We start from the raw sequence: 288,358 nt of genomic DNA on the forward strand, positions 1-288,358 counted from the left end.
ATTAAGGTGACATAGTAAGTTGGTAGAATCAGGATTTAAAACTTGGTTTATTTGCCCAATGAGCCAAAGCTCTTATCCATTCTACCACAATATTTGCCTAGAAAGATTGCCCCTCCTTCTCAAGAGTAGTCCCTCCCATCTCTCTTATTTTCGCTGAAGTCTTAGTACAAGGCTGAGACTACTCTTTCTCCTTATGTTGCTAGGTCTTCCGGGTCTTCAAGGGGAAGGTTGTAATAGTAAAGTCACTCCCAAATTCAAATGGTGTAAATATTGTACCCTTTGGAGTCAGGAATGAAGTACATGCTCACCATCAACTCAGATTTTTGTCAAGAGGAATGAGACTGATGGAAATAATCAATAGCTTTTTAAAAAAAACACCCTTATTGAGAAATAATTCATATACCATTTAGCACACCCATTAAAATGTATACTTCAATGGTTTCCAGTACATTCACAGAGTTGGATAACCATGATGACAATCTAATTTTATAATATTTTCATCATCCCCAAAAGAAACCCCATGCCTATTGCCCCTGAGCCCCTAGCCTTGACAACCACTAATCTGCTTTCTACCTTTATAAATTTGCCTGTTTGGGACATTTCATATAAATTAAATCATACAATACATGGTCGTTTGTGATTGGCTCCTTTCACTTAGCATATTTTCAAGGTTCATCAATGTTACATGTATCAGTATTTTATCCATTTTTATGGCTAAATAATACCCTACTGTATGCATATATCAGAGTTTGTTTATCCATTCCTCAGTGGATGGACATTTGGGTCATTTCCACTTTTTGGCTATTATGAGTAATGCCACTTTAAACATTCATGTTCATACTTTTGTTTGAACACCTGTTTCCAATTCTCTTGGGTATATACCTAGGAATGGAATTGCTAAGTCATGTGGAAATTCTATGTTTAACATTTGGAGAAACTGCCAAGCTGTTTTTCAATGAGGTTGCATCAATTTACATCCCCATCAGCAATGTATGAGTGTTCCAATTTCTTTATTTCCTCACCAACACTTGTTATTGTTTGGCTTTTTGATATAGCTATTCTAGTGGGTATGAAGTGGTATCTCATTGTGGTCTTGATTTGCATTTCCCTAATTGAATAGTAGTGCTTGAGCATCTTTCCCTGTGCTTGCTAGCCAGTTGCATATTGCTATAAGCTGAAAGTTTGTGTCCTCTCCAAACTCATATGCTGAAGCCCTAATCCCCAATGTGATGGTATATGGAGGTGGGGCCTTTGAGAGGTAAATTGGTTTAGATGAAGTCACAAGAGTAGGCACTCATAATGAAATTATAATGCCCTTATAAGAAGGAGAAGAGACCAGATCCCTTTCTTTTTTTTTTTTTTTTTGAGACAGAGTCTCGCTCAGTCACCCAGGCTGGAGTGCAGTGGCTCGATCTCCACTCACTGCAAGCTCCGCCTCCTGGGTTCATGCCATTCTCCTGCCTCAGCCTCCCGAGTAGCTGGGACTACAGGCACCCGCCACCACGCCCAGCCATTTTTTTTGTATTTTTTTTTTTAGTAGAGATGGGGTTTCACCGTGTTAGCCAGAATGGTCGCGATCTCCTGACCTCGTGATCCACCTGCCTCGGCCTCCCAAAGTGCTGGGATTACAGGCGTGAGCCACCACGCCTGGCCAAGACCAGATCCTTTTCTGTCTTTGCTGAGGACACAGCCACAAGGTAGCCATCTGCAAACCATAAAGTGGGCCCTCACAAGGCATTGAATCTGCTGGCATCTTGATCTCAGATTTCCCAGTCTCCAGGACTGTGAGAAATAAATGTTTGTTATTTAAGCCAATCAGTCTATGGTAGTATGTTATAGCAACCCAAGCATACTAAAACACATATTTTCTTTGAAGAAATGTCTATTACAATCTGTTAGCCCATTTTTAATTGGTTATTTTTATCATTGAGTTGTAAGAGTCCTTTTTATATTTTGAAATATCTGATATGCAAATATTTTCTCCCATTATGTTGCTTGTCTTTTCACTCTTTTGATATGGTATATTTTTAGCACAAAAGTTTTTAATTTTGATTTACTCCAATTTATTTCTATTTCTTGTATCACTTGTGCAAATTGTCTTAACATTAGGAAGACTTACTACAATGTTTTCTTCTAAGAATTTTATAATTTTGACTCCTACATTCTATGATCCATTTTGAGTTGATTCTTGCATGTGATTTAAGGAAAACTTCATTTTTTCCCATGTAGATACCCAGTTATCTCAGCACCATTTGTTAAAAAACTATTCTCTCCTCAATTTCTCTTGGGACCCTTGTTGAAATTAACTAGCCATATACATGAGGATTTATTTCTGGACCCTCAATTTAATTCCATTTATTTATACATCTACCCTTGTGTCTGTACCACACTGTCTTGATTACTGTAGTTTTGCAGTAAGTTTTGAAGTTGGGATGTATGAGCCCTCCAGCTGTTCTTTTTAAAGATTGTTTTGACTGTTCTGGGTCCCTTGTAATTCAATATGAATTTTAGAATCAGCTTGTCAACTTATGCAAGGAAGCCACTGGAATTCTGATAAGCATTGGATTGAACCTGTAGATAGATTTGGGGCACATTTCATCTTAACAATACTAAGTCTTCCAATCCATGAACATGGAGTGTCTTTCCATTTATTTTGATCTTCTCTAATCTCTTTCAACAATGTTTCATAGTTTTCAGTGTAAAAGTTTTGCACTTCTTTTGTTAAATTATTCCTAAGTACTTTTTTTCTTTTTGATGCTACTGTAAATGGAACTGTTTTCTTTCTTTCTTTCTTTTTGAGACAGTCTCACTCTGTTGCCAGGCTGGAGTGCAGTGGTGCAGTCTCAGGTCACTGCAATCTCTGCCTCCCAGGTTCAAGCAATTCTCCTGTCTCAGCCGCCCGAGTAGCTGGGACTACAGGTGCGTGCCACCACGCCTGGCTAATTTTTTGTATTTTTAGTACAGATAGGGTTTCACCGTGTTAGCCAGGATGGTCTCGATCTCCTGACCTCGTGATCCACCTGATTCGGCCTCCGAAAGTGCTGGGATTTCAGGTGTCAGCCACCATGCCTGGCCAGAACTGTTTTCTTAATAACATTTTAGGATTGTTCATTTGATCTTGTGTTTTAACCTTGTATCCTGTAACTTTCCTAAATTCATCCAGGCAGGTGGTTGTGAGCAACACGAGAAGAACAAGAATATACCTGGGATAAAGAAAAAATGAATTGAGTAGATCAGGACTATAATAATTGTTACCATGTACTGAATATGTTTTCAACAAGTCAGTACTTCCCATGCTCTAATATGTTCATGAATCTCCTGGAAATCTAGTTAAAATTCAGACTGCTATCACTGGGTTTGGGGTGGGCCTGGGAATCTGCCTAATAACTTCTTGGATTGTTAGTGGCTTTTTTTAAATTTTATTATTATACTTTAAGTTTTACGGTGCATGTGCACAATGTGCAGGTTTCTTACATATGTATACATGTGCCATGTTGGTGTGCTGCACCCATTAACTCGTCATTTAGCATTAGGTATATCTCCTAATGCTGTCCCTCCCCCCTCCCCCCACCCCACAACAGTCCCCGGAGTGTGATGTTCCCCTTCCTGTGTCCATGTGTTCTCATTGTTCAATTCCCACCTATGAGTGAGAACATGCAGTGTTTGGTTTTTTGTCCTTGCGATAGTTTACTGAGAATGATGGTTTCCAGTTTCATCCATGTCCCTACAAAGGACATGAACTCATCATTTTTTATGGCTGCATAGTATTCCATGATGTATATGTGCCACATTTTCTTAATCCAGTCTATCGTTGTTGGACATTTGGGTTGGTTCCAAGTCTTTGCTATTGTGAATAGTACTGCAATAAACATACGTGTGCATGTGTCTTTATAGCAGCATGATTTATAGTCCTTTGGGTATATACCCAGTAATGGGATGGCTGGGTCAAATGGTATTTCTAGTTCTAGATGCCTGAGGAATCGCCACACTGACTTCCACAATGGTTGAACTAGTTTCCAGTCCCACCAACAGTGTAAAAGTGTTCCTATTTCTCCACATCCTCTCCAGCACCTGTTGTTTCCTGACTTTTTAATGATTGCCATTCTAACTGGTGTGAGATGGTATCTCATTGTGGTTTTGATTTGCATTTCTCTGATGGCCAGTGATGATGAGCATTTTTTCATGTGTTTTTTGGCTACATAAATGTCGTCTTTTGAGAAGTGTCTGTTCATATCCTTTGCCCACTTTTTGATGGGGTTGTTTTTCTCTTGTAAATTTGTTGGAGTTCATTGTAGATTCTGGATATTAGCCCTTTGTCAGATGAGTAGGTTGCGAAAATTTTCTCCCATTTTGTACGTTGCCTGTTCACTCTGAAGGTAGTTTCTTTTGCTGTGCAGAAGCTCTTTAGTTTAATTAGATCCCATTTGTCAATTTTGGCTTTTGTTGCCATTGCTTTTGGTGTTTTAGATATGAAGACCTTGCCCATGCCTATGTCCTGAATGGTATTGCCTAGGTTTTCTTCTAGGGTTTTTATGGTTTTGGGTCTAACATGTAAGTCTTTAATCCATCTTGAATTAATTTTTGTATAAGGTGTGAGGAAGGGATCCAGTTACAGCTTTCTACATATGGCTAGCCAGTTTTCCCAGCACCATTTATTAAATAGGGAATCCTTTCCCCATTGCTTGTTTTCATCAGGTTTGTCAAAGATCACATAGTTGTAGATATGCAGCTTTATTTCTGAGGGCTCTGTTCTGTTCCATTGGTTTATATCTCTGTTTTGGTACCAGTACCATGCTGTTTTGGTTACTGTAGCCTTGTAGTGCAGTTTGAAGCCAGGTAGCCTGATGCCTCCAGCTTTGTTCTTTTGGCTTAGGATTGACTTGGCGATGCGGGCTCTTTTTTGGTTCCATATGAACTTTAAAGTAGTTTTTTCCAATTCTGTGAAGAAAGTCATTGGTAGCTTGATGGGGATGGCATTGAATCTATAAATTACCTTGGGCAGTATGGCCATTTTCACGATATTGATTCTTCCAACCCATGAGCATGGAATGTTCTTCCATTTGTTTGTATCCTCTTTTATTTCATTGAGCAGTGGTTTGTAGTTCTCCTTGAAGAGGTCCTTCACATCCCTTGTAAGTTGGATTCCTGGGTATTTTATTCTCTTTGAAGCAATTGTGAATGGGAGTTCACTCCTGATTTGGCTCTCTGTTTGTCTGTTATTGGTGTATAAGAATGCTTGTGATTTTGTACATTGATTTTGTATCCTGAGACTGCTGAAGTTGCTTATCAGCTTAAGGAGATTTTGGGCTGAGACAATGGGGTTTTCTAGATATATAATCATGTCATCTGCAAACAGGGACAATTTGACTTCCTCTTTTCCTAACTGAATGCCCTTTATTTACTTCTCCTGCCTGATTGCCCTGGCCAGAACTTCCAACACTATGTTAAATAGGAGTGGTGAGAGAGGGCATCCCTGTCTTGTGCCAGTTTTCAAAGGGAATGCTTCCAGTTTTTGCCCATTCAGTATGATATTGGCTGTGGGTTTGTCATAGATAGCTCTTATTATTTTGAGATACATCCAATCAACACCTAATTTATTGAGAGTTTTTAGCATGAAGCGTGTTGAATTTTGTCAAAGGCCTTTTCTGCATCTATTGAGATAATCATGTGGTTTTTGTCTTTGGTTCTGTTTATATGCTGGATTACATTTATTGATTTGCGTATGTTGAACCAGCCTTGCATCCCAGGGATGAAGCCCACTTGATCATGGTGGATAAGCTTTTTGATGTGCTGCTAGATTCGGTTTGCCAGTATTTAATTGAGGATTTTTGCATCAATGTTCATCAAGGATATTGGTCTAAAATTCTCTTTTTTGGTTGTGTCTCTGCCCGGCTTTGGTATCAGGATGATGCTGGCCTCATAAAATGAGTTAGGGAGGATTCCCTCTTTTTCTATTGATTGGAATAGTTTCAGAAGGAATGGTACCAGTTCCTCCTCGTACCTCTGATAGAATTCGGCTGTGAATCCATTTGGTCCTGGACTCTTTTTGGTTGGTAAGCTATTGATTATTGCCACAATTTCAGAGCCTGTTATTGGTCTATTCAGAGATTCAACTTCTTCCTGGTTTAGTCTTGGGAGGGTGTATGTGTCGAGGAATTCATCCATTTCTTCTAGATTTTCTAGTTTATTCGTGTAGAGGTGTTTGTAGTATTCTCTGATGGTAGTTTGTATTTCTGTGGGATCGGTGGTGATATCCCCTTTATCATTTTTTATTGCGTCTATTTGATTCTTCTCTCTTTTCTTCTTTATTAGTCTTGCTAGTGGTCTATCAATTTTGTTGATCTTTTCAAAAAACCAGCTCGTGGATTCATTAAATTTTTGGAGGGATTTTTGTGTCTCTATTTCCTTCAGTTCTGCTCTGATTTTAGTTATTTCTTGCCTTCTGCTAGCTTTTGAATGTGTTTCCTCTTGCCTTTGTAGTTCTTTTAATTGTGATGTTAGGGTGTCAATTTTAGATCTTTGCTGCTTTCTCCTGTGGGCATTTAGTGCTATAAATTTCCCTCTACACACTGCTTTGAATGTGTCCCAGAGATTCTGGTATGTTGTGTCTTTGTTCTCATTGGTTTCAAAGAACATCTTTATGTCTGCCTTCATTTCATTATGTACCCAGTAGTCATTCAGGAGCAAGTTGTTCAGTTTCCATGTAGCTGAGCAGTTTTCAGTGAGTTTCTTAATCCTGAGTTCTAGTTTGATTGCACTGTGGTCTGAGAGACAGTTTGTTATAATTTCTGTTCTTTTACATTTGCCGAGGAATGCTTTACTTCCAACTATGTGGTCAATTTTGGAATAGGTGTGGTGTGGTGCTGAAAAAAATGTATATTCTGTTGATTCGGGGTGGAGAGTTCTGTAGACGTCTATTAGGTCTGCTTGGTCCAGAGCTGAGTTCAATTCCTGGGTATCCTTGTTAACTTTCTGTCTCGTTGATCTGTCTAATGTTGACAGTGGGGTGTTAAAGTCTCCCATTATTATTGTGTGCGAGTCTAAGTCTCTTCATAGGTCACTCAGGACTTGCTTTATGAATATGGGCGCTCCTGTATTGGGTGCATATATATTTAGGATAGTTAGCTCTTCTTGTTGAATTGATCCCTTTACCGTTATGTAATGGCCTTCTTTGTCTCTTTTGATCTTTGTTGGTTTAAAGTCTGTTTTATCAGAGACTAGGATTGCAACCCCTGCCTTTTTTTGTTTTCCATTTGCTTGGTAGATCTTCCTCCATCCTTTTATTTTGAGCCTATGTGTGTCTCTGCACGTGAGATGGGTTTCCTGAATACAGCACACTGATGGGTCTTGACTCTTTATCCAATTTGCCAGTCTGTGTATTTTAATTGGAGCATTTAGCCCATTTACATTTAAGGTTAATATTCTTATGTGTGAATTTGATCCTGTCATTGTGATGTTAGCTGGTTATTTTGCTCGTTAGTTGATGCAGTTTCTTCCTAGCCTTGATGGTCTTTACAATTTGGCATGTTTTTGCAGTGGCTGGTACTGGTTGTTCCTTTCCAAGTTTCGTGCTTCCTTCCGGAGCTCTTTTAGGGCAGGCCTGGTCGTGACAAAATCTTTCAACATTTGCTTGTCTGTAAAGTATTTTATTTCTCCTTCACTTATGAAGCTTAGTTTGGCTGGATATGAAATTCTGGGTTGAAAATTCTTTTCTTTAAGAATGTTGAATATTGGCCCCCACTCTCTTCTGGCTCGTAGAGTTTCTGCCAAGAGATCAGCTGTTAGTCTGATGGGCTTCCCTTTGTGGGTAACCTGACCTTTCTCTCTGGCTGCCCTTAACATTTTTTCCTTAATTTCAACTTTGGTGAATCTGACAATTATGTGTCTTGGAGTTGCTCTTCTCGAGGAGTATCTTTGTGGCGTTCTCTGTACTCCCTGAATTTGAATGTTGGCCTGCCTTGCTAGATTGGGTAAGTTATCTTGGATTATATCCTGCAGAGTGTTTTCCAACTTGGTTCCATTCTCCCCTTCACTTTCAGGTACACCAATCAAACATAAGTTTGGTCTTTTCACATAGTCCCATATTTCTTGGAGGCTTTGTTTGTTCCTCTTCATTCTTTTTTCTCTAAACTTCTATTCTCACTTCATTACATTCATTTCATCTTCCATCACTGATACCCTTTCTTCCAGTTGATCGCATCGGCTACTGAGGCTTCTGCATTCTTCACGTAGTTCTCGAGCCTTGGCTTTCAGCTCCATCAGCTCCTTTAAGCACTTCTCTGTATTGGTTATTCTAGTTATACATTCATCTAAAATTTTTTCAAAGTTTTTAACTTCTTTGCCTTTCGTTTGAATTTCCTCCTGTAGCTCAGAGTAGTTTGATCATCCAAAGCCTTCTTCTCTCAACTTGTCAAAGTCATTCTCCGTCCAGCTTTGTTCCATTGCTGGAGAGGAACTGCGCTCCTTTGGAGGAGGAGAGGCACTCTGCTTTTTAGAATTTCCAGTTTTTCTGCTCTGTTTTTTCCCCATCTTTGGGGTTTTATCTACTTTTGGTCTTTGATGATGGTGATGTACAGATGGGTTTTTGGTGTGGATGTCCTTTCTGTTTGTTAGTTTTCTCTCTAGCAGACAGGACCCTCAGCTGCAGGTCTGTTGGAGTTTGCTAGAGGTCCACTCCAGACCCTGTTTGCCTGGGTATCAGCAGCGGAGGCTGCAGAACAGCAGATTTTCGTGAACCGCGAATGCTGCTGCCTGATCGTTCCTCTGGAAGTTTTGTCTCAGAGGAGTACCCAGCCATGTGAGGTGTCAGTCTGCCCCTACTTGGGGGTGCCTCCCAGTTAGGCTGCTCGGGGTCAGGGGTCAGGGACCCACTTGAGGAGGCAGTCTGCCCGTTCTCAGATCTCCAGCTGCATGCTGGGAGAACCACTACTCTCTTCAAAGCTGTCAGACAGGGACATTTAAGTCTGCACAGGTTACTGCTGTCTTTTTGTTTGTCTGTGCCCTGCTCCCAGAGGTGGAGCCTACAGAGGCAGGCAGGCCTCTTTGAGCTGTGGTGGGCTCCACCCAGTTCGAGCTTCCCGGCTGCTTTGTTTACCTAAGCAAGCCTAGGCAATGGTGGGTGCCCCTCTCCCAGCCTCGCTGCTGCCTTGCAGTTTGATCTCAGACTGCTGTGCTGGCAATCAGCGAGACTCCATGGGCGTAGGACCCTCCAAGCCGGATGTGGGATATAATCTCCTGGTGTGCCATTTTTTAAGCCCGTCGGAAAAGCACAGTATTAGGGTGGGAGTGACCTGATTTTCCAGGTGCCGTCTGTCACCCTTTTCTTTGCTTAGGAGAGGCAACTCCCTGACCCCTTGCACTTCCCAAGTGAGGCAATGCCTCACCCTGCTTCGGCTCGTGCACGGTGCGCTGCACCCACTGTCCTGCGCCCACTGTCTGGCACTCCCTAGTGAGATGAACCCAGTACCTCAGATGGAAATGCAGAAATCACCTGTCTTCTGCGTCGCTCACGCTGGGAACTGTAGACCGGAGCTGTTCCTATTTGGCCATCTTGGCTCCCTCTCGCTGTTAGTGGCTTTTATTTATTATTTTCAAGTTACAATAACTCTGCAAGCAAGATAATACTGTTCCCATTTTACAGATAAGAAAATGACCTCAGAAGTTGAGCTAGTAGCCCAGGTTCACTGAATAAGTGGCAGAACCAGGATTTGAACACAGTTCATTCTAATGCCAAAGCTGGACTCTTTCTACTCTACCACAATGGGTATCTTGAGTAGAAGGAGGATAGTTGGAATGTGAACAGAATATGGATCACGAAAAGAGAAAACTTTTCAATGTCAGAGTTGCTGCCTGGAATACATTTGAGTCTAATCTTTGAGGTTGCCTTGGAGAGCAGATCAGCAAGGCCCTTGCTTTCCAGGGAGCTGAGCGTGAAGGTGTGAGAGTGGACTATCAGCTAGAAGTAAGATGAAAATACTGGACAGAATTCAAGATTGTAAGAAGTCTAGAAAAAATGGCTTACCTTCGATCAGGCTAGACTCCAGAACTAGACTCTGTATACTGCTTAGGTCTATACCTGAGATTATACCTATTGTTGACTTTTTCTGCATTCTAAACATGGGGTTAGACTGGATGTGATGTTGCCACTGAGTAACCAGAGAGGAAGAAATATATCAGTGAGTTAAAGGGCAGGACTGTGATCCTGAGGTCCTTCTGAGTAGAAAAATACCATGCTTCAATACTGTGATAACAACAGAAATAACCAATGGCTTAAACTCTGTACCCTCTACTCAGGATGGTCTTGAAATAGATGTCTAAAAGCTGTTCCCCTAAAAAGGCTATGGCAGATCCTGCTATTTAACTGGGGATGATGAATGGTATAGCATCAATACCATCCCTCAGAGGCCAGGGTAAGGGTTTAGGGATGTGGGTAAGGGTCTGGTCATATGTTTATCTGTGAAGGACTATGGATAAGTGACAAAATTCCTTTCCAGTACTTTTCAGCAGAATCTTTAGACTTCCATCACCTGAGTTAAAACACATGAGATTTTTTTTTGTCCTTAGCACCTTTTATTGAAATATGACCCTTGATGACAATCTGGCAGGCATATCTATGTCAGCCAAGAAGGGAGTGGTGGAGGACACAAATGGAGAAACAACAAGATTTGGAAAAAGAATAGTTTCACGTGGGATAGATGACCCCCAACAGCTGTACAACCAACACTGGTTCTTCATCTATAGAAACTGTCCCCTGCACCCCCAAAAAGATCTACTAATCTTCAAATATAATATGCTGTTGCAGAAATATTATTGGCATAGACGACTCCTCTGGCAAAGACAGTGGGAGTCACCAAGCTCCAAATGGGTGGAAGTGGCCAGAAATGGGCCCAGTTTCCTCCATCTGGGGCTTGCTACTGGCAGAGCAGCACTGTCAGGGAGGGTTGGGTTCAGGATGTGGCTCTGGTGTGCCTGGGCAGCTTTTTGACACATGAGGTTAAATGGAAAACAGAACCTGAACCTAACCTTGAAAGAGGCTTTTTATCTTTTCACCTTTCCTTTTCTTTGCTTCCAATTTCTTCCTTTCTAGGGCTTTATTTTCAGCGTCTCTGTCTTATTCTGTCAGATTCTACTTGGGCATTTACAGCTATATCCTGGTTGAGTCTCCAGCTGTGGGACTCAGGGAGATTCAATTATCCAGAGCCCCGGGAGGTGGCAGGAGGGGTTGGGGGGACATGTGATAGTAACTCACGCACTGACTTCTCTATCTATCAGCCATCATGCTTACCTATTACCCATGGGGGCCTGTATAAGTATTTGAAGGGAGAGAGCAGAAGTCAAGACTGATAACTGTCTTTGGGGATCTCCCTTGGCCTGCCTTCCAAACTGCTACTCACTGGCAGGCCTTGGAGGAGGGCTGAGCCCAGGAACTGAGAACAGGGGAGAGAGACTGCATCTCAAGTAATACTGGCAGCTTTGCAGCACTATCACACACAATGAGACTGCCCTGGCAGGAGTGTGGCATGCCAGTGTCTGTTTAGCAGTTCACCTTTATCTACCAAGCTTCACTGCTAGGTATACTTTTGGGGTTATTTTTTAAGTGCTTTGGCAAATTTCCCTCCATGTGAAAATGAGCGTCCTTGTGTTCTGATTCCAACTCTAGAAACTAATTTGAGATGGGATTAAGAACAAAAATAACAGAGTTAATAGTATTTTTGGTGCCATAAACTTAAGGTACAACCAATCACATGCTGACTAGAAAAACTCAGGCTATGGCCATAGTGTCCAGGTAAGTGACCATTCTTTTCCCTAGGCCCATATTCCCAAAAAGGTGTTCTAGCCCACAAATCTGAGAATGGTGAAACATATCAGCCTCATCCTCCAATACAGGACATCTCAATTTGCTCATTGTTTGTGCTAGAGCCTGCTCAGAAGAAAAGATGACAACTATGGCCTCCATTGAAAGCACTCCCCTACCTTCTCAATCTTGGCTGGCTTGTGTAAGCCTAGCCCCTGCAAGCCACCAGCCTTCCTGAATAAAGTAGAATCTTCCACTGGAGGGGGGAATGGCAGGGTTGCCATTCTAACAGTGTTTCTGGCAGCAGTACTAAGAGCAAACCCAGGGCTCCACAGAAAGGCTTACCCCACCCCCCACCACAGGACACCCTGCTGGCCAAGATTCTCCCATTGTTTTCAAATACAATGAAGAGGAAATGGAAGCTAGTGACAAGTATTTGTAACAGCAGCAAAAGTTCCCTGGCAAATTCTTTGGTTGAATGAGACATCCCTGCTGCTACAGTTGACCTTCAAGGACCCTGAGGAACTCAGCAGTAACTAGAAGAGATGCCAGGCCTTGCTGGGTTGTGTGATACCAAAGACTGGCCCCAGTTAGTGAGGAACAGGGAGCTAAGCTGGATAACAGGGCAGCATTTGGCCATAACCCCCTTCTTGCTATCGTCCACCTGAGGGCTGCTTTTCCAGCATAGAAACTTGCTACTGGTGTCAGGGCCTTGGCAACAGCAGCAGTTTTAGTTGTTTGTATGCCTAAGATCCTGGCTGGGTCATCAATTGCTCTGGGGAGCTGGCTCTGGCTGGAGCTCCCAGCTACCTTGAGTTTTGGTTCCCTTGAGCCAGGCCACAGGCTGAGAAGGCAATGGTTAGATGAGTTCCTTTTGAGCTCACCTCTACTGATCCCATAGCTTGGAGATGGTAGAGAAATGGCTGAACCTTTCTCCGTTTCAGGAGATTTCTTTGGTTTCAAAAAGAAATCAGTAAGAAAAACTTGAACCCTGCTGGGGAATGCTAAACTCAACTCACTTAGACTTTAAGGGAAATACAAGGCCAGGCCACAGTAGGGAGGCTTTGAGTTCAAGGGGAAAACTCCTTCCTAGACATCGGTAGCTACGGTGGGAACAATTCAACGCCTTGGCACTTGCTTACCTAGCCACGGTGGATTCAGGCTGATCTGCAGAAAATGCTTTCCTTCTGGGCTAACTTTTCCCTCTCCAACTTCCCTCTTCTCGCCTTATTAGTTAAAAAAAGAAAAAAATAATCAAAACATAAAAATAAATAAAATCAAAAGGCTATTTAAAATATAACAATAAGAACCCCCTCCCCCAATAATGAAACCTACATCTAGAAGTCAGTTTTAGTAGAGCTATTAATGGCCCATATGGTGAAGCCCTGGGGTAGGCACCTGCGGTAACCCCCAGCAATGTAAAGGAAAGATGAAACAAGAGGTGGTAGGACCAAAGTCTTAGGACAGGAAGAGGGTCACACTAGCCAGGGCTAAGAGTAGGCCTCTTCCCCTGAACTTGCTGCTGGGAAAGGTAAGGGTAGAGCCTATTTAAACCTGGTTCCTTCCTAAGGGGCACCTGGGGGTACTCAACCTTTGCTTGCATTTTTTCAGTGTAATTCCTCCCTCTGTGCTTTCCCCTGCAAAGCTTGGGTGAGGCCCTGAAACTGGTGCCAGGTGAATGCCCTCAAGGCAGCCAGCTCACTGTGAGAAATGGCTGGGCCACAAGCCCTGGGGCAGAGTAGAGCTGCAAGGCAGCTTCCCTCTGAGCCTTTAGAGGCTGTTGATGATATGGGTGGGTGATGAGTACTTGATGTCTTTGGTGTCCTAGTACAAAGCAGAATGAAGGCACTTCCTTGGTTCTCTGTGCAGCAAGTACTTGCCCTTGGCAACTGTGGGAAGGAGAGTGTGGTTCTAAGATCATACCTTGCTGCAGCTCCCTTGGGTAGAAGCTTGTGGCTTCCCCAGGGTCTCCTAGCTGGTTAGGACCACTGCTAGGGAAGGGGTAGTGAGAGACATCCAGGGTAGAGGGCTGGAACAAACTAATTGCTATCTACTTGCTGAGAAACCGCTAACAAAGAAGACTGAAAGCACTTCCCACATGGCTGGGCAGGGATGCTGTGGCAGAGTGCTGGTAGAATTAGAAATTGCTGGGCCCCAGGAGTAGACTCTCCCTGAGACATTTGAGCTGCTCTTCCCCGAGCTTGATCTTCTCCTCCAGCTCTCGCTGTTCAATGATGAGAGCAGATTTCATCTTGACAAAGTGCTGGTAATCTTGGAGCTGGTCCTGAAGCAGGTAGCGGGAGACCATGCCAAACACCAACTTCTCCCGGCGGTCCACGTGCTCCTTCAGCTCCTTGGCATCTGCCAACTGCCCCGTCAGCTGCTGCTTCTTCTCTATCAGCACCAACTGGGGAAGCAGAGGACCAAGTAAGGGCTCTCCCAATTACCAGGCATCTGTCCAACAGTGCTGCCTAGCAGTACTCCACCAGAGATGCTGCCACAAAGCAGCTATACATTCTGCTAATTAGTCAGTCCTAGATTTTCTGCCCTGAAGTCCACCTCCATGCAAAAGCCTTTGTTTCCTGTAGCAGGAGGGTAAACATGACAACAATTCTGGATAGGGGATGTGAAATCACCTCTTTCCATCTGTTTAATGCTGTCTTCAGTGTAGGGACCACCACTGGGCCTGGGGTGGAGGAAGGCTCTGACAAAGCCAGCCTGTGTCCCTTTCATCTGGTGAACAACTGTCACTGTGGAGGTGCTTTCTGTATGATGTGTGTGTCTGTGTGAGTGGGTATGTGTGAGTCTATGTGTCCGTGTATGTATGTATATGTATGTAGATATGTGCCTCTTGTTGTGGATTCAAAGGTATATCCAAAGCCACCTGTATAGGGAACGGTGATGCAATTTTGGTTCAGGAGTATATGCATAGTGACCCAACCTGTGAAACTGACAGCTTTCCAGTCTCAACTACTTGATGAGACCTCCCCCTCCAACTCTAGAGTGAGGCAAAACTGCTGCTGCTACTACTACTACTGGAGCTAGCATTGATTCAGTGTTTACCCTGTCCCAGGCCCTGTTTTATGTAATTAACATAAACTAATTTAATTCTCACAATAATCCCATAAGGCAGGTAGTATGCTCACCTCATTTTACAGATGAAGAGATTGAGGCAGAGTGACGTTATGTGAGTTGTCCACAGTCACACAGCTAATAAATGGTAGGGCAAGAATTTCAGGGCACTTAAAAGCCAGTGTTCACACTCTTATTTTTTAATTTTATTATTATTATTTTTTTGAGACAGGGTCTTGCTCTGTCACCCAGGCTGGAGTGCAGTGGCACAATCTTTGCTCACAGCAGTCTCTGCCTCCCAGGCTCAAGCAAACCTTCCACCTCAGCCTCTGGAGTAGCTGGGATTATAAGCATGCGCCACCATGCCAGGCTGATTTTTGTATTTTTAGTAGAGATGGGGATTCACTAAGTTGCCCAGGTTGGTCTCAAACTCCTGGACTGAAGCAATCTGCCCGCTTTGGCCTCCCAAAGTACTGGGATTACAGACATGAGCCACCATGCCCATCCTCAGTGCTCACATGCTTTTAACCCCATGCTCTACTGTTTCCCATGGTAGCCCAACTTGAAAGAGGGAGCCCTGAGAAGAAACAAATGGCATTTCCCCCTACCCGCACCCCAGAGACCCCAACTCTACCTTCTCCTGGTTGGCCTCTGAATCGATGCTGTTGAGAGCATTCTCCACCCGGGCCAGTCGTCCAGAGAGTGACAGCAACAGGTTGACCACTTTGTCCAGGTCCCCAACAAACAAGTGGTACTTTTCAAATTCATTGGATTTGCAGACGGCTTTTAAGTTGGCCTCCACCTTCTCCCCAAGGGCAGAATTGGCATCGATGTCCTCTAGCAGCCCTCGCTGGGCCTCCCGCAAGACAGAAAGTTTTCTGCTGATGCTTTCGATAAGCTGTATCTGGTGGAATTAAACAGGAGAAGACAAAGGATGAGAATGGGGATCAACAGAAACTGATTTGTGCCTGTAACCTCTGTTTTGGAATCCAAGGAACAGATGGTGGGCTCTATCCTAGTCACTGGAAACAGAGGAAACTTGGACAAGTCATGAGCAACTCCAGTCTTTTGGGCAAGCACCTTCTATCCATCTGGTAGGGATCTCCATGTCATCACCAAACTTTTTGGCATTGGGTAAGTGGTATCCATGCACTAAGCTTCATTTACCAGATGCAACTTAATAAATACTTGCTGGCACTTTTTTTTTTTGAGATGGAGTCTCACTCTGTTGCCCAGGCTGGAGTGCAGTGGCACGATCTCAGCTCACTGCAACCTCTGCCTCCCAGGTTCAAGCGATTCTTGTGTCTCGGCCTCCTAAGTAGCTGAGGTTACAGGTGCATGTCATGGATGCCAGGCTAATTTTGTGTGTGTGTGTGTGTGTGTGTGTGTACTTTTAGTAGAGATGGGGTTTCATGATGTTGGCCAGGCTGACCTCAAGTGATCAGCCCCCCTCAGCCTCCCAAAATGCTGGGATCACAGGTGTGAGCTTCTGCACCCACTCCCTTCCTGGGACTATTTAATAAATAGGAGCTACAGTCCTTTTGAGAGCCTAGGTTGGAAAAGCATTTGCACTAAGGTATTTGCCTATCACTTCATTCATTCTCCTTCAATCCATTTAAGTACCTCTCAAGTTCATGGCACTATGCTAGATCTTTGCTTCCTTAGCTTGGCTTTTGAGGCTTTTTGGATAAGACTGTGAGTTCTGGAGTCATAACGACTGGGTTTGACTTATAGCTTTGCCACTTCGTAGCTGTGGGACCTTGGGTGACTTGACATTATTGAGCTTCACTTTCTTTATCTGTAGAATGGGGATAATTGCTTTACCCACCGCATTGAGTCATAATAAGGAGTCAATGAGATTACGCATGCAAAGTGTTTGGCCCATAGCAAGTGCTGCATAAAAGCTAGGCTGCTATTATTTGTTACTCAGTCTGGCCCCACCTTGCCATTCTAATGTCCCTCCTCAGAGCCTTTCAGAATTAGCTCACTCTCCTCTGTGTTCACAACACTCATTCTTGTGTTCCTGAGTAGCTTATGCAGTTCCATCTGGTCTTTATCTCTTTCTTCATTTTGGTTATTCCTAAACTTCTTCAGGGGACGGCTCTGCCCCTCCCCTCCCCCACAGGAAGCCCTCCTCTGTAAGTCTTCTCTCAGTGATCTTTTTTGTCCGAGCTTTTAAGTATTTTAGGATTAGAACCCTATAGTGTAACTTGAAGTTCCTCACTTTCCATTCCTTGTGTGTGTCTGATCTCTCACCTGCTATTGATTGTAAGTTTCTTAAGGGAAGTGCTGTCTGTCTTCTGATTTGTCTCCCCTATAGGTGAGTACAGTCACAGGGAAGTACAGTGGAGTTTTAGAGTCAGAGACATCTGGATTCCAATTCCACCTCCAAACTCTATGGCCTTAGGATAGATACCTAATCCCACTTCTGTTTCCTCATCTGTAAAGTGGACACCTCCCCAACTCCAGAGATTTTCTGATGGGTACATGAAACCACATAAGTAAAAGACTTAGTATTATGACTGGCACTTGAATGCTCGATGCATGCTTACTAATGTTATTATTATTATTAAATTAGTTCTACAAACTAATAAATACTTGTCTAGCTGCAAGGTTACGACAAGAATGGCCCTGTCCCAGGCTGCCCATAGCCTCTGTAGCCAGTATTGCTTTGTGGTTAAGAGCACAGAGGCTCCAGTGCCAGACTACCAGAGTTTGAACTCCTGCTCTGCTGGAAAAGTAGTGGGATTATATACGACCTTGAGCAAATTACTCAACCTCTCTGCACGTCAATTTCCACATCTAAAAAATAGGATAACAATAGGACCTACCTCATAGAGTTGTTATGAGAATTAAATAAGTTATCACATGTTACATGTTTAGAATAGTATCTTGTACATAGGAGTATGCTTCAATGTATGTTTTAATCTTATTCTAGCCCAAGCACTAGGACCATAGGCTTCTAGTTTTCTGGAATGTATTCCCCTCTAGTAGTTTAATTAGAGATGTCCAAAGTGACCAAGACTAAGAAAGCCTCCTCCAGGTACCAAGACCTGTTGTCATATTTTAGAACTCTTCAAAAGTCAGGAGATCACCATGATCTCAGTCTGAAGTATAATAGGTTTGCATTTGGGGAAAATTCCAAAACCCACCGGGAACTGGGGATCAGTGACATGAATAAGGCAACACAATTAGATGAAGAGGCTGCCAGTTATATTCCCACCATCTGCTCTCCCAAATAAAAGTCAATGCTGGGGACAAAGGATGGCTGGGGGCCATCTGGAAAATGACCCACTTGGAAAATCACCTTCCCACCCCAGTTCCCAAGCTCCAGGGATAGATGGAAGGATAAAAGTGGAGAGAGCCCTTTACTTCTTGGAACTTGTGCTCTACAACCTGAACCTCAGTCCTGGGGAAGTGTGATGGATAGAGTTGTGGAGTCATCACAGATCCAGCCAGAGCTGAGTTGTTTTTTCTGGGACATCGCAAATTGGTGACATTCCTCACCTTTCTTCCTCAGAGACAAAAACTGTCATAGCCCACCCACAATCACTTTAGTTCACTTTCTGTTGTTCTGTGTTCTGCCATTTCTGATCATCTCTCTCTTTTCCTGGTCAGACTTCTAGGTTTGCCCCTGCAGAGGCCAGGCCCTGAGTAAGCTAGGAGTACCCCCGCTCAGGGAACATGGAATCCAAGGAAGCAGACATCTGCATCAATAAAACTTCAACACCACCATGCTTCCAATTCTTCCCCTGACATTTTGCTTCAGATAGGAAATTGGAGGAAGGACTTTTGCAAATGGCCCTGTACCTTCCTACGGGTCATGTCCTGAAAGAAATATGGGCAGAACAATTTACATTGAGTTCAGATGTCCACAAAGAGGTAAATTGAGCCTTTGAGGTTGCCATGACAACCCTATTTGCTTATGAAATACAATAGGTAAGTGCAGGGAGGGGAAAGTGATTCCAAGAATTCGATTAGAAAACCAGACTAGTGGTACTTAGACAAAGAAAGGAAAGCTTTGGAACAGCAACAACATCATCATCTCCACTTAACTACTTTGTACTTTTAAGACATAATTGACTATCCTTGCAAATAAATACTAAAGTTTGCCAGCCTATAATTTGTCCTTATTTTACTTAGTCTCTTCTGTCTCCCACAAAGTTGCACAAAGAATAAAAATCAATGGCACTGCCATTGGTTAGAAGAGCCCACTGGCAGAAACTCTGATGTGCCCTGGGTAGTGAGTTACTTACAAGGCTGGCTTAATTCAGAGAGACAGCATGTACTGTACAGTAGAAATTCAGACAGTCTTGACTTCAAGTGCTGGATCTACCATTTAGTCTGTAACCCCTGGGCAAATTAGTCCCTTCAACTAGTAAAAAAGGGATAGTAATATCTGCCTTGTTGGGCAGTTCTTTTTTTTTTTGAGACGGAGTTTCACTCTTTGTTGCCCAGGCTGGAGTGCAGTGGTGCGATCTCGGCTCACTGCAACCTCTGCCTCCCGGGTTCAAGCGATTCTCCTGTCTCAGTCTCCCGAGCAGCTGGGATTACAGGTGCCCGCCACCACGCCTGGCTAATTTTTGTATTTTTAGTAGAGACGGGGTTTCACCATGTTGGCCAGGCTGTTCTCGAACTCCTGACCTCAGGTGATCCACCCGCCTTGGCCTCCCAAAGTGCTGGGATTACAGGCGTGAGCCACTGTGCCCAGCCCTTGTTGGGTTGTTCTAAGGATCACAGAGACAATAATGATGATTATGATTGTTATTATTATTATTGACTGGATCAAAAATAGACAGGACTTGGATCTGTGAGAAACCCAGAGAGGCTGTATGATTTCCATACTGAAAATATGGGAATGCGAGATGTTCTAGAGAGTGTAGAAGGCTGGTCATCCTCCAGACACATTCAAGCTAAATTCTGAAAATCTCTAGGGCACATCAAAAAACTTTACCTTTTTTTGAGCCAGTTCATGGTCAACTTCCTCCTCTCCTAGGCCAATCTCTGCCATCTCAGGTTGGTCTTTCAGTTTGTTCAGCAGCTCTGCCTTGGCCACAGAAATATTGTAATAAGCTGAGTAAGAGGTAGGGATTCCTGGGGCTCCTGGAGGAGGTGAAAAGTGCTGAAACTCTTGTCTGTGGAAACAAAGAATGACCATCTGAGCACCTCTGTTGAGAGGCTGCTGACATTTCTGTTTCTTAATTTCTCCATCTGAAAAATGGAACCCTGCTTCACCAAGGAGTGAAAAAAATGGAGAAGGCACTGTTCAAATGTAAACAGGCCACATGAAGGCAAACGAGTTAAGTAAAGGCAAGTTTTAAGAACTTAGAAGGCTATTCCTATGCCCCTGACTTCATTGGCTAGGGAGACTTCTTTCGAGATAATTTGGTTTGGTCATTAACACTCAATTAAAATCCAGAAAACCTGGCAGGCCTTCTGATCATCATCCCTTTGGTGCATGACCCCAGTATGTAGATCCCAAAGTAGGGGCTAGGTGGTAGAGAAGTATCTGAGACCTTAGCTATTGGTTCTCCAAGCCTGTTGGCCTCCCTCAGACCTACCCCTGGATCTCAACCCATCCTGGCTCTATCTAGTCTTCTTGCTTACAAAGGCACCCTGTGGCTTTCCTGGACACTCGCATCATTTTTTTCTTTTCCAATGCCATTCCTACTTGAAATGGACCCTCTGCTGCAGATCTCCCATAGCAAAGAGGTCACCCACGACTTCAACAGTGGTCGCCATGTTAGAGGCTGTGGTTAGCACCTTGCCAGGGACTTGTCACCGCCCACCACATCTCTCATGAACTCTTCAGACATTGCCTGCTGTAGGGCAGGACTTCAGCCTGAAAAGGGATAGCATCTCTCCACTTCTGGCATATTCCCAATGGCTCCTGCCTCCTCCATGGTTGTAGAATGAAATGGGGAAAAAAATGGAACCAGTGGCACCCAGGGGCTTGACAAGTATAGCAACAGACCCTGTTGTCTTGGGTTCACCAAAGCCTGTGGGGCTGAGGCATTGCTTCTCAGAGCCCCAGCCCATGAAATAGAACTTCTCCTCAGGAAAAAAAGTAGTTCTGGTTCCATGCTGGCTTGGGTTTGGCCTCTTCTGCCATCAAAGCTTCCGGTCTGGTGTGAGGAAGGAAGTAGAGAGAAATGCTACAATGTCAGGTCTCAGCGATGGAGGGGCAAATAATTTTGCCCGTGGTTTATGCTAGGGGGTGGCCCACCCTCACTATATTCTCATTGCCTGCTAGCCACTCCCATCCTCCACCTGTCTGTGTCACTACCCCTTTGCTAACCTCTAGCTGTTTGAAAGGGAAAATAGGAGAAACTCATTAGTCATTTTTGCAGCTATTTGCAGTTCTTAGATAAAGGTCAAAAATAATGGTTAAAAGGCTCCACAGCTATTTACTGATTCATGCTATGCTGTCTCCTAATTCATCACACAAAAGAAAGTTGGGCACGCCAATATTCTCTATCCTAGGTAAATTCGTTTACATGTAAGTTTCAAGCTTGTAACACTGATAAAAGAGCAATACTAGCTAACATGCACACCATACTTACCATGCCCCAGAAACCACCCTAAGATAGATACACACACACATAGGTATATAAATATATAATTGAATGCTCATGAAAACCATTATACAGATAAGGAACATGAGGCAACAAGAGGTACAGTGACTTCCCCAAGGTCACCAGACATTAAATGACAGACCTGCGATTTGCACCCGGACAACCTGACTCTAGAATCTGTGCTTCAAGCTGCTATGCTATATTGCCAAAGGGACAACTTGAGATCATATAAAAGCCTACATGTAAGGAATTTTCTGGCTGGAGTATATCTATGTCAGCAGATAATGGAGAATATTCTGGAGGGAATATGAAGGTCTGAACTTAGGGAATTCCTATCTACAAGAAAAATATTTAGGGTATGTGTGAAAGTTCTGTGTCAGAAGGTGTTATAAAGGAAAAAAAGGATGTGCTAATTGGAGACTCAGTTCCCCAGCACACACATCCCTGCATCATATTATAGTATATCATATTAGGCACTATGTTCTAGGGATCCTTTCCTTATCACCTCCATTAATAGGGAAGCGATTATAGGTGATCTATGTAGTAAACATCAAAGGAAAAATCAGATTCCTTTCACAGAGCACTGAGAGGAAATGCATAGAGTCCATAAAGCAAACTATACCTATACCTGAATCAGAGTTATTAGACTTAAATAATACTTAATTATTCCACTAATTGGCTTCTGTGTGTATCCCAGCATTTTTTAACAGAACAGTATGTAGGTTATAAAGGTACTAGAGTTTAACTTGGCTGAAATTAGGATATCTTTGTTTGCATTTTAGATTCAAAATATTATGCATCTATATGTCCCTTACAAAATCTTAAAGCTGCTTCCTTCTGGCTAGGACACTGTCCTCTCCTAGGTTCTGGAATAGAATCTTCTTCAAGAGCCCAGAGATCATGGGATGATATAGCAAGCATAATGAGCTACCTGAGATCTTGTGATAAAGTTACTTTATCTCCCTGGGCCTCGCTTTTTTCATCTAAGAAATGAAGAAGATGAATGGTAAATATTTCATAAGTTTATTTTGATGATTAAATCAATCGTTACCCAAAGTGCTTAGAACAATGCAGGGCACATAGTAAGCAATCAAAAAAATTAGCTATTTTGGGAATGATGCTGTTCCTTAAATCTCCATCACTCAAAGGAGCATCTAATTGATTTTGTAGCCACAAGCAGAGCTGTGTGCAAACAAATGTTTTCCCTTACATCCCATAGTCATTAAAAATAAATCTCTGGAGCAAGTTACAAGATCTCTAGCAATAGTGATTTCTTTCTGTCTGGCCAAGGTGCCAAGGCAAAGGGAGCTACATAAAGAAGGAAGAACCAGGGCCTGTAACTGCTGCCTCTGGTACACCTTGCCCTACAGGAGAGAAGAGGACCTGTGACTCCTGGCCTATGGAAAGAACAAGATCTCTCTGGGAGGGGCTGCCTAGGAAGGCAAAATAAGCATGGGCTTTGGAGTCAGATAGCTCTGGCTTTGAATCTTTGCTGTGTAACTTGGAATTAGTTAGTTTCCTCATCTGTCAAATGGGGATAATAATGGCTAATAGGGCTATTGGGAGGATTAAATGAAATAGATACATAATGTCTGGCAGTGTCTGGTATATAAGAAATACTTAATAAATGTTCATCCATTCATTTATTTGTCCTTTCTTCTTAAATATTTGTTAAGTGCCTACTATTGGGAGGTCATTTTCCCTTTTCCCTGCTATGATAGATAACAATCACAGGTATTTTTCACAAAATGTTTTCTAATTACAATGAGAATGCTCCCCAGGAAGAACAGCTTGAGAAGCAGCCACATGGGATCTAATGAAGGATTCTTAACAGTGCCTGGGAGCCAGGCCCTGTAAATGCTGTGCTTATGGCATCTTGGGCTGGAAAACTGATCAACTAGCTCCAGATAGACAAGTCACAGATTTTTCTGTCAATAAAAGACTTGATAACAAGATACTTCTAACTGCAACAAGTCTCAGGCAAATTCCTGCTATAAAGAGAGTTAAAGAAAGCACTTATAAGCCACCTGCCTCCCGAACCTCAGCCCCAGCAGAGAGTGGGCTGAGCTCTCCACAGGAGAGCAGGCGGAGCCGCTGACAACCAGAGCACTGAGCAATAATAGCAGTGATGGTCCCGGGGCTTTTGCTTTGGAGCAAAAGAAATAAAAAAAACCCAACCATGCACTATAGGGCATGCAGATGACAACTGGCTCAGTGGAGTGAACAAACACTGGCAGTCCTGCTGCCAGAACACACTCTTGCTTTGGCCTCCCTGCCCAGGCAGCTCACCCTGTCAACTACCACCTATTACACACCCACGTGAATGCAAAGAGGCAGGTAAACAAGGAGGGGGAGAAAGTGGAAGAGAAAAAGAATGTCCTTAACTATTGTAAGGAATTATCAAGGCATGAAGCACCCAGCCCCAGGAATACCTTTGATGCTGGTGGTTGTGGGGGGACGAGTTTAGAAGCCCAGGCTACTTGTCCTAGAGCAGAGGCAGGCCAGGTTGTGAGCTGGCCTCTAATTCTGGAGGGCAAGCAGAAGAGAAGGCAGGAAAAGTGCCTGAGCCAGGTTTCTGGGAAAGACCTAGTACAGGCAACAAGTGTTCAATGTCTTTGGGATCAGGGGCCAGAAGTTGATGGACACAGTGAAGACACACTAAGGAAAAGTACAATACTTTAATAAAGATATTTAGGGATAAGAACATGATATTTACTGAGCATCTACTATGTGCTAAACATGGAGCTATATCCTTTATGTAGATTATCTTAATATTCATAACAATCATGTGAAGCAAGTATCATTATACCCATTTTCCAGGTAAGAAAACTGAGGCTGGGAGCAGTTTAATTGGCCAGCCTGAGGTCATCCAGTTAGTAAATGGTGGAGGTAAAATTCAAACTTGTGCTGCCTGCCTCTTCAGAGACCTAGTATCTTTCATATGTACTTACTTGGCGGATTCAGTGGCTTCCTGTTCCGATGTCCTCCAAAGCCCACCAATGCCATAGTAGCAAGGGGGCTGAGCCTGCTCAGGTTGAGATCCCAAGTGACCCCTTATTGGAGGCAAGAAATCACTGGAATGGAGTGCAAAGGATTCTTGCTCTGCTGGGACACTTTGTGAACCCTGTCTTGAGCCCTCCAGGTGGCCAAGGCTGAGGGGTTGTGGCTGCTCCAGGACCTCCTCAGGATTGAGAGCACAGGAACCAGAGGTTTCTGAACTGAAATACTGGGGTGGCAGCTCCTCTTCCTCCTCCTCTCCCTCCTCCTCCTCCTCTTCCTCTTCTTCTTCTTCTTCTTCTTCTTCCTCCTCCTCCTCCTCCTGTTGCTTCTGCTGCTGCTGTTGCTGCTTCTGCTGCTGGGCTGCACGAAAGAGCCTGTACTTCTCCCAGTTGGGAGGAGGAGGGCGAGGAGGAGGAAAGGCCTTCTTCCTGGCTCCGAGAAGATCTGACTGGGTCTCATCACCTTTGCTAAAGAGCTCCCTCCTATGTTGCCCCCAGGCCCGGGTGCTTTGGGGCTCCAAGCTGATGTGACTCTCTGAGAAGGCACGGCTGCGCAGTGGGTGGGGCATGGAGGCAAGGGAGCTCCCCTCCTCATAAACTGAAATTTCCTCTGATTTTTTCAAAGCATGTTTGAAGTCTCCAAGGAGGTCAAGAGAAGAAATTGCTCGGTAGCTTGACAAGTCCAGTGCTGGGTTCTCAAGGCAAGGATGGAAAGGGGTTGCCCATGAAAAGCTAGTCTTGGAATGAGCCATTTCCCTGCAAAACATCAGATGAGTACTGAGAAAAACAAGCAAGTTGCAGATAGGCCCATATTTTGGATGACAACATTTATATAAAATTTAAAATGTCCACAAAACAATGTAGTATGTGTAGTAAATGTAATAATAGTAATAATAATATAATAATAATGATAGCTAACACTTACTGAGCATATACTAAATACTAGGCACTGTTTAAGTGGTTTCCATGTCTTCACTTATCTAATCCTCACAATAACCCCAGGAGGTACCTATTACTATTGCACTGACTTTACAGTTGGGGAAACTGAGGCATAGAGCATTTAAGCAACTTGCCTGGGGTCATAAAGCTAGTACGTGGTAGAGCTAGGATTGGAACTTGAACAGTTTAGCTCCAAAGTCTGGATATACACATACTACCCCAGTCTGTTTATAGGAGTCAGATTGCATGTGCTGTTTTCTGGGGCTTACAAGCCTGGTTATCCTGCCTCACCTGTTGTTTTTGTTTGTTTTTCATTATAAAAATTTCAAATATTTAGAAATGTACAGAGATTAATTGCCATAATACCCATGTTCCTACCTATTACCCAGACTTAGTAAGTTTGAATACTTTGCCATTTATGTTTTATTACTTTTTCTTAAGAAATAATACCCTTCACGTACTCTCCACTTCCATTCCCCTATTGCCTCTCTAGATGCAACCTGTATTATGAATTAGATATATATACTTTCTATGTTTGTATACTTGTAACAAAAAACACCACACAGGTCATTCATAGTTATCTGCTATTTTGGATGTAAAATATCTCCTTCTGGCCAGACACGGTGGCTTATGCCTGTAATCCCAGTACTTTGAGAGGCTGAGGTGGGTGGATCACTTGTGTCCAGGAGTTCAAGACTAGCCTGGGCAACATAGCAAGACCCTGTCTCTAAATTCTTTTTTTAATTAGCTGTGCCTTTTAATGGTGTGTGCCTTTAGTCCCGGCTACATGGGAGGCTGAGATGGGAAGACAGCTTGAGACTGGGAGGTCGAGGCTACAGAGAGCCATCAGCCATCATTGTACCACTGTACTCCAGCTGGTGTGACAGAGTAAGACGTTGTCTCAAAAAAAAAAATATATATATATATCCTAATGCAATTCCAGTCAGAATTCTCAATAGGAATTTTTAAACTACATTTAACTACAGAATTTTTAGAAAATTAATGTAATAAAAGCAGGATATAATATTAAAGAGTATTCTGCTACAGAAGAAATGGGGAAGGGGGTAGGTAAGGGATAAAGTATATTATAAAATAATTGTAATTAAAACTGTGTTATTGATCAACAAAACAGAATAGAAAGTTCAGAAACAAAGCAGACTACCTATAAAAACGTCATATACATAATCTTCCCCCAAAAAGGAGATAAATAAATATTATTTAATAAATCTTTTTGAGATAACTGCAAAGCAGAGCTTTTTGGAGCTACATCATGTATTATATACCAAAATAAATTCCAGATCAAGAGTCATGGATATGTGTGTGTGTGTGTGTATAATTTTAATATATTATATATGTTATATGTGTATATATATGTGTATATATTATGCACATATATTACATAAGAAAAACCGATCAGAAAATTAAAAAGACTATCATTGTGAGGTGAAATAAGATTCTCATAAGCAATAGAAGAAAATCTCCAAATAAGTCCAGGTTTATTTGAATATACATAAAAATTCAAACTTCTGTATAATAAAGACTGACTAAAGTTAAAAGACATCTCTTTAGCCTCAGAGTATAAAGAGTTAAGCCCTCTAAACCACAAGATCTGGTTTCCTGCTGTAGCCTGTGAGCAATCAGCATCATGCTAAGTCCTGCCCAGTGACAGGAAATTCCAGGGGTTCAATTAAATCATCATACAGAATATCCATTCAATAATCATGATGAAGATTGGAAATAACTCTTTAAAAAATAATAATACACATAATAATAGCCAAACTCAGACAGAATGGAAGACAAAATGTCCTTAATTCTCCTCTTATCCCGCCCCCATTCTGGTCAGCTCACCACTCATGTGGATCAGAAATTCATATCCAGACATACCCACTATCTTCTCATTTGGGCCTTTGCACACTTATAGATCATTAAGATTATAACAATCCCTTTTGTGCAAACTGTTCCACCTGGCATATTCTCTCTCTCTCTCTCTCTCTCACACACACACACACACACACACAAGGTGATGGACAAGTGGAAAGTAAAAAAATGACAAACGTGTATCAGGCAGAGGCGCCTTTCCTGACTACTTTATCAAAAATAGACAACTTATATTTAATTATCCTTATTCTACTTCATTCTTTGAGTATTCATCTTCATCCCCACCTGATATCATATCACATATCTATTTTTACTTGATTATTTTCTGTTCCAATCTCTAACTAAAATGTAAGCTCCATGAGGGCAGGATCTTGTCTGTCTCATTCATAGGTTTCTAGTGCCTGGCACACAGTAGGTGTTCAATAAGTATGTTTAACAAAGGAATTAAGGTCAAAATTAAAGAAAAAATAAATAATGATACTCATTTCATACATAAGTTGAATCAAAGGCAAAATGCAATAAATAAGACAAAGAAGGGCACTATAATGTTAACAACCAGAACACATGATGATCTACCTCCTCTGATCTTTTATGCACCAAAAAATATAGCATAAAAATTCTTAAAGCAAAATCTATAGCAAATGCAAAGGTAGAAAAAAAGTAGAAACAAAATATGAGACTGTTTCGGCTGATGACAGATCATGACAGTCAAAAACTAAGATAATGAGAAAATCTAAACTTCTTCATATACCGAAACAGAGTATATTTTTTTAATCAAGGGCCCATTGAGTATATTTTTAATTGGCTATATACTGAGCCAGAAAATGGAAGTAGTACAGACCATATTTTCTAATGACAATACGGTAACACTAGTAGTACAGACCATATTTTCTTTTTTTTTTTTTGAGACAGAGTCTCGCTCTTTTGCCCAGGCTGGACTGCAGTGGCGCTATCTTGGCTCACTGCAAGCTCCGCCTCCCAGGTTCACGCCATTCTCCTGCCTCAGCCTCCCGAGTAGCTGGGACTACATGCGCCCGCTACCGCGCCCGGCTAATTTTTTTTGTATTTTTAGTAGAGACGGGGTTTCACCGTGTTAGCCAGAATGGTCTCGATCTCCTGACCTCATGATCCGCCTGCCTCGGCCTCCCCAGACCATATTTTCTAATGACAATACGGTAACACTAGAAATTAATAACAAAATGAAAATAAAAATCTTTAGCATGTAGAAAATAAACAGGAAAAAAATTCTTCCACTTTAGTCAAAGAGAAAATCTAATTTGAAATTGTTGAATACCTAGAAAATGACAACAATGGAAATATCAGAAGCTAGAGGATATGGTTGACTAAAGCAGTAGTTAAAGAAAAACTTGTAGGCTGGGCGTGGCAGCTCACTCCTGTAATCCCAGCACTTTGGGAGGCCGAGGCGGGTGGATCACTTGAGGCCAGGAGTTCCAGCTGAGGCTGTCCAACATAGTAAAACCCTGTCTCCACTAAGAATAGAAAAATTAGCCAGATGTAGTGGTGTGCGCTTGTAACCCCAGCTACTCGGGAGGCTGAGGCAGGGGAATTGCTTGAACCTAGGAGGCGGAGGCTGCAATGAACTGAGATCACGCCAATGCACTCCAGCGCTCCAGCCAGGTTGACAGGGTGAGACTCTGTCTCAAGAAAAAGAAAAAGAAAAACTTGTAGCCTTAAATACTTATATTAGTATGTAAGAATGAATTAAAATAAATGAATTAAGCATTCAACAAAAGAAGAATCATAAAAATAAACCTAAAACAAAGCAGAAAGATAATAAAACTAATGGCAGAAATTAATATACTAGGGAACAAGTGATAAAATAATTAAAGCCAAAACCAATTCCTGAAAAGAAAATAAAAAACAATGAAACAGATTAACCACTTGCTAACCTAATTAAAAAACACCCAAATGCACAAAATTAGAAATTGAGAAATAACCACAGTTACAGAGTAAATGAAAAGGATAAGAGAATACTTTGCTCTACCCCATAAAACAAATTTGAAAACTTAAAGTATTTTTCTATGAAAACAAATATTAACCAAAACTGATTGTAGAAGAATGAGAATATATAAACCCACCAGTTACCATAGGAAAAAAAAGTATAAATTTGACCAAAAATAGCACAATCACATAGTCTTGTGTTAATTCTACCAACCTTCAAGGAAAAAAATCAAACCAATGTTATTTACATTTTCTAGAATCTGGAAATCTAGAGAATAGAGAGAGACGAAAAGATTCCTGCATTACGTTGATACTAAAACCCAGCAAACAGAACAGAAAAAGCAAACTAGAGACCAATCTCATCTGAGAATACAGATGCAAAGATCTTAAATAAAATATTAAGAAACAGAATCTAAGAGGATGTTAAGAAATATTATACACCATGATCAAGTGGGGTTCATCCTAGAAATGTAAGACTGGTTCAGTGATAGAAAATCTACTGATATAATTGACAACATTAATAAATCAAAGGATAAAAGGCACATAACAATTTCCCTAATGCTAAAATGTATTTGATAACAATTCAACATCACTTCCAGATAAAAAAAAAACCTAACAGAAAAAGATATCTATTTCCATAATACCATCATTATCATCAGACTTCTGTTTTAAAGTCAAAAGCCAATATTGTGCTTAATGGCAAAACACTAGAGGTATACCCATTAAAAACAAGAACAAGGCAAAGGTGCCCACTTTCCCCACTAATATTTAATATTGTTCTGAAAGCAATAGTGCAATTTAACAAAATAAAGATGTAAACATTGGAAGAAGGGGATATCTTCTCATTATGTATAGATGATACAATTATTTATCTGGAAAATTCATCAGAAACTTTTTTTTTGAGACAGAGTCCAGCTCCGTCACCTAGGCTGGAGTGCATGATCTCCGCTCACTGCAACCTCTGCCTCCCAGGTTCAAGCGATACTCGTGTCTCAGCCTCCCAAGTAGCTAGGACTATAGGCATGCACCACCATACCCGGCTTATTTTTGTGTTTTTAGTAGAGACAGGGTTTTGCCATGTTGCCCAGGCTGGTCTCAAACTCCTGGCCTTGAGCAATCCACCCACTTCGGCCTCGCAAAGTGCTAAGATTACAGGCAGGTGCCACTGTGCGCAGCCTCATCATAAACAATTTAAAAGTAATACCAACAACAGGAAAATTCAGTAAGGTGTCAGGGTATAAAATTCATATATAGAAATCATCTTTTCTATATAGATGCAACAATTAGTTAGAATATATAGGGCCAGGCGCGGTGGCTCACGCCTGTAATCTCAGCACTTTGGGAGGCCGAGGCGGGCGGATCCTGAGGTCAGGAGATCGAGACCACGGTGAAACCCCGTCTCTACTAAAAATACAAAAAATTAGCCGGGCGCGGTGGCGGGCGCCTGTAGTCCCAGCTACTCCGGAGGCTGAGGCAGGAGAATGTCGCGAACCCAGGAGGCGGAGCTTGCAGTGAGCCGAGACTGCGCCACTGCACTCCAGCCTGGGCGAAAGAGCGAGACTCCGTCTCAAAAAAAAAAAAAAAAAAAAAAAAAGAATATATAATGGAGGGAAAGATCACATTTACTGCAGCAATTATAAAGATAAGATGCCTAGAAATAAACCTAACAAGATATATGCAGGATCTATGTGCAAAAACTTTAAAACTCTATTGAGAAACATAAAACTAGATGCACATAAATGAAAGGACTCACAATTTCCTAGCAATGATGACTCAACATTGTTAAGATGTCAACTCTAAGTGAATCTATAAACTTAATAGAAACTCAATAAAATTGTCAACAGATTGCATTTTGGAACATTATTGTAAATTTCATATGGGAAAATTAAAATCGTAAGAATTATTATGAACAGTATGGAAAAAGTAGAGAGATGAAAGAGGGAAGACCAGCCCTACCAATTATTGAAATAATTTCTAAAGTTAGCAGTAAATAAGGCAGTCTCACAAATACAAAGGTAGATCCATGGAATAAAACAGAGAACACTAGAACACTGAAGTCAACTCAAATGCATAGGGGAAGTTAGTTTGTGATGAAGCATTTCAAATAGTGGGGGAAGGATGAATTATTCAATATATAGTTTTAGAACAACTGGATAGCCATTGAAACAAAAATAAAGCTGAATCATCATATCACTTTTTACAACGAAATAAAGTTTAGATCTATCAAGACTCAATCGTCAAAAAAAATACCATAAAGGTACTAGAAGAAAACATTTAAAAAAATATAAAATAATCTTGGCAAGATAAGTTCTTTTTAAGTAAGACATAAAACATAAAAGTAATACGGGAAAGTTTATAAATTTGACTTCCTAAAACTTAAAAAATTATGTCCAGAAAAAACACCATAAAGTCTAAAGGTGAAGATATACTGGGAAAAATATTTGTAACATATACAACTAAGAGTAAATATCCTTAATATGTGAAGTATGCTTACCAATCAATAAAAGGGACCAACAACTCCATAGGGAGAAAAAGGTATAGTTCACAGAAAAACACAAATGACTTATCAATTTACCAAAAGGTGTTCAACCTCACTTAAGATTTAAAAAATGCAAATCCAAACAATAATGAAACTTTTTAAATAAAAAAAGTTAAAGAATTAATGAGGGTATGAGGAAACAGGTGATCTTATGCACTGTTGGTGGGAGTTGAAATTAGCATAACTCCTAGGGAGGGCAATTTGGAAGGCAAAGAAGGTAAAATGTGCATATCCTTTGACTCAGTAGTTCAGCTTCTAGGGATTTATCCTACAGACACATTCCAATATGAACACAAAGAGATATCCATAAGGATATTCACTGTAGATTTGTATGTAATCACCAAAGACTGGAAACCATCTAAATGTCCTTCAATAGGGACTAAATAAAACAGGGAATATCTATATATGGAACACTATGTAGCTGTTAAAGGTGATGCAATAGATCTATGTGTAACATAGAATAATCACTAAAATAAAAAAGCAGGATGTAGAATAGAAAAGATATGCAATATGTTCCCATTTTTGTAAAAAAGAATGTATATACATGCACACATTATTTTTCTGGAAGGATACACAACAAATTGCCAGTAATGTCTCTCGTGAAGAGTTGTACTGATGGTTTGGGGTGAGATTCTCTTATTGTGTGTGTGTGTGTGTGTGTATACACTAAATGCATTTATTACTTTTTTCAATTAAAAATTAGTAAACAGAAAAAGCATAAATCTGATTTTGTTATACATTTTTCTGCTTGAAGCCTACATTATTCATAAAATACAGACCCTTACTAGGATTTGTTAGGTTCCTTAAAATTCTGCCTTTCCTACACCTCCCACACTTCTTTTTGCCTTTACATGCTCTTTTTGCTCTTTATCTTCTCTTTCCCCCCTTTATCTGACTTACTTTCAGATTTCCACTGAGATATCATTTCCTTGAGGAAGCCTTCCCTGATTCCCCAAAGCATGGGATAGGTGCCCAGACTGTCCTCTAACAGCACCCATTAATTTTCCTAGCACACTACTGCTTAGTTGTCTGCCCCTTCCACATAACCATATTGAGGGTGAAGGCCCATGTCAAGTTCACCACTATATCACCAGTATCCAGCACAGTGCCCGACACACAGTGGGTGCTCAGTACGTTATTTCTTCAGTGTGAAATAAATGCAGGTTTGTGTGACTATGGAAAAGAAGAAAAGTTAGATCTCTTTTACTGTAACCTCGCAGCCCAGGTTGCCAGGCAATGGGAACAATGAGTAGCAGGTAAAGCAGTCAGCAGCTGTCCAATTGCTCCAGAATCTGATTGGGGTTTGTGTGTGGTGGGGGGAGGAGGAGCGGGCTGGGATTTATCTCGAGGCTGTGTTTGCATAGCAAGTCTGTTGTTTTTACCTAAATTGCGTATTTCTTTGGGGTAGCGCAAGCTAATGGAAATTATTTGTTTTGCTCAACCTTATCGAGCTTCCTAATTCTATTACTGGGCTGATTTACCCTACAGTGCTCAAAGAGCACCAGACTTCATGAGCTGCATGGAGCTTTGCTGCTTTGATCAAAGCTGGTGCCTTGTCAGTGCTGTCCTTAGCTACACATCTCAAAAGATGAGGTGCTTGTCTCATGTAGGTGCTTTCATAAAATGCTGCTTCCTACTTCAACTGGGTGCCTGGACAACGCCCTTCAGCCTTGTCCAATCATTTTTTTCAGCTTTTGGTATCCAAAGATAACGATTAACGGGTTATTGATATTTACCTTGAAACCTTTATGGTCAGTTCTCTTTTTCTTCATTCTGGAGGAGTTCTGGGTTTGTAGAAAAATAAGGTCAACTTTCCACTCTACTGGGCTTTTACCATTCTTTTTTCTTTCTCCCTGAAACTGGATTTCAACCACCTACCCTTTTTTTTTGACTGGTCATTTACTTTTTAGTCTAGGGTAGTTGTCTTCACAGAACTTCATTTATATTTATTTTTTTCTATTTCTTGCATTTCAAAGCACAAATATGAGGACATTAGCACATATAAGAAATTAATAAATATATTGCCAACATATGTTGAGGGTACATGCTTAAAAAATTCTTTCTGAGAAGGGTACATGATCCAACTTTCATTGGAAACCACTAGTCTGGGAAAACAGCTCATAATCAAAGTGGCTCCTCATTAGAATTACCCAGGAAGTTGTTTAAAATGAAAATTCATAGGCCCCAACACTAGACATTGGGATTTCATACCTCTGTGGTGGGATCCAGGAATCAGCATTTTAAGCAATTCACCTAAAGGATTCTAACACAGGTGGTTCAGGGACCATATCATGGAAACAAAGGTTCAGAGTAAAAGGGTTGGGAGTGCTATGGTTTGGGGGCAGTTATTTGTTCCAATTAGGTTGGTTTCCAAACTATACATTCTGTCCCCCACCCCTCACTACACACACTTGGTTGCCCATTTCTATCTCCTGTCCCTGCCTCTCTCCCGACCTTCATCTCCAATCTAGATTTTATGAAATGCAGCAATATCCTCAAAGGCAACAATTGGGCCAATGTATTGCAGCTGTGATGAAAACAACCCTGCTCCAGGATAACAATCAAATTTACCACATTTTCTTCTTCCCTAACCAGGGCACAGGACAGGCAACAGAGCAAAGCAGAAAGAACACAGTGTTAGAAAGACTTGGGTCTGAATTCCAATAAAATTTAAAAATCTGGCTCTATAACTCAAAAGCCGTGTGACCTTGAGCAAGGTATTTCACTTACCTCACTTTCAACAAAATACCTATCTTACAAATAAGCAGTCATAAGGATGAGCTACGTAAAAAGGACCTAGAAAGGATGCTAGGAACATGGAAAATTGCCTTCACAATTGTATGCTTCAGCCTTGCTCCTTGTTCCCATCAAGAGAATTGGACTGCACTCCCTGATTAATGTTCAACCCTGCTCAATAGCCAAGAAACCAGGAGACCTCAAGTCCCAGCCCAACCACATAGCTGACTAGCCAGGAGGCCCTAGTTTACTAAGGAGTTTAAGCCTGGACTCATTCACTCACTTTTCTTATCTACTAAAAAGGGAGATATAAAAGGCAAGTTTAGGGTTAAGAGCAGTGTGACAATCAAAAGGACTGGATATTCAAAGGTGTCTTGTTTAAGTACTAACTACGTGTGTTAGCCTTAAAAAAATCCCCCCCCCGCCCCACCCCGGTAATAAACCCCAGAAACAGTTGAAAGAAAAGAACATGCCCTTCTAGGGACATCTGGTGCCCCAAGTCATGGAACTGTGACCCTATCTGGAGGTACTGGGCACAAGGCAACTTGGGAATTGCTATTCTCTGCGTCAGCCCTCATTTTAAAACCACTGCCCTCCCACTCACCTGCCCTGTGTTGGGGTAGCCTGAGACTTGCAGAGTCACTTATATCAACCAGGCAGAAGGAGACCAACTCCAGAAGGGGAAGGGTTACCCTTAATGGGATCATCTGGGCCAACGTGTGTACTAGTCATTCCTTCAACAAATCCTTGCTGAATATTACACTGTGCAAGATGACCAGATCAAAGGGGAGCAAAACCGATATTGCTCCTGTCTTCCTGGCTTTAACAATTGAAGCAAAATGGTGATGGTGAAAGGGAGGCTTCCATTGAAGGGTGTCAGCCTCAAGCCAAGGATATTGGTTGGCCTCTAGAAGTCCTATTTTCAAGGGAATCAGGCCTCCTAAATGTACAGAAATTTGCAACTCTGCTTTGAGACCAAGTAAGGATTCTTTCCTTGGGGTGGAGGGCAAGGAGCTTCATTAAGGAAAAGGAACTACTCTTGTTTTCCTTCTTTCTTTCTTTCTTTCTTTCTTTTTTTTTTTTTGAGACAGTGTCTTGCCCAGTCTAGAGTGCAGTGGCGCAATCTTGGCTGACTGCAACCTCTGCCTCCCAGGTTCAAGTGATTCTCATGCCTCAGCCTCCCCATGTGCCACCATGCCTAGCTAATTTTTGTATTTTTAGTAGAAACTGGTTTTTGCCATGTTGGCCAGGTTGGTCTCGAACTCCTGACCTCAAGTGATCTATCCACCTTGGCCTCCCAAAGTGCTGGGATTACAGGCGTGAGCCACCACACCCAATCGACTACTCTGGTTGCCAAATGTCGGGCCCCGTGTTAGGCACTTTCACGTGTGTATTTCCATTAATCTTCACAACAACCATTATTGTCAGTTTGCAGATGAGACTCCTGAGGCTTAAAAAGGATAAATCATTTTCCCAGCTAGTAAAAAGCACAGTGTCCAGACCTGCCTCGTCTGTCTCTGAGAGATAATCTCAGGGAAGCAAGGACTCCTGGGGTAGAGCAAAAGGTACTTGTGCTACATTCATCCTCGGGCGTCCATGAAGGCTTTAGCTCCTCACTGAGGAAAGGGGAGGAAGCATGAAAGCAAACTATGAGAAAGGGCTTTGTTGACATCAGCAAGGAGACTACATCTCAAAAACAAAAGCAAATTGCCTGCCAAGACCAGGGTTGTTCATCTCTTTTCCTCTTCCATGGGTTGCCTTTTCTTCTGAAGAACAGATTTTCCCTTTTTGTTAAAATATTTTTTTTTTGGCCTAATAGGAATTGAAAATGAAAACCAATATTTGCAGAGACTGAAAAATCTCCTCCTACCTCTTCCTCGGCCCTTTGAAGTTTCTTGTTTGGAAACTTTATTTTTAAGCTCACCACAATAGCTTGGCATTCCAGAATCTCAGTAGCAACAGCACACAGGCCCAACCCCTCTCGCCTTTCCCTTCCCGCAGCAGCCAAGTAAGACTGCTCCAAGAGAAACAGACACTCCCAGGTTATTGCCGAAGGAAATATTTGCAAGATCCAGGAAGTGAGATGCAAGGAGGATACACAGGGAGGGGAGAAGGACCCAGAGAGCTTGTTGCTGCTACCCTTGCTTGCCCCCTGGGTCCACAGAAATTCAAGTAATGAACAATTAGCTTGGCAACAACAAATGCAAGTGGCAGTGCTTCCCCTGAACCTTCTCTAGTCCTCAGGAGGCGGATGCAAAGTGTCCTGTGAAGAAATCAGAGAAGTCCTTGTTTTATTGGGGCTGTCCTGGGTGAAGCTTAGCTCCTTCTTTCCAATGACCCCAATCTATATTTGTTGTCAAGTAATACATACATACGCAGTCACTGTGGTAGAGAGAAAATGTGCTTGTTTGTGAATAATAGCACTGAAATGCAAACTAGTGCTAGTGATAGAAATGAAGGGAAATGGAAAAGCCTTAAGAGAGGGATGGTTCTGAGGCAGATAATAAAATTTTTATTGGTGGGGGTGTGTGCGAGGGGGTACTGTGTTGTAGTGGTGGTGACAAATTTGGAGATTCGTAGAGGTCTGGTGATGTCAAAGTTCTTGTGGATTTAAGTAAGCAAAAGTGCTAGTGGATGCAGAATTCTAGCAAACCCAATTCTAGCTAGCAGTGAGAGTAAGCATGTCTGGTAAGTAACATTGTCTGTCATTGGTACAGGGATTTTTTACAAAGCCCTTGATCTTTAACTTCTCAGGTCTGTATCAAACCAACATGGGCCACCTCTTCTTCAGATTTTCTTTTTAATTATAAATTCCAACAACTTGACATGTACCTAAAGAACACCATGTACATTCATATCCAACTATTTACATTTTGCCAGATTCCTTTCTGAATTTTCTTTGTGTATGGCTACTATCAGATTAGATTCAACATGTGGTTTCATATCTATTATTTTTTTGTTAATATTACAACCACTCATTTCTGGGAAAGACCCAACATTTGTATACCTGTCACTGTTAGTGGCAATTCTATTTTGTTCCAAGATGATGATATATTAGATTGGTAAACTCTTTCCATGATTATAATAAGCACTACTATGAACACCTTTAAATAATTTTTTTCCCTTTTAGGTTATTTCCTTGGGGGTATTCTAGGCCAAATAATATGAACACATATTTCTAGATTGTCCTCTAGGAAGACTAAACCCAGAAACACATACTCTTTTCACATTTTTCTAGATTGCCCTCTAGGAAGACTAAACCAATTTATATTGTTTCCAGAAGCACGTTTCCTCACAGCCTTGCCAAGGTAGCATTTTACAATTGCTATTTATTGACTTTTTTAATTGTTGATAGTTTAATAAGCAGATTATGATGCCTTGAAGTTGCTTCTATTTGTACTTCTTTAATTGCTAGAGAGGTGGTACTTTTCCATGCAATGATTTTACTCCCTTTATTGCCTCATGTGTAAATTGCCTGTTCATTTTCCTTGCCCACTTATGAAGCTAAATCTGAAAGCTGACCTTCTACCCATTTTTTATATGTATTTTTTGGACAGGCAACTGTTGTCAGTGATGCTGATCCCAGACATTTTCCTCATTCTGTTGCTTAGCTTTTTATTACATTTTGTTGTACAAAGGCTTCCCCCACACAAACTTTTATATATTTGAATCCATCGATCTTGTCTCTGATGATATCCTCCATTTAACAGACATAAATTTATCTTCCATCCACAGCTGGAATAAATATGCGATTCTACTGGTCCACTTTCTGTACAGTATGTGATATGAATCTAAGTTAATTATTCTCCATATTGATATCTAAAATTCCCAACATTTTTTAAAGAAATAGTAATTGCTTTCCCCAGTTCAGGGTTGCTTCCAATGTGTTCTATATTCTTAAAATAGCTTGAGTCTGTTTCTAGAAGCTCTTTTTTAATTTCACTGTTTGACTTTTTTTAACCCACTATCATATGGTTTTGATAATTGTTGCTTTATGATAGGCTTTAAAATCTGATAGGGTAAGTCTACCATCATTAACTTTTAAAATAAATGTACTCTTTGGTATTTCTGCCCACTTACTTATTCTTCCAGATAAATTTTAGTATAAATTTGACAAGTTCTATAAAGTATCCCATGGTGACTCTAATTGGAGTACATTATGTCTACACATTAAATTTAGGGAGAACTGTAATCGTTACTATATTTAGTCTTCCTAAATTAAAGTATATACTATGCATTTATTCATATTATTTCTCCCATTAGAGTTTTATAATTTTCCTTGAATAAGTTTTGTGTGCCTGGCATTAAATTAATACCTAAGTATTTAAATTCACTTAGTTATACCTGTGACAAATCCTTCCGAGCCTCTGAAGGCTGCATTCTTCTTAGGTAGTAAAGGCTTCCTGAAAAGTGTACTCTTCCTAATGAAATCAGATTCAACTCTGAATTACCCATATTCTTTCACTCAATCAGTAAATAGGAACTCTGTACTGGGTATTTCACACTCTGCTCATGATGTGGTGTAACAAAGGGAAGGAAGAGAACCCTGGGCTGAGAATGGAAAATCCTAAGTAGAGCTCTAGTTTGGTCACTTACTTGCTGTATAATCCCAGTAGTAATGGGCTCTGAAGTCAGATGCCTGTTTGACCTTGGGCAAGTGACTTTAATCTCTTTGTGAGTCGATTTCCTCATCTGCAAAACTGGGTCAATAAACAAGTAATGCTCTCATGGGGTTATTATAAATAATAAAATACTTCATGTGAAATGCTTACAACAGTGTCTGACACAGAATAAACACTCAATAAATGTTAGCTATTATACCTGTTGTTGCTGCTGTTAATGGTATAATACCTTTTCTGAGTCTTGGCTTCCTCATCAGTAAAATGGGAAAAATAAGGTTTAACCTCAGTGTTGTTGTGAGGATTAACTGTGGTCATGCATATAAAAACACCCTACACATTCTAAAGTTCTGTGCAAAGTGAAAAAAATGGAAAGGGTCACAGCAGGCAATCATAGGTACAGAAAACCAAGAGAGATAATCCAGAAAATAACTTATTTTGGCTTTTAAATATATCACAGTAATGTAGCTTTTTCTCCCAGTAGATTTACTCACCATTTTTATCCCTCCTGCTAATATTAAAATTTTTACATTCTCTTCATGGAAAACCAAATAACAGTGGAGGAAGACAACTAAGAGTATAACTACCTGAAATTATCAATTCATTGCAGGCTTCCAGGCAAAGAGAGTGGCTTAAGAATATACATTTGATTTTTCCACCTACACTCATGATTCCAGTTGTGACAGAAATAACATAGTAAATGTTAAAATTTGTGTGTGTGGTGGTGGGGGAAGGTGTGAGGGGAAACTCTATCAGGATTTCTCCTCACAGATGTCATCTATGCCCTGGACATTTCCTAGTCCTTCTCATGTTTCCTGAGACCTTTAATTGGGACCTGCCTCTTCCATCTTCAGTGTCAATACTTCCTTTTCTATTGAGCTTTCCTTTCTGTTTTAAACTTAATTCAGTTTTCTAGATCCTGACTGAAGTTTCATTTGAACTGGTGGTTCTGAAACTTAGCTTGCGTCAGAATTGCCTGGAGGGCTTGTTAAAACAGAGATTGCTGGGCCACATCCTCACTTTCTGAATCAGTAGGTCTGAGTATGGTCTGAGAATGTGCATTTCTAACAAGTTCTCAGAGTGATACTGAGGTTGCTGGGCCTGGGGCCACATTTTGAGAACTACTAAATTAAACCCAATTGCTCCCTCTATCATGCTATTTCTCTCTTTCCTTTTCCCAGCTAATTTATTATTTTTAAACATCTTCCTTTTTAAACATTTTTTTTTTTCTTTTGAGACAGAGTCTCATTCTGTCGCCCAGGCTGGAGTGCAGTAGCACAATCTTGGCTCACTGCAACATCCGCCTCCCAGATTCAAGCGATTCTCCTGCCTCAGCCTCCTAAGGAGCTGGGATTACAGGCGCCTGCCACCATGCCTGGCTAATTTTTATATTTTTAGTAGAGACAGGATTTCACCATGTTGGCCAAGCTGGTCTCGAACTCCTGACCTCAAGGGATCTGCCAGCTTCGGCCTCCCAAAGTGTTGAGATTACAGGTGTGAGCCACCGCGCCGGGCCCCTTTTTAAACATTTTAAAAAACACACAGTAACAATTAATCATTGTAGTAAAATTAGCCAAAAGAAACTGGAACTCTCTTTTGCTGGTGGGAATGTAAAACTGTGCAGTTGCTTTAGAAAACGGGCAGTTCCTCAAAAAGTTAAACAATAAAATTACCGTTTGGCCCAGCAATTTCACTCTTAAATATGTACCAAAGAGAATTAAAAACATAAATCTACACAGAAACTTGTACATGAATGTTCATAGCAGTAATATTCACAATAGCCAAAAAGTGAAAACAACCCAACAATCCATTAGTGGAAGGACTAGTAAACAAAATACGATGCATCCATACAATGGAATATTATTTGGAAATAAAAAGGAACAAAGTACTGATACATGGATGAACTGCTAAACATTATGCTAAGTGAAAGGAGTCAGGCATAAAAGACCACATATTGTGCGATTTGAGTCACATGGAGTGCACAGAAAAGGAAGATCTATAAAGACAGAAAGTAGATTAGAGGTTGCTTAAGGTTGAGAGTGGGAATGGAGAGCAATGGCTAATGGGCATGCGGGTTCTTTTTAGGGCGATAGAAATGTTCTAAAACTGGATTGTGGTGATGATTGTACATCATTGTAAATTTACTAAAAATCATTGAATTGTACACTTAAAACAGGTACATTTGTGATGTGTAAAGCTGCTTGCATTTCTTCTCTGTGCTTCGCCCTTACAGACCACCATGCCATCTATTTTCTATGCCTACCGCTTTACTGAATTTGCTTTCTTGAAGGTCACTTGTAATTCCAAACTGTTAAGGACATTAACAGTCATCTGCTTATCTTCTACACTGGCAGATTTCTCCTTCTACTACTTCAGCTGCTTGACCCTTCAGTTTCCTTTGTTGATTCTTCTTCCTCATCCTGTCCCCTGGCTGGGTGTTTAACAAGCCTTGAAAGACTCAGCTTGTATCTTCCACTAACTTCAAATACAACATATCCCAATTCAAACTTAGCAGCATCTTCACCAAACCAGCTCCAGCTCCCCTTCTCAACTGCCCCATCTATGCCAATAACGTTCTCCAAGTCACTGGGGCTCAGAGTTGTTTTTTATCTTTTTATCTTTTTTTGTTTGTTGTTTGTTTTGAGACAGGGTCTCGCTCTGTCACCCAGGATGGAATGCAGTCATGTGATCACAGCTCACTGCCACCTCGAACACCTGGGCTCAAGTGATCCTCCCACGTCAGCCTCCTGAGCAGTTAGGACTACATGTGTGTACTATCTCATGCTTGGCTAAGATATATTTCCTTTTTTCTCCTCAAGTTCTAGTCACCAAGTTTTCTCTACTTTGCCCTCAAAAGGTGTCACATATTTGTGAGCAAATAATCTGAAGAGATAATTCACATGAGAAGCAATACAGATATCAATATATTAATTAGACACACAAAATATTCAAACTAGAATGATCAAAGTAAGCAAATTAAAACTGTAATAGGTCCCATTAAACTGTATGGCATTAGAAAAAGAAAATTTTCAATGGTGACATAATTTTGGAAAACTGGTATTCTCATATATTGCTAATGGCATGTAAAACATCTCGTGGGGAAAACAGTTTGGTAAGATCTATGAAGAACCATAAGAATGTTCATATTCTTTGCACTAGTAAACCCAACTCCACATAATTGTTTTTAATGAGATAATTCAAAATAAGAAAAAAAGCTATAGCGACTCAAAATATTTCTGCTGCATTACTTTATAATAGCAAGAAATTGGAAACAACCTATTTACCCAACAATTTGGGAATGATTAAGCAAATTAGAGCACATTAAGCTGGTGAAATATTATACGGCCACTAAAAATTATGACTTGAGGAAGCCTGCATAGCAACATGAAAAGTTGTTTACCAAGTAATGCTTAGAGAGGAAAAAGAAGCAGGGCACACAAAATTACATCTACATGGTTATTATAATCATGCTTAGAAAAATCTCTATACCTATAGATAAAGCTGACAGGGAAATGAAAACAACCAAGGTGTTAAGATGGTGACAATAAGGTTATTTTTTCTTCTGTTTTTAATTTCCTGTAATATTGTTTTCACAATAAACAAACTCCCCTCCCCCAAATATCACACCTATTTATCTATTCCTTCTGCTCCATTTCTATCGCACCTCTACCTCCCCAATCCAGGGCCACATTCTGTCATGGCCAGATCACTTCTCCTAATTGGTCTCTCTTCAACCCACTTAGGCTGCAAACACTGCAACACTGCAAAGTTGCCTAAAGGGCCACATTTATCATATCACTTACCTGATGGTAACCTTTCATTGCTCTCATGTTTGTGATCCTATCTGGGTTTACCTAGGCTGGTCTACCTAGGCTGGTCAAGGCCTGCCTAGGCTGGTCCAGTGCTTCACTACTCACCTTTCTTCTCTGCTGCTGCTGTTCTTCTTCCTCCTCATTACAGATAACATTTCCTGAGAGTTTATGGTGTTAGGTTTTGCTCTAAATGCTTTACAAATATTAATTCATTTAGTCCTCACAATAACAAACATTTGAGATAGATACTCTTATCCCATTTTATAAATAAGGGGGGAAGGGAAAGAGAGAGAGGGAGAGAGGCAGGCAGGTAGGCACTTGCCAAGGCCACATGGCTAATGAGTAGAAGAATCTGGCTTTGAACCCAGGCAGAACCGACTCCAAGGCCAGAACTTAACCAGTGGGGATTATTCCTCCAACACACCCTGCTTAGTCTCCTCTATGGGCCTTTCCTCTTACAGCTACCAACCCTCAGTTGTTTTTATCCTCCCATGAACTTAAATAGTGTACAGTAATAGTTACCATGTGCTGCCCCCTTACCAGGTGCCAGGTGCTTCTTAAGCCCTGTATTTGACAGGGTTTCATCTTCTGTCAACTTGTGTGAGAAAGTAAAAGCTGGGCTTAATTCCTAGCTTATCCCTTTACTAGCTATGAGACCTTGAGTAGATTCCTTAGGCTCTCTGACTGTGATCCTTTATCTGAGTTAGCAATTCTCAAACTGGATCCCAGGACCAGCTGCATCAGCATCACCCAGATGCTGTTTGAGCCTGTTAGAATTGCAGGTTTTGAGCTCCACTCCTCACTTACTGAATCACTCTCATGATGCAGGGTCGGGTCCAACTATTTATCTGTGTTTCAATTGTGCACTCAAGTTCTGAGACCCACCACCCCAGTTATAATCATACCTACCTGACAGAGTTGTTGGGAAGATAAAGCATAAGATAATATGTGTAATTTGGCTTGCAGCACATAGGTTGTTTGGCAAGTGGTAATTTATTATTATTGCCATTTAGCTTTGTGTGGGTTAGTCTTCCCTGCTCAAGCTGTGGGCAGGCACTGTGCTTCCTGCTGTTCTTTTGCTCGTATTTCTCACCTTGCCCAGAAAAAGGCAGGACCTATACTAGGTTTTCAATAAAGTCCTCTTATTTCACTGACTAATCAGTAAAAGAACCATTTCAGAGAAACACTGTAATGTAGTATAGTGTCCCTGAAGCTAGACCGCCTGGGTCTAGTCAACTGATTAGCTGTGGGACTTCAGGCAAATGAATGTATCTCTTTGTGTCTCAATTTCTTCTCTCTGTCAAATGGAGAGACTAATATTACCAACCCCATAAGGTCATAGTGATAAATACATACGTGTAAAATGATTTGAATGGGGTCTAGAATAGAGCGCTGTGTTCAAGAAATGTTAGCTAGCATTATTACTTTTGTGTCATTTCACCCATTAATGGTGGAGGAGGTTCCATTTCTTCATTTGGCAAGCAAATGACAAATACCTCCTGAGCAACTTCTCTGTGTCGGGCACTGTGCTAGGTACAGAGAATAAAGCTATGATCAAGGTATGGTGTCCTCTCTCAAGGGTCTCAGTCTAATAGAGGAAACTTGCGTATTCCAAAATGTCCTAGCAATCAGTTTGGTCTGTACCCAGCTATCTAGAAGTGCGTGGGGCAGGGGGACAGGCTGAATTATATCTATGGCATCAAGTCCTTAGTCTAGATACTAGGCCAGTTTCCTCAAAGGAAACTAAGCAAACCAAAGACCTTAGCAATTTCTATAGAAGCTCCAGAGGCACCAACCCACCCCAACTCCCTGAGCGCTCACTTACCTCCCTGACTGGCTGGTCTTCCTGTTTCCTGTTATTGGATTCCATTTGTCCCCAGGAAATTCCTGTAAAGAAAAGTCCTGATAAGTTAGAAAGCTTTGAGCAGCCAGGTATCTAGATGGCCTCAAAAATGTGAAGAGGTCAGGAGCCGGTGTCTGGCCCAGCCCCCCAGCTTGTTCCTTCTACTCTGCTATGCAGGCTGAGAAATGTGTACCTGGAGGGCTGCCTTTCTGTCGGGAGGCTTGCTAAACTGCTGCAGGCATGCAGAGACTAAGGGAGCACTTAGGGACCTGGACACCGTGGTCTAGAAATGCTGTTTCCCTCTTTCTCCACTCCCTTCCCAAACCACATTAAAAACCAGTTTAGTATGTTTGCTGTTTGCCCTGGCTCTTGCCTGCACGGAGAGATGGAGGTCTTTTTGTTTGTTCTGCTGGGTGAACCTGCTCATTCCTTCTGCCTCTTCCAACAGAGAAAGCATCTTCTTGGAAGCCCTCATCCTTGAGAGGGGCTTTGAGGGCAGAAGCTCCGGCTGCAGCAACCCTCTCCCCAGGTGAGGCAGAGGGACAGCAGGTATGCCCAGCACGCCTCCAACTGCAGTGGCTCCTCCTTCTCTGCCCACATCTGCTGGCAGGGGCTGAGGTGGGCCCATCTCTGGGGAATATGAGTGCAGGTTGCCACAGTCCCTACATTACAGGAGCAGACTCTCTGCCCTGGGCATTTTTTTCCTTAAGGGCCATGTCCAAGCAACTCTTTTTTTTTTTCTAGGCTAAGCCATATGTGCCATTTGTAAAACTGTCCCTGCCTTCCTATTTTAGCTCCAAACTGAATGCAAATTAGCCTTTCAGATTCTCTCTTTGTATCAAATACTCCGTACCTAGAGACTCAGAGTTTAGTTCAATGGGAATGCAGAGTTTTTCCTAAATTTCACTGATCTTCCAAATTCCCTCTTTCTCCAATGCAACTATTATTAGTCCCATTCAAAGTTTTATTACCTTTGCCCCAGTAGGTCTCCCTACTGGAAGTAAGACGCCTGGTGAAGCAGAATAAACATAGATCCTTGGTGCAGTCACACTGGCTAAGACACTTAATAGTGGTGTTATTTGAGGTTATTCATATTACCTCCTTGAACCTCACCTCAGTTTCCTATCTGGGCGACCAGTAGTGATGATAAATAAGATATGCAGAGAGAACTCCTAGCACATTGCTTGGCACATAAGAGGCTCTGGATGTTAGCAGCAATGGAAAAGTTGAGGTTTATTTCTTGGCTTCAGCTTTTAAAGGACCAGAGCAGTCCCTGCCTATATCTGGCATGTCAGAACAGCTCTAATCACTTGTACTTTAGACTCTGCCTCAATGCCCTTGTGAGATGTTCCTGCCTGCAAAGACATCATTACTTGTTCAACCACAGTGGGGGCCAGGATTTCCTGTCCATGCCCTGTCTAGCCCTGTGGACGTGCTCAATAAATAGCAGTGGCCAAACCAAAGTCCTATACCAACTCCCAACCACCTTCCCAGGTCCACAGTATCACTCTACTTTTTTTCCCTAAGCCACATAGGTTCCTGGTACATTGCTTGCACCCTTTGAACCAAAGAGGCAGCTATCCTCACGGCTTGCTGCAAATGGAGATTGTGATGGCAACTTGCTGCCCCAGTGGAAGTGATACTGCTAGAGGGCATCCGGCCACACTAGAGAGGGCCTGGGCTTTGCAATCAGCTTATGGAGAGGCAGTGTAGCACAGTCAGGAGCTTGGCCTCCGGAGCTTGATAGCATGGATTCAAATCGCACACCTGCCTTTCACTTGCGGCCTCAGGCAAGCCATTCAACTTCTCTTTATCTCAGTTTCCCCAACTATATAATAGTATAATCACGATAATAATATTGCTTGAGAACTCAATGACTTGATACATGTAAAGCACCTAGAATAGTACCTGGTGCCCAGTAGACACTGAGATGCTAGTTACTGTCATGTTATTCAAATTCTGGCTCTGCCACTTGCTAGATGTGTGACCTCTCTGAGCCTTGGCTTTCTCAGCTTCCTCAGCTGTAAAATGGGAGATCCTATTATAACTTATCCCATACAATTGGTATGTGAAATAATTTGACAATGAATGCAAAACAAGCTGGTATGAAGGATGTGAGTGCATGCTGATTTCAGTCTTCACAGCACTGAACAGGAGCCAATTAGCTCACCAACCTCATCCAGGGGCATTAGGAGCAGGATGTCAGCCCTTCTTCAGATAGCTACCACCACAAGTACCTTAGTCATCAGAGCTATGGCATCTTAACCCATGCTGCAAGTTTTTCCCATTTCTTGAGGGGGGTGGAGTAGGAGTGGAAGGTTCAGATGACGGGCAGAAATGGGCATGTGGTGTCTCCTAGGCAGCCATCCACGTGTCTGAATGCCTAGTATCTAAGCAGACCTGCTTGGCTGGTCTAACAAGCATTAGGAACCCAAGGTATCCCTCCCTCAGAGTACAAAAAATAGAGGCATGGTATAGGCACAGCCTCACCCGCATGCATTACTGCTGCCAATTGCTGCAACCTGCAAATCGTACCTCCTCCTCTTATAGAGTTGCTGGTCCTGGGCTGACACGACTGCAGCCGTCATCTCCTCACTTCCCCCGCCCCACTCACCCCCAATCTCAGCCCCCTTTGTCTACTGTCTATCTGTGAGTCCTTCTTCCAGCAAAAGTCTCTCAAGCTAAGCCAAAAATATCCCTTTAAGAGATGATAACTCACTTATAAGATGATTACAATCTGGCAGTCACTGCTCTGAGTCTTAAATGTGTTACATCACTTAATCCCCACAACCAACTTATGAAGTAGGTGTTGTTACTACCCCCATGTTTTCAGATGGGAAAGCTTAGGCATTGTAAGTTCGGGGGAAGAAATTCAAAACCAGGCAGTCTGGTTCCAGCTTCGGTGCCCTTAAAACCATTATTTTGTATTTCTTCTCCTCTTTTTTTCAACATTATGAATATATTCAAACATACAAAAATGTTGAAAGAAGTTCACAGTGATCACCCATATACCCAGCACCTAGATTCTACAAATAACATTTTGATATATTTGCCTTATCATATCTCTATTTACTCCTCTATCCATCTACCAATCCATCTTAAATTCTTGGTGCATTTTAAAGTAAGTTGAAAACAACTATATCCCCACAAATTTTAAAATGTAAATTAAATGGACAAATTTCTTGAAAGACACAAACTACTAAAGCTTACTCAAGAAGAAATAGGTGACCTAAATGTCCCCAAATCTATTAAAGAAATTGAATTTGTAGTTAAAAAGCTTTCTACCAAAAAACCTCCAGGCCCAGACGGCTTCCATGATGAATTCAAGCAAACATTTAAGGAAGACATTTTATACAAACTCTTCCTGAAAATAAAAGAGAAGGGAATACATCCCAACTCATTTTTGAAGGCTAGCATTACCTTGATACAAACAAACAAACAAATAAAAAACAGAAAAAGATGTTATAATAAAACTATAGACTAAAATCCCTGATAAACATAAGGGCAAAATCCTTAACAAAATATTAGCAAATCTAGTAACATATAAAAGGATAATACATCATGACCAAGTGGGATTTATCCTGGCAATGCTAGGCTTCTATTTATTTTAAAAATCAATCAATGTCATTCACCATATCAGTAGATTAAAAGAGAAAAACTATATGATCATCTTAACAGATAAAGAAAAAGCATGTGAAAAAAAATACAACATCCACTTCTGATGAAAACTCTCAGTAAACTAAGAATAAAAGAGATTTTCCTCAATGAAAGGGCACCTACAAAAAAATCCTACAGCTAACATCAAACTTTATAGTGAAAGATTAAGAAAAAAGCTACAATGTCCACTCTTACCATTTCCTCCAAACATTGTATTGAAGGTGAGACAGTGCAATAAGGCTCTTCTCTCTCCCAGAAAAGGGCATGTACAGGAGAAAGGAAGATACAAAATTCTATTTGCAGATGGCATGACTGTGTATGTAGAAAATGTTTTATAATCCACCAAAAAGCTATTAGAACTAATAAGTGAGTTTGGCAATGTTGCAGGATACAATGTCAATACACAAAATTCAATTATATTTCTATAGACTAGTAATCAAGAATTTCAACTTGATATTAAGAAAATAATACTCTTTATAATAGCATCTAAAAACATAAAATCTTAGGGATAAATATCCCTGGTGGTTGAGTGGCTAGGATTCGGCGCTTTCATAAAATCTCAGGGACAAATATAACAAAATATGTACAAGATTTGTATGCTGAAAACATAAGTTGAATACAGCAGTATACTTCAAAAACACTTCAGCATACATACTAAATAAAGTTTAATATTTGTTTACAACATTTTTAGGCAAAATTTACTTCCAGTGAAATGCACAAATACTAAGTGCATTGGCTGTCTAGGAGCCTTGCTATACATTTGTTGAGTTCTGACAGGTACATATGTTTAACTCCAACTCTTACCAAGATATAGAACATTGTCACCACCTCACAAGTTCCCTCGTGCCCTTTTCCAGTCAATCTCTGGGCCACCTCCCATTGGCAAGCAGTGTTCCGAATTTTTTTTCCCATAAAATAGCTGTTTTAGAATTTCATATAAAAGGAATTGTAGAGTTCATAGTATTTTGTGTAAGGCTTCTTTCACTCTTGAAGTTCCTTTTTACCAAGGACATATATTGAGCAAATTCAGATACTAAGTCATTTCAAAAGTGCCTGTGTATGCAACAGCTGAACACAGGAATTAGCTTCTGGTTTGAATGCACCGGCCAAAAGATGGCATCAGGGATGCCATGGGGAAGTAATTTGGCAGTGAGTAGGCAAGGACCTAGGGAGTCCTCCCAGAAGTAGCCTGGGGGATGGTGGTGGCTTGTGTTATGGTAATAGGTCATAACCGGGATATAAGAGCAGCCAGTTTAGACCTGGGTCTCCAACAGAGACAGGATGGAGAAAGGGGAAAGGATTTGTCTTTTTAAAAACCCAACAAGTCAGATCTCTGAAAGCAAAGCTTGGGGATATTTGCAAATTTTGCATCTCTAAATACTTCTGAAGTAGAAAATGGGAGGCAATAAGTGATATTTTGTAAAATGCCCTGGGCCTAGAACTCCATAGACACAATCTCATTTGATTCTCACAAGTGATCCATGAGGCAGCCATGATATTCCTCCATTTTAGAGATGAGGTAGTGAGACTCTTCTTAATACTGGCTATTTTATGATGGAAAAATTATTTTTTCCCTTTAGAATTACATACTTCAAATTTGTGTGGTTGAATGACTTGCTTTGGGTCACTCAGATATCAATTTTATAGTCAGGATATAAATCTCAGTTGTGTCCATTTTATGAAGCAAAAGTTACTTTTATCTAACTCTAAAGGTGAGACAACTGCAATTTTGGTGGCTGAGTATCTTGTTCAAGGTTACTAAGCTAACAACTACTGGAGCCAGTGCTGTAGAGTTTCAAGGAATTATAATTGTTATATTTTTAAATGATTTACCTAGCTATCTCCTCTCAAAGACAATAATGAAGGTTACCCACCCAAGAGCCAAGTCCTCACCTGCACTGTCAGCTTCCTGGGTTTCCAAGTGTTGCCAGGTGCCAAGCTGCTGTCCTCGAGGGTACTGTGCTGAGGATTATGATAGCAAACTGAACACCGAATGCATTGGTGGTGGTGGCACCGGCAGTTGTAGCAATTTGGCATCATATTTCTCTTTAGCAAGGCAGGGCAGATTTCCCCAGAACAATAAATGCAAGGATCATGGACTAGAGCTCCTTGAACACTGCAGGAGTAAGAGCAGGTCCTGTGGTAATCAAAATCACCACAGTGTAGTGGCTTACAACACACGGAATTTTCTAGACCTTTGCTTGCAAAACATTCTGAGTAAGTGGGAGTTTCTGACTGAAGGGGTGACATGGAATGATATGATTGGTCTGTGGCATGATATGGTTGGTCTGCAGAATGATATGATTGGTCCATGGGATGGCGCCTCAATTCCCTATAGCTGGAGCTCATTGGCTGGAAGTTTTGGTCTATAGGTTTTGGTCTCTGGGTAAAAGTCTTGTTGCTATGAGTGGTTAAACCTGGCAAATGAGATGTAGACAAGGATTTGCTACTCTCTTCAAAGAACTTTCTTCTGTCTGCAAAAGGCAAGAGGATGGCATCCTCCCCAGCTTGAGCAGTAGAAGCCTTCAATTCCTTGTTGTCACCTGGGTTGGAAGGGCCTTCCATGCCTACTGCCACAAGTGGCTGTGAATTATGCTCTGGAGACCATCTCCAATGACCTCCATGGACTCCACAGTGAGCATGTGCTTTCTCAGGGTCTGAGGAGGATGGGTCAGGTGCTTTCCACCAGGTGTTCAGCCCCAAAGAGGACTGGCCAGGCCTCTGGCCAGGGCTTATTCGTCCCTCTAAGCCTGTCCTAGATTCATGGCTCTCAGGGGCTTGGCTGAGGCACTCGGAAGACCTAGCTCTGAGCATCATGCTTTTGTTGAAGAGCTTGTCTCTGGTGCCGGGAGGTTTTTTACATGAAGATAGAAGACATGTGTTAGAGGCAGTGAGTGGAGGACTTTCTGGGGGCTCCTGGGTCTCTTCCACTGGCTCCTTAGTGTCACACAGCTGTGACAAGGGACCCTTGCTTTTCTGGAGCTGGGCCTTCCTCCTCTGAATTTCGTTACGCAGATTGGTAGCAAAACGCTCACTCTTCCGCCGGTTTTGGATCGAGCGGCCCCGGGTCCCTCCACTTCGCCTACCACCCATCCGGCTGCACTCCTTGGGCTCACTGTCCCCTTCTTCACCTGCCTCTGTGCCACTAGCTACTTTAGTGGTTGAAGAACAGTCCCTGGCTTGTTGAACAAGGGAGCCAGAGGCAGAGGGTTGCTGGTTGGCCAATTCACTACCTGCTCTGCTTGTTCTGTTTGGGTCCAGGAAATCTTTTTCTGAGGGGTGTCCATCAGCCTCTCCATGTGGGGGACTGCTTTGGCTCTGGTGTCCCAAAACTAAAGACCTGTCATCCACTTGTCTGGTCTTTCTTTCTTTGCTGGACTGGTCATGGGTTCCTCCTGTAGGGGGGCATGGACTTTTCTTCCCTTTGTGGCTGCTGTGCAAAGGGGACAGAGTCCACTGGTGCCCATCCTGTCCGGGTGGGAGCTCCATCCCTTTGCTGCCCCTGGTATCAAGGTGCATATGCTGCAGGTGGGATGCCAGCAGCTGTTCAGGGGCACTATGGCGATGCCCTGTGGGTCCTATGAGATATGGAGGTCTGCCAAAAGAAGCCTTCACTAGCTCTGCAGAAGCCTCATTGAGTGGGTTGGAATTCATGCTGGAAGCTTTGTCACAGGCTTTTGGGGATCCAACAGCTTTGGTTGAGGTCTGCATCAGTAGATGCTCAGAGCCCTGTTGGCTGGATTCAGGAGGCTGACTGAACTCACAGTTCTGATGGCCCTCACTTGTCACTTGCTCATGCCCACTGAGGCAACAGAACCTATTAGGGTTCCTTGTGGGTAGCACAGTTTCTAAGCTCAGTTTCTCCTTCTGTGGCAAGGCGACCACAGGCTCAGATGCCCTGCGCTGCTCTCCATTGAGGAGTTGGGCTCTGGAGGCCTGAAGGCTGTCCCGCCTCACTGGAGGTTGTGGTGGGCCCCTGACTGCTTTGGCAGGCCCTGACTGGTATCCCTCCTGTGGACGGGAAGACATCTGAGAGCTGGGGGTCAGGTGGCCCCCACTGGTGCGCCGACTACCTCCTGAGGTCTCAGCCACATTAGGCCGGCCACTGGGGGCCTTAGTTGGCCCTGGGCCTTGCATGATGCAGTCTGTAGAGGCTGGCTCCTCTGGCCTGAGGGAAAGGGCACAGTCAGAAGCATTTGAGCTGGCCGAGAAGGAGCTGTAGGCTGAGTCACGCTGGTTAGGGTACATGTTCTGGTCAATAGGCAACAGATGGCTCTCATAGGTGGCTTGGCCTGGTTGCTCCAGGCTCTCCATGCTGCCAATGGAGCTGCTTTTCTCGGTGCTGCAATGCCGGGAGAGTGGACACCACTGCACACACACGTCACTGTAAGACACAGGGCATACTGGTTAGTTAGCGAAGTCATGGCCAGCCCTACTATAGGAGAGGGCAGGCCAGCCCAGTGGTACCCATGCCACAAATGAGAGGAGGGTAGGCAAAAAAAAAAAAAAAAAAAAAGGGAAGAAAGGAAAACAGGGAAGAAGATGGACACTGGGGTGCCTCAGGGGCTGAGTAAAATGGGACACAAGATGATATATGGAAAAAAGATGGGGAAACACCCCAAAGACTAAAAGTGGGAGAACTCTATGGGGGTTATCCTCTATTTCCCTGACATTAGCAAGTCTGAAATTGCTTCCAGGCTGTCCCTGTCCCTAGGAAGTCAGCATGTGGCTTCCTGCCAAAAGAGACAATCACAGAATATCAGCATTAGAGAGGGGCCCTAAAGGGCTGATTCAATTGTAGCCAGACCATTTCGTAAATAAGTCAGTGATTCTCAAACTTGAGCATGTGCATCAGAATCACATGGAGGGCTTGTTAAAACACGGGTCACTCGTCCTCATCCTAGAGGTTTAGGTCTCGGTGAATCCTGAGAATTTGTACTTCCAACAACTTCCCAGGTGCTGCTGGGACTGCTTGCTCATCTAGCAATCACACTTTTGAGAACCGCTGGTGTAAACCAAGCCCAGCAAAGGGAAGTGATTTTGAGGTGGCGATTTACTCAAGAACACCCAGCTCTAACTACTGGCACAGACAGGGCTGTAATTCAGGTGTTCCTCTATTCTTTTCTTGATAATAGCAATCCTGACTATTTACTGAGGACGTACAATGTGCCGGTCACTTTACAAGGTTTCATTTCAAGCTGAAAAGGACAGATCTTTTTTTTTTTTTTTTCTTTTCCAACCTTTATTTTAGATTCCGGAGGTACACGTACAGGTTTGTTACAAAGGTGTAACACATGATGCTGAGGTGTGGAGTACAGTTGAACTCATCACCTGGGAAGTGAGCAGAGTACCCAATAGGTAGTTTTTCAACCCTTGTCCCACCTCCTTTCTCCCCGCTTTTGTATTCCCCAGTGTCTATTGTTCCCATCTTTATGGGACAGATTATTATCTACACTTTACAATGGAAGAATCTTAAGCTTAGAGAGGTAAAGTAAACTGACAAACTCACTAAGCTGCTAAAGAAGCACAGCTGGAATTTGAATCAGGCCTGAGTCCAGTGTCTTAGCGCTACTGCCATATGGTCTTTTAAATAGGAATAATAGTAATAGCTACATCAGAGGGTTGATGTGTAGATGAAAGCAGATAGTAAATGTAAAGTCCTTACCACAGCCCAGGTACCTAGCAAGGGTTCAATACATGGCAGCTGCTACTATCTTGATTATTAGTTTTTGTCATCAGGATCCTCTCTAATACTAGTATTGATAGTATAGGGGTCTCTGCCCACCCACGCCTCCCCCAACTCCCACAGCAAAGCTAAACCTGGAAGACCAAGGGGAGGGCTAGGATCAGATGCAATCTTCAGTTTTAAGTACCATTTCCCACACACAAAGCCAAACTGAGCCAAGTCATGCCAGTAACTCCCTTTGACTAGAACCCCAGAGGTTGTAGGCTGCTCTCAGAAAGGCCGTAGTCTAGAAAGCCAGAGTTGAACTGTGGCAGCAGCCCATGAGGCCCTCAGGTCAGCTTCTGCTCATTCTTGCTCCCTGCCTTGCCCCTTAGTCAGTCAGCTCACTTGTTCTCTGGGCAAGGAATCCATCAATTTCTTGTTGGCAAGGGAACCTGCTACCCACTCCACCACTATTCCTGCTGAAAAGAACAAAAACAAAAACAAATCCTCACTCAAACAGGAGCCAAGCTCAAGAATGTCAAAGTGTGTTTCTGCATATTCTTCCAGAACAAAACTGCCTCTGCCCTGAGCCCTTGGTTTCCAAATAAAGTCACCGAATTGGGGTAAACTCAACCCTTAGTTTCTCTGAACCTGCAACAGAAATCCCTTCTTGGAGGGAAGCTCTTGTGGAAGGGAAAAGGCAGTGAAGGGCAGCACCTTTGCTGGCTCTCAGCCTGAACAAAACGTTGTCTGCCTCTTGGGCAATTGTTTCAACAATGGTTATTCAGGAAGGTCCCTATTTTGAAGGCTTTGGCTATGTGACAGAGGTAATAAAGACCGGATAAGGGCACCAGTGAGTCGCCATTGATAGAAAAGCAGGCCAGAACTGAGCCCTGGGGTCCTCCTACATTAAGAGACAGGAGAATGAAAGGAATTAGGAAAAGAGATACGGAGAAAGAACAGCTAGTGAAATAGGATGAAAAGCAGGACAGTGTGGTGTCTTGTAAGCCCAATGAGGTATTTCAAGGAAACATTGTCCAGAAGGAAAGGGACTAGCCCAAAATCACAGAGAGTTAGCAAGAGACTAGGACTTGAACTCAGGTACTCTGGACTCCCACTTGCTTTTACATTATAGTACTTGAGGCTCTAACATCCAACAGGGACTAGAGCAGAGGAGGAGGAGTGTCCAAGTTGTCTACCCTCCAGCCTGTCTTGAGGGGAGGGCTCCAGACTCACCTTGTATTGCAGCCGGAATGCCAGGACAAGCTGAAGGCTTCAGAAGGGAAATGCATGGTGGTGGCTGCTTCAGGGCATCCCTCCAGCAGCTTGGCCACATGCCATGAGTGCGGCCTACTGACAGGGGCGTTCCTCCTACAGCAAGAAAGGGACAGGAAGTGGGCTTAAGGAACCAGAGCTGAAATCACTTCCCAGGCAGCTTCCGCCCCACCCCCTCTTTTCCTTCAGTAAAGTAGAACATCTTGCAAGGAACTGGTGTGGGAATCTTAGTGGCCCTCCTGAGCTCCTCGTTCTCAAGTCTCCTTCATTCTGGAGATATGGAATGTCAGCTTCATAGGGCTGCTTTGTTCACAAGAGTATCCTGCGCACATATCACAGTGCCAGACACATAGTAGATGTTCAATAAATATTTGTGGAATAAATGAGTGCTGCTGCCCAATGAACAGTGAGCACATCCTCACTTCTCTTCGAGAAAGAAAATCAATCTGGTCAATCTTCCCATTTTTCTCTGAGAAAGGAATGGGCAAGTGATTGAAAAGTTTGAACAGGTCAACACTGGGCTGTCAATTCTCCAATTTTTAGCCATTCATTGAATAAGCATTTGTTGTATGTTTACTGTGTGTCCTCTACGTGTAACTCTGGGATTACAGAGATGAATCCAATACAGTCTTTGCTCTTGAGAGCTTACAGACTAATAGGAGAGACAGAGCTGGTTCAAACAAAGCATGGGATAGGTATTGACAGAGTGAAAGATAAGATGGGTACAGAGGTGAGACACCTGAGTTGGTAGGCAAAGTGGTGGCAGGAAGCCCCAACTCCTGTGAGGGAAGATAGAACAGAGTGGTGAATGCACCATGTTAGGCTGACAGAGGAGACTGGCTGCTCAGCAGGTCAGGGGTATATAAAGGGAAATAGGCCTGAGGCCACGGCCCTGAATGCAGCCACAACTGTTGCACTGACTGCCACATACAGGACCCATCCCTGTCTCCTGGCATACTTTGCATGAGCAGTTGCCACCCTTGCAAGTGGGGAAGAGTAGTGTGGTGAAGAGTACATGTGGGGCATGGATAATGCCAGGAGATAAAAAGGTGATTGATGGGAGGGAGAATGACAGAAGGAGGGAGAGTAGAGAGAGAATGGAGAGACAGAGATGCTGGAAGTGCCAGGCAAATGATAGAGATAAGAAGGAGAGGTGATAGAAGGAAAATAAATGACAGAAAAAGAGAAAACTCTGAGAAAGATTGTAGAGAAATATATAGTAGAGAGAAATGGATGATAGAGAAAGAGATGAATGGCAGAGTAAAAGAAACATGATAAATAAGTAGATGATACAGAAGTAAATAGATAAATTCTTTTTCATCAATTTATTCATATTTACTGTGCCAGGGTCCAGAATAGGCACTGGTAGTACAGGGTTGAATAGGATAAGGGCCCCTGCCTTCAACAAGCTGGCTATATCATGAGATAAAGCAGCTCTCTACCTCCCAGGAGCATTCATGGTCACACTCAAGCTGGAGGATTCCATCCTAGCTGGAAATGCCCCTCACCCCAGCAGAAGCATAGAAGAGCTCAGTAGTACAAGGCTCTAGAGGAATAAGGCCTAAAAAGATAGTCTTCAGAAGAATGGCCTTGCTGGGGAAAACAAGGATTGAGTGGTAATAGGCCAGACACAGACCAGGAGGTATAAGAGGAAGGGCAGGAGAAGCTGTTTGTCAAAGGCCAGGAAGTAGAGCCACAGGTCAGCAACAGTGGCTAAGATTTAAGCGGAGGAAAGCCAGGTGAAGCCCCTAGCTTTGTAATCACATTGTTCTATTATTGATTTCAGAGTGCCCAGAGTGGGGGCTGAAGGCACAAGGAGACTTTGGGGGCTATGCGTGCTCTGGAGTCCTACACACAAAGCCACACTGCCGGGAAATCTCTCCAGCTGCTGCTACCAGGTAGTTATCCGGTCAACAACTATTTGTCAAGGATCTACCAGTAGTAGTACTATGTACCATGGGTATCTACTATGTCCTGCGCTTTTAGGCACTGAGGATATAGTGGAGAACAGGGTATCCTTCCTATTTCAAGCCTTTTTCCATATTTAGGATTCTGGAGCTCTGGGTTTAAAGTGAGGGCAGTCAGCCTTGGTGTCACTTTCTCCCTAACCATACAATCCCACACTGAGTTCTACTGACTCTTTTTTTTATGATGTTTCTCTGGTCCTGGTTTGCTCTCTCTCTCTCTCTCTCTCTCTCTCTCTCTCTACCCCCACTCCATTTTCACTGTGGCCATTAGACAGAACCACAGCTCTTCTCCCAGAACCCACCACCAGCAGCTCCTGTTCTAGTCCAGGCCTTGAAACTTTATGCCCCAAATACTGCAGAAGTCTGTCAGCCTGTCTCCCTTGTTCTACCTCCAGTCACCGCTTTTAGGTCATATCATGTTAAACGCCAACTGAATTGGGGTACTCTCCTATTCAAGAATCTTCACTGGCTCCCTATTTCTTACTCTGTCCCACATCAAACGTAAACTAGATCAGAGTTTCAAAGTCTTCAATAAGCTATCTTTACCCATCAGCTCAATCTCTCATGTCTCTGCTCCAATCACACCCTGCAACCAGCTCTGTCCCTTCCTGATTCTGTGCCTTTGCTGTTGATATTCCTGTCGATCTAACGCAGGCTCTGGGGTCAGACCACCTTTGCTCTACCACTCATTAGCTCTGTTGCTTTAGACAGGTGACTTCACTTCTCAGAGCCCTAGTTTTCATGGCAGTAAAACGTGGATAATAGTACCAAATGGGATTGTTGAAAGATCAAATGAGACAATGCAACTGCTTTGAATCAGGCCTGGCAAGGCCTCAACCAATCATAGTTATGACTATGACTGTTCCCTCTGCCTGGAATGCCCCCTCTCCTTTTGTTAACCTAAATCCTACCTGTTCTTCAAGGTACTGCTCAAGTACCATCTCCTCCAGGAAGCTTGTTCAGGGTAATCTAGCCCTCACAAACGGGTCCATAATAATATGATATTTGATATTGCCCATCATCATTTCATGTGTGTCAGTCTCATCTCACCAACTATACCAAGCCAGTAGGCAGTGGGTGAAAAATGAGTGAGACAGATGTAGGTTCAAATCCCCTCTGCCACTTTAGATGTGTGTATCTGTAAGTTGCTTAACCCATCTGAACTTTAGTTTTCTTATCTGAGAAAGGAAACAATAATTCCTATCTGGCTAGGTGACTGTAGGGATTAGAGATAGTATTCTCAGAGCATCTGGGACACAGCCTGATGCACAGCAAGTGGTCAGTAAGTAGCAGGTACTATAATAATGGTTATTAGCTCAGACTTGTACCTTTTGATGGCTCAGGAGTACCCACACCTAGGGTACCGTCCACTGTTGAGGTTCTACTATACCACTACCTTGCCACACTGTGAAACATACCTTACAAAGACTCTTACTATTTTTTTTTTTTTTTTGAGACTGAGTCTCATTCTTGTCGCCAAGCCTGGAGTGCAATGGCACGATCTCGGCTGACTGCAATCTCCGCCTCCCTGGTTCAAGCAATTCTCCTGCCTCAGCCTCCTGAGTAGCTAGGATTACAGGCATGTGCCACCATGCCTGGCTAATTTTGTATTTTTAGTAGAGATGGGGTTTCACCAGGTTGGCCAGGTTCATCTCGAACTCCTGACCTCAGGGGATCCACCCGCTTCGGCCTCCCAAAGTGCTGGGATTACAGGCGTGAGCCACCACACCTGGCTGGCCCCTTACTCTTTCTAGGGTCTCTCCAGGAGTAGGAAACAATCCCAAAGTAGACAGAAGAGGGAAGTGGGGGCTTTTAGGACACAGAGAAAACTAAAGGCTGGAAGAAGAAAAATCCAAACAGAGGAAGCTGGAGCCAGAGCTAGAGCCTTCTAACCCTAGTTTGGGACAGGAGAATAAACTATCTATATGGTCTACTATTTGGCCTATTATTAGTTTGGAATAGCCCTAGACTTGAAGTCAGTGCACACTTGCATTCAAATTGTAGTTGTGTGGCTACGGGCAAGTCACTTCTGCGAGTTGCAGATTTTTTATCTGCAAAATGGGGAAGATGACCATCTGTTTTTCATGAGTTATGTTTTGGATTAAATGCAGTCCCATGTGTGAAATCAATCAGCATAGTGCCTGACATACTGTATAAACTTAAAGAAAACACACAGCAAGGACCACTTCTTGAACATTCAAGATGTGCCAGGCACTAAGCATTTCACATGCATTAACTGATTTAATCATCGCTCTCCCTTATGTGAAACAGTTTTATTATGTTATTATTATTAAGAGAGGGCCTCTCTGGCTCTGTTGCCCAGGTTGGAGTGCAATGGCACACTCATAGCTCACTGCAACCTCAAACTCCTGGGCATAAGCTATCCTTCTATCTCAGCCTCCTGAGTAGCTTGGACTACAGGCTACAGGTGCATGCTACAGTGCCCGGCTAATTTTTTTGTATTTTCTGTAGAGATGGGGTTTCACCATGTTGGCCAGGCTGGTCTTGAACTCCTGGCCTCAAGCAATCTTCCTGCCTGAGCCTCCCAAAGTGCTGGGATTACAGGCATGAGCCACTATGTCCAGCTGGTAAAAGTTATTATCCCCACTTTACAAATGGAGAACCAGAGATACATAAAGCTTAAGTGATTTGCCAAGAGCACATAGCTAATAACCAGCAGAATTGGGAATGAAACTTAGATCCTCCAGTTTTTTCCTAGGATACCACACGACCCCTCCTCTCCAAGGAAGAGTCTGTCTGAAAAAGCCTGTATTCCTGAGGTTTCCCATAGCAATTCCCTCAAGAAGCAGTCAGCAAAGGGAGGTCTCATTAGTCCTAGAGCTGAAACCATTCCCTCCATAGGCAGTGGGGAGAGAGAGGAGGAGAAACAAACAGAAAAGTAAGAAAATGCCTACGACCAACCATGCAGCTCTAGGCCAAGATGTGAAGGCAGTGACCCCAGTGCTTGCCTTTCTCCTAAGGCTGGCTCAGGCACTATCAATAAGCACACACCTCATCCCATCCTTCATTGCTCCAAAATGCTTTTCTTAGGAAGCAAAAAGAAAGAGATATTGAAGAAAGCAAGCAAGAGGGGGAAGAGTGGCAGCAGCCATGGCTACTGGCTGTACCTACCATGGAAGTTGCCCAGGGTGGAGAGATGGCTTGGGAGACAGCGGGGTATCCGGCTAGCTCAGACTCTCGTTGACAAACCCTCCAGCCAGCGTCCTCCCTTAGCTGGGACCCATCTGCCCTCCAGTTAAGACCTTCTGGGGCGAGGGACCATCAGCCCAAGATGTTGAGTGTGATCCAAGGGGCTCAGGCACAGTCAGTTTCCAGTTCTAAGAACAGGAAGGAGCAGCACTGAAGGCAAGGTATGACCATCAGCCTGGATGGACCTAGATATGGCCACAGCCTTAGGGAATGAAAGCCAGTGTCAAGAGCTGGATAGGAGTGAAGACGCTGCTCCAGGAACCAACCAGCACCCTGGTGGCAAAGGAAAGGATGAAAGGCACTTCCAGCAGCATAAACAGCCCCCCGCTCCCTACTCCAACCTCCTCTGAGCCCTGGCCCACCCCCTTGGCAGCTCAGAGGCCAATAAGGAAGCTGGGCCCCCAGCCACTGCTAGAACTCAGGAAAGGAGCAAGGAAATGATGTTTGGGAAAGATAAAGCGGGTGTCTAAAAAGAATTTTTAAAAATACACGTAAGTGAGAGAGAAAAATACCCCAGACACATACACTTAAAAGAATTCCTGTGCTTCCTGGACTGAGTTGACCCCACCCAGCCATCTCTGCAGGTCCTCTGGGCCCCAGAAAAGTACAGATAAGCCAGGACCAGCAGCCTCCAGGTCCAGAGGAGTAGCACTCCAGCTGATTTTATGCAGCTGGGGGCAAGTGACTGAGAGATTTTCCAAGGTGAAGGTCCTGGTGAGATACGAAGGCTCACAAACATTTTCAGATGTATTTACAGGGGTCTGCACTTCCTGTGGGGACTTGAGCAGATCCAAAGAAAACCCAATTTTACACCAGAGACTTCAACTCCAGAAAAGGTGCCCATTAGCAATGCTGGAAATGTGGTGTTTGGGGTCAGTGTCCCTGGATCTGCCATGAATTCACTCTGACCTCTGGCAACTTACTCCCACTCTCTGGGCTTCTGTTTCCTCCCTGTAAAATAAAACATTGAATTCAATCGTCACAAGTGACCCTTCCCGCTCTAGCATGCTATGACGTAGTAGTCCTAGGCCCTAGGCTGAAGTTCCAAATGATGCCCTAAGTGATTAGCACAGTAGCCAGAATCCAGAGCAGCCCTATGTGGATTTGTCGTACCCCCTAAGCCTAGGCTCAGGCACCAGGATTTAATTTATCTTGGGGAATTAGAGTCAGGGTTTTCCTTCATTAACACTCCTAATTCCCTATTCCAGTTTCCCTTGGCCTCTGGCCTCAATTCCAGTAATTTCTGGCTCCTGAGAGGGCTTATGCAAACTCCCTTAGGACATGAAGTATGCTAGGGCCTTTCCTCTCTGGGGAAATCATGCCTGGAGGCCCCTTCCCCTTTCTTCCCTCTGTAACTCACAGGAGAGTCTGGGTTGACTTTTATCAACTGTATAGGGGAAAGTTTGGGAGCTTTGAGGAGCATATGGATCTGGCTTACAGTCTCAGCTCTACCATTCACTAGTTGTTTGGCCTTGGGCATGTCACAGAACCTTGGTTTCCTCATCTATAAAACATGCCTGGCATGTGACAGGCACTCAATAAATGCTATCTGTTTTTAATATTACCCGTATGCAAAATAATAATGAGCGAGGTACCATTAGCAATAAGAAAACTGATTTCTTCAATCCAAATGAAGATAAAAGAGAAAGGACTAGATAAGAGAAGGCTCAAACGCCAAACCCAGTACACTCTGGAACAGCACTCTCAAATTGTAGTGGGCATACTAATTACCTGGGGATCTTGTTAAAATGCAGATTTTGATTCAGCGAGGCCCAGGTTCTGACTTTTAATAAGCTCCAGAGTGATACTGATGCTCCTGGTGTGATAACCACATTTTGAGTAGCAATACACCAGGACATAATCTGGTCCAAAAAATGCATCAGGTTAAAATCTCTTTTCATTTCATTCCTGAGGCCTGGGTGTCCAGCCGCCCTTGCTCTTCTGGTCGACAAACGTCTTTCTCCTTTTGCTCAGTGGCCCAGCCCATGCAAACCCTTGCCTGAAGAAGCTTGCCAATCCCCACTTCCTAACAAAATAAAGAGCAACTGGTTTGTTATCAGTGTGACCCTGCCAGTGGCCAGGTGAGGCTGAAGAAATTGTGACTAGAGGTGCAAGCATGTTCATGGGGCTGGCTGAGGTAGGGAGAAAGGGTGCAAAGATGAGAGTTGGGATGTCATCAGATGAGGAGTAGGCAGGTGGGCACAGACAGTGTATACCCAAGAAATCCTTCGTTGAGGGAAGATGGGAGAGAAACTTGAGCGGTTTAGCCAGTTTGGGATTTGGGGAAGAGGTTGGGAGAGGCGGTGGAGGGAAAAGGGCATATGCTCCCATTTAACAGAGCTGAGTTCCAGATAACATGATCAAGTATGACCTCCTGTGCTCAGGGGACGGTAAAGATGACTGCTTCTTTTCCAAGTACTCGGGAGACGTGAACTTGGCATGGGGGCACAGAAGGGTGGGCACATGCAGCAGAAAAGCCAGAAGCTGGCTCCCAGGAGAGGCCTTATAAAGGTTCTTGTGAGAGGTGAGGGGTGGAGGTGGACCAATTCTGAAAGGAGTCAGTCTCCGGCTGCCCTAGTCAGCTGTCACCCCGGTATCTTCCGATAGCACCATCTGTCTTTGAGCCTGGCTCCCAGCAGACCCCTGAAGAGATACTTGGGAGAAGTTGAGCAGAAAGAGAACCATGGCTCTGCTCTAACTTAGGGAAAAAAGGAAAATGTGACCCCTGTTGCTTGTGGTTGTGCTCAACCTGAGGCCTGGACCATAACAGAGTGTGGGTACTTTCCTCTTTTTAAAGTATTTGTATAAATAGAAGCACAAAATAACGTCCTTGATTAGCTCTGTTTATTTTCTGTGGCTCTTCCAGCCTCCCTCCAAACAGCACATTCCACCTGCCCCACACGAAGAAGCCCAAGCTCATTCTGGCAGGCTCAGCAGGAAGGGAAGCCCACAGACAAGCCGGGGGACAGAACAATGCATGGCTTGTTTATCTGACAGAAGAGGGGAAAAGCTGCCTGGTCACCATGGAGGGACACAGAGCTCTGAAGGCCCACCCCCACCCACTGTTGGCTGGGGTCCTTGCAGCCTGGTAATCAGGAAACCCTTCCTTATTATAGACCTAACCAAGGGGGGAAATGTGTGTGTGTGTGTGTGTGTGTGTGTGTGTGTGTGTGTGTGTGTGTAATTTGAAAGAGAACTTTCAGGACAATGGCTTTCTCATCAGTCTGGGAAAGCTATAATCTGGGTCATCTGAGAGATGAATACTCTCTGGAGAAGGGGCTTTTGGTACCCAGCTCTGCCTCCCCGCCTCCCCTCCTCTCTCCACCTCCTCTGAATAGCCAGTTCAAGTTCTTCCATGTAAATCTGCTGGGTCCCCCTCTCCACCCTCCACCTCAGAATCCATCCCTGGCTAAAAAGAAACCCAGGGTAGGGAATAAGAAAAGAAGGGAATGTTCGAGTGGAAATAAAGACTCCCCCCAAATTCTGTGGTGTGTGTCACGGGTGCTCTTTGTCTTTTTGCATAGGGAGTGATAACATCATCTGGCTAGGGCATTACATTTGACCCTCTGCTTCCACTTCTCCATTTTCACACTGAAATCTTTAAGACACAGGGGGACACCTCTTTTTCCAAAGAAGGTTGGCAGGAAGTAACCATACAGATGACTCGGGAAAGCTCTGCACATAGCAGCGGGTAGGAAAATGCTTAGTACTTTAGAAATGTAGTACTCGGGATTCTCTTTCAGAATGGGCTGGAGAGAAATTTCTAGTTTTTCTATATAGTGTGATAAAACATACCAATCATAGACTTGTTTAACTGACAGAAGAGGAAAAAGCTGGCTGATCTTGTCAATGATCCTAAAGGCAAAGAGGTGGATAGTGAATATTTCGAAGCTTCTAGGAGCAAGGGGAGCGAGTCCAGAATCTGAATAATGAAAGAGGTTTTTTCCCTCTCCCTTCTATGTACAAAAGTTAAGGGTGCAACACCAGAGGGCTAAGGGAGACTTCAGAGGAGCACATAGGGAAAATGGCATCAAGTTCACAGTGCACCATCTGACTCAACAGATAGCCTTAAAGTTTTTGCCATGATGCCCAGTTTCCTAAACCAACACCCAAAGCGATAAAGAAGGTGGAGGATGTTTGTCCTCCAGCTCTGGTTTCTATCAGTAACATTTATAGCATCCCTTGGGAAAGAGGCTGTAGGAATAATACCAGTTTTCGTTTCTTCCTCCTTGAAGCCCATTATCTCTTTCAGTTCAAACTCACTGTTCGACCTACCACTTTTCAGAGGTCTGACGGAATCCATAAAGGTTTTCCCCAGAGTCAAGTCTCAAAGTCCTCAGAACTACTTCTGGCCACTCCCCAAGTCATCTCTACTACTAAAGACACGGAGCCCTAGGACAATAGCCAACAACAGTTAGTACCCCAATAGAAACAAGAACACCCAGTCACTCTGCTTTGATACAACTTGACAATCAGGAGGAGCCAACACCCAGCAGAGCTGGAGCACAGTGAGCAAGGTGGACTGCAGTGGGAGATGATATTGGGGAGGTGCATAGGCCAGATCATGGAGTTTCCAAAGGCTGAAACAGTTTGAATTTTATTCTCAGTGAAATGGGAAGCTGTTAGGGGTTGTTAAGCAGGGGACTAACATGATGTAAGTTTTATAAAGGTTTGACTTGGCTGATGGATTTGTAGGGGGTGGGGGTCAACAGTAGAAGCCAGAGAACCATTTAAAGGGGCTACTATAGGTAAGAGATAATGGTGGTTTGTTCTAGGAAAGTAGCAGTTGGGACAAGAACAAGAGATTTGATTAGAGGTATTTTGAAGAGGTAGGGCTGACAGTATTTGTTGATGGACTGAATATGGAGAATGAAGAAAAAAGAATGGGCTATGATACTTGAGTCACCTGGCATCTGTACCTTCTTAGCACAGTATTCATTCCCGAAACTGAGTCATTAGGGGCTCTAAAAAGAAAATTGGCAGTCTTCACTATTGTTTTGTCCAAGCATTTACAGAGCTCCTCTATCTACATTTAAGGTGTTTGGAGAGGTACTAGGCAACATGCCAAAATGAAGAAGAAATAATCCCTGTGCTCAAGGAATTTAGTGTGGTAGAGGGTGGATGAAAAATACCTAGAAAACCATTAAAAAGGATGGAATGTCAGAAGTATCAGAAAGGGAATGCTAACAAAATGAGAGTCCAAAGAAGGAGAGAGCACTGCTGCTTGAATCAAGAATGGCATCCCAGAGCCTCTGAGCTGATTTTGGAAGAGTCAATACAATCACCACTGAAGACGACTGGGAGAGAGGCCATGCCAGATATGCATGAACAGAAGTGTGAAGCACAGGAATACTATGAAGAAAGAAAACACAGTTTTTATAAGGCACAGAGGAAGTTAAATTAGAATGATGCAAGAGCATGGTGGGCCTTAAGAGTCAAGTTAAAGCCTTTACTTCACATAATCCAATAAGCAAGAGAGAGCCCTTGGAAGTTCCAGAGTAGGAGAGCAATATGGTACGAGCAGTATTATAGGAAAGTTATTATGGTAACCATGTGTAGGATAAATTTTGTGGATAGATACTGGAAGCACAGAAAAGTGAGTAAGCTAATGGAATAGACACAATAAAAGGTAAAATCAGAGCAATGGCAGTGGGGATGGAGCAGAAAGGAAGAATGTGACAGAATCAATAGCGTTGGACCACTAATTACATAAGCAGAGAGAACAGATGACTGTGAAGCACCTAGAAGGCTGATATCACTAATCTAAATAGCAAAGTCATAGGCAAGAACCAGCTTCAGGAAACATGAGTTTGATTTCAGATATTAGTTTGTTATGCTAGCAAATTCTGTAGGTAGGTGCGCCCAGCGAGCAGCTTGATGTGTGGACTGCAGTGCTAGAAAGAGGTTGGGGCACGGTATGGACATGCGGTCACTATCCAGAGGAGGCAGCCAAGGCTATTGCCGTGGATGTGACTGCCCATGGTGAATGTATGCAAAGGAGACGGGGGATGATAGATCTCTGCAGAGCTATAGTTCAGTGAAGAGGAAGAAGAGCTGGCAATAGAGACAAAACAATGAAATGCCATTTTCAGTGATATTGGCAATACTTTTTAAAGACAAGTGCTGACAAAGTTGTGGGGAAATAGATATACATTGTTGGGTGGGAATGGAAATGGGTACACACTTGCTTAAGGGAATTTTGGCATATGTTATCAGAAGATTTAAAATGTTCCTACTGTGCTTGCGTTGGCTGACATATACTAAAATTGCAATGATACAGAGATTAGCATGGTTCCTGCACAAGGATAATGCGCAAATTTGTGAAATGCTCTGTATTTTTACTGCAATTAGTGGTAATGGTTTCACAACCTTGTGAATGTACTAAAATCCACTGAATTACACACTTGAAATAGTGAATTTTATGGTATGTGAATTATATTTAAGAAATTTCATATCCTTTGATCCAGTTTTTCCACTCCTAGGATTTTGTCCTAAGAAAGCCTTTAAAGATGTACACATTTATTTATGTACTTGAAGTGTCTTCCACTGCAGGGTTATTCATAATGGTAAAATTTGGAATATCCTAGCTGTCCAACATTCAGGAAGAGTTAGAATATATTGTGCATTTACATGGAGGAATAATAGTTTGTCATTTCAAACCATGTTTTTGAAGACTACTTAATGATCCCGAAAAAGGCTCACAATATAATGGCAAATTTAAAAATTGTATATAAACCTGAACATATTACAAGTCCAATTCAAGAACTATATATGCATATATATACATATTCTTATACAGACATGCACATATTGAAAGGCCGGATGTAAATGTACTAATATTGTACCAGTGGGTATTTATCTTTGTGTGGTGGAATTAAGGGTTATTTTTATTTTTCATACTTTTAAATCATTTCTAGATTTTATACACTACACATGTATTACCTTTTAAATAAAAAGAGGTTTCTTTTTTTGAGATGGAGTCTTGCTCTGTTGCCAGACTGGATGGAGTGCAGTGGTGCGATCTTGGCTCACTGCAACCTCCACCTCCCGGGTTCAAGAGATTCCCCTGCCTCAGCCTCCCGAGTAGCTGGGACTGCAGGCACGCACCACCACGCCTGGCTAATTTTTTTTTTTTTTTTTGTATTTTAGTAGAGATGGGGTTTCACCATGTTGGCCAGGATGGTCTCCATCTCCTGACCTCGTGATCCGCCCACCTTGATCTCCCAAAGTGCTGGGATTATAGGCGTGAGCCAGCGCAACCGGCCATAAAAAGAGGTTTCTAAAGAAAAATGTCACCATTCTACATGGACATATCATTTACCCAGGCAACTGTCTGATATAACTGTCTGACATATTCTTAAATTAGGAATCTGCAATTATACTTGTGATTCCACTTAACTATTTCAAAGATCTAGATTTTTCCCTCAGGGAAATCAGCCTAGAGCCCACCAACCTAGCAAAATGCTTTTTTTCCACATAATTTTGCTGCTTGGCAGTGGATTCTTTTGTCTTACTATTTTTTAAAAATTCCATCTGACAGTTTTTTACCCTTAATATTAGCACTGGGAGCTATTCTTTGCTGTGAGAGTAGACCAGGGCTGGAAGAACCAGGAGCAAGTTTGAGAGGAGGCCAGGCAAAGGAAAAGAGAAGTCAAGTCAAGGTCAGTATCAAGGCCATGCCCAGTGTGTTGGAAAAAAAAAAAAAAAAACACTACTCAGGGCCTTCCTGGCTTTAGTTCTTTTCCAGTTGCCTGATAGACTTGGTGGGACAAAGTTGGCTAGAGAGGGAACAAAAGTACAAGAAAATTTAGTGGTGGTGGTGGAGGTGTGGCAGCAAGTACCATTTGTAAAGCCATCTAACTACTAATATTTTTATGCAACATTTACGGTTCATAAAGAACTTTCATATACACCATTCCATTTCATTCTCATAACCTTACTAACTCCACCTCAGAAAAGAAGAAACTCAGGCTTCGGAAGGTGAAATAAATCACATAAGGCTTGAACACAAGTTTTTTGCTTCCAAATTTCTGTGTCCCCCCAACCCCCAAATAGTGGTTCTCAAAGTTGTTCTATAGACCAGAATCAGCATCACCTGAGAACTTGTAGGAAAGAAAATTCTGGGGACCCATCCTCGACCTTTTGAATCAGAAACTCTGGGGGTGGGGCCCAGCAATATGAATTTTGGTTTTGTTTTTATACTTTACGTTCTGGAATACATGTGCAGAACGTGCAGGTTTGTTACACTGGTATACACATGTCATGGTGGTTTGATGCACCCATCAACCCATCATCTACATTAGGTATTTCTCCTAATGCTATGCCTCCCCTAGCCCCCTACCCCGTGACAGGCCCCAGTGTGTGATATTCCCCTCCCTGTGTCCATGTGTTCTCATTGTTCAACTCTCACTTATGAGTGAGAACATGTGGTGTTTGGTTTTCTGTGCCTGTGTTAGTTTACCTAGAATGATGGTTTCCAGCTTCATCCATGTCCCTGCAAAGGACATGAACTCATCCGTTTTTATGGCTGCATAGTATTCCATGGTGTATATGTGCCACATTTTCTTTATCCAGTCTATCATTGATGGGCATTTGGGTTCATTCCAAGTCTTTGCTATTGTCAACAGTGCTACAATAAACATATGTGTACATGTGTCTTTACAGTAGAATGATTTATAATCCTTTGGGTATATACCCAGTAATGGGGTTGCTAGATCAAATGGTATTTCTGGTTCTAGATCCTTGAGGAATTGCCACACTGTTTTCCACAATGGTTGAACTAATTTACATTCCCACCAACAGTGTAAAAGCATTCCTATTTCTCCAAATCCTCTCCAGCGTCTGTTGTTTCCTTTTTAATGATTGCCATTCTAACTGGCATGAGATGGTATCTCATTGTGGTTTTGATTTGCATTTCTCTAATGGCCAGTGATGATAAGCCTTTTTTCATGTTTGTTGGCCACGTAAATGTCTTCTTTTGAGAAGTGTCTGTTCATACCCTTCACCTACTTTTTGATGGTTTTTTTTTCTTCTAAATTTGTTTAAGCTCCTTGTAGATTCTGGATATTAGCCCTTTGTCAGATGGATAGATTGCAAAAATTTTCTTCCATTCTGTAGGCTGCCTGTTCACTCGGATGATAGTTTCTTTTGCTGTGCAGAAGCTCTTTAGTTTAATTAGATCCTGTTTGTCAATTTTGGCTTTTGTTGCCATTGCTTTTGGTGTTTTAGACATGAAGTCTTTGCCCATGGCTATGTCCTGAATGGTATTGCCTAGGTTTTCTTCTAGGGTTTTTATGGTTTTAGGTCTTAAATTTAAGTCTTTAATCCATCATAATTTTTGTATAAGGTGTAAGGAAGGGGTCCAGTTTCAGTTTTCTGCATATGGCTAGCCAGTTTTCCCAACACCATTTATTAAATAGGGAATCCTTTCCCCATTGCTTGTTTTTGTCGAGTTTGTCAAAGATCAGATTGTTGTAGATGTGTGGCATTATTTCTGAGGCCTCTGTTCTATTCCATTGGTCTATATATCTGTTTTGATACCAGTATCATGCTGTTTTGGCTACTGTAGCCTTGTAGTATAGTTTGAAGTCAGGTAGCGTGATGCCTCCAGCTTTGTTCTTTTTGCTAAGGATTGTCTTGGCTATCCAGGCTCTTTTTTGGTTCCATATGAAATTTAAAGTACGTTTTTCTAATTCTGTGAAGAAAGTCAATGGTAACTTGACAGGGAGAGCATTGAATCTATAAATTACTTTGGGCAGTACGACCATTTTCACGATATTGATTCTTCCTATCCATGAGCATGGAATGTTTTTCCATTTGTTTGTGTCCTCTCTTATTTCCTTGAGCAGTGGTTTGTAGTTCTCCTTGAGGTCCTTCACATCCCTTGTAAGTTGTATTCCTAGGTATTTTATTCTCTTTGTAGCAATTGTGAATGGGAGTTCACTCATGATTTGGCTCTCTGTCTATTATTGGTATATAGGAATGCTTGTGAATTTTGCACATTGATTTTGTATCCTGAGACTTTGCTGAAGTTGCTTATCAGCTTAAGGAGATTTTGGGCTGAGATGATTGGGTTTTCTAAATATACAATCATGTCATTGGCAAACAGGGAAAATTTGACTTCCTCTCTATTTGAATACCCTTTATTTCCTTCTCTTGCCTGACTGCCCTAGCCAGAACTTCCAATACTATGTTGAATAGGAGTGGTGAGAGAGGCCATCCTTGTCTTGTGTGGGTTTTCAAAGGGAATGTTTCCAACTTTTTTCCATTCAGTATGATACTGGCTGTGGGTTTGTCATATATAGCTCTTATTATTTTGAGATGTTTCATTAATACCTAGTTTATTGAGAGTTTTTAGCATGAAGGGGTGTTGAGCTTTATCGAAGGCCTTTTCTGCACCTATTGAGATAATCATGTGGTTTTTGTCATTGGTTCTGTTTATGTGATGGATTACATTTATTGATTTGCGTTTGCTGAGTCAGCCCTGCATCCCAGGGATGAAGCTGACTTGATCATGGTGGATCCTCTAGATGATTCTAATGCACGCTCATAAGTTTGAGAACCATTACTGTAGCATACATTTTAAAACAGATTTTCAAGTGACTTCTTCTAAATACGGGCTGCTGCTATTTTGGCTCTTGTGGAGTGCTGCTTTCCAAGGTAGGCTGGAAGCCTACCTTTATCTATCAGTGCTATGTGTATAATAGAGGGCAGCTGCTTAAAAAGTATTTAGGTTCCAGGGACAGGAATGTTCTTCTTTAGGGTGAGGAAGCTCCCAGGACCAAGAGGGCAATTCTTGAATCACAGCTGCCCTTGTCAGGGGGAGATAAGTGCTGGTGAGCAGTTGCCATATATGTACTTCCCTGGTAAGGCTTCTTTTCATTAAGGCTTTTGTCTGGTTCCACAATGTTCCACATAAGCCCTTAGGAAATTTCTCTTTGTGAGATACTTACATTCACAAACCTCAAGTTCATCAAGCTGTTCATTTCATTTTGTATAGCTTTATTAAGGTTTAGTTGACAAATAAAATTGTACATATTTATAATATACAATATATTTTTCATATATGTAAACATCATGAAATGATTAAATAAAGCTAATTTACATATCCATAACCTCAAATACTTGTCATTTTTTGTGGTGAGAACATTTAAGATCTACTCTCTTAGCAATTTAAGTATACAATACATTATTAACTACAGTCACTATTCTGTGTATTAGATTTCCAGAACGTACTCCTCTTCTTCAACTGAAGCTTTCTTTATAGCCTTTGATCAACAGCTCATTTCCTGCCCCACCCCCCCGATTCCTGGTGACCACCATTCTACCCTCTGCTTCTATGAGTTTGACATTTTATTATCATTATTATTTTTAATATAATTTCAACCTCTATGTTAGATTCAGGGGGTGCATGTGCAGGTTTGTTACATGGGTATATTGTGTGATTCTGAAGTTTGGGGTATGAATGATCCTATCACCTGGGTACTAACCACAGTACCCAATAGTTTTCCAGTCCTTGTCCCCCTCTGTCCTTCCCTCCCCTATCTAGTAGGCCCCAGTGTCCATTGTTGCCATGTTTATGTCCATGAGTACCCACTGGTTCTTACTTATAAGTGGGAGCTAAACATGTGGTATTTGGCTTTCTGTTCCTACATTAATTTGCTTAGGACAATGACCTCCAGCTCTGTCTATGTTGCTGCAAAGGACGTGATTTCATTCTTTTTTATGGCTGCATAGTATTCCATGGTGTATATATACCACATTTTATTTATCCAATTCACCATTGATGGGCACCTAAGTTGATTCCATGTCTTTGCTATTGTGAATAGTGCTTCAATGAACAAACAAGTGCAGGTGTCTTTTTTGGTAGAATTATTTATTTTCTTTTGTATATATACCAAGTAATGGGATTGCTGGGTCAGAATTCAGCTTTTTTACATTTCACATATGAGATCATGTGGTATTTGTCTTTCCGTGCCTGGTTTATTTCCTTAGCATAATGTCCTCCAGTATCATCCATGTTGTACAAATGACAGGATTTCCTTCTTTTTTATGGCTGTATAGTATTTCATTGTATATGTGTGTGTGTGTATATATATTTATTTCATATATTTTTATATATGAAATATATAATATATAACACATTTTCTTTATTCATCATCTTTATTCATCATAAAGAATAAATTCATTATTTATTTATTCATTCATTTATAACACATTCATTCAAGTGTTGTTGGACACTTAGATTTATTCCATATCTTGGCTATCATAGATAGTACTGTAATAAACATGGGAGTGCAAACATCTCTTTAACATACTGATTTCATTTGCAGTTCTATTTTTAGTTTTTTGAGAAACCCCCATACTGTTTTCCATAATGGCTATACTAATTTACATTTCTACCAATAGTGTATGAGGGTTCCTTTTTCTTCACACCCTCACCAACACTTGTCTTTTTGATAATAGACATTCTAACAGATGTGAGGTGATATGTCATTGTGGTTTTGATTTGCATTTCACTGATGATTAGTGATGTTGAACATTTTTTTAAATATACCTGTTGACCATTTATATATCTTCTTTTGAGAAATGTCTCTTCAGATCTTTGGCCCATTTTGTAATCAAGTTATTTGTTTTCTTACTATTGACTTGTTTGATTTCCTTATATCTTTTGGATATTAACTCCTTATCAAATATGATTTGCAAATATTTTCTCCAATCCTGCAGGTTGTCTCTTTACTCTGTGGATTGTTTCCTTGGCTGCACAGAAGATTTTTAATTTGATGCAATCCAACATATTTTTGCTTTTGTTGCCTGTGCTTTTAGGGCCATAGCCAAAAAATCTTTGCCAAAGCCAAATGTCAAAAAGCTTTTCCATATGTTTTCTTGTAGTAGTTTTAGAGTTTAAGGTCTTATGTTTAAGTCTTTAATCAACTTTGAATTGGTTTTTGGAATTTTCTTTTTTTTTTTTTTTAATTATACTTTAGGGTTTTAGGGTACATGTGCACAATGTGCAGGTTTGTTACATATGTATCCATGTGCCATGTTGATTTCCTGCACCCATTAACTCGTCATTTAGCATTAGGTGTATCTCCTAATGCTGTCCCTCCCCCCTCCCCCCACCCCACAACAGTCCCCGGAGTGTGATGTTCCCCTTCCTGTGTCCATGAGTTCTCATTGTTCAATTCCCACCTATGAGTGAGAACATGCGGTGTTTGGTTTTTTGTCCTTGCAATAGTTTACTGAGAATGATGTTTTCCAGTTTCATCCATGTCCCTACAAAGGACACGAACTCATCATTTTTTATGGCTGCATAGTATTCCATGGTGTATATGTGCCACATTTTCTTAATCCAGTCTATCGTTGTTGGACATTTGGGTTGGTTCCAACTCTTTGCTATTGTGAATAGTGCCGCAATAAACATACGTGTGCATGTGTCTTTATAGCAGCATGATTTATAGTCCTTTGGGTATATACCCAGTAATGGGATGGCTGGGTCAAATGGTATTTCTAGTTCGAGATCCCTGAGGAATCGCCACACTGACTTCCACAATGGTTGAACTAGTTTACAGTCCCACCAACAGTGTAAAAGTGTTCCTATTTCTCCACATCCTCTCCAGCACCTGTTGTTTCTAGATTTTTTAATGATGGCCATTCTAACTGGTGTGAGATGGTATCTCACTGTGGTTTTGATTTGCATTTCTCTGATGGCCAGTGATGATGAGCATTTCTTCATGTGTTTTTTGGCTGCATAAATGTCTTCTTTTGAGAAGTGTCTGTTCATGTCCTCTGCCCACTTTTTGATGGGGTTGTTTGTTTTTTTCTTGTAAATTCGTTTGAGTTCATTGTAGATTCTGGATATTAGCCCTTTGCATGACACCATTTATTGAAGAGACTGTGCTTTCCCCATTATGTGTTCTTGACACCTTTGTTGAAGATCAGTTGACTGTAAATGTGTGGATTTATGTTTGGGCTCTCTCTTCTGTTCCATTGAATGGTATTTCCATTTTTATGCCAGTACCATACTGCTTTGATTACTATAGTTTTGTAGTATATTTGGGATCAGGTAGTATGATGCCTCCAGCTTTTTTTTTTTTTTTTCTCAATATTTCATTAGCTATTTGGGGTCTTTTGTGGTCCCTTACAAATTTTAGAATTTTTTATTCCAGTGAAAAAATGTAGTTGGAATTTTGATAGAGATTGCATTCAATCTGTAGATTGTTTTCGGCAGTATGGACATTTTAATGATAGTAATTCTTCTAACCCATGAACATGGAATATCTTTATTTTTTATTTATTTGTCTTATTGTGTCCTCTTTAATTTATTTCATCAATATTTTATAGTTTTTAGTATACAGATTTTTACCTCATTGATTAAATTAATTCCTAAGTATTTTCGATTTCTTTTGATGCTATGGTAAATGGGATCATTTTTAAAATTTCTAAGTTTGTTGTTAGTGTATAGAAACATTATTGATTTTTACAGGGTAATTTTGTATCCTGCAACTTTACTGAATTCTTTTATTATTTCTAAGAGTCTTTTGGTGGAGTTCTAGGGTTTTCTGTATAAGATCATGTCACCTACAAATAAAGACAATTTAACTTCTTCCTTTTCAATTGATATGGCTTTTATTTCTTTTTCTTGCCTAATTGCTGTGGTAGGACTTTCAGTACTATGTTTAGTAGAAGTGAGGAAAATGGGCACCCTTGTCTTGTTCCCTATTTTAAAGGAAAAGCTTTCAGCTTTCCACCATGGAATATGTTAGCTGTGGGCTTCTCATATATATCCTTATTATATTGAGCCACATTCCTTCTATACTTAATTTTTGGACAGTTTTTTTTTATCATGAAAGCATGCTGCACTTTGTGAAATTCTTTTTTTGTATCTATTGAGATGATCATAAGACTTTTATCCTTCTGCTAATGTGGTATATCACATTTATTGATTTGTGTATGTTGAACTATCTTTGCAGTAAGGAAATGAGGAAATTCAGTGGGGAGTGGGTTGGGAAGGTGGGGGTAGGTGAATCTATCTTCCTCAGAAGGAAAATAATATAGCATTATGGTATGTTAACAATGTTCCCCTGAAGTGTAGAGGACTCATTTTTCATTGTATATGCCTTTGTACTATTTGAATGGTTTGCCTTCTGCAAGTATTGCTTTGGGAAAAAAAGAAACACTTAAAAATCAACTTTTACAAAACCAAACTAATTCTTTTTTGCTATGGTTTAAATATGTATGTCCCTTCAGAATTCATATTGGGACTTATCTCCCAAGGTGATGGTATTAAGAGAGAAGGCCCTTGGGAGGGGATTAGGCATTGAGGGTTCTGCCCCCAGGGATAATATTAGTGCCCTTATAAAAGGGTTTGAGGAAGAGTTTGCCTCTTTTGCCCTTCTACTTCTTCTGCTATGTGAGGACACAGCATTTTTCCCCTTTGCTTTCCTTCTATGTGAGGATACAGCAACAAAGAACCACCTTTGAAGCAAAGAATAGCTCTCACTGGATACTGAATCTGCTGGTGCCTTGGTCTTGATTTCCCAGCCTCTAGAACTGTGAGAAACAAATTTCTGTTCTTTATAAATTACTCACTCTAAGGTATTTTGTTGTGGCAGCATAAATGAACTAAGACACCTTCCCACTCTTCTGCTGGTGCTGGTGGCAGGTGACATTTACTAAGGTGAGAAATCTGGTAGACACTCTGGACTCCTTCCTCTTATTTACCCCTCACATCTGTCTAATCAGGCACCAAGACTTATTGATTCTACCTCCTAGACTAGATAATTCTCAAATCTGCCACTCCACTGTATCCCTGAATCACTTTAACTATAGCATTCATTTTGTAACTGGCTGACCTGCCTCTTTTCTCCCTGCAAAATGCCAATGAATACATCTTTTCAAAGTGCAAATCTGGTCCTGCCACTCTCATGCTTAAAATTCTTCACTGGCTTCCTAGTACTCATGGGAAAAGTCCAAATTCATTAACATGGCAGCCTAGACCTTCCTTGTTCTTAACCACTATTCTAACCTCCCTCCTCTACAGGTACAGGTAGAGGGATAGGAAAGGAAGATGATGAACCTGAAATTGATAATAAAAGGGAAAGCCTCCCAGAAATCCTTCGTGACCAAGAAGAGTGCTGAGGGTCAGGAGAGAACTTAGGACAAAGAAAAACCATGAATTAGCCATGGGGAGATCTGGAGAAGCAGTCTGCAGGATACTGCATCCATGTTGGGGAGCAGAGGAGTCTGCAAGGAACGTGAATGCACAGCATTCAGGCAGGAGTGCTTTGACGCTGGGGACATTTCCTATGGAACACTGAAGGAGCATGAAACTTTAGGTATTCTGACATGCATAGTACAGAATATATAATGTCTACTAATAGTCTGCATCCAGGGGGAAATCCAAATTGAGATCTGGTTGTCAAGGAAGGGTAGAAATTGACCCAGATGAAAGGTACTTCTAGAGAGGGAATATTGGTAGCATATTAAAATCATGGAAATGAAAAGGGAACAATGGTGTCCTGAGGGTAGGATATATGAGGAAGAGAAGTGGTGAACAGTAAGGCCAGACAGGCAAACTGGGCCAGAACATGGAGAATAGTAATATCAGATTCACATTTTGGAAAGATGTGTCCATTGGCATTTTGTAGGGAGAAAAGTTGCAGGTGGATCAGAGAGGAAATGAACACTATAGTCCAAGTGATGTATAATTCAGAGATAGAGGGGCAAGTTTGAGAAATGTCTGGTCTAGGAGGTAAAATCAGTTAGTCTTGGTAGCTGATGAGACAGATGTGAGGGATAAATAAGAGGGAGTATACAGTGTCTATTAGATTTTTCACTCTAGTTTATGATTCAGCCTGTCACTAGCCTCAGCAGAAGAGTGGGGAGGAGAATTAGTTCAGTTTTAGAAAAATTACAACTTTAAAGTATTTTTAAATTATTTAAAGCAATACTTGCAGAAGGAAAACCATTCACATAGTACAAAGGCATACACAATGAAAAAGGAGTGCCCCATACTCCAGGGGAAACCACTTTTAACAGTTTATTGTCTGGATTTGAATCTACCATTTCCAGCTGTATGTCCTTGGGCTAGTTATTTAACCTCTCTGCCTCACTTACATTATCTCTAAAATGGGAATTATAATAATGGGACACAGAAAAGGCAGATTATAATACTGCTTGGAACCTTGCCATTTGCGCTTAACAATATATACTGAAGATAATTCCGTATCCACGTATACTTTTCTTAAATAAATTTTAAATAACTGAATAGTATTTCACCAAATGAACTTTTTATAGTTTATTTAGCCTTTACTCAAGTAATGAATACTGAAGCTGTTTTTGCTAAGACAAATAATGTTGTGATTAATACCTTTTTACATGTCTTCACACACATACATGATTATATATTTTATATAAAGTCCTACAAGTGGAACTATAGGTCAAAAAGTACATCAATGTTTAATTGTGATAAAATATACTAAGATCCAAAGGGGTTATGCTAATTTATACTTCCAACGATGTGTTAGAGCAGTGCTTTACAAAGTTTCATATGCCTACAAGTCACCTGGGGATCTGATTAACAGGCAGATTCTGATTTAATAGATCTGAGGTGGAGCTGAATTTCTAAAAAGCTCTCAGTTGATGCAGATGCTGCTGATCCAAGGACCACACTTTGAGTAGCAAGGTATAAGAGCACATGTATTTCTCCACATGCTTGCCCCCCCCCAAAAAATGTATATTAAACGCTCTGATTTTTCCCATTCTGATAGGTGAAAGTTGTATCTTATTGCTTAATCTATACTGCTTTAATTGTAAGTGTTGAGCTTCTCTCTCTCTCTTTCTCTCTCTCTCCCTCCCTCCCTCCCTTTCTCTCCCTCTCTCTCTCCCTCTCCCCCTCTCCCCCTCTCCCTCCCTGAGCTAGGGTCTTGCACTGTCGCCCAGGCTGGAGTGCAGGGGTGTGATCATGGCTCACTGCAGCCTTAAACTCTGGCTCAAGTGATGCTCTCGCCTCAGCCTTCTCTGAGTAGCTGGGACTACAGGGCGTGCACTACCATGCCTGGCTAATTTTTAGACTTTTTGTCAAGACAGGGTCTCACTTTATTTCTCAGGCTTGTCTTGAACTCCTGGTCACAAGCAATCCTCCTGCCTTGGCTACCCAAAATGTTGGAATTACAGGCATGAGACACTGTGCCAACAGAGTATCTTTCATTTGTTTTTATAAGCCCACTTTCTTTTTGTCTGAACTGCCTGTTCAGGTTCTTTTTTCCTCTTTTTGAATGGTTTGTTGGCATTTTCCTGTTATTCTCAAGAGCTCTTTATATATTATATATTAAGGGAGCCAGCCTCTTGCCATATCAGATGCAAAACTTTTTCCCCAGTTTTTTTCTTTGGATTTTATTTTTATATTTTTTGGGTGCTTTAAATTTCAACTTTCGTGTTGTCAGATTTAAAATTTTCTCCTTTATGGCTTCCAGGTTTTTTTGTTTGGTTGGTTGTTTTTTGTTTTTGTTTTTGTTTGAGACAGGGTCTCATTCTATCACCCAGGCTGGAGTGCAATGGTGCGATCTCCACTCACTGCAACCTCTGCCTCCCGGATTCAAGTGATTCTCATGGGATTACAGGTATCCAACACCACGCCTGGCTAATTTTTGTATTTTTTGTAGAGACGGGGTTTTGCCATGTTGCCTAGGCTGGTCTCGAACTCCTGAGCTCGGGTAATCTGCCCGCCTTGGCCTCCCAAAGTGCTGGGAATACAGGCATGAGCCACCGCACCCGGCCAGCTCCCAGGTTTTGTGTTTTGCTTAGAAAGACTTCTCGTATTTAAAGATAAAATCATATACTAAAAGTTACATACTAAACAATGTCTTTGAATCATTATGGTTAGACTTCATTATGGTTTACTGATCAGTCTATTCATGTGCTAGTACCAAAGTATTTTAATTACTGTAATTTTATAATATGTTTTAACAGGACTAGCTGCTTTGTCTTTTATTCCTCTTTTATTCAGACCTTTCCAGACTAGTCTTACATATGTACTTCAGAATCAGTTTGGGCATGTTGGATTGTAATGTGTCTGGAGGACAACTCTGTGTGTAGAAATCTAACATGCAGCTGAAAATGATAATCTGGAATCTGGGCATGTGTTCTTCCCTAGATATAGAAATCTGAGAGTCATCACAGTGGTACCTGAAGCCCCTCGATAAAAGTTCATAGAATAAGAAAATGAGGCTGAGATAGAACTCTAGGTTACTGGTTCTCAAAATTCAGTCCCCATACCAGCAGCATCAGCATTATCTGAGAACTTTTTGAGCTCCTACTAGATCAGAAACTCTGGAGAGAGGGGAGGAGCAGTATGTTCTTTAATATAAACTCTCCAGGGAAATTTAACTTACATTCAAGTTTGAGAACTACTGTTCTAGGGTATATCTGTGGATAAGACAAATTAAGGAAAAAGAGCTCAAGATAACTAGCAGTAGGAAAACAAGGAAAAAGAAGTGTTATGCACCAGGCACGGTGGCTCACACCTGTAATCCCAGCACTTTGGGAGGCCAAGGTGGGCGGATCACGAGGTCAGGAGTTCAAGACCAGTCTGGCCAACATAGTGAAAATCCGTCTCTACTAAAAATATAAAAAAATTAGCCAGGTATGGTGGGGTGTGCCTGTAATCCCAGCTACTTGGGAGGCTGAGGCAGGAGAATCACGTGAACCTGGGAGGCAGAGGTTGCAGTGAGTGGAGTTGGCTCCATTGCACTCCAGCCCAGGTGACAGTGTGAGACTCCATCTCAAAAAAAAAAAAAAGTGTTGTGATAATAAAAGAAAACTAATTTCTAGAAAGTGCTCAACAGTGCTCAAAGCTGCAATGATGAAACAAAATAATATTTATTGAGCAACTACTATTTCCAAAGGGCTTATGTATATCAGCTCATTTTCTCATGTAATAAAGTAAATATCATTTTCCCCATTGTACAGAAAAGGAAACTGTGATTAAGTAACTTACCAAAGGTCATCTAGCTTATATGTGATTTGACACCAGTTCTACCATATAATAATGGCTTAAAAACTTACTGAAAAATTGCTCATTAGAAAAGGAGAAGAAACTACGTTCCTTGGATTTTTTTTCAATCTGGAAGACATTAATTCACCTTGGAACCATACAGAGGAGAGTGGCATAGTAGTGGTAGGACTAGAAGACAGACTGTAGTGAGGAAATGGGTGGTGAGAAAGTAGAGCCAATGTCTAAGATGCTTGGCTGTGAAGGAAAAGAAATTGGTAGTTGGATGAGGGTAAAGGTTAAGGGCAGGTTATATTTTTAGGATGAAGAGACCACCTGCAAATATTTATGTAGAATTTAGATTAATTTAGATTAGAAATTTCATTCTAAGGCTCCAGGACAATCTCTAGTCCTGACCTCTCACTTAAATACCACACCAGTTCTACCTACTCCCTACAACTGCCCATTGGCTTTCTATATCTTCTATCACCCCAAACTAAAAACAACAAAAAACAAACAAAAATTGATGCCAAGCCTAGCTCTTTCTATTTTTGTTTTGTTTGTTCATTTTAAATCCTTAAAGGTCTGACTGGCTCAAACCTGGTAATCATTGTGTACTCCTCCTCTTCTTCGGCCTTTATACTGAATTAGTCACCAAGTGCTGGCTTTGAAATATCTTCTCCTATTAACTTGTCCTATCTATTCCTACTGTCACTGCTCCCTGTACTACATAAGCAATCGTGTAGCATGAGCTCCTTACATCCAATCCAACCCACACCAATTTTCCACAAATGCCAATCTCATACTTATTCATCTGCCTGCAATCCTGCAGTGGTTCCCCATTGCCTACTAAGTAAAGCTTGCTTTTTCTGGGCCTTGTATAGATTGTTCACATTTATCTCTCACTGATCCCCTATATAAATCTTAAGTTGGATGGACCTCCTTTATGTTTCCCAAAACTACATTTCTTTCCATCCCTTTTTTATGCATTCCTATAAACTATTAAGGAATTAAGCCATAGTGTTATGTTTTCTTCCTCTAATCTTCAAAATCACTTGCTGCTGGCATCACTCATTTTGATAATCACGTACTTCCTTGCTCAAGCATTTTGCCTATGTATGTCTTATCTCTCTCAACTAGAGTACAGGGCTAGAGCATACTCCTTCTATGATCACCACCACATTGCTTAACATACATGCTCAGCACTCAAAAATATTTGTTAAATCGATGAAATTGTATCATGAGACCTTGCCATTTGAAGAGATCATTGGTGAATTAATTTTGGAAAATGCCTTTTTAAAAAACTCTCAAATGCCATATTAAGAACAACAATACACATTCACTGAATATGTACCCAGTATCAGGTACTTTCTCTTGAAGTACCTGTTTAATTCTTACCAGATCCCTGTCGGGTGAAAGTTATTACTCTGAAATACCATAAAAACAAGACTATGACATGTTTAAAGACTTGCCCAGTATTTCCACTACTTCTACAGAGTACTCATAGCCTGCATTCAAAACCCCCAAGTCCATTGCTCTATTCTCCACAACACAGATTTTTTTCTTTCATTTTTATTTTTTAAACAGGATCACATTGTTCTTACTTGAATTTAAAAGATTATTTTTCTGTACTTTTGATATGAAAATTCTAATTAAGAAAATAGGTAAATAATGAGTATATTTTTATCTCATGTTTAGTGTCTAATTACAGTTTCTGTGACTAATGAGAGAAAGTACCTCTGTGTCCCCAAAGTATACTTGTACCATAATGCAAAGGGAGATGGGATGCAGCTGGGTGCTGTATTAACATTCATAATTATGCATCATATGTTCCAAAAATGAATTGTTGTTTGACAGCAAGGGAAATGACAATAGTAAGAATTATAGCAAAAGCACATAAGGTTAATCAACATATAATCAACTCTCAAATATGCACATTTTGGATGTTTTCTTTTATTGGTGTTTATGATTTACTATTTAGAAACACTGTAAATTAATCTACTAGAATATATTTCCCTATTAAAGATGCCTGAATTGAAAACATGCACATATAAAGTGAATACATTTTTAATGACACATAGTAGATATATTACTTAAGGGAGATTTTTCTCCACAAACGCAATAACCTACACATAATGAGGTGTTCTCCAGCAATACTCGGTCTAAAACACACACACACCACACCACACATCACACACACACACACACACACACACACACACACACACACACACACTTTGGGGACAATTTAAACCTATTGGGAGAAAAAGACTACATTAAAAAGACATACTGAAAAGACACTTTTCAGCATCTCCTAATGCATACATTATTAAACATAGCACACCACAAAGAAAAGAGGAGGAATGCAGAATACAAATGATAACATTTTTCCACTGACTGAGACCTAGCTTCAAATCAGAAAAGAGGATGCCTTCACCCAACAGATGGCTACTAATGTCTTAACGTTAGGAGCCAACAATCATCACTTTAGTTGCAAGCAGACCCACACCTAGAACCTTGACCCTCATCCAATCAAAGAGCTAATTAACTCAGTTTATTATTCTGTGAAGACTGGTGAGCATCTCAGGTCGCGGCAAAGTTAAAGCCTGGGTAACTGAGAAATCCTCAATTATCCTCTCAGATCAATTTACAATTTCTTTTTCTCTGGGCTCTACTGGGGCATCAAGGTTACTACTGAGAATAACACAGGATGAGGCAAGGGAGAAAGCATGCACTGCTTGATTTTTAAACTCAAACAAGGATTTCTGAAGAACCCAGTTAAAATATTTCATTTAAAGCCTCTGAAAATATCGCTGAGACAGAGGTAGGTAGGTACATCAGTAGGAACCAACTGAGGTGCTACAGAGAGCAAACTAGATATGAAGTCAGGTAGATCTGGCTGTGAGACAGTGGACATGTCAGTTACTTCATTTCTTTGTACCTCAGTTTCCTTATCTGTAATGTGGGGATATATTTATCCCTACACCTCATAAGAGAGCTGTGCCAATCAAATGACATGATGCATTTGTTAGCTGCTAGCACTGTATTTCACCCACCATATGCACTGGGATAGAGGGACAGAACTAACATTTAGAGTGTCTATTAAATCTGAAAGTAATCATGGTTCTGGCCAAGCCTCTAAGTTAGGTGGGAAGGCATCATGGAAGAACTCTTCATTTTGGATTGAAATCCCTAAGGATAATTTTATCTTTTCCTGGTCTTAATATTTTTAGACCAACTGTTGGGCCAAGGACTGATACGGCACTATCACAGTGAGCTGTAGAATTATGATACTCCTAATGAATGGAATTCTTCAAAACTCAGCCCCATTTATACAGGGAAAATAGATGGGATCTGGAGTCAAACACAGAGACTGAATTTGAGTTCCAGCTCTGACACTTATTAGCTTTGTGGTCTTAGACAACTGACATGTCCATTTGAGCCTTGGTTTGCTATCACTATTGTATTCCATGATGGCATGAGGTCTCAGGCCAAGCAAGCTACTCAGATCCTGGGATACAACACACAGGCAACACAGAGTTACTTTCCCAGTCTAGCTGTGACAAAGCAATGGTCATTGCAAGCTTTTACCGTGAAGAGTTATGGGGAGGGGAAAAGGAATTATTTTTATGGTGATAATTTACTGTGGCGTGAAAGGGGCCTCTAGCAATCCTTCTTGTTCTAGGAAATTCATCATAATAGTGATTCTGAATCACATATAATAGACCAGCCATACTCTCCATCGCTTCATGAGCAGCCTCTCCTACTCATCCTTAAACTTTTCCTTTACTCAACTCCAGGCCTTTCCCAGGAAATAGAGAGTAGAAAAGAATCATACACAGGTACACATACTGAGAGAGAGAGAGAGGACGTGGGGAGGCCGGAATATAACAAGAGAAACATTTCTTAATCTCATACAAAATGCATACACCAAAACAAGTTTTTAATTTTTGTTCAAAATATTCCATTCTTTTGGAAAGGCCATGGGTACTTTAAGAAATATCTTTCTGAAGTGCAAAGAGGGAAAACCTCAGGTAAGTAAACTTCAATGTGTGTAAATTTAAATCAAGCCTTTTTTTATGACTGAGAGAAGGGCAGGTGATGTTCTACTCTTTCCCCAAGAGGAAAAAAAAAAAACTACCATGTATAACTTCTCAAAGACTATTCAAAGGCATTCATTAACTTTATACTTAACAAAATTGAGGGATATTCTACACCTTCATCACAGAAAAAAGGAAGAATAAATCTCTGCATTAGGAGCCAGAGACAATCATTTTTAGCTGAACAAGGGTGCCAGAACAGCCAACCCATGCTTTCCCTTTGATTAGCTGGAAAGCAATCAATGCACTCTTGTTAGATTGGAGCTCTCACTCAAAATAGAAACTGGCCTGATGTCCAAAAAGTCGGCAGTTCAGAGACTAATCCCCAGAAGGGATCTTGACATCTGCACTAAGATCCAGAGTTGGCATGCTTATCAGAACCCAAGTTTAAGACTGAGGCTTGAAGAAGTTGTTAAGTAATAGACTGGTAAGGCATAGTCAACATCTTCAAAATTCACACGTTTATTTCATCAGCTGAAACAAACAGCTTAGGTACTTAAGGTTTGCTTCATTTAGCTGTTTTACTAAAGATACTGGGTTTTAAATAAATATATTTATTTAACTTTAAAATTTATTAAAGATATGGGGAGGTAATACTTATAAATCTTAGGATTGGGGGCAAAAACATTATTTATTGAGACTTCTGCTTCTGGGAAAATGGAGATGAACTTTCTTCCATTCCTTTCGCTGATATAACTAGAACCCTTGGACATTATGTATAAAAAAAACATAAGATGACTCTCAGCTGACTGCCTCTGATACCATTCATTAGGAGAAAATATTTGCAAAACACATTTCTGACAAAGGACTAGTATCTAGAACATGAAAAGAAATTTCAAAACTTAGGAGTAAAAAACAATCTGGTTAGAAGGGTCTTAATGTAATGAAAATGATTTCTATTACATTAAGAAGGCAAACCAGTGAGGGACCTTGAGTTCCAAGGAATGACACAGTGATAAGGTCTCTGGCTTTTCTTTTTACCTTCTATAGCCCAGATTTGGAGCTGAGAAGCAACAACCTGGAAATACTTGTGGGCATGGACCAAATATAAGCCCCAATAAGAGCCTGCTCTCACTATCCAGAGGACTGGGAGAGGGGTAGACACCAAGACATAAAACTTTTAGATAATAACTGCTCTACTCCAGCCAAACAGCACAGGAAAACTGTGGCCGCAGCCCCCCCATGCCAATGATGGCTGAGTGGAGAGCCTAGACTTCCACTCTGACTAGGCTATTAATAAGGTGTCGCAAATCTCCTCCTCCAGGTGTTGGTAGGAAAGACCAAATACAGAGACAGGACGTTCATCCGTGCCAGGTGATAACAAGTCTCCTACTCATGATGTTAATGGAGAACACATGGGGAGCATAGGCATCCACTCCCCGCTTGGCGGTAACAAGGAGCCCCTCCTCCCAGCTGAGGTGGTGTTCAGAGGCGGCCTAGTGGAGTGTTAGAACCTCCACCACTGCCCAGCAGTAAGCAAGCCACTCCCCTTCTCTGTGGTGTCAGAGGCACTCCCAGCAAGGGAGATATCAGTGAAAGCCTAGCAGGAACAAGCAGCCTCCCTCCTCAGGTGTCGATAGAGGCCAAGTGGACAGCCTGGACTTTCTACCTCCACGTGGCAGTAATATGGCAGCAACCCCCATCACTTGCCAGAGTGGTGTCAGAGGAAGCCAGCTAAAACAAAGTTCAAATATGATTCAGAGTCTCAAAACATGATATCCTAAATATCCAGATTTCAATGAAAAAAAATCATTCATCATGCTGGAACCAGGAAGATCTCAAACTGAATGAAAGAGAGATAATCATGAGACACCACAAGATCACAGAAATGTTAGAATGATATGATAAAGCACCCATTATAAAAATGCTTCAATGAGTAATGACAGACATGCGTGAAACAAATGAAAAAACAGAAAGACTTACAAAGAATTAGCAAGTCTTGGCAAAGATGTAGAATATATAAAGAAGAACCAACTGGAAATCTTAGAACTTAAAAATACAATATTCAAAATAAAAAACAAAATGAATACAGGCATACCTTGGAGATACTGCTTTGATTCCAGACCATTGCAATAAAGCAAATACTGAAATAAAGTGAGTAACATGAATTGTTTTGGTTTCTCAGTGCATATAAAAGTTATGTTTACACTATACTGTAGTCTATTAAGTGTAGAATAGCATTATGCCTAAAAGCAATGTACAAAACTTGATGAAAGAATACTTTGTTGCTAAAAAATGTTAATGACCATCTGCACCTTCTTTTTGCTGGTGGAAGGTCTTGCCTTGATGTTGATGGCTATTGGCTTCTCAGGGTGATGGTTGCTGAAGATTGGAGTAGGTGTGGCAATTTCATAAAATAAGACAACAATAAAGTTTGCTGCATCAATTGACCCTTCCTTTCCTGAGAGATTTCTCTGTCGCATGTCATGCTGTTTGACAGCATTTACCGACAGTAGGATTTCCCTCTCCTCTCTCCTCTCTTCTCTTTCAGAGAATTGCTCTGTCACCCAGGCTGGAGTGCAGTGGCGTGATCACAGCTTACTGCGGTCTCTACCTCTCTGGGCTCAAGCGATCCTCCCACCTCAGTCTCTTGAGTAGCTGGGACTTCAGACACATGCCACCACACCGAACTAATTTTTTTTTTTTGTAGAGTTGGGGTTTCACTATGTTTCCCAGGCTGGTCTTGAGCTCCTGGGATCAAGCAATCCACATGCTATGGCCTCCCAAAGTGCTGGGATTACAGGCGTGAGCCACCGTGCCTGACCTGACTTCTTTCAAAATTGGAGTCAATCCTCTCAAACCCTGCCACTACTTTATCAACTAAGTTTATGGAATATTCTAAATCCTTTGTTGTCATTTCAACATTGTTCACAGTATCTTCACCAGGAGTAGATTCCATCTCAAGAAACCACTTTCTTTGCTCACACATAAGAAGCAACTCCTTGTCTGTTAAGGTTTTATGAGATGGCAGCAATTCAGTCACATCTTCAGGTTCCACTTCTAGTTCTCTTGCTATTCCTACCACTTTTGTGGTTACTTCTTCCACAGAAGTCTTGAACCCCTCAAAGTCATTTATGAGGGGTAGAATGAACTTCTTCCAAACTCCTGCTAATATGGATATTTTGATCTCCTCCCTTGAATCATGAATATTTTAATGACATCAAAATGGTGAATCCCTTCCAGAAGATTTTCAATTTACTTTGGCCACATTCATCAGAGGATTAACTATCTATGGCAGCTATGGCCTTACAAAATGCATTTCTTTTTTTTCTTTTTTCATTATTATTATACTTTAAGTTCTGGGGTACATGTGCAGAATGTGCAGGTTTGTTACATAGGTATACACGAGCCATGGTGGTTTGCTGCATCCATCAACCTGTCATCTACATTAGGTATTTCTCCTAATGCTATCCCTCCCCTAGCCCCCCACCCTCTGACAGGCCCCTGTGTGTGATGTTCCCCTCCCTGTGCCCATGTGTTCTCATTGTTCAGCTCTCACTTATGAGTGAGAACATGTGGTGTTTTGTTTTCTGTTCTTGTGTTAGTTTTCTGAGAATGATGGTTTCCAGCTTCATCCATGTCCCTGCAAAGGACATGAACTCATCCATTTTTATGGCTGCATAGCATTCAATGGTGTATATGTGCCACATTTTCTTTATCCAGTCTATCATTAATAGGCATTTGGGTTGGTTCCAAGTCTTTGCTATTGTGAACAGTGCTGCAATAAACATACGTGTGCATGTGTCTTTATAGCAGAATGATTTATAATCCTTTGGGTATACACCCAGTAATCAGATCACTGGGTCAAATGCTATTTCTGGTTCTAGATCCTTGAGGAATTGCCACACTGTCTTCCACAATGGTTGAACTAATTTACACTCCCACCAACAGTGTAAAAGCATTCCTATTTCTCCACATCCTCTTCAGCATCTGTTGTTTCCTGACTTTTTAATGATTGCCATTTGAACTAGCATGAGATGGCATCTCACTGTGGTTTTGATTTGCATTTCTCTAATGACCAGTGATGGTGAGCTTTTCTTCATATGTTTGTTGGCCACATAAATGTCTTCTTTTGAGGAGTGTCTGTTCATATCCTTCGCCCACTTTTTGATAAATAATAAGACTTGAAAGTCAAAATTACTCCCCGATCTATGGGCTGCAGAATGGATGAGTTAGCAGGCATGAAAATAACATGAACCTCCTTGTACATATCCATCAGGGTGCTTGGGTGACCAGGTGCATTGTTAATGAGCAGTAATATTTGAAAGGAATTCTCTGAGAAGTAATTATCAACAATGGGCTTAAAATATTCAGTAACCCTGCTGTAAACAGATGTGCTGTCATCCAGGTTTGGTTCCATTTATAGAGCACAGACAGAGTAGATTTAGTATAATTCTTAAGGGCCCTAGGATTTTTGGAATGGTAAATGATCAATGACTTCAACTTAAAAGTCATCAGCTGCATTAGCCCCTAACAAGAGAGTCAGCCTATCCCATGAAGTTTTAAATTGAGGCACTGACTTCTCCTTTTTAGCTATGAAAGTCCTAGATGGCATCTTCTTCCAATATAAGGCTGTTTGGTCTACATTAAAAATCTGTTGTTTAGTGTAGCCACCTTTGTCAATGATCTTAGCTAGATCTGGATAACTTGCTGCAGCTTCTACATCAGCACTTGGTACTTCACCTTGCACTTTTATGTTATAGAGACAGCTTCTTTCCTTAAGCCTCATGAACCAACCTCTGCTAGCTACAGACTTTTCTTCTGCAGCTTCCTCAGCTCTCTCAGCCTTCATGGAATTGAAGAAAGTTCGAGCCTTTTTCTGAATTAGGGTTTGGCTAAGGGAATATTGTGGCTGGTTTGCTCTTCTATGCAGACCACTGAAACTTTCTCTAGATCAGCAATAAGGCTGTTTCACTTTTTTTATAATTCATGTGTTCACTGGAGTAGCACTTTTAATTTCCTTTAAGAACTTTCCTTTGCATTCACAACTTGGCTGTTTGGTGCAAGAGGCCTGGCTTTCAGCCCATCTTGGCTTTTCACATGCCTTCCTCACTAAGCTTAAGCATTTCTAACTTTTTATTTAAAGGGAGAGCTATGTGACACTTCCTTTCACTTGAAGACTCAGAGGGCATTGTAGGGTTATTAGTTGGTATAGTTTCAATGTTGTGTCTCAGGGAATAGGGAGGTCTGAGGAGAGGGAGAGTGATAGAGGAATGGCCTGTCGGTACACATGACATTTATCAATTCAGTTTGCCATCAATTTGACAGTTTGACATCAATTCAGTTTGCCATCTTATATGGGCACAGTTTGTGGTGCCCCAAACAATTACAATAGTACCATCAAAAAATCACTGATTACAGACCATCATAACAAATATGATAGTAATGAAAAAGTTTGAAATATTGTGAGAATTACTAACATGTGACACAGAGACATGAAGTGAGAACATGCTATTGGAAAAATGGTGCCAATAGACTTGCTTGACACAGGTTGCCACAAACCTTCAATTTGTAAAAACCATAATTATCTGCAAAGTGCAATAAAGCAAAGTGAAATAAAATGAGGTATGCCTGTAATCTCAACAGTAGAATGGAGAAGACAAAAGAATCAGTACCCTTGAAGATAGAAAAATATAAGTTACCCAATATGAACAACAGAAAGAAAATAGACTGAAAAAATAAACAGCCTCAGAGATCTTTGGGACTATACCAAAAGATCTAACATTCACAGCACTGAAGTACTAGAAGGAGAGAAGAAGCAGAGCAAGACTAAAAATATACTCGAACAAATAATACCTAAAACTTCCCCAAATTTGGCAAAAGACATAAACCTGAAGATTCAAGAAGGTAAGAAAATCCCAACAGGATAAACCCAAAGAAATCCATACCAAGACACATCTTAGTCAAAAGTCTGAAAGCTAAAGACAAAGAAAAAAATCTTGAAAGCAGAGAGAAAGAAGTGACACATTATTGATATGCGAAAAATAATTTGAATGACATCATATTTCTCATCAGAAATCAATGGAGCCAGAGGAAGTGGCACAATACTTTTTGCAACTACTGAAAGAAAAGAACTTTCAATCCAGAATCCTATGTCAAGAGAAAATATCCTTCAGGAATGAAGGAGTCATCAGGACATTCTCAGATGAGGCAAAACTAACAGCATTCACCACTGGTGGACCTATTTTAAAAGTACGGCTGAAGGAAGTTCTGTAAATGGAAAGGAAATGACAAAAGAAGGATTCCTGGAATATTAGGAAAGAAGAAATGACATAGAAAATATGTATGTATGTATTTGGGTAAATAAAATAGATTTCCTTTTTCTCTTGAATTATCTAAGTTATGTTTGATGGTGAAAGCAAAAATTATAACATTGATGTGGTTCTAAATGTATGTAAAGGAAATATTTAAGATAATTTTATTATAAAAGGAGGAGCATAAAGAGATGTAAAGAAAGGTAAAGTTACTATACTTCAAATTGGTAAAACGACAATATCAATAAACTGATACATGATGTATATCTAATACCTATACAAACAACTATCTGATCTTTGACAATCCTGACAAAAACAAGAAATGGGGAAAGGATTCCCTATTTAATAAACGGTGCTGGGAAAACTGGCTAGCCATACGTAGAAAGCTGAAACTGGATCCCTTCCTTACACCTTATACAAAAATTAATTCAAGATGGATTAAAGACTTAAATGTTAGACCTGAAACCATTAAAACCCTACAAGAAAACCTAGGCAATACCATTCAGGACATAGGCATGGGCAAGGACTTCATGTCTAAAACACCAAAAGCAATGGCAACAAAAGCCAAAATTGACAAATGGGATCTAATTAAACTAAAGAGCTTCTGCACAGCAAAAGAAACTACCATCAGAGTGAATAGGCAACCTACAAAATGGGAGAAAATTTTTGCAACCTACTCATCTGACAAAGGGCTAATATCCAGAATCTACAAAGAACTCAAACAAATTTACAAGAAAAAAACAAACAACCCCATCAAAAAGTGGGTGAAGGACATGAACAGACACTTCTCAAAAGAAGACATTTATGCAGCCAATTTCAAGACTTTGATAACTATAGCAGTCAAGATTGTATGGTATTGGTAGAGGGTCAGACACATATATCAATGGAATCGAATAGAAAACACAGAAATAGACCCACACAAATATGCCAAACTTATTTTTGACAAAGTTACAAAAGCAATTCAATGGGAAAAAAGATAGCCTTTTCAACATATGGTGCTATAACAATGAGACGACAACTGGCCTAAAAACAAACCTCGACCTAAGTCTCATACTTAAACATGCACACAAAACCTCAGAATGGATCATAGACTTAATGTAGAGGTAATGTAAATGTAAAACATAAATATTTTAGAAAAAAATAGGAGAAAAGATTTGGGATCTAGGACATTGAAAATAGTTTTTAGACTTGACACCAAAAGTATATATTAATTCATCAAAGGAAAAACTGATAAATTGGATTTGAGTTACATCATTCATTCTTTCATTAATTGTTAACATAGATTATTATGTTGTAGATACTGAGACTTTACAGATAATTAAAATGCAGCCCCTGTCTTCAAGGAAATCATAGTTTAGTAGAGAAAAGCAATATCTAAACTAACAGTTATGATGAGATGTGGTTAAGTGCACAGAGGACGGAGCTCTCCTGTAGGGATGAGGAACAGTTTGTAATACATAACAGAAACCTTTAACAATGAGCAGAGACTTAGCAGGTGAAGGAGTGGGACACTATTCCAAGCAAAGAGAACAGTATCTGCAAAGGCAGAGTCATGAGAGGCCACTGTATTCAGGGAATGGTTAATATGTTCAAAGAGGCTAAATGTATGAGATTTGTCCATGTGTTCTCATCATTTAGAGAGGGGAACAACACACACTGGGGCCTTTTGGAAGGTGGAGGGTGGGAGGAGGGAGAGATCAACAAAAATAACTAATGGGTACTAGGCTTAATATTTAGGTGATGAAATAATCTGTATAACAAACCCCCATGACACAAGTTTACCTATTAACTCTTTATCTATGTAACAAACCTTCACTTGTACCCCTGAACTTACAATAAAAGTTTTAAAAAATGAGATGTGAATGAATACATATCTGAGGTAGAATCAACAGGATTTGGTAACTGATTTGATAAAGGTGAAGTGGGTAGCTGAGAGAAGAGGGGATCAAGATGCTTCTTGAATTCCTACTTTAAAGGACTAGGACCATTAAATGTGATCAGGAACAGGAAAGGAGGAGAGGGCATTCTTGTTTCTGGATGGGGGGAAAGTATTAAAACATATTGAGTTTGAGGTACCTGTGTTTCTTGGCAAAAATGTCCTCCAGACAACTGGAAATATGAAGTTAGTATTGAGAAAATAGTTCTGGACTAGAGACGTAAATGTGTGAGGCATCGGTATTCAAGTAGTTGATGCTATGGTAGTAAATTATGTTACATACTGAAAGGGCACACTGAGAAGCTGGGTGTCCGAGAGACAAAAAAAATTGATAGAGCAAAGTCCAATGTTCCTTTTTGACTATCTGCCATTCAGTCCTCACAAAACTAGTTTAGATTCCCCTCAATGCATTAACATTTAGAGAACTCTGGCTTGAATAAGACAAAGAGATGAAAAGGCTGCCATTTCTCAGCCATTGCTGCCAACTCCCCTCTCTTCTATCTCCACATAGCATCTCTGGGGAGGTAAGGATCTGCTGAAGTCAGTAAAGAAAATTCCATAGCTTTCTTTCGTGAATTATTACTGACTGCAGAAAGTGATTTAGTTCTCTAGAAGACCTAGCTAAAATCCTTCCTGCTACAAATGATACTGTTTCTTCATGTGCTGTCTTAATGGAAAAAGAAAACAGTTAGATACCTTATTGTGTGTATCATGGAATTATGTTTTCCAGTCTGGACAGCATGGAGAAATAGATTTTTCAAGACAAATAAAGTGGCTGATGGGAGGCCCTAGGGTTGACAGGGAAAAAGATGTGGATAAGATTACGGGATTCAATTCCTGGTATTCTAGAAAAGTAGATTTTTTTTTTCTAGTCCTTAAAAGCAGTTATTAAATCACTTCTTCTTGTCTTACAAAACAAATATATGAAGAATCAAATACACAGCTTATTTATTTTGCAAGGCAAAACTCCCCTATGGACATTAAATTGGCTGTGAAATGAGTTAAATCGGCAATTTTGCTTTGGTTTTGTTTTGTTTTTGTGTTTGAAACCATCCATGGCAAGTGGCTATTTCTAAGGGCTTGAAAATTTTATCTTCTCTGGGTTGAATAATCTTGATTCTTTCACAAAGCCTTCACTTGAATGACTTTTCTATCCATTAATTATTTTAAAGCACTTCCTTGATTGCTCACCAAATTCTTTGTACCCATCTTCAGCTATTATGATAGGATCACTTTAACTCTCTGATCAAAAACTGCGTTTAAATATTGTTCAAAACATTCTGTTCTGTGCAAGGGATATAAGCCCTTGAAAAAAAACATTTCAGAGAAAAAAAAAGTGTCAGGCCCTGTTGTTAAAGGAAGTGAGCTGTACCGGAATATTAATTAAGTCCAGTTATTGTATCCAAATTAAACTGGTGTCTCTTAATTCCAGCTTGAAAAGCAGCAAAGTGGAAGGAAGAAAAGTAATGCAAAGGATAAAAATAGAAAATATTTCCTGCTTAAAGAAAGAGAGAAACGGGATTTTTACATACATAGTGGCATCACTTCCTTAATGAAGCTATTCCCTTTTCTATAAATTCTGTCTGGTGTGGAAGGACAAAGAATGGTGGAAGGAAATCTGAAAGCAAAGATGTTGAATAGGTAAAGTTGGAGTTTCCCACTGGTTAGCTCCAATAGTCAAGGCTAGGGGAACATATCAATGGCAAACATAGTAGGAATTATAGTTAATCCCTGAGAATGGCAGACTTGAGTATTTTGGATACTGAGGGAGGCCCAAGGATGAAAACATGCTTCTAGAGAACATTTTCATTTTATGTGAATTTAAATTAAGATTTGGGATGAGCTGATAAAAGGCAAAGTGCAGGAGTATCATACCTGGTAGTGCCTTAGCTATTTATTGTTTTTAAAAATTGTTCTACAATTGGCAGTGGTTTTGGTTAATGTTAATCTGAGATGTCTCAACACCAATATCTAGGATTTTTAATAGATAAAAGACATAATTTTCTCTCTTCCTAATGTGGTAAAACATAAAGTTTGATTTGACTGATGAGATTGAGTCTAGAAAAATAAAGGGGAAAAGACAACTAATACTTCTAAAGATGCTAAATTCTAAGTATCTGCATGCTCTCATTTCATCCTCAGTAGAAATCAGTGAGAAAGAGATGAGAAAATGGACCCAGAGATATTAAGGCAGACGTCCAACTTAGCAGTCCACTGCTAATCTTATACTGGTGGTCCTATGTGTTCTTCCCAAAGTGACATTCATGCATTCATTCATCGACTATTTGTTTATTCATCAAATACTGTATTCCAGGCTCTGAAGCCATGTCCTGGAGATTAATGGTGAAAAACACAAGGCCTTAGCTTTATGGAACCTTATCGGTTCCTGACCAATTCTCCAAGTTTTAGGTAAGTCTGAATTCTAAGTCAACCTATTGACTTCCCATTCTACATTCTGTTATCTGCCTAATCAGTGAGTATTCTTTTGGTTGCATGGCTGTGATCAACTCAAGTATGAGTCATTCAAAAGAGGAAAAACAAAATGACCAACCTATCTTTTCTCTGACACAATCAACCAAATTAGCGTAGGAAAAAGTTATTAGGTCACATCCAGTCCATCCTGGGAACAGAGCAAAACCACTCCTTGTATTATGTTACATTATTTTTCAACGAAATTGTCCTGTATAATTGTAAATAATTATAAATGACTCAGTGGCAAAGTTTCCACCATTTCCTCTCAAAGGTTAGCCCACGCTCCAGTAATTTTCAGCATCAAGATGGTTTCTCTGATAGTCAGCCTAAACAGCCCTTGTGCGGATTTCATCTAATTAAGCTCTGATCTACCCTGATCTCATTCTATGCAATTCCTCTTTCGCTGCTGTATTTATATCCTTCAAATATAGCTATATGCCTATCATACCGAATTCTCTCCCCTCTCCACCATGGCTGACTAAATCTTAAGCTAAACACAGCAGACAAAACTGCAACCCCACCATAACTTCTAGCCATCTCAGTATTTCCTACCCTATGCAGAAAACACCAACTAATTTCTTGCAGTTCTGGGGTCAGACCTTCCAGGTCTCTGCCTATACACTGGGCAGTGGGGCAGGTGTCCAGAGACCACAAATTGCATTTCAATGACATCCTGTCACCTCCACTCTTCTACTTCTCTAGGGTACAGAAGTACTTCTTCAGTGATTTTTTTCTAACCACATGTTTTAAGGGTCTGGCAGAACAGATCTAATTCAGAAGAACATCTTAGAAGATTTTGTTGAATCTATCTGGGTGCAGAACTTATTCATTCACTCTCATAATCAACTTTTGTTGAAAACTAGCAGTGTCATACCCTAGTGAATCTGACATGTTCTCTCTCAAGGAATTCACAGTCTAATACAGGAGATAAATAGGTCCCTCTCCCCAGTTTACCCCCTGCCACCCTCCTTTTCTAAAGAAAATTGTTTACATATACAATTGCTCACCTCCCATTCACTCTTCACTGAAATTGGGCCTCTGCTCATAATGTTTTAATAAAGCCCTTTCTGCCAAAGTCAACCAGTAACCTCTGAATTAGCAAACTCAATAGTCTTTTTCAATATTCATCCAACCAAAATGCAAGAATATTCAGCACTATTGATTGTTGGACTGCTTTTTCTTGAAATCCTCTCCCTATCCTTGTTTCCATGACACCACTCTCCCACGTCTCCTCCTACATTTCTGAGTGCCCTTTCTTTCTCTCCTTTACACCACTTTCTCCCCTTCCTCTCAGCAGACAGCGTCTCCTTATATTTGATTTAAAAAGATAAGCATTGAGAAAAGAACTTCCTCTTCTTTTCACCACTGCATCACCAACCTACCTTGCCTTATCTATTCTTAATATGGGTGAATTATCCTTATTCTTAACAAAGTTCAACTCCGCACTTCTGCTCTGATCTTCCCAAGGACCTTGCTGCTGCAATTATATTTGTCTATGCTGTCCATTTCTTTTCTATACCATTAATTTCTCCCTTGCTACTGAATTATTTCCATTAGCAGTCAGATATTTAATATTTGTGATTTTAAAATTTCCCCTCTTATGTTTAATATACTTTTATTGAATGTGTCCCTTTAACATACGTAATGTTTTGTGTGCATGTATTTTTATAGATACATAATAATTGTACATACTTTGGGGGTACGTGATATTGTGATACATGCAAATAATATGTAATGATCAAATCAGAGTAATTGGAATATCCATCACCCAAACATTTATCATTTCTTCATGTTAAGAATATTCCAAATCTTCTCTTAAAGCTATTTTGAAATATACAATAAGTTACTGATAACTATAGTCACCCTACTGTGCTATCAGACACTGGAACTTATTCCTTTCTTTTAAAAATTAATTTTATTAACCAACAAATAAAAATCACCATATATTTATCCCAATTGCCTCTCTAGCTAACACTCTATTTTTCTGTACTCCTTTTACAACTAAACTCCTAGAAAGACTTTACCTTCACTGCTTCACTGTCCATCCTTTTATGAAACAATCCATTCAGGCTTTTGTCTCGGGGTTGCCAATGACTTTCATGTTGCCAAAATCAATAGTCAATTCTCAGAATCAATGTCTCATCAACATTTGACACAGCTGACTACTCCCTCTTTCTTGAATCAGTATCTTCACTTGCATTGTGGGATACCACTCTCATTTGGTTTCTCTCCTACCTCACTGGCCACTTCTCCTCAGCTTATTCTTTGGGTTTTTCTTCATCTGCCCTATCTTTAAATATTGGAGTATCCCAGGGCTCAATACAAGGACCTCTCCTCTTTGCTGCCTACACTTAAAAAAATTAAACGTAACTTTATTTTATCAAGATTTAATTACCCCTTGATGTCCATGTTTTTAGCTCCTGCCAAAATTAGAGGCTGCCTCCTCAACTGGTCCAACTTAGGTTTAAAAATATTTTTTACCTTGAAATAATTTAAAATGTATGATAGAGTTGTAAGAACAGTACACGGAATTCCTGTGTAGCCTTTATCTAGAATCACCAACTGATTACATTTTGTCACATTAGCTTTTTCACTCCCTCTCTCTCTAGACACATAAATTAATATGCATGTATGTATTTACTCATCCATTTCAGAGATAGTTTCAGACCTCATGCCCCTTTACCTCTAAATACTTCAGTTGGTCTTTCCTAAGGACAGAAATTATCTTATACAATTACAGTACTATTATCAAATTCAGGAATTTTTACATTAATATAATACCATTTTATAATATACTTAACCCATTAATATTCTCACCTGGTGTCAAAGCTTTATCAGAGGGTGACTCCAAAATTTAAATATTTAGCCTTGACCTATTTTCTCAATTCTAGACTCTTCTATCTAATTTCTTAGTTAACATTAGCATGTAGCTGTCCAATAGACATGTCATTACACATACAAAGTTAATGTGTATAAAACCAAGCTACTTCTTTCCTACTTCTTCCCGTTACCCATAAAACTTGTTTCTCCTCCAGTCTTTCTCGCCTCAGTAAATGGTACCACCCAGTTATTCAGGTCAAAACCTAAGGAAGCATTTAGTCCTTGCCTACCCATTCCCTATCACAGCCCTGCCCAATTCACACTTGATCCATCAGCAAGTCCTCCAAAACAAATCCTAAATCTAACAACTTTTTACCATCTCCATCACTAAAATCCAAATCCGACTCATTACCATCTCTTGCTTGAATTATTCCAAGTAGCCTCCTAACAAGTTTTCCTGCTTCCTCTCTGCCCCCTACAGTCTGTTTTCCATACAGCAGCCACAGTGATCATCTACCAATCCAAAACTAATCATACCACTGTTCTGCCTAGAACTCTCTAACAGCTTCCCTCTGCAAATAGAATACATTTGAACTTCTTAGCAGAGCCTACAAGGCCCTATGTGATTATATCCCTGACTTCCTCTCCTTTCATGCTTCCTTTGCTTACCACACTCCAGTTTTAAAGCTTTCTTTCTGACCCTTGAATACATCATGTATTTTTCCATTTAAGGGCTTTTGTACTTGATATTATTCTGGCTGGAAAACTCTTCTCCCCAGATCTTTATATGGCTGCCTCTTTCTTATCATTTAACTCTTGGTTCAAATATCTTCATAGAGGTCTCCCCTGAATGAGCTAAAGTCTCCCCTGCCCCTGCTGTTCCTACCACACCCACATTTAGTCATTTTATATGCCTTTGCATTGCTTTATTTTCCTTTGTAGCACTTACCAGCAATAGATATAATATGTTTGCCTATTTGTGATTATTGTCTACTTCTCCCATTCCTGTTAGAATATCAGCTCCATGAGGGAAAAGGCTATTTTGTTCACTGATATACCCCCAGTTCCTAAAATAGTACCCGACACAGACTATGGCCCTAGTAAATATTTGTTAGATGAATGAATGAATGGTTCCCCTCTTTGTATTTAGCTCACATATGTCCCCCAGAATCTGGTCCCTGATCGTCTTCTTTTCTTCTCTACATTACGGTTTCTGGAAGATCCCATCCATCCCAATGGCTTCAATTACTATTGACCCAAATAACTTTCAATTTAATTATTGAGTCATTTTTTTCTTTGTGTACCCAAGAACCATAGTTACAACTGCCTACTGGTCCTTTATATTTGGACGTCTTACAGATGCTTCAAATTCCACATGTCTAAAACTAGCTCAATATTTTGTTTCTTTTTGATATAAAGCATATAAAGTACCTAGTCAAATGCTCAGTGTCTAAGAGGCACTCAATAAATGCTAGTTCTTATAAATAGCATTTGTAACTAGTATCTTTTAACTCAATCCAATTTGGCAAGAAACCTTGCACTCATCTTTGACTCTCTTTCCTTTGCTGAATCCACCATCTCAGCTTTCAAGTATTTGGATGCCTGACAACCCAATACCCCTAAAAGTCTCAGCCTCTAATCCTCACTACAATAATCCTTACTGCCCTTGCCTGGCATACATTCATTCCATTCAATTAGCTATTCAATGAATATTGAGCATGTAACCCTGCTAAGCACTATGATCACTATACTAAAGATACGAGGAAAAACAACACATGGACACTGCCCAAAATTTACAGGGGGGAAGTAGACAAGTAAACAGGCTGTTATGATTCTAGATAGAGGAAATTAAAGGGTGATGTTTATGGGAGGAAGCTTAATACAGTCTGGAGATATCAACCCTAACACTTCTTAGAAGTGGTAAAGCTTAGGTCAAGTCTTGAGTGTTGAATAAGAGTTAGCTAAACAAAGAAGAGGAAGGAGCAGTCATCATTTTGGGAAGAAGGAGCAGAATGTGAAAAGGCACAGAGATATGACAGAATATGTTGTAGCTGGATGTGATGGTTAATACTGAGTGTCAACTTGATTGGCTTGAAGGATACAAAGTATTGATCCTGGGTGTGTCTGTGTGGGTGTTGCCAAAAGAAATTAACATTTGAGTCAGTGGGCTGGGGAAGGCAGAACCACCCTTCATCTGGTGGGCACAATCTAATCAGCTGCCAGCAAATATAAAGCAGGCAGAAAAACGTGAGAAGCAGAGACTGGCCTAGCCACCCAGCCTACATCTTTCTGCCATGCTAGATGCTTCCTGCCCTCGAACATCGGACTCCAATTTCTTCAGTTTTGGGACTCGGACTGGCTCTCCTTGCTCCTCAGCTTGCAGACAGCCTATTGTGAGACCTTGTGATCATGTAAGTTAATACTAAATAAGCTCCCCTTTATATATATGTGTGTGTGCATATATATATCCTATTAGTTCTGTCCCTCTAGAGAACCCTGACTAATACATTGGAGAAATATAAGCAGTTGAATGTGGCCATAACATAAAGTGCAGGCTTGTGTGGAGATGGCAGAGATAAACAGGCATTCTGTTTTAAGGGGCTTGTTCACCAAACTAAGGAGTTTGGATTTTAACCTGAACACAGTAGGGAACTTTGAAGGGTTTTGGTGAGTAAAGATTTCATGATGAGATTTGCATTTTAAAAGATGACTCTGGTTGCACTGTGGAGAATAAATTCAGGAGGTAGGGAGCATGGCAAAACTGGAGGTAGGTAAACAAATTGAGAGACTTGCAGTGAGCAAACAAGAGAGAAGAAGTTTGAGAAATTTTCAGCATATATAAAAATGGCCAAGACTTGCTCAATTAGATATAGCAATAAGGAGCTGAAAAAACTGGGTTCACTGTGAATTATTTACCTTTATGGGGGCACACAGGAGGAGAAGCAGATTTTATCAGGGTTTGGAGGTAGAAGTTAATGACTTTAACATATAGAGTTTTGGAGATACGTGTGGGGTATAAAAATGAAGATACCTAGAAAGAAGTTGTATAAATGGGAGCGAAGTATGGGATGGAGTGAGAGATTTAGAAGTCTTATTTGCTACATTAAATCATGGAATGAATTAAATCACCCAGAATGTATAGTGTTAGAAGAGTAGAGAAACTTGTGTAGAACTTCGGCGAATATTAATACATAAGGGGCAAGTAGAGGAAGAGGAACCATAAAAAAGGAATAGACAAGAGAAAGCAAAGAAAAACCAGGGGAAGCATAGTGTTACTGGAGCCAAAGGAAGATAAAATTTTTAGAAGACAGTAATGTTTAACAATGTTAAGTGCTGATGAGAAGTTGTACTGAGTTGAATGGTGCCCCTGCAAAACTCATGTTTACCCAGAACCTTTGAATGCAACCCTGTTTGGAGACAGAGCCTTTGCAGATGTAATTAGTTATTATGAAATCATACTGGACTAAGGTAGGACCTAAGTCCAATGACTGGTGACCTTATAAGAAGGCCACATAGACACAGACACACAGAGACACAGGGGAAAGGGCCATGTGAAGATGGAGGCAGAGGTTGGAGTGCTATGTCTACAAGCCAAGGAATGCTTAGGGTTGCTGGTAAACACCAGAAGCTAGGAAGAATCAGGGAAGGACCCTCCCCTAGAGCCTTCACAGAGAGAGCATGGCCCTACCGACACTTGGATTTCAGACTTCCAGTATCCTGAACTATGTAATCTCTGCTATTTTAAGGTACCCAGTCTGTGTCACTTTGTTGTGACATCCCTAGGACACTAATACAGAGGTGAAGTAACACAGGAACCAAAAGGAGTTCATTGTTTTAAATAATTAAGAGGTCACTGGTAATTCTGACCAGAGTCACTTGAGGGATATGGTGGGGGACCAAGTTAGATTGTTATGGGTTGTGCTTGTCAATGGAAGGTGAAGGAGTAGAAATAGTGGGTGAAAACAGCTTTTCAAAGTAGTTTGCCTGTGAAAGAAAAAAGCACAATACCTAAAGATGACTATAGGTCTGGGAAAGGTGTTTTCAAAATGGGAGACTTGAGCTGGTTTGTAGACTTAGGGGAAAAAACTAGGACAAGAGAAGGGTACAGGTTGAAAATGCCTGAAAAAGGGAGAGTGGAAATTAAAGGAGCAAGATTTCTTTAAAAAGTGGAGGAGAATGACGTCCAGGACACCTGTGAAAAAATTGGGTATGTCCAAGTGAGGAGGTAAACTCTTTTAAGATATACCCTTTTGGGTTTCAGAAAGATAAGGATAGAAAAAAGTCATGTCGATCCATCTATACAGGGTCTTAAATGCTGGGATGAAGTATTTGGACTTATTTCTGGAGGCAGTTGGGGCTTTTTTGAGAAAGGGAATGACATGAGCCAGGCTAAGCACAATAGAGACCTCATAACTCATGAGATTTACCCAAAGCACAATTACTGCTGATTGAAATAAATACAGAGATGTACTTTAGGAAGATTAATTTGGCAGAAGTGCAGAGAATGGGTTGGAGGGCATCCAGACAAGAGGTAATGAGTCCCTGGCAGTAGCAGGACGAAGGAAAAGGAAATAGATGAGATGGATATTAGAAACACTGCACAGGGAGCTCAGAAAGGACTTGGGGACTGCTGGGAATAAAAGAGGGAATTTAAGAGGATTCTACTATTGTGAGCTTGATTGACAAGGATGGGAAAGATGCCATAGACCGAAATAGAGATATTAGGACACTGGAGGGGGGTGGTTGGGTAAGGGTTAATGTACACCTTGGAACGGAAGTCTGGAGCTCAGGAAGAAGGGAAAGCTGGGGAGAGAGATCTGGCAGTCTCCTATATCCAGGAGAAAGGTGAAGCCTTTGGAAGTGGATAAATTCATAAAAGATGAATTGGCAGAGGAAAAAGTTAAGGCAAAGGATAGAATCACAAACTTACTTTAGGTACAGAAAGGAGACATTTCCCCCAAGTACAGAAAGGCTTCCTAGAGGAGGTAGCAAATGTGAAACATCCCAGAAACAGTGGAAAGAAACCTTGACTGGCAAGAAGAAGCTGCTGGTTCTAGTCTGGTCTACCTCTGTCGCTGTGTGGCCTTAGGAAAGTCCTTTCTCATTCTAATCCTCAGTCTTCTCACCTATAAAATGAGGTCACTGAATACGGTGATTACAGAAACCTCTTTTAGCTCTAGCAGTACATTTTCCTTTGATTGAAGCTTGACTTTGGCCTTTGTTTTGGCAAGAGAGGTAGATAACTTTCTAGATCAAGAAATAGTATACAATGAGGCCGGGCGTGGTGGCTCACGCTTGTAATCCCAGCACTTTGGGAGGCCGAGGCGGGCGGATCACGAGGTCAGGAGATCGAGACCACGGTGAAACCCCGTCTCTACTAAAAAATACAAAAAATTAGCCGGGCGTGGTGGCGGGCGCCTGTAGTCCCAGCTACTCGGAGAGGCTGAGGCAGGAGAATGGCGTGAACCCGGGAGGCGGAGCTTGCAGTGAGCCGAGATTGTGCCACTGCACTCCAGCCTGGGCGACAGAGCGAGACTCCGTCTCAAAAAAAAAAAACAAAAAAAAAAAAACAAAAAAAAAAGAAATAGTATACAATGGTAAAGAGGCACATTTAAGAAAAGAGAAATGAATGAATTCAGAACTAGTCATTTTCACTTGAGCTATCCAACCTAATGATCATTATGATTGACAATTATTAGCGTACTATGTGATTGATAATAACACCTGGTCTATGAGTTGTGTAATGAAGTTTTTTTGTTTGTTTGTTTTGAGACAGAGTCTGGCTCTGTCGCCCAGGCTGGAGTGCAGTGGCGTGAGATCTCGGCTCACTGCAAGCTCCGCCTCCCGGGTTCACGCCATTCTCCTGCGCCTCAGCCTCCCAAGTAGTTGGGACTACAGGTGCCCGCCACCATGCCTGGCTAATTTTTTTTTGTATTTTTAGTAGAGATGGGGTTTCACCGTGTTAGCCAGGATGGTCGCGATCTCCTGACCTCGTGATCCGCCCGCCTCGGCCTCCCAAAGTGCTGGGATTACAGGCGTGAGCCACCGCGCCCGGCTGGATGAAGTTTTAACCAGTATTGTACTGCCTGCTAAAATCAGTACTGAAGGATAAGTACTGCCTTCCTTTTACTTAGGAAAAAGAAAAGAGCAGTTACCAAATGGCTACTCTGTTTCAGGTACTTTCATATATTTACCTAAAAGGTAATTTATATGAAGGCAAGATTTTCTTTTAAATCTGTTTTATTAACTGATATATCACTAATACCTAAAATAGTGCTTAGCACATAGTTTTCAATATTGTTTGAATGACTTTAAAAATATATGTATATATTTTATATGTGTGTGTATATAATGTCATTTGATCATTATAACAAACTTGCAAGAGAGACATTAGTGTTCTCATCATACGGATGGGAAAAGAATGACTAAAAGAGGTTATATAAACTTACTCAAAGTCACACAACCTGTAGGGGTCATGCCAGAGTCAAACACAACAGATTTATAAACTCCATGTGGGCAGGGAATGTGTCTATGTTATTCTCCATGGTATCCCCAACAGCTAACTCTGTATCTAGATGGAAGTAAGCATTTAATAAACATCTTGTGAATAGAAGGAAGCAGGCAAGCAAACACACACTTGTGTGAACCCATATACCATTCATTTTACCCTATACCAACCACATCATTGCCCAAATTCAAAAGAATAATTGAATCTCAAGAATCCAGCAGTTTGCCTACCATGTTCGTTGGCTTAAATATTCTGTGATTTTTTATTCATTCTCACTTGTAGACTACGATGGTTCTCTTTCAGTCTTTTTAAGCTTTAGAGAGAGCCTCAAGGTCTTCTCTTTGGAGAATGCTTTATACCAGGGGCCAGCAAACTTAGTCTGTAAAGGGCCAGGTAGTAAATATTTTAGGTTTTGTAGACCATATAGTGTCTGTTGCAACCAATCAACTTTGCCATTTTGGTGGTTTTTTTTTTTTTTTTTAAACAGCTATAGACAACACATAGATAGATAGATAAGCATGCCTGCTCCAATTGCTTTTATTCCAATAAAATGTTAATTGGAAAACTAGTTAGCAGGCCAGATTTGGCCACAGACCATAGTTTACCCCACCTCTGTTTTATGTTGTTTTTGTTTTTCTCTCTCTTGCCTTTCCAGGACTTCTCTAACACTGTGCCAACTGTAAACATCTTCCTATCTCTGGTATATTAATACATGGTAGGACAACTTCAGTTTTAACAAGTTTCAACAGTTGTAACCCCTTCCATTTAATTATAGATGGCAGGAATATTATGACAACAACAAAGACAAGACAGCTAGGGAGGCTGGCAGGTGGCCTAGACAAGGCTCAAAGATGTGGCAGTTCCTTTTCATAATCTTAATGCTGGTCCAGGATCTGGATACCAGGTTCATATAATAAAAACTAGATTTTTTGCTTTTTGGTCAGTGTACCCAAAATTGATCAGTTATTTAAAAACAGTCTTTCAAATATCCATAATCATAATAAACTGAATGGAATGTCATATGCCAATTTAAGTGACCACGAAAAATATAACTATCAAGAAAACCAGTTACTCATAGTTCCTACTTCCCTACATAAGGATGAAATCCTGTCATTTGCAGCAACGTGGAGGACGCTATGTTAAGTGAAATAAGCCAGGAACAGAAAGTTGAACACCACATGTTCTCACTCATACGTGGAAGCTAAAAATATTGATCTCATAGAAGTAAAGAGTAGAACAGAGTGAGAAGGTAGGGGGAAGGGAGGGATATGTAGAGATTTGTTAAATAATACAAAATTACAGTAGATAGGAAGAATAAGTTCTAGTGCTCTATACCACTATAGGATGACTATAGTCGGTATTAATGTATTATATATTTTCAAATAACTAGAAGAAAGGATATTGAATGTTCCCAACATAAAGAAACGATAAATGTTTGAGATAATGGATATGCTAATTACTCTGATCTGATCACTATACATTGCACATTGGAAAACCACTATGTACCCCATAAATACGTACTATGTATCAGTTAAAATAAATTTAAAAATGGAAGTGAAAGAATAACCTGGAGGCTGATAAATGACATTGGTAAGGAAATGAGAGTGATAATCCCTGCTTGTTTGAGGGTGGAGGAATGATGGTTCGGAAGTTGTCTATGGAGAGCATGGCTAAACCAGAATATGTCGATATACTGTACATTCAATTGTATCTTGCCTTTTTGTAAGAAAAAGTAATACAGTACCCTAAGACTTTACCCACATCATCAAAAATTACTTGTGTTCATTTTCTCTGTCTGTACATTTTTGTAATTTCCTCCATATACAACCTCTTTCTTTCATGCATATTTCTTAAGGGCATTCCTGATTGCTAATGAGTTTGTTCCCATTACGAATGACATATATTTCTTCATATAGCTTCTAATTGGTTACTGTGGTCTATTGTTACCTTTAAATTTGTTATTCTTTGACTTCTCCTTTGAACTGGTTGTAACACTTTACATTTTCCTCATTAATGAGTGAAATACAATCTTTAACATGTTCATTTTTTGTCTGCGTAAGAATCAAAATTTTGCCTTTTAAAAATTATTTTAATACTTGTAATGAATTGTTACTGTCCTATACTATTGAATTAGATTTCATAGAATTCCATGTATATATTTTGCATCTAAATTTACAAATTGGATAGAATATTCTTTCGTAGAGCAGTCTGTCAGATTTTGGTATCAGAGTAATGCTAGCTTCAAAAACAATGTGAATAATTCTGCAACATTTTCAATACTATAACATACTTATAGAATTAAACGTGGCTATTTCTAGAAAATTTGAAGGAATTCACAGATAAAAATATCTGTCCCTTAAAGTCCTAAAGTATTTTTGGATGTCCCTAAAGTATTTTTGGAAGTTTCTCTTTGATAATTGTTTTCAAAGTTTCTACTGTTACATGTCCATTTAGTTTTCAACTTCTCAGTAATTTCTGGCATTTAATATTTTATTAGATATTTTTAATTTCTCTGAGATTTTCAAATATATTAAGGTACAATTATAGTAGTGTGCCTTTAATTTAAAAAACCTCTGTTGTTGTATTCCATTTGTCATTTAAATTTTATTGGTAATTCATCTTTGTTTTCTTGATTAAATTTGCTAAAGGCTTATCTATTTAATTCATCCCTCTGAAAAGAAACCTAGTCCTTGGTTTCATATTATATTGAATTATTAGTCATTTAATTTCATTCTTCATTCTTAATAATAAAATATTTAAGGTTATGAATTTACTTCTGAATATTCTCAAAGTTTTGGTAAGTCATGATCTCATTTTTATTATTGTTTGTTAGTCTGCTAGTGCTTCTTTGTGCTAATATTCACACATAAATGTGATCTAAAATATTCAAGTAATTGAAGACTTTAAAATTTGTTTTTAAATTGTAAACATTGTACATTATCATCAGATATTTCTACTCTTAAGAGTGTGCAGGCTGGGCTTGGTGGCTCATGCCTGTAATCCCAGCACTTTGGGAGGCCAAGGTGGGCAGATCACTTGAGATCAGGAGTTCAAGACCAGCCTGGACAACATGGTGAAGCCCTGTCTCTACTAAAAATACAAAAATTATCTGGGTGTGGTGGTGCACGCCTGTAGTCCCAGCTACTTGGGAGGCTGAGGCAGGAGAATTTCTTGAACCCGGGAGGCGGAGGTTGCAGTGAGCCAAGATCGTGCCACTGCACTCTAGCCTGGGCAACAGAGCAAGACTCTATCTCAAAAAAAAAAAAAGAGTTTGCAAAGCTTTTCTTTGTGACATACATATGATCATTTAAAAATATTATCTCAATATTTGAAAAGACAATATGCAGTCTATAAACAATTTTCAAAATGTATTAATTAGATCTAATGAACTGTTTTTCAGATCTTCTAAGTACTTTATTTTGGTCTACTTTATTGTCAATTAAATTATGTTAAAGTCTCCCATACAGAAGTTTCTATCACTTTTTGTATAGCTGACAGTTTTTTTCTTTATATATTTGGATGCCATGTTTTTTGCAAAAAAAAATGGTTCATAAATATAATATCTTCAATGCGGTTTGTATCATCAATCAATATAAAATGAGTATCTTGGGATCAACATGGTTGCGTGGCCATTGTCCCTGATTTTTTTTTTTCCTAATAGAGAAGTGACACGCTCAAATACCTATTTGGAGAATGGATTGATTAGGAAAAGGTGAGACTGAAATCTGAGAAGCCAGTGGGAAGGCTCTTAGAATAGTCCAGGTGAGAAATCATGAGTGGCTGGATTAAGACAAAGGCAACCAAGAGGTCTTTAGCAGGTTAAAAACATCAAGACTTGGAATTAATTGAATTGGGTGAGAGGGGAGTTGAGGGTGACACCTGCATTTCTGATTTAGCTGACCATTATCTAGACAGCAATATAGGAGGAAGAGCTGGGTTGGCTTTTCAGAATTGGCCATGTTCTAAAGTTCCTTCTGTTTATATTCATCCCAAAAGGACTCAAGCCCAGACCTAAAGCTAAGTGTTGGATCTTTGTCAGCTGATTGTTTACTCAAACCAAAGTCTAACTGTATAAAACACTAGGCTGAAAATTCACAAATTTTAGGGTAATCACACTTCTTTTACGTGTTAAGAGCTCTTTCATAAAGTTGATGAAAAATTTGGACTAAACGAGAGGGAATTAATTTCCTATACCGTGCCCAGGGTAGTCCACATGTGAAGGTTAAGTTTTCCACAAGAGGGCAGCATCACCTAATAAATTATGTCATTGAAAGCCTTCACCAATAGGGGCTGAGATGGGGAGGCTAAAAGGGTAGAAAATACAGGTTCCGGGAGCCATAGGACCTGCCACACCATGAAAACCAAAGGGCCCTGCTAGTCCAAGCCCATAATTATAGCCACTCCTATGTGACTGATAGTGGCAGATGTTGCTACAGTATGAGGAAAGAGGACATGGAACTCACCCTGGCGAGATGAGTGGGTGAAACACCTGAACACTCTCATTCTTGTGACTGGCTCAGAAGACACTCTAGATAGTGTTCACACTCCCTCTAAGTGCTGGTCTCTCTGTACAACCAGCATCTCACAGGGGCCTTTATTTCCTATTCAGATCATTGCCACCCCTAATGATTCCTTAGCACATCATTCTCTGCAGGTTAGGCTGCAAAGCACACCACCATTCTGATGCTCTCCCAATTTAACAATGTCTGGTTATTCCAATTATGCTTCTTTTAGACCCTAAGGAAAGAAATGGGAATGAAATTCACTGACAACCCATTATGTGACAGTCATTTTACATAAATTATCTTATTTAATCATCATAATAATGCCATTATATAGGAATTATTATTTGTCATATAAGAGACCTAGGAAGTTGCAAACATGGGAATATCTAACTCCAAAACAAAAACGCTTCCAAATTCACCAAATTACCCCTCCAAGAAGCCTTATTTAAGACCTAAATCTTGACCAATCCAAGATTTAATCAGTGATAATGTATCTATTATATAAGGCATTACCTAACATGTCACCTCCTATCCATGTACATGGGCAGGTATGGATTAATCTTAGGTACCAGCAGGTAATAGAAGTCAATGGGATCCTAAATAACCTCATTCTTCCTAGATCCAAAGCCTTTCTCCTTAAATATTCTCTCTTCAGGATAAATCATTTGGATATAGAACATGAGGACAATGGAATAATTAAAGATGGCTTATGTGTTTCTGACTTGGTTGGCTGAGTAGATACATAGTGGTCCTGGTCATAGGTAGTGATCTTGGGAGAAGATGATCACGTGTTAGGTTTGGGGAATGTTGTGTTTGCAATACCTCTGACACATTTAAGTATAAATGTCTAATAGGAAGTTGGTTATATGGTCTGGAGCATAGGAGATATAGAAAATAAATTGAAGCTATAGGGCTGGGTGAGATTTTCCAGGGTACATTAAGTTAAAAATGGTGGAACTATGGGACACACCAACATTTAAGGAATGGTCAGAGGAAGAGCAGGTAGTAAAGAGCCTGGTTTTTAAAAAATGGACAGGGATGTAGGAAAAGAACAAGGAAACTGACTATCTTGAAAGTAAGAGGTTTGGCCGGGCGCAGTGCCTTATGTATGTAATCCCAGCCCTTTGGGAGGCTGAGGCAGGGGGATCACTTGAGGTCCGAAGTTCGCAACCAGCCTGGCCAACATGGTGAAACTCCGTCTCCACTAAAAATACAAAAATTAGCTAGGCGTGGTGGTACGTGCCTGTAATCCAGTTACTCAGCAGGCTGAGGCAGGGGAATTGTTTGAACCTGGGAGGCGGAGGTTGCAGTGAGCCGATATCATGCCACTGCACTCCAGCCTGGGCGACAGAGCAAAACTCCATTTCAAAAAAAAAAAAAAAGTAAGAGCTTTTTTTTTTTTTTTATTAACATGTAACAGTTATACATATTTTGGGGGTGCATGTATCATTCTGATACATACATATAATGTGTAATAATGAAATTAGGAAAATTGGGATATCCATCACTTCAAACATTTATCTTTTCTTTATGTTGAGAACACATGAATTCTTCTCTACTAGCTATTTTGAAATATACAATAGATTGTTAACTATAGTTACCCTACCAAACTATTGAACACTAGATCTTATTCATTCTATCTAACTGTATTTTTATACCCATCAATCAACTTCTCTTCAACCACCCCACTTCCCAGCCTCTAGCAACCACCAGTCTATTCTCTATCTCCATGAGATCCCTCTTTTCAGCCTTTACATATGAGTGAAAACATGTAATATTTGTCTTTCTGGGCCTGCCTTATTTTACTTAATGACCTCCAGTTCCATCTGTGTTGCTGTAAATGACAGGATTTCATTCTTTTTATGGATGAATCATATTCCATTGTATATGTATTCCCCATTTTCCTTATCCATTCATCTACTGATGGATTAGGTTGATTCCATATCTTGTTTATTGTGAATAGTGCTGCAATAAACATGGGAGTACAGGTATCTCTTTTATATGCTGATTTCCTTTCTTTTGAATACGTACCCAGCAGGGGGACTGCTAGGTCATATGATAATTCTATTTTCAGTTTTTTTGCCAAACCTCCATACTGTTTTCTGTGGTGGCTGTACTATTTCACATTCCTACCAACAGTGTACCAGGATTCCCCATTTTCCCACATCCTTACCAGCATTTTTTTTTTTTTATAAAAGCCATTTTAACTGGGGTGAGATACTATCTCATTGTGGTTTTTTTTTTTTTCATTTCCCTGAAGATTAGTGATGTTGAGCATTTTTTCACATGGCTGTTGGCCATTTGTGTGTCTTCTTTTAAGAAACGTCAATTCAGGTCTTTGCCCATTTTTAAGTTGGATTTTTGTTGTTGTTGTTGTTGTTGTTGTTGTTGTTGTTGTTGTTTTTGCTATTGAGTTGCTGTGTGAGATTTTTGGTATTGAGTTTCATAAAGGAAGGCGGGGGCAAAATCTAGAGCTATAATGTTAAATGCCATACATGATGAATACGAAAAATAACCCATTGACTTTGACAATTAGGCGTTAATTTGTAGCTTTTGACAGAGTAGTTTCAGTGGAGTTCTGAGGTCAAATTCTGGCTGCAGAGGGTAGAAAGCTAAATGGCAGGTGGAGAAGTGGGGATAGTGACTATAGACTCTTCCTTTGAGACTGAGTATGAACAAAAGGAGAAAGACGGGGCAGGAGCCAGAGGGAGAAGTGAGATTGTGGGAAGATGCAAGATGGAAAAACTTAGGTGTGTATATACGATAAAGGAAAAAAAAAAAACAATAGAAAGGGAGAAGGCTGAGCTCCAATAATACAAAGCAAAGACGCAGCAGCAAAATGAAAGAAAAGCCATGTGGAAAGTTCACCAATAGGCAGATGCTTTTGGTGGTAGCAGAATGGCTGTGCCCAAATATGTCCTTCCCTTCCTTCTGCCTATGCCACTGCACTTACCTGCAATGCCTTCCTCTTCTGATGGTTTATTTTTCAAATTATACTTACCCTTTAGCTTAAATTCCACTTCCTCTATGAAGTCTTACCCTACCAATCCCTTCTGCAGTGATCTCTTTCTCTAATAGCAATTTCTGTCTGAACGATCCATTTGATAATCACACACAAGCCTTTATTGCCTTCTTTAAAAATATCTGCTACTTAGTCACATGTGTATATTTTGTCCCCTGCTAGACTGTACAATCCTCAAGGAAAGGGTTTCTAAGAGTTTGCTACAGCCTTCATGGCTGTAGTAGGGGCTCTTTAAGTCTCCATTGATATGTGGTTCAGGAATGATAGTGTATTATGAAGAAGGAGATTGAAAAACACTGGATTAGGTAGCCCTTTGGTATATAATGAGTAATTTAGTCCTCTTTATAGCAAATAAGGAAACAGTCTTGCAGAGGACAAATAAATTTATCCAAGATTATGTGTCTATGTGGCAGTGCCAGGATTTGAACCAAAGGCTCTTTCTCCTGTGCCATTCTGCTTCAGTTGTCTGCAAAATTCTATTCGAGTGTAACACCTCTTTCCTTTATGATATTGACAGAGACATGACTCAATTGAGCTTTATTACCAGCCAAGTTTCAGTGGCCTCTGCACCTTACGGAGAATCTCCCTGTACCTTACCTCCTGACAATCAGCTTGAGAATCCGGAAGGAGCCTTTGATGAGAATGAGGGCCTCTTGGCGGGAGCCATATAATGGAGTGCCATTGATATTCACCAGCTCATCACCAGTCCTCATCTTCTGGGACAAAGCTGCCTTGCCTCCATCTTCAATCTGTGTTGTAGAGAACAAAACAGAAAGCAGGTAGTGAGGTGACTTTCTCCCCAAAATTCTTCTTGTTTCTTCCAACCCTGGAGCCACAAGTAGTACTGGGGAATGGTTCTAGGCAGCTCCTGGGAGTAGCTTAGGTGCTGATCACACGTCATTATTTACTGAAGGCAAAGCTTGGGCAAACCTTTGAGGAAGGAGGCAACATGGAAATAATGCAATCCCTGACTGGGGGAATGAGCAGTCCAACTGGGAAGACTAGAACTTCTAAATAAGAAACTGATGCTTGGAAGGAACCCTACTGTGTGGCTAAAGCAGCAGCGTGGCCTACCAAAACCTGCAGACAAATTAGAGCCAGAAGAGCTAGGCTCCATCAAAATGACCTTTGGTAAGCTCTTTACTATCTTTGGGCAGGCTTTGAAGTCTGACAAACGTTAAGTTTGAATCCTAGCTCTGCTACTTCCTAGCTGTGTGACCCTTAGGAAGTTACTTAACATCTGTGTCTCAATTTCCTCCTATGTGACATGTAGATAACAAGACTAGCTACCTCACAGGGTTGTTAGTATAGTAAATATCTGAGAACAGTAAGTCCTTAATTAATATGAGCTCTGATTATTATAACAAGGGAGTTGACTCTGAAGACCTGGAAAGTGGCTTACAGCTCAACATTCTGTGAGTGGAATGGCAAATTCAAAAGATACAAGTAGGTACAATGTAGCTGCTTCTTTATCTGTGTCTCTTCAACATGTGCCCAGCACAGTGCTTCTAGTGTCTGACACACAGTGAGCATTCAGAGAAAGCTGGAAATATGGGTATTTACTGTTCCAACACAGCCTATAGAATTTCCACTAACCAGGGCAATCTGGGGAAGAAGATTGTCAGACTGAGGGGTATTGAAAGCAAAGGCAGAAATAATAGCCACTGGGGCAGGCAAAAGCAAAGCAAAGCAGAATGTCCCTGGGGGTCCTTGCTTATGGCTAATTTTATACATTCATTTTTATTACATTCATTTTACCATGAAGGTGAGTTCTACCTATTAGAACATCAATTCCATCCATGATAATCCATGAAAGGAGTCATCTCATCCATCCATTAATCAATCATTCCTTAAGTACTGAATCACATTTCTATTATGCACAGGACAACATGCTACATGCTAGAGATACAAAAATGAACAAGGCTCCTAATTTCTAGCCTCAGGGGCAGAAATTCGCTGTCTACAGCTTATTTATCAACTGAGACGGTCAGGTAAAAAAGGCTCCAACTCACTGATGTAATCAGGAGTTGTTTTTGTTTGTTTCCAGGGAAAGGGAACGTAAGGATAATTAAATTGTATAGTCCTTAGGGGATGGCAGATTCTAAATGGGGCAATTAAGGGCTGGTATTCACTGGAGGTATTTTTACACTTCTACTCTTGTTCCAATCTCTCTCTCAGTCTTTCATAATGTCCCCTCCATCTTTCCCCACACCATGGAAGTTATAATATTGTTGAGCTTTAGGTTGGCCAGATCATGTGCAATTTGGCAGATGAGACCTCCTGAGTGCAGAGAAAAATTTAAGTTCAGGATTTTTTAAACTCCGTCAAATAAATTGAACTTCTGAGTTAAATCACAGAATGTTATTACATTTATTGCTGCTAACCCAACTTTTTTTTAAAAAATTAACCTTTGTCTGACAAATCATAGGTTAGCCAAGTGACATTGAATATATATACCTTTGTTCTGGTACCCAGGCCACACTCAACACCAAACAAGCCAATATTGGTAAATGGGGAACAACTCTCAGCAAATTAATCAGGATTACACTCTTATTTCCATTGTCATTATCATTATTACTTCACAGTCACTGCTGCCTGCTGCCAAGAAAAAGAGAGAGAGAGAGAGAAAAGGAAAGTGCTGTACTTGAATTTCAGAAGTTCTATTTGAATGACTCATTCCTTTGGCATCCATAGAAGGCCCTTAGCACCGGTCAGAACTTTCAACAGGGATCAGCCATTTGAAAGAGTTTCCTGAGGCTAACAAAGAACCACAAACAGAAGTCTAACTAATGAATGCTAATAGATTTTCCCTGTTGATGTACATTAGTCTTAATTCACTCTACCCATTATTTTTAATTCATACAACTTAATTATGCATATTACTGTTACCCATAGCAAGTCTTCCCCTCAATATGTATTAAGTACCATCTTTCGTTAATTAAACACTCTGTTACAGCAGCAAGATCTCTGTTTATTCTAGACCAAAAGATAAAAGGGGGAAACCTTTTAAACTAAAATGCTTAATTATTGCTGTAGCAAAAGCTCAGGCATTTGGCATTCCTTACTGCTCCTTCAGCTGCCACTATCTGAGTCCTTGCACAGACTCCTTCTTGGACTACAGCATCAGGCCAACTGTTCATACCCCTTTTTTCTGTTCCATGCCCCTTCTCAGTCACCAGCATCCTCCTCCTTAAGAGATATGTTAAGTGAAATAATCCTACTTTAGTACAAGTCTGAAGATGCTCAGACAAAAACCCAGCAAATTTTGGGTCCCCAAGCATAATCCAAGAGTTCAGAAGGGTCCAGATCAGGAAGTAAGACTCCATTTGGTTGAAGATCCCTTCAACTATACCCCAGACTAGCCCTTTTCCAGACCCAGGGTATTTACTGAGCTGTGCAATGGACTCTATACTCTTTCAGACTTTTTGGTCCTTTTTAAATTACTGCTCACTGGTCTTTCTCCTCCCCACTCTACCTCTAGATTTCTGAGATCTAGCATGTCTTCTATTTATTGTTTGGCCTCCTTACAGCCAGTTCTATAGGTCAATGTCTCAGCCACATATTTGTTTATATGGAAGACAAAGCAGATGTTCATGTTTCTATCAATAAAAAAAGGAAAGGAAGGAAGGAAAAATGAATGAGAGGAAGGGAGAAGGGGGATGGGGGGCGAAAGATGATACGTATATTCTTCTGTAAAAGGTTTTGTTTTCCCCTTCCCACCTCCCTCCTCCTAACTCTGGCTGGGGCCCTGGAAAGGTGTGAATCAACAAACTTGTTGAAATTAAAATACCCTGTTTGAGGGTCTGTATAACAATATATGATGCTATCCATTCAGTAAGCTTTCCAGCTCTTCCTGAATCAGACCTTCAGGGTGGCTTTCTTGTTTCAGTTGAAGTGTTGTGAATTCTCAGATTAGACCCAGATGCATTGGAATGTCGGTATAAACACACATCACAAAGCTCAATGTAAACGATGGTTAACTTATGTGTCATTTTGGATTACCCAAGTGATTGCTGGGCTAGTAGTGAGTGGCCCAAGTAATTGAAAATTGATTACATAGAGGTCATATAACCAAAAGCCAGGTGGTGCCTGGAAAGCTAGGAAGAGCTGATTGACTTTGGACAAGTCCCTTTCCCTTCTTGCAGCCTCTCTTCTCTTACTGGTAAAATGTGTAAGAGGGCCTGACTAGATGATCTCCTGGGGCTCTGACAGCTCTGAGCCTTTTCAGCTCTGACATTCAGTGACCTGTGAACAGTTAGCAAAGTCATGCATTATCCTTCTGCTGACACAGATAATCTCAGCTTTTTGTCCCATTGTACTCTGCCTTCACCCCTGTTTCACTCCTTCAAAGTTGACTAATTAACATCCATCTTTCAATTCCCCTGGTCTTCATCCACTGTTTCAGAGTGGTCCACCAAGGTTGGAACACTTAATAAGGCCCGGTCAGGACACTGAGAGAAAGAGATTCCTGAAGCCCTATTTTGTGCTAATGAGCTAGCAATTTGGAAATTTTTGATGGGTCTTCAATGAAGCATGAAGTACTCTGATAGCTGTCAACAAAGTGACAAGTTGGCCCCTTGAGAGTAAAGCAAACAACAATTGACTTAACAGCACTTGCTGGCTTTCCAGTAGCTTTTATTTAGTCAGATACTAACAGATACTTGCTTGGGTCTTTTGAATACATTTAGAAGATGAAAAAGGGAACAAAAGAACTGTTGCATCAGGTTTATACTTTAAAAATGCATTCAGAGGAGAAACACCATCTGCAACAATAACTGATGGGTACTGAACACCTATTACAGTAGTGTAAGAGCAGCATTAAAAATCAATGACATGATTGTGAACACCTCTGCCTGCTACAGGAAACTTATTGGAAAAAATGGGCATCAACTGAAACTTTCTTGGTCAGTTCCAAGAGCTTCTGGCCAAATTACCAGCCCATACTGCTACCTCCACCAGCTTGTCTATCATCTAAAGAAGGCAAACAATATAACTGTTTAAATTGATGTGTTTGTTTTTTTGTTTTTGTTTTATTGTTTTTGCAAACGGACAGAAAAGATCCACTCAGAATACTGTAGTCCAGTTATTTAAAGAAAGAATATACCCTCTGAATATCTTTTTAGCATCGTAGAAAGATTTTCAAGTTTTTAGTAACACTCCAGGCATCCGTTCATCAATTTGGCCTTTTCTGGGAAATGAATAGAAAAACGTAGAGCTAGGGTTAAGCTGGCTTTGGGAAGTTTAACTATTAAGAAGTAGGAGCATCAAAGAATGAATAAAGTCCTTGCTCATTCTGAAACTTAGTTTGAAATCTTAAGCAAACCACAGGTTGGGGGTTGTTTCTAATCTACCCTCTTTTTCCTTGTTGGTATCTCTTAGAATCTGATCATGCTAGGAGAAATTAATCAGGGTTCCCTGGACATGGGAGATACAGGCTTTCAAACCTCGGCAGTCTTCTTGCCATGGCTTTCAATTCCTAAATTGTCTCTCTCAGCAACTTCTTCCCTTAAAAACTGCTCTCAAATTTCCGAAGCAGTCTAGATTAGAAAACCAAGAAACTCTGTTCCTAATTTCATCTTTCGTACTTTACACCAGTTTTCCAAAAGGCAAAACAGACAACAAAAACTTTTCTCTTCAATGAGAATTGAAAAACAATAACCAATTAAAAAGATGTAAGTAGACCTGATTCAAAGGAGTAATCCCTATATGTGGACAGAGGGAAGAGGTGGACACCAAGGGAGAAGCCATTCTTTCCCTCTACCAGCTAATAAGCAGACGCCCAAATCCTACAAGGAGCTGCCCCAGAGTGTAAAGCTCTGTGAATCAGGCCCAAGGGCTCCCCTGACCTTGAGCCAACAGAACTACGCTGTGCCCCACAGCATGACCTAGCCCAACAGACAGCTTCTTCCTCCCCAGCTGCTTAATCACCATCTAGTTTACTAATCCTCACAACAAAGGCTGTCTAAGCTCCAAATCATTAAATTTCCCTGGGGATTAGCTCCAGTCAAATTCTAAGCATCTTTGCCAAAACTCAGCCCAGTGCCAAGCTCAGCTCTAGGAATTTGGTGATGAGGACAGGAGAAGAAGACTCAAGAGCACTGTCCCCTATGTCAGCAACCAAAGGCAAATTTGTCTTTGCTCCTACCAAGTCAGATCGTCCTGCTGTCTCTATAAGTCCGGTAAGGGGTGACAAACGTGACGGCACAAGAGTAAACTGAGGGTTTCTTACATTGCTAGCAGATATGCTCACTGGGGCTCTGTCAACTCTAGCCATTTGTTTACACCGAAGTGTTCTTCTGACATTAATGCTATCAGTGTTTGTCACAAATGTTAGTCTTTGGTGGTATAGAACAATAGTGTTCAGAATGGGGTACATGCATCCCAGGCTGTGTACAAGATGATCCACTGGAACTTCTGTTTATATATCTAAAAAATTTAAAAATCAAGCTTTATTAATATTTAATATTGGTGATAATAAACTAGATCATCCATAAATAAAATTGTGTATACTGGGGACACATACTCAAAACATATTTACTGATGTACATTTGTACTAAAAATGTTAGCTGGATTACAGACCCAATGAGAGGACTAAAATCACAAGGCTTTTAGAGAAAAACATGGAGCATATCTTTGTGACCTTGAGGTGGGCAAAGATTTTTTAAGCACGATGCAAAAGGTAGTAATCATAAAGGAAAGAGTGATACATTAGAGTTCTTCAAAATAAAAAAAATCTTCAGTTCTAAAAAAGGGAAAAGACAAGCCACAGACTAGGAAAACATTCATAATACATAATACCTGACAAATGACTTATATCCAGAATATTAAAAGAACTACAAATCAATAAGAAAAAGGCAAATAGCCAATTAACAATTGGCAAGGCTTGAACAAGCACTTCACTAAAAAAGATAGCCAAATACCCAATAAGCATCTGAAAAGGTGCTCAATATAATTCTTCATTAGGGAAATGTGATTTAAAATTATAGTAAAATGTCACTACATATCCACCAGCATGGCTAAAATTGAAAAGACTTAAGTATTGGTGAGAATATACAGCAATTTGATCTCTCTACATTGCTGGCAGGAGTATAAAACTGTACAACCATTTTGGAAATCTGTATGCCTACTCTCAGATCCAGCAATTCCATACCTAGAGACCCCGAAGAGAAATAAGTGCACGTGTCCATAAAAAGATTTGATTGTTCACAGCAGCTTTATTAATAATAGAAAGTAGGAACAACCCAAATGTCCTTCAAAACATACGCATACAAAAAATGACATGCTATACAGCAGTCCAAAAAAAATATATGTAATAAAATGAATGTCTAAAAGATTATGTTGCATGAAAGAGACCAGACAAAAACAATACATACTGTATGATTTCATTTTACATAAAGGTAAAGAAGAGAGGTGATAATTTGAAAAAATGGTTAACTCTGTACTACTGATTGTAAAGGCAGATGAGCATAATTTTTGGGGGGTGCTAGAAATGTTCTACATAGTTATCTGGCTGCAGATCATATGGGAATATACATAACTAAACTTTCATTAAGATTTGTGCATTTTACTATATGTAAATTATTCCTTAATTTAAGAAAGAATTAAAAGAATAATTAGATCAGATTCTAAGAGATACCAACAAGGAAAAAGAGGGTAGATTATGGGGGCAGTTTCCCCAATGCTGTTCTTGTGATAGTGAGGGAATTCTCATGAGAGCTGATGGTTTATTCTTTATTCTTTAGTCTTTAATTCTAGACTATTCAGCTTATATTTCTGAGGTAGGCACCAAGACTCCAGCATTATTTTCACATACTCATAGTTTTAATCAAGGCAAAACATTTCTCCTAAAACGTCAGCCTTCACAATAGGGCTATACTCTATGAATCTACCCATTGTTCCTGTCTGCTTTGAGATAGTATTCATCCTCCCTACCTCTTAGAAGGTAGAGGATTTCAGTAAAAAATGAAAACAAAGACCAACACTTTATTTTACCAGATGACAGGTAAAGGTGAAAAGTCTTAATGATTTGATTCCATTTTTAATCTCCAGCCAATTTTTGTCTTGACATATTATAAAAATAGAATCAATTCCTCATCCAATGTTGGAGCCATCTACTGCTACTACTCTTGTCAATCTCAGATATGTTTCTTTCTTATGGTCCCCAGAGTTCAGGTCAATCTCAGATATGTTTCTTTCTTATGGTGTCCAGAGTTCGTGACACCTACTCCTAGAAGCTGAACTTCATCAGGCTGTTGTCACACAGGCAACTAGCCTTTCCTCAGGCACCATTACTGTCCCTGATATGGTTAGGCTCTGTGTTCCCACCCAAATCTCATGTTGAATTGTAATCCCCACATGTGGAGGGAGTGACCTGGTGGGAGGTGATTGGATTATGGAGGCAGTTTCCCCAATGCTGTTCTTGTGATAGTGAGGGAATTCTCACGAGAGCTGATGGTTTTAAGTGTGGCACTTCCTCACACACTCTCTCTCTCTCTCTCTCACCTGATGCCATGTAAGACGTGCCTTGCTTCCACTTCACCTTCTGCCATGATTGTAAGTTTCCTGAGGCCTCCCCAGCCAGCCATGTGGAACTGTGAGTCAATTAAACCTTTTTTGTTTATAAATTACCCAGTCTCAGGTAGTATCTTTACAGCAGCGTGAGAATGGACTAATGCAGTCTCTTTGTTAGATTGCCTATGTTTCTTGACTGTAATAAGATATGACTTTCAGTGATACAAATGATCAGAGAACCTTGCAAAGCTGATGTGGTGGAGAGAGTTCAGGGAGAACCAGAGTGGAACAAACTGGAGGAATGAATATGGTAGAGTGCAAGCGAATTTGCTCCTGATTTCCAGAAGCAGTTGTCAGCAACAGAGTTTACCCTTGTATAGCATTAAAACAGTCTAGGGCAAACCAGAAAGTCCATAATGTCCTCCAGCATTAAGAGAGCACTGTGTACAAATCTAGCAGGTGAGCCTTAGGAGGCTGAAAAGACCAACAGTCTTTTACCTACCGCCTAATATAAAAACACTACAAAGAGGACATATCAATTCATTGTCATTTTCAAACTGTGCATTAATACTTGTAAGAAATGGCCAAATTAAAACAAGAGGTGTGTTAAATTCCACCAGACTGTTAGAGAGTGATGGGAATAATTCTACTTGGATTAATATAATCTTCATTTCTTCAGTAACAAGCCATTGTTGATGTGAAAACTATTTTTCAAGTTGATCAAAAATGCCTTTTTAACTTGCCTACTGAATGTGAATGAGTTAGATACAGTCTTCTAACCCAAGAGGATGTGATTAACTATCTGGAATCTGAACCATCCCAAAGCCAGGTTCACTCAATAACTCACTGCTGGTTCCCTGAAGCCATTTATTTATAATCCATTATGCAAAAAGCCAAAGACAGTTTCTAAAGAGTACACATAGCCAACATTAGTCATTTCTGACTGGAAAAGGACCCAGGGACTAAACACCCATCAGGGTAGGGACAAAAGGCTGCCTCTGGAAACTACTAGGCCTGCTTTGCTGCCTGAAAACCACTTGTCCAGCTTACTAGGAGCCTATATACCCTCCAGCAGATGTGAACGAAGAGAGAGGGGGTTTGCTTTCTACTTCCCGGAGGTGGGCACCTGCATGCCACTCCCAGAACATTGTTTGACCCTGCCCAGGCCCCCTTTCCTTGGCAGGAATTTTAATCTCTGGTCTCCACTTAGACCTCTGACCAGTGGGAGATGGAGGAGGAGAAAAGAGATTTAACTTCCTCTTACCCTTATGAATAACTGCTACCAAAGCAAACAGCTCCCAAATAAATAACCTACCAAGGCATACATGTATGTTGCAAAAGCAATAATAATAACATCCTTTACTAAGCCTAGGATAGATCCCATTTTATATTAAATCAGCACACTTGCTGCTGCGTTCACATAGCGCTACAAATCTGGGAATAAGTGAGCCATCACACAGTCTGTTCCAAGCTACTGTCCTGTTCACATCATGACTGAGAAATGACACACCATCTCTTTCCTACTCAACAAAACGTGCCAAATAACATAAAACAAAACTGAGTTTCCACAACTGAAAAAAAAGAGAGAAAAAAATGCACTCAATTGCTTATGTGTTAGTGGCGGGAAGAGACTCTTGCATCAGAGATTATTTCCTTTTGCAATGACAGGATTAGGTTGAGAAGAAAATGAAGGAGGAAGTGATAGGCATTTGAGTTCACGACCTGGAAAATAAATAAGGCAAGCAATGTGAATGCCATTCTCTCTGATATCTGACCAGCTTTTTAAGTTAAGGCTGGATAAAAAGAGACGACCAGATTTTTAGCTTCAGTTCCTGCTCATTCTCACTCTTCTAACTTTAAACAAGAGTACAGTCCTGCCCCTTCTCCTATAAAGGTTGACCCCTTCTGATAGCAGACTCCACAACCTTGGCACTGAGGGTGTTCCTCACAGCCAAGGTCACTCTGGTGCTTTTCCTCCTCCCTCAAACTTTTTCCAACCCTCCCTACACATTCTCTTTTCCACTCCCACCTCTCCCTGCCCTGCCAACAAGGCATTTGAGCTCGCCTTCTCTACTTCATCTTCCCCTTCTGCCCCCCTACTCCACACCCAGACCCTCTCCTTGGGTTCCCTATGGGCAAACTTCAAGCCCTCCTGTCATTAACATCTGGTACTAACATTCATTAATTAAATCAGACAGACCAAATAATGATTTTTACAATGTAAATAGCAACAGATCAGAAGCTCTACATGATCTGGCCATGCATGCCTTTTTGACCTTATTTCCCACAACCTCTCATCCTCTACACACACACACACACACACATCATACCAAACTTTCTGTTCTTCAGAGAGGTCAAGCCCATCCCTATCTCAAGATCTTTGTACTTACTGTTCTATCTGTTGAGAACATTCTTCTTCTAGATCCTACATATCTCCTTTTATCATTCAGGTGTCAGCTCAGATCTTGCCTCCTCAGAGAGGCCTTTCCTGACCACCCACATAAAGAATGTTCCTTCTCTTCTCTACCCACATCTCATCACTCTCTATCACATTACCTGTTTTATTGTCTTCATAGAATTTACCACCATCTTACATGATCTCACTTATTTCTATGTATGTTTACTTGCTGTCAAGCTACATTATAGTGTGGGAGATAGTCAATGCCTTTATACAGCTCTGTCACTGGCACCTAGGAAAATAAATGTCTGTATTGAACACATTGTAGTTGCTCAATAAATATTTGTTGAAATTAGAATTAAAAGGGATCTCAGGATATCACCCTATTCATTTGACTGATTCTGGAGAAGGAACAATATTTTCACTTTGTTTTTCATATAACTGAGGTTCAGGGATATTATATGACTTGCCCGGGATAGAGCGTCTATTAGGTTTAAGATACTTTTTTCTGCAAGGTTGTGACAAAACCTTTTGGTTTTCACGGGTATATTGCTATTCATGATCCTTAACTAGCAATACAAAGAGTTCTTACTAAAGAGACACTTTAAACTTTGTAAAAAGCATTATTATTATTGGCTCAGAATATTCCAGAATAATTATCCTTTGAGCTAAATATCCTATTTGTCACGAGGTGCCCCAGGGTGAATGTTAGACTCTGAATTTAGTGGAAGGAATGGAGCCTTTAAGGAAACTGAGGTGTATGGCAATAATAACTTGTATCCAGATATGATTCTCCTCAGTTTTTAACATTCTCTGCCTTAGGAAGTTAATTTAAAACACACACAAGCCCTCACAAACAGACCATGAACAGTGGGATATTTAACTACTCCCAGCATCTGGGAATTCAAAGTAACATCGACTCCACCTTCGTGTGTACAGACATTACAACAGGCTCTTTCAGTTCACCATCCCTGAAAAATTTAAGAGCAAATCCAGATGATGGGCATAAACCAGATTCTAATTTGATTTAGTACTTCGTTAACCAGTGCCCTCAGACCCCCAAAAAGTATGTGTGGGGTGGGGGGAACCCTCATCAATGTCCAAATGAGTTTGCCCTGACCCAATTTCATGCGACTATAGTTCTTTCCTTAAAAACCATTTGTTCAGTGGGTTTAGTATTTTATACCTCTGTGAGTTAGTGATTATACCTTTTGTGAGGCTTTTCATATAAACAAATTCACAAGTCAGAAAATAAATCCTTTGTCAAGCCAGGTTTTGTGATTGGGATTTAGAAACTATGGCCACCATGATATGGCTTTAAAAAGTTTAATATCTGTAGCGTGCATTCAGTGCTAATGGACAATAAGTGATAGTGAAGTTTTGTCAGGTCTGATTCAGATTACCTGTGGCTGCTGTGAGTTATATGAAATTACACAGAGTTTAAGGCAATTTGCCTTTGGCTTCAATCAAACTGCTCTCCCCACCCCCATCCCAAGACAATTTCAGTTTCTAAGTCTTGAGTGTATCTGTGATGAAGCCTTCAGTGACACTCTCATACAAATGCCAAAGGGTTTTTTTTTCTCCGTCTCTTTCTCTTCCTTCTTCTTTATGACTGCATATATTAAGTGCTCCTGTAGCTTTGCTGAGACAAACTGCCTGGCTGGTGTTTATAAAGAGAAGAGCTTTTAAGGTTTGATTAAAACAGAGGAGCCAACAGTCAGAAGATGAGAACAGGACAATATCCCTTTTCTCTGCAGTGCCATCAGATATATCCAATTCACCCTAACATGGGCCCTGGACCCACCCTGCAGGCCAACTTAAGGCAGCAGCCCTCCCAAATCACTTGAGTAATCGAAGAACATATCCCATCAAAGGCAGGTAGCCTGCCTGACAGAAGAATCCCACGCATGGCAAGTTACCCTCCTCTCTTTTAGGAACCCAACTGGCCCTGAAGCTGGGATTCTGCCACAGATTCCTGGCATCATTTTCGCATAGTTGAGACAGTGGACAAAGGCCAAGTGAACAAAGGCCAGAAACGTCCTCTACAAACTTGCAAAAAAGGCATGTACAACTCTGAGGTACAACCGTTCTGTGGATAGCAACTATTCTGGGTCCAAACTCTTTCATCAATCGCTGTTCAACCCTGTCCCCTCAACCTCTCCTAAAACCTCCAGTGGTGCTTCAGCACTAGCACCTCCTGCTATTTAGCTAAAGTGACTCCTAGACCCTTTGTCCAACTGATTCCAATGTCACATTTACTGGCTATTCTAGAGAGAATGCTCATTTTAAGAGACTAGCTGCCATAGAAGCAGCAGGAGGGAAGGGCAGAAACCACAGGATTCCTACTTTGCGCTGATTGCCACTAACTCATTTCAGCTGCTAAGGGGAGGCCCTGTTGGGGGAGCCAGGAGAGGAAATGGGTTCCATGTACAGTCCACTTTAAATTGTTCACAATTGCGTGCTCAAAAATAGTCTCTACTAAACATTTAGCACACCCATTAGCACAAGCCATAAAGCTTTAGGCTTTTGCTGTACTGTTCGCCCAGGCTGCCTAAGCTGCTTTCCTATGGCAAAATGATTAAATGGTTGGCAAGTCAGATACATGCAGGAAGGATAAAGGAGCTCCAAGGATGGTTAAACCTGGACCCAGGAAGAATGGTTTAATATGACTTCTAAGCACATAAAAAAAATTTAGAGGGAAGGACCAGCTGTTCTCAATTTTGATTGAAAGCAGAGCAAAGGAAAAGAAACTGACATTGCAATGAGAAGGACTGATATTAGCAAGGAGGAAGAACTTCCTGCCAGGCAAAATAGGTAAATATTAGACTGAGTGGTCAGTCACTTAAGGTTGTGGAATTTCCTTCTTTGGAGTGGCTCTTCTCTCTTTGCTATTTCTGTGTGGTCCTTCCAGAGGGGTGGGGGACGGAGGAAAAAGAGGCAGCCAGAGGTCCAATTTAGTCCCTTTCAGCACTCAGAATCTCTTATTTGCAACATTCCAGGATCTGTAACACGGTCACTGGGACACTTGAAAAGAAAGAAGCAACGAGAAGCTTGCTGGCGATCTCAAACATTTTGACTCTCCCCAACTTTCTATCCCTCACAATGAGCCAAGCTTTTGCCCTGGCCCCCACAATCCCAAGAAAGAAAGCAAAGACTTGCTTTTGGCTCCACAGGGCCCCTAGGCCATGCATATGGGAACAATATTTTCTGAACCCAAAAGCAGAACATGGTCTGACAATTATATTTATGAGGACAAAAGGATAGAATATGTGAAATCAGAGCTGTCCCAGGAAATCTGGGTGTATGGTCTCCATAGCCACATATTATCTCTTCTGAGGGTCCCAACACAGAAGGGAGTTAATTAAAACTATGCCATGTGGTTGGGGGCCTAGATTCTTTCCCTGTATGCAGCAAGATCAGTTAGGACTGTGAAAAGATAGGGTCATAATAAGTCGAGTACAAACTGAAATTCTTGCTCTGCAGGTTGGAGAAAGGGGTAGTCTATGTGTCTTTCCTAGAATCTCTTCACTCTAAAATGTAGCTGGAGTAAGGGGCATGCCTGTTCTCACTGAATCATAAATAATGCCATATTTATAGAGGGGAAGAAATGTTTCTGGCACAAGGGATCCTATTTATACATTCATTCATTCAGTCCTCAGAGCAGTGGTTCTCAAAGTGTGGTACCTGGACCAGTAGCATCAGCATCTCCTGGGAGCTTGTTAGACATTCAGGACCCACCCTAGGTCAAATGAATCACAGACTCTGTGGGTGAGGCCAGTAATCTGTTTTAATCCCTCCAGGTGATGCTGACGAATGCTACAGTGTAAAAATCTCTGAATTAGAAGTCCTCCTGGTGATGCTCACACTGCCAACCAGCAACAATAATATTAACCAAAAAAATCAAAGTCACAGGCGTGTTTGGTAGGGGCAGGCACTAGCCCATCAGTATCTCTGCTAATTTAGCCTATAATAACTCTCACAGATTTCTCAAACAACTTAAAACTACCATTCGACCCAGAAATCCTACTACTGAGTATCCAAAAGAAAATAAATTGATCTACCAAAAGACACACTTGTATGTCCATTGCAGCACTATTCACAATAGCTAAGACATGGAAACCACCTAAGCGCCCATCAATGGTGGATCAGATAAAGAAAAAGTGATACATATATACCATGGAATACTACGCAGCCACAAAAAGAATGAGATCATGTCCTTTGTAGCAACATGGATGCAGCTGGAAGTCATTATCCTAAGCAAATTAATGCAGGAACAGAAAACCAAATACCACATATTCTCACTTATAAGTGGGAGCTAAACAATGGGTACTCATGGACATAAAAATGGCAGTAACAAACACTGGGGACTACCAGAGAGGAGAGGGAGAGGGACGAGGGTTGAAAAACTAACTATTGGGGGGTACTATGCTTAGTACCTAGGTGACAGGATCAATTGTACCCTGAACGTCAGCATCACGAAATACACCCACGTAACAAACCTGCACATGTACCGCCTGAATCTAAAAAGTTGGAATTATTTTTAAAAATGTATACACATATAAAAAATAAATAAAAAATATCTCACAATCCCTGGGTCATGGAATAGTCTGAATCTTACTACATACCCAATTCCTTGAAGCCTGGGTTTCAAAGGTAATTCAGTCTGTCTGCTTTGATAAGATTCTTTGAAATAAGCCAAAGTCCCTTTGGGTTTTTCATCTAAATCCTACTCAGGCACACACACTCCTTTGAGTATTCTGTGACTATTTTCGCCCTTAGCCTTGATCTAAGTCTCAAGGAACTGACTAGAGCTCACTCTGAGGACCAAGCCACGAACATTTTATGTTTACCAGCCTTATTTTTACTTTTAAACAAACATAGATGAAAGAGTCCCTGCTGAAAAGAACCACCACTTAATGCTAGCCCTTATATCTTAGTAACATTAAATTAAAATAAATTACAACAAATAGTCATTGTTTCACCTCAGTTTAAACCGACAAAGTTGACTGCTGCAATCAATGGGCAACCTTTCACAAACATTTGCTTAAAAGGAAAAGAAATGCTTCCAGGTGAAACTTATCAAAGTGAAGTGCACTGAGGACCAAATCTTATTGTATGCCACCTGGTTTTCTCCCAAAGCATCAGTCAAGGAAAGAAAAGAGATCTCAACACAGCCTCCCAGTTAGAATCATTGACTTCTAACCACCAACAGAGATGCTGGTTCAGGTAAGGAAGTTACACAGCATGGTTAAAACCAACACACATGAGGGGAATTTCTGGGGTGATGGTAGTGTTCTATACATTAATAGAGATTTTGGATACACAAGTGCGTGGGATGTCAAAACTCACCCACGTCAGATTTTGTATTTCATTGTCTGTAAATTTTACCTCAAAAGGAAAAGAACACCTGTAAACAAACATTGAACTCTAGTAAATAATACACATGCTGAAATTTTAGGGGGACCTGCACTGATGTCCTCAATTTACTTGGAAATGTATCAGAAAATAATATTGATGAGTGAATAGAGAAAATCAATACATGAATAGGTATGAAACAAGTATAGCAGGAATAGATTAGTAGAATCTAGGTGATGGGTATATATAAGTGTTTAATGTAAAATTCAGCTTTTCTGTAAATTTAAAACATTCTGTTATAAAATGTCAGAAACACACAAAAACAAGTAAAAAATTTGGATTTTTATTGTCCCACAGACCTTTCATTGATGTATGCATTCCAAAATGCATGAACTGAAATCGTACTATGTGCAAGGCATTAGTTCAAATCCTGGTTCTGCCATTTAGTGACAGTGTGACCTTGGGCAAGTCACTTCACCTCTCTGAAACCTGTTTCCTTATTTGTTTAATGGTGAGAATAATAACACCTACCTCACAGGGTGGTTATTGTTGAAATTACACTTCAATTGCTGACCACCTAATGAGAGCTATATTGAGTAGGGAACTCTCAATTAAGTGCTACTTGTTCCTCTCCCCTGTGGGATCTGTAGAGTCTCAACTATGGAAATTCTTTTGTGTCAGCTTCAGCTTGATTGCTGAGCACTTTTTGTTTCTTGAAAATTGCAGCCTGGGCCACGACCTTATATTATGGTGGGTATATAGTGTTCATATGTTTCAACTGACTCCCTGACATTCAATTGAGTTTTGGTTTTCAAACTCCCCTTTGCAAACAGAAAAATAAGAAAGATTACCCTTCACAGCCTCTGGTAACCATCCTTCTACAACAGGGTGACTATAGTAAATAGTTAACTTCATTGTAAATGTTAAAATAACTAAAAGAGTGTAATTGGATTATTTGTAACTCAAAGGATAAATGCTTGAAAGGATCGCTACCCCATTCTCCATGATGTGATTATTTCACATTGCATGCCTGTATCAAAACATCTCATGTAACACATAAACACCTATTATGTACCCCAAAATTAATTAAAAATAGAAACTTTCTGAAAGGAGTGTGAAGCAAAATTTAAGCAAGAGATTAAAGCTGGAGTGTGGTCTAAGGTAGTTCTGCCTACATTCATTTGAACCCATGGTCAAAACACTTGATCATGAACTCACTCTCTTGCTTACCTTCTCTCATCGTTCTGACATCTTTTCCAGCTCTGGGATGACTCCCCACAAAACGGGATCCTGTCATTTGGAAAACATGCTCAACCCTTGTTAGTTTCCTTTTCAGTTCACTTCCTGAGAGGATTCTCTCAGCACTCCTCCCCTTGATGCATATCCCATCATTCACTAATTGGTATGAGAGAGGTGAAACAGTCTGCTTTTCAAGGGTAGGTTTATGCTCCTCTGCAAGGGGTTGCGTCTGGCTTCTCTGAGTCCCCTACCTTGTTTGAGGCAACAGGAAGGTTGACTGTTCTGCCGAAAGCACTGCCAAACTCTGGGTCTGAGGAAGCAACTTGAGAGCAGGCAGGTGGGTATCCACCCCAGGAGATAATAAAGCACAGCAGAAAAGAAACTTGGGCCTGAGAAGCTGTCCAGGAGGGTTCTTTATGAGCCTGTTTAACAGCAGAGCTCTATGTAGCACAGGAAATCATGCACCCAAAGTGCAGCAGACTTTATAGTGGTCAGACCTAATCAGGCTATAATTAAGGCATTTTAGGAGGCAAAAAGTCCTTGGCAGCAATGATGTCTACACAAGAGAGTGATGTCAAGCAATTATTTGTCACTGGGACTCAACATCTAGCCCAAAGATTCAGGGCAGTCACAGTAGCTCATGCCTGTAATCACAGCACTTTGGGAGGCCCAGGTGGGGATATCGCATGAGCCCAGGAGTTTGAGACCAGCCTGGGCAACATAGGGAGGCCCTGTCTCTAAATTTTTTTTTTTTAAATTAGCTGGGCATGGTGTCATGTGCCTATGGTCCCAGCTACTCAGGAGGCTGAGGTGGAAGGATTGCTTGCACCTACCTAGGAGGTTGAAGCTGCAGTAAGCCATGATTGCACCACTGCACTCCCACCTGGGTGACTTGTCTCAAAAAACAAAAGTAAAAATAAATTTGAAAATAACCCTAAGGTTCACCCTGTCCTCACAGTGCCACCCACAGTACTGATGGGATTGATGAAAGTAGCACTTGAAAAAATGAAAAGATTGCTTATTTTCTTCCATTCAACGTCTTGTCTCTTCACTGTTTACCGCTTCCTTTGTTGTGCAGAAGCTTTTAAATTTAGTATGGTCCCATTTGTCTATTGTTGTTTTTGTTGCCTGTACTTTTGAGGTCTCAGCCATAAAATCGTTGCCCAGACCAATGTCCTGAAGAGTTTTCCCTAGATTTTTCTCCAGTTATTTTATAGTTTCAGGTCTTATGTTTAAGTCTTTAATTCATCTTGATTTGATTTTTTTTATATGGTGAGAGATACAAAAATCATTTCATTCTTCTGCATATGCTTATTGAGTTTTCCCAGCACCATATATTGAAAAGGGTGTCCTTTCCCCACTGTATGCTGTTGGTGCCTTTGTCAAAAATCTGTTGGCTTTATTTATTTATTTATTTACATGGCTTTATTTCTGGGTTCTCTATTCTTTTCCATTGGCCTATGTGTCTGTTTTCATACCGACAGCATGCTGTTTTGTAATATAGCCTTGTAGTATATTTTGAAGTCAGGAGGTGATGCGTGCAGCTTTGCTCTTTTTGCTAAGCATTGTTTTAGCTATTTGGGCTCTTTTTTGCTTTCATACAAACTTTAGGATTATTTTTTCCAATTCTGTGAAAAATATTTGCAAACTATTCATCCAACAATGGACAATATATTATATATTTCAAAGTATCTAGAAGAAAGGACTTGAGATGTTACCAACAGAGAAATAATAAATACTTAAGGTATGGATACCCCAAATACACTGACTTGATCATTACACATTATATGCATGCAACAAATATTCACATGTACCTCTTAAATATGTAGAATATTATGTATCAATAAAAGAAAAAAAGGAAAAAACTGGACAATGGGGTGGGAGATTCCTTTATATTTAAATAACATTTACTGTTTTTAAAATGCACTTCAACCCTTTTAAATTATAACTTTAATTTACAGTATGTTAAGATAGCAACACAGGATAGGAGAATGCAACTTTTAATGATAGGATATATGAGACTCTGTAGTCAAATAATCCTTCCTGAAAAAGTTGATACACCTGCCCAACCAGTTATTAGAGGCTCAATCTTCTGCAATTCCCAGAGGATATGCTACAGAAGATCATGAAGCGTCAGAGAATACTGTTCTGCCAGTGAAGGTCCATGTTCAGTGACATTTTGAGACCCTGTTACATAGAGAGGCTTAATTTTCAGACTGTTGATTAGAAGCTCTAGGGAACATGTGCCAGTTAACCACAACAGATGGAGAGGAGGGAGAAAAAAGTTCATTGCACTGTTGTTTACTCATTGTTTTCTATAGACTCTACCCCTTAGTGTGTCCCTAAAATACAAAATAAGAAGGCTGTTTGGGGGCTTTGCTTATATATGTTTCTATGTTATACGGGTTTTTTCATATCCCTCTTATTGCTTGATACGCTCTGACATTCTGCCTACCCCTTCCCTGTGAAGCCTGGTTAGGTTAGTAAGGCCTGTGCGCTCCCAGAGCACTCTGCACACACCTCTACTCTTGTGTTCACTTACCAAGTTGTACTGAAGTTGTCTGTTCCTAAGTCTGTCTCCCCTGCTCTACTGGGCAGGGGGTCTCTCTCATACCTGTGTCCCCAACACCTATGGGTGCTTAGTAGATGTGTGTTGCACTGTTTGGGGAAACTTAAGGTTAGTACCTAGGTTTTATTTTAAACTTTCAATCTAACAGTGCCTTTTACACAGTAGGTGTTATGTCTGATGATAGTAATTTTTAAAAGGCCTTAGAAAACAAATAACCTGATTAAAAATGGGCAGAAGACCTGCCAAAACATTCCTCAAAAGAAGACATGGCAAATGGCCAGCAGGCATATAAAAATATGCTCAACATCACCAATCATCAGGGAAATACAAATAAAAATCACAACGAGATATCACTTCATACCTGTTAGGATGACTATTATCAAAAAAACAAGAGTGAAGTGTTGGTGAGGCTGTGGAGGAAAGGTGGTGGTGAGGTGCTGTGGTGAGGCTTGCACAGCGGTGGTGGGAATGTAAATTAGTACAGCCATTATGAAAAACGGTATCAAGGTTCCTCAAAAAATTAAAATAAAACTACCCTATGATCCAATCATCCTACTTCTGGGTATATATTCCAAAAAAAAAAAAAAGGAAATCAGTATCTTGAAGAAATATCTGCACAACCATGTTCATGGTAGCATTACTCACAATAGCCAAGATACTAAGTGTTCATCAATGGATGAATGGATAAAGAAAATGTGGTAGATATATACAATGAAACACTATTCAACCTTAAAAATGAAGGAAATCCCATCATTTGTGGCAACATAGATGAACCTGGAGGACATTATGTTAGGTGAAATAAGCCAGGCACAGAAAGACAAATACTGCATGATTTCACTCATATGTGAGAGCTGATTAGAACTATTAGAATCAAAGAGTAGAATGGTGTTTGCCAGGGGTGCAGGCAGATAAGCAGGGGGAAGGGGGTTTGGGGAAGATATTGGTCAAAGGATACAAAATTTCAGTTAGGAGGAATAAGTTCAAGAGATGTATTGTGCAACATAGTGACTATAGTTAGAACAATGTATCATATTCTTGAAAATCACAGAGATTTTAAATTAAGTGTTCTCACCACAAAAATGACAGGTATGTGAGGTAATGTATATTTTAATTCACTCAATTTAGCCATTCCACAGTGTTTACATATTTCAGTACATCCTGTTGTACACCATAAATATATATAATTTTTATGTCAATTAAAAATAATTTTTTTACAAAGGTTTCAAAGGTATATGGCACCTTATATGACTTACCAAATGTCTTCACATTATTTCACATGACCCCTACCAGCAGCCTGTTTAGAGGCAAGTCAAATATTATAACAACTGCCATTTGACACATAAGGGAATTGGCTTGGAGCAACTAACTGACTGTCCAAGGCCACACAGCTAATATGAACTCAGTGGATACTTTGAATCTACCCTATTGTTTTCCAGTGCCCATGTTTCTCTCCTTTTTATAAAGATAGAACTGAGAAACTTTGACACCTATATGGTTTCCCAGACTTAACTTGTTGTTAGGTTCCTCTCACTTCAGCTGGAGAACAAAGTAATGATTTACCTTGATACCCGCTGACAGTCATTATGAACAGCTGAATCAACCAATCTTAAAGCCTGCCTCTTCCCTAGAATTCTTGTTATGTGAGATAATACATTTCCTAATTGTTTAAGCCAGTTAGAGTTTGGGTTTCAGTTACTTGCAGCCTGTCATACCTGATGTATGATGCCTGCTTCCCAGGAAGACTAAATTTCTTAAAGATAGGGCTCCAGTCATTCTAGTCTGGGCTTCTCTACAGCACTTCCAGGCTGGCTCACTGCAAGGGACTATTCTTGTAGGGGTAAAGGAGGATCCGTCTCAGAGAAAGTGTGCCAGAGGATTTCCTGAAATGAAAGTTAACTTGTTGCTGTAGGGACCACCAGTTGTAAAGCCATGGTTTGTTTGTTTGTTTGAGATGGAGTCTTGCTCCATCACCAGGCTGGAGTGCATTGGTGTGATCTCGGCTCACTGCAAGCTCCGCCTCCCGGGTTCAAGTGATTCTCCTACCTCAGCCTCCCCAGTAGCTGGACTACAGGCACCCGCCACCACATCCAGCTAAATTTTTGTATTTTTAGTAGAGACGGGGTTTTACCATGTTAGCCAGGATGGTCTCGATCTATCTCTTGACCTCGTGATCCGCCCACCTCGGCCTCCCAAAGTGCTGGGATTACAGACATGAACTACCATACCTGGCTTGAAGCCATGTTAATTGGTTGCAGCAGAAGCCAAACAACCAAATCAGAAGAGATTTAATGTATTCTCCACGTCAACCCCACACACCAGTGTCTCTCTTGGCAGTGCTGGGGGAGAAGGGGCAAGAACATTTACATCACTTCCACCAGATAGTCCTTTAGCCCACTTAAAAAGACTGCAAGCCATCATCTCCCCAGAAGGCAGCAGTCTTCAATTACTCACATTAGGGCAGCAGTTTTCACCCCAAATCCCAAAAGGCTTTCCAGCACTGTGGGTAAGGAAAAGTTCCAGAGAGATGACTTTATGTCTCAGTTCCATTAAACATTCATTGTGTGGCTGAGATGTACTCTTGGAATACTTCCATTTCCCCAGTAATAGAATGGAAATAATACTTGCTCTTTCCCTCCCTTCCAAGGACACTGGAAATGTGAATAACATTCATGAGGTCTGCATGAAGACCAAGAAAGCGCCCTGCACCAGGTTCAGGCCTAGATCCTGGAGGTTTTTAAAGGATTACAAACAGAATGACTCCATCTACCAACATCCTCCATGATAAGCAACAAACATACAGAGTGTCCACTGTGTACTGGGTCCAGAGCTTGGCTTTGGGGCTACATTGGTGAGGAAGCCACTTGTCCCTACTCTCAAAGGGTTCCCAGTATTGTGGTAGCGACAGGTGTATAAATCCAGATATGGAATATGATAATTTCAATGTTGCTGATATCTGTGTGGAAAAGTTGTGAGAGATAAGCTGGAAACGTGCTGGGATGAGATGAATCATGAATGCAAAAGTAATCCTAAACATATATAAAAACCAGTACAGCAGCAGCAGCACCAACAAAGCAGAATAGATGCAGGTCAGTGCATGGAACAATGTCCTCCAGGTCCCTTGCTGTGCTGGGCACTAACCCTTTAGTGGCTGGGTCGAAGAGTTGGGAGGGGCAGCTGGGGCAGCAGGAGGGGTCTTGAAGAGGCTCAAAGAAGCAGCTGGTATCAAAGGATCCCATAATTTTAACAAGAAGTGTGGTCATATCAGTGAATACTAGTTAAATACAGCCCTGTTGTTTCCTGATTTTTTAATGATGGCCATTCTAACTGGTGTGAGATGGTATCTCACTGTGGTTTTGATTTGCATTTCTCTGATGGCCAGTGATGATGAGCATTTCTTCATGTGTTTTTTGGCTGCATAAATGTCTTCTTTTGAGAAGTGTCTGTTCATGTCCTCTGCCCACTTTTTGATGGGGTTCTTTGTTTTTTTCTTGTAAATTTGTTTGAGTTCATTGTAGATTCTGGATATTAGCCCTTTGTCAGATGAGTAGGTTGCAAAAATTTTCTCCAATTCTGTAGGTTGCCTGTTCACTCTGATGATAGTTTCTTTTGCTGTGCAGAAGCTCTTTAGTTTAATGAGATCCCATTTGTCGACTTTGGCTTTTGTTGCCATTGCTTTTGGTGTTTTAGACATGAAGTCCTTGCCCACGCCTATGTCCTGAATGGTATTGCCTAGGTTTTCTTGTAGGATTTTAATGGTTTTAGGTCTAACATATAAGTCTTTAATCCATCTTGAATTAATTTTTGTATAAGGTGTAAGGAAGGGATCCAGTTGCAGCTTTCTACATGTGAATGAGCATGAGTGCTACCTTGTGGTCATCCAGGAGCCCCAAAATGTCATTGGATTGGAAACACACTTTAGCAGCAGTGTGGAAGATGGGCTAGATTGGGGCAGCATGAAGTCAGGCAGATAAGTAGGAAGGCTTTGTAATATACCAAGGAAGATGGATGATGTCCTGAATTACTGAAGTGGCAGGCCCAAAGATGATTACATAAATCTCCATTTCTATAGATCTCCTTGGTTCCTAAGAATTCTCCCGTCTTTTTATTCTCATGGCTACAATCTCCTAGCCCAATGCAAACTTACACACACACATGCATGCTTGTGTGCAGATCCTGCTTCAATATGTATACTCAACTAGTGGCTGGCAGGCTGTAATTATGGCAGGCAAGAGGCCTGCCAAGAAAAATTCATTCAAATACTGAGGTCATCCTATTCCCAGCTGCAAGAGAGTGGCTACGGTATAAACTCTGCCTTCATAAACCCAAACTATATTTTTGGATAGTCTTCTCTATTTTTCCAAGCACAGTCACACAATTATCTCATTTGTTCTCTTAACAATAGTCCTAGGAGGTCAGTGAGGCTGATACTATTTAGCTCCAATGTAGAGACGGGAGAAGTCCTTCAAAGAGAAAGGACTTGCCTAAGGTCATTCACAATGAGTCAGTAGTGACTCTAGGACTAAGATGCCTTCTACTTCTTGGTCCCATGTTCCTCTCAATCTTCCATATAACCTCCTTCAGATACCATTTCAGGTCATTTTTGTTTCCACCTCCTGCAAACTAATATTCATTCTATCTATTCTCACAGTCATTTCTAAGAGAATTCTGTGGATAAATCAGAGTCGCCAATTTTGTCTTCCAAGTCCTTGCTCAGGTCTCACCATTCCCTCCAGGAAATTTTCCCTGGTAACTATAGTTCAGTAACCTCAACCCCTTCTTCTTTAAATATTTACTCTCAGTATTAATGTGTTAGTGCTTTATGCTCTCGTGTTGTGTTCAGATTACTCCATCTGTGACTTGTCCTTTTCTTCTCCCCGCCTAGCACAAGATTTGGCACATAAGGGAACACTTACTAAAGTGTTGTTAATGTATGGCTTGATCCATTAAAGCCTAACTCTGGCATCAGGCTGCCTGCAATTTCCAGTCAACAACAAAGCACTCTGAATATATGTGTTTGTGTGTGTGCACACATGTGTGTGCGGGTGTGTCTGTGCACCACTCATCTAGTGACCCTGAGGGTAACTAACTCAATGCTGTCAAAATGCAGCATCAGCACATAGTTATTTTACATTCCAGTAGGAATTGAAGCAAGGAAACTTTTCTCCCTAATTTTTTCAAAATAAATATTGCTCTGGTTCCAAGTGGTATATTTTTGACATCTTGTGTACATTTCTGAAATAGAGTCCAGATGAAAAACCAGCTAATTTGTATGTCCATTCCAATCTGAGAACAGTAGATTCCCACTCATAGGCAATTTCGTTTCTGAAATTTCAATTGCAGAAAAAAGACTAGGGGGAGCATGTTTGCAGGAAGGGGTAAGGCTGACATGAAGTGACTGCTAGACAATCTGAGGCTTGAGAGCAAGACAAGGACATGGGGAAGAAAAGAAGGGGATGTGAAAATTTCTTCCCTCTCCTCTAATGATTGCTCACACAGACTTTTTTTTTTTTTTATTATACTTTAGGGTTTTAGGGTACATGTGCACAATGTGCAGGTTTGTTACATATGTATCCATGTGCCATGTTGATTTCCTGCACCCATTAACTCGTCATTTAGCATTAGGTGTATCTCCTAATGCTGTCCCTCCCCCCTCCCCCCACCCCACAACAGTCCCCGGAGCGTGATGTTCCCCTTCCTGTGTCCATGAGTTCTCATTGTTCAATTCCCACCTATGAGTGAGAACATGCGGTGTTTGGTTTTTTGTCCTTGCGATAGTTTACTGAGAATGATGTTTTCCAGTTTCATCCATGTCCCTACAAAGGACACGAACTCATCATTTTTTATGGCTGCATAGTATTCCATGGTGTATATGTGCCACATTTTCTTAATCCAGTCTATCGTTGTTGGACATTTGAGTTGGTTCCAACTCTTTGCTATTGTGAATAGTGCCGCAATAAACATACGTGTGCATGTGTCTTTATAGCAGCATGATTTATAGTCCTTTGGGTGTATACCCAGTAATGGGATGGCTGGGTCAAATGGTATTTCTAGTTCGAGATCCCTGAGGAATCGCCACACTGACTTCCACAATGGTTGAACTAGTTTACAGTCCCACCAACAGTGTAAAAGTGTTCCTATTTCTCCACATCCTCTCCAGCACCTGTTGTTTCCAGATTTTTTAATGATGGCCATTCTAACTGGTGTGAGATGGTATCTCACTGTGGTTTTGATTTGCATTTCTCTGATGGCCAGTGATGATGAGCATTTCTTCATGTGTTTTTTGGCTGCATAAATGTCTTCTTTTGAGAAGTGTCTGTTCATGTCCTCTGCCCACTTTTTGATGGGGTTCTTTGTTTTTTTCTTGTAAATTTGTTTGAGTTCATTGTAGATTCTGGATATTAGCCCTTTGTCAGATGAGTAGGTTGCAAAAATTTTCTCCAATTCTGTAGGTTGCCTGTTCACTCTGATGATAGTTTCTTTTGCTGTGCAGAAGCTCTTTAGTTTAATGAGATCCCATTTGTCGACTTTGGCTTTTGTTGCCATTGCTTTTGGTGTTTTAGACATGAAGTCCTTGCCCACGCCTATGTCCTGAATGGTATTGCCTAGGTTTTCTTGTAGGATTTTAATGGTTTTAGGTCTAACATATAAGTCTTTAATCCATCTTGAATTAATTTTTGTATAAGGTGTAAGGAAGGGATCCAGTTGCAGCTTTCTACATATGGCTAGCCAGTTTTCCCAGCACCATTTATTAAATAGGGAATCCTTTCCCCATTTCTTGTTTTTGTCAGGTTTGTCAAAGATCAGATAGTTGTAGCTATGCGGCATCATTTCTGAGGGCTCTGTTCTGTTCCATTGATCTATGTCTCTGTTGTGGTACCAGTACCATGCTGTTTTGGTTACTGTAGCCTTGTAGTATAGTTTAAAGTCAGGTAGCGTGATGCCTCCAGCTTTCTTCTTTTGGCTTAGGATTGACTTGGCAATGCGGGCTCTTTTTTGGTTCCATATGAACTTTAAAGTAGTTTTTTCCAATTCTGTGAAGAAAGTCATTGGTAGCTTGATGGGGATGGCATTGAATCTATAAATTACCTTGGGCAGTATGGCCATTTTCACAATATTGATTCTTCCAACCCATGAGCATGGAATGTTCTTCCATTTGTTTGTATCCTCTTTTATTTCATTGAGCAGTGGTTTGTAGTTCTCCTTGAAGAGGTCCTTCACATCCCTTGTCAGTTGGATTCCTAGGTATTTTATTCTCTTTGAAGCAATTGTGAATGGGAGTTCACTCATGATTTGGCTCTCTGTTTGTCTGTTATTGGTGTACAAGAATGCTTGTAATTTTTGTAAATTAATTTTGGATCCTGAGACTTTGCTGAAGTTGCTAATCAGCTTAAGGAGATTTTGGGCTGAGACAATGGGGTTTTCTAGATATACAATCATGTCATCTGCAAAGAGGGACAATTCAACTTCCTCTTTTCCTAATTGAATACCCTTTATTTCCTTCTCCTGCCTGATTGCTCTGGCCAGAACTTCCAGCACTATGTTGAATAAGAGCGGTGAGAGAGGGCATCCTTGTCTTGTGCCAGTTTTCAGAGGGAATGCTTCCAGTTTTTGCCCATTCAGTATGATATTGGCTGTGGGTTTGTCGTAGATAGCTCTTATTATTTTGAGATACGTCCCATCAATACCTAATTTATTGAGAGTTTTTAGCATTAAGGGTTGTTGAATTTTGTCAAAGGCCTTTTCTGCATCTATTGAGATAATCATATGGTTTTTGTCTTTGGTTCTGTTTATATGCTGGATTACATTTATTGATTTGCGTATGTTGAACCAGCCTTGCATCCCAGGGATGAAGCCCACTTGATCATGGTGGATAAGCTTTTTGATGTGCTGCTGGATTCGGTTTGCCAGTATTTTATTGAGGATTTTTGCATCAATGTTCATCAAGGGTATTGGTCTGAACTTCTCTTTTTTGGTTATGTCTCTGCCAGGTTTTGGTATCAGGACGATGCTGGCTTCATAAAATGTGTTAGGGAGGATTCCCTCTTTTTCTATCAATTGGAATAGTTTCAGAAGGAATGGTACCAGTTCCTCCTTGTACCTCTGGTAGAATTCAGCTGTGAATCCATCAGGTCCTGGACTCTTTTTGGTTGGTAAGCTATTGATTATTGCCACAATTTCAGAACCTGTTATTGGTCTATTCAGAGATTCAACTTCTTCCTGGTTTAGTCTTGGGAGGGTGTATTTGTCGAGGAATTTATCCATTTCTTCTAGATTTTCTAGTTTATTTGCATAGAGGTGTTTGTAGTATTCTCTGATGGTAGATTGTATTTCTGTGGGATCGGTGGTGATATCCCCTTTTTCGTTTTTTATTGCATCTATTTGATTCTTCTCTCTTTTCTTCTTTATTAGTCTTGCTAGCGGTCCATCAATTTTGTTGATCTTTTCAAAAAACCAGCTCCTGGATTCATTAATTTTTTGAAGGGTTTTTTGTGTCTCTATTTCCTTCAGTTCTACTCTGATTTTAGTTATTTCTAGCCTTCTGCTAGCTTTTGAATGTGTTTGCTCTTGCTTTTCTAGTTCTTTTAATTGTGATGTTAGGGTGTCAATTTTGGATCTTTCCTGCTTTCTCTTGTGGGCATTTTGTGCTATAAATTTCCCTCTACACACTGCTTTGAATGTGTCCCAGAGATTCTGGTATGTTGTGTCTTTGTTCTCGTTGGTTTCAAAGAACATCTTTATTTCTGCCTTCATTTCATTATGTACCCACTAGTCATTCAGGAGCAGGTTGTTCAGTTTCCATGTAGTTGAGCGGTTTTGAGTGAGTTTCTTAATCCTGAGTTCTAGTTTGATTGCACTGTGGTCTGAGAGACAGTTTGTTATAATTTCTGTTCTTTTACATTTGCTGAGGAGAGCTTTACTTCCAACTACGTGGTCAATTTTGGAATAGGTGTGGTGTGGTGCTGAAAAAAATGTATATTCTGTTGACTTGGGGTGTAGAGTTCTGTAGATGTCTATTAGGTCCACTTTATGTAGAGCTGAGTTCAATTCCTGGATATCCTTGTTAACTTTCTGTCTCGTTGATCTGTCTAAAGCTGACAGTGGGGTGTTAAAATCTCCCATTATTATTGTGTGGGAGTTTAAGTCCCTTTGTAGGTCACTGAGGACTTGCTTTATGAATCTGGGTGCTCCTGTGTTGGGTGCATATATATTTAGGATAGTTAGCTCTTCTTGTTGAATTGATCCCTTTACCATTATGTAATGGCCTTCTTTGTCTCTTTTGATCTTTGTTGATTTAAAGTCTATTTTATCAGAGACTAGGATTGCAACCCCTGCCTTTTTTTGTTTTCCAGTTGCTTGATAGATCTTCCTCCATCCCTTTATTTTGAGTCTATGTGTGTCTCTGCATGTGAGATGGGTTTCCTGAATACAGCACACTGATGGGTCCTGACTCCTTATCCAGTTTGCCAGTCTGTGTCTTTTGATTGGAGCATTTAGCCCATTTACATTTAACGTTAATATTGTTATGTGTGAATCTGATCCTGTCATTATGATGTTAGTTGGTTATTTTGCTCGTTAGTTGCTATAGTTTCTTCCTAGCCTCGATGGTCTTTACAATTTGGCATGTTTTTGCAGTGGCTGGTACCGGTTGTTCCTTTCCATGTTTAGTGCTTCCTTCAGGAGCTCTTTTAGGGCAGGCCTGGTGGTGACAAAATCACTCAGCGTTTGCTTGTCTGTAAAGTATTTTATTTCTCCTTCACTTATGAAGCTTAGTTTGGCGGGATAGGAAATTCTGGGTTGAAAATTCTTTTCTTTAAGAATGTTGAATATCGGCCCCCACTCTCTTCTGGCTTGTAGAGTTTCTGCTGAGAGATCAGCCATTAGTCTGATGGGCTTCCCTTTGTGGGTAACCCGACCTTTCTCTCTGGCTGCCCTTAACATTTTTTCCTTCATTTCAACTTTGGTGAATCTGACAATTATGTGTCTTGGAGTTGCCCTTCTCAAGGAGTATCTTTGTGGCGTTCTCTGTATTTCCTGAATCTGAATGCTGGCCTGCCTTGCTAGATTGGGGAAGTTCTCCTGGATAATATCTTGCAGAGTGTTTTCCAACTTGGTTCCATTCTCCCCATCATTTTCAGGTACACCAATCAGACGTAGGTTTGGTCTTTTCACATAGTCCCAAATTTCTTGGAGGCTTTGTTCATTTCTTTTTATTCTTTTTTCTCTAAACTTCCCTTCTCTCTTCATTTCATTCATTTCATCTTCCATCAGCGATACCCTTTCTTCCAGTTGATCGCATCTGCTACTGAGGCTTCTGCATTCTTCGCGTAGTTCTCGAAACTTGGCTTTCAGCTCCATCAGCTCCTTTAAGCCCTTCTCTCCATTGGTTATTCTAGTTATCCATTCTTCTAATTTTTTTTCAAAGTTTTTAACTTCTTTGCTATTGTTTTGAATTTCCTCTCATAGCTCAGAGTAGTTTGATCATCTGAAGCCTTCTTCTCTCAACTCATCAAAGTCATCCTCCATCCAGCTTTGATCCGTTGCTGGTGAGGAACTGCGTTCCTTTGGAGGAGGAGAGGTGCTCTGTTTTTTAGAGTTTCCAGTTTTTTTGCTCTGTTTTTTCCCCATCTTTGTGGTTTTATCTACTTTTTGTCTTTGATGATGGTGATGTACAGATGGGTTTTTGGTGTGGATGTCCTTTCTGTTTGTTAGTTTTCCTTCTACCAGACAGGACCCTCAGCTGCAGGTCTGTTGGAGTTTACTAGAGGTCCACTCCAGACCCTGTTTGGCTGGGTGTCAGCAGCGGTGGCTGCAGAACAGCGGATTTTCATGAGACCACAAATTCAGCTGTCTGATAGTTTCTCTGAAAGTTTTGTCTCAGAGGAGTACCCGGTTGAATGAGGTGTCAGTCTTTCCCTACTGGGGCGATGCCTCCCAGTTAGGCTGCTCAGGGGTGAGGGACCCACTTTAGGAGGCAGTCTGTCCGTTCTCAGATCTCCAGCTGTGTGCTGGGAGAACCACTACTCTCTTCAAAGCTGTCAGTCAGACAGGGACATTTAAGTCTGTGGAGGTTCTTGCTGAGTTTTTGTTTGTCTGTGCCCTGCCCCCAGAGGTGGAGCCTACAGAGGCAGGCAGGCCTCCTTGAGCTGTGGTGGGCTCCACCCAGTTCGAGCTTCCTGGCTGCTTTGTTTACCTAAGCAAGCCTGGGCAATGGCGGGCGCCCCTCCCCCAGCCTCGCTGCCGCCTTGCAGCTTGATCTCAGACTGCTGTGCTAGCAATCAGCGAGACTCCGTGGGCATAGGACCCTCCGAGCCAGGTGCGGGACACAATCTCCTAGCGTGCCATTTTCCAGGCCCGTTGGAAAAGCGCAGTATTAGGATGGGACTGACCCGATATTCCAGGTGCCGTCTGTTTCCCCTTTCTTTGACTAGGAAAGGGAACTCCCTGACCCCTTGCGCTTCCCGAGTGAGGCAATGCCTCGCCCTGCTTCAGCTCGCGCACAGTGCACTTCACCGACTGTCCTGCACCCACTGTTAGGCACTCCCTAGTGAGATGAAACCGGTACCTCAAGCAGAAATGCAGAAATCACCCGTCTTCTGTGTCGCTGGGGCTGGGAGCTGGAGACCGGAGCTGTTCCTATTCGGCCATCTTGGCTCCACCCCCTCACATTGCTCTGCTCACACAGACTTTTAAGGGACATGAATGGGAAAGCAGCTGATGGCTGCTCCCAACAAGGCAGGATAATTGCAAAATATCATTTAGACTTGAGGGTGGCCAAAGGCAGGTGAACCCCAAGAAGACAGGTAAACAGGCCCCAGGGAACACCATCCACTTGGTTGTCTGGTGAGAAACTCCTCCTTAGAGTCCCCAACTGAGAGTAAAGGAATCATTTTTCTATTTCTTCTACAACATACAATATTGCCCAAGTACCTACTATGTATTAAGTACTGTGCTTGGCACTTACCAATATAAACCTTTTTGCCTTGTGGTGATTCATACTCCCATTTTACAGATGAAGAAACCGAGAGATTAAGTCTTTTACTCATCATCCCATAGACTGTCTGACTCTATCATGTAGGTTCTGTCCATTGCACAACTCTGCCTTCCCAAGGTATGTTCAGTGAGATCTGGCAACAAGAAGAAAGCTGAAAACCCCTCCCTAGCAAGCCTAAGGTTTCATAGAGGCACTTAGTCTTAAATGAAGAGTGGGATTATAGCCTAATGGAGAAAAAGATGAAAAGCACATTCATTCCTGGCTGAAGGAATAGCAAATGGAAAGGCACTGACGTGGGGAAGAAAAAAAAATGTTCAAGAAAATATAAATAGTTTTGTGGGATCACCTGAGGGTGAGGACAGGTGATAGAATATGAAGCAAGAGCAACTAAGGCCAGATTATAAAGGGTTTCATTTCATATGCCATGTTAGGGAATGTGGGTTTTCTCCTGAAGATGAGATAGACTGGAAGAGAGGGAGTACTGATATCAGATCTCCGATCTCTGTTTTGAAAAGATCACTGTGGCACTGACTGCATGCAGGGACACTGAGCCAGGAAAATCTGGCAATAATCAAGGCAAGAGTCACGGTGGTGAACCAAGTGAGGCCTAGCTCAGAAACTACTGACTCCAGAACAGTCGTTACCAGAAAGGGGTCTGGATCCAGACCCCAAGAGAGGGTTCTTGGATCTTACACAAGAAAGAATTCAGAGTGAGTCTGTAAAGTGAAAGCAAGTTTATTAAGGAAGTAACGGAATAAGGAATGGCTAATCTGTAGGCAGAGCAGCCCCAAGGGCTGCTGGTTGCCCATTTTTATGGTTATTTCTTGATGATATGCTCAACAAGGGGTGGATTATTCATGCCTCCCCTTTTTAGACCATATAGGGTAATGTCCTGATGTTGCCATGGCATTTGTAAACTGTCATAGTGCTGGTGGGAGTGTAATAGTGAGGACAACCAGAGGTCACTCTGGTCGCCATCTTGGTTTTGGTGGGTTTTAGCTGGCTTCTTTGTTTTATCAGCAAGGTCTTTAGGACCTGTATCTTGTGCTGACCTCCTGCCTCATCCTGTGACTAAGAATGCCTTAACCTCCTGGGAATGCAGCCCAGCAGGTCTCTGCCTCATTTTACCCAGCTTCTATTCAAGATGGAGTTGCTCTGGTTCAAACACCTCTGACACAGTCACTGCAAATCAGCCTCAATCTTTAAGCTCAAAGCTAGGATTCCAGGCTTTGCAGCATCTACCCCCATAGCCCTTAAATACTGTATGTGTTGCTTTGGCCTCAAAACTAGTAACAAGTCTGGCTTTGTCCTCTGGGTCCTCCTCATTTGTCTCCATTTTCTAAGCTGGCGGCTTTGTGGCTCCCCTGGGCCTAGCCTAGCCCAGCTGGCTGGGGGTGGTGGAGAGAAGTCAGGTAGGATCCAAGCAGAAAGGGCCATGATTAGCACATGTTTTACATTCCCCACATTGCATGGCAATTCCCAACCAAATCCTACAGGATTGTTTTCTTAAAGATGTGGGAGGAGTTTGGGGCTTCTTCTCTTTCTTTCTTCTTTGTTTTATTCTGTTTCTGGACTGCAGCTATTTCCTCTGTCCTTGAGTTAAGTAATAGCAGAGAGGGAGTTAAAATGAAAGTTTGCAGCAATGCAGAAAAGATGTTTCTAGAGAAGTCCAGAGGAAGGAGGGAAATCTAGTATGGGGGCCCACAGCAATGTTCTGGGAAGGCCAGGGAATGTAGCTGCTGGGGGTGGGGCTTCGGCTAAAGCAAATGTATAGAAGTTAGGCAAAAACCTACCTAAGGGAAGGGGCCCCTGACTCTCAGGCCAGCTTCAGTCCTTGACTTGTTTGCATTTAGCACTCAGTAGATTTTCCTCTGGTCATCAGTACTTGCTAAAACCCCAGCACAGCCCTAAGGTGTGGACTCTCCCTTTAACCAAGGAAATTAAAGCATTAAAATGAATCAAAAGCATTTAATGGGTAAAGGCAGCCAGCAATACACTCATGGGAATTCCACACTCCTAAATAACAGGAGGGTCTTGCAAAAGCCTTCCAGGCCTCCTTCCTTCCTTCCGTCCATCCTTCCTTTCATCTCTCTCTCTCTCTCTCTCTCTCCATGAATTTCTGAAATAGAACCCAGATGAAAAACCTGTTCATGTGTATGTCTGTCCCATCTGACTCATGGGCAGTTTCATTCCGGAAATCTCAATTGCAGAAAAAAGATTAGGAGAGCAGGTTTTATTTTATTTTCTATCCTCCCTTTCCATCATTTCCCTTGAGATAGAATACATCAATAAGTAGCATGTAGGGAAGCACTGATTGTTTCTTAATTTATAGCTTTATTGAGATATAATTTACACACAATAAAATTACCATAACATAAAATTCATCCATTTAAGTGAAATGCAATGATTTTTTAGTATATTTAAAGAGTTGTACAACCATCACCACAACCTAATTTTAGAACATTTCCATTGTCCTCAAAAAGAAACTGTAAAGGTATTAATTAAGAAATGATCAGTGCTTCTGTACATGCTACTTATTGACATATGTGATCTCAAGGGAAATGATGGAAAGGGAGGTGGATAGAAAATGAAATAAAACCTGTTCTGCTAATCTTTTTTCTGCAATTGGAATTTCAGGAATGAAATTTCCCATAAGTCAGAATCTACTATTCTTAAATGGGACAGACATACACATGAGCAGGTTTGTCATCTGGGCTCTATTTCAGAAATGTAGGGGGGGGAGGAGGGGGAGAGGGGGAAGGAGGGAAGGAAGGAGGGAGGGAGGGAGCGAGGGAGGGGGAGAGAGAGAGAGAGAGAGAAACAGAGGGAAAAACAAACAAGCCTGGGAGGTTTTTGCAAGACCCTCCTGTTTTTTTTTTTTGAGACGGAGTCTCGCTCTGTCGCCCAGGCTGGAGTGCAGTGGCGCGATCTCGGCTCACTGCAAGCTCCACCTCCCGGGTTCACACCATTCTCCTGCCTCAGCCTCTCCCAGTAGCTGGGACTACAGGCGCCCACCACCACGCCCGGCTAATTTTTTGTATTTTTTAGTAGAGACGGGGTTTCACCATGGTCTCCATCTCCTGACCTCATGATCCGCCCACCTCGGCCTCCCAAAGTGCTGGGATTACAAGCGTGAGCCACCGCGCCCGGCCGACCCTCCTGTTCTTTAGGAGTATGGGCTTCCTATGAGTGTACTGACGGCTGCTTTTACCCATTAAATGCTTTTGGTTCATTCTGATGCTTTAATTTCCTTGGTTAGAGGGGAGAGTCCACACCTTGAGGGTATGCTGGGGCTATAGCAGGTGCTGATGATCAGAGCTTTGAGCTCATATACAGTCAGTCCATGTTCCTGTCAGGCCTCTGAGCCCATGGTAACTCTTACAGTGGAGGCTAAGTCTGTCCCCTTCTTAATCAATACAGAGGCTACCCACTCCACATTACCTTCTTTTCAAGGGCCTGTTTCCCTTGCCTCCATAACTGTTGTGGGTATTGACGGCCAGGCTTCTAAACCTCTTAAAACTCCCCAACTCTGGTGCCAAATTGGACAACATTCTTTTATGCACTCCTTTTTAGTTATCCCCCCTGCCCAGTTCCCTTATTAGGTCGAGACATTTTAACTAAATTATCTGCTTCCCTGACTATTCCTAGGTTACAGCCACACCTCATTGCCACCTTTTCCCCCAGTTCAAAGCCTCCTTCACATCCTCTCCTTGTATCTCCCTCACCTTAATCCGCAAGTATAGGACACCTCTACTCCCTCCTTGGTGATGGATGATGCACCCCTTACCATCCCATTAAAACCTAATCACCCTTACCCCGCTCAACGCCAATATCCCATCCCACAGCACTAAAGCCTGTTACCACTTGCCTGTTACAGCATGGCCTTTTAAAGCCTATAAACTCTCCTTGAAGATGGAAGAAGAGAACCAGGAGCCAAGGAATATGGGCAACCTCTAGAAGCTAAAAAAGGCAAGGAAGTTCTCTCTTTGAGCCTCCAGAAAAAATGAGCCCTGCTGACACATTGGTTTTAGCCCAGTGAGACCCATGTCATATTTCTAATGTACAGAACTGTAAAATGATAAATTTGTATTGTTTTAAGCTACTAAGTTTGTGGTAATTTACTACAACAGCAATAGAAAACTAATATAAATTGTCCTTTCAGTTTCTTTCTTTTTTTCTAGACAGAGTTTCACTCTTGTTGCCCAGGCTGGAGTGCAATGGCGCGGTCTTGGCTCACTGCAACCGCCGCCTCCTGGGTCCAAGTGATTCTCCTGCCTCAGCCTCCCGAGTAGCTGGGATGACAGGCATGCGCCATCACACCTGGCTAATTTTTTTTTTGTATTTTTAGTAGAGATGGGGTTTCTCCATGTTGGTCAGGCTGGTCTCGAACTCCCGACCTCAGGTGATCCACCTGCTTCAGCCTCCCAAAGGGTGGGGGTTACAGGCATGAGCCACCGTGCCCGGCCCCCTTTCAGTTTCTAGACAGTGTCTTTTAAAGAACAAAAGTTTCTAATTTTGACTAAGTCCAATATTTATCCATCTTTTCATCACTTATGCCTTTGGTATTGTATATAAGAAATCACTGCTGATAGAACTTCCAGAATAGGGATATGAGGAGCTCGGTGGATTCTCTCCCATTTAAAGTCTCTGGAAATTGTCCTAATGGCTTATGGAAAGTGAAGAAATGTTTATTCAAGTAAACTTAATGAATTTTGGTAAGAACAATAGGAGTCAGTGGCATTTGAGACATGACCTGTTCCTAACCCATCTCTATCCCAGTTTTATGGACACAAGGCAGATGTGGCTAAGAAAAGAGGAAGGCTCCCTTTATCCCCAGCTCATAGTCAAGGCTAAGACCCAGGCTAAGGTTATTCTAGGATTTCACCCCAGAAGGGGAAATCCACTAGCATCTTTTATCCTCAGTAGGCCCTTATTATGAAAGTGCTGTTCTAGGAAGGTGCAGCTGAGTGGACTGGGTCTCTTTCCCCCACCTCGCTCCACTCATAAGCCAAGGGCTCTGCTCTGGCAAAGCAGGCCAAGAATACTAAGGCCCCAATCACCTCACCACAACTTGCTCATAGGGCATAGGTTCCATGGTGGGAGGTGCAAGCAGAGAGTATCAGGGCCATATCTCCATCTGATATGGTTTGGCTCTGTGTTGCCACCCAAATCTCATCTCAAATTGTAATCCCCACGTGTTAAGGGAGGGACCCGGTGGGAGGTAATTGGACCATGAGGGCAGTCTCTCCCATGCTGTTCTTGTGATAGGGAGTGAGTTCTCACAAGAGCTGACAGTTTTAAAGTGGGGCACTTCTGCTCTCTCTTTCCTGCTGCTATGTAAGATGTGCCTTGCTTTTCCTTCACCTTCTGCCATAATTGTAAGTTTCCTGAGGCCTACCCAGCCATGTGGAACTGTGAATCAATTAAACCTTTCTTCTTCATAAATTACCCAGTCTCAGGTAGTTCTTTATAGCAGTGTGAAAACAGACTAATATAGAAAATTGGTACTGGGAGTGGGGCACTGCTATAAAGATAACCTGAAAATGTGGAAGTGACTTTGGAACTGGGTAACAGGCAGAGGTTGGAACAGTTTGGAGGGCTCAGAAGAGACAGGAAGATGTGGGAAAGTTTGGAAATTCCTAGAGACTTGTTGAATTGTTTTGATCAACATGCTGATTGATGGTGTTATGGACAATGAAGTCCACACTGCAGTGGTCTCAGATAAAATGAAGAACTTATTGGGAACTGGAGCAAAGGTCACTCTTGCTATGCTTTAGTGAAGAGACTGGTGGCATTGCCCCTGCCCCAGAGGTCTGTGGAACTTTGAACTTAAGAGATGATTTAGTGTATCTGGCAGAAGAAACTTCTGAGCAGCAAAGTGTTAAAGAAGTGACCTGGCTTTTTCTAAAAGCGTACAGTATATGCATTCACAAAGAGATGATTTGAAATTGGAACTTATGTTTAAAAGGGAAGCAGAGCATAAAAGTTTGGAAAATTTGCAGCCTGAGCATTCAGTAGAAAAGAAAAACCCATTTTCTGGGGAGAAATTCAAGCCTGCTATAGAAATTTGCGTAAGTAACGAGGAGCCAAATGCTAATCACCAAGACAATGGGGAAAATGTCTCCAAGGCATTTCAAAGATCTTCATGGCAGCCCCTCCCATCACAAGTCTGGAGGCCTAGGAGGGAAAAATGGCTTCATGGGCCGGGCCCAAGGCCCCACTGCATTGTGCAGCCTCAGGACATGGTGCCCTGCATCCCAGCCACTCCAGCTCCAGCCACGGCTAAAAGGGAAACATGTACAGCTCAGGCCATTGCTTCAGAGGGTGCAAGCCTCAAACCTTGGTGGCTTTCACATGATGTTGGGCCTATAGGTGCACAGCAGATAAGAGCTGAGGTTTTGGAACCTCTGCCTAGATTTCAGAGGATGTATGGAAATGCCTGAATGTCCAGGCAGAATTCTGCTGCAGGGCAGAGCCCTCATGGAGAACCTCTACTAGGGCAGTGTGGAAGGGAAACGTGGGGTCAGAGTTACCACACAGAGTCCCCATTGGGGCACTGCCTATTGGAGCTGTGAGAAGAGGGCCACCATCATCCAGACCCCAGAATGGTAGATCCACTGACAGCTTGCACTGTACAACCTGGAAAAGCCACAGGCATTCAATGCCAGCCCATGAAAGCAGCCGTGGGGGCTGTACCCTAAAGAGCCACAGGGGTGGAGCTGCCCAAGGCCTTGGGAGCCCCTCCTGCATCACTATGTCCTGGATGTGACACATGGAGTCAAAGGAGATTGTTTTGGAGCTTTAAGATTTAATGAATACCCTTCTGGGTTTCAGATTTGCATGGGGCCTGTGGCCTCTTTGTTTCGGCCAATTTCTCTTATTTGGAATGGGAACATTTACCCAATGCCCATACCCCCATTGTATCTTTAGAGTAACTAGCTTGTTTTTGATTTTACAGGCTCATAGGCAGAGGGAACTTGCCTGGTCTCAGATGGGACTTTGGAATTGGGCTTTTGAGTTAATGCTGGAATGAGTTAAGACTTTGGGGAATTGTTAGGAAGGCATGATTGGTTTTGAAATGTGAAAAGGACATGAGATTTGGGAGGGGCTGGGGCAGAATGATATGGTTTTGCTCTATGTCCCACCCAAATCTCATCTTGAATTGTAATCCCCATGTGTCGAGGGAGGGACCTGGTGGGAGGTGACTGAATCATGGGGGCAGTTTCCCCCATGCTGTTCTCATGATAGTGAGTGAGTTCTCACAAGAGCTCATGGTTTTAAAGTGTAGCACTTCCTCACTTTCTCTCTCTCTTCTGCTGCCACGTAAGATGTTCCTTGCTTTCCCTTCACCTTCTGGATGATTGTAAGTTTCCTGAGGCCTCCCCAGCCATGCAAAACTGTGAGTCAATTAAACCCTTTTTCTTCATAAATTACACAGTCTCAGGTAGTTCCTTATAGCAGTGTGAAAATGAATATACCCTATACCCAGGACTTGCTCATATAATAGGAGTGTCAATCTAGAAGAAACAGGCCGCTCTTGCTACATTCAGCTCCAGTGCAATGATCCACAGCTTCTGCCCAGAGGGAGAGGCAGGTAGTAAAAACAGAAGGCTTTAGCAGTTCTGCCTGAGGGGATTGACTTTATTTGGAACAGAATATGGAGAAGTTTATGTCTGACAATGTTATTAAATCAATGGAGATCTTGGTGAGCAATTTCAAGAAGGCTGGTAGCTCTGTGATACTAGTGAAATGCAAACTGATCAGAAGTTTCAAAGACAGAGCCATAGAAATAGACAGCCCAAATCCCAGCACTTTGGGAGGCCGAGGTGGGCGGATCACGAAGTCAGGAGATCGAGACCATCCTGGCTAACATGGTGAAACCCCGTCTCTACTAAAAATACAAAAAATTAGCCAGGCATGGTGGCAGGCACCTGTAGTCCCAGCTACTCGAGAGGCTGAGGCAGGAGAATGGTGTAAACCCGGGAGGCAGAGCTTGCAGTGAGCCGAGATCACGCCACTGCACTCCAGCCTGGGTGACAGAGCAAGACTCCATCTCAAAAAGAAAAAAAAAAAAAACAAAGAAAAAGAAGAAATAGCCAAGCAGAGCCCTCCTGGGGTCACCAACATCACTGGAAGTCTGAAAGCCTGTGTGCATAAGCTAGGCTACACCTACTCAGAAGCAATCAGAGTTAGAAGGAAGGCAGACTTGAAAGTATTCTCCAAGCCACACACAGATCCATTAGATCAAGGGGCTTTTGCACAACTCCTGATGAAACACTGGCTGAACAATAGGCTATTCTGACCCAAGGGCTGCTTCTAGGAATTCAGGTCTAAAAACAAAGTAAAACTAATCCCTAGTGGTCTGGAACATTGTGTGCATGCCCAAGGCTGCACCCTCATAGAAAAGACCAGAGAGAGAACATCTGGCTAAATGTAAAAAAAAAATCATAAACACCCTCAACTGTGAAAACAAACTCAAAGCTACACATACATTCAAAAGTAAAGAATCTAACTGGCTAAGGGGAGTAATCACAATTTTTGGTGATTAAATGGTTCACGTGTACCCAAGGGTGACCCCTAAGAAGACAGGATAAAAAATAAGAAAAAAGAAAAAAAATTGGGGCATGGACATTAGAGGCTGCATACACTAGTGGAAATAGACTATCAAGTCAAAAAATAAACAGACAACCAAACAAATAACAACAAGTCCCAGAAATTGGGGGTGGGGGTGGGAGACGGTCATTACTTAAAGCTGCTACACATATCATTGACGTGGAAAAGAGATCACATATTATTTTAAATGTCCAGTTTTCAAAAGAAATTACAATATATGAAACAAGGAGGAAAGCACAGCCCATACATAGGAAGAAAAGCAGGCAAAAGAAACTGCTTTTGACAGAGTCCAAATGTTGGACTTACCCAAGACTATAAAGCAGCTATTATAAATATGTTTAAACAACTGAAAGAAAGCATGCTTGAAGAATGAAAGAAAAGTATGATAAAAATTCATCAAATAGAGAATAGAAAAAGAGACAGAAATTATAAAGAGAACAAGATAGCATTCTGGAGTTGAAAATAGAATAACCCAAATGAAATATTCACTAGAGCAATTCAAGAGTAGATTTAAGTTGGCAGAAGAAAGAATCAATAAACTTGAATACAGATGAATGGAGATTATACAAAATGAACAGAAAAAAAATAAAGAGAAACAGAGTGTCAGAGAAATATGGTACACCATTAAGCACACAAACATACATATATTACAAGTACCATAAGGAGAGGAAATAAAGAGACTCAAAAAAATTAGAATAATAATTACAACAACCTTCTCATATTTGATGGACAAGGCTAACTTACAAATCCAAAACGTTCAACAAACTGCAGTAGAAGAAACTCAATGATCCACACCCAGACACATCATATTTAAAATATTAAAACTAAAGATAAAGAAAAAATCTTGAGAGCATCAAGCAAAACACTACTAATCATATCTAAAGGAAACCCCAATAAGACTAACAGTGAACTTCTCAACAGAAAAATATGGAGAACAAAATCAGTGAGATAACAAGTTTAAAGTGCTGAATGAAAAAAAATACATCAACCAAGTATCATATATTCAGTAACTGTCTTTCAAAAATGAAGGCAAAATAATGATGTTCCCATATAATAAAAACCCGAAAGAATTCATTGCTAATAGACCTGACTTACAAGAAAATCTAAAGGAAATTCTTCAGGCTAAATCAAAGTGACACCAGAGAGTAATTTGAATTTTCATGAAAAACAAAGCATTGTGTTAAAGGTTAATTGTGTAGGTAGTGACAAGGAATATATTTCTTTGCCTTTTATCTCTTAACTGATTTAAAAAGCAATTGCAGGCTGGGTGCAGTGGTTCACGCCTATAATCTCAGCACTTTGGGAGGCCGAGGCGGGCGGATCACCTGAGGTTGGGAGTTCGAGACCAGCCTGACCAATATGGAGAAACCCCATCTCTACTAAAAATACAAAGTTAGCCAGGAGTGATGTCACATGCCTGTAATCCCAGCTACTCGGGAGGCTGAGGCAGGAGAATTGCTTGAACCCAGGAGGTGGAGGTTGCAGTGAGCTGAGATCACCCCATTACACTCCAGCCTGGGCAACAAGAGCAAAACTCCATCTCAAAATAATAATAATAAAATAAATCAAATAAAAAAATAAAAAGCAATTGCATAGAACATTAACTACAGGCCTGGCACAGTGGCTCAAGCCTGTAATCCCAGCATTTTGGGAGGCCAAGGTGGGCGGAACACCTGAGGTCAGGAGTTCAAGAACAGCCTGGCCAACATGGCAAAACTCTATCTCTACAAAAATACAAAAATTAGCCAGGCATGGTGGTGCACACCTGCAGTCCCAGCCACTCTGGAGGCTGAGGCAGGAGAATTGCTTGAACCTAGGAGGCAGAGGTTGCAGTGAGCTGAGATCGTGCCACTGCACTCCAGCCTGGGTGATAAAGCAGGACTCCGTCTCAAAAAAAAAAAAAAAAAAAAGAACATTAACTACAAAATTTATTGGTGGGCCTATAACATATAGAAATTTAATACATATGACAATAACACCACATAGGACGGGCGTCAGAATGAAGCTGTATTGGAGTAAGAAAACGATACCCAATGGTAACTCAAGTACACAGAAAGAAATGGTAAGTATAAAAAATGGTAAATGAGAAGGTTATTTTTTAAAAGCCATATTTATGTTCTCTTTTCCTCTCTTCTTTAAAAGATATAAGGTTATGTAAAATAATAATTATAAAATATATTATTGGGAGATTGAGTTCTGGCATTACAATATGAGGTGCTCTGTTGACTCTGTCGCATTAAAACAGGTGAACCATTTAAAGCCTCTGGAAATGGTCCTAAGGGCAAAACAGAAAATGAAGAAATATTTATTGAAGAAAATCTATAGAAATTTGGTTTAAAAAAAAAAAAGCAAGTCTGTGGTATCTGAACAAAAACTGCCCCCTCTCTCCCCTCTTTCCCTCTCTCCTTCTTCCACCCAGCTTGGTGATCTGGGGACTCCACTCCACAGTGCTGCAGCTAAGAACACAGAACTCCTTCTCCCCTCAGCTCCCAGCCAGCAGGCTTTCTTCTGAAGGGAACAGGACTTCAGCATTTCTCATTTGTCCCTAAGCTGTCTGTGGCTGAGAATAAGTTCCAGGTGACTGAGGTCAAGAGATGGGGATCCTGTCTTCCATCCAATCCCCACTCATGGAAGAGAGGATCTACTGTGGTCATGGTGTGTTATGAATACCAGAGCTCCAATAGCCCTTCTCTCAGTTCTGAGATTGTAGTTCTACACCAGAAAAGGCAAACCAAGAGGACCTCAGGCTACTGACACCTCTCCACCTAGCACTCAGCTCCTACAGTTGTGAAAGTCATGCACAAAGTCAAGTCAGCTCCTACAATTGCCATTGTCCCTACCAGAGCCCAGAGATTTTACCTAAGGGGAGAAGCAGCCTATAAAAATGGATAGCTACTAATCTCTTTTCAGAGAGGCTGACTTCATTTGCAAGAGAGCATGGATAAGTGTAAACCTAAAAACACTCTAAAAAAACATTGGAGGTTATGATAAAGAAAATTGGGAGTAGACTCACGAATCTAATGAAGATACAGCCAAGACTATAGGCTGGCTAGTTTGCAGGAGAGAACTGGAGAATAAGACAGCTAGTAGGAGCCTTCCTGTGGTCCGAAAAAAATATCAAGCACTGACCTCAGAAACTATTTCCTGAAAAGAGCCACACTCTGATTAGATAAATTTGTAGAAGAATTCTTGTTCTAGGGAGTTGTTGTAAACAATAGAATAATTGGCCTTCAATTGGTAGAACTGAACAGCTGGGTGTGGCCAAGGAAAGAGGAAAACAGCCCTGCCAGTACCACCATAGTCATTTCAGGGTGATTGTGGGCACACCCAAAGTTGTGCCTAAATGAGGGGCAACATCAAAGATTTAAGACTGTGTGTGTGCTGGAGGGGTATACTTCACTAAAATAATCCAGCCAATTACTAAATGGATAAGCAAATAACAATAACAAGCTCCAGAAGGGAAGGGCTAGTATCCAGAGTTGGTACCAAAAAACAAGAGCACACTAAACTCAAATCAAGTAGAAAGAAGGAAATAATAAAAATTAGAACAGAAATTAATAAAACAGAGAATGGAAAAACAATAGACAAAATCAATAAAACCAAAAGGTAGTTCTTTGAAAAGATCAGAAAACTGACAACTCTTTGGCTAGTTTGACCAGAAAAAAAGCAAGATTCAATTACTAGAGTCAAAAATTGAAGGGAGAATTACTGCTGACTTTACAGAACTAAAAATCTTATAAAGGAATACTAAGGACAATTATGTGCCAACAGATTAGATAACTTAGATGAAATGGACAAATTTCTAGGAAGACAGAAACTACCAACACAGACCCAAGAAGTAATAGATAACCTTAACGAGTGAAGAGACTGAATAAGTAATAAAAAGACTACCCACAAAGATAAGCCTAGGCCCAGATATCTTCACTGCTGAATTCTGCTAAACATTCAAAGAGGAATTAATATAAATTCTTAACAAACTCTTCAAGAAAAAAGCAGATGAGGAAGAAATACTTTCCAAATCATTTCATGAGGCCAGTATTACCCTGACTCCAAAGCTAGACAAAGACATCACAAGAAACCTATGGAACGTCTTATTTATATGGATGCAAAAACCTTCAAGAAAATTCTAGCAAACTGAATGTAGCAACATATACAATTATAAAACATGGCAAGTGGTATTTATCTGAGAGATGCAGAGTTGGTTGAACATCTGAAAATCAATTAATGTAATACATCATATCAATAGAATAAAAACCAAACAATCAATGACCACCTAATCAACACAGAAAGAGCATTTGACAAAATCCAATACTTCTTCATGATAAAACCCTGAATAACATGGAAGAGAAGAGAACTTCCTCAATTTGATAAGGGGATCTATGAAAAACCCACACTGCCATCATTTAAATGTGTACCCCCAGAGCATTACATTTTGGAAACTTAACCCCAATGCAAGGTATTCAGATGTGGGGCCTAAAAGGAAGTGATTAGGCCATGAGGGCATTGCCCTTATGAATAAATTAATGCTGTTATCACTAGATTGAGGTCCTTATAAAAGAATGAGTTCATCCAACTCTTGCTGTCTTTCATGCATGCCGTCTCTTTGCCCTTCCACCATGGAATGATACAGCAAGAAAGCCCTCACCAGATGTTGCCCCTCAATCTTGAACTTCCCAGCCTCAGAAACTGTGAGCCAATAAATTTCTGTTTATTATAAATTACCTAGTCTCTGCTATTCTGTTATAGTCACACAAAACTGGCTATGATACATATAATGAAAGACTACAAGCTTCCCTTTTAAGATTAGAAAAACGATAAGAATGTCCACTTTCATCAAATCCACTCAACATTGTACTAGATATTCTAGCCAGAGAAATTAGCCAAGAAAAGGAAATTTAAGACATCCAAATTGGAAAGGAAGAAATAAAACTTTCTCTTTTCAAGAATGGCATGATCTTAGATATAGAAAATCCTAAGGAATCCACTAAAAATCTACTAAAATAATAAATAAGGTCAAAAAGTTTGCAAGGTATAAGATCAATATACTGAAATGAATTGTATTTTTATCTGCTTGCAATAAACAATCTGAAAATGACATTGAGCATAACAATTCTATTTCCAATACCATAAAAAGAATAACATACTTTGGAATAAATTTTTAAAAATGAAGTACAAAACTTACACTCTGAAAACTACTAAATATTGTTGAAAGAAATTAAAGGTCTAAATAAAGAAAAACTACACTACATTCATAAACTGAAAGACCTAACATTTTTAAGATGGCAATACTTCCCAAACTGAGCTATACATTCGAAACAATTCCTACTAGAATCTCAGCTGACTTGTTTGTACAAATTGACAAGCTGATTCAAAAATTCATATGGGACCCAGAATTACAAGGGACCCAGAATACTGAAAACAATCCAGAAAAAGAAGAATAAAGTACAAGGGCTCACACTTCTTGATATGGTTTGGCTGTGTCCCCACCCAATCTCATCTTTCTTTTTCTTTTTTCTTATTTATTTATTTTGAGATGGAGTCTCGCTCTGTCACCCAGGCTGGAGTGCAGTGGTGTAATCTCGGCTCACTGCAATCTCTGCCTCCTGGATTCAAGCGATTCTCTTGCCTCAGCCTCCCGAGTAGCTGGGACTACAGGTACCCACCACCACGCCTGGCTAATTTTTGTAATTTTTACTACAGACGGGGTTTCACCATATTGGTCAGGCTGGTCTCGAACTTCTGACCTCAAGCGATCTGCCTGCCTCAGCCTCCCAAAGTGCTGGGATTACAGGCATGAGCCACTGTGCCCGGCCCCGATCTCATCTTGAATTGTAGCTCCCATAATTCCCATGTGTTGTGGGAGGGACCCCATGGGAGATAACTGAATCATGGGGGCAGTTTCCCCCATACTGTTCTCCTGGTAGTGAATAAGTCTCATGAAATCTGATGGTTTTATAGGAGGTTTCCTGTTTTTCTTGGCTCTCATTCTCTCTTGCCCACCCACGCCGCCACGTAAGGAGTCCCTTTGCTCTTCCTTCATCTTCTGCCATGATTGTGAAGCCTCCCCAGCTATGTGAAATGGTAAGTCAATTAAACCTCCTTCCTTTATAAATTACCCAGTCTTGGGTATGTTTTTATTAGCAGCGTGAGAACAGACTAGTACACTTCCCAATTTAAAACTTATTTAAAAACAACAGAAAGCAAGACAGTCTGGTAATGGCACAAGGACAGACACACAGAGCAATGGAATGGCATTGAGAGTTCAGAAATAGACCGATAAACCTATGTTTAACTGATGTTTGACAAGGGTGCCAAGACAATTCAATAGAAAATGAATCATCTTTTAAACAAATGTTGCAGGGACAATAGGATACCCATATGCAAAAAGACTTAAACTGGATCCCTATGTCACACTGTATACAAAAATTCACTCAAAGTTATCAAAGACTTAAATGTTGAACAATAAAACTACTAGAAGAAAAAGCAGGTAAACCTTAATGACTTTCGATTTGGTAAAGGATTCTTAGGTATGATACCAAAAGCATGAATAGCAAAAGAAAAAATAGATCAATTGGACTGCATAAAATGCAAAAGTTTTGAGCTTCAAAAGACACTATAAAGTGAAAAGGCAACCCACAGAACAGGAGAATTTATTTAAAAACCATATATCTGATAAGGGATAGTATCTGGATATGTAAAGAAAATTAGAACTCAATGATAAAGAGAAAAACAAGTCAATGAAAAAAACACAGAGGATATGAATAGACATTTATCCAAACAATATATATAAACGGCCAACAAACACACGAAAAGATGGTTAACGTGGCTGGGCGCAGTGGCTCACGCCTGTAATCCCAACACTTTGGGAGGCTGAGGTAGGCGGATCATGAGGTCATGAGTTTGAGACCAGCCTGGCCAATATAGTGAAACGCTGTCTCTACTAAAAAATAACAAAAATTAGCTGGGCGTGGTGGTGTGCGCCTGTAGTCCCGGAACCTTGGGAGACTGAGGTAGGAGAATAGCTTGAACCCAGGAGATGGAGGGTGCAGTGAGCTGAGACCGCACCACTGCACTCCAGCCTGGGTGACAGAACGAGACTCTGTCTCAAAAAAAAAAAAAAAAAAAAAGAGAGAGAGAGAGAGAAAAGATGGTTGACATAATTAGCCATCAGGGAAAAATGCTTATCAAAACCACAATGAGATAGCCACTTCATGGCTAGAATCAAAGAATCAGGTAACAACAAGCATTAGTGAAGATATGGAGAAATAAAAACCCTCACACACAGGGTTTTTATTTCTCCATATCTCCATACATGCTAGGAACGTAAAATAATCCAGCCACTGTGGAAAGCAGTCTAATTTTTATTTTTATTTTTATTTTAAGTTCTGGGGTTCGTGTGCAGGATACGCAGGTTTCTTACATAGGTAAACGTGTGCCATGGTGGTTTGCTGCACCTATCAACCCATCACCTAGGTATTAAGCCCAGCAGGCATTAGCTGTTTTTCCTAATGCTCTCCATCCCCCCAGCACACCCCCCAACAAGCCCCAATATGTGTTGTTTCCCTCCCTGTGTCCATGTGTTCTCATTGTTCAGTTCCCACTTATAAGTGAGAACATGCAGTGTTTGGATTTCTGTTCCTGCATTAGTTTGCTGAGGATAATGGCTTTCGGCTCCATCCATGTCCCTGCAAAGGACATGATGTCATTTCTTTTTATGGCTGCACAGTATTCCTACCACATTTTCTTTATCCAGTCTATCGTTGATGGGCATTTAGGTTGATTCTATGTCTTCACTATTATGAATAGTGCTGCAATAAACATTCATGTGCATGTCTCTATAGTAGAATGATTTACATTCCTTTGGGTATATACCCAGTAATGGGATTGCTGGGTCAAATGGTACTTCTGCTTTTAGGTCTTTGAGGAATTGCCACACTGTCTTCCACAATGGTTGAATTAGTTTACATTCCCACCAACAGTATAAAAGCAATAAATCTTTTTTAAAAAGAGGAAGTAACAATAGTTACTGGTGAAGACCAGTATGTCTTGCAAAATGTACTTTGGAAAATGATTAAGTGTATAAGTATTCTGTGGAATGAAATATGTACTAAAGTTGCATCTTGGATTTTCAAAAGAATATTTTGTTGTGTTTGCACCATATGTAAACATAATATGTATAAAATAATAGACAACAGGGAAATGAATGGAACTATATAAAAGTAAATGTAATATATAAGAACTTACTATAAATATCAAGTATATTCTGATAACTTATGATGTATATCATAAGTGCCAAAACAACCACATGAGAATAACTTGAAAATAGTTGAAAATCATTGAAAAATTAAAATGGTACACTAGAAAATATTCATTAAATACAAAAGGGGATAGTAAAGGAGGTACAGAAGAACAAAGTAGTCAGGACACATACAGAAAAAAACCAACAAAATAAATTCCACCATATCAATGACATTAAATTTAAGTGGATTAAATAACCCAGTCAAAAGGCATAGATTGTCAGATTGGATAAGAAAACAAGATATAACTGCATACTATCTACAAGACACATATTTATATATTTAAATACAAACAGATTGGAAGTTTAAAAAATGGAGAAAGATATACCATGCAGAGTAACCATAAGAGAGTTGAAGTGGCTATACTAATATTAGACAAAATGGACTTTACGACAAAAACTGTTATGAGAGTACACCCTCCCAAGACTAAACCAGGAAGAAGTTGAATCCCTGAATAGACCAATAACAGGCTCTGAAATTGAGGCAATAATTAATAGCCTACCAACCAAAAAAAGTCCAGGACCAGACGGATTCACAGCCAAATTCTACCAGAGGTACAAGGAGGAGCTGGTACCATTCCTTCTGAAACTATTCCAATCAACAGAAAAAGAGGGAATCCTCCCTAACTCATTTTATGAGGCCAGCATCCTCCTGATAGCAAAGCCTGGCAGAGATACAACAAAAAAAGAGAATTTTAGACCAATATCCCTGATGAACATCGATGCAAAAGTCCTCAATAAAATACTGACAAACCGAATCCTGCAGCACATCAAAAAGCTTATCCACCATGATCAAGTGGGCTTCATCCCTGGGATGCAAGGCTGGTTCAACATATGCAAATCAATAAACGTAATCCAGCATATAAACAGAACCAAAGACAAAAACCACACGATTATCTCAATAGATGCAGAAAAGGCCTTTGATAAAATTCAACAGCCCTTCATGCTAAAAACTCTCAATGAATTAAGTATTGATGGGATGTATCTCAAAATAGTAAGAGCTATTTATGACAAACCCACAGCCAATATCATGCTGAATGGGCAAAAACTGGAAGCATTCCCTTTGAAAACTGGCACAAGACAGGGATGCCCTCTCTCACCACTCCTATTCAACATAGTGTTGGAAGTTCTGGCCAGGGCAATCAGGCAGGAGAAAGAAATAAAGGGTATTCAATTAGGAAAAGAGGAAGTCAAATTGTCCTTGTTTACAGATGACATGATTGTATATCTAGAAAACCCCATTGTCTCAGCCCAAAATCTCCTTAAACTGATAAGCAACTTCAGCAAAGTCTCAGGATACAAAATCAATGTGCAAAAATCACAAGCATTCTTATACACCAATCACAGACAGAGAGCCAAATCATGAGTGAACTCCCATTCACAATTGCTTCAAAGAGAATCAAACACCTAGGAATCCAACTTACAAGGGATGTGAAAGACCTCTTCAAGGAGAACTACAAACCACTGCTCAGTGAAATAAAAGAGGACACAAACAAATGGAAGAACATTCCATGCTCATGGATAGGAAGAATCAATATCATGAAAATGGCCATACTGCCCAAGGTAATTTATAGATTCAATGCCATCCCCATCAAGCTACCAATGACTTTCTTCACAGAATTGGAAAAAACTACTTTAAAGTTCATATGGAACCAAAAAAAGAGCCCACATTGCCAAGTCAATCCTAAGCCAAAAGAACAAAGCTGGAGGCATCACACTACCTACCTGACTTCAAACTATACTGCAAGGCCACAGTAACCAAAACAGCGTGGTACTGGTACCAAAACAGAGATATAGACCAATGGAACAGAACAGAGCCCTCAGAAATAATACCACACATCTACAACCATCTGATCTTTGACAAACCTGACAAAAACAAGCAATGGGGAAAGGATTCCCTATTCAATAAATGGTGCTGGGAAAACTGGCTAGCCATATGGAGAAAACTGAAACTGGATCCCTTCCTTACACCTTATACAAAAATTAATTCAAGATGAATTAAAGACTTAAATGTTAGACTTAAAACCATAAAAATCCTAGAAGAAAACCTAGGCAATACCATTCAGGACATAGGCATGGGCAAGGACTTCATGTCTAAAACACCAAAAGCAATGGCAACAAAAGCCAAAATTGACAAATGGGATCTAATTAAACTAAAGAGCTTCTGCACAGCAAAAGAAACTACCATCAGAGTGAACAGGCAGCCTACAGAATGGGAGAAAATTTTTACAATCTACTCATCTGCCAAAGGGCTAATATCCAGAATCTACAATGAACTCAAACAAATTTACAAGAAAAAAACAAACAACCCCATCAAAATGTGGGCGAAGGATATGAACAGACACTTCTCAAAAGAAGACATTTATGCAGCCAACAAACACATGAAAAAATGCTCATCATCACTGGCCATCAGAGAAATGCAAATCAAAACCACAATGAGATACCATCTCACACCAGTTAGAATGGCAATCATTAAAAAGTCAGGAAACAACAGGTGCTGGAGAGGATGTGGAGAAATAGGAACACTTTTACACTGTTGGTGGGACTGGAAACTAGTTCAACCATTGTGGAAGACAGTGTGGCGATTCCTCAAGGATCTAGAACTAGAAATACCATTTGACACGGCCATCCCATTACTGAGTATACACCCAAAGGATTATAAATCATGCTGCTATAAAGACACATGCACACATATGTTTATTGCGGCACTATTCACAATAGCAAAGACTTGGAACCAACCCAACTTTCCATCAATGATAGACTGGATTAAGAAAATGTGGCACATATACACCATGAAACACTATGCAGCCATAAAAAAGGATGAGTTCCTGTCCTTCATAGGCACATGGATGAAGCTGGAAACCATCATTCTCAGCAAACTGTTGCAAGGACAAAAAACCAAACACTGCATGTTCTCACTCATAGGTGGGAATTGAACAATGAGAACACTTGGACACAGGAAGGGGAACATCACACACCAGGGCCTGTTGTGGGGTGGGGGCAGGGGGGAGGGACAGCATTAGGAGATATACCTAATGTAAATGACGATTTAATGGGTGCAGCACACCAACATGGCACATGTATACCTATGTAACAAACCTGCATGTTGTGCACATGTACCCTAGAACTTAAAGTATAATTAAAAAAACTGTTATGAGAGATAAATAAGCATATTTTATAATGATAAAAGAGTCAATCAATTGGGAAGATAAACTAATTACATGAACATCCAAACAAAAAGCCACAAAAGATATGAAGCAAAAACTGACAAAATTAAAAGGAAGTATAGGAAACTCAACAATAATAGCAGAGGACTCTAACGCTCCACTTTCAATAAAAGACAGAATAACCAGGCAGAAAACTAACAAAGATGTAGGATACTTGAACAACAGTCTTGACTTATACCAATCAGACCTAACAGACATTTATAGGGCACCTTAGCCTAGAACTATAGAATACGTTCTTCTGAAGCACACATGGAACATCACTAAGATAGGCCTTATGTTAGGCTATAAAATAGTCTGAAAAAATGTAAAACAATTGAAATTATAGAAATGTGTATCAACAATGAAATTAAATGAGAAAACAATAACAAAGACATTTGAAAACATGCGAATATGCAAAATTAAGCACACTTTTTGCTTTTATTGTCTGCTCTTTTGGGGTCATATCCAAAAAATTGTTACCCAGATCAGTGTTGTACAGCTTTTCCCCTATATTTTATAGTTTCACATCTTATATTTAAGTCTTTAATCTATTTTGAGTTGATTTCTGTAGATGGTGGGACGTAAGAATCCAATTTCATTCTTCTGTATGTGGACAACCAGTTTTCCCAACACCATTTATTGAAGAGACTGTCCTTTCTTCATTGTGTGTCCTTGATGCCTTTGTTGAAAATCAATTGATTGTAAATGTATGGGTGTATTTCTGGGCTTTATGTCTCTACAATTGGTCCATGTGTCTGTTTTTATGCCAGTACCATGCTGTTTTGATTATAATCACTTTATAATACCAGCTGTCACTTATATGTGGAATCTAAAAACTTGAATTCATAGAAATAGAGAGTAGAATGGTGGTTACTAGAGGCTGAGAAGGGGAAGGGAAGAGCGGGGAAGGGGGCAATGGGGTGTTTTCCGACAAATAATACAAAGTTTAAGATAGGAGAAGTAAGTTTTGAGAGCTATGCACAGCAGGGTGACTAGAGTCAATAATCATATTATATATTTCAAAATAACTAAGAGTAAATTTCAAATATCTCATGATAAAAATAATAGGTAAATGAGGTTATATGTTAATTTGTTTTATTTAATCATTCCACATATATGAAAACATCACATTATATCCCGTAAGTGTATACAATTATGATTTGTCATTAAAAATATTAATTTAAAAATAAATAAAAATTAGGGGCATTCTTAGAGTGTGAAATAGTATCTCATTGTGGTTTTGACTTGCATTTCCCTAATGACTAATGATATTGAGCACCTTTTCATGTGCTTTTGGCCATTTGTATAACACCTTTGGTAGGATGCTAGCTGTGGGATTTTAATAGATGCTCTTTATCATGTCAAAGAAATTTTCTTATCTTCCTATTTTGTTGTAGGTTGTTACATGAGTGTTTCCCAGGTTTTTTACATTACTTCATCTAGTGAAATGATCATGTTTTTGCCTTTTATTCCATTAATGTGTTACATTAATTTTTAAATGTTAAACCAAACTTTCAATCCTATTTATATGTTATAAACATATTTTATATGCTAACATAGTTTTATAATGATTGCTTTCTAATCTAGTGTCTTTAGAAAAAGCTAAAAGATGGGAGAAAAATACATATAATAATTTTTAAGAAAAATATATATAATTATAAACATTCTTATTTGCCATTTCCAATATTCTTTTTGTGTATGAAGTTACTCTCTGGTTTCATTTCCTTACTCTATTATACCTCCTTTCACTTCCCCCATGCTTTGTGCTATTATTGTCAATATTATACTGTTTTATGCTGTTGCTTTTTAAATATATGCTTATATTTTCAAATAGTTTTAGATTTAAGAAAAATTTCAAAGATATTACAGAGATTTACCATACACCTCACACACAATGCCCTATATGTTATTAACAACTTATATTAGTATGGTACATTTGTAATAATTAATTAACTAATACTGATACACTGATATCATTAACCAAACTCCATACTTCATTCAGTTTTCCTTAGTTTTTTCCTCATGTTCTTTTTCTTTGGTTCCAGGATCCCAACCAGCATATGACATTATATTTAGTTGGCATATCTCTTTAGGCTCTTCTTTGCAGTGACAGTTTTTGACTTTCCTTGTTTTTGATGACCATGACAGTTTCCAGTAGTAATGGTCAGATATTTTGTAGAATAATCCTCTATTAGTATTTCTCTGCTGGTTTCTTCATAATTGGAGTGGGGTTATGGATTTTTCAGAGGGGCAATCACAGAAGCGAAATACCATTTTCATCACAGCATATCAAGGAACACACTACCAACATGACTTATCTCATTGATGTTAACCTTGGTTTTCTGGCTGAGGTAGTGTTTGCTAGCTTTCTTCACTTAAATTACAATGTTTTCCTTTCCATACTGCATTCTTTCAAGGAAGTCACTATGCACAGGCCCCACTTAAACAGTGAGAAGTTATGCTCTATGTCCTTGAGGACAGAGTAGCAACATAAATCATTTGGAATTCTTCTGCATAAAATGCTTGTCTGGTTCTCCCCATTTATTTCTTTATTTAACCCATATGGACTCATGGATATAAAATAAATATCTTGGATTATAATCTATTAGTACTTTATTGATGTTTTTTTCTCAAGTTGTTCCAGCTTTGGCCATTGGGACCTCTTTCAATTGACTCCAGTGTCCTTTTGACATAACCCATTCAGTAGTGTGTGTGTGTGTGTGTGTGTGTGTGTGTGTGTGTGTTTTAGTACTTCCTTACTTCCTGGCACTACAAGATTCTCCAGACTCATGTAGTTCCTGATCCAATCCTAGAACCAGCCATTTTTTCAAGGATCCCTGGGGTTCCTTTCATTGAAAAATGGTATTAGAATCCAAGTTCTGGGCACTAGTTGTGTTCACTGCTGCTTCAGTATGGTTTTGTTTTTCAAATCAACTAAGAGAAGAGGATGAAGGAATATGTAACTACACTGTCTTAATCACTACACAATTACCTTTACCAGGGCTCTTTATGGATTCAAATTATTGTCTGTTGTCACTTTCTTTCAGCTTGAAGGATCTGCTTTTATTTATTTATGTTTTGAGACAGGGCCTCACTCTATCACCCAGGCTAGAGTGCAGTGGTGTGATCATGGCTCACTGCAGCCTTGACCCGGGCTCAAGCGACCCCCACACTCCACCTCAGCTTCCTGAGTAGCTGAGACTATAGGCACGTGCCACTACACCCAGCTAATTTTAAAATTTTTTGTAGAGATGGGGCCCACTATGTTGCCCAGGCCGGTCTGGAACTCCTGGGCTCAAGCGATCTTCTTGACTGCCTGAAATATTTCTTTTAGTTTTTCTTGTAAGGCAGGTGCTAGCAACACATTCTCCTAATCTTTGTTTATCTGGAAACATCTTTATTTCACCTACATTTTTGATGATTAGTTTTTCCAGATACAGACATATTCATTTTTTTTCTTTTATGACTTTGAGTATGTCCTCCCCTTGTCTCCTGTTACCCACTTTTTCTGATGAGAAGTCAGCTGTTGAAATTACTGTGATTCCTTTGTATGTGATAAGTAATTTTCCTCTGGCTGCTTTCAGGATTTTCCCTTTGGCTTTGAATTTCAGCATTTTGACTATGATATGTCTAGGTATGGATCTGTTTGAGTTTATCTTACTTGGAGTTCACTGATCTTCTTTGATGTTTAGATTAATGTCTTTCATCATATTTGGGGATTTTAAGTCATAATTTCTGTGACTACATTTCTGCCTTTTTCTCTTCTCCCCTTCTGGTACTCTCATTACATATATGTTGATATGCTTGTTTCCCACACATATATGAAGCTCTGTTCATTTTTCTTCCTTCTGTTTTTCTTTATCTTTCTATTAATCTGTCTTCTGCTTCAGTAATCTCTCTTCTGCCTCTTCTGCCATGATAAAAAATATTGTTGGCCTTCTCTTAAGAATTTTTGTTTTGCTTATTTTATTTTCAAGTCTAGAATTTGCATGTGGTTCTTTTTAAAAAATAAGTTCTATCACTTCATTGATATTCTTTATTTGATGAGTTGTTATCATCACACTTTCCTTTAGTTCATAAAACACAGTTTTCTTTAGTTTTTTGGATATATTTATAATAGCTGCTTTAAAGTCCTTGTCAGTCACGTACAACATCTGAGCTCCCTCAAAGGTGATTTTTATTGCCTATTTCCTGTCCATGGTCACACTTATTTTTTGGCAATGCTCATAATTTTTGTTGAAAATTTGACATTTTAAATAATGTATTGTAGTAACTCCGAATTCTGTTTACCTATCCCACCCCCATAACCTGGGCTTTGCTTTTGTTTCTGTTTTTTCTCTATTTCTTTTCAGTGTCTTGCCTGGACTAATTCTCTCTGAAGTCTATTTCATCTGTAATGTACAGTCTCTGATGTCATGTTCATTTCTCTTCTTGTTTTACTTTTAAGTCTGGCTTTCTAGGAGTCATCTTATATCAAAAGGTCACAGGTTTTTCTTAAGTTCCTAGATCCAGTAAAGCTTCTATCCTTTGCCAATGTATCTTTGTATGGCTCAGGGAATGCTTTCATACTTCAGGAAGTCTTTAATTTTATCCTGCATTCAAATAGGGTTTAGCAGCTCATAAATATCATATCTCTGGCAGCTCCCACACAGGTTTAGCCTAGTGTGTGTGTACAGCCTTCCAGACCAATAGATGAATGTGATCTTAGCAGGGCATTTTTAAACTGTCTCCTTCCACAGGTCTCTCTCTGAAATGTCTGGCTGGTCTGTTTTCTTCTAGCTGCTACTAATGTGTAATTCTCTAATGTTCACTACTCTAATCTCTGCTGTTTTCAACAATAACTTTAGGCATGAATTCCTTCATGCTCTGTTCTAAAGTCAGTCAGTCCCCATAGGCTGTGTTACTATTTGGAGCTGGATGAGGAGAGAATGATATGGCAGCCTGCTTCTTCTACAGTGACATCTCTGCTCTATGAGCCCCCTGAAGTCCTTGTCTGACAAAAAAAAAAAAAAAAAAAAAACTGGGCCCTCGACGTGGGAGTGGGGAAATAGGAGCCCTGGTCTTCTCCAATTGCCATTCACAGTTTGCTACACCTGTCTAGGGTAGTGCCTTCATCTTAAGAGTGGGAACTGAGCACGGAATGGAAACCCCCAATCTTCCTGTTTTTTTTGTGTCCAGGAATAAATCTTGTACAACAGAGAACTAGAGATGGAAGAATGGGAGTCACTAGCAGCCTGATCATTCTGGAATGAAACTATAACTCTATAATCAACAGCTGGTAAGAAAGAGACCCCCGTCTTCTCGGTTGTACTCACCTGGAATAAATCTTCTGCAACATAAAGTTGGGAGGCGGAATGGAAGCAGTTCCTTGCTCAAATGCCAATTGTTCTTACCAAGGTTCCATAGATTTTTCTTAAATAAATGATTCTCAATTTGTTGCATGACCTTAAGCCAGTTTCCAGAAACTTTGAATGGTTGTTTTAGATTCTACCATTTTAACGGTTGTTTTACTGGTGAGAGGGTTTGTTGAGCTCTTCACACTAGAAGTTGGTCTGTCACAATTGTTAATTCAACACACGTTTAGCACACACCTACTATGTACTAGGTGTTATATACACTGGATTTGTTTGAATTAACAGATTTATTAATGTATAGTTTATATACATTAAACTGCACATATTTAAAGTATACAATTTGACTATCTTTGACATATGTAAATTCTATTACTATAATCAAGATGGTGAACTTACCCATTAATCCCAAAAGATTTCTTCTGCCCTTTGTATTGCCACCCAGTTTTCCCTGTCCCCCTCCCTCTGGTAACCATTAATTAGCTTCTGTCACTATAGATTAGTTTTTGCACCTGTTTTTAATTTACAAAGCTGATTGGTGGTGAAGTTTCTCTTTTACCAGGGGACCACCCTCAGCCCAATTGCTCTTTTCTTATGAGCAGAACATTTTAGAGGTTTTCTTTTTGCCTGTAGGTCAAAATTACTCAAGAGAAAACAAAGAATCCAGCCACCACCATCTCCACAAAGGGAGTTTTAGTAACCAGCTCACCAGATTCCCAAATATATGTTTCCAGACCTCCAAAAAAGGCAACAGCATTTCACTCCTGTTTGAGTTGATAAATTCAAGTCCTTGCATTTAAGGAGTTATAGGCTAGAGCATAAGAAGAGCCTTAGGATTCTTCCCTTACAGTGGAGAAGGGTTGAGAAGTCACCAGGGTTCTTCTCACTGTCTTTGCTTATGTACCACCAAGGGCTATTAAACAACCCAATGTTTTCCCATTGTCCTTCACATGAATGATTATAAACTCCCAGCACAGTCCGAGGGACTCAGGGTGGTCCAGTTTCTGCAGAGACCCAGGAATTGAATCCCCAAACTATTCACATGCTATTACTCCTTTCACTCTTCAACAGGAAAATGATATGGCAACTCCAACAGGCTTAGCTGTTATCAACTAGAACTGATCCTAAGAGCAATCATTTATTGCTTGCCTACCATATATCAAGCACTGGGTTAGGTGGTATAGAATTGTTAATCTCATTTATAATACAACCAATCCACAAAGTTGGTATAATTGTTTCCCATTGTACGCAAGGGAAAGCTGAGGTAAAAGGAGGTGAAAGGACTTGTCCCAGATCATATTCATAGTGACTAGCACAGGAGAAATTGAAACTCAGATCTGACACTTAGGTTACCCTCTATCCACTGTACTATAATGTCAGATTGCTAAGCTTAGGGATTTCCCTCCACATCCCAAAACCCTCTTATAAGAGGAGAATTGCAACTATATGGCTTTTCATCAGTGTGGTAATAAATGCCACCTGGGACCCTGTGTTTTTATTGCTTTTATACAAGCCTACATCACTCTGTCAGAAGAATTAAAAGTGCTAATTCACATAAATGCTCCTCTTCAAAAAGAGCATGGGAAATATCCAGAAAACCCACGAATGAATTCAGATTCAGGCTGTGACTTTGACTGTTTACGTGACAGCAAACCACAAATGCTGGATTACATTCCAAGCATCTGTGTTTAGCACCTTGGAATCTTGTAATATTAAAAAAAAGTTCTCACAAATAGCTATCCATGGAATGTAGAACTCTAACTCAGTTATGCTGTGTCAGAAATTGGCGAAGATGCTTACTGCAATATTTTTACAAGGGCTATCTTACAAAATTGAGGCCAGTATGCCATCTTCCAGTTTGTGCTGCATCTCATGCAGGTTTGTCATTCATTAAAAGGCTACAAAGAGATTAAATGGAATAGGGCTACTTGGCTCAAACAAGAAAGAATTCAAGTTTAAAGCAGTTACCGACTCTCCTCAGTAGAGGGCAGTGGTGGGCAGGGCAAGGCTGGCAGGAGGAGAAGGGGGGAACATTAATTTCTGTGGTGTACCTACTAAGTGCTCAGATACAGTGCTTAATGCTTTACAGACAGTATCTCATGAATCATGAGAGAATTACCCTATAAAGGAAGGATTATTAGCACCATTTTAGCCTCAAAGAGGTTAAATGAATTGAACGCAGATCTGGTGCCATCTAGTTCAACTACACCATGCTGTTGCCTGAAAAGTACTGTTTTATTCTAAAGTGTCAAATCTGGAAGCTTATACTGATGAACTGAAAGAGGAGACTCTCCTAGGATAGGGCAGGTCCCATATATGATGGTATCTTGAAAGATCGAGGCTGGCTGGAACAATGGAAAACATTTAACAAAGATAACATGTAAAAATTATAAACTTCAGAGCCAGTGACAAGGTGGAAATAATCTGCAAGAAGTGGTTCAGAGGATTGGACAACTGACATATGGAAAACAGTTGAGAGACTTGGAGAAGATTAGACCAGGATGCCTGGCACTAAGGAGGTGTTCATACATGTTGGAAAAAATGAATGTAGAAAATATGTCATGAGAAACCTAACATTGTCTTTTAACTATCTAAAGAGCAATTAATTATCAAGAAGGTACATACCGTTTTGTGCGGTTCCAAAGGCTAGGACCTAGATCAGCTGGAGGGAGATTTTAGTTTCTTAAAAGGAATAATCTACTAAAAAACATAAAACTCTAAGAGAGAGAGAGCAACTCAAAACTGACATGAGTTGCTGTGTGAGATTCAGTTGTAAAGATGACCTCCAGGAACCTTTCCAACTCCAGGAAGTTCAGATTTTATGTTGATTAGGACTCCCAGGATGGCTTCTTTACTCTTGTCAAGTGATGTTCTTAAAACTTTCCAAGAAAGAACTAGTTGGTCCCCCATACTTAGGAGCCAAAGTATTCAGACCATTAGAATTAACTCCCCTAAGAGGACCTTATCCACACATCTCTAAAGAAATTATAGGAGAAATTCTGAGACTGCCTCACAAGAGGGAGCCATTGCTGTTCCACTGGAATCTGTATATTGGACCAATTAAAGACTACAAATGTACCTTTTATTCAAAGAAACAAATAAACATAGTCAAAAAGTTTAGCCATTTCATTAAAGAAGATGCTGGGCGCAGTGGCTCACACCTGTAATCCCAGCACTTTGGGAGACCATGGCTGGTGGACTGCTTGAGCTCTGCAGTTCAAGACCAGCCTGGGCAACATGGTGAAACTCCATCTCTATAAAAAATACAAAAAAATAGCTGAGTGTGGTGGTGCACACCTGTAGTCCCAGCTACTGGGGAGGCTGAAGTGGGAGAATTGCTTGAGCCCAGGAGATGGAGGCTGCAGTGAGCCATGATCACACCATTGCACTTCAGCGTGGGTGCCACAGTGAGATCCTACGTCAAAAAAAAAACAAAAAAAAACAAATGAGAAGAGGCCGCTGAAATACACACTTATAAAATATGATACCAAATAAAGCCTAATGATGATGGAATCTAAAGAATGTAACCCTAGCCATATCAGAATAAATAAGTCAATCACTCATCAGAATTTCCCTGGTTCATCTTATTATATGCCAGGCTTTGTTCTGACTAATGGAGATAACAGAGAGAAGTTAGAAACAATTACCACCTTTAAAAGGGTCACAGTTTAGTAGTAGACAGATATCTTCATAGATAATTTACTCCCTGTATAGAGCAATGGGAGGATAGAGATCTATACAACAGGCTGTGGAACCACAGAAGTAGTAGGGATGGAATGAAGGAAGGGTTATACAGAGAATATATCATTTGAGCTAGACCTTAAAAAATAGATGAGAGTTCACCATGTAGAAAGAGGAAGGGTGCATTCTAGCAAAGGGTACAACATGTGCAAAGAAAAAGAGGTAGGGAAGATCTTGGGATATTTAAGAAAGATAGTTTGTCAGGTATGGGTTGGCTAGGGCATAAGATGTATGAGAAAGTGGTGAATCAATTTCTTCATATTCTTGCTATGGAGAGATTCTCTCTAAAATGGCATGTTCAGCAAGCTTACCAACTGCTGATACGCTGAACTGGCTTCCACTGATGACCGCAGACTGGGCTGTGCACTTGCCACTAGAAATCTGGTTTTTAGAAGATCTCCATCTACTATCTCTCTCTTGAGGGTTACAAAAGCCACAGTGAACTGGAATTGGACAACAGGGAAGCTTCTTGAGGACCTCAACTTGACCATAGCCACCAACACAAGAGGAGAGACATCTCATTATCTTGGCCTCTTCCAAGTGGCACTTCTAGGAATGGAATGATTGATATGGAGGTCTTTGCTATAAGCTATGCCCAGATCTTCTTGCCATGAAATCCTGAGACCACAAAGGAATGCCATATGTGCCAGCTCACCTGGCCAACATCAGTTACTAAAGGCCCATGCGTTTCCAGCAAGAAGTGTCCAAAGGGCTTCAGTCAGGAATCCTTACTCCTATTATTTTTTTGCTATGGAGTCTCACTCTGTTGCCCAGGCTGGAGTGCTGTGGCGGAATCTCAGCTCACTGCAACCTTCGCTGCCTGGGTTCAAGTGATTCTCATGCCTCAGCCTCCCCCGAGTAGCTGGGATTACAGGCGACTGCCACCACGCCTGGCTAATTTTTGTATTTTTAGTAGAGATGGGGTTTCACCATGTTGGCCAGGCTGGTCTCGAACTCCTGACCTCAGATGATCCACTTGCCTCAGCCTCCCAAAGTGCTGGGATTACAGGCGTGAGCTACTGTGCCTGGTCCCTTCCTACTATTATTACAGACCCTTCCTAAAGGGATGAACTTCTGAATTTGCGGGTAGCCTCCTTCTTAAAATGGTTCAATGATCTCCTGTTTCTGCTGCTATGCTTCTCCCGAAGCAGTCAAAACTCCAAATCATTTCTAGCAGTAGATCTGCATTGACCTCAGCTGATTTTAAGATCTATATGGGAAGAAATCTTATTTATAATATTTATCATCCTTCATCATCCTCAAGCAAACGATCAGAGTGGAAAATGCTAGAAAGTAGTACAGTGCTGGGCACTTCATAAAAGTTCTCTAACCATAGCTTGATTAAGGTTGTCCTAAAATGGGCTACTAAAAGATGCTGGCCATTAAGATTTGACAAAACATTAACATATCACTTAATATGTCACTCCATATTCAACAATAGGAGTTTGTCTTGCTCAGTAAAAAATGGGATGAAATTACAAGGTTTGCCTTCACCATCTTTAACTCAAGGTTTCATAAAGACATACATATAGAAAATGCATTTTTAAAAGCAATATTAACTTACACCTATCTTTATTCTTTTTTGTTAGGACAGTTAGTTTTGTCAAGAGCTATGAAACAATGATAGAATCCTACCACTCTAATAGAAATCATGGAGTCTATGCCAAAGAGAGTCCACAATGTAGACGAACCCATGTGATACTACCACTTTGGTCAACTGTGAAATTATTGCTCCTAGGGTGATGTGACAATAAAACAACAAAACAATGGAAGCTTTATCTTCCAGAACTATCAAGGCATTGAATTCTCAGCTATAGCTCCTGGGGGGAACAACAGAGGACTAGTATTTCTTCACCTACCAGTAGAACTCAGACATAGCCTTGTCAAAATGGTGTTTCTCTATCACTATGGCAAAAAAATATTAGCTAAGGAGCTAATGACATTCTGTACGTCAGGAAGATCTGGAGTTCATTGTCAGATATTTGGTCCTTTGTGGGGGAAGGTTTCCATAATAATGGTATTTTGCAACATGGGGCTGTGTCGTTGACAGCTCCTTGTCTACATTTCTTACTATCCATCATGACACTGACCAACACCATCAAGGAAATACAAGATCTGCTCTGACCTTAGAACTGTTCCTGATCATGCAAAATACATTCTGTCCTGACTTCATATTAACAGTATTTAATTATAATTAATACAGTTATTTCTTTGTTACTTGAGAGTACACGTCATGTGTTTCTAGCTAAACAGTAAGATCTAAGACAGTAGTATAGGGCAGTGGGAAGAATACACTTTGGAGTAAGACATATCCAAGTTCGAACCCCACTCCCCAACTAGCTATGTAAGTTACATAAGTTCTGTGAGTTTTAGTCCCCTCATGTATAAAGTGGGTAAGATGCTATCTTGACTTACAGGATGGCCCTAAGAATATGTAAAGTGCCTGGCACATTTCTGTAAATGAAAGTTACTTTCCCCTTTCCTCTATACCATCTCTACATCTGATAATACAGTACAGGATTTTCTGATCAGGTGTTAACCAAATCTTGACTAAACACAGAGAAGAAACATTTTATTCCATGCTTTTTGTGCCCAATATTATAAGGATTCCCTGTCCTGATCTCCCTCCAGCTTTAAAGCCAGGTTTAGTCATTCCTGACTGCACATGGTTCTTCAACAGAAGACTAAGTCCTCTGGGAAATGTGGTCCATAAGCACTTCCCATTCTGACAGAGAAGACAGGTTAAGTTTCACCCACATCTTAATCTTAAGGAATGTGCCTATTTTCTTCTTTTTTGATGCACTAGCTTAGAGTCACATATCTCTGGGGAAAGCAGACAACACAATCTGAGATGGTCACCTGCCTTACTTTTGAGATGATTAATTCCATTAGTCAGATTGCCATTACAGTCAGACTGAAGGTATGCCTGATACAGCTTAAGGGCTGCCGGGAGGGGTTCTTCATGAAAAATACTACTCTCCCATCTCTCTTTTCCTTTCTACGCTAAAAGGTTAAAAAAGGAAACTTACCTTCTACAAGGACCCTCTTTGAAACATATTTCTAAGTCTCTAATCAAGGAAGCCCACCTCAGAGATCCTCATGGATCTCTGAGATGATGCTTGGTTTTAAGCAGTAGCCAGGCTTAGGAAGGAGCTACAGAACTGGAGGCAAAGAATTCATTCTGCCATTTATTCATCTATCCAATCATTCAACACTTAATTTATTGAGTCTCAAGCACTGTTCTATAGACAATGGGAATATAACAGTAAACAAAACAGGCAAAGATTCCTGCCCTTACACACTTTTCTTTCTGGTAAAAATAAGTCATAGACTTGTTTTCAAAAGCTCGCTCCAATCATTTATATTCGGAACTTGATTCAGAAACCACTTTCTCCAGAGACAGCACTGACCTCTCAAATGGTCATTCTAGGTCTCACCTAAAGCCTGTAAGGTATGTGTTGCTCCAGCATCTCTGCCACTCCGCAGAATAGTCAAGAATTACTAGCCAATCAATGCAGTCCCCTCCTTAGGCTCAAATCAATCAAAAGGTTTGTAGGCTCCCTCCACATACCATGCATCAGTCTTCACTGATCTCTTACCTGCTGCTACAAAGAGATTAACCCACTATCCTCTAGTATGTCAAATGGGCTACAAGTGACATGCCTAACCCTCAGAAAGCAAACAATAGCCACAGCACTACCACCAGAAAAGTACATTATCTCACTGTCTCCACTACCAGTTTTGCCCTAGGAGGTGTCATGGTGCAATGAAAGTAGCATGGGCTTTGGCACCAAAATGATCAGGATTCAAATCCTAGCTCTGCAGTGCACTGTGACTTCAGGCAGATCATTTTAACTCTCCATTCCTTCATCTGCTGTCCTGTGAAAAGCCTATCTTCCTCACAGGATTATGGGAATGAATACCTAACAGGCACAGTGCCTGGCACAGAGTTAGTATTCCAGAAGCATTAGTTTTCTTCCCATATTCCTTCCAAGTTGGGTGGTATTTTAGAAACAGCATGAAAGCTATTCTTGTATGGATTAGGACTAAGCAATTGCCTCTTAGTGGAGGGCTCACACTGGCTAGCTTTCCAGTGAAGTATTCAGTAATATCATGTTAGCAACTTGAAACTGGCCATGGTGGGAGTATATCCGCTATAGAAACCACAAGTGCTACAAATTAGGTTTTACTTATTTACTGTTTTTCTGGAGAGCTGGTTTGCCAGCACTCCACTAGCTTAAACCCCAAGACACATGGACAACTCAGGGACAAAGATAAGGCAATTACACACTTGTCATTTTGAAACAGAGACCCTTCTACAGACTGGGCAAAAATTGCCATGAAATATAGCTACTTGGTCCTTCTCTATAGAATCTTTTATGTGGCACATTAAACATACTTATTGCCCCCTAAATATAAAAGCCAGCAACATAAGCCATGGCAAGTATCATCACAGGGCCAAGTACACAGCAGGTGCTCAGTAAACATCTGTCAAATACATAAACAAGCCCAGGATAAATTATTTGCCACTTTTCATCAATGAAATAGAAGCGGTGGTTTGAAAAAATGAAAGGAGACTCAGGAGAAAAGAATTTTAGGATAGAGGTGAAAGCACAAGCCAGAATGCTGAATGAAAAAGTTCCGGAAGGGTGAACAGGCTCAAGGCAAGGGAAAGTTGGAACACAGAATCCAGAGAAATAGGTCCATGGTAGTAGGGTACAGGAGAGGTACATGGGGGAAGCTGACAAATGGAACAATGTCCTGAAATAGAGATAGAAACTCATGAGCTATACTTTATCTGGGAAGGAATTTTATAATGTTTTGTGTGGAGATGTTCTTTATAAAATTATCAAAATTTTTATCTTCTTAAACCACTGCATTTTAACAACTTAAATATATAATTTACATATGATAAAATTCGCCCATCTAAAGCATAAAATATAATGAATTTTAGCATTTACGGAGCTGTCCAACCATCACCACAATCTAATTTTAGAGTATGTCCATTATCCTAAACAGAAACCTTGTGCAATTTATATTCAGTCCCCATTCCTAACACCCAGCCCCAAGCAACCACTAATCACTTTCTGCTTCCATAGATTTGTCTTTTTTGAACATTTCATATACAATAAATGGAATCATACAATATGTGGCCTTATGTGTCTTCTTTCACTAAGCATGTTTTTGAGGTTCATTCATATAGTAGCATATAATACTGCTTCATTTCTTTTCCTGCTGAACAATATTCTATTGTATGATTATACCACATATTATTTATCCACTCAGCAGTTGAGGATGTTTGGGGTGTTTCTGCCTTTTGGCTTGAGTCATGATGCTATGATATGACTGTTCAGATACAACTTTTTGTGCAGACATATGTTTTCGTTTATCTTGGGTATATACCTATGAGTGAAAGTTCTCAGTCATACGATAGCTGTATGTTTAACATTTTTAGAAACTGCTAAACTGTTTTCCAAAGAACTACACCATTTTGCATTCCTACCAGCACTGTATGAGAGTGTTCCGATATGCCACATCCTTGACAACACTTATTTTTGTCTAATAAATAGCCATTCCAGTGGATGAGAAATGTTATCTCATCATGGTTTTGATTTTCATTTCCCTAATGACTAATGATGTTGAGTATCTATTCACATGTTTATTTGCCATTTATATATATTCTTTGGATAAATGTCTATTCAAATTCTTATCCTGCTTTTTAATGTATAATCTGTCTTGTTACTGAGTTGTAAGAGGCTTTATATTTTCTGAATCTAAAGACTTTATAAGATATATGATTTATAGGTATAGTCTCTCAGTCTTTGAGGTGTTATTTCACTTTCTTGATGGTATCTTTAAAGTGTGAAGGTTTTAAATTTTAAGTCCAGCTTAAATCCAGTTTATCATGTTTTTATGACTTGTGGTTTTGTTGTTGTATCTTAGAAATCTTTGTGTAACTCAAGATCACAGAGATTTACTCCTACGTTTTCTGCTAAAAGTTTTATAGTTTAAGCTCTTATACTTAGGTATATGATACACTTTTGAGTTAATTTGTGTGTATGGTGTGAAGTCAAAGATGAAATTCATTATTTTGCATGTGAATATTCTACTGCCTGAACATCAGTTGTTGAAAAAACTATTTCTTTCTCTTTGAATTTTCTTGGCAAGTTTGCCCAAAATCAGTTGTTCACACATGTAAAGGCTTATGTCTGGGATCTCAACTGATTGCCATTATCTATATGTCTTTCCTTATGCCAGTAGCACACTGACTTGACTATTGTGGCCTTGTCATAAATTTTGAAATTGGCCACTGTAGGTCTCCAAGTTTGATCTTTTTAAAGACTGTTTTGGCTACTCTGGGTCTCTTGCATTTCTCTGTGTATTTTAGAATCAGCTTGTAATTTTCTGAAACAAAAAAGTCATCTCATCTGAGGCCAGGTGCAGTGGCTCATGCCTGTAATCCCAGCACTTTGGGAGGCCAAGGTGGGTGGATCACTTGAGGTCAGGAGATCGAGATCAGCCTGGCCAACATGGTGAAACCCAGTCTCTACTAAAAATACAAAAATTAGCCAGGCGTGGTGGCACAGTCCTGTAGTCCCAGCTACTCGGGAAGCTGAGGCAAGAGAATCGCTTGAACCTGAGAGGTGGACGTTGCAGTGAGCCAAGGTCACGCCACTGCACTCCAGCCTGGGTGACAGAGCAAGACTCTATCTCAAAAAAAAAAAAGTCATCTGAGATTTTTCTAGGGATTGTATTGAATTTGTAGATCCATCTGGGAAGTACAGCCATTTTAATAATATTATATCTTCTAATTCACAAACATGGGATGTCTTTCTACTTATTTAAGTCTTTCTTTTCTTTCACTGGTGTCTTATAGTTTTCAGTGTACAAAATACTTTTTTGTCAAATGTATTCTTAATTATTCCATTTTTTGATGCTATTGTGAATGAAAATGTTTTCTTAATTTCATTTTCAGATTATTACTATAAAGACATAGAATTGATTTTTTTATGTTGATGTCTTATCCCACAGACATGATGAAAAATTGATTATGTTTTCCTGTATAAAATATCATATCATCTATGAATAAAGACAAATTAGCTTTCTTTTGTCTAATTGCCTTGGATAGAATCTGTAATACAATGTTGAATAAAACTGGTAGGTGCAGACATTTTGTCTTGTTCTCATCTTAAAGCAAAAGAATTAAGTCTTTCTCTATTAAGTATGATCCTACCTGTAGGGTTTTTGTATATGCCCTTTATCAGCTTAAGGAAATTCCCTTCTATTCCTAAATTGTTGACGGTTTTTGTCATGAAAAGGTGATGGATTGTGATGGATTGTGTCAAATTATTTTTCTGCATCTATGTAGTTTATCATGTTGTTTTTGTACTTTATTCTACTAATGCAATGTTTACATTCATTGATTTTTTGCATGTTAAAACAGCCTTGCATTCCTAGGGTAAATTCCACTTGGTCATGGAGTATAACTATTTTTACATATTGTTAGATTCAGTTTGCAAGTATTTTGTTCTAGATTTTTGCATCTATTTTCATAAGGAATACTGGCCTATAGTTTTCTTTTCTTGTAGAATGAGTTGAAGCTTATTTCTTCCTCTATTTTCTGGGAGAGTTTGTGAAGTATTGGTATTAACTCCTTTTAATGTTTGGTAGAAATTATTAGTAAAACTCTTTGGACCTGGGCTTTTCTTTATGGGAAGACTTTTAAACTACTAATTCAATCTTCATACTTGTCTGTTCAGGTTTTCTATTATTTCTTGAGCAGTTTTCATAATTTGCATTTTCCAGGAATGCATCCATTTTATCTAAGTTATCTAATTTGTTTGCATACAGTTGTTTAGAGTGCTCCTTTATAATTTTTAATTAATTTTTCTGTAAGTTCTGAAGTGACGTTCTCTCCTCAATTCTTGAAATCTGTAATTTGAGTCTTCTCTTTGTCAATATATTTAAATTTTGTTGATTGTTATGGGCTGAACTGTCCATCCAAACTTTGTATGTTGAAGCCCTAACTCAAGAGTATCTCAGAATATGAATGAATTTGGAGATATATCCTTTAAAGAGATAGTTACGTTAAAATGAGGCTGTTAAAGTGGGCTCTAATCCAATCTGAAAGGTATCCTTATAAGAACAGAAAATTACGACACATATTGAGACACTAGACACATGCACATGCAGAAAGGAAAGACCAGGTGAAAACACTGAAAAGGTGAGCCACCTGCAATCCAAAAAGAGAGGAGGCCTCAGGAGAAACCAAACTTACTGACACCTTGATCTTATATTTTCAGTCTCCAGAAATGTGAGAAAATTGATTTCTGTTATTTAAGCCACCAAGTCTGTGGTAGTTTGTTATGGCAGTGCTAGCAAACGATCAATTTTGTTGATATTTTCAGACAACCAACTTTTGGTCTCATCGATTTTCTATGTTGTTTTTCTGCTATTTCATTTATTTCAACTCTAATAATTATCATATTATTGCTTTCCTTCTACTGGTTTTGCATTTACATTGCAAAATTCCTTCTGAATCTCCTAGTTTCTTAAGGCAGATTAGGTCATTGGTTTTACATTTTTTCTTCTTTTTAATATAGGCACTTACAGCTTCAAATTTCCCTGTGACTACTATTTTTCCTGCAGTCTGTAAGTTTTGATGTATTGTGTTTTCATTTTCATTAATCTTATTTTCTTATTTCTCCTGTGATTTATTCTTTGGCCCACTGGTTATTTAGGAGTATATTGTTTAATTCCCACATATTTGTGAATTTCCCAAATTTCCATCTGTTTTTGATTTCTAATTTAATTATATTGTGATCTGCAAATTTACTGCATATGATTTCTATTCTTTTAAGTTTGTTGAGACTTGTTTTATGGCCTAGCATATGGGTCTATCCTGGAGATTGTTCCATATACACTTGAGAAGAATGTATATCCTTCCGTGGTTGGGTGGAGTGGTCTGCAAATATCTGTTAGGTCTATTTAAGTTATTGTGTTGTTCAAGTCCTCTATTTTCTTGTTGATCTTCTAATCATTTAATCCATTATTGAAAATGAGTATTGAAATCTCCAACTATTATTATTGAATTGTCTATTTTATCTTCAATTCTGTTAATTTTTGCTTCATGTATTTTTGGGACCTGTTGTTAAGTATATAAATATTTAATATGTTTGTTATATTTTCCTGATTAATTGACCCTTTTGTCATTATAAAATATTTATTTTTTATCTCTAGTAACTTTTTTTTTTTTTTTTTTTTTTTTTAGAGACAGGTCTCTGTCACCCAGGCTAGAGTGCATGGAGTGTAGTGGCACAATCATAGCTCACTGCAGCCTCAAACTCCTGGGCTCAAGCAATCCTCCTACATCAGCCTCACAAGTAGCTGGGACTACAGGTACACATCACCATGTCTAGCTAATTTTCTATCTTTCTTTAGGGATAGGGTCTTACTATATTGCTCAGACTGGTCTTGAACTCCTGGCCTCAAGCAATCCTCCTGCCTCAGCCTTCCAAGTAGCTGGGATTACAGACATGAACAAGTACACCTGACAACATTTTTTTGTCTTAATATGTATTTTGTGTGATAACTCCAAATAGCTACTCCAGCTGTCCGATGGTTGCAGTTTACATGGTATATCTTTCTCTGTTATTTTAGTTTTAACCTATTTGTATCTTTGAATTGAAGGTACATCTGTTTTTGACAGCATACAGTTAGACCTCAGTTTTTTATCCAGTCTGAGAATTTCTACCTTTTTATCAGGTTATTTACTCCATTCACATTAATATTATTATTAATACAGTTGAATTAATATCTGCCATTTGCTATTTGTTTTCCATATGTCATATTTTACAAAATATTTTCTATCCCTTCTTTACCGCCTTGTTTTGTATGAAATAGGTAATTTCCAATGTAGAATTTTAATTTCTTTATTAAATTTTAAACCCTTTTTTTTAACTTTTATTTTAGGTTCAGGGATACATGTGAAGGTTTGTTATATAGGTAAACTCATGCCATGGGGGTTTGTTATACAGATTATTTCATTACTCAGGTATTAAGCCTAGTACCCAATAGTTATTTTTTCTTTTTCTTTCCCTCCTCTCACCCTCCATCCTCAAGCAGACCCCAGTATCTGTTGTTCCCTTGTGTTCATGAGTTCTCATCATTCACCTCCCACTTACAAGTGAGAACATGCAGTATTTGGTTTTCTGTTTCTGCGTTAGTTTGCTAAGGATAATAGCCTCCAGCTCCATCTATGTTTCCTCAAAAGCTATGATACTAATTCACACTCCCACCAACAGTGTATAGGTGTCCCCTTTTCTCTACAACCTTTCCAGCGTCTGTTTTTCACTTTTTAATAATAGCCATTCTGACTGGTTAAGATGGTATCTCCTTGTGGGTTTTTTTTTTCCTGTGATAGGAACTCTTTAATTTAAAAAATGCACACACATGTTGAAAAAGTTGGAAAAAAAGAGAAATAACTCATAATCTCATATCTCATGGATAAGCTTTTTTATTTTATTTTATTATTATACTTTAGGTTTTAGGGTACATGTGCACAATGTGCAGGTTTGTTACATATGTATCCATGTGCCATGTTGGTTTGCTGCACCCATTAACTCGTCATTTAGCATTAGGTATATCTCCTAATGCTGTCCCTCCCCCCTCCCCCCACCCCACAACAGTCCCCGGAGTGTGATGTTCCCCTTCCTGTGTCCATGAGTTCTCATTGTTCAATTCCCACCTATGAGTGAGAACATGTGGTGATTGGTTTTTTGTCCTTGCGATAGTTTACTGAGAATGATGTTTTCCAGTTTCATCCACGTCCCTACAAAGGACACGAACTCATCATTTTTTATGGCTGCATAGTATTCCATGATGTATATGTGCCACATTTTCTTAATCCAGTCTATCGTTGTTGGACATTTGGGTTGGTTCCAAGTCTTTGCTATTGTGAATAGTGCCGCAATAAACATATGTGTGCATGTGTCTTTATAGCAGCATGATTTATAGTCCTTTGGGTATATACCCAGTAATGGGATGGCTGGGTCAATGGTATTTCTAGTTCTAGATCCCTAAGGAATCGCCACACTGACTTCCACAATGGTTGAACTAGTTTCCAGTCCCACCAACAGTGTAAAAGTGTTCCTATTTCTTCACATCCTCTCCAGCACCTGTTGTTTCCTGACTTTTTAATGATGGCCATTCTAACTGGTGTGAGATGGTATCTCATTGTGGTTTTGATTTGCATTTCTCTGATGGCCAGTGATGATGAGCATTTTTTCATGTGTTTTTTGGCTGCATAAATGTCTTCTTTCGAGAAGTGTCTGTTCATGTCCTTCGCCCACTTTTTGATGGGGTTGTTTGTTTTTTTCTTGTAAATTTGTTTGAGTTCATTATGATTATCTCGATAGATGCAGAAAAGGCCTTTGACAAAATTCAACAATGCTTCATGATAAAAACTCTCAATAAATTAGGTATTGATGGGACGTATCTCAAAATAATAAGAGCTATCTATGACAAACCCACAGCCAATATCATACTGAATGGGCAAAAACTGGAAGCATTCCCTCTGAAAACTGCCACAAGACAGGGATGCCCTCTCTCACCACTCCTATTCAACATAGTGCTGGAAGTTCTGGCCAGGGCAATCAGGCAGGAGAAGGAAATAAAGGGTATTCAATTAGGAAAAGAGGAAGTCAAATTGTCCCTCTTTGCAGATGACATGATTGTATATCTAGAATACCCCATTGTCTCAGCCCAAAATCTCCTTAAGCTGATTAGCAACTTCAGCAAAGTCTCAGGATACAAAATCAATGTGCAAAAATCACAAGCATTCTTATACACCAATAACAGACAAACCGAGAGCCAAATCATGAGTGAACTCCCATTCACAATTGCTTCAAAGAGAATAAAATACCTAGGAATGCAACTTACAAGGGACATGAAGGACCTCTTCAAGGAGAACTACAAACCACTGCTCAGTGAAATAAAAGAGGACACAAACAAATGGAAGAACATTCCATGCTCATGGGTTGGAAGAATCAATATTGTGAAAATGGCCATACTGCGCAAGGTAATTTATAGATTCAATGCCATCCCCATCAAGCTACCAATGACTTTCTTCACAGAATTGGAAAAAACTACTTTAAAGTTCATATGGAACCAAAAAAGAGCCCACATCGCCAAGTCAATCCTAAGCCAAAAGAACAAAGCTGGAGGCATCATGCTACCTGACTTCAAACTATACTACTAGGCTACAGTAACCAAAACAGCATGGTACTGGTACCACAACAGAGACATAGATCAATGGAACAGAATAGAGCCCTCAGAAATAATGCTGCATATCTACAACTATCTGATCTTTGACAAACCTGACAAAAACAAGAAATGGAGAAAGGATTCCCTATTTGATAAATGGTGCTGTGAAAACTGGCTAGCCATATGTAGAAAGCTGAAACTGGATCCCTTCCTTACACCTTATACAAAAATTAATTCAAGATGGATTGAAGACTTACATGTTAGACCTAAAGCCATAAAAACCCTAGAAGAAAACCTAGGCAATACCATTCAGGACATAGGCATGGGCAAGGACTTCATGTCTAAAACACCAAAAGCAATGGCAACAAAAGCCAAAATTGACAAATGGGATCTAATTAAACTAAAGAGCTTCTGCACAGCAAAAGAAACTACCATCAGAGTGAACAGGCAACCTACAGAATGGGAGAAAGTTTTTGCAACCTACTCATCTGACAAAGGGCTAATATCCAGAATCATTGTGGTTTTGATTTGCATTTTTCTAATGCTCAGTGATATTGAGCTTTTCATTCATCTGCTTGCTTGTTGGCCACATGTATATCTTCTTCTTTTTTTTTTGAGATGGAGTCTCGCTCTGTCACCCAAGCTGGAGTGCAGTGGCATGACCTCGGCTTACTGCAACCTTCACCTCCTGGGTTCAAGCGATTCTCCTGCCTCAACCTCCCAAGTAGCTAGGACTACAGGCCTGCACCACCACGCCTCGCTAACTTTTTTGTATTTTTAGTAGAGACGGGGTTTCACCATGTTGGCCAGGCTAGTCTTGAACTCCTGACCTCAGATAATCCACCTGCCTTGGCCTCCCAAAGTGCTGGGATTACAGGCATGAGCCACTGCGCCTGGCCCACATGTATGTCTTCTTTTTAAAAGTATCTGCTCATGTCCTTTGCCTCCTTTTTAATGGAGTTGTTTAAACTCTATTTTTAAAGTTATATTCTTATTTATTGCTCTAGGAATTACAATATACATCTTATACTCTAGTTCAGTTTTACACTAACTTAATTACAGTAAGATATTTACAAATTTGCTCCACTATAGCTCCATTTCCTCCTTCTTCCTTTGTGTTTTTGTTTTCATATATATTTTGTCTATATACAGTACAAACTCAACAGTGCAGTGTTATAATTGTTGCTTTAAATAATCTTATGCTGTTTGAAGGAACAAAAAGAAATAAAACTATACTTATAAAGTTTTATGTTGAGCTTCTTATTTATGATTTCTGGCACTCTTTATTTCTTCCTATGCATTTGAGAGACTATCTGATGTCATTGTCTTGCTCCACTGCAGCTTCCTTCCCTTCAGCCTACTCTGTGCTGTCATTGTTAAGTATATCTCTATATGTTACAGGCCCCCAATTCAATTATACTGCTATTGTTTTGTGCTATTGTTTTTAAATCAATTAAGGGAAGATAAGAATATGTAATTATGCTGTCTTTTATAGTTACTGCATAATTACATTTATCAGCACTCTTAGTTTTTTTTTCATGTGGATATGAATTACTGTGTGATGTCACTTCCTTTCAGCCTGAAGAACTTCCTTCGATATTTCTTGTAAGGAAAGTCTGACATCAACAAATTATCTCCATCTTTGTTTATCTGAGAATGTCTTTATTTTGCCTATAGTTCTGAAAGGTAGTTTTGCCAGATACAGGATTCTTGGTTGATATCTTTATCCTTCAGGCACTTTGATTATGTCATCCCTTTGCCTTCTGGTCTCCATTTTCTTTCTGATGAGAAGTCGGCTATTTATCTTTTTGGAGTTCACTTGTACATGATGAGTCATTTATTTTCTTGCTGCTCTTATGACTTTTCCTTTTGTCTTTGGCTTCTGACATTTTAACTATAATATACTTAGGTGTATATCTGTATGCCTTTATCCTTCTTGGAATTTCTTGAGGATTTTCCATATGTAGATTAACATTTTTCATCATGTTTTGGAAATTTTCAGCTATTAGGCATTCATTTTTTTCCTGCCCCATTTATACTCTTCTCTTTGCAGTACTTTTATCATGTGTGTGTTGAAGCACTTAATGGTGTCTCAGATTTCTGGAGCTCTGTTCATTTCCTTTATTCTTTTCTTCTGTTCTTCAGAGTGTATAATCTCTAATTATCTATCTTCAAATTCATTCTTTCTTCTTCCAGCCTTATTTACTGCAGAGCCCCTCTAGTAAATTGTTCCTTTCCATTGTTGTACTTTACAACTCCAGAATTTTCATTTGATTGTTCTTTTATAATTTCTCTTTATTATCTCTTTGACTTGTGATTTTCTCATTTTAGGCTGGTTCCTTTAGTTCTTTGAACATATTTATAATCGTTATTTTGAAGTGTTTGTGTCTGCCTGATATATTACCTACCCTTACACCCTCACACGTTGTTTATATTGCCTGCTTTTTTTTTTTTGTACAATGGTCACACTATTATGTTTCTTTGCATGTTTCATAATTGTTTGAGAACTGGACATTTTAGATGGCATACTGTAACAAATCTAGATTCTGATTAGCTTTCCCACTACTACCATGGGGCTTGCTGTCTGGTGGTTTGCCTGGACTAATCTTGTGAAGTCTAATTTCGCTGCACTGTGAAATCTCTAATGTTACTGCTCAGTTTTTTCTCCTTGGTTTGTTTCTTTGTTACCTCAGAGTAGCTCCTGGGTGAGTATAACTTAATATTTACCTAGTGATTGGTCAGAATTGTGCTTATGCCCCTTAAGCCTTAATGATATAGAACTCTGATGATGGATTTCTGTGTGGCTTGGGGAACTTATAAATTGGCTCCATGTTCAAGCGGTGACTAGTAGCTCTCAAGTACACTTTCTGGTTGCTTTTGAGTCAATGCAGTATAGCACATGTGCATGTCATCCTGACCCCCAGTGATCTTAACAGGACCCTTTTTAGCTGTCTCTCCTCTTGATTCTGTCTGTTAGACTTCTGGCTGGTCTGGCATTTAATTCGTTGCTTCTAGTTACATGAACTATTATCTTCCTACTAGTTGTTCAACATAAAGATCTCTACCGTTTTTGAAAACACCTTTTAGGAGTGAGTTTTTCAATTCTCTGTTCCAAATAAAGTCAGCCCTCAACAGCGCTGCTGATCTGCCAGACTTCCAGTCTTTCCTAACACCCTGAGCAGAATTTTTGTCTTTCCTTACTGGAATGAAGATATGGTGGTAGTCTGATTCTACCTAAGTGACATCACCCTATAAGCAGGAGCTGGAGGATGGGGATGGTAGCCCCATCTTTTTGATCTGTCCCTCCTGGTATGGAACTTCTACCCTACAAGTGGAATCTGGGGTGGGGAAGGAACCTCTGTCTTCTTGACTACGCCAACCCAAAATAGAGCTTCTAAAACATGAAGCTGCAAGTAGGGGGAAAAAGACGCTGGCAGCTTGTCTCTCTTCAGGTGAAACTGTAGCCTTATGACTAGGAGCTTGGCACGAAGGAAGCCCCATCTTCTTGGCTATACCTGCCCAAAGTATAGCTTCCATGACGAAGAGCTGGGTTGGGGAGAGGTGATGACAGCTGGCTGGACTTCCGTTGTTCTTATTGAGACCTAGTAGATTTTCTTGAATAAATTCATCTCAATATACTGAATTCCCTGAGGTCAATTTCCAGAGACTTTAAGTAGTTGTTTTCAATAATTTTCTCCAGTTAAGTGATTGTTTCAATGGGGAGAGAATGTGTTTAGCTCCTCACACAGCCATTCTGGAAGTCCTGCTCCTAAACCACTGATTTTTAAGCCTTTTATTATGCTTTTCTTGGCTTTTGGAAACCAACTTGTATTAGTCCATTTTCATACTGCTATGAAGAAATACATGAGACTGGGTAATTTATAAGAAAAAAAGGTTTAATGGACTCACAGTTCCACACGGCTGGGGAGGCCCCACGATCATGGCAGAAGGCGAAGGAGAAGCAAAGGCATGACTTATATGGCAGCAGGCAAGAGAGCATGTGCAAGGGAACTTCCCTTTATAAAACCATCAGATCCTCAGGAGACTTATTCACTGTCACGAGAACAGCACAGGAAAAACCAGCTCCCATGATTCAACTACCTCCCACTAGGTCCCTCCCATAACACATGGCAATTATGGGAGCTACAATTCAAGATGAGATTTGGGTGGGGACACAGCCAGAGCTTATCACAATCCAATTTTAGATTTGCAGATGAGTTGGATCTGCTTACCAATGGTTTAATTTCTGCAGTGTAGGCTTTATGTATATAGACCAACAAACACAATGCCCACAACAAGAAAGAAAATATTTCACAAATTCATTAGGTGTATGCTCATGTGAGTGGCTACATTGTAGTTAATTTTGTGTCTCATGCATATAGCCTCCTCATTTTCCAGCAGAAAGTAAGAATGAGTTGTTTTCCCACAATTGAACATCCAAGATACCCAAACTTTATTCCATCAAGTATCAGACATTTCATTTTAGTCATCTTGATGGACTCACTCTAAAATATCTCCTTAGTAACTTACACAAGGGCAGATGATTCTAACTACTTGAAAGGGAGAATGAAGGATTGCTAAAAAGGAACCAGTTACAATATATGAAAGATATCACAAACTTTGCCAATTATAGAGAGAAGTCAGACACATTGATAGACACTGTAAAGAGTAGAATTGATACTGCCAAGGATCCCAAATATCAAATGGTGCACACATCTACCTCATTCACATTTCAGTATACTGTCTGGCAAACAGATAAACGACAGCCTTCCAAATGACGTGAATTGGCCTAGAAATCTATGCTGATCATGGCACTGTCATACCCTTAAACCTTCTGCAGGCCCAAACGATGAAAGAACCAATGCCTCCTCCTAACATTTAAAGTCTACTTTAGCCCTAACCTTTCTTTCCAGACTGAATCTCCACTGTTCCCCAATTTGTAACTTTCTCCAACCACATTTATTTCCCTTTCTACTACCTTCATCTGGTATGTTTCCTTTACCCTCATCACCCTGTCTTGCTAGTCTGAGAGTTCCTTAAGGGAAGGGATTGTGTTTTGTCCATCTCTGCCCCTAGGACCCACCACAAGGCCTGTCAGAATATTCAGTACATTTGTTTTTAATGAATGAATTTCTGCCGTCTGAATCCTTAAATGTCACCTCAACCTTGGCGCTTTTCCTGGTCTCAAATGGGTCGAGTCTCTCACTTGTTCAAATTTCCACAGCTTCTTGCTTCTAACCTTTTTAATGATACCTATCATAGTTTTCCTTGTGCTTTGTTATAATTATTTAAATATCTATATTATTACTGCCACCACTACTTTTTCCCTCTTCAGAGAAAGGGAGAACAAGAGACAGAAAGACACACACACACACACACACACACACACACACACAGGATCACAGTCTTAAAGAGCATGAACTTTGCCTCATTTTAAAAAAAACTTTCTTGTGGAACTTCACACAATGCTTATCACATAGGAGACATAGGAGGAGTTCAAGAAATATTTGCCAAATTGAATTGCTAAAACATTTGGATATCAGTATAGAGATTTTACTTTAGATCCATACCTCATACCATACACTTGAATAAATTCCAGATGGGCCCAAAAATTAAACACAAAAAAGAAAAAACACCCTGAGGGAGTGGGGAAGACAGAATCACATATTTGTCCCAGCTGTTGAGGAGTGGTAAATTTCTGAATATTGAAAAATGAAAGAAACATTAGAGACAGGATGGATGGATTTGAATATATAAATGTAAAAAGGAATAGTTTTGCATAGTGAAATATGATAAAGCATACATAAAAATGAAAGCAATAAAATTGGAAAAATATGTGACAAATATAAATGATGAAGCTGACTATCCAAAATATAGAGAATGGATAAAAATATATAAGGTCATTACCCAGATTTTACTTGAGAAGTGGTGAAAGAAGATGAATGAGGAAACAGCAAATTATGACATTAAAAAATGAAAAGCCTCATTAAATAAAATTAAAACAAATGGATGGTATACTTATATACCTACTAAACTAGCAAAAAGGTTAAAAATGATAACATTCAGTGCTGCAGGGATCTGTGAAAATAGGCACACTTATACGGTTTAATCTTTTGGGAGTACAATCTGGCAACATGTAACAGCAGCTATAAAACAGCTCATACCTTTTGGCCTCGTTATTTCACATCAGGTAAGATACCAGAAAGCAATAGCTCTAAAGAGAAGAAATGCAATTTGTGCAGAACCATTCACAGCATCACTTTTTATAAGAGTGAAAATTTTAAAATAACTTAAATCTCCAATAATAGAATGGCTAAGCAAAATCTGGCATGTCAATACCACACAATCTTATATTTTCATGTGTAAGAGTATCTGTCTATTCCACATTGCCAGGTCTTTGCTTTTATGATTTCTCCATCCTGGGTGTCTGTTACTCAGCTGTCACTGTGTCTATTTCTAGAGTAAACTACCTCCTCAAACCCACCCAACCTGCCACCCCAAATCCTAATCTGCTGCTGTAACTGAGGAAATATCAGGCTCCCATTAAATTAAGGACCAGTGGGTCTCTCTGAGGTGAAGACATGAGGGCCTCTTCTCCTGCACCATGGGCTTTCTGGCAGCTGTTTGACAAATCTCAAAGGCTTGTTTTTTCTTTTTAAACTTATTACCAGAGTCCAGGCTGTTCTCTGAGCTTCAGGATAAGTGGGGTATTGCTAAAAAAAAATGGTTTTGCTTTAATTATAGGCTCTTAGTAAAACTGTTTGCATTTCATGAACGCTATGTATTGAGCAAAACTCCTCTAGTCCATAATAGAAATATTTTCATATGGAAACATGGAAACACCTTTGATCAAGAAAGATAGCCTTAAACTTTATAAATTATAAGTTCTGTGAATAGATTTGGCCATGCTGTGATTAAAAAGAAATCTGGGGACAAGTAATAACAAATACATCTATTAGAGTCGTGGTAATATGCCTACTGTCAACTAAAATACATTTCTTAAAACTGAGGTCTTTTTGGTTCATTACAGCTTATTACTGCTTCATAATAATAATGTGCTTGAATCTCACAAATATGTGAAAATTACACAGTCATAATTCTCATGAAGGACTCAATCTCAAACTTACTTTTTAAAAACAAACTGTTGGTTCTAAGTTGGAGGTTTTACTTAAGGCCATACATGATTAGCCTTCAAAAATGAAATCAAAGTAGTCCCCAGATATAAAGGCTAATATAAACATATTAGAGCCTTTTTGTGAAAGACGTGGATACCATTCCTACCAAAGAAGTCAGTGGACACATTAAAGGCATTTCAAAATAAATTGAAATAAGAACATTCTGGGTGGGTAAAGTGATTGCTGGCAATGTTAAAGAGAATGATACCTTCATTTTGAGCCACACAACCAACAAAACAAAACACTCAGAAGAAATTTACGCTATGAAAACTTGGCTGCGATGAGAAGATATAAAAAGTGAAGAATTTCCCACCTTAGGTCTATTCCCTGGACGGGGCTAAGGGCGTTAAGTCTGCTTGCATGATGTTGGAAACAATAATCCTTATAGTTCTGAAAGAAATCACCAAAGGGGGGCCATTCTACGAGTTTGGTCATTCTGTAAATTGCTTTATTTCTTATATGTAAAACCTGTATTCATGAATCTGTAAATCTTTTCCCCCACCTATGAGCATGAGCTGCTTAGTGCTTTTGTCAGCAACAAATAGTGTATACATTATTAATTCAACTTTAATGGGTCCAAAGATTACATATGCTGAGCATCTAAAGTAAAAATATAATGCAGGTTGATAGGCAGGAAAGGAAAGAGGAACTCATGGAACCTCAGAAGCAAAACCTAGTTTCAGAATCCAGATCTGCTGAGGTCTGGCATCAACGGTCTTGTATACATTTATAGGAATTAGGTTGGCAGGTTGATAGATTTCTCATTACCAAGGTTGGGTTTCTTGAACTCTCAGGAAACTAGAAGAGAATATTTGGAAAACAATCATGCCAGCAGCAGGCCAGGAGGGTGAGACTTGAAGGAGATGTTGGCTGAGCCATTTCCTGAGCAGATCCGAAGGAAATGATTTCAATTATTGTCACACAATGGGCCAGATGCTCCCCCTTGCCCTATTCTAACTATTCTCCCAGCTCCAAAACAAAGAGGAAAGGAAAGAGGGGGAAAAAAGAGGAAAGGAAGGGGAGAGGAGGAAGGGAATGAAGGAGTGAAGAAAGGGAGGGAGGGAAGAAAGGGGAAGGAGGGAGGGAGGAAGGAAAGAAGAAAAAAAGGAAAGAAAGGGAAAAAGAAAAGCATTACAATTAAAGCAAGAATTAACAGCTGTAATAAATATAAAGGTTACTTTTGCATAAAATGAAAATAGAAAAGGTCAGTTCAGGAAATGTTAACACACTGGCTCAGTTTCTCTCAGTTCATAGGCCTGAATCATTAGGCGTCGCAGGCCCAATAGGACCACAGCTTTGTTGCTTGAGCTTTTATGAGGCGTATCTGTGCTGGTGGCAGCTAGCAGACTGGCAGGGCTACAAACTGGCATGCCCTCAGGTCATAAACTAATTATGGCACAATCATTCACTTGTTCTAGCCATTCTGCCAATTACTTCATGAGTAGGGTTGGGCGGGACCCTTGTCTGAGGCCTGCTCTGGAAACAAGACCTCCTGGGCTTAAGCCTTCCTTCCTGTGGAGTTCTGTGGGAGTCTGTAGGGCCATCAATAGTCTCAGTAGGCCAACCAGTCTACCCTTCTGCCTTAATAATCCATTCGCCAATTATTAAGTGTCTGTGTTGTACAAGGCCCAGTGAGGAAATGCAAAAATAACAACGTACTCTTGAAGGGCTTAAGAGTCTAGGGGTAGGGTGGGGAACATAAGAACCATTCAAAACCTCTGCTTAAGCCCACTTGCATATCTCAAGCCCTGGACTTTCCTGAACAGAAGGGCCCTTTTGAATCTAGACACTGCATTAGTCATCTGAGTTCATCCCACATGTTCTGGGGGGGGAAGAAGACGTTTACTTCCAGAGTCAGTATAAGCTTCCATCTTTTCCCCAATTATGGTGGATAAGCTTCCCTGTTCTCCAGAGTCATAATTCAATTAAGGTCTTACCAAAGCCTTCCTGTCCAAGAGAAGGGTCAATCACTCTTCCAGCACAGCAACTCCCCTGTCCCAAGGCCTACCCCCACTGCACTCAATTGAAGTGCCTGACTAGGTACACTCAGAGGAGATATATCCCTTTATATAAAAGCGCCACAGACTTACAAATAGCCTCAGGGAGCCAGCATGCATTCCCAGAAATACATGTAAACACATGAAAAGGTATGTACACAGGTTTGCTTACAAACAAAGTCAGAAGAAAAGTAAACAGATTGGGAGGGGGAAATTTCACAGCTCAGTGAGCTGAAGACCTGGGTAGAAAGGTGAATGAATAAGTCCAACATACTGTGTTTCAAGGCAGCGGCATACATACACAGTCAGCCGTGACAACTGATTTGCTGGGACAGGAAAGAATGGATTTGCAGAGAGAATTCAGGAAACAGTTTGAGGATCAATAGACCCCATCAGTATGCCAGTGATTTCATACTAATGCAGTCAAGGTCCCAGAGTAAATCATTTCCATGCTTATTGCTGCTTATGGCAAACATCACCCAATTCAGACTTAGAGGTTCAAATAGCCCTAGCTCCCTGACAGACATCATTGAAAACATTCCTGCAAGGAGCACCCTTTGTAAGGTGGAGCCTGGCCAAGTACCAGGCGTCTGCTCCTCTCCATGGTCACATAGTGTCCTGCTGCCTTCCACCCTCATACAGGCCCCCAGTCTGTTTGTATTTCCACACCTGGCCCCACCTTCTAGCAGAGGCCAAGAGCATCATTCCTGGATGAATGCCCAGCCTTTGAAGTCACAGAGAATGCAGGCTGTTAGATGAGGAGATCCAGATTCAAGACTTCTCAACACACACTTCCCCCTACTCAACAATGCTTACAATAAAGTTATGCTCAAGAGGCACTCTGGCTGCTAGAAAAACAGGAAGCCAGAGAAGTGGGTAGGTCAGTTAGGCTCTCTAGACTGGCCTGAACTCTGTGGAATGTCAGGCTCACTAGAAAGTTGAATGCCTCCACTGAAGGTGTGACCAAGGTATCCTTAAGCTGGAACTAACCAACCACCCTTGTCTTAGTAAAAAGGTATTTCTCCCCAAATCTGCCTTCTCCACCCTCCCTTCACACACAAAGAAAGTAGCCAGGCCTTCAATCTTGGTTCTCTAGAGCGTAGCAGGACAACTCAGGCAGAAGCAGCTTGGGAGACCTTGTGCTTCTCTATTCGAGTGCTTTCCTAAAATGTGTGGTTGGCAAAAAACAGATCTGAACATTTGGCTGGAAGCAGCCATGTTTAAAACAATTGTTTAATTTCAAGATTGCAAGAACCTTTCTTCATTTTGGCAGTTTGGGAGAGGGAGTGGAAATGTAGATCCATTAGAATAAACAGTAACCACCCATTTGTGTGTATGTGTTCATCTAGGTGTATTCATGGAAATCTGGGAGAAATCAAGCCTTCTGCCTTCTTCTAGCCCATAAGGTCATGGTCTGCCACACCTCCTGCAATAACAGTTGCAATGCAATAACTCATACTTACATAGCACTTGACAGTTTACACAGCATCCTCCCATTCATTATCCCATTTAATAAAGATTAATCCATTATGTGGTGTGACTAATTCCCTTTGACCTAGCAATTCTGCTTTTTCTATAAATATCTCTTAGTAAAATAATCAGATAAGTGTGCAAAGGTGTACGTACACAAATGGCCACTGTTGCACTGTTTATATTAGCAAAATGTTAGGAGCAATTGAATGTCAATTAATATGGTACCGGTGAAAATACTGGTAGTATTTATGTAGTCATAAAGTGTAATACTGTGATGCCATTAAAGTGATTCTATAGATCTGAAAAGATTTGTGCAACGTATTCTTAGTTGTAAAAACATAGGCTAGAAAACATTACATATAATATGACCTTTTTTTATGTGTGTTTGTGTGTGTGCGTGTGTGTGTATAAACATGGAAGAATGAAGTGTGAGATATGCATATACCTAAATATCAATGCCTGTTACCTCTAGGAGGTAGGAATGTGGCTAATTTTAATTTTCTTCTTTAAACTTCTATGTATTTTCTAAGTTAATATTAAATCAACAAACATAATTGCTTTTGATGATGTGGAAAACAATAAAGCTACAGTCATTTTGGAAAGGAGAGAAAATATGTCATGTGGTAACAACAATAATAGTAGCTAACATTTACTGAGCAGTTACTATGTACCTTGGTTTTAAGTACACTTATATTTTGATCTCATAACAGTACTTATGAGGTATGTAATACTGTCCCCATATTAGAGATGAGAAAACACTGAGGCTTAGAGAGTTTAAGGGACTTCCCAAGGACACACAGCTAGAAAGTGACAAAACTAGGATGTGACTGAGGTTTCTGTTGACTCCAAATCTCATTCTCTTATTTGATGCTCTACTACCTTCCTCTTCAAGGGCCTTTCTCCCTTGAAGTGCTCAAAACAATGTATCAAAGCCAGTTATTATACTTTTGATTACTTATGCCAGAGAGACCCCATTAAGAGCATCACTGTTTCTAGCTCAGAGCAGGGTTTCAAGGAAGCAGCACTATTAGAGCCTGATGCCAAAAACCCAGGTGACCAAAATCAGCAGTAGCTCAAATTGAACCTTCATCCCTTAAATCTCACAAACGCAAAGACAGTCTTTGTTTGATTCAAACATTTTCTTCCTCCATCCATCCATTCCTTCATTGAATACCTATCATATGCTAGGAACTGTGGGCATACAAAGATGAATAAGGCAGACTCCCTGCCTTCAGATAATGTGCAATCTGATCCTTAGTGCATCACAGGCCCATTCACCTGAGAGGCTTACTTGAGAACAAACTCCAAGTTGAGATGTGACCAATGACCAAGGGGCCACAGCAGGAAACTTGAGAAGACAGAAAACAGGTTGCCAAATTCTTCTTTACTACACTTACAAAGAATATGGAAAGTAAGCATATAGATCCAATTAACCAAATCTAGCAAATATTATGGAGCAATGACTATGTACCAGGCTCTGTGTTAGGTGCTGTCACATATCTTATGAGTACTACTATTACTACTGTTCATACTACCATTACGAAAAACAACAACTAACATTTTATTAAATGCCCACTGGTAGTGACAGAAACCAGGCTAAGTGCTTTACATACAATGTAAGTTTTCACGACCACAAACCTATTAACATGGCTTAAGGTTGAGGCCTACCTAATATGAAATCAAAATGAAACAAATCAACAAACAAAGCGTCTAGAATTCTCCACTGTTCCCTTATTCACCATGAGGTCATCTTAGAGGTAGAATAGTTTGAATATTCAGGCACCTACATAAATACTTCCCATTTGTTCATTTCTCTAGTTCAGCTCACAGGTTAACAAACTTACAGAATTGTATAGACTTCTATGCACAGATACAGTACTCTACTGCAATACAAAAGATTTCCAGGAAGAGTTTCAATGATTCATGATTTTTGTCTTATGTGCTAATTTTAGTACATGACTTAGAGAATACATGAGATAATGATGCTATAAACAGCATATGACCAATAAATTATAAATGATGCCTTAATATACTAATCTCAACAATAATCATATCAGAGAAATACCCATTGTATAGGTAAGGAAACAAGTTCACAGAGGTTTGTCCCCCATTGCTTCAGTGTGAAAAAGCCAAGGTTTAAACCATGTCTGACTGACACTAAAGCCTATGCTTCTTGCACAGCTTTATGAAAGGTACTTTCTTTTTGGCAAATGAATTATGTTTGAGCTAAAAGCAACGACCAGGGTACCATCGGTGAGATAGATCAGAGGAGATGAACATGAAGGCAGATCCGAAGAAGAGTGATGAACAGAAAAACGACATTATCAAACATGGGCTTTGGGGCTGGGCGCGGTGGCTCACGCTTGTAATCCCAGCACTTTGGGAGGCCGAGGCGGGCGGATCACGAGGTCAGGAGATCGAGACCACGGTGAAACCCCGTCTCTACTAAAAAAATACAAAAAATTAGCCGGGGGTGGTGGCGGGCGCCTGTAGTCCCAGCTACTCAGAGAGGCTGAGGCAGGAGAATGGCGTGAACCCGGGAGGCGGAGCTTGCAGTGAGCCAAGATCACGCCACTGCACTCCAGCCTGGGCGAAAGAGCGAGACTCTGTCTCAAAAAAAAAAAAAAAAAAAAAAAATGGGCTTTGGAAAAATTAACCTGATGGTGGTGACACCTTTTCCCTGAGGCAACGTCATCTCTCTTTTGAGGTTGAATACAGGCAAGAAGGGCTAGCCTACAAAATAAGCCACTTTTGCGGTGGAGGTATCCAAGGTGCTAAGGCATCCACATGAACATCACTTGTCTCCTTGAATTCCCAAACTGAGGACTTTAGGGCTACATTTTTGGAGTTGATAAAGGAAGGTAGGGCCTGGTTCCCTTTCATCAGATGTACAAATGTATTGGTTACAGAGTTCACACTGAAGAAGACACTCCAGCCTTTCTAGGGTCTCAGTATGGTGTTAGGCAACAACAACACTCTTGTTGACATGTCCAAAATGTGCTATTTTTCACTTAAACCACCTACATCTAATCTCAGAAAAAAACACCTTGGGACTTGAGAATACATCTCTTGAAAAGCAAAATGCCAAGGACCATGAACAGTCCCCTCTATCCCACCTAAACTAAGCTTGCGGAGGTACTTCTCCCCAAAGGGCATGTTGTCCTGTTCAAGGGAGACTGGGGAGTTTCTCAAATACTTTTGCTTACTTCTCAGGATGGCCAAAAATTAAGGATTATAATCCTCACCCACCAGGTGGCCATTTATATCCAAAAAGATTTGAAGCACCTTACAAAAAAATTCTGATGTCACAGGGTCATAAAATTAAAAGAAAGATTTAGAAAAAATAACAGAAAATGAAATAATTTTATTTAAAAAGAAAACCTTTTGTTTATATATATGTTCATCGAATGTTCAAATTTGATCTGAGCTTCCCAGCAGCCAAGACACAAAGGCAAACACTATAGGTTTCAGAACCTTAATCTGATAAAAGGAAACAAGCTAATTTATCAGGAGGCAAACTATTTATAAGCACTGGATTCTACATGCAAACTATAAAAGGAAAAAAACTTTAAAAACACAAAAACTGATATTTCTGACATTCTTTTGCCAGAATACACTTTTGTCATATAATCATTCCTTAAATTGACCCTCATGTCTTGAATCACCCTCCCCATGTGAACAATCCTTTTGTTTTTCCTCACTTGCTTCCCAGTACTCCTGATGAAGGGCCTGTGAGCAAGCGGTGCCAACACCCTCCTGATGCTGCTGCTTTGGATCTGTTCCAAGTTTCTGGATACTTGGTTGGGACCTCCAAAATGCTGAGTTTAGACAGCAGATATCAGTTTGGGCCCAGAATATTTTTAGGGCTATGTTAGCGTCAACTACCTTAACTAGCAGCCTAGCTTCTTAGAAATGGCTGATATTGGGCTCTGGGTAGGACAGTCAATGGTATCTAAAGGGCTCTTTCCACTATAGCTCATATGCCTAATGGATCAGAGGTACAAAAATAATCAGCACCCAGCAAGCCAGGTCAGACTCAGGCTCAGTTTGGATCAAAGATCATACTGAGGAGCGAAGAATCCTAGGCATGAATACAAAGAGGGAGGTCTGGGGGAAGGGTTAACCAGTAGACAGTCCAGCTTCCAGGAAGAGTACTGGGATAAGAACTACAGGCTGGAAAGAATGTTTGGCTTTGATATGGAAAGCCCTTAACGCCCACCCAAGTGACCAAGAGGTGGGGCACTCTGAGGCAAGCAAAGAGAAAGAAATGGCATGCTCACAAGGGCAGGTAAGGGGGATGTTGAAGAAACAGAGTCTGGGAAGTAAAATTCCAAATAGCCCGATGAAAAGGACATTTTTACATACTCATGTTAAGAGCCCAACATCTGACTTGGGTGACAAGTAAAAGGGGATATTGTTAAGAGCCAAAGTCTCACCCCCAGTGTGACATATGAGGGAACTGGTGCTTAACCAAAGCTAGAGAAGCAGTGGAAGGTGTGGTATGGCAAAAGCCAGGAGGAAATTCCAGTAAGAAAAGAATTTGCACTCAACCATGGGCCAAATACTGGCATCATTCCATTTAATTCTCCTTACAACAACCCTGGGACTTAAGTATGATTGCCGTTATGACATGTGAGGAAACTGAGATACAGGGAGTTGCTTCCCAGAAATTGCTGAGGGGCACCTGACTAGGAAAGAGCACTTCCAGCCTTTGAGCCAGATGTCTGTGACTCCAAATCTTGTAGTCTTCCAACTCAATGGCTGCTAAACAGAGCCAGCCCTACATAACTAAGGAACAAGGCCCCCAACACTGGAGCGAGGGGCAGCAGCACCTTTCCCCTGGCAGCCTAGTACCAGAGAAAAGCTGCTTTCCTGAAGTAGGGCCGATCAAAATCGACTTTCTAGGCTTTGTTAAAATCCTACCTATTGTGTTCTTTCTAAATACAACTATACATACACATTTTATACATATATATGTATATTTTAACCTTTTATTTAGATAATATCTAATAATAATAATACAAGGTAGTGTTGAGCATTACTGTGTGCCAAACACAGCACTAAATGCTTAGTGGCTTAGATTATCTATTCACATCAGAAAATCTACATATAAATAACACTATCTGCAATTCGCAGATGAAGAATGAGGGTGAATAACTTGCACAGGGTCGCATAGAAAATAAACGACAGAATTTCAGTTTAACTCTGTCTGCCTCCAGATCCATGCTACACTGCCCTCCTACCTCTGTGATATAGATACCACAAAAATATAAATTAGCAGGAAGAAGAAAACAAAAGCATCCACAATATCATTTACATATCTGCTTTTCTCTAAAGACTTTTTTTCTTTTTTTTTTTTTTGAGACAGGGTCTGGCTCTGTCACCCAGACTGGAGTGCAGTGGCATGATCATGGCTCACTACAGCCTCAACCTCCTGGGCTCAAGCCATCCTCCCACCCCAAGCTCCCAAGCAGCTGAGACTACAGGTGCACATCACCACACCTGGCTAATTTTTGAATTTTTTTGTAGTGACGGGGTTTACTATATTGCCCAGGCTGTCTCAAACTCCTGGGCTCAATTGATCCTCCTGCCTCGGCCTCCCAAAGTGCTAGGATTACAGGTGTGAGCCACCGCACCGGCCTCTCTATAGACTTTCAAGCTACATAAATTAGTGTTTTGATTTGACCTGTTCCTTCATAATCCCACAGCTCTTTCCCCAAAGAGATGATAAGGCAAGAACTAGGCATTTATTTAGTTTCCCCTCGCTGTTTTACCTCAATGGGTAGTCACACCTGTTGCTGATGGACAAGAATGAGGAGACCCAAGATCAGTGATGACGCCAGAATGCAGGAGAATTTTCCAAGACATTACTTCCTGAGCCCAGGGGCCCAGTGGGAGTTCACTGTATAATCTGGGACAATGAGATGCCTAGGTAATCACCTCAAGCCGGAGGCTGACATGATCCTTTATCAAGCATTAAATCAGATGGCTGTAAATAGATAAAAAGACTTTTTAAAGAGTTGGTAAGTTTTTAAGTAAATTATCAGATGCTCAAATGAGGATGTATATACAAAGATGTTTTCTACAATGTTATTTATAATAGCAAAAAATGAAAACATAAATGGCCAATTACATGGAACTAATACATTAAACTATAATGCATTCATATCATGGGTTATTATTATGCAGTAATTTAAAATTAAATTTTCAAAACAATTATAATGACAAGGGAAAAGAACCATAATAAGTGGAAGAACTGGAGGGAAGGATACAGACAATATGACCAGGAGTATGATCTCAAATATATATTACTTTTATAATCAAAATATATTACTCTGTTAATGAAAGAAAGTCAATTCTATAAAAACCAAGATGAATAATTCTGACCCTTTCCACAATGTTTTTGCTCTTACACTTAGGTTTGCTTTTTCTCACAAATGGTTGAAGCTGCTGCTTTCATTTGTAAAATGGGGGTGAAAGTAATTACTAATCTCCCACAGTTTCTGTGTTGATGAAATAAGATGATGGATGCGGAAGTGATTTTTTTTTTCAAACATTAGAGTGCTATTCACTTCTGAGCTATATTGTTGAGGAAATCCTACATGTGCTGATTTTTTGGTGTTCTGTAGTAATCAATCTTTCTTAAAGCCAGGCCTTCCTGCCCATTTCTACTGCCATCATCACACTTCAGGCCTTTACCCTCCCATTGCCTGAACTTCCATACCAGTCTTCCAGCTGGACATACCCCAGTCTTCTGGTCTCCTCTATCCACCCTCCACAGTGTATCAAGAATCAGCTTTCTGACCACGTTAATCCTTTGCTCAGACTACTGCAGACTCTTGAGTACCCTTCACATATCACACTAATTTTTTAGCCAATTATTCTATGACATTCTTCAATTATCATCCAAGTTCCCATATAATCAGCTAAAAGTGTTCAACATGTTTTGCTTAACTAGAAAGCACTGCATTACATAGTAGACCCTCAGTGCAAGTTATCTATTGGTAAGTGGCAATGTGGCACCTTCCTACTCGAAGTGTGATCTCTGGACCAGTAACATCAGACTCACCTGGGAGTTTCTTAGACAGACATTATCTCTGACTCCACCCAGACCTATTGAATCAAAGAGTGTTCCCTAGGTGATTTGTATACACAGTAATATTTGAGAAGCACTAGTCTAGAAGGCCCTAAAGTTGGCAGATGAAGCAAAGTGTTCACAGCTTTTTCACAGATTTATTGACTCATTCCAAGCTGTCCTTGTGTCTTTCACATATGTTTATTCATCCCCTTTCTTAGATGTAAGATCATTAAAAAGTATTAACTTAAATCTTCCTCTTCCTTTGTCTCAACTTCTACAATCCATGCCCTCAATAAGTGCTCATCAAGTAAAAATAGTTTTAAAGACCATATTTAAAAGTAACCATAAAACTTATTTATTATAGCATAGTGGTTTTAATAAAGGGAATCTGGAGCTTGCCAGCCTGAGATCAAGAATCACTTTCCGACACTTTCCAGCTACATGACCTTAGGCACATTACTTGGCCTATATGTGCCTCAATTGCCTCATCCGTGAAATGAAGATACTAATAATATCCACATCAAAAGGTTGTTTTAAGAGTTAAATGAGTAGAGAGATGGGAAGCTCTTTGAACAGCATCTGGCCGAGTTACCACTCTATAAGTTTTAGGTATTAAATGTTTTCAGAAGGTAACTATAATAAGTATTTCAAAACTTAGGCCACTAATAATCATAACTATAGAATTGTTCCATGACAGACTGCGTGCCTGAAATTTAAGTCTCTGATGTCTGCATACTCTTATTGAATTCTCACAACTCCTCAGCAAGATTAATGGTAATCTTATTTTACAGAAGGCAAAGTTTACACAGCTTGACTTGACTTCAGGTCTGAGGGATTTCAGAGTCCATGTTCTTTATAAGAGGGCTTTATAGACAACAGAGAAAAGAAACAGTTGATTCAAAGATGTAATACAGAATGAGGTAAAAGTTGATGGTTTGACTATTTTGGGTGCCCAGATTTTGGAAAAGAAGGATTAGCACTGTAAGAACTCACAAGCTCAGTGATACAAATAATTAAAATAGTACTACGCATATTGCATTCAGTGACTTAAACATGAAGTGAACAGTTTGTAAAGAGCAAGCCAAGGATAATCATCTGGGTCTCTAGGACTTTCTCCATCAGGATTCCAGGCCAATAAATGGTTAACGGAAACCCGTCTACATCCCCAGCTACATAGACTGTCCCTGTACAGGAAGTACGTACAGATATTCCTAAGCTAGAATCAGGGAATCTGGAACGTGCAGGAAGAAGAAGAGAGTCTTGCAATGTGCCTCCAACACTCCTCTCCTGGACATTGCTATCTCTGGTTCTTCCTTCCTGCCCTGGGAATTCACCCAGTCACCATCCGCAAAACACACACTGCTGTTAAGAGAAGTCAGAGGAGGATAATGCTTGGGATTAGGGCCAGAGCTAGGAAAATAGTCCTCTTCCTGGAAGGACATTCTTGGAAGGGGAATGTGGGGAGTGGTGGCCTTTGGGATTCTTCCAAATTCTTAGCAAGCAGTGGCAGCATCTAGTGGAGAGAATAGGCCCGGGGACCAGAGGCACAGCTGAAGCTCCCAGCATGGTGTTTGGCATATCAGTGAGAACCTCTGTGTGGCTGTTAGGTAATAAATCCCTTGGGTAAAAAAGTATGCAAAAGAGTCTTGAGTCAGTCAGTCCCATTTATTACAAGAAAGGAAGAGAAATAGACACTGAATTCTCTATGCATACAGATGACAGATTTTGGCCACCTAAATTAATAAGATAATTTTTAAAAGCCAACTAAGTAGTAGGCAGAGTTCATGGGATCTAGAATCAACAATATGGTATACCAAGCAAAGGGTAAGAAAGTAGGGAAAAAGGAAAATTGCACTGCAACCTCAAAGGATGCTGCAGCTGAAAATGAGTCAGTGATGGCAGTGATAAGATACAATCGGAAAATACAAATTTAAGGAGTTGGAGAAACAAAGGTGAGTTCTATCTGAAAAGGAAATCATGAAAAGTGCTATTAATGAAATCACATGGCATGTAAACAGTGCATAAAGTCCCGAGGCTGAGGGAGTAAATGAGAACCTAAGCTCCACCTGCCAAGTCTCATGCCTCAAAACAGGGCTGAATCCACTGCAGAAAAGAGAGTCTTTTTGTAATTGGCATAAAAGCACTATATGGGTTAGTAGCAGCCCTGTAGTCTATGTCTTCAGGGGATTTCATATTGATAAAAACTAGGACTATAGAGACAAACATTAAACTTTTGGCCCCAAATAGATCCAGATATTTCGTCTTTCATTTCTAACTCACTCAATCTCTTTTCAAGTATTTATAGCTGGATATAAGAGTTTCACTTGATTACCTAAAAATCCAAAACTCCCAACAGAATTATGGTCTTTGGTTAATCAGAGTTTTCCAGAGAAACAGAACTAAAAGGATATAAAGATAAATATAGGAAGAGAGATATTATGAGGGATTGGCTCACTGATTATAGAGGCTAAAAAGTTCCACCATATGCCCTCTGTAAGCTGGGGGGAAAGCCAGTGTTGTGGTTCCAGTCCAAGCCAAAGGACTGAGAACTAGGACAGCCAAAGGTGTAAGTCCCAGTCTGAGTCTGAAGGCCTGAGAAGTAAAAGCACCAATGTCCAAAGGCAGGAGAAGATGGATGCCCAACTAAAGAAGAGAGACAGAGAATTTGCCCTTCCTCTGCCTTATTTTTTTCCTATTTGGATGGGACCCCGACAGATCCCATGGTGACTGCCCATATTGGTGAGGGTGATCTTCTTTACTCAGTCTACTGATTCAAATGCTAGTCTCTTCCAGAAACACCCTCACACACACCCAGAAATAATGTCTTACCAGCTATCTGGGCATCCCTTAGCCCAGTCAAGTTGACACAAAATTAAACATCATAACCACCATCCAACATAATTCGTTAAGCTCCATATTACACTCACAAAGGGAAAACAAATGTTGGAACCAGAAGTTTTAAGGCTGAAAGGGTCCACAGGACACTTCCAGGGAGGCTTTTGTCTGACCCTGACTACTTATGTATATATGCTGAGACCAAGAGGCCTCCCAGCTATTCCAGATACAGACTCAGAGGCTTAGCAGGGACAATTATAAGATAATTAATGCCATTTTTTTAAGGATGTGGAGTTGGGGGGATGCAGATTCTGTCTCTAGGAATATGGGCTCCAAGCTATCAGCTCTGAACAAGGAAAGAGATATGAAAGTCACTGTAGACTGTTTCCTGAACACACTAGCCCAAATTGCTATTTCAGCCAAAACAATTATCCGTCTAGTTAGATCAGAAACAGAAAGAAAAAAAAATACTCCCTCACCTCATCCTGCCCCTAAATTCCTTCTTCATGGTTTGCTCTCACCTGGGATATTGTGTACAGGTCTGGTTACCACATCTCAGGGACAATAGCATCAAGCTGGAGATCTTCACATGAAAGGCTTAAAAATGGTCAATTTAAAACAAATAAAATGGGCCGAGTGCAGCGGCTCATACCTGTAATCCTTGCACTTTGGGAGGCCAAGGCGGGCAGATCACTTGAGGTCAGGAGATTGAGACCAGCCTGGCCAACATGGTGAAACCCCGTCTTTACTAAAAATACAAAAATTAGCCTGGTGTGGTGGCACTTGCCTGTAATCCTAGCTACTTGGAAGGCTAAGTTGGGAGAATAGCTGGAACTTGGAGGCAGAGGTTGTAGTGAGCTGAGATAGCGCCACTGCACTCCAGCCTCGGTGACAGAGTAAGAATCCATCTCAAAAAAAAAATCTAATAAAATTAAGTCCAACTGTATACAATTAGTAAACAGAAACCACATCACTCCCATGGTTTAAAACAGCTTGACTATAGAAACAATTTTTTTTTAAGGTTTGGATAAATTAGTTGATGAGAGACACTAAAAAGGAAATTAATGTCAGGAGGACAACCATTACTTATGGATGTTGACTTTGTGAAATAGGAGGAGGGCCCAAAAGAGAAACATATAGGGGCTATAACTCTGCCAGGTCCTGTACTAGAAACATTATCCACATTATCTCATTTAATCTTCACAATAACCCTCTGAGTATGTACTGTTATAATCTCCATATTATCGATAAGGAAACTCAGGTTTAAGAAAAGTTACATAGTGAAAACAATGTAAATATCCTACAATAGATGAATGAGTGGAAAACAAAAAGTGATGTATACATACAATGGATACACACATGGGATAGTATTCACCCTTAAAAAGGAAGGAAATCTTGCAATATGCAACAATATGGATGAATCTTAAGTATATTATGCTAAGTGAAATAAGTCAGTCACAGAAGGACAAATACTGCATGATTCTACTTATATGGAATATCTAAAATAGTCAAACTCATGGAAGCACAGAATAGAATGGTGACTGTCAGGGGCCGGGAAGAAGGGGAAATGGGGAGTTGCTAATCAACAGGAATAAAATTTCAGTTATGAATGAGTTCTAGAGTTCTGCTGTTCAACATTGTGCCCATAAATAACAATACTATATTGTACATTTAAAAATCTGTTAAGTGAATAGATCTCACATTAAATGTTCTTACCACAATAAGGATTAATAAAATAATAAAATAAAATGAGAAGTTATATAACATCCAAGTCACGTACAGCTGGTTAAAATGAGGTTTGGATACAGATTGGAAAGGAAGTGAAATCATCTTTATTTGTAGATGATAATGATCAGGCAGGCAGAAAATTTTAAGGAATCTAGAAAAAGTTTACTAGAACTAATAAGTGAGATTGCTAAGGTTGCAGGACATAAAACTAATGTATATAAATCAAACATATTTCTACATAGTAGCAGTCAACCATCAGAAGGTGAATTTTAAAATATAAACCATTTATAATATCAAAAATATGAAAGTACTTAGAGATAAATTTGGCAAAAGATGTACATGACCTAGAGTGAAACTAAAACATGGCTGAGAGAAACTAAATAAGATTTAAATAAATGGAGAGATATACATTGTTCCTAGATTAGAAAAATCAATATTGCTCAGGCATTAATTCTCCTCCAAACTGATCTATAAATACAGCACAAACCCAATCATAATGCCAGCAGCCACTTTAAATAGAAATTGACAAGTCAATTCTAATTTTTTTTTTAAGACAGAGTCTTGCTCTGTCACCCAGCCTGGAGGGCAGTGGCATGATCTCAGCTCACTGCAACCTCCACCTCCCAGGTTCAAGTGATTCTCCTGCCTCAGCCTCCCAAGTAGCTGGGACTACAGGCATGTACCACCATGCACAGCCAATTTTTGTATTTTTAGTAGAGATGGGGTTTTGCCATGTTGGCCAGTCTGGTCTCGAACTCCTGACCTCAGGTGATCCACCCACCTCAGCCACCCAAAGTGCTGGGATTACAGGCGTGAGCCACCGTGCCCGGCCAGATTCTAAACTTTATATAAAAATTCAAACAAGGAATAGCCAAAACACCTTTAAAAAGAACAAAGTTGGAGGACTTACACGACTTGATTTCAAAACATATTATAAAGCTACAGTAATCAAGACAGTGTGGTTTTGGCATAAAGATAAACATATAGGTTAATGTTACACAACAGAGTTGCCAAAAATAGATCCATATGTACAAGGTCAATCGATTTTTGACAAAGGTACCAAAGCAATTAAGTGGAAAAAGGATAATCTTTTCGTTTTGTTTTGTTTAGAGATGGGGTCTCTCTCTGTTGCCCAGACTGAGGTGTAGTGATGTGATTCTAGCTCACTGCAGCCTTAAAGTCCTAAGCTCAAGTTATCCTCTCATCTCAGCCTCCTGCGTAGCAGGACTACAGGTGGGCACTACTACACCCAGCTAATTTTAAAAAGTGGGTTTTTTTTGTTTTTTGTTTTTTTTTTTTTTTTGTAGAGATGGGGTCTTGCTATGTTGCATAGGCTAGTCTCAAACTCCTGGCCTCAAGCGATCCTCCTGCCTCAGCCTCCCAAAGTGCTGGGAATACAGGTGTCAGTCAATGCACCTGGCCTGGAAAAGGATAATCTTTTAATCAAATAGTGCTGGAACAATTGGATGTTCATACGCAACAAATAGTGTTGGAATAACTAGACGTCCATATGCAAAAAACAAACAAAACCCAAAAATCCCATAGCCCTTACTTCACAAAACATACATTAACCCAAAATGGATCCTAAACCCAAGTGCAAGAGCTAAAGTTATATAACTTCTAGAAGAAAATATAAAAGAAAAATCATAGTTACATTGGTTAAGGCAAAAATTTCTTAAATAGGACACAAATGCAGAAATTATAAAAGAAAAAAATCATTAAACTGGACTTTATGAAAATTCCAAATTAAAACCTTTTACTTTTCAAAAGTCACTATTAAGAAATGGAAAGGCAAGCCACAGACTGGGAGAAAATATTGGCAAATCTCATATCCAACAAAGGACTTATATCTTGAATAAAAAATAACCCTTACAATACAATATTAGTATTAAAAGCAATAAAAATGTACAAAAGATTTAAATAGACACTTCACTAAAGATGATATACATATGGCAAATACACACATGAAAAGATGCTCAACATCATTAGCCATTAGAAAAATATACATTAAAACTACAAAGAAATTTCAATACATACCTATTAGACTGGCTAAATTAAAAAAATAAAACTTGCCATAATAAGTGTTGGTGAGAATGTGGAGGAATGGAACCCTCCTACAGTACCGACTTAAGATGTTTACAATCACTTGAGAAAATGATTTGACAGCTTTAAAAAATGATAATGATATACCTACCATATGACCCAGCCATTCTACCTATAGATTTAATCATGATGAGCCATTTTATTCATAGATTTAACCAAGAAAAATGAAAGTATATGTTCACGCGGACTTATATGTGACTTCATAGCAGCTTTATTCATAATAGCTATGAAAAACTATTCATAATAGCCAGAAATAATGCAAATGTTCACCAGGTGAATGAATAAACAAACTATGATATATCTATGCAATTGAATATTACTCAGCAATATTAAAGAACAAACTGCTGACATATGCAACAACATAGACAGATATAAATATAATTATGCTGAGTAAAAGAAGGCAAAGAAAAATACACACTATATGATTCGATTGGCATAAAATTCCAGAAAATGCAAGCTACTGTAGTGATAGAAAGCACGTCAGTGGTTGCCTGGGGGTTGTGGAGCTGGATTACAAAGGGGCACAAGGAAACTTTTGGGTGTGATGAACATGCTTATTATCTTAATTATGGTAATAGTTTCACACACATTGTCAAAACTCATCAATTTATATACGTATTTATACATGTATATCCATGTATATCTTATTGTACATCAATTATATCTCAATAAAATGTAAAATTAAGTCAATTTGCCTGAATATCATAGTGAACATATTAATAAAATAAGACTAATTTTCCAAACAAATAAAAATCAGTATCCTGAGTGACATCAGCAAGATGGAATAGAAAACCCTCAACTCTCCTAACCACATGAACACACAAATTCAACAACAAAACATAGACAAATTCCCTTTTTGAAAAATCCAGAAACTACATAAGAGACTCCTGTACGATGAGACTACCACACTAAAGCCAGCAGGGAAATCTGAGAGACCCCGTCAGCATAACTTCCCCCTGTACAGAGCCATACAATTGGGAAGACCCCCTCACCAGATTCCAACTTCTCCCTAGGAAGGGAAGGAGTTAGACCACATGTCCAGTGCTCCAACTTTTCCAGGAGCTGTCCAGAAGATTGGCTTCAGTTTTGCCTGTCTCAGAGTGATGATGGGACCTAGCATCTAGCCACGTTGGAACCACTGAGATCAGAGACAGTATGTCAGGCTAGCAGTTGCTATAACCCCTCTTCCCAGCTTAGCACAGAGCCAGCAGATGAAAATCCCTAGCTCCTATCTTCTCTCTGGTGAGGAAAGGAGTTGGACCACGTGTCCAGTGCTCCAGCCTTTTTTGTGGGGGATGCACAAAGGACTGGTTTATGTCTTGTTTGTATTGAAGTACTGACAGGACCCAGCACACTCTGTTTCGGGACCAGTGTGATCAGAGATGGCGGTTAGGCCTTGTGGTTGCACTGCTAACAACAAAGTAAGTAGGTGGAATAGCATAAAGCTTTAAAAGGCCCCCTAAATCTCTAGCTGGCCTGACTGATGAGGGTCTTCTCCTGTATAAGGCTAGGCCATGAAGATTGGGATAGGTAGCCATTTATTTAATGAACAGATACTCACAAAAAGAGCCAAGGGACATGAAGAAACAGGGAAATATATCCCAAACAAAGGGACAAAATAAATGTCCTGGTATCATAAAATGGAGATATATGATTTACCTAACAGTCAAAACTAACATAAAGATGTTCAAGGAGGTCAGAAGAACAACACACGAACAAAGTAAAAATTTCAAAAAAGAGATATAAAATATATATATTAAAAATTCAGGCTGGGCATGGTGGCTCATGCCTGTAATCCCAGCACTTTGGGAGGCTGAGGCAGGAGGATTGCTTGAGGCTAGGAGTTTCAGACCAGCCTCAGCAACATAGTAAGAACTTGTCTCTACAGAAACAATTTTAAAAAGTTAGCCTTGCATGGTGGCACTCGCCTGTAGTCCCAGTTACATGGGAGGCTGAGATAGGAGACCACGTGAGCCCAGGATTTTGAATCAACAGTGAGCTATGATTTTGCCACTGCACACCAGTTTGGGCAACAGAGCAAGACCCTGTCTCAAAAAAGAAATAAAAAAACAGAAATCTTGGAGCTGAAGAATATAACTGAACCAAAAAAGTACTAGAGGGGTTCAACATGAGACTCAAGCAAAAGAAAGGATCAGCAAAGTTGAAGACAAGTCATTGGTAATTATACAATCAGAGGAGGAAAATAATTACAGAGAGTGAAGAAAGCTAAAGAGACTTAAAGGTCTCTACTTAAAATGATCAAGTAGACCAATATATACATTATGGAAGTTCCAGAAGGAGAGTAAAAAGAGAAAGGGTTCCAAAAAGCTTATTCAAATAAATAATTGCAAAATACTTTGCAAATCTAGGAAAGGAAATGAACATCCAGATCCATCAGACTCAGTAGATGGCAAATAAGATAAACTCAAAGAAATCCATACTAAGACACATTATAATCAAATTGTCCATAGGCAAAGATGAAAAGAGAAGTTTGAAAGTAGCAAAAGAAAAATAACCTGTCATATAAAAGAAACCTCCAAAAGACTATTAGTGGATTTCTCAGCTGAAACCTTGCAGACCAGAAGATGATATATTCAAAGCGCTAAAAGAAAAAAAAAACCCACCAGCAACCAAAAATACTATATCTGTCAAAACTATCCTTCAAAAGGATGAAGAGATTAAGCTTTTGCCAGACCAAACAAACAAACAAAAAAACCCGAGAGAGTTCATCACCACCAGACTTGCCTTACAAGAAATGTTAAAGAGTTAAAGGGAGTTCTTTGTGTTGAAATGAAAGAACATAAAATAATAATACAAAAAATACAGACGAATGTGAAATTCACTGGCAAAGTTAAATATATAAACAAATACAGAATGATGTAATGCTGTGATAGTGGTAGGTAAAACATTTTTAATTCTAGTATAAAAGTTAAAAGGCAAAAGTGTTAAGATTGTAAATATAAAATATGTTAATGTTAATGATAAAAATAAAACGATAGGTAAATTGTGACATCAATAGCATAAAGTGTGTGAAGGGGAAACTGTAGTTTTTGTATGTGATCGAAGTTAGGTTGTTAATCAGCTTAAAATAGCCTACAATAACTATAAGATATTTTAATGGAAACCCTTGGTAACTACAAAGAACATACCTATTGAAAATATACACAAAAGAAAAACAGAAATCACCAATACAAAAATCAAAACACAAAAGAAGACATTAAAAAACAAGAAAAAGAATTATAAGACAGAAAATAATAAGCAAAATTGGCAATACTAAGTTCTTCTCTATTAATAACTACTTTAAATATAAATGGGTTGACTCACAAGTTGAGAGATATAGAGTGAGTGAATGGATCAAAAAACAAGATCCAACTATATGCTGTCTATAAGAGATTCACTTAAGTTTTAAGGACACACAGGCTGAAAGTAAAGGAATGGACAAAGATATTCCATACAAATGCTAACCAAAAAAGAGCAAGGTGGCTACACTTATATCAGACAAAATAGGCCAAAAACTGTTACAAGAGAAAAAGGACAATGTGCAATGAAAAAAGGCCAATTCACAGGATGATATAAGAATTGTGAATATATATGTACACAACATTAAACCACCAAAATATATAACGCAAACATTGACAGAACTGAAGGGAGAAATAGATAGCAATACTATAATAGTAGGAGACTTCAATATTCTACTTTCAATAATGGATGGAACATCCAGACAGATGATCAAAAGGAAACAGTGAACTTGAACAACACTATAGATCAAATGGACCTAACAGAAACATAGAACATTCCACCCAAAGCAACAAAATATACATTCTTTTCAAGTACACACAGAACATTCTCCAGAATAGATCACATGCTAGGTCACAAAACAAACTGAAGAAGATTGAAATCATACCATGTACATTTTCTGACCACAATGGAATGAAACTAGAAATCAATATCAGAAAAAAACCGGCAAATTCAAAAATATGTGGAAATTAAACAATACACTTCTAAATAACCAATGAGTGAAACAAAAAATCAAAAGGGAAATTACAAAATATTTTGAGATAAATTAAAAACAAAATGGAATGTACAAAACCTATGGAATGCAGCAAAATCAGTACCAAGAGGAAAATTATAGTGATAAATGCCTATATTAAAAAAAGAAAAATCTCAAATAACCCAACTTTACACCTCAAGAAACTAGAAAAATAAGGAAAAAAAAAGCTAATCCCAAAGTTACTTGAAGGAAAGAAATAATAAAGATTAGAACAGAAATAAACAGAATAGAGAATAGAAAAATAATAGAAAAGATCAACAAAACGAAGTATTAATTTTTTGAAAAGATCAACAAAATTGACAAACCTTTGGCTAGGCCAAGAAAAAAGAGAAAGACACAAATAAATTAAATCATCAATGAAAGAGAAGACATTACAACTGATACCACAATTACAATCATGCATCACCTAACGACAGGATTATGTTCTGAGAAATGTGTCATAAGGTGATTTCATCACTGTGTGACATCACAGAGTGTACTTACACAAACCTAGATGGTATAGCCTATTACACCTAGGCTATACGATGGAGCCTATTGCTCCTAGTCTACAAACCTATACAGTATCTGACTGTATTGAATACTTTGTGCAATTATACCACAATGGTAAGTATTTGTGAATCTAAATATAGTTAAACATAGAAAAGGTATAGTAAAAATATGGTATTACAATCTTATGGGACCACTGTCACATAAGTGGTCTATCATTGATTGAAACATCATTATGAGATGCATGACGGTATATGCCAACAAACTGGAAAGCTTAGAAGAAATGGATAAATTTTTAGAAACATATGACTGACCAAGACTGAGTCACAAAGAAATAGAAAAAAATCTGAACAGACCTGTAACTAGTAAGGAGGTTGAATTAGTAAATTAAAAATCTCCCAATAAAGAAAAACCCAGGAACAGATTACTTTACTGGTGAATTCTATCAAATATTTGAAAAAGAATTAATGCCAATCCTCAAACTCTCCCAAAAATTGAAGAGAAGGGAACATTTCCAAACTCATTTTATGAGGCCAGCATTATACCTGATACAGATAAGGACACTACAAAAAAAGAAAACTAAACGCCAATATCCCCAGTGAAAACTGATATGAAAATCCTCAACAAAATACCAGAAAACTGAAATCAATGGCACAGGAAAAGGATGATACCCTGTGACCAAGTGGGATTTATCTCTCGTATGCAAAGATGGTTCAACATATGCAAATCAATAAATGTGATACAACATATTAGCAGAATAAGGGATATAAAGCACATGAACATTTTGAGATACAAAAAAAGCATTTGACAAATTCAACAGCCTTTCATAAAAAGCTCTCAACAAACTAGAAATAGAATGAAATTACCTCAACAAAATAAAGACCATTTAAGAAAACCCCACAGCTAATGTCATACTCAATAGTGAAAAGCTAAGTTTTTCCTCTAAGATCAGGAACAAGGCAAAAATGCCCACTCTTGCCACTTCTGTTCAACATAGTGCTGGAATTCTTACCCAGGATAATTCGGCAAGAAAAAAAAAGTAAAGGCATCAAAATAAGAAAGAAACAAGTAAAATTATTTTTTACTTATCAGATAACATGATCTTGTATGTTGTCAGATAACATGATCTTACATGGAGAAAATCCTAGACACTCCATAAAAAAACTGTTAGAACTAATAAATTCAATAAAGTTACAGGATACAAAATTAACATGCAAAAATCAACAGTGTTTCTATACACTAACGATGTACTACCTCAAAAAAATAAGAAGACAATCCCATTTACTACAGCACCTAAAATAATAAAATACTTAGGAATAAATGTAACTAAGAAGGCAAAAGACTTGTATACTGAAAACTATAAAACATTGATGAAAGAAATCAAAGAAGGCACAAATAAATAAGACATTCATGCTAATGAATGCAAGAATTATTGTTAAAATGTCCATACTACCCAAAGTGATCTAGAATCAATGTAATCCCTATCAAAATCTTAATGGCATTTTTTTTTTGAGACAGGGTCTCACTCTTTTACCCAGATTGGAGTACAGTAGCATGATCAAGGCTCACTGCAGCCTTGATTGCCAGGCTCAAGTAATCCTCCCACCTCAGCCTCCTGAGTAGCTGGGACTACAGGCATGTGCTACCATGCCTGACTTTTTTTTTTTTTTTCTGTAGAAACAAGGTCTCACTATGTTGTCCAGGCTGGTCTTGGAATCCTATGTTCAAGCAATCCTCTTGCCTCAATCTCCAAAAGTTCTGGGACTCTAGTGGCATTTTTTACATATGAATATACTTTCTGACATCGAAAATACAAAAGTAAAGACTGGAGAAAATAGGAAATAGGAAAAAAAAATCTCTACAATTCACAGGGAATTGCAAAGAACTTCAAATAGCCAAAACAATCTTATAAAAGAAAAAGCTGGATTCCCTGATTTCAATTGATATTGCAAAGTTATAGTAATCAACAGTATGTACTAACATAAAGACATATAGAGCAAGGTCACAGAAGAGACAGCCCCAAAATAAACCCACCCATATACGGCCAAGTGATCTTTGAGAAGGGTATCAAGACCACAAAATGGGGAAAGTATAGTCTCTTCAATGAATGGTATGGGAAAACTGGATATCAAACCACTTTCTTACACCATATGCATACACATAAGACCTGAAACTGCAAAACTCGTAGAAGAAAATGTGAGGGAAAAGGCTCTTGACATTAGTCTTGGCCATGGGTTCTTGAATATGATACTAAAAGCACAGGCAACAAAAGCAAAAATAAACAAGTGGGACAACACCAAACTAAAAGGCTTCTGCACAACTAATGAATCTTTTACCACAGTGAAAAGGTAGGCCGGGCATGGTGGCTCACGCCTGTAATTGCAGCAGTTTGGGAGGCCGAGGCTGGTGGATCACCCGAGGTCAGGAGTTCGAAACCAGTCTGGCCAACATGGTGAAACCCCATCTCTACTAAAAATACAAAAAAAGAAAATTAGCTGAGTGTGGTGGTGAACACCTGTAATCCCAGCTATTTGGGAGGCTGAGGCAGGAGAATCGCTTGAACCCGGGCAGCAGAGATTACAGGGGGCTGAGATCATGCCACTGCACTCCAGTCTGGGTGACAGAGTGAGACTCTCTCTCAGGAAAAAAAGAAAAGAAAGAAAAGGCAGCCTATGGAATGGAAGAAAATATTTGCAAAGCATTTATCTGATAAGGGGTTAATACCCAAAACATATAAGGAACTTACACAACTCAACAGCATAATAACAAAATCCAGTTAAAAATGGGCAAAGGACTTGAGTAAACATTTCTCCAAATAAGACACGTAAACAGCCAACAGGCCCATGAAAAGATGCTCAACATCACTAATCATTAAGGAAATGCAAGTCAAAACCACAATGAGATATTACCTGACACCTGTTAGGATGGCCATTTTTTTTGAGAAAAGGTAAGTGTTGGATACGGAGAAACCGGAACACTCATACACTGTGGGTAGGAATGTAAAATGGTGCCACTGCTATGGAAAACAGTATGGAGATTCCTCAAAAAATTAATACTAGAACTACATACTAGATCCAGCATTCCCATTTCTGGGTATTCATCTCAAAGAATTGAAATCAGGATCTTGAAGACATATTTAAAACCCCATGTTCACTGGAGAATTGTTTATAATAACCAAGATGTAGAATCAACCTAAACGTCCATGGATGAAAGAATAAAGAAAATGTGGTATAAGACACAATGAAATATCATTCCAGAGGAAATCTTCCAATATGCAACAACACAGATAAGTCTGGAGGACATTATGCTAAATGAAATAAGCCAGTCACAGAAGGACAAATATTGCATAATTTTGCTTATATGACGTATCTAAAATAGCCAAACTCAGAAGCAGAGAGTAGAATGTTGGTTGCCAGAAGCCAGGGGGAGAGGGAAATGGGGACTTGCTATTCAAGGGGTATAAAGTTTCAGTAATACAAGATGAAGATGTTCTACAAATCTGCTGTATAACATTGTGCCTATAGTTAACAGTGTGGTATTGTGAACTTAAAATCCTGTTAAAATTGTAGCTCTCATGTTAAATGTTTTCACTACAATAAAAAGTAAGTTAGATGAATGTAAAATTTTAACAAGACATATGAATATACTTTCTGACATCGAAAATACAAAAGTAAAGACTGGAGAAAAAAATCAGTATCATTGCTTTTTAGTCAAATTTTATCCAGTAGGCACAACCCATTTTGGAAGAGGAGACTATCTAATGACTCCCAAACCCTTCTAATCCTGAAGATTTTAGTAAAAACAATAAAGGGTCATGAATGCTGCACACTAATGTATATTGCAGTAACTAGTATCACCCTTCTGGAGAACAGATTTCAGGTGATATCTGAAAGAAAAGAAAAAAGAGGGGTTACTAACTGGCTTTGTTGAATGATGAAATTAAAGCAGGGCTACCTGGCCTTAAGTCTTTCAATAGTTAAAAACTAATCTTGGGGCTTTTTAATTCATTTAAGAAGTCATAACCATTATACAAGAAGTAGAAGAAAAAAAAAGATGTGTGGTTCCCATATGGTTCAGTAATAATCACAACCAGTCTATGACTTCCTTAAAGAGTCTGATGAAATATGTGAAGGGAGAAAAAAAAGGGGCCCTGTGAAAGTTGTATGGGTTGGGGTGGGGGTTGATGAAGATATTATGGGGCCAGAGAGAGAAATCAAGAGCACATTTTGTACTTTACGAAACCAAGTTAGACACCCTGAGGTAGTGGCTTATACTTATGTAAAATACCAGCCAGTGCATCAACATAAATTTGTAAAGTACCCACTAATGATTTATAGTCAATGTTTAGTGAACTAGAACACTGCAACTGGAGCTATTTAATTTTTTTAACTTCTGAAATATAATTAAATTGGTACACATTGAATTAACAGTACCGTGATCCTTCAGAGAATGATGTGTTACCCGCTGAATTAGCCTGTCTGGGTAGTAAATCATGTTGTTGTCTAACATGCTAGATGAGCATATCTCACTCAATCAGAGAGCTTGGCAAAGTTTAGACAGAACTCATTTACAAAATACACATGGGAAACTACAATCACTATGAAATTAAGAGAAGAAATAGAAGAGGAGGAGGTTGGGGGAAGGATGTTCTGTAGGATGCAGCATTTTAAAGAGGCTTTCTTAGCACAGAAGACAAGGAAGCTTTGCACTCAAAAAACTGTCCCTCCAACTACCCAACCACCCTCCATCATTCTCTCTCTGACACACACACACACACACACACGCACACAAATTCAGTCTCTAGATTCACAATCTCTAGATTGTGTGGTGAGGTATCTATCTATCTACCCACCTACCTATTTATCTACCTAGCATAGTAATACATGTTAAGGACAAGGAAGAGAGGAGATCAGGAGTAATAAATATTAAGGAAGTCAGATCGCAGATAAGGGATGTAATGAAATTTCTTTTTAATATTGTTCCTCATTTGGCTCCCGGTATATATATGTATGAATATGTATATACATGTGTATATATATGTGTATGTGTCTATAAATATATATAAATATATGTGTGTGCATATATATATATACATATATATCATATATGATATATGTTGGATAACAACATCTTTATATATATGATACATATAATATGATATATATATATATCATATTATATATATAAAACCATGGATAACAACACTTGTTTTCTGGCCCTGTCACTGACAGTACCTGGGAACAAATGTACAAAACTATTGGGCAATAAACAGAAATGAATTAATAGCCTAAGAAAGAAATAATTTAGAGCCAGATTTAGAAAGAGGAGATTCATACAAACTCAAAAAGAAGAAATCTCAAGTCTTTCAGAAGTTCCTAAAGCCTAGCTCTACTTGTTAAATGCTCTGTGGAACAGATTTGGGGTTAAAAGCCTAATCCAGCAGTTTATATCTGTGGGCCCTGCCCTCAATGAGCATATCCCATGAAGTATATAAAACAAGCATGCCCAGCTCATCAGAAAGAACATGGTGAGCACCAGATGGAAGATGGGGTAGAATGGGACTAGAATGAAGGGTAATTTCTGATGGGCTTCAAGGAACAGGTAAGATTTAGTCAGGTAGCTGGGACTAGAAATGCATTTTAAGAAACCATGATAACAAGTCACTGGGCATATTCAGAAAATTGTCACATTTGAGGCTGACTGTGGATCGCAGTGATTATGGGTATGTGCTCTGGAGATAGCCTTTCTGGGTTAAAATCCTAGCTCTACCATTTACTAACTGTGAGACTCTGGGTAAACCATTTGGATTTCCATATGCCTCATTTTCTTTCTCTATAAAATCGGGAAGAATAATAGAAACTTATATAGTTGCCATGTGGATTAAATAATACATGTAAAATCACTTAGAACAGTGGCATCCAATAAGTGCTGAATAAATATTAGCTATTTTTTAAAACGTGGATGAAGTGCAAAGGAAGTATCCATGATTTCAGCCTACAGGGGAAGATAGGAGCCATATTTCTGGAGAACTTCGGATGCCAGACCTGAGGGGTTTGAACTTAAATCAAGATGAAGCAAGTTTTTAATAACAGAGTATCATAAAGGCAGATCAGTTGGTGTCAGTTGGCGGTAGGAGATATAGAACAGCTCTTGCTATCTGACAACACAAAGGGCTGGCTTATGAGATAATGTTCTCCATCAATGGAAGCATTCAAAAGCACAATCTGACCAACCAAATTCAAGGGTATTATTAACGGCACTAAGGCAGCAGGTTAGTGTTGGTCAGCTTGGATGGCCTGCCTCTAAGATTCTTTTCAACTGTAAGTTAATTTAGGATAAAGACTCTAGGACCAATATGGAAGAAAGATTTTTTCAAGGCACTGCTGGGAGCATGGAGCCATAGCGACAATTCAAGTGAAAGAGAACAGTACAGAGAGTGGAAATGGTGGGAGGTGGGGAGACACTGGGAAGATTTCTGGTCTAGAATGTTAGAGGTGGAAAGGATGGAGTTCTGGTCTAGAATGTCGAAGGTGGAAGGAATGGTAGGGATAGGATTTTAACCTACCTCTGAGACGAACCAGTCAGTCCAGCTTCCTCATTGTATAGAAAGGGAAACTAAAATTCTTGGATAGAAGAAGTGTCTTATAAGATAAATTTAACAGGAGTGATCTTAGAAGAAGGGAAGCCAGCCAGGAATCCAGAAACCAGACATAAAGTAATAAGAGCTTGGAAGAGGGTGGGAGTAGCAGGAATTGAAAAGAAGCGGGTGGATATGAGGGTTATTGTAAAGGAAGCAAGACTGACAGAATGTGGGATATGGGATGAGTAAGCAATGACTCCATGATTTTAATGCTAGCTGAGTGGGCAGTGGGGAAGCCAAGGAAAGAGCCCATTTTACAAGGGGAAGATAAGTTCCATTTTAGACATACTGGGGTATAAGGTAAAAAAAATATTGCAGTGGACACTATCAGACAGTGGAAAAGATTAAGACTAGAGATTCAGGAGTTATGAGATCTCATCGTTGCTTTCTTGAGGAAAAGAGGAGAGGGGGAAAGGATAGGGGGAGGGAGAACAGGGAAAGAAGAAACAGAGAAAAGAGTGCAGGGGGAGGGGCTGAGCTCTGAGCCTTGAGGAATATCCACAGGATGGAATATAAGAGAGGCAGTCAATTCACAGAGGAGAATGGAGAAACAGCAAGAGAAGATGCAGAAACAAGAGAGTTCAGTATTACAGGAGCTATACTGGCAGCAGAGTTTGAGTCTGAATGGTTTGGAAACAATGCCAATGACTAGCAATACTAAGGACTGTTTAAATAATTAAATACAATATGGCTGTTAAAAAATAGAGATAACCTTCTGTATGCTTGATAGGAAAAGATCTCTAGGTTATGTAAGTGAAAAAAGCGAAGTGCGAAAGATTGTTTTAGTATGCTACCTTTTGTATAAAAGGCAAAATGAATCTATATTGACATTTGCTTGTGTATGTATAGAGAGGCTCTGAAAAGACACACAGAAATATCTAAGCACAGTGGGAAGTAGTGGTGAAACTGGACATGTGAGAGACAAGGATGATTGGGGAACTATTCTCCGCCTTTTCATACTAACTAGCTTTTAAACCACATAACTACATTACCTATTCAACAAATTATTGAAAAACAATAATTGTATAGAGAAAACAAGGATGATGAAAACAGTGAAAAAGTCAGTATATTTGGCCCTCAGGAAGACCTCACTGGAAGCCAGATTGGAGAGGATTCAGGAAGACAGGCAGTGAGGAAACAGAGACACTGAGCATGCACGTATATGAGCATATACAACATGCCTACATATAATGTATCTTTGGAAGGGTGTCTTTGGAAGAGTACACAAGGAATTGGTAATAGTGATTGCCACTGGGAAGGGAAATTAGGTGGTTTAGGGACATGAATGAAGAAAGATGTATCTATTTATATAGTTTTTAAAATTTTGTTCCATGAACATTTATCATCTATCCCCAAAATAAACGTTTAAACAAATAAATTGTGCTAGAAGAGAAGGAAGGAGGGGAGAGGGAGACAGGGAGGCCACCCCTCACTTAAAAAAAATTTATTGACAGAGAGGGCAGTAAGAAGGGTAGGTTTGTAGGGGCCGAGAGGGTCAAGTCTGGTTTTTTGTTTATTGCTTACTCCCCTTCTAGTTTGGGAGGCAACCGGAGCATGGGAAAGAACAGGCACTCTAAAATCAGATAAACTGGATTTTGAATACCAGCTCTGCAAGTTACTGGTCCAATGAATTCTGGAAAGTTACTTCCCTCTTAGCCTCAATTTCTGCATCTTAGAATAGGGACACTACTAAGTACCTCTTCGTGCATTATATTATTTCATCCTCGGAGTCTAATCTGTGTTTTTTAACAAGCTTCCAAGCAAAGTTGTAAAATGACTGATCTGTGAAACTTACCTTTTTCCAATGCTATGAAACACGGAATATAGTCATCATAGTTAACAGTGGTATTAAAAAGACAATATGAAACACAGAAAGGGGCTTCGGGGCTGAAGTAAAATTTTAAGGTATACTGGGACAAGCATAGGATTTGGGGTCAGGTAGAGTTGGGTTCAAATCACAGCTCTACCACTTACTGGCTTGGTTACTTGGAGAACATTACTTTGCCCCTCTGAACCTCATTATTTTCATCTGTAAAATAGGACTACTACTACTTAATTTACAGTAAGTAGAGATGAGAAGATTAGAGAGTATGCATACAAAATTCCCAGAACAAAATATGCATCTAATTAATGGTAACTCTGACGATCACCAGCCCGGAGTTAGGGTTCCCAAGCACATAAAAACAGCAATGCCAATTTTCTACTGTGCATTTCCATTCCCTTGACCCTCCGAACCAGGCCTGAAAACATAAAAGCACACCAGCTATCCCTTTGATTTTTCAAGCACCTATGAGGTCACCCAAAGAATTCCCTCCTGCCCTTTGAACCTTTAATTCATTCTCAAATGATTTACTGGCTGCCTGGCCTCCAAGTGACCATGCTAGCAGCCATGTCCTTCCTATCTGAGGCTCTGTCCCTTTGATAACAACACTGCCTCTGATGGGGTTTACCATTCCCACACTCGACGAGCCTGCTTCTAAGACAAAATTTTCAATCTTGGAAGGACTTAATACAAACAACAGTATGGAGGAAGCTAACATTCTCTGCTTCTCTCACCAATGCCTGCAAAGGCTGGATCATCTCCTCTCTAAGGCTTTCTCAGTTTGTTTGTACTCCTTTCATACTTATTGTGATTGTGCTAAGGACAAACACTTCCTAGGGCCCCTTTCGAGGCCTGTTCCTAAAGTCATTCCAGTGGGTGAACTCTCCAACAGTACCCCGGACAGGAATAAACTAAGAGAAGCCCTATCGTGTGTCTTTTAAACTGCCACAGTACTACTACTGTGAATTTCAACCTGTTCCCTTTAGTGCCCTTACATAACCTAATTGACTGCCACAGAGACAGTTAACCACCAATGAGATTAGACCCCATTTGGAAGGAAGACAGACTGAGTTCCCTTTGGCCCTTCTCAGCATTCTCAGCTTTGAGTAAAATAGGGAGAATAGCAATATCATGGTCAAATAATAAGGACACTTTAGACACTGGGTATAAATACCAGACAGTGACTCACATCCAAGGCCAGTCAGACACAACACGTTAGAGCTTGCTTAAGAAAAAGTGAAAACACACACATACACATTCACACATACACACACAGAGTGTGTTCACCCAAAGCTACTGCCTCTCAGCTAAAGCAGTGAAACACTTGAGTTTCACTGAAGACGCACACTACGCCCACCTTAAACACATAGCAACAAGTGGGATGGCTGTTGTTTTAAGAGTCTCACAGCAACGCGTCCCAATACCATAGGAAATGCTGCAATCATCAGCCAGCCGACCTCTCCCACATGCAAACCTTGGAACACAGCTTACACACAGGAACTCCAGCAGCAGCATGAAATTCAACTGTTATAAACCAAACTTCAGGCAGCCTGGGGACAAGCAGGTAGCCAACCCCATCCTCTACTGCTCCTTCTCATCCTGGGTTGCCTCTGGGATCCTTCTCAACTTCTGTCCCCACCAATATTTTCTTCTAAGTGTTCCCTCTGCCTCTAGTTCACATGTGTGTGTCATTCAAGGCTCACCCTACTTAGGTGGGGTGTCACACAAAGTTTGGGAAACTTGGCCAGTATATCCAGATCATCTAGTCATATTCTCTAATTTAGGCTTGGAAGTGGAAGGGGAAAGATTACCAATCACTGAGTAAAAAATTTTTGCATGACTCTTCTTACATATTATCTAAACCAGCAAACCATGATGGAGAGTCTACTCTGTGCTGACTATGGAAAATATATAGAAGATACAGCCATTGTCATCTAGAAGATCTTGATCCAGCAAACCAAACACAAGGCACCCAAAGTACCCAAAGACGGCTACTGGAAAATCAGAAGCAATCAGAGATGATGCCCTAGAGGCTTAGAGGTAGGGCTTGAAGGTTAGGTCCTATGGAGAGGGCCAGAGAAGTGAGAAGTCCTTCTGAGGATGCAGTGTGAAGTCTAGCCACTGGAAAGAACATCATGGTGAGAAAATTGGAGGCCAGAATTTCCCAGGTGGGTTTGGGGAACAGAGAGGTAACCATTCTGCCTGAAAACCTGGGGCCTGGAAGGATTGCTAAGACTAGAGCCAGATGGAGAATGGTCTGTAACACCAGGCAAAAGTAGTTTGGGCTCTATTCTACAGGCAGAAGGGAACCATTAAATAATTTTAAGGGAGGGAGGAGGGGATGATCAAAGGGAAAGAAACCATTGAGGAGGCCACTACAGTAGTGTAGTTGTTCCAGAATGAGGCTTCTTCCTGCCTGTCCCAGCTCTTGCAAGATCCTCCTTCAAAGCTGCCCTTTCCCATCTGAGCTCACTATCTCAGAGCTCATTACTATGCATCTCTTTTGAGTTGAGAGATATATCAATGACGTTTCTTATTCTGAATGAGGCTCCTAATGTTGTACTGAAGTTGGGTCAAGGGCTTGAAAAAAAACAGAAGCTTCATCTGAATCTCCCAGTTTAGATGAAAGGGAAGTATGATACATTATTTCCATTGCTGCAACAGAATCAGTTGGCTTGATCCCTGGGGTCACTGGTCTCCTCTAAGATGCCAACGTGGTGGGGAAAGGAGGGAAGGGGAGAGGCAGAGGCAGGGAGGGAAGGAGAGAGAGATGGAGAGAAAGAGAGAGAGAAAGAGGAGAGAGAGAGAGAGAACGTACTGCCAGCATGGGGCAAAACCTGATTGTCAAGTGCTTTTCTGGGGCCTGTTCCAGATCACTGTCACTTATAGACTTAGACTAAAGTTCAGCCTTAAATTAGGGCTCCAAGCTAGGGGATGGGAGATGGAAGGGCCCCACCTGGGTCTTAGCAGTGGGAATTAACTCTCCCTGATCCTTAATTATTTTGGCTTTTATTAGTGGCTAGATGGGGAGAGGGATGTAACCTGAACCCTAATGCAGCTGAGAAGGGCTAAGAGCCAAAACCCTCTTTAAGCAGATACAGTATGTGCAAGGTCTGGGCAGGTTTCAGAACACTGCACTTTTCTTCAGCCAAAGGCACGGGAAAAACACGCAAATTACACCTTGAGCCCCTTACTTCCAGAAAAGGAGAGTATCACCCTCCCACCAGGGCTCACACAACAGAGGGAAGTTAGCAAGCAGGCGCTTGTAAAAACCAGAGCACTTGGGTAATCTTTTACACAAAAATCTCCCCAGCAGCTACAGATTCAAATCAATTTCAAATATAAATTACAAGCTATTTCATGTTCTCAGAGAGAGGAGCTAGGTAAAGGAACCCATGTGGTCATTAGCCTTTTAGCAAGAAGTGAGTTTAGTCTACAAGAAGGTAGGGAAGGAGTTAATTTAGACCAGGTTCCATGGCATAAGCATCTTTACAACATTCGGATTTTCAGTTCTTCACCATGTAGAAAATCAGGTGATGCTGCACAAAAATGGCAACGGAAAGGCAATCCAAGAAGTATAAAGGGAGTGTGGGGAGGGCTGGACTGGTCCTAATATCGTCAAGTCTATCTGTACATAAAAGGAATCCTTCCTGGGAATTTCATGTAAGTATAAAGGACACCAGTGCTAGGGTTTGGGGTCAGATAATCACATCAATTTGCAAAAGTCTCTTAATAATAAAGCAATATTTCCCAACCACATTTGCAACAAATGAAATTGTGAAGTAAATCCCTATTTACCCTTTATTTTAGTGTGGTGAAGACACCACTGTAGGCAATGAAATCATTCTTGAAAGTTTAACAATGCTTTTTAAAAAGTCAAATTTAAGAATCAATACTACTATAGAACATTAACAACAATATTCATGGATTAATAATACTACACTATGGGGAGAGTGTAAAACTGCTAACAACAAGAATGCAACACAGACTTGAAACTGGTGCTTTGAGGTTTGCCTTACCAAGCCACCACATTTTGTTTTTCATATAGAGAAAACAGTCCTTAAACATCTTGGCAGGTTAACTGATGTTTTTTAACAGCCTCAAACCATTTTAACATTCCAGTCTGAAGTCCAGCCTTCTGACAGCTTCTTCTATTTTGTTTGTTTGTTTGTTTGCTATTTGGACTTTCCTATCACTTCAAGTTCTAAGTTATACAAAATGAACTTTAGCCAGTAACACCTCAGTTGACAAAGCATCCCACAGATTGGAGGAGATAGCAAGACAAAGCTATGGCCAGGAAAGCCCATTAAATAACAATGCAGGTCTGTTCTACTATCTTTGGGGCATAAGATTGTCTGGCAATTAACTCGTTTCCACAACAACCAGTAGATTAGTAAATTGTCTGTGTTGATCATTATGTTCCTAAAATAATGTTTTGTTGTTTTAACTGATCAGTGGCTTTAAATAAACATGCTCCCCAACTGTTTAGGGACTTTTTGATTGGCCTACAGACACTTTGGTCTCAGAAGATCCAAAACTGAACTAAACCTGGTTGGTCTTCCCAATTCCCATAATCTCTCAGAGCCTTCTAGATTTTAAATATTAGATTAATCCCTGACTCCTATCTCTTCTTCATTTCTTCAATGGCATGCGTTATCACTAACCTCTGGCAACTCACTAATATATGACAAGTCAGCAAATTGCCAAGATGGGCTGATTCCTTCAAAATGACCTTACCTATCTATTGTTCAGTTCAGGTCTTTCCTCATGGAAGCAATTATGTGACTGGTACTGTGCTAGGTGCTTTATTCTTGAGATCAGATGAGATTGGGCACGTTCAGGGTGGTATGACCGTAGACTAGGTGCCTTATTCTTAATACACTGATTATCCAAACAACAAAATGGCTACCTACTTCCAACTTGCATCCATTCTATACCCCAGTTTTCTGGAGTATCCAGAATACCTGGCTCAAATACATTCACCTTTATATCCCATTAGTCTGCAAGAATCAAGATCTCCACTGACTCATTTATGTAGCCATCCACACAAGCAATATGACATTGGGCAAGTTACCTATCTTTCTTCAATTTCCTCATGTGTAAAATGGAGTTAATAAATTAGCTAACATGGTGAAACCCCATCTCTACTAAAAATACAAAAATTAGCCGGGTGTGGTGGCACACGCCTGTAGTCCCAGCTACTAGGGAGGCTGAGGTAGGAGAATCGCTTGAACCCGGGAGGCGGAGGTTGCAGTGAGCCGAGATCACGCCACTGCACTCCAGCCTGGCAACAGAGTGAGACACTGTCTCAAAAAATAAAATAAAAGAGCTAATATGTGTTAAGTTAGAAAAGTTAGAAAACTAGTGCCCAGAATATGCACTATAAAGTATTTGTCAGAAAACAAATAAAAGTGACATCTATGGAGCTCTGTGCTGGTTTCATTGGCCATAGGAAGAATAGCTCAGCTCCTAGAACAGGCACTCCATAAAATGTAATGAATGAATTAATTAGTGGATAAATGAACAAACACTACATGCTCTACCCTTATGCTGTTAGTCAACACACTGTGGAGTGAACAAACTGGTCTCAGTCTTCTGTCTGTGTCTTTAGGACATGCAGTGCTTGTACTAACTGGAATCAACGTCCTTCTTCCTCCCAGGCCTACCTACCTAAATCCTGTATTATCCCTCAAGGCCTAGCTCCAATTCTTCCTTTTTCCACAAAACACCCAGCTACATCAGCCCACAATGAAATCTCTTCCCACTGAATAAATGTTGCTCTTAGATCCTACCCCACAGTTTCAGTACTTAAAGCTTTTTGTTTCCTGGGCTTGTAGTAATGCAGCTCTTCAACAAAACTGTCATCTCTTTTGAGAATCCAGGAACCAGGTCTTCTATGGTGGCTAACTCTTGTATTCTCTAGTTTAGGGTTAGGCACTTTACAAAGTGCTCAACAAATCTGTGTTGACTGGTTGGTTGGTTAGTTGATCAGCTGATTGATTGATTGATTGATTGGAGGCCTAATTGAGAGCTCTTAGGACGTTAGCCTTTCAAAGTGCTGGCTGTTCAGACATTAGCAGAAATCATGGCTGGTCTTCCAACTTTTTGCAGTAGCAGACATTACACTAAAGGTGCCCTGCCATTTCACACAATTCCCAATGATTAGGTAACTTCATACACTTCAATTTTTAGGCTCAAAATTTTCTTAAGAGAATTCCTGTTTAATAAGGGACACCTGTGGAATGCACTTGCTTGCTTTCTTAAATCACATATACTGCTAATAATAATATGAAATAAATGATAAAACGAATCTCTCTCCTTACTGGACAACAGTGCAGGTTGTATTACTCTTACTTTGCAAATAGGGCAATTGAGATACAGAGATGAAAATGACTTCCCAGGGTCACACAAATGAAGAGTGGCAGAGTTAGGACTAAACTTTAGGCTCTCTGAATACCGACCCAGTCCCCTTACCTTGATTTGAGATTTAAAACAAAACAAAGACCTTCCTTTGACCCTGACTTCTGAGGAGCAGATACTCATAATATTAGCAGTTTCTGCATCAAATTTCATTTCCCTCCCTCCGTCCGTCCCCCAACCCCTCATTCTTATCCAGTTCTCTTTTATTTCTTTGTCTTTCACCTGTGTAAACACACTATTTTAGAAAGAGCATGGGATTTGAAGTTGGGCAGAAGTAAATTTGAATGTCAGCTGTCCCACTTACTATATGACTTAGAGTCTTTCACTTAACTTCTCCTGAGCCTCGGTTCTTCGTCTGCACAATGGAGACATTAATATCTGGCCTCAAAGAGTTACTGTAAAAGTTAAATGAAAATACATGTAAAACACCTAGAAAATAGCAGTATTTGCTATACGGCGGTCCACTACCTCTCCGATCCCACCATGTCTAGGCTTTGACCACCTTTGGGTTCAAGAGGTTACTGAACTCAATGAGGCACAGCCACACAACTGAAGTATCCAGATCCTTGCCTGGTCTACTTTTGCTTGTTGTCTTGATCCTTCCTGATTGCCAATTTAAGTTAATAGAGAGCTCCAAACTCTGTCAAGTCCTCTAAAGAATGTGAGAGTCAAGCCTGATACTTACCCCCTGAAGCTTCAAGATGTCATCACTCACACTCTCAGTCAGAGTAAGATGCCATCCAAAGCTGCCTACCTGTAGAATTTTTCAGGGTGGCTTTTACTTATATCAAACACAAACAAAAAGAAATGGAAAACAGCAAGGCAGCCCAACAAAGACAAGGCTTTAGCTTGTCACCCTCTCATAAGTAAAGATGGGGCTACAGCCATGAGACTCTAACTCCTTTCCAGTATAACTAGTCAAACCAGCTTTACTTCTAGCTCTACCTCATCTCACCTCCAACCCCCTCCCCGAAATGAAAAATCAGTTTCTTATGGACCGTGAAAGGCAGTATAGGAGAACCATTGAAAACTTCCCTGCCAGAGGCTCAGGAAGAAAGAGAGAAGACCATACAGCTAGGAAACTGTTGAGTGGCATTAGGGTGGGGGACAGAAGACACCACAAAGGGGCCGTTCGTAACTGGGCTTAACCCTTGATCCTGTCAAATTAGTCCCACCTCCTGCATTCCTCACAGATGTAACATTAAAAGACTTGAGTGAAAGTTAACAGACCATGTCCTCCCTGAGAACATACCAGGAAACAGCCACTTCTAGAAAGATAGGAAGTAGGAGTGTGGAGAAAAGCAATGCACTCCAAGAGCTGCCTGCTGTCAGTCAGCCTTCACACTTCCACAGCCTAGACCAAGTAAGGATCCTGGGGTCCTTAGCAACCCTTCAGTAAAGCAAGAACTTGTCCCATGGAGGGTATGAGAAGAAACAGGAGGGTGTGGAGAGCCAAAGTAACATGGCATGATTATTCAGCAAGTTGATAAACGAATATAAGGAATGTGACAGAGATTCTGTCCATCACTGAAACAGGATAGAGAGAGATGCAGTGTGAGGAAATTTCCCTCTGATTCTGTTATGATTTGCTGAGTGTTTCCAAACCTATCAACCTCAACTCTGTGAGCTTCTCTCTCCCTCCTCCCTAACCCCCACCCCCCGCCACCACTGGAAGCATGGCTGAGCCAAGAGGGACAAAGCTGGTACAGCAGACTAGAAGGGCTCACTGTGACCAAAAAAGAAAAAAAAAGTTGGGTTTTGGATAGAGGGCAGGGCAGTCAATGAATGAACAAAGGGGCAATGGCACTTGAATGAGACAGTCCAAAATGTAGGCCTCAAGCAACTGGTGCTCTTGGGTGGGGGATGGGAACCAAAGACTTGACATGAAAGAAGGACAGCCTAGATGCATGGAAAATGTGTCTCTAGGCTGTTGCTACTAGGCAGTACTTGTGTTGTGATATGGTACAGTCATAGATTCACAGTGAAAGAGGAGGATGTGGATGTGAAGTCAAAGGGGAGAGGTTAGAGCTCACTTTGAGAGATCAAGTCATCTTGACTTTTGCAACTTCAGTGCCTGGCCAGGATTGCTATCTGACCAAGCAAACATGCCAGTGTGATATGAGGAAGAATGGATCATCCGTTGCACACTAATACGTAAGAAAATTTTTCCACTTGGCCTATTTACACCGGATAGGGCAAAGAGGTATAAGGTGACAAACCTCTACCCCTTCCCAGTCCTTGGAACACAATCTTTAGCCAGAAAAAATAGTAACTCGACTTATTCATTAATGATTTTATTGAATTATATGTGAAGGGAGTATTTCAGGGAGCACCGGGAGACAAAATTTTGGCTCCATAGAAGCTGAGTGAAAGTGATCTTGATAGCAACATAACCAATATAAAAAGGTTACTTGCTGATTACAAGATAACTCTCAGGGAAACCTGGAATTCCGTTTCAGAGGGAAATGTAACCATGTACACACATCTGGTCCCAGCATCAAAGGTATGAACACCTTGGGCATTAATGGTAGTGGAATCCCAAACTCCCCCAGAACTGTGTAACAGAGCTATCTAGAGCACTTTTTGTTCCTAACTTATGAATGCATTGTTTCCCAAGAATACCTTCTATAAATAAGCAGCTTGGAGCTTTGAATTCTGTTTCCTGTAGATAGGACATTATAAATGATGGTTAGGTTGTGTAATTTAATCAATGATACACTATGGATTAAATAGGCTTCTCCAGAACTGTTCTGAACGTAACCATTATAAATAACATTGTGTCAGTGAAGACACGTTTCCTAGACCTCTACACTCTCTTCCTCAGACCCCTTACCCTTCAGTAATAATATAGATTAAGCCCCACTCCAATCCACTCCCTGATCAAGGCTTTGGCAGTAAGGAAAGATATTATTCCAGCTCAGATGACAACTGGTAAATGTAGGGAGATGGGGAGAAAGAGGCTGTGGATGCAAGACCCCCAGCAGGAGTCACTCTTGTGTGTATTCCAGGTACAGACAGAAGAACCCAGAGCTGAAGGATGGCAGCAACAGCAGAGGCTTTTCCAATCAGTGTCAGTGGCAGTATGCAGGGAAATAGATATCTGACAGTGGATAAGGACAGAGGCTGCTGTCTCTATATTCCTACATAGGGGCTCTGTAAATTGAAGAGTGTATGGCACATATGGTTAGCATCTTCAATCTTGGAGACAACCATTCTTTCCAGAAGGGGAAAAAATTAAGTTCAGAGAGGTAAAAAGGAAATAAAAAAGATCTGGAATTCTGACTTTGACACTATTCATTAAATGCCATTTCCTTCTTCTATGGTACAAATTCCTTCTCTGTAACTTAATAATCTCTTTGTTTAAACATATATGTTCCTTGAAGTCAGGGCTTATATCTTCTCTCTCATCTCCCCTACAATGCGTTTACCAAGGCTGGCCAGGGCTAGGGGCAGAGGCAATTCTAAATAAATAGTAGGAGATGAAATGTGTCCCTCCCAAATCTATTATGTGGCTGTCCCAGATGCCTTCATAGAGACCTTAGGCAGGTATGGCTTAATAGCAGCACAGCTACTTCCATTAAAAGATTTTGACACAGGGCCTTGGTATGACATGGCCGCCAGAAAGAGCCAAAGTGATCTTCAGCTGTATTTTTTTAAAGAATGTTCATACTCAACTGTGGTCAGATTCTCCTCAGTTACAGTATTCAGCTGTGGGATCCATAACTTAAGAGGAACATGGACAAGCTGAAGTGCATCATGAGTGGGAGGAGGAAACAGGAGGAGAGGCTGGAATCTACATCCCATAAGGAACAGCTGAAAGAGCTGGGACTCTGCTAGAAAAGTGAAACAAGATGATACAATATTTGCCTTCAGATATCCCAAGGGCTGTCCCAAGACAGAGGAAGCACCCTTGTTCTGTGTGATGCTATCCAGAGGATACAGCTAGGACCCATAGATGATAGCTAAAAGGAAAACGATTGCAGCTTAACAAAGGAAAAGCTGTCCACAGTCAAAACTTTCCAACAACAGAATGGATAGGCTTAGAAGGGAATGAGCTTCCCTGTGACTCCTGTAGAACAAGCTCAGGGACACTGCACAGGAGGCTCATGAAATGGTTAAGATTAGACTAGGTGACTTCCAAAAGGCTGTCTTCACTCTGAGATTCTTTGATTCTAGGTCTCCACCAAGAACAGAATTACTCTGGGAGCCCTGAGTTAAGTCTGCCCCTTGGTGCTTGAGGGGTAGAGGGGCAGGCAGTGAGAGCAGCCCTTCCCATAATCCCTGTTGTTCTTCATTAACTTTTCTCAGATGGGTCAGCATCTTTTTTCCCCTAGTTCTAAAGAAGCCTAACTATAAAAGCCATGACGTTCCGTCCAGATAATCATCCATAACCTCCAATCTCAAGTCTGAGTCTCTCTTTTTCCTTTAAAGAAATTCCTGGGGAGGGGGTTGGGGAGGGCAAGGGGGGAAATCATTTTAATTTTTTTAAGGGACAATGGAGTTGACTTATTTTCTCTGTGTGAGGTTTTGGAGAGGGAAAATCCTCTAATAGGCTTGACCTTTTTTAACTTCAGCAAGCATACATGTGGCTCTCAATGGGGTACCAGGTGTATTATGAAAACCCAGCAGGGCCAAAAGTAGTATCGACTCAAAGCTCAGCCAAGAGTTACCAGCCATACCACCCACCCTTCTTGCTCCACCTCCCTCCAATCTTCTTTGTATCTCTCTGATGGATTTCTAATCCATGCCTCAAAATGCCCTCTACTTTCTGGGATAGGGCAGCAGCTGGGAAACTGAGGTAGTGGACATCTTTGGTGATTCTAGAGGCAGAAATGAGGAGGGGATTCATGTAGGTAACCAGGCTGGACTAAGCTCCAAAGACGCACACCCCACGAAGGTCCCTTTGTGAGTGCCAGGCACTGGTCTGTAACACAGTTCAAAAGATTTCACAGGAACTCTCATTGTTCATATAATACCACCTCTGCACCAAACACGAATTCAAAATCACAGCCAAATTTACTTCCAGCCACAAGACAACCTCAATCTGAGTTTATCCAGATCCTCTTGAAGTCTCAACTGCCTCTCTGTGTGCTTCTAGAAATAAGGTCAGACTACGAATGGGAAACAAACTAAAACAACTTAATGAGCATGCCCTGCCACTGTCCTAGGCTAAGGACGGCAAACACTATTAGAGTTTGCCTAATTCATTGTCACATCATCTGTGATAATAGAGATGGGGCAGTTATGCCTAGGCCCCACTCTGCAAATAGAGACTTGGGTCTGGAGAGTGTAAAATTATATAGCAATATCAGAGCACATCAAGTGGATGGGAGTAAAGCTTCTTTCTCCTCCAGGCTACTCCCCTACCCCACTCTGTTTTGTTCCAGGGCAGTAACTAGCCTCACTTGCTTCACTATGCCAGATAGAAACATCTACCATAAATGAGCCAAGAAAAGAGAAAATATGTAGCATGAGCCTACATATCATCAGACACATCTGATTAGAAGAGAATCCCCATTCCATCCAGACAGTACTCCTGAGTCAATGAGGTAGTGTAACATGTTAACCAAAGGAATCAATAATGCCAATGTCATGGGCCCTATTCCTTTATGGGTCATGTATCTTTTACTTGTTACCATGATCTCACCACTAGAAACACCACAATATAGGGAAACATCATAAACTATCCCTTATTATTTAGGATAATCAATCATATTTTATTTTTTGGAGGTGGGGTTACACTATGTTGCCCAATCATGGTACACTGCAGCCTGGAATTTCTGGGCTCTAGGGATTCCTCCTACCTAAGCCTCCTGAGTAGCTGGGACTACAGGTGCAAGACACCACATCCAGCAATAGTATTAAAAAAAACTTCTCTTTCTTTGCCACTTGACCATCAGGGGGGACTATACAAGTGTCCATAAATCAGGCAGTTGAATTCCCCTTATTCAGGGAAATCATAGGAACCAGCAGGAATTGATGATTTCCCCAACTTGATCATTTCGTGGTCCAAAGGGTCTCCCATGACAACTATGAACTAGACTTTCACACTGCCTACCCTCTTCCCCCACTAATCACTACTTTTTCAAATTCCCCCACTCCCCAGATATCTCCACTTGTGCCACAAGATATCTCTGAGCATGTATGCCGCACCATCCCTGATGCAAACCGCTTCTGGTTTTTTTTTTTTCCACAAAGGAGGTTCTCTGCCATTTTCCACCGTGCTTCCTGCACCTTACCTCTGTCTCTCCCTGACCTGAGATCATCACAAGTGATTTGGAGTCATCAAAATAGTCCTTTCCTACTCTGAGCCCAGACTCCATCAGAGTGTACCTACAACCCAGTCCTCACCAAGTGTGGAATTACAGGCTGGCATGGAAAGGGACACTGCATTAGGAGGCTAATAAGACTAGATACATCCCTGAAAGTTATTGTCCTGTGCTCCTTCACAAACCATAGTACTAACAGGAGAATCGGAAACTCTCTTAGTAGGACTGCCATTGACTCTCCGTATGATAGACATAGGTAAGCCACTGAATACATCAGTCTCAGTTTTTCCATCAGTTTCTCCACAATCTTTCCTGACTGCCTCACAGTGTAGCTGCAAGAGAGTAATGAAATAAAGGATGAGGAAGCACATTGTAAATAGTAACACTGTATGCAAATGAATTTCCTCACTCTGCAGCAACACTTCTGAGAAGAGAGCCAGAGCTAGCATAAAAGATTAGCTATTTGGCCAGGCGCGGTGGCTCATGCCTGTAATCTCAGCACTTTGGGAGGCGGAGGCGGGCAGATTGTTTGAAGGAGTTCGAGGCCAGTCTGGGCAACATGGTGAAATACAAAAATACAAAAATACAAAAAATCAGCCAAGCGTGGTGGCGTATGCCTGTAGTCCCAGCTACTTGGGAGGCTGAGGTGGGAGGGTTGCTTGAGCCTGGGAGGCGCAGGATGCAGTGAGCCGAGCTGGCACCACTGTACTCCAGCCTGAGTGACAGAGTGAGACCCTGTCTCAAAAACGAACAAACAAAAACATGGCTACTAGACTGTCATAGTATCATTTAAAGACCACCCACTTGAATGTCATTTTAGACATGGGGATGCCTAGACCCAGGTAGGGCAAGTGATATACCTAGGATTCCAGAACTAGAGAGTGGCAGAAAAAGGATTAGAACCCAAGTTTTTAATCTGCCAACCCAATTATCCTTCTATTCCCTTCTACCCATCCCAACCAGTGTGTACAGACTAAGAAGGCTGTTTTCAAGGGAGAAAGCTGTATTGTTCTGAATCATAAAAGGAAATAAAATTAAGGTTGAAAAATGAAGAGGGAATTAATGAAATATGCCAAAACAGTGTCTTGTCAAGAAAAACACAATACAGGTAATCATTGTGCTTAAAAAAATACTATGGTCCCTTTATATACCGTTGAAGCCAACCCAGTTATAACTGACTTTTACTCTTAAGAACTAGGCTATTTGGGAGGAATGGGAGAAATAATTTTACCCCTTGCATATCTAAATGCATGTCATAATGAGCCTTCATATAATAGGGGTCAACTGTACATTCAGTGGAAAGGGAATCATTAAAAGGCACCCTGCCTCTCAACACACGAAGCACTTCCTCTACGGCTTGGCCAAGGAAACCCTCATCTACCCTCAAATAATCCCCCAGCCAGACCACAAATTGCTGGCTGCCCCATACTTAGTAACACCCCCTGCCATGCTCTCACTGGCTCACAAAATAATCCGGGACCACAGCAGCAAGCACTCTCTGGGGTGCTTCTCAAGATGGGTCAGCTCTGGCCAGAGCTGAAAAATGACCTCTCCAAGGCAGGTTGTCCAGGCAGACTGTGGAAATTCTGTGGGCGGGGTGAGGAGAAAAAGAAAGGGAGGAACTGCCAGACCATGGAGGGCTGCATATCCCATTGTGACCTTGGTGGAAAGAGTGGGGAGAGGAGGAGCTTGATTAGAAGCAATTCCTGAAGGCCAGGATTCCCCTCACCAAAGGAGTTGAGTGTTTTTGTTCAAAAAAAAAATGCATATAACTTTCTCCAGAGAACACTGGAGGGCGACTGCCTCAGGAGGGGTTGTGACGGTGGTTGACAAACGCATCTCAGGCTGGTTAAAGTACATGACAAGTATGGGGGAAAGGGTGCTGGATGAAGATCTGGGCTAGTTTGGGGAGGCTAATGATCAGAGGGGTCCCTGCCAGCCCCCCAAAATATTGCCTCAGCATACCTCAGACTCCTCAATCTGATTGGTACACTCACGGCAACACTCCAGGGTTGCTAAGAGTGTGGGCCCCAAGGCCTGAAGGATCCCATACGCTGGAAGTCAACCACAGGCTCCAATGCAAGGCAAATGCCGCACAGGTTATTGTGGGTGTGTGTTGCAGGGGACCTTTGCTGAACCCTCTGCTGAGATGTGACCAATGTTGAACCCCACCCCCCCGCAAAAAAAAGTGATATTTGTTCCCTGCTGAAAAGACACATCTTTCTGTCTCCAGCCTGAACCCACATCTACAACTTCAACTGCCATTTAAGCGGGTCGGAAGAGGGAGGGCTTTTCGGATTTGAGGATTTAAGAGAAACAACAACAAAAAAGTGGAATAAAGTTCGTGAAGTCCGTTCACTTGGCAATCTGGCACCTCAAGGTGAGTCGTCCCACAAGTCACTCTTCCTGGTAACAGCTCCAGCTGCCCCTACCCCTCGCCCTCACCCCTACGAGGGAGGCTCGCTTTGGGGGTTCTGGAGCACTCAGGAGAGCTCCTCTCTCCTGTCCTCAGCTGCAACTTGGCTTCCAGCAGATCACAGACTCCTAAAACAAACAAACCCTGGCGGCGGCGGCGGCGGCGGCGGCGGCGGCGGCGGCGGCAGCAGCAGCAGCAACAGCAGCAGCTCCAGCACAGCTGCGCTCCATGGCGCAAAAGTTTCCTCCACACTTCTCAACGTGCAGGAAACCTCGCCGGCGCTGGGGCAGGACTCTGGAGGGAGGGAGAGGCCGAGCCGAACCGGCGGCAACAACGCCCCAAGAGCTGAATGGATGTGTGCGCGTCCGGCCGTGGGAAGTGAGGCTGGCAAAAGCCACCAATGCCTCATCTCCGTTCCCACACCAGCCTCTAGCCCTGCAACCTGCCTGGGAGGGACGGCCCGCCGGTCAATAGAGGGGACAACGCTGCCAAGAGAGCTGCGAAGCCGCGATGACTGTCCCTTCAGTCCTTCACTGTCCCGTAGGGACGCAGGGGCCTCCAAGGAGAAATCCCCAACGGCCTCCACTTCCTCCAGCCCAAGCTGAGGGAAGTAGCCGCCCTGACGTGGGGGAGCAAGGGCTGCCCCAGCGCCCTCGCGAGTGTGTCTGCGCGCAAGGTTCTAGCCGGGGGCCAGTTGTGCTCCCAGCTCCTGTTCCAGCCACCCTTAGGGGATGTCTGCACCTGGACTGGTGGCAAGACCCCTCCGTGCCTCTCAGAGGGTCTTTCGCTCCCAGCCCTAAGTTTCAAAGTTGGCCTGAGGGCCCCGTCCAGCGGCAGCCTTCGCACCCGCTTGTCCATTCAAAGTTAGGCGCCGTTACGACATGAGCCGCCAGTTCTTACCTTAGACACTGTGAGCGGCTCGCAGTGTTCCAGACCCCCCTTAAGGGTGAAGCCCCAGGGTGCCCCCCCTTGCAGCTGCACAGGGACGTACTGGAAGGACCCAGGCCGGTTCTCCATCCTCGGCTGGGCTCAGGCGCCGCCGGGCTCCTTTTCCGAGGGGGCTACGTTGCCTCCGCCCCCAGCAGCTCCGCCACCATCGCCCTCCAGCTCTACGCCACCCCGCACCGCCCTGCTCCGCCTACTCTCCCGGCTGGAGACGCTCAGGCAGCGAGCGAGCGCAAGGAGGAAATGACACGGAGCTGGAGAAAGGGGGAGAGAGGGGGGAAAAGGAGAAGGGAAAAAGAGAAAAGAAAAGAAAGAAGGAGAGGCGGAGGGATAGCGCGTAATGGACAAGAAAGCGGAGCAATGGGGAGGGGCAGTCACTGGGACCTCGCCTATAGGATCGCTGGGGAGTGAGAGCGAGGCGAGGCCTCACATCAATTGTTACATTGTTTCATTCAAGCAGGGCCCCTCTTTGGTCCTCCTCTTTACTGCCGGGTTCCCCGCCCCTCCAGCCAGCCCAGGCGAGGGGAGGTGAAAGTCGTTAGTGTGGACGGCCCGCGTGGCTGAGTGGGCTGAAACGCTGGTTTCCTGATTAGCGCGTTCATGTTTCTCTGGCTGCCTTTTTCTTCTGAAGGTCCCGAGAACGAAGACCTGGGAGGGTTAAAAGGCTGCTAATTTGTGGACCTTACCTAGAGGGGTGGAAAGCAAAGCCAGCAGGCCAGCGGACACAGTGAGGCTGTGTGTGTAGGCTGCTCTGTGTGTACGCGCTAGGTGTGTGGGGTCATTATGAAACATTGCCCCAGAGCATAGTTTAAATAAAGAAGCACTTTGAGGATGCCCCCTGCTTGGGCTCCCCCGCACCCTGGCTCAGTGTTGGTGTCTATGGCTAGCACTGTGCTTGTGTATGTTCCAGTCATCTGGAGTTCCTGGCACGGCCTTGCACTTGCCCTACTGAGATGAGCAAGCCAGCAATCAGCAAACTTTATGACTAGCAGTATTGTCTCTAAACAAACCTACAGGAAAGAGCATCCATTGATAAGCTGGCCAATTAATAATGTTGTGCCTTTGGGAAGAATCAGCTTTTAGACTGGGTCCAGAACATCTCTGCACATCTGTTCAAGCTTGACCTTGTAGTTTCTGAGCTGGGCTTTTATAACAGACCAAACAGCCACAATAATAGTCCTGAAAAGCGAATTTGTTACTGAATCTTGTGCTGATTTCTCTGCCTTCACTTGGACAGGTTATCTTCTCTCTTTGAGGTGTTTTCTCTGGAGCCACATGCGGGCAGTGAATTTTTAAAGGGCCTCGCACTAGCGGAGAAAGTGTTGACAACTCAGTTGTGACTCAACAGGATGTTCCCACTCTGTCTCGCCTGTTCAGTCTCTTCCCCTGTTCTTGTGCAGCTTCTTCTTCATGGCCAACAAACACACTGCGGCCCCTTCCTTCACAGCCAGCTTTCTGCGGTCAAGGTTTCCACTCTCTACTTCTACTTCCTCACCTGTCACTGCCTCTTCAACACACAGCAGCCTGCGGTGTGCTGCAGCAGGCCACTGAAATGTCTCTCAAAGTCACCCCCCTCCATCAATCCTTTTTTCTCAGCACCCCCCTGGACTGCCTGCATATATGATGCTGCCCTGACTTTTCTTTAATAAAATGGCAATTTAGGTGTTTATAGCCTGCCTTTTTAAAGTCCTTAGAGATGATGCACATGGGAAACCATCCTCTATCTTTTAGACTTTTAGGCCTACAAAGACCATCTTGACCATGTTTATTGTTTTATATTTTCCTTACTTGAAAGCAGAAAGCAGAAAATTTGATAAAATGGCAACTCAACTTGTTGATTCTTACTTGTGTTAACCTATGTTATAACATTCATTTGCCCTGCCCCACCTTGAAACTCAGCATTTTTTTTCTTTTTCGGATAATATTTCTATGATTGTAACTTGGTAGAATCCAGAGTGTTTCAGTCCCAGCATATCTGTAAAGTTCAGTTCACAGGATATATAGTCATCACTGAAGGACTATTAGAATTATGTGTCTAGACTAGAGGAAAGACGTTTGGAAGCAGTAGACACACATCTGAGCCCTGGCCTTGTCACTAACTAGATGGGTGACCTTGGGCAAATCACTGAGCTAACTCTTTTCAGTCTCCTGTTCTTCCTCTGTAAACTTTAGCTAATAAGCCCTGACTTTCCTACCTCCCAGGACTCTTGAGAGACTAAGATGAAATAATACATATGAAAACACTTTGGTAAGGAAAAAGTAAAAATCCTCTCACAACCTTATTATGAAAGCAAGCACTGAGCTAGTCTTTAACTAACCTATTTTCATTCCAAGCCTTACTCTACAATGATGTCTTATTGCACTCTTCAGTTTATCCTTTTCATCATTACAGCAGAACATAAATTACCTAGCCCCTTGTACAAACAGTGCATAAGTAGTAGATATTCTGAACATAAGGTGACTAGATTATCTTGCTTCTTTATTGATAAAAATCAGTGCTGCTAGCAGGCTTCTCATTCTTCTTTGGAAGTATACAGTTAGTGGGAGCATGATTGCATAGTGGAAAGGGTACAGGGTAGAACTTGAGATGCCTAGATTCTAAGCCAGTTCTGCCATTAATTCACTGTGAGATATTAAGCATGTCACCCCCACTCTCTGTAAACTGAAGGGGTTGAGCGACTTGATTTCTTAAGTTCCTCTACAGTTTACAAATTCTGTGACTAATTCCTGGCAAGTGCCTAAACATAGTATATGTGCAAACAAAGTCTTGATAGAGTTGAACCAAGTAAAAAGAAAGCAATGGAGAACATTCAAGGGGTATATTACTCTGTGTGTGTGTGTGAGTGTGTGTGTGTGTGTGTGTGTGTGTGTGCATGCACACGCTGGAGCTATCAGACAGATGATAAATTCATTCTAAAGTATGTTAAATTGCCTATGGGGAAAAGGTGGAAAGTCCACTAGGCAGGTAGAAATAGGAAACTGCATATCAAAGAAGGGGTGGTGATTGATAATACACGTTTGGATGATAACTGAAGCCATTATTTGCAGTATATAATCTCACCCAGAGAAATTAGAATCTCACTCGGAAAGTAGAATCCTGGACTATGCTAATACTTAAAATATTATGCTAATATTCAAAAGTCAGGAAGGATAACAAAAGACCCACAAGGGAGTAGACACAGGAGGTGGGCAAAAGGCCAATCAGGGAGAGATAAATTAAAACCAGGCTAGGTACTTCCACCTCATTAAAAATTCCTCTCAGGAGTCTTGTATTCATTCAAAATCTATTGAGAAGTTTACATTTTTGGAAGAAGGAAGACTGAAATAGCAGTCCTTCTCTGAACTTTTTTTTAAAAACTTCCTTAGCTGAACCTTTTTTTAAACTCAAATTTGAATACAATTTTCCTCATCACAGTGCCTCTAGCTTTTTTGTTTTTGTTATCATTTTTTAAAATTTTTATTTTTCCCTCCCCTGTGGGATCTAATCTAGCTCCTTTTTGAATGAGGAACCTTTTGAGATTGTAGAGAAACCTATGCACTCTCTCCCCCTGAAAGCTACACATGTTCACACAATGCTGTATATAGTTTGGGCTGAGATTATAGACCCTAGCTTCAGAATCCTTGCTCTAGGCTGGGTGTGGTGACTCACGCCTGTAATCCCAGCGCTTTGGGAGGCCCAGGCGGGTGGATTAGGTCAGGAGTTCGAAACCATCCTGGCCAACATGGCGAAAATCCTTCTCCACTAAAAAAAATACAAAAATTCGCTGGGCGTGGTGGCACGCGCCTGTACTTCCAGCTACCTGGGGAGGCTGAGGCAGGAGAATCACTTGAACCCGGGAGGTGGAGGTTGCAGTGAGCTGAGATTGCGCCACTGTACTCCAGCCTGGGCAACAGAGTGATACTCTATCTCAAAAACAAAAACAAAAATATCCTTGCTCTAGAAAAAGACAAGATTTGTTCTTTTTGTGTGTGTGGTAAAAGCAAAAAAACAAACAAATAAAAACATAAACAAAACAAAAAACACACATATCATGAATTCTACCCTCGTACCAAATTTTTAATTGTACAGAACAGTATTTAAAATTTTATGTACATTGTTGTACACCAGATCTCTAGAACTTCTTCATATTGCATGATTGAATCTATCTAAATTGAACAAAAACTCTTGCCTCACACCCAGCCTGTTGGTGACCACCATTCTACTTTCTGCTTCTATGAGTTTGACTACTTTAGATACCTCATATAAGTGAAATCATGTAGTATTTGTCTTTCTGTGACTGCCTTATTTCACTTAGCATAATGTCCTCCAGGTTTATGCATGTTATCTCATATGACAGGATTTCCTTCTTTTTTTAAAGGCTGAATAATATTCAATTTCATATAAAAAATACACATTTTTTCTTTATTCATTCATCTGTCAATGAGCATTTCTTCCAGCTTTATTGAGGTATATTTGAAAAATAAAATTGTATATTTTTAAGATGTACAATATAATGATTTATATTTGCATACATTGTAAAACGATTACCACAATCAGCTAATTAACACATCTATCACCTCACAGCTGCCATTTTTTGCATGCATGTGGTGAGAAGACATAAGATCTACTGTCTTAGCAGATTTCAAATATAAAACACGGCATTATTAACTATAGTCACCATGCTGCACATTAGATCCCCAGAACTTATTGATTTTATAAGTGAAGGTTTGTACCATTTGACCAACATCTTTCCATTTCCCACCCCCCAGCCATATAAGTGAGATCATGCAGTAATGCAGTATTTGTCTTTCTGTTTTTGGCTCATCTCATTTAGCATAATGTCCTCTCAGTTCATCCATTTTGTCAAAAATGTCAGGATTTCCTTCTTCTTTAAATGAAGGGGTACACACACGTATATATAGAGTTATGCATCACTTAATGACGGGGATACATGCTGAAAAATGCATTGTTAGGCAATTTCATCATCGTGTGAACATCACAGAGTGTACTTAACACAAACCTATATGGTATAGTCTACTACACACCTAGGCTATATAATATAGCCTATTGCTTCTAGGCTATAAACCTGTACAACATGTTGCTATACTGAATACTGTAGGCAATTGTAACACAATGGCAAGTATTTGTGTATCTAAACATATCTAAACCTAGAAAATGTACAGTACAAATATAGTACAAAAGCTAAAAATGGTACATCTGCAAAGGGCACTTATGAAGGGAGCTTGCAGAACTGAAAGTTACTCTGGGTGAGTCAGTGAGTGAGTGGTGAGTGAATGTGAAGGCCTAGGACATTCCTGTACACTACTGTAGATTCTATAAATAATGTACACTTGAGCTACACTAAATTTATTTAACATTTTTTCTTTCTTCAATAATAAATTAACCTTAATGTATTGTAACTTTTTTACTTACAAACTTTTAGATTTTTTTTATTTTGTAATAACACCCAGCTTAAAACACAAACACATTGTATAGCTATACAAAAATATTTTCTTTATATCCTTATTCCATAAACATTTTTCTATTTTTATTTTTTTACATTTTAAACCTTCTGGTTAAAAACTAACACACAAGCACACAATTTAGCCTAGACCTACACAGGATTAGAATCATCAAGATGTCACTAGGTGATAGGACTTTTTCAGCTCCATTATAATCTTATGAGACTACCATTGTATATTCAGTCAGCTGTTGATCAAAATATTATTACATGTCACATAACTGTGTATGCGTGTGTATGCGTGTGTGTATTCAAAACATTTTAAATCTATTCTTCCATCAACAGATTCTTAGATCATTTCCATATTTTGGCTACTGTGATAGTGCTGCAATGAACATGGCAGTGCAGATATCTTTTCAAAATACTGATTTCAATTCCTTTAAATATATACCAAGCAATGGGATTACTGGATCATATGGTAGTTCTATTTTTATTTTTTGAGGAACCTCCATACTGTTTTCCATAATGGCTACAGTAATTTACATTCCTGCCAACAGTGTACAGTGTATGAGGGTTTCTTTCTTTACATTTTTGCCAACACTTGTTATCTCTATAGAGTTATCACTACAGAAAACCACCCAACTGCAAAAATAAACAATAAAAGAGGAAGAAAAAAAGAATATACAAAACAACCAGAAAATAAAGAATACAATGATAGGAGTAATCTTCCCCTATCAATAATAACCTTGAATGTAATGTGTTTTGAAGTCAGTAAGTGTGAGGCCTCCAGTTTTGTTTTTCTTTCTGAAGATTGTTTTGGATATTTGGCTTCCTTTGTGGTTCTATATGGATTTTAGGAGTTTTTCTTTTTTCTTTTCTTTCTTTCTTTCTTTTTTTTTTTTTTTTTTGAGATGGAGTCTCGCTCTGCCACCCAGCCTGGAGTGCAGTGGTGCAATCTAGGCACTGCAACCTCCACCTCCCAGGCTCAAGTGATTCTCCTGCCTCAGCCTCCCAAGTAGCTGGGACTACAGGCGCCTGCCACCATGCTCAGCTAATTTTTGTATTTTTAATAGAGTTGGGGTTTCACCATATTGGCCAGACTGGTCTCGAACTCCTGACCTTGTGATTCGCACCCCCCCCCCCCGACCTTGGCCTCCCAAAGTGCTGGGATTATATGCGTGAGCCACTGCGCCTGGCTGATTTTAGGGATTTTTCTACTCATGAAAAAAATGCCTTTGGAGTTTTGATAGGGATTGCATTGAATCTGTAGATCACTTTGGGTATGTATTAAAAGAACATTTGTTAACAATCAGCAAAGTGAAGAGACAACATACAGAATAAAAGAAAATATTTGTAAACTATCCATCTGACAAGGGATTAATAACCAGAATATATAAGGAACTCAAACAACTCAATAGTTAAAAAAAAAGACAAAACACACACGAATACTCCAACTAAAAAATAGGCTAAAGGTCTGAATAGACTTTTCTCAAAAGACATACAAATGGCCAACAGGTTTATGAAAAAAATGCTCAATATCACTAATTATCAGAGAAATGCAAATCAAGATCACAATTAGATATCACATCACCCCACCCTAGCTAAAATCGCTTTTATCAAAAAGAGATAATAATAGACGGGGAGAAAGGAGAACCTTCATGTACTGTTGGTTGGAATACAATTTAATACAGCCAGTATGGAAAACAGCATGGAGGTTCTTCAAAAAACTAAAAATAGAAGTACCATATGACCCAGCAATCCCACTACTGGTTATTTATCTGATAGAAAGGAAACCAATATATCAAAGAGATATCTGCACTACCATGTTTATTTCAGCACTATTCACAATAGCCAAAATATGAAATCAACCTAACTGTCCATTCATGCATTGAATGGATAAAGGAAATGTGATATATATACACAATGCAGTATTAGTCAGTCATAATAAAAGAATGAGGTTGGATGTGGTGTCTCATGTCTGTAATCCCAGAACTTTAGGAGGCCAAGGTGGAAAGATTGCTTAAGCCCAGGAGTTCGAGACCAGCCTGGGGAACATAGGGAGACCCTATCTCTACCAAAAATAAAATAAAAAAATAGCTGGGCATGATGATGCACACCTGTAGTCCCAGGTACTTAGGGGTGGTGAGGTGAGAAGATTGTTTGAGCCCAGGAGGTCGGGAGGTCAGGAAGTCAAGCCTGCAGTGAGCCATGATCCTGCCACTATGCTCCAGCCTCCATGACAGAGTGCAACACCTTTCTCCAAAAATAAAAAATAAAAATAAAATAATGAAATCCTTTCATTTGCAGCCACATGGATGGAACTGGAGGTCATTTTGTTAAGTGAACTAAGCCAAGTACAGAGAGACAAACATCACATGTTATCACTCTTATGGGAGCTAAAAAAAAGTGTATCTCGGCCGGGTGTGGTGGCTCACACCTGTAATCCCAGCACTTTGGGAGGACGAGGTGGGTGGATCATGAGGTCAGGAGATCGAGACCATCCTGGCCAACATGGTGAAACCCCGTCTCTACTAAAAATACAAAAAAAAAAAAAATTAGCTGGGTATGGTTGCGCATGTCTGTAATCCAGCTACTCGGGAGGCTGAGGCAGGAGAATTGCTTAAACCTGGGGGACGGAGACTGCAGTGAGCCTAGATTGAGCCACTGCACTCCAGCCTGGCGACAGAGCGAGACTCTGTCTCAAAAAAAAAAAGAAGATAAAAAAGTGTATCTCATGAAGATAGAGAGTAGATTTGTGGTCACCAGAGGCTGGGAGGGGTAGAGAGAAGGGGGAAATGAAGAGAGGTTTATTAATGAGTAAGAATACATAACATGATAAAAGAAATAAGACCCAGTGTTTGATGGATCAGTAGAGTGACTATAGTTTAAAATAATCTATTATAAATTTCAAAATAGCTAGAGGAGAATAATTCAAATGTTTCTTGATTAAAGAGAGGCAAATTAAGGTGATGGATATCCCAATTACACAGATTTGATTTCTACAAATTATATGAATGTATTAAATTATCACATGTACCCCAAAAATAGCACACATCTATATTGATAAAAAAATGAAATTATTTTAAAAGGTTCTTTTAAAGAGCTTACATATTTACTGAACCAATCTTTCTTTCCTTTTCTTTCTTCCTTCCTTCCTTCCTTTCTTCCTTCCTTTTCTTTCTTTTTTCTTTCTTCCTTCCTTCTTTCTTTCTCTCTCTATTCCTTCCTTCCTTTCTCTTTTCTTTTCCTTTCTTTTCTTTTCTTTTGAGACAGGATCTCACTCTGTCACCCAGACTGGAGTGCAGTTGTGCGATCACGGCTCACTGCAGCCTCTAATTCCTGGGCTCAAGTGATCTTCCCTTCAGCCTCCTGAGTAGCTGAGACTACACACATGCACTACAATGCACAGCTAAATTTTGTACTTTTTGTAGATATGGGGTCTTTTATATTGCCCAGACTGAAAGAATGTTTCAATAGAAAAAAATATTCACGGCTGGGTGCAGTGGCTCACGCCTGTAATCCTAGCACTTTGGGAGGCAGAGGTGGGCGGATCACCTGAGGTCAGGAGTTTGAGACCAGCCTGGCCAACACTGTGAAACCCTGTCTCTACTAAAAATACAAAAATTAGCCAGGCGTGGTGGCAGGTGCCTGTAATTCCAGCTACTTGGGAGGCTGAGGTAGGAGAATCACCTGAACCCGGGAGGTGGAGGTTGCAGTGAGCGGAGATTGTGCCACTGCACTCCGGTCTGGGCGACAAGAGTGAAACTCCGTCTCAAAACAAAAAACAAACAAACAAACAAAAAAAGGGAAAGATATTCACTCAGTAAGTTAAATTTGCCCTAGACTGAAAGAATGCTTGCTAAGAACTGGGTACTGTGCAAGGCATGCTCCATATATTATTGGCAAGTATTACAATAGGCCTACAAAGTAGGCATTATTAAGTCTGTTTTCCAAGTGAGGAAACTGCTCCATGAAGTGGTAGAACCAGGATTGTAAGACAAGGAGGTTGCAGAAGCATCCTGTGATAACTTTATTTATCATGCCTCTATCATAGTCCCCTCTTTTGCAGGGAAGGAAGGGATTTGGAGTCCTCCGTTTTGCTCTCCTCATGTTTCCACATGGGAGTACTTCTGTTAGAATAACACTCCTGGCCTGTCTCCCCCTCTTCATGTGATGGGTGAGTTGGCAAGTCTGTATCGCTAAGTGTAGGGAGTATTAGGAAGCCTATTATGGCAGACTTTCTATTCCCTATCTTCCAATACAGACTTTAACAGTGATAAACTGATATTTTTAATCTCTGTTTATTTCCTTCCTGTGTCTATCAGTTGGTTCTGAACTTGGGAATGAATGAGAGGTGTGCTACTATTCACTACTGTTCCAAAATGTATTTATTCAACGCATTTTCTTACCAGCCTGTGTCCTTCTTTCCACTTATCTATTCCATATTGTCTCCTGGTGTCTATGTGAGCCTGTCTGTGAATGTACCTCTGATCGCCTAGATACCTATAACACGAAGTGTGTGTGGGTATTAGGCCAAAGCTCCATGTGGTCCTAAGGAAAATGATCTGCATGTGCATGGGTGAAAGAAGGAGAGAGAATGAAGGTGTGTTCCTTGAATTTGGCTCTGAGGGCTACCTTCACATAACTATCATAATGCTTTTTGTCCTTCTTTACTAGAAGCAGGCTCTACCACAAAAGAATGCTTAAGCCCATTTCTTTGCAGATCATTTCATTCTGGGGCCACGGACCTTCCTCTTCTCATCTCTGTGCTAGCAATGTCAGAAGAGGGAGAGCAGTCACTATTTCAGAAGTCTTTTCTGTGCTGGCTCAAAGATTGAAGATTGTTTACAGACTAAGGAAGTTCTCATTTTTCACAGGCAGATTATAATACTAGAGAAATCTGACCTGTGTTTTGTGATTGTTATCTAGCATTCTGTGGCCCATACTTCTAACACACTTGATAAATGATGTCAAGTCATCTTCTTAATTTCATCACACCCTTGGGAAAAATAAGGTAAGAGTCAGAATTATAGCCACCCTTTTACAGATGAAACCAAAGGTAGAATAGTTTCATTGCTTAACTAATCATTCTTCCTACATTTCCTTGGAATTTCAGGTGTTGGTGGGCCGACTATTCCTGGGCCGGTTGCCTAACAGGCAAAAGGGGAACCAGACCATGTTTTAATGAAACAGATTTTGTCAGAAATAATATCAAAAGGTGTTCATTTTTAGTCTCATCAGTTGAATCTCTTGGAGTATTCCACTTGGGTTTCTAGGGCCTCTGTTTCTCTCCTTCCCCATTTACCCTACGCTGCCCAACAATTTCCCTGACACTTCTGGATGTTTCTCACAGGGGAGAGAATCTGGGTCAATAATCATAGGCAGTGGAGAGGGGAAAAAAGTTGAATGTTCTAGGTATTATTCATATGCAGATTACATGAAAATAGTAGCAAGTTTCTCCTTCCCATTTATCTATACATCTAAGGGTGTGCAGGTATGTAAGGGATGGGCAGGTGCAGCAAAGGAGAATTCTAAGTAGACCGTCCTACTAAAGAGTGTGTCTGATTCCTGGGAAATTTTGCCTAGGGCTAGGGAAAGATTTATAGTCAAGGTCTGTTTATTTTGAGTTAAAGTTAGTATAACATTAGTATAAAATGTTATAGCTTAGACATTATTTGAGGTCAATAAATTCTTATAAGTGCATACTTCTGGAGAAATATGGAGTTTATGTTTCTCCTTGGGTAACTTTATAAAAAAATCTTTCTATTGTTGAAGTATCTCTTCTGGGTCATCTGGTTCTTTTATCCACTCAGAAAAAAATGCCAGTTTTCTTACGGAATCTCAGGATCTTGGCTTGGTATTAGATTTGAGACTGTAGATTCAAAGCCTCTTCATCCTTCTTGAGTTAATAAATCTAGACAGCATTCGTGTGTGTGTGTGTGTGTGTGTGTGTGTGTGTGTGTGTGTGTGTGTAAAAGGCTGCCATCTGTGGTGGTTGGTGCTCTCAGAGAAGGCTTGCTGAAGCAGGAGTTGGTTTGTGTCCTAAGCTCACAGTAGTGTCAGCTCAATTGGGAACTCTCCATTTGCCCTTGGGGAAGTCACTCACTTGGTACAAGTCTAGCTGGGCTGTGATGCATGTTTGCCATTGCTCTAGAGAAGTTTCAGCCGGCAATTGACTCCTTCCTCATAGCAAGGATGTAAAAATCAGATGAACTGCTCAGATCCAACATGTGGGCTGAAAGATGTCCTCTTCTGGGTACCCAGTTCAGACAGGGGCTACCCCTTGCTTTGAGCTGTGTGTTAGCCAATTTATTCTATTTCTCAAATACTGTTTTCTGTGAGCCATTACTCCTTGGTAATTCATAGAGTAAATTTTCAGTGCATATTAAGCTCTGACCTCAATTCATCCAACCATGGAAAGAAAAAAGTCACACATGCATATACACACAAATCCCAGCTTTAACTTTTTCCCTTTCCAACGTCATTCATCATTTTGCCCTCCCATAGTGACAGAGAAAGTACACCAATTCATTGGGCATTTGAGCAAGATAAAGCCCTCACTACAGTTTTGGTGAAGCTCTTGAGAAATACACAGTTGGCAGTCAAAAGAACTATTTGTGGTGTCAGGGATACACACACAAACATATGCACATATTCAACAAGTCATGGGAGGTGAGACATGGGTGATGTGCAGTTGATGGATAATGGGATGAGAAGCTTGAGAGTTTGGTTTGTTTTACTCCCTTGCCCCATATTTTCCAGATATACATTAGATAGGTATATAGATAGATAGATAGATAGATTCTTCTTTGCTTTTTGATAATTTATTTTCACTCTAGACTTAGTAGAAATGACCCCATCTGTGATATGTTAGCTAAAGAGAAAATCATTTTGCTTTGGTTCAGATCCAGAATGACCTAGCCCAAAGAGGAAAGAATGACCAGCTGTCTTTGTCCAGGAGTGTCAGAGGAGCTTCTGAAAAGAATTGCTTTCTCCAAATATTTTCTTTGGGGGAAGTAGTCCCAGGCATGTGTACATATGCCTGGATGTGTGCACATACACCCTTCTACCCATACAGACACATGAACAAACTCATACATAAGACTTTATGCTCAAATTGGGGAAATCTGGCTTTTTTCTGAGAGTCTGGAAGCTCAACTTACTAAAGAAAGAGGTTCCTAAATTCTGAAACAATTGTCAAGAGTCTCTTTGGAAACACTTCCTTGATGTTCTAATATATAGGGCATTTTCAGTGTTTTTTTTTTTTCTTTCATTGGTTTAGAGTAAACTTCAGAAACCTGGAAATGATACTTAACTCTTTCCTTTCTCTCCTCCTATCACCTATGTCCACTCAATCATCAAGCCCTGTCATTTCTGGTCCTAAATTAGTTCTTACATCAATCCACTTCTCTCCATGCCCACTGCCACTCCATCGCCATCTCACACCTAGATCATTGCAATACCTTCCTAACGAGGTTCTCTGATGCCTGCAGTTCTGCCCAGATGCATCTAATCCATTCTCCACGTTGCCGTACAGTTGACCTTTAAACAACATGTGTTTGAACTACGTGGGTCTACTCATACATGGATTGTTCTCAACCAAAGGTGGATTGAAAATACAATATTCACTGGATGCAAAATCCACATATACAGAGGCCCAATTTTTCTTATCTATGGGTTCCACAGGGCTGACTGTAGGACCTGAGTATGCACGGATTTTGGTATGGGAGGGTGTCTTGGAACCAATCTCCTGTGTATACTGAAGGACAACTGTACTTTGCAGCCAGGGTGCTCTTTCTGAAGCACAAGCTATGTCACTCCCCTGTCCAATTTTCTTCAACGGTTCCTCATTGCTTACTGAATAAAGTCTGAGTTCCTTGATTAAGACTCTTAATACATGGATCCTGCCTACATAATACCCAGCACTCTACCCCCATGCCCCCTCAACTCTGTTCCCTTCCCCCTCCACACATGGCTTTCTGAAAGTACCAAATTACGCATGGTTTCAAGTACAACCTGTTCTCTTGTAACTCTCAGCCTTTTTATAAGCTATTATTTCTTTCTGGAATACCCGCCACTTCATCCTTGTCCATCTGGTAAACCTCTACTCCTTCTTCAAGTCAGTACAGAATTCACACTTATAGAAGGAAACCTTCCTTGGCATCCTTAATCAGCCTTAGGCAATTCTTCCTTGATGTTCTTACTACCTCCTTTGTATCTCTCAATTATGGTGCTGCTTATATGTTATTGTACTTGCTTCTTTCCCTGGGCTGGATATTCTGTGAGGGCAGGAACCATGTCTGGATCCTCAATATGTTCCTCAGTACAGGGCCTGGATGTAGTCGATGTTCAATCATCACTAAATACATGACCTGGGCCTGAAATACCAAAGGCATTTTTGGTTATATAAGAATAACCTTCTGGCTATTGTGTTGATAGATCTTGTAATCATGGAGTGGAACATGAGGCTTGCCCCACCTAGAGTGGCCAGCAAATGGGACACCTCAGAGAGGCTCCTCTAGTGACTTAGAACCCAAAAAAGGACCCTGGGACTAACCCAGTTCCAGGCCTAGAAAACTTTCTACTTTGATGCTGTTTACTGTTACATGCTACTGGAGAACTAATACAAAAATGTAACAATTTGACTGGATTATAGACAAGGACTGTAAGGAATATTAATTGTCATCTTCTTAACATGTATTCCAGGTGCTCCACAAACTGACCCCTGCCTGGGTTTCCAGCTTTGTCATTCCCTCCTCTGACTCACACTTTACCCTCTGGCCACACCAAACTGCTTACAGCACCTGCTGTGTCATGATGTGTCATACCTCTATGTTTTTACCCATGCTGTCCTTCTGCCCAGAGTAGCTTTTCCTTTGCTTAGGTAATTCTTACTAACACTTTAAGACTTAGCTCGGGCCTCACTTCTTCCAGGAAGCCATTTCTAACTAATCAACATGCACACACACACACACACGCACACACACACACACACACACACTGAGTCTAGATAGATGTCTCTATGAATCAGGACTGTTTTGCTTGCAAGTCACAGAAATACAACACAAATATGCTTAAGCCAAAAGAAGGGGGTTATTGATATTAAGAAAAATTCAAGCATAATTTTAGGCATAGCTAGATCCAGGTACTCAAATGGTGTCATCAGCAATCTCCTTCTATCTCTTGGCTCTGATTTCTCCTATGTTAACTAAATTCTCAAGCAAATTCTCCCACATGATAGCCAAGATAGCCATCAAGAACTATAGATTTGCATCTTACCATTTAGCAACCCCAGTGGAAACACAGACCCATTTTCTTAAAAGTCCCAGCGAAAGTTCCAGAATTGAGTCCATGTCTGAACCAACCACAATGGCCAAAGAAACAGAATCTAGGTGGGATAAGACCCGATGCCAAAAGCAGATATGTTGGGCAGCAAAAGCACTATATGCTCATACTCAGTTTTCCTCTTCTATGCTCCCATATTCCTCTCCCCCTGCCAGTAACTCTGATTACACTGTATCATTTTGTGTGTGTGTGTGTGTGTGTGTACCTGTCTCCTCCTCTAGACTGTGAGTTCCTATGTTTATTTGCCTCTGTATTGCTAGAGATAACAGTATGGGGGCTTGGCTTCTAGTAGGTGCTCTCAATCAATGAAGGATGAATGAATGGCTCTGCTGTGCATTTTTCACAGATGATTAAATTACAGAGAGTGATACTGAAAGCCAAGTCCAGGCAAACAGTTTAATTTGACACTTAGACAAATTAATAACATGACTCTAATTTATTTGGTTATGTGCATAATTATTACTGGGTTGCATGGTAAAGAGGCATAAATAGTAAACGGTTCATTTGATGTTCCAAATGTAATAAATGTCTTCTATGTGTCGGGGCTCTACTAGACACTAAGATTAGCCTTTGCCTGTTCATTAGCCCCTTACTATTAATGGAAGTCAGTATAGTATAGTGGTTGTGGCTCTAGGGCCCTGGATTGAACTAACATCTGCATTTACTATAATAGTTCAGTGACCTTCAGCTGGTTACTTAACCACTGTGCCTAGTTTCCTCTTCTGCCAAATGGGAATAGTACCTACCATAGAGGGTTGTTGTGAGGATTAAATGCAGAAATTGATATGAAGCATTGAGAATCATGCCTGGAACATTTTTAAGTGCTTAATAAGTGTTAACTCTTATGGTTAGGTATTAACAGCAGCTCCTCCCTACTTAAATATCACTTTACCTATTACACTTGACCTGAGGCAAAGCCTTGGGTTAGAGATTTAAAATTGAGCTTAAATATACCTTCTGGGCTTCAATAAAAGAAAATTCAACAGAATGGTAGCTCATCTCTGGCCTGGCAGATTCTATTTTAATATAGAACTTCGCTCTTGGATCTCTCAGTGTGAAAAGATTATTTCGCAGTCAGCCAGTTTCCAAGCCTCATGAATCCAGAGAAGGAAGAAGCGGTCTTTTCCCTAGGGGAAGAGTTGGTAATCCACAAAAGCTAGGAAAAGACTTTCTTAAATTCTAACATTGCCACTTCATATGGCTTACTGTGAGAACTGGAGTACAAACAAATAGCTTGTGTGGCTGACCAGGTTTTGCTAACAACGTATATTGGTTCTAAGTGGAGCCTTTGGTGTAATGATGAGAGGATAACATTTGGAGGTCAGCGGACCTATGCTGGAATCCAAGCTCTCCTCTTTACTGACTATGGCATCTTAGGTAATAATAATGATTACAGCTTAGTGTGAGTGCTTACTGTGTGCTAGTCACTGTTTAAAGCACTTTTCATGTATTACTTCCTTTAGTTCTTGCAAACAATCTTATAAGGTAAGCTTTTATATTAATCTTCCTTTACCAGTGGAAGAGGTTGAAGGGCAGAGAAATTAAGTAACTTGCCTAAAGTCACATAACTAATAACATGGGAAACCAGGTTTCCAACTTGGGCAGTCTAGCTCTGGAGCTTTTGCTACCGATTTACGGGTAGTGTTCCATTATTGGAACGCTAAGCATGTGGGAGTTATTTATATCCTACTGCTCAAGGTCATCGCATAGGTCTGATTGCAAAAATTAAAAAAATTGCAACCTCAAGCATAAATGGGTTAACCACCTCTTCATGTTGTCTGCCAGCTCAACCTCTCTGAGCCTCAGATTCTTCATCTATAAAATCAACTTAATTGTACCAATCTCAGTGTTGCTATGAGGATTCAAGATAAGCTTGGGGAAGCATTTAGCACAATATTGGACACATGGAAAGTGCTCTTTGAATAAGCATTGCTATTATTCTGTTTCTCCATTGTCCCTAGGAGCAGGGGCCTGGACTTCCCTTCCTTATTGCCAATGCTACTTCTTGATTCTAATTAGTCTGAGTACAAATTATTTTCTGTATGAGGGAGATACTACTAGGTTAATTACAAAACGGAGAAAACTTTGATGCCAAAGATCTTTATTAGTCCATCCTCAAACTGTTATTTTGCCTTCTGTTTCTTGGTTACAGCACTCACCAGGTCCCCCAACACTGGCTGATGTCCGTTCCCACTGTCAACCTAAGCTTTCCCAACTGGGGCTCCTGCCAGGCTGGGTGTACTCCCACCTGCCATCTCATTATGGAAAAGTAGATCTGAAAAGTACTGAAATGTTAGACTGCTGGGAGACCCCATGAACACAAATTTACGTCAAATGGATTCAAAATTGTAGCCAGTTATTTCATTCCTTAATTGTAATATTTTCTTTATTGATGCCTTCCTGCTATTTTGAGTATATACCTCATCATAGAAACAATAAAGATTAAACTGAACTAAAAACATGGAAAGAAAAATGGCTACTAAAAAACCCATTTGCCATGATGAGCCTGCACTCTTACAACTACAATGCAAATGGGTCCGATCCTTTGGGAAACTGGCTTGGTAATTTGCTTCACGAACCATAATTATGTTCCTGCCCTTTAATACTACAATTCCCCTCTGGGGATTCTGTCCTAAGGACAGACTTTAGCAGAAGTAAAACAAAAGCCTATAGACACAAAGATTGTTAATGCAATATTACTTTTGCTAATGAGAAATGGAAAATAATCTAAATGTTGAGCAATTTGATATATATTCGGGCCTATCAGTAAATGAAATATGAATGATAAAAGATTTACTTTAAAATATTAAATGAATACATTACAAAGCAGTTACAACAATGTAAAATTGTATTATATGGATACAACCTAGAAAGGACTGCAGAAAATGAAAATTCTTATGTTAGGACGTGGGTCAAAGTATAGTCTATTCCTCCGCACTCAATGCCTTTGATTATTGATGTCAGAATTCGAAGTTTTAATGTGTGTTTGGGTAGGTGGTGAGGAGTGGGAAGGAGTTGGAGAAGGAATTTCAAATTCCAGCCCTTTTAACTCTATTTCCTGATCATCACCTTAGAAGTAACACCATCTAAGAAATTGACCTAATTTTGTTTTTAAATAAAAAGATATACAGTAGCCATATCCACTCATCCAATCAGACATACATATTCAGTCAGGCTCCCACTCTCCAGTCCTTCCTTTTCTTGTCCCCTTGTGGCATACAGCAGGACATAGGAGCAAATATACTCATATTTCCATCCCTGAACTGTCACTATCAGCTGTGTGACCTTAAGCATGTTACTTTAGCTTATCTACACTAAGGCCTAGTTTGTTCATTTGAATAATGGGGCTGATAATGGTACTTACATTTTGAGTTGGTATGAGAATTAAATAAGTTAATGCATGCAAAAAAAGTGGAGCCTTTGGGAGGTGATTTAGGTCATAAGGAACCCTCATAAATGGAATTAGTGCCCTTATAAACAAGGCTTCAGAGAGCTTTTGCCCCTTCTGCCAACAAAAAGATGGCCATCTATGAACCAGAAAGCTGGCCCTTACCAGACATGAACCTGCCATTACCTTGATCTTGGACTTCCCTGCATCCAGAACTGTGAGAAATAAATTTCTGGGTTTTTTTTTTTTTCATTTTTGAGACATAGTCTCGCTGTGTCTCCTAGGCTGGAGTACAGTGGTGTGATCATGGCTCATTGCATCCTCAACCTTCTGGGCTCAAGTGATTCTCCCACTTCAGCCTCCTGAATAGTTTGGACCACAGGCATGCATCAACACACCTGGCTAATTTGTTTATATATTTTTTGTAGAGATAGGGTCTCACTATGTTTCCCAGGCTGGTCTTGAACTCCTAGGTTCAAGCAATCCTCCCACCTCTGCCTCCCAAATTGATGGGATTACAAGTGTGAGCCACTGCATCCAGCCTTCTGTTGTTTATAAGCCACTCAGCCTATGGTATTTTTTATAGCAGCCCAAACAGAATAAGACACAGTACCTGGTATCATGCAAATGCTGAATAAGTGTTAGTTTCTGGCTATAAAATTGAGATAATACTAGTACCTACCTCAGAGGGTTTATAGGGATTAATTGGCAGAATAAATGTCACAACCTTGGCCAAATAGGTGTTAAAAGTATGGTAAGTATCATCATCAAAATTGTTGCACTGGGCAGTCTCTTCCAGTACCAAATTATCAGATAATGGAGGGAGCATTTAATGATCATGCTGATACTGATCAGATTGGTGCCTGGAGAGAAGTACCTGCTAAAAATTTGTCTAAGCAAGCAATACAAAGCACAGTAATCTGAAGGTTAAGGGGAGCATGAGATGGTGATTCAGCAGGGAAAACATTTGCAGAATAGAGACAAAGCTTTTTTCAAAACCACGAAGAAACTGGAAAGTAAGCAGGATGGTTAATGCAGATTATAGAAATCCATGGGGCAGCTCCCAAAGAAGTATACTAAGAGGTCAGAGGCAAGTCAGCTAGAAAACCTTAAAAGAAATTTTAGGAGAGTTGAGCAAAAGTGGGAGGTGTGATTTGAGGCTAGAAAAGAACAGGGCTGGCAGGGCGCGGTGACTCATGCCTGTAATCCCAGAACTTTGGGAGGCCTAGGCCAGTGGATCACCCAAGGTCAAGAGTTTGAGTCCAGCCTGACCAACGTGGTGAAACCTTATCTCTACTAAATACAAAAAATTAGCTGGGCATGGTGGTGCATGCTTGTAATCCCAGCTACTTGGGAGGCTGAGGCAGGAGAATCACTTGAACATGGGAGGTGGAGATTGCAGTGAGCCAAGATTGTGTCATTGCACTCTAGCCTGGGCAACAAGGGTGAAACTCCATCTCAGAAAAGAAAAGAAGAGAAAAGAATGGGCTTAATAATAGCTAATACAAAATCTGTATTTATTTAGCACTTACTATTTGTTAAGCATTGTGCTAAGCAATTCATGTGCATTATAAAACTTTGTCCTCCTTATCCTATGAGGTAAATTTTTATTATTACCTCTATAGTATAGTCTAGGCCCACATATACCTGACTATAAAACCTTATATTATACCAAGCCCCAAAAGAGTGGTTTCTGGAAATAAGTCATTGAATGTGGTTTAGAGGGTCCAAAATTAAGTTCATCATCTTTCACCAAGGAATCCATCCTTTGCTCTGTACTTGCCATCATAGCACTACCATCCACTCAGTCACCTACATCAGAAACTTGGGAGTAACTATTGCGTTTTCATTTTTTAGGTAAACCAGTCACTAAGGCCTTCCCATTTTTCTTTCTAAATATTAATACTTCTCAAATCCATCTTTTCTTCTCTATTGTCTGTAGGGTTCTCATCTTCCCCTACCTGGAGTATACTAGTAGTGTCCTATCTGGATTCTCTGCCTCTAGTTTTGACTTCCTTGTAATCTATCCTACAAAGATTGCTTTGTTGAAAAAAAGTGTTTTTCTACAAAGTAATCTTTCTAAGATACAATCTGACCATATTATTTCCCTCTTGAGAACTTAGTTATTCCATAATTATCTCTGAGTGATGTCTATGACGTTACTTTCCATGCCCTGACTTATGCCTACTTCTCTGGTTTCATCTCCTGCCACTCTTCATCCCATGAACTTCATGTAGTTCCTTCTTATTCACCTCGCCTATGACTTTGATTGTGTTCTATTTTCTGCCAAGGTCACCCTTCCAATTCCTTTCCTCTCGGGATGCCTAAGCTTTGAGTCTAAGCTTAGGCATCAGCACCTCCAGAAAACCTTTCCTGATTCTTGCCTGTGCTAACTGACTTTCCTGTACCCTCTGTACTCCACACCCCATGTTTGATCACTTACTACAATATGTTGAAAAGATTCTTCTGGCCATGGATCATGCTTTGTTCATCTTTATACCCTCTAAAACCTATCAAGTGCTTGAGCCATGCTTAGGTTTTGATAGATGTTTTTGAACTGTTGCAAGCACTTAGGAACTGTATCCAAGGAATGCTTGAGGTATAGACACTAAAGAGCCCTAACAGAAATAACTACTGTTTCTGAAACATCTATTGTGTGGTGGCCTCCAACTCTGACCAGCACTCACTTAGCCCCATACCTTGTCTTATTTTTCTCCATGGCACTTATCATTGTTTGTGATATTATACTTTTATTTATTGAGTTGTTCGTCAGACTTCTCACACTACAATATCAATTCCATGAAGGTAGGAATATTTGTCTTTGTCCACCGACAATCCTCAGTGCATATTCAGGGCCTGGCACATAGTAGGTTCTCAGTAAATATTTTTTGAATGAATGTGGTAGGTATGGACTTTTAACATATAATCTAATTTAGTCCTCCCAAGATAAGTATTAATGTTTCCATTTTAGAGGCGAGGAAAGGAAAGCTCCTCATCACCTATACAAAAAAGGACAGAGGTTTTGAGAAACGGGTGTATATATATTGAGCCTATAGATTCAAAGATGATTGATTCCAAGATCAGGGTCACAAGATATGGGGATACAACAAAAATGTGAGCCCAATAAAAATACCAGTTAATGAGTGAATCTCTGCCAAGCTGAACTGAACAGAAACACCGTGTACTCTTTCCCCCAGATATTTCACATTCTACAAATAGAATCAGTTTTGAAACTTAAATAGTTAATTTTCTTTCTGTTGTTCTTAAAGAATCTGGGGGCTTGTGAGGACTTCCATAGGAAAACTAGGAGGCAAGGTCATTGGAGCGAGGGTGCAATTTTTGTAGACAAGCCCTTAAGGATTTACAGAGGAAGGTTAGTTTGTGGTACTGAGAGTTAGGATACCTCTTGTGTGGCCTCTGTAGTCACAAACCATACCTACCTTGATAAGGGTAGATGAGAACCAAGCACTTTGCAAAAGTCAGAGTCTGGAGTTTAACCATTATTATCTGGGAGTTGGTCAAATCTCAATAACGGTGACATACCCTCAGAATCTTTGAATTCTACCTCAAGTTTTGCCTTCTGTAGTCCCCTCATTTCAGCTCTGGATTCTTCTGCCTCCTTTAAGACTTATTTCAAAGTCTCTGACCTGACTATTTTTAGTCTAGATAGATTAGGAGGAGAGGAAAAGACAGGCTTAGGATGGGCAAGTCTGTTCCTAGGGATTCTTGGCTCTTTTTATTCCTCTAGAGGGGAAAAGTTTCCTAAAAGATGACCCAAGAATCAAGTTTTTTTTTCTCTGTGCCAGCTCTCCCCAAAAGAAAAATATCTGGCATCTGTATCATATATCACACTTTACTGAGTGCTTTTCACTTACACTAGGACATTTTAATCATCACAATCATTTTATAATTGAGGAAGTGGAGCAAAGGCATATAGCTAATTGAAGGCCACACAGGTAGAAAATAGTGAAATTTGCTTTGTGAATCTTAAATGATAGCAAACCCCAGCCTTGTCTATCCTGCCATGTATTAGATGTCTCTACATCAAGCCCTTCAAGATTACCACGGCTAAAACTCAATTCATCATCTCTGCCCCCCACCCACCTCCAAAACCCCGCTACTTCTCTGTTCCTTTTCTCAAAGGATGGAGCCCCTTTCCACCTGGGAGTTAACATTGACTTTTATTCTCATGATGTCTCTTGAAAATGTTCTCTCTTCAATAACTACTCTGTCCCACTATCCTATCTTAGACCCTCAACTCCTCTCATCTGAGTTGATGCAATGACCCTTCCCTGCCTGCACTCTTATACTTCTTCATTATCCACACCAGGGGGACATTTCTTTTCTTTTCTTTTCTTTTCTTTTCCTTTCTTTTCTTTTCTTTTCTTTTCTTTTCTTTTCTTTTCTTTTCTTTTTTTTTGAGACAGGGTCTCACTCTGTCACCCAGGCTGGAGTGCAGTGGAGCAATCTTGGCTCACTACAACCTCTGCCTCCCACGTTCAAGTGATTCTCATGCCTCTGCCTCCCAAGTAGCTGAAATTACAGGTGCCTGCCATGACATCCAGCGAATTTTTGTATTTTTGGTAGAGACAGGGTTTCACCATACTGGTTAGGCTGGTCTCGAACTCCTGACCTCAAGTGATCCGCCTACCTCGGCCTCCCAAAGTGCTGGGATTACAGGCATGAGCCACCGCGCCCAGCCCAGAGGGACATTTCTAAAGCACAAATTATTAATAGAGCAAGTCATTAAAACTCTTCAATAAATTAACATCACCTTTAGGCTAAAGTACAAATTCCTTAGCTTGGCATCACATCCTCCCTCCTGTCTCTCTACCTTCCCTGCTATGAACCCTGCACTTTACTGATTGAAACTTTTAGTTTCCTGAAAGGGACATGAACTGAGCTAATATTTATTGGACACCTATTATTTGCCAGGTAGTGGCCTAAATGTATCATATCTTGTAATTTAATCATCAGCAACTATGCTACGTGGTAGGTGCTGTCATCATCCCCATGTGGCAGATGAGAAAACTGAGACAGAGAGAGACAAACTAACTTACCTGAGGTCATGCAGTAAAATAAGTGGTAGATTTGGGATTTGAGCCCAGACAGTCTGTGTTCTTAACTACTACCCTGCCTCTTTCATTTCTTACAATCTGCCAAGAATGTCCTTTTTCCCATCCCACTGTTCACCAGGCAAAACCCTTCAAGGCTTAATTTGAGAGTCTTCTTTGGGAAATGTTTCCTGACTTCTCCACATTCCTTACTACCTCTGATCCTCACCCATGGCTGAATAAGGTATCTCTCTTCTGACTTCTCCTAGAACCTGTGCATACCTCTAATTATAGCACTTGACACACAGCTTATGTGTCTGTTCACGAATTTCTTGAGAGCACGAAGTTTGCCTTAGTTGCCTTTTATCCCAACATGTATGCAGCACAATGCCTGGAATACAATAAATGCTTCTTGAGTAACTATTCTTCTCCTGGAAGATCTCCCACAAATAATTGTGGTGAGTTTCTATTTGTCAAAACTTATAAATCCACAGGTGACATCTTTCGCTATTCTGGAGCCATAAGTGCCTCTACAAAACTAAGCAGAGATGCCTTCTAAATAGGATGGGATGGATTGTGACCTGTATTTGTTAATACTTTATTTGAATATATTTTCACATTTACAGAAAAATTGTGAGAATAAGAATAAAAAGAGTACTCATATGTTTTTTACACAGCCTCACTTATTGCTAACATTTTCCCCATTTCCTTTATGATTTGCCACTCACTCTATCATCTATCTATCTATCTGTCTATCTATCTGTCTACACACACATATAGTTGATTTTTCCTGAACCAACCATTGAGAGTACGTTGTATATATCATGGCCCTTTTAATCATAAACACTTCACTATTCTCTTACGTATCCTCATACCATTATCAGCATCATTAAATTTAACATTTACATGCTACTTTAATATAACCTACACTCTACATTTCATTTATGGAATATTCCATATTCAAATTGTGGCAATAAACTGTCCTTTATAGCATTTTTGTTCTGATGATTATCGACTGGGTAACCTTAGGGGCAGTGGCTTCATCTCTGAGCTTCTGTTTTTTATTTGTAACATGAAGGTGATGATGAATGCCTTAATAAGCTAAATGTTGGAAGAGTAAATGGTGGTAATTTATGTGAAAGCACCCTGGCATGTCGTAGTAAGGCCTGTTTGACCATATAAATACAGCATAGTGGGTAAACATGTGGGCTCTGAAGTCAGACTGCCTCAGTTCAAACCCTTGTTTAGCCACCTACCAGGTGAGCGATGTGGGCAAGTTAAAGCATCTCCGGGTTTCAATTTCTTCAACATCAAATAGTGACGATAGTGGTGTCTACCTCAATTGTTGTATTAAATTAGGCTGTACGTGTAAAGTGCTTAAAATAGTGTCTGGCTGAGTAAGTGCTCTATAAATGTTTAACTATTATCATTGTTTGACAGGTATTTCTAGGAGGATCCTTGTATTACGAAAAAACTGGTATAATCTACTATACTAAGACCTATCAGAGGAATAATAACAGTAATTAACAAATCCCAACTTAAAGATTTTTTAAAAACTTTTCCTGTCCTTCATCATAAGCTCTTGTAACATATTAATTAAGCTTTATAATATTAAATTCACCTTGTTACAAAGAGCTTAAGTGTCTCACCTCAGGTCACGATGCTGGGAATTAGGACCTAGCCCTTCATTGACTTTTCTTCCTGGCAGAAATCACTCTATGTTTCCTCTCTATGTACAGTACAATAGCATTCTTGTAAATTTGGCTTTTTGCCATGGAAATGCTTGACCACAAGTCTCACGTTTCCTCTCCCAGACAAAAGACCTGGGACCTAATTAGGTGGTAATATTCAAAATATTTAACCACCCTTGGTCTCAGTAGGAGCTGGGTTTTGGAAGGCCCTTTTGTGTTAGTCATTGTCCTGTAGTCGCTGGATCGATCTGGGGAGTAGGAGGAGCATAAGGAGGAGGAGGCTGAGTGGCCAGGACCAAGGGAGTCCATGAGGGACTTGGGGCAGTGATTATTCACAAACCATTACAGAAGCTTGTTAATATTTTTAACTCCAGGTTTTTAATCACTGTGCAGAGCATATCAGTCCTGGGCCTAGGAAAGCATTCTTAGCTAACAATTCTGTGTCCACCTCTAATGCTGCCACAGAGAATTCTTGAATTCCTTGAGATCTTCCTGCCAGCGATAATTAGGCGGACAGCCAATACCATAGCATTGCAAAGAGATGATTTAACTAAGTCTCTAAAATCTTCTATCATTGCCCTTGGAAAAGTATATCAATGACACTAGTAACACTGGTATTTTGGTCACATTGCAAACCAGGTGATAACCTGTATTCCTGGCCTTTTCCTTAAGTCATGCTGTTGCTATTACATTTATACTAAAGCCAAGGTGGGGCTTATTGGATACGGGGATTACACAGCTTGCTGGAGTTAAGCTAGGGAGTTTCCAATTCTATTCTTCAAGTAGAACGTGTCCTATAGTTTGAGAATGGCCAAGGGTAAAAGTGAGTCTCATCCCAGAGGCTCACATTTATCCAGCTTTGGCTGCCAAGAGTAGATGGTACCCTAAGTCCATTCTGCTCCTCTGCTCTTAGGATTAAAGCTCAGATTCAGGATGGTGGGCAGGGGAGATGGCCACAGTGTGGACTTGGGACCCTGACTGCTGCTGGACAAGCAACCCATGTGTCCTTGGGAAGACAGAGGTTCCAGTCTCCCATCCTGGACCCCACAGGCTTCTCTTGGCCACCCAGGAATCAGGCAGGACTAGAGCTGGGCAGCCAAGAGACAGACAGAGCTGACCCAAGGCACCAGAGTGTCAGGTGCAGAAGGGACCTGCAGGCTACCTGCCCTCCTTGGTCAGCTCTTCTCTCTCCAGGTGCTTACCAGGCTCAGGCTAGAAAAGCTTTCAGATCACCTGTTGCCCCCCTCTCTCCCTGCTGCCAGGCTTCCCTCCCCAGCCTTCCTGCCCAGTGCTCCCCATGTATCTTCCAAGTGGACTAGGATGGATCTGGAAGCTCCCTGCCTCTCTCTGCAGGCAAAGGATTCCACTTGTCAGAACGTTCTTTCTGCTGGTGAGCCAAGCCTGCTCCCTGCCTCTCTCTCCCACACAATTTTATTGATATATAATTCACATACCATACAAGTTTCCCGTTTACAATGCACAATTTAGTTTTTTCCATTTATTTACAGTTGTCCAACCATCACCACAATCAATTTTAGAAAATTTTCGTGAACCTAAAAAGAAATCCTGTACTTATTTGTAACCCATTCCTCCCCACCACCTAAGCCCTAGGCAGCTACTTTTCTACTTCATGTCTCTATTGATTTTTCTATTCTGGAAACTTCATATAAGTTTGGGTAGCATGGGTTTGATCCACCTTCTCTAGGAAACTTTGGGTAAGTCACTTCACCTCTCTGTGATTCAGTTTCCGAAGCATAAAAGCAGAAATATTGGTTTCTACCTCGTAGGGTCATAATGAGGCTTAAATAAGCTAATGCATATGAAACACTTAGCAGAGGGTTTGCTTTTATTACTGCTTTTTATAAAGTGATTTTCCTGATTACTGCTGTCATCCTTAACTGGTATGTTCTCATTGGGATGGGGTAGAGTAGGACATGGGGATGATAATGCAAGTATTTAGATAATATCCAATATATTTAATAATGCATTAAAGCAAGTTTGTCCAAACCATGGCCCATGGACTGCATGTGACCCAGGATGGCTTTGAATGTGGGCCAAAACAAATTTGTAAACTTTCTGAAAGCACTAAGAACTTTTTTTGTGATTTTTTTTTTTTTTTAGCTCATCAGCTATCATTAGTGTTAGTGTATTTTATGTGTGGCGCAAGACAATTCTTCTTTGTCCAATGTGGCCCAGGGAAGCCAAAAGATTGGACACCCCTACTGATTAAAGCGTGGACATAATTCATCAGAATGTGTGAGCAATGATGAAAGTCCTATGGTATTTCTGTTGGGTCTGGCACTAACCCACTAATTTCTGATCTATAGAAAAGTCAAGGGTCCAGGATATTACTAGGGTAACAGAGGAGGAACTTGGAGGGTTCTCAGCTGCTGCCATTAACTAATCGGCATGGAAGGATTTTAATATTTTAACACTCAGTATGGCCATGCCATCATATACTGGCTGTACATTGGGCTTGTGTAGGACCGTCATCTTCCTTGCTATGGACACCACACTTTTGGTTATAAAACTACTACAACCTCACTGCTTTTTTGGCAGCTACACTACACTGCACTGAGGCCTGCGGTTGAAGCCCTCAAGTCTTTTCTATTCAGGCTGCTGCTAAGTTCCATCATCCCTTAATAACCCCTACTAGGTTGTGTTTTGGGCCTATGTTCAGAATGTTAGATTTCTAAGTGTGATTCATGTTGATTGTTAAGCTCCTTGAATTAGGGTGTGTACTTTATACCAGACATAATAGAGAGACTTCAAGGCTTCCAGGCAGGCAGGCAGAGCTGGCAGTCGCAGCAATGACACCTGTCCCTACATATGTTCTTTGACTCCTCAGAAGTGGAAGGGACTCTGTTTAGCCTTGCCCTTGACCATGAAATTCGAATATGCTACACATGGAGAAAAGAGGAGAAGGCCTGAGGGAAGAGAAGGAGATGAAAGACTATTAAAAAGGATAAAATCTCCAATCTATATAGAGATGTGGCAAAGCCATACCAATTCCAGTTCAGGTAAAGGCTGATTTGAAAATAGCAGCTAGGAAGGTGGCTTCAGAAGTGCAAGCAGAATGACCTTCAGACAAAGCAGAGACATTTCAGGAAATTTAACCGAAAAGAAGAGCAAGTTGACTAGGAAAATGACCCGGAAACGAGGACAGCATATGGGCTTCTGGGCGGATGGTAGTGTGTGAGGTATTGTAGGGGGTGGCAGCAGGCATAGGTAAATGGGGTGGAGGTGGTGTCTGGAACTTGTTTCCTGGGGCCCAGGCAAAGCAAGGTATTTCAAATCTTGTTCTAGGGAGGGTTGGGTTTTGTTTTTTGTTTTTGTTCTGTTTTGTTTTTGTTTGTTTGTTTATTTTTTGCTATTGGTCTGGCTAGCCTTTCAATGATACAGCAAGTGAGGAGAAAAGGCAGCCAGTGCAAACAGCCAGGGCATGGCTTTATCAGGGCTGAGGGCAGACAATCTGATGAGCCAGCGTGGTGATTTGTGTAGCCTGTCTAGTGAGGAAGAGAGAGGCTTTTTCTAGCTAAGCAGCTGGTATTGTAACTGTCCAGTGGGTTCACCTTGCCTGCTGCCTAGACAGAGCCGATTTATCAAGACAGAGAACTTGCAATAGAGAAAAAGTAATTCACTCAGAGCCAGCTGTGCAGGAGACCAGAGTTTTATTATTACACAAAGCAGTCTCTCTGAACATTTGGGGATCAAAGTTTTTAACGGCAACTTGGTGGGTGGGAGGAAGCCAATGAGCTGGGAGTACTGATTGGTCAGGTCAGAGACGAAATCACAGGGAGTCGAAGCTGTCTTCTTGCACTGAGTCAGTTCCTGGGTGGGGGCCACAAGATCAGATGAGCCATTTTATCAATCTGGGTCGTGCCAGCTGATCCATCAAGTGCAGGGTCTGCAAAATATCTCAAGCACTGATCTTAGGAGCAATTTAGGGAGGCTCAGAATCTTGTAGCCTCCAGCTGCATGACTCCTCAACCATAATTTCTAATCTTCTGGCTAATGTTAGTCCTACAAAGGCAGTCTAGTCCCCAGGCAAGAAGGAGGTTTGTTTTGGGAAATGGCTGTTATCATCTTTGTTTTAAACTATAAACTATAAACTAAGTTCCTCCTAAAGTCAGTTCGGCCTACGCCCAGGAATGAACAAGGACAGCTTGGTGGTTAGAAGCAAGACGGAGTCAGTTAGGTTAGATCTCTTTCACTGTCTCAGGCATAATTTTGCAAAGGCGGTTTCAATCCCTCCCTTTGTGTTTTATAACACCTTGATCTTAAGGTGTTGGCTAATGAAGATGGAAAAAGAGCAAAGACTGCTCTAACTTCTTCCCGCTGATCAGGGGTGTAGTGGAGGTAGGTGTTGACCCCAAGGTGAGAGGATTAGGACCACTTTGCAACTGTCTGAGCATACTCATGCAGGCCTGGCTGGGGTTCCAAGGCTTGCATTGTGAAGGTGTTAGTATTGTCATCTATAGTTTTAGCACTGCATTTAAGGGAACAGCATACTATAAGGTAAATAATATGTACTAGAGTAGGGAGTGCAATTCCCAGTTTCAAAAGTAAAGAGCTGAAAGCATTAGTTTGGGGACTTGTAGCCCACAAAGAATTTAGGATTTAGTCCAAACTGCAGAAAAAACTCAAGAACAGCTAACAAGAGGTGTACTATAGTTTTTCTTTTGAAGCATAATTTTTCTCTCTCTAGTCCTAATTTTTATTAAAAACAAATCATGATAGAATTGATTTGTTTATAAAATAAACTTTAGTCTTATTGTACTTGGCATGATTATTTGCATAAAGTACAGCAAGAATAATTATTTTTCACATAGACTTTTAAAATTGGATTTGATGGAACTCTGTTCCGTAAGGAATCTCATATAAAGCTTTTTTAAAGCTGAACCCAGCCATGGGTTTGTACTCTCAAATACCTGTGATTTGGGTAAATTCCCTTCCTTTTGAGGTCCCAAGATAACTTGGGGCTCCTGGGCCTCTCAGAAAGTGACATTCTTTACTTACCACAGGTCAGGAAACTTGTACAGGGACTGTGTAGACAAAGTATGAGGCCAGATTACCCAAGGGGCTATTATTGGCTCTGTAAGTCAACTTTGATTCTTTTTTTTTTTTTGAGATGGAGTTTCACTCTCGTTGCCCTGGCTAGAGTGCAATGGCATGATCTCAGCTCACTGCAACCTCCACCTCCCAGGTTCAAGCAATTCTCCTGCCTCACCCTCCCAAGTAGCTGGGATTACAGGCATGCACCACCATGCCTGGCTAATTTTGTATTTTTAGTAGAGGTGGGGTTTCTCTATGTTGGTCAGGCTGGTCTCAAACTTCCGACCTCAGGTGATCCTCCCACCTCAGCCTCCTAAAGTGCTGGGATTACAGGCGTGAGCCACCATGCCCAGCCAACTTTGATTCTTTAAAGAAAGCATACCATTCCAATGAAAGCCTTGGTAAAATAACCACTTTCTCCAAATGTGTCTGTTAGAAAAGAAAAGAGATTTTTATTGCATGTATGCAAATAACTATACTGCCATAAGTTGAGAATACTCACAAATAGTTTCCAAATTCTGGAGAAATCAGGTAGAGAGTAACAAATATGCTCCAAATTTTGTTTGTAGGAGTATATTTTACTCAATTGTTAAAAGCTGTAAATAGTTCAAAAGAAAAGCTTTCTTGACTCTGGAAAACATAAAAGGATTAGCAATGTTTTAAGCAAAAAGTCAAAAAAGATTACTTCAGCCTTCTATTTGAAAGTTTTTCCTCTATTCTAATATGAAAATTTCCAGAGTTATCAATCAGAGACTTGTATTTAAGAGCACCTGATAGAGTTTCATAGCTGATTATAAAACCATCATTTAGGCTGGGTGTGGTGGCTCACACCTGTAATCCCACCACTTTGGGAGGCTGAGGTGGGCAGATCACCAGGTCAAGAGATTGAGACCATCCTGGCCAACATGGTGAAACCCTGTCTCCACTAAAAATACAAAAAAAAAAATAGCTGGGCGTGGTGGCATGCGCCTGTAGTCCCAGCTACTTGGGAGGCTGAGGCAGGAGAATCACTTGAACCCAAGAGGCGGAGGTTGCAGTGAGCCGAGATCCCACCACTGCACTCCAGCCTGGGCAACAGAGCGAGACTCTGTCTCAAAATAAAATAAAATAAAACCATCATTTAAACAGGATCAAAACAAGACGAGAATTGTCTGTGGATGACAAAAAATTAGGGCAGCCACAGTTAAAGACAATTGACAAGGAGATTTGTTACCTCCATGGCACACAATAATTTAACATAACAATTATAATTATTACTGATAACATACACTAAGTCATATCAGAATTATAGGAGTTTCACATAATTTTGGAACATATAACAATAACACATTTACACAAATATAGCCCACAGAAAGCCAAGCACCATTTCATATTTGGCAATGCTTCCTGTATGATTTTTATACCAAATAAGCCAAATGTGTCATTTTAGGACTTCAGAGGGCCTAATATCTAGAGAATTAATTAGGTCAGAAAATCACATACTTTATAATTAAGCTGATTTTTGAAAGTCTGTCAAATATCAAAGGTTTAAAACATTGGATATCACAAAATAGGATCACAGCTTATTCATTTATACTAAGCGGTAACTCAAAAAAAATTTTTTTAAAGGCAAAAATCTTTACTCTGATAGAAGCGACTTAGCTTTCCAAACAAGATCCAATGAAGATAGCAAGAGGCCAACTGAATTTGTTTCTTTTCTGTCCTTTTTTCCTCCCTCCCACTTACCCAAAGGGGCAAACAAAAACCTTTCATTATATTACATAAAAATCCTTTCCAAAAAGCCAAACTTCATGTTTGCATGAGTGCATCTTTCATGCTAAAGCTGGTTTTTACATAAAATTTTATAAATCTATCCAGTTTTAATTAATTTGACTATAAGGTAAGATTTTCACAAACGTTTTAGAACCCTTTATAATTTTCCATTAAATAGCTCATTAATGTTCTAAGAAAACCCTGTTATTCAGACACATAGGCCCAGATTCTGACCCCAAATCATTACGATTTTAATGTTTTAACCTACAGGAAAAAATTTAAATAATCCCCTTCAAATCTTAGTCAATTTGTTCATAACCACACAGCTTTCTTTACAAGACCAACCCTTCACAAACTCTTTTCACTTTGCTTAAACCTTCAGTTTTGTCCCATTACTCTTTTAGGTTAAGATAATCTTTAAAACCCTATGAACTATACAAAATTACATTCCCATTAACAGAAGCCATATTCCCATGCCTTCTCATAATCTTTTACCAAAAACACATTCAACTTTCCTTACATACCTTGTATGTAAAACTGTTTCTCCAGTAGTCTTAATAACCTGTTACAATGTTAACTCTTAGCAACTTTTACTTTTGGTGAAAAACCTAAGAAACAATTTTAATTATGTACTAAGGGTGGAGCCTAGGACATCATACAGAAGTGAAGATAAGGTATGACTCTTTCTAGCATAGGTAGTGGGAGCATGGCTAATTCCACATGTCCCCAGGCCTTATCTAGAATCTAATGCTCCAAAGTAGATAAATTGAACAATTTTCAAAACTCAAAGAAGCAGTTTATGATCTTAAAGCATCTAGCACAACTGATATCTGACCTTAATTTAGACCAAATGTCTATGTTTTGAAGACATTTTATTTTACCAATAATCTTTAAAACTGTCTTTATTTCCAAAAGATTATTAAAGTCATGTGAACAAAATAGCATTACAGTTTATTTTTATTTTTATTCATTTTTTTTTTTGAGATGGAGTTTCACTGTTGTTGCCCAGGCTGGAGTGCAATGGTGCGGCCTTGGCTCACTGCAACCTCCACCTCCTGGGTTCAGGCAATTCTCCTGCCTCAGCCTCCTGAGCAGCTGGGATTACAGGCATGTGCCACCACAGCCAGCTAACTTTGTATTTTTAGTAGAGATGAGATTTCTCCATATTGGTCAGGCTAGTCTAGAACCCCCAACCTCAGGTGATCCACCTGCCTCAGCCTCCCAAAGTGCTGGGATTACAGGCGTGAGCCACCATGCCCAGCCCTAAAGTTTCTATTTTTATGACAAAATATTTGACTTAAGTGCTTATTTTCCTAAGCCAATTAATTAGAGCTCTTTTATATAAACATCACACACATAACACATACAAATAGACAGACAGAAGATCCAGTAGTTGTAAGATTTTTCATTTGCCAGTTTCTTTATTGGATTACTGGCTTCAGGGTGGAGCCCTTGGAGAAACAGGGCCAGGAAACCATGCAGTTTCTAGGGCCTAATGAAGAGACACAGATGAAAGGCAAAGATGGATCCCCAAAATTAAGGGTGTCATTTTATACTGGATCCTGGATCCCCAAAAAGGAGGGAAAACTATGGGAGAAGACAGTGCAGTGCTTCTACCGTGCCTTTCGTTGCAAGGCAGCCCAAAGCCAATCAGCCCATTTTGTAATCAGCTCATCACCCACGGAAGTCTCATCTCTTAGTGGGGGTTCGGGATGTTTCCATATATTCCAGGTGGCCAAAAGCATGCTTCTCTAATCGAAACATCAAAGAGCCAAGTATCCCCCCATAACTGCCATTAGCCATCCCCAAAAGTGTATTTCTTACCTAGTTATTACATACCAAGTTTCTTTCATAATGCAAAGTAATTTCTGACACCCACAAAAGTCAAAACCATCGACGAAGGCAATGCGAAACAGAATAGAGCGTTATATTTTGAGAGGGATCTATTCTCTTTCACTTCCTGGGCTTCTGTGAGGAAAACAGAGGTTTTTCCCAGAATGGTCTCTGTGGTGCCTCCTCTGCTTTTCTCCAGGAATCTCAGGCTGTTAGAATTATCTTAGATTCTCCACTTTTACACTGTTGGTGGGACTGTAAACTAGTTCAACCATTGTGGAAGACAGTGTAGTGATTCCTCAAGGATCTAGAACTAGAAATACCATTTGACCCAGCCATCCCATTACTGGGAACATACCCAAAGGATTATAAAGCATGCTGCTATAAAGACACATGCACACGTATGTTTATTGTGGCACTATTCACAATAGCAAAGACTTGGAACCAACCCAGATGTCCAAGAAGGATAGACTGGATTAAAAAAATGTGGCACATATATACCATGGAATACTATGCAGCCATAAGGAAGGATGAGTTCATGTCCTTTGTAGGGACATGGATGAAGCTGGAAACCATCATTCTCAGCAAACTATCGCAAGGACAAAAAGCCAAACACTGCATGTTCTCACTCACAGGTGGGAATTAAACAATGAGAACACTTGGACCCAGGAAGGGGGACATCACACACGGGGGACTGTTGTTGGGTGGCGGTAGTGGGGAGGGATAGCATTAGGAGATATACCTAATGTAAATCATGAGTTAATGGGTGCAGCACACCAACATGGCACATGTATACATATGTAACTAACCTGCACGTTGTGCACATGTACCCCAGAACTTAAAGTATAATAAAAAAAATTTAAAAAAAGAATTAGTTTCTTTCATGCAGGCATCAAGAGTGGCAAGAAGACAAAATGGAGAATAACAATTCAGTCTACTAAGAAGAATAAAACTTTTTTTCAGAAAAATACAACCCAAGAAGAGGAAAAAGATAAAGTCCTTTTAAATACATGTAGTTTGTATATTCATTCCTCTTTTTGGGGGGGAAATGGAGTCTTGCTCTGTCGCCCAGGATGGAGTGCAGTGGTGTGATCTTGGCTCACTGCAACCTCCGTCTCCAAGGTTCAAGCGATTCTCATGCTGCAGCCTCCCAAGTAGCTGGGATTACAGGCATGTGCCACCATGCATGGCTAATTTTTGTATTTTTAGTATAGACGGGGTTTCACCATGTTGGCCAGGCTGGTCTTGAACTCCTGACCTCAAGTGATCCGCCCGCCTCGGCCTCCCAAAGTGCTGAGATTACAGGCATGAGCCACCGCACCCAGCCACATATCCGTTTTTAATTAAGAAGATTTTAACCACAAAGCTCCTTTTGTAAAAAAAAAAAAAAAAAAAAAAAAATTAAAATATTTTATTACCAGACTCTAGCCAGGACAGTCAGTCAATATTTCTGGCTTTTGAACTTTACCGCAGGCAACCCCCCATGTGAAATTAATGAATTTTAACTAAGGTTATGACTTAACCATGGACACATACAGTGTCTCAAAGGAATGGTAAGCAGTTTTTTGTTTGTTTGTTTTTACCAAGACAAGAACAGAAGCTAATGATAGGTTAATAAAAAACCCTCAATAAATGGCAAAGTTACACAAATAACAAACCAGAAATGAATTATTCCAGAAGCCAAGAATTGAATCCAGGCTGCCATTGTCAAAAAGAAAAAGGCTTAGCTACTGAGCTACACAGCATTGAGCAGTTTCCATTGCTTTTCCCAGAAGTCTAGAGCAGCTAATTTCAAGCTTGCAAAGGCTTTTAACTGCTCACGATAATGTTTAGGGCTATGACATGAACCCCCAAATTCCTGTCCTCTGGATTGCAGAAACCAAGAGAAAGTATCCCCACATGGTCACAAGGTTAAGCTCTTAAGGATACAAAACAAGACAGAGATATTTCATCCTGTATTGGTTTCAGGAACCCACTGCAAAGTTTTAACCAACCAGCCTGCTGGGCTGCCTTGAAAAGCGGGTTTATATGGGCCCTAAGCCCACATTCTATTCTGTGATACCTCTCTCTCCATTACAGAAAGATGAATTCTTAGCACAAAGTGCACCAGATTTGCTACAGCCTAAGACTAGTCTCACAAATCCTTTTCCCTATCAATCAAACTCTTTCAGAGAAAACAAATATTGATGTTCACCATTTATACACACATACACACACACACACACACACACACACAGAGAGAGAGAGAGAGAGAAGAAACTTGGCTGGTAAAAATTTCTTACCCTTTTTGCTGGTATACAGGATTTCCAGGTTCCCTTTCTCTGTAGCTTCCAGAAAAATGGAGTGGCTTTTCATGACCCTGCTCACTGTACTGTAGCTGTAGGAGTTGAGCCACTTTACAAAAGAAAATCACCCTTTTCTGTTTTATGGAACCATAGGCAAAAGATTGTCAATTTTGCAAGATGTTGCCCAACAGGCTACATGGGGAACCGAATTAACATTTTCCATTCTAACAAAATACATGTAACAGAACAGACACTAGTTACCTCATTCAGCACCCAATATCAACCTGGCAAGGTTCGGACTTTCTTCTGTTGGTCCCTGTTGTCTTTGATCCACTCCAGGTGGGGAGGGATGACTTCCAAATAATAATTCACAATGGGTGATCTTTGGGCAAGGCAAAGACCAGATAGTCACCCTGAGACAAGCCTGTTGAGCTTTTTTTAGGGCTTACTGAATGGAAAGTGACCAGACAAATAAGGGGGTTCTCTGAGTTAGGCCTGCTGGACTTCCGTCAGCAATTCCTTCTGAGATCCCCTCCACATATACAAATGCACACAAAGACAAGACAGACAGAAGGCCTTCCAAATCAGATCCTTAACCAAGAACTCCAAGAATATCCCTTCCAAACTGTCCTCCCCTTCTCTGTCTGAGAAATCTCCCCCAAATTTTCCTGATTGAGAAGTCTCCTGAACCAAGACTCTTCCTACTAGTTAAGGGAAGCCAACCGAGACCCTCCAGGAGCCGAACCAAGACAGACACCACGCAATGGAGCTACAGACAAACGGAGACCCCTGAAGGAGCCAAACCGAGACAGACATCCTGAGGTGGAGCTGCAAACAGACACCCCGCGATGGGGCTACCAACACCCCACCATAGGGCTACAGAGCCAGTCAGGAGAAGGAAGGAGGTGTTGGCAATGCCTAGGATACTCACCAACCCAGAAACCCTGCAATGGGGCTACAGAGAGACACCCTCTAATAGGGCTACAGTTATGGGATGCCTTCCCAGGACTATTTCTCTATTGCAATTAAATCCAATGCACATTGGGTCAGCAGCACCAGACAGAGCATCAGTAGAGAACCAGAGTCAGACCCCAGTCCAAGAGAACTAGGTAGCCAGTAGAGCTGGCCTCTGGATCCATCGCCAGAGGGGTGCTACTGAAACATAGGCAGGTAGCCACAAGGGCAATCCCAGATGAGCTCCCAAATTTGTAACCACCCAGTGGGTTCACCTTGCCCACTGCCTAGACAGAGCCAATTTATCAAGACAGGGAAATTGCAATAGAGAAAAAGTAATTTACTCAGAGCCAGCTGTGCAGGAGACTGGAATTTGATTATTACTCAAACCAGTCTGGACCATATTACTCAAATCCAGAGCATTCAGGGTTTAGACTTTTTAAGGACAACTTGGTGGGTGGGGGAAGCCAGTGAGCTGGGAGTACTGATTGGTCAGGTCAGAGATGAAATCACAGAGAGTCCAAGCTTCTTCTTGTGCTGAGTCAGTTCCTGGGTGGGGGCCTCAAGATCAGAAAAGCCAGTTTATCAATCTGGGTGTTGCCAGCTGATCTGATCCATCAAGTGCAGGGTCTGCAAAATATCTCAAGCACTGATCTTAGGAGCAGTTTAGAGGGGATCGGAATCTTGTAGCCTCCAGCTGCCTGACTCCTAAATCATAATTTCTAATCTTGTGGTTAATGCTAGTCCTACAGAGGCAGTCTAGTCCCCAGGCAAGAAGGTTTGTTTTGGGAAATGGCTGTTATCATCTTTGTTTTAAGCTATAAACTATTATAAACTGTGAACTAAGTTCCTCCCAATGTTAGTTCAGCTTACACCCAGGAATGATCAAGGACAGTTTGGAGGTTAGAAGCAAGATGAAGTTGGTTAGATTAGATCTCTTTCACTATCTCTAGTCATAATTTTGCAAAGTCAGTTTCAGTATGCAGAGGAAGATAAATGCTGGCATCTGGGCACCTCATGAAAGAAAAGTATGTCCTCACAAAGGCAATGGAGCAGCTCGGAAAAAGAAGGAAAAGAGTAGAACTGCAGCTTCTGTTTTTGCTCAACTAGGGCAGCTGAGTGTTGTGGGTGGGGTACTGGAATTCAAGAGACCCTAAAATGCTCTCTGCAGACCTCACAGCAGATGCCCACTGATGCTGATTCCAATCACAAAATCTCAAACACTGTGCTATGAATACTTGCCAATGAAAACCCTGTGCTGCCTAGCAGGGCAAGGGTGTGTTTCTTAGGTAAAACTTCCAAGTATAGTTGGGATATTTTTCTCTAGAATGTCTTCCTGTCCCCAAGGCTAGGTCTCTTTTTGACTTTATCTGGGTTCATAATGTTGTGACTAAGAGCAGATACTTTCTCTGTCTGAGTTCCAATTCTACCCCTGCTACTTACTAGCTGTGTCATCCTAGGCAAGTTGCATCCCCACTCTGTGACTCAGTTTCCTCATCTGTAGAATGGCTATAGTGAAAGCACCTGCCTCACTGCATTTTTTTTTTGAGGCAGAGTTTTGCTCTGCCACCCAGACTAAAGTGCAGTGCTGCAATCACAGCTCACTGCAGCCTTGACCTCCTGGGCTCAAGTGATCCTCCCACCTCAGCCTCCGAATAGCTAGGACCAGAGGTTCACACCACTACACCTGGATAAGATTTGTTTGTTTATTTATTTATTTATTTATTTATTTATTTATTTTTGAGATGGAGTCTCGCTCTGTTGCCTAGGCTGGAGTGCAATGTCGTGATCTTGGCTCACTGCAACCTCCGCCTCTTGGGTTCAAGCAATTCTCCTGCCTCAGCCTCTCGAGTAGCTGGGACTACAGGCATGCACCACCATGCCAGGCTAATTTTTTGACTTTTTAGTAGAGACGGGGTTTCACCATGTTGGCCAGGCTAGTCTCTAACTCTTGGCCTCAAGTGATCCACCTGTCTCGGCCTCCCAAAGTGCTGGGATTACAGGCGTGAGCCACCACACCTGGCCATTTTTAAAATTTTTAGTAGAGATGGGGTTTCGCCCTGTTGCCCAAGCTGGTCTTAAACTCCTGGGCTCAAGCAATCCACTCGCCTCAGCCTCCCATAGCGCTGGGGTTACAGGTGTGAGCCACTGCACCCGTCCTCATTGCATTATTTATAAGGAATCATAACACAGGTCAAATGCTTAGAACAGAGTTTAGCATGTACTAAGAACTCAATAAACATTGTAACGGGTTTTGAGTCATTCTCCACCTTAGTCGTTGCCCTTCCTGCTTTGTGTCTTCTGTAAATGTCCCTAACCAAGCCACTGAATAAAATAATGTTGGCATGAAAAGAAATCTCTCTTCCTTTCTTACCAGCCTCTCATTCAGTTCTCTGAGCTGTCTGAACACGTCGGGCACATACATGTATATGCCCTGTGGCTACTAAGGTCTCACCCTTTACCTCTGCTGTACTCAGACGATCCAAACTATACTCAGGGGTTTTACCTAAGAAACGCCCCCTTGCCCTGCAATTCAGTACAGGATTTTCATTAACTAGTATTCACAGCAGTGTTTGAGAGAGATTTTATGATTGGAATCAGCATCAGTGAGCATCACCTCTGAGGTCTGCAAAGAGTGTCTTAAGGTCTCCTGAATACCAGCACCCCCCACAACACTCAACTACCAGAGTTGAGCAAAAACGGAAGGTGCAGCTCCGCCCTTTTCCTTCTCTTTCTGAGGACCACTCCTCACATCCTTTACTCTCCTTGTATTACTACACTTCTTCCTCCAGGAGGCTGCTCCTTCTATCTTTTCTCCCTCCCTCTCTACCTTCTTCTCTCTCTACCTGCACCGCCTACCCATCATCCAGTCATACAAGCTGGGTACCTAGAGTAATCATCCTAGATCAGGGATCAGCAAATATTTTTCCGTGAAGAGTCAGACAGTAAATACTTAAGGCTTTGAGGGCCACATATAATCTCTGTCACAACTACTCAACTCTGCTTTTGTGGCACAAAAACAGCCATAGCCAATATGTAAATGAATGGGTGTGGCTGTGTTATAATAAAATTCTTCTGCAAACACAGGCAGTGGGCCAGTTTGGCCTGCAGGCTATAGTTTGATAAGAATTATTGCAAGGCATAACTTTTTCCTCAAAACCCATTCTGTCATCTAATTCATAAAAATATGTTCAATTTGTCCACTTCTTGCCAACTCTGCTACTTCCACCATGGATCAAGCCACTGTCATCTCATGCCTGGACCGTTCATTGCAGTAGCTTCCTGATTGGTTTCTTTCACTCTACTTTTGTCCTGCAGTTCACATAGCAGCCGGAGTGTTCCTTTCAAAGTTAACATTTCATTTCTATTTAAAACCATTCAATGGCTTCATACTTTTCTTAAGATAAAGACTCAAATCTTTATATTGTTTATACGATACTGCATGATCTGAGTATGCCTACGTTTTCAGTCTTTCCTTTTACCACCCTTTCTTGATGACTATGCCTTAGCCACATGGGCATTTATTTAGTTCTTCAAATATGCCAAGCACTTTTATACTTCAGGGCCTTTGCATAAACTATTCCCTGTACTAAAAATCTGCCCCCTTCCCTATCCCTTCATTTCCGTTAATCCACATACATATATATATATTTAGAGACAGGATCTCACTCTGTCACCCAGGCTGGAGTGCAGTAGCTCACTGGATCCTTGAACTCCTGGACTCAAGTGATTCTCAAGTGATTCTTCTGCCTCACCCTCCCGAGTAGCTGAATCTACAGGTGCACACCACCACACCCAGCTATTTACTTTTTATTTTTTGCAGAGATGGGGGTCTCACTATGTTGCTCAGAGTGGTCTTGAATTCCTGGGTTCAAGCAATCCTCCCACCTCCACTTCTCAAAGTGCTAGGGTTACAAGTGTGAGTCACTGTGCCTGGCTAATTGTAAATTTTAAAAGTAATATTTTGGCTCAGGCATCTGTGGGTTGTCAGTTCAACTTTCAGTGTTTTCAAGCAGTGAGAAGTGCTTTTTCAGCCTGAATTTCAAGCCAGGTGAAACAGAGATGAGCACCTTGTGTCTATCCTTCAGGTAGCCCCTAGACAGGTTAGAATAGATATACTCAGTAGTTTGGAAATAAGATCTCCTCTTCTCTTTCTGGAACCGGGGACCAAGATCCCACACTGGGAATGCGAGCTAAGACTACTGCTGCACAGAGGAGAAGGTGAGGGAAGGGCAAGTAAAAGTGCCACAGAGCTTCCCTACCACTTTGAAGTTGCATTTTTTATAATTAAGCATTCACTTGATTGGTTGTTGTAAGCCCTTAATTGTTTTACAGAATTCTGATAAATTGGTTCTTCTTTTTAAAATAAATTAGTATTTTTGAGTACATAGTAGATGTATATATTTATGGGGTACACTAGATATTTTGATATAGGCATACAATGCATAATAATCATTGTTATAATTTGCGCATTTGTCCCCACCCAAGCCTCATGTTGAATTATAATTCCCAATGTAAGAGGTGGGGCCTGGTGGAAGGTGATTGGATCATGGGGGCAGATCCCTCATGGCTTGGTGCTATCCTCGCTATAGTGAGTGAGTTCTTATGAGATCTGGTCCTTTAAAAGTGTGTGGCACCTCTCCTCCGCCCCCTCAACCCCACCACTCTCTCGCTCTTGCTTCTGCTTTTGCCATGTGATGTGCCTGTTCCTGCTTCACCTTCTGCCATGAGTATAAGCTCCCTGAGGCCTCCCCAGAAGCCACGTGATGTCAGTGCCATGATTTTACAGCCTGCGGAACAGTGAATCAATTAAATCTCTTTTTAAAATAAATTACCCAGTCTCAAATATTTCTTTATAACAATGCAAGAATGGCCTAACACAGTCACATCCGGGTAGATGTGGTATCCATCACCTGAAGTATTTCTCCTTTCCTTGTGTTACAAACAATCCCATTATACTCTTTTAGTTATTTTAAAGTGTATAATAAAGTATTGTTGACTGTAGTCACCCTATTGATTCTGATAGTTTTTGCTTGCTTTATGATGTTTTAGTTAAAGGACAGAACTTCTATAAGCCGTCTAGGTGATTCTGATGCAAGATCTTGTTTGAGAACTTCTGGTCGGACCTGCGATATGGCCTATAACATGTGGCTCATTTTCCTAATGGTGTAGCTAGAAACTTTGTGGCAATATCTGGCAGCACTATATCAGGATTTTTTGAGAAATCCAGAACAGGTGTCCAGTAGTGAGTTGACCTCCACTCTTGTCTCCCTTTCCTACTGCTCCCAAATGGAGAAGACAGTCATGCCACTCACCAGCGGCTCCACAGCCTTTATACTAGTGGACTTTTACCTAGGTGAATCAACATCTGAGTAAAGAAAGCCAGACCAGCTATGGCTGGGCACAGATCTTGGCTTAACCCCATTCTACAGAGACAGGGTTGCTGGTCATAATAGCCATATAAAAGGCCATAGACCCCGAATTCAGAGATTGAAAGAAATTCAAGTAATTCTCAAATAAATGATGTTCTGGGGAAATGGAGACACCTGAGTTTCCAAGTAGAAGAAGCTTGGATAATTGTTCTGTTTGTAAATGTGCAGGGTGAGGGCAAACTAGGGAATTTGTTCTGAAGCTTTTGCATAGCAAGCATACTATTTTGAATTAGGTTGCATGCTTTTCTGGGGACTTTGAGGGTGACTAATGGAGATCATAAGGAGTTTAAAGTCCCAATCCTGCCCTAATGCCAACCCAGGTGTTTCTCCCCTGGCTGGCCCTAAATTCTCTTGGCCAATAATGACAAATCATGCAGAAATGGACTCGATTGGGTCGAGGAAAGAACTAGCCTGATGAGACAGCAAAAATCTCCAGCCTCACTGTCTAGGGTCAGAGTTCTCCTATATAAAAGTCAGAGATGAAAAGTCTAAACTGGAGTCACCAGACTTGAAATCATGTACACCCAGACCCCTGCACTCACGTGGTTCCCTAAGAGACCACATGCCACACCCCACACACATGCTTTGAGCTGAGACACAGCATTATTCTACTCTAAAACAACAACAACAAAGCATTTATTTCCAAAAAAGGGACAAGGTCACAAGAAAAGGCCTATAATAATTAACTAAGTCAATGGAAAACTCATTTTTAAAATACCCCCCATGGAGTTTTAGGACAAAACAACAGCTTAGTGAATGTTTGGTTACAGTTTATAGCTATTTCTTTCGCCCTTGATACACTACTGTGATTTTTCAGCTTTCTCTGCCAATCTTGCTCAGCACTAGTGGTTCTAAGATTAAAGTCCACATATGTAAATGGAATAGCCCTATTCGCAGCCTTGGTATGTGGGCTCTTCTGAGCCTAGTGGCCCCCTTTTTTCATTTTTGTCAGTTGTTAGCCTGGCAAAGGAAGTAGGAACTATACCAGTTAGAAAAGTAGAGCCTATATCACATGTTCAATAGATGAAATTTAATAGAGAAAACATGTTGGGAGGGCTGAAAGGCCAAAGAAGAGAAAGCGAGGCAACTCAGAGATCAACAATAGTAGAAACCTGCTTACTACCACTAGGGCTACAACAAGACAGGAAAGAGGTAGTGTTACTATAGCTCAGGTGCCAAGTTCATTGCAGAGACTGCCAGGTAAAAGCTATAACAATGGAGGGAAAGTTTGTCATCAGAAACTAGAACTTAGGAGTAGACCCAGCCACAGCTAGAGATGCCACTTGAATTAGACGACACTGCTGGATACCTTTTGATTTTGACCAATCAGCATCCATTCCCACTTCTTGTGATACCTACGACATGATTTTTCTTTCCAGGGAACTATTCCTAACCCATTGGGTGCAGTTTTAGCAGTACTATCAATCAGGGTGCTATGTCCAACCCTAGCCAAGGCATGGGTGGGCATATAATATAAAGTATGTCAAACACACCCTCTCTCAGGAATTTGAATCTTGAGAATAATGACAGAAAAATGCTGGAACTGTTTCAGCCATGCTGTGGTACCTTGAAAAGACCATGCCTCTTTTCCTATATACCCAGATCCCCAGAGACACTCTAGTTTGTATCTTATCCCTCCTCAAGTCTTTATCAATTTAGCCCAAGTTGTCTTAAGTCTGAAAAGTTTGAACTACAATATTTGCCATGCCCCCATACACCAAGTCCTTGTTTACAATCCTCAGAATGCCCTTATATGCCTCTGTGGCCTTAAGAATGTCTACTCATCATTCAATGCCCAATCCAGATATAACTTCTGTGAAATCTTTCCTAGTCCCTACCCTCTCAAGAAAAGTTTAGCACTTATCTCCTTTAGTTTCCCATGACACTGTATACATATTTCTGTTTCAGTACTTACCATATTGAATTATTTTATGTTTACCTGTCTGTCTCCCTTGTAGACTGTGAGGTTAAGGGCAGGACCATGTCTTATTTTAACAGGATTCTCAGTACCTAGCTGCTTGGCATACAGTAAATGCTTATTAAAACATCTGTATAAATGTATGAATAAACGAATGGATAATACAGCCAGCATATCTCCATTCAATTATAGTACAAGCCAGAGTTCTTTCTTTCTTTGCATTTAAAAGGGTTTGGAGCTCCTTAAGGGTTTAAAGGGGAGAAATGAATCCAATATATGTTCCCAATAAGAAGAGATATAAAGAGATACTTTTATAAAGACAGGAGACAGAAATGGCAGAAGGACATTATGGGGGGAAGGGAGGAGACAGAGAGAATGTGAAGAGGGCAGTAAGGAGTCACAGCCAATTACAAGGCTGTACAGGAAATACCATTTGGGGCATAGAGATATGCAGAGAGGTCTTAGTATTCCACTTGAGATGATGGCCATTATACTCCCTAGAGACTTGAGGGAGATAAGTCCAACGGTATGCTGGTAAATATTTAACAACCAGCTCCCTGGGGAAAAGGCCTGTAATTTGTGGCATTTGTCGTTTTCCTTCTTGTAAATATTCCCACCATGGTCAATTTCAAGCTATCCATGTGGCATCACTGAATGCAGAGTTGAGAAGAGATGCAAGCCATCATATAGGATTTCCACCATATAGATAAAAACAGATACAAATAACTTCAAAATCATAAATAACAGTAAACGTAGTAAAATAATTAATAAATGATGAGTGGGTATTTATTCTCTTTATTTGATTGTAAGTTTATATAATTTAATTTTGAATAATGGTTGTATTTAATAGCTTCCTTGCGATCTTCCTGAAAATATAACTGTCAGCTTTTATGAGCAGGCGTGGGCCAGTAGCATACCACTGCAGGTAGCACTATCTGTGGACTACTTGGTGACTCAGAAGCAGCCTGAATAGGTATAACAAAGTGAGATAAAGATCGCTGGTCCATTGTAGCTGTAATATGATCAAGAGGATCTAGGCCTGCTAGGTGATTTCATGGTTCCCAGGAGAGAAACTCTACCTGGTAGCCTCAAGCACTAGATGACCCCAAAAGAGAATGCCTATGATTCATTGTAGAATCTTCCTTAATGTTAAAAATTATCTTCATAATTCACTTTGAACTGGTGAGAAAAACGACTTGTTCTGTTAAGAGCTGGATATCCCTGGACCAAGGTTGTCTTTATAGAGCTATGTTGAGAGCCATACTGTCTGATATTTGTGCAACCAACAATTTGACCTTCTTTATAAAGTGTCCAGTTTATAAATAATAAATACTCTCTTTTTTTTTTGAGATGGAGTCTCGCTCTGTCTCCCAGTCTGGAGTACAGTGGCACAATTTCAGCTCACTGCAACCTCTGCCTCCTAGGTTCAAACGATTCTCCTGTCTCAGCCTCCCAAGTAGTTGGGATTACAGGTGCAAAGCCACCACACCCGGCTAATTTTTGTATTTTTAGTAGAGTCAGGGTTTCGCCATGTTTGCCAGGCAGGTCTTGAACTCCTGACCTCAGGTGATCCACTCACCTCGGCCTCCCAAAGTGCTGGGATTACAGACGTGAGCGACTGTGACCAGTCTAAATACTCTTCTTTTAATCAAATAGAGAAAATGGACACTGGTTCCGATTTGATGCATACAAGAAAAAGGTGGTAGCAATTATATTCTGCCAGAAAAGTCTCACCTTTGCAAACTCAAGTTGTCTTTGTGGTGAATTGGGCATATTACTGGTTCCTCATTTCAACATTATATTTTTGATCTTCCTTAATTTTGGGTTCCGTCCTCACAGGACATTTTTAGTACTGAAAAGAACAAAAAGGAAATACAGCTCAATACCTGGTATTGTAATTATAAATACACCTACTACATGCTAAGCATGCGATTATACATCATCTCATTTAATCCTGAAAACAAAAACCAACTGGTGGGCACTATCATTTCCCCATCTTATAAATGAGGAAGTTGCAAATCAGGAAGGCCAAGTACCTTGCCCAAGATCACACAGCTTATGAGAGGAGAGCTGAGATTTGGAACCAGATTTGTCTGAAACCCAAGTCTCCCAGACTTTTGCATTACACCATGCTGCTTGAAGAGCCCTCTCCGTTTCAGGAGGCTAGTCTTGGAGAATGGGTGGTCGGTGCACAATATCAAAGGATCAATAGAAAGGCATGTGTCTTTCTGGAGAGTCACACGGGAATTCTGAATTCAGGGCCATAAGATTTAAAAGCACAATTCAGTGCCCCACCTCCTTACATCAAACATATGGCCAATCTTAAGAGAACTTTAAACAAATATCTCCCTTTAAAAGCTGATACTTCAGGGCAACTTTGAAGCAAGCCATTGGATACAATTAGATATCTTTGTTTCCTTTCTTTCATCCTTAATTCCCTTTCCTTGCCATATTTTGGAAAGGAATGCCTTTCCTGGCAGGCTAGCCTGCACTTCTTGTTCAGCCTCAAAATCTCTTCAGCCTTCATCTCTGCTGTCAGATAGAATTTTCCTTTCTATTTTGTCTCTCCCTCTCATAGCCTGAAAGAACACGTTAAGTGGAGGCAAGGAGGTAAAGGAGAGAAAGGTGATTTCTCTCCTCTAACATTTCTTCCTTCTTCCCTTCCATGAGTAAAAGAAAAAATGCCCCACTTATTAGGTTTACTCCAGTCATACAAAGTTTTATAGCCGTTTTGCCGGGACGGTTTTTCCTTGTGTGTGTGTATTTCCACCCCTGCTTCCCTATTAGAGTTCACTTCGCATTCCATCCTTCCACAAGAGTGCCTCAAGCAGGGAGTTGCTTACATACATTGCTGAGGTTACTGCTAAATTTCTTAGCTAGTTCCCCCTAGAAACAACTGACATATTTACAAACCACTCTAGAAAATTGAAAGAGACCATATGTATTCCATCTGAACGAAATAATTTGAATAAAATTTGAACTGAAAATTAAACCAGTTTTATGACAAGGCCCCTTCTATCTACCTTTTTATTAGTGTCCTCTTCTCTTCCCAGCATCTCTCTTTCTCTGTTGCTAGGTGTTCTTCCCCCCGCAGCTCTGTCAGGAGCCCAAGAGCCCCTACCCCTAACCCCACCTCGACATTAAAACAAAAGTGGCTGGAAGCATGTAGACCAGTGGTCAGTGATTCTTGACTCTGATTGCATGACGGAATCATCTGGGGACTTAGGGAAATCAATTGTCTTAGGGATAAAATGCAAACCATAGTAACCATGAAACATGAAAAATTAAGAATATAACCAATGACAAGAGCAAATGTTACAACACGAACAACATCTTATTAGCTAAATGTTACCCCAGATGAACCAATCATATCCATAACCTCACATACTTATCATTACTTTGTGGTGAGAACATTTAAAATCTACTCTTTTTGCAATTTGAAATATACATTATTATTAAATATAGTCATGCTGTGCAATAGATCACTAGAACTTATTCCTTTTGTCGAACTGAACTTTGTACCCTTTGATTTGCATTTCCCTTTTCCCTGCCTATCCCCCACCCCCAGCCTCTGGTAATCACCATTCTACTCTCTACTTCTATGAGTTTGACTTTTTAAAATTCCACATATGAGTGAGATCATGTGGTATTTGTCTTTCTGTGGCTGGCTGATTTCACTTAGCATAATATCCTCTAGATTCATTCATTTTTGTTGCAAATGACAGGATTTCCTTTTTAAAAAAGGCTTTAGTATTTAATTATATACATACACCGCATTTTCTTTTGTAAAAGTTTTCAATTTTAATTTTTGTTAGTAGTAGGTGTATATATTTATGGGGAAATGTTTGGATTCAAGCATGCAATGTAAAATAATCACATCATGGAGAATGGGGTATTCATTCCTTCAAGCCTTTTTTTTTTTTTTTTAGAGATAGGGTCTCCCTATGTTGCCCATGCTAGTCTCAAACTCTTGGGATCAAGTGATGCTTCTGCCTCTGCCTCCCAAAGCACTGGGATTACAGGTGTGAGCCACCACACCCAGCCATTTGTCCTTTGTGTTGCAAGCAATCCAATTACGCCAATTTTAGTTATTTTAAAATGTACAATTTATTATTGACTATAGCCACCCTGTTGTGCTGTCAATAGTAGGTCTTATTCATTCTTTCTAACTATTTTTTGTACCCATTAACCATCCCCACCTCCCTCCCAGTTCCCCACTACCCTTCCCAGCCTCTGGTAACCATGCTTCTACTCTCTATGTCCATGAGCTTTATTGTTTTGATTTTTAGATCCCACAAATAACTGAGAACATATGATGTTTGTCTTTCTGTGCCTGGCTTATTTCACTTAACATAATGATCTCCAGTTCCATGCATGTTGCAAATGATAGGATCTCATTCTTTTTATGGTTGAATAGTACTCCATTGTGTATAGGTACCACATTTTCTCTATCCTTTCATCCATTGATGGACACTTACATTGATTCCATATCTTATCTATTATGAATAGTGCTGCCATCTCTTCAACATACTGATTTCAATGCCTTTATATATGTACCCAGTGCATTCCTTGCATATGCACATGTATGTAATACATGCACTGGGTACATATCTAAAGGAATTGAGAGCCTATTAAGGCCATATTGGGATTTCTAGAAAAAATCATGATTAGCCATATATAAGCTTGCCATTATATCCCACAAGAGAGCATAGCACATAAACACATTTCATTACCAGAAAGAAAAATATCACATACATGGGAAACTGAGTCTTAGAGAGGCAAAATGACTTACCCAAAGTCTGAATCAAACCCAAGTTGCCCAAGTTGGGCATTTATATACCTCACTGTAGTACTTCTCAGACATCAGTATCAGCATCAGCTCCTTTGGCATTGATGAAGACTGGCTGAAAGAGTTGAGAGTATTTTGTTTAGGAAAGAGAAGCCTAGCTGTGGAGCAAGATTGGCAGAGGTTGCTGTGTTCAAATATGTGAAGGGCACGCCTGAGAATAAGGAGCAGTTACGTCTGAGTGGTAGTCCGAGGACAGAACTTGAGTGAGTAGGAGGAAGTCGTAGGGGAGCAGG

General features: G+C 40.4%; 1 protein-coding gene and 1 pseudogene across 2 annotated transcripts; one reads left to right on the forward strand and one right to left on the reverse strand.

The window, feature by feature from the left end:
* Positions 1-10,546: 10,546 nt before the first annotated feature.
* On the reverse strand, positions 10,547-239,322 carry SHROOM4 (shroom family member 4). Of its 2 annotated transcripts, XM_055268327.2 has the most exons (9): positions 239,084-239,322; positions 112,753-112,904; positions 55,330-55,464; positions 50,319-52,809; positions 44,751-44,812; positions 24,393-25,196; positions 19,821-20,001; positions 15,501-15,770; positions 10,547-14,201 (listed from the first exon to the last, which is right to left on the reverse strand). In XM_055268327.2, the coding sequence occupies exons 1-9, from the start codon at positions 239,198-239,200 to the stop codon at positions 13,932-13,934; spliced, it is 4,482 nt and encodes a 1,493-aa protein (XP_055124302.1). In that variant the 5' UTR covers positions 239,201-239,322; the 3' UTR covers positions 10,547-13,931. The 2 variants fall into 2 exon arrangements, with proteins under 2 accessions (XP_055124302.1, XP_055124304.1); XM_055268329.2 differs by lacking the exons at positions 112,753-112,904; positions 239,084-239,322 and adding an exon at positions 60,468-60,780.
* LOC129476533 (uncharacterized) lies at positions 66,785-66,885 on the forward strand (annotated as a pseudogene).
* Positions 239,323-288,358: the final 49,036 nt, after the last annotated feature.

Source organism: Symphalangus syndactylus, chromosome X (assembly GCF_028878055.3).
Source record: "Symphalangus syndactylus isolate Jambi chromosome X, NHGRI_mSymSyn1-v2.1_pri, whole genome shotgun sequence".
Lineage (NCBI taxonomy): Eukaryota > Metazoa > Chordata > Mammalia > Primates > Hylobatidae > Symphalangus > Symphalangus syndactylus.

Bases quoted from the DNA above. Each gene is read 5' to 3' on its own strand.
- SHROOM4 (XM_055268327.2), bottom strand. From the start codon at position 239,200: ATGGAGAACCGGCCTGGGTCCTTCCAGTACGTCCCTGTGCAGCTGCAA. The intron at 52,810-55,329 runs GTGAGTCTGGAG...TGTGTCTTACAG, and splicing joins CATTCCGGCTGCAATACAAG to TGACGTGTGTGTGCAGTGGT. The intron at 25,197-44,750 runs GTAAGTGAGCGC...GATGTTTTGCAG, and splicing joins AAGACCAGCCAGTCAGGGAG to GGAAATGGCTCATTCCAAGA.